The sequence below is a fragment of the Camelus bactrianus genome, chromosome 33, assembly GCF_048773025.1.
Source record: "Camelus bactrianus isolate YW-2024 breed Bactrian camel chromosome 33, ASM4877302v1, whole genome shotgun sequence".
Classification (NCBI taxonomy): Eukaryota; Metazoa; Chordata; class Mammalia; order Artiodactyla; family Camelidae; genus Camelus; species Camelus bactrianus.
In genome coordinates this window covers 14,975,433-15,200,037 of record NC_133571.1, presented here as the reverse complement: position 1 = coordinate 15,200,037, position 224,605 = coordinate 14,975,433, and the positions used below count along the sequence as shown (strand labels likewise).

Sequence of the window (224,605 nt, the reverse complement as noted above, 5' to 3'; positions counted from 1 at the left end):
ATTCCTTTAAGAAGATGGCCATCTAGGAGCAAGTAGGGATGGTTTAGGTATTTCTTTCTTCTATCCATCTAATCTTCTATCTTATTTCTATCTTCTATCTTTCTTCTATCTATGTTTACAAATAGAGCTAAGAGTACAAACAGGTTGATTTCTGCAAAGTACATGTGACTTAATTTTTTTAAAGGTTTAACTAAAAGATCCTACAAACACTAAGCATTTCTGGTTATGCTTATTGTATCTATCAGCCAAATGCAACCCTGAGGGACTGGAAACTCAAAGAGCACCCCAAGAATACATCAAATTACACTCCATGTCAAAACCAACACACGAAAAAGCCCCAAACTCAGGGAATCTTCTAAGCTGAAATGGGACCCATAAAAACTCAGAAACGCTGGCAGTTTGGGAAGTCCAACACTGGGGATAAGAATGGCAGTAAGGACATCTTATTTTCATTTAGGTCAGCATTAAACCAAAGTATCTTCAAGTGGGCCATAAAAGCTGCCCCATTAATCCCACTAAAGTACACTTAAAAATGGTTAAAATGACAACTTTTATATTATATATATATTTTACCACCATTAAAAATAGTAATAATGTAATATATCCCAACCACTGAACTGTACATTTTAAATGAGGGAATTATACAATATATGAACTATATCCCAATAAAGCAATTTAAAAAATGACAGCAGAGTTGCCCTAGCTGCTGGGGCAATCCCAGCTGGGAGGGTCCTCAGGGAAGTTCACACGTGACAGAGATCAGCTGGCTGGTCTGACTAGTAAAGACACTCTAATAAGCAAGAAGGTATCTGACAGTCACTGCCAGTAAGATTAACTGAGGCCTCCTGGGCACTGAAACTTTTCTAACATAGCTTGTATGAGACAAATCAACAGGAATATAAATAACAAGTCAAATACTTGGTTCCTTTAAGCATATTTAATATTTGAATTCTCATTTTCTATTTTCCCAGACCCCAGAAAACAGAGTTTTTAGATGACCAATATTTTGTTCCAGAAACATACAGCCTTACAGCTAATTCATAAAAGAGCTATTTTACAAAGGTATGTCTGGATAATTAGAACAATAAAGTCTTTTAGGCATTTAAAAATGTGATCAGTAAAAATACACGATTATTAATAAAGTTTTTTTTTTAAAGATAGTTCCAGATTTCTTTAAAAGTAATTTCTGTTAAAGAGTACATGATTGTATGGTGAACAAGGAAGGTAAAATGTTCTAGTGGGAAGAGGCTGAGTGAAAATAACCCGCAGTGTGCACATTACAGTTAATCATGTTTGCAGTACGTCTGCTTAGCTGTTGGCACCCAGACATGGTGAACAGGGCTTTCTTCTAGGAGGTACTTTTTTTCCTATCAGTTTATTTTCCAAACCATCAGTACCAATGGGGGAAGAATAAGGCAAAAGGAACTCTTTTCTTGAGGAAAGGACAATTTTGCAGATCACTTTGAAAAGGGGTGGAAAAGTCAGAAAAAAAAAACCATAATTTACAAAACAAAAATTGTAACACTAGGGGGAAAAAAGCTAGCCAGCAGAAAGATGACTGGAAGGTCCTGCTGATTTTCTACTTTGAGGTCCTCTGGACACAGTTCTGAATGGTGCCCTCTGTGACACGTAGGGAAGGAAATGCTGACCAAAGCTCTAGTAGGTCAAAATAACACCACAAACCACCTTCAAAGAAGACGGCTTCCAGTTTGAAATACAGAAGCTCCAGGTAATACACCAAATTTACCAACATCAAAAAGAAAGTTTCAGAAAAAAAAAAAAAAGTACGCAAATAAAAGACAACTCACAGGAAGCATAATTACTTTCTTTAGCTTCAAAAATAAGAAAAAATAGGCTTTCCTCCTCTACTGTCACAATAGCTCCCCACCTTCCTCCAAAAACAAATTAACAAAACCTTTTTCAGAGGGACTCACCTTTCTAACAGTCATTAGAAGTTGTTTTAGGGAAAAGAAAGCCAAAAGGCTTAGAAAATATACCTTTGGCGCCGTATCATATAATAAATAATTATGGTTTAGGTCCTAAAAGCCAAGATAACTCAAGCAGTTCAAGTTAGCTGATTTTAAAGTATGCCAAGTACATGGCTTCTAGGGCAGTAATCATGACCGTAAATTATAGCACTTTGGGGGTTTGTTGATTTACCTTGATTAACTCTGTTCTCTGAAAAGGAAGGAGACACTCCAAATGTAATTTGTCACTTCATAGCAGAGGAGCCATCAGGCCCACAGGAGAGAGACAGCACAGGGTCACGGCAGGTCACTACAACAGCTAAACCCAGCTCTCCTGCTTTGGGAAGGTTGCTTTTTCCACCACTCTTGGATCTTTCCGTGTGGAAGTAGATTCCAACTTCCAGTCATGTTAACTTTGAGAGAACGGCTTGACAATAACTAGCCTCACTCAAAGATAGGTGAATATTGAATTCCATCATCCTGAAAGGCAGATACAGTATCAAAGTAAAATGGACGTCATTATAATGGCCACAAAAAAAAAAAAAAAAAAAAAGGAGGGTGTGGGAGGCCAGGCTGGGAACGAGGAGGGAAGAAGTGTAGGCTCGTAAGATAAAAGGAACACGCAAAATTATGGAATCATTTCAGAATCAGAATTCAGTTTGGGGCTTCTTTTGAAAATCTAGATATGAATTTATTTGGAAGTACTAGAGCTATGGTCAAAATATTTTTCCAGTTAGCCCTGTTTTTGTTTCAAGGAGAAGTTAAACTGCAGGGAAACAAAAGCAAATAGTTGCTAAGGACAAGGGGTTGGCTGAGCTAGAAGAGAAACCAAAACTTTGGTATCTTACAAAGCTTCTTGAATGGTGCTGGAGAATCATGCAATTACCCTGTACTGTCTGAAGTTAAGATGAAAGTTCTATTTGCATTTACCTTTCTCCTGATGAATTGCCCACTGATGGTGAGTGTCAAGTAACTACAGGTATAGCCCCTTTAGTTGGGAGTGACTACATTATTTCCAGCAGCACAATTGTAACCTTTTGGTTTCTACTTGCTTCTCTTGAGAGATACAGAAAGTTCAAGTTCCAAGCTTTACTTAAATATTAACTTCTGCTTCTAAAAATTTTAATCCCATTTTGATTTACCGTATACGTGGGCTATAATTCAAAATAAAATTCTAGTTTATTGATACGGTCCAATGATCCAAGTTGGTCTACTTAAAAACAGAATAGTTTTGGAAAGACAGAAACAGGGATCTGGACATAGGTGAGCTTGTTGAGCCTGTTAAGTTGCAGTGGTGTTTATAAAAGTAGTTGGGAATCCTTACCACTTGTGATGAGGGAGAAAATATATATATTTGGAGGGAGGGTTGGGGTTTGGTAGGGAAGAGTAAAATTACACCCTAACTACCCACAGAGTTCAGAGGGCACTACTGAAAGATATGAGCAGTGGATGAACTCCTTGAATATTAACAGAATTTTTATATCTGACAAATGATTTCGTTTTAATTGGCAAAAATACTCCAAAACATATATACCTGGTGCACAAAGAAAACCACAGAAAGCCAATATAACTGAAGGAGTTCTCAAGTTACAGTTCTGAAACATTTATCCTCTGGAGGGTGCTGCCAGCACTACTATTCATTCTAGAGCAGGCAGTTACCAACGCCTTGCCCGCAGTATCCAGTGTATGTTCTGGTCTGCAATGTTTTAAGGTCAGTCCTGCACCAGTGTGGAGAAAGCTCCAGCAGTGAAGTCAGAGGAAGTGCTTCTGGAGCTGGTCTGAGCAGCTCTGCCTTCTCCAACACATCTTTCTCCACTCCACTCTTGGCTCTCCTTTTAATTCAAAGAGCCCTTTGGCACCATCAGTGCAAAAATCAGAGTCAAACCTCCAGGTACTAAAATTTTACTGGCCTTATAATCAGTGTACCCGTGGCTAATGCAAGCCATTGTTCAACTCAGTAGTGATTCAGCTACATCACCTTCCCAAACTCTTACCCGCTCCTGTCCCACCCTCCTCAGCAACCCCCACCCCTGCCACCATCTGAAACATCTGTTTGTTTTTCCTTTCTGCTCAATCGGCAGGGATAATTTTACACAAGTGCCAAAGTCTAATGTATAATTATAAAAATGAAACAATACCAAGAATAACAAATTATTATAGTCAAGAAAATAAAATTTGCTTTCCTCTCCCTCTCAAATTCCAACCCTCAACAGAAAAGGAGACAACAGAAGAAAACACACCCATTTTTCAAGTGCCTGCTATTTAGTACATTGAGGATTCCTGTTAATTGGGAGTGGATCCCAGCTACAGAGAAGAGGTGCTTGCCTCGGTTGGGAGGAAGCCCTACCTGGGAGCACAGAGCTCAAGTCCTCTGCACTTAGGAGCTGCGGCAGACTATGCTTTTGAGGTGACTCTCAGAGGAACAGCCTACTGGGGTACAGTTTTAGTGAAGGCCGGATGCTCCTCCCTCCCTCTGCTTACTCCCTCCTCCTCGTCACCTCTCTATCCCACCTCCTAATACCCCATCCTGAATTCTTTGCTTCAGGAGCAAATCGATCCTTGGGTGTACTAAATACAAAGGGCTAAAACTCTCACTACTCAATTCAAATAAAACATGGCAAAATAAAAATTAAAATGTGCTTTCAAATACGGAATGAAGTCAAATAAATACATCTGATTTTCTCTTTTTCTTAAGTCTAAGTAAAATTTCATATTCTACACCCAAAACTCTACACATTTGGTTTTTGTTCTGAATCAAAGTGAATTTCCGGTAGTGAGGAGAGCAGTGAGAGCAGGGGTGCTCCCTCACTGACAAACTAGTGCAGCTGCCAGGCTGTGAAAAACCAGTCCCACTCCAGGCACCTCGGGACACGGCCACCCCAGGGAGTCCGCAGGCACATCCCCTGTCAACACACGCTCTGTGTGTCCACACTGGAGCCAGGATGTGGTGATATAAGGCCGATCAACGCTCAAATCCAACCTTCAGTCACCTCCAGGACACGCAGCTCTAACTTTTATCTGGGCAGAACAGAGAGATGTGGAGATCAAATTAAGACGAAAGAACAAAGCAAAATGAATGCTTAGAGAATACATTTGAAACCTGTGGGCATCATTACATCTCTCTTTCTGGATCTGAATAACCTCATGTGAAAGCATGTAAGCAAATGAGTGCAAACTGCTGCTCTGAACACAGATCCCCCTGCAGTCACGGGAGACATTGCTCTCACGGTCAGGGGAGACACAGAAGTGCAGCCAGGCCTGCAGAGGACCCCACCTCCACCACCTGGGAGCCTCGATTTACTATAGCTCTGCCTTCTGCTTTTGCAAAGATGAAGACAGACAGAGAAAGGGGCGGCCTGGGGACTGACAACTGCAGCTCCTCTCAGAAAGGAAGAGCTGAGTCAGCAGACAGCAGCCTCTACTTGATATACGATGTTTGGAAACAAGCAGTTTTTTAAGTCAGAAAAGAAATGGCATCTCGGAAGGTTTCCACTTTAAAGAATAATACATCATTTCATTCAATGGACTGTTCAGGTGGGATGATTCTTGAGTGTGAAATCCAGTTTTCACATACCTGAGTGCTTGTCTGTGAGGGCTGATCCAGCCAGCCTTTGGCAAAGAATGGTGTAACTTTCCTCCACTTTCTGTAAAACAAAACCCATAGGGTTTTCATTTGAACATTGTAAAAAATTTTATTTTGAAAATAGGAAAGAAGACTTTTTTTTTTTTTAAATTACAGGTACATGCTTCCAATTTCAACATTAACATCATTAAAAATTTTGTAGTAGGAGAAAAAAGTAAATTTCATTCCTTTTACCTGTTTCTCCCTTCAGTGAATAACTTAACGTTTTTCCATGTAAAAGGAAATAGAGGAAGGGGCAACTGGGAAAGGTGACTCTCCCACCCCCAGGAGCCTCCCTGAAAATGGCCCCACATGTGCCATGGACTAAACTGAAGCCGACCTGCCCCCAGTGCCCTTGTAGCTATCTCACCTCATCAGCCACAGCATGTCCCTACATAGAATCATGTGAAGAAAGGAAAACCTATCACGTGATGTTAAAAGAAACACTTAAGGAGACCAGTCTTCACCAAAGGGCTATTAGCTACGAGGTTAAGAACACGTTCATCTCTGTCTCTAAAGCCTCCACTAAATGATGTCATGACAAAACATTTAAGCTCTGGCGGCCGTGCCTACTGATGGCAAACTCGCAAAGTTCTTTTCTCTGAAATTACACAAAAGTCAGTTTTGCAAGGTTGGCTTATACAGTGACAGCATCAATGGAGTTTATGGAGTTTACAAAACTCCCCTTCACAGGCAGGTTTTTAGGTTACAGGAGCCACTGGAGCCAACTTCTATCTGTCGCAGCAACTGGGAAACTACCATCATCACCTAACAATTCACAGGTACTTGCAAGGTCATGGCAAGTCAAAGCATTTCCCGCACTAGATTCATAACTACACAAACCCCACCTATCCCAGCTCGCTGTTCCATTTTCTCACAGAGGCCAGCCAAGCATCCCAAATATATTTAGGTTCTTAAGCTCAGAAACCTACACAAACATGCAGTTTACAGAGCTACAACTTTCTCTGTTCTTGTGATTTGTAACTAGTTAAACAATGCTGATCTCAGCTTTTCATCCAGGTCTATGCACGGACTATGGTCAAAGAAAACATACAAATTTAGACCCTGAACAAGGTTACTGACATCAGCATTTCAGTCATTCTATACGTCCTCTCTGTTAAGGCCTAAGGATGTTATATCCACAGCCCAGGGATGTTACAGTCTGAGGTACCTTTAAGTGTTCAAGGTCAGCCTCTATCTTACGAATGTAGTCCATGATCTGGCTTTGTGCATCTGCACAAGAGGAGGGACTCTGGATCTCAAAACAGGAATCGTCCATCACTCCCCAGCGCTGCTGGGCCAGGAATTCTGGGGTGAACGGTGAAACTGCCCCATCAGAATGAGCGTTCTGGGGAGAATGTTGCTGCTGGTGGGTAGGGTCCATGGAGGGGATGCCTGTCACGGGCTGTGGGGGAAGCAAGGAAGCGACATCCTCATCTGTGGAGCTCTCCTGCACTGCTTCGTAGCCATCAAGGATCAAATAGTTTCCTACAGACAGAGACAGAACACTGTGATGAGATTAGCACTGCCAACAGGACATCCGGGGTGATGTGCTGACAACTTTAAAAGCTACTACAGAGGGGGAAAGACCACTAATTCTCAAATTCCCAAGTTCAGTTTTAAGTACATCAGAGGTTTCTCACTTCCGATCAAAGCTAAACTTAGCAAACTTTCCTGGTAATTTCTGAATAATGCCGTATTTGTTAACAGTTTAAAGAGCTGGAAACTCCAAAGAACCTACAGGAAACTGCCATCACTTTTCCTGCCAAATACCTACCTTGCCGCATCTGCTCCCTGCAATCCTTCACCCTCACCCTGCAATCACCCTCACCACAGAATGCTTGCTCCTGCCTGGCAGCCTGTGTGCTAGTCTCTGCTGGCACGCTCCACTTCCAGACATGCACGCAGCTTCTTCGACTTCACTTCCCCTGGGTCCCTGCTCCAGCACTACCTCACAAGAGACCTTCTTCCATGGCCACTCTGCCTGCCCCCGGTACTCTCTGCCCCTTAGTCTGACTTATTTTTCCTCCTTTTTCTTACTATCGGTCATCTATTTATTTGTTCACTTATTTACTGTTACTCTTTTCCCCAGCAGTGCTTAAGCTTTATGAGAATAGTGGATTTTTTGTTTTTTTATTCAATGTTATATCTCCCAGCACCTAGGATGAGGTCTAGTATAGAGTGGTTTCAGTATTTATTTACTGCAGGAAAGGATACTTACACACAGACACACACACACAGACACACACACACACACACACACACACACACACACACACACACACACACACACACATGAGATAATGCTTGGATACCTGAACGACATTCATTTCAGCACACAGGACAGATAACAACGATTGAAATCAAAGTTTAAATGTGAAAGGAACTTGCCTGAGATGCGCAAATTAACATCCTTCTCTTCCTTTTTAACTGCTCCATCACCTTCTGATGGATTATCATCACTATGTGCTTCACGGGCATCAAAAAAGTGCTCTCCACTCTCATCAAGACCCCCTTCTGGCTCTGCAGGAGGCATCTCTGGGGTCATAATCATGTGGTCCATTACTAAAATGTTACTTGCCTGGCTATCTTGGAATGCCAGTACCACTGAATCCCGTGGAGCAGAAGATTCAGTTGAAGTCCGTGGACTGTAACAAGTGGAAATGTCACCAGTTCCAGTTCTAAAGGGCATCCGTCCTTCACCAGGGGGATAGGCCTTAATATTGTCAGAGTTCTGGGTTCCACTGTCTGCCTGCGCCCCCAGGGACGCAGTCCTGCATCTTGGGAAACGCGGCCAGTCTTCTTCCTGAGCGCTCTTCTCAGTCAAACCCAGCTGTTGTACCAGCAGTTGCTTCAACAAACCCACTAAAAGTTTTAGGAAAGGGGAAAAAAACACACACACATTCACAACTATAACATTAGATGGACAATTAAATTGGTGGAATTATCAATTCTCCCCTAAAGTAAGTACCTTTTTAATAGCATAGTCACATACAGTAAAAACATTAGTTTCATAGAATCATTTTGTTTGTTTTGAAAAATGAAATAAAGCACCATCTAAAGAAGATTTAACATTAAACTAGACTTGAAAAACACATCTAAGAATTCTTAATAGGCATCTCCTCTTATTCTCCTATACATCATTCTCCTGTTTAGAACGGCTGAATAACCAGTACCATTCCTGCCTCTATTCGTTCCTCCATGCAACTGCAGTAACACCCCAAAGGTACTTCTTAAAACGATGTTGAAAAGCTGTGTTAAACCAAACAAAAGAACCCGAAAGTTCTGCTTTTTCCAGAAGCAGACACTATACACATAGGCATTATTTTTCTAACTCTATTAGACATACAGAACATTTACTTTAGCATCTATAATAACCCAAAGAATCTCCTTAAACGGTGAAGAAGAGAACAAAATTGCCTTGTAAATTTAATTCCAATGTTTGGTAGCATGCATAATTTCAAAGGATAAGAAATATTTATTAGTTTTAAAAAATGATCTCTCTAGTACCACAGCTTCCTTAGGTTGCTGGAAACAGAACCAATTTAATTTTAAACGGGCAAGTGTACGCTGTGAAGTCACTCACACTATGAGAGAATTACTGGGACAATGTTAGTCAAACCATCAAAAATCATTATCACTGTTAATTCAGGAGAAATTAGAATAAATTAGGTTTTAAAGAACTTGACCAATTCCCTATGTTCAACTCTGGCTTCGTATCTGTCTGTCTTCTGTCTCTGTAGGTAAACAGTCTCCACACAGGTTTGGGTCTTTGACCCTCTGTCCTGCTCTATGTTCACTTCCTGAGAGATGCTATGAATTCTTATGGCCTTCACACTGAAATCCATCTCTCTCCCTAATCTCTCTCCAAAGTTCCAGTCGTAAAACTCCAGCTTCCTGCTCATCTTTCCTCTTAAATGGCTTGCCATTCATTATCTTAGTCTCAATATATTTTTAAAATTGAGCCCATAATCTATGGGGGAAAAAAAGAAGGAAAAAAGAAAGTGTAGCAGTGGGCAGTGGTGGTCCTTTCTAAATTTTATTTCTGACAAGAATACTGAAATTATCTCTAAATATTTCCTTTCCTTTGCCCTCACATCAAAAGAAGTCAATTTTTTAAAGGATTTGTTGGTTCCTCGCTTTATTTTTATTCCTCTAACACCATTCTAGCCAAACCCTTTTAGCCTCAAGCTCAAATGACTCCAACAGCTTAACAGTAACTGCATCACTCCAACCCTCTTTCCATTCAAATCCTTTTGCAGCTCTCAGCCAGATTAATCCTCTTCTGTTAGTCACACCCTAGCTTAAAAACTTCAAATGGTTCTCTACAACCAGAGCAACTGTCCTCAGCCTTTCCCCCACCTCTAATACACCTAAGAGATGTGATTCACTCCCAATTGTAAGAGGGGCTCCCAAACACGCTGGAGAGGGAGGGAGAGGCTAACAGAGTGGCAAGGACCACCGATTCTTGTGTGTGTGTGTGCGCGTGTATGAAGGATGGGTAGTGGTGAACAATGCAACCTCCAAAGGAAAACAGAAGAATTATCTGAAGTTTGAATAAGCCCTCAAAACCTTGTGGCATGCGAGCCTTCAAGTCCAGAGGACTCAATCTGGTGTTCAAGGTCCACAGCAGCTGGACTCAACAACTTATCTTCTATCTTTCTAACCGTATCTCCCAAGACTCCTTTAACTTGTGTGGTCTACCACAGGCCAACTGCCCCACTCGCTGCTCTCCGAACACCCTCAGAGTTTTCTGCTTTGGGTCCTACCATTACTGTCTGAGTGACTGCTGTTTATTCTTCTAAATACCTATCTGAATCGTACCCACTCTTCAAAGCAATAATCACATTTTCTGATGCCTCCCTTCTCTGGTCACCCCAACCAGATCAGTTTCAACATATCTGTTATGTTTATTCACTTAAGAAGGTTGGGGGAGGTTTTCTACCATCTTCCCAACTGTACTGTAAAATTCCCGAAGAGAAAAGTCATAGTTTATACTTTCTTGATTCTTCCTAAATGGCTGCATAGTACATTATATACAACTCTGGTACTTATTAAGTATCAGTATTTACTTAGGAATAAAACTTACAATTCCTTAGTGCATCCAATGCCCACCGCTCTTCTGAGACAGGCAAGTGTGGACCTGGGATCGTGATTTGGTAATTTACTCCGGCTTCCTTCAGAGTCCCATCTGCATGCTGCTCCTTTGCAAACTGTCTCTCAGCCACAAAGAGATCATCTACCTCCGATTTCCCAGAGGTACCCAGTGAATGAGACTGAGGTTTTGACGATATTAAGGGGGACTCTAATCCCAAATCTCTGTCTGTTCAATGGAACAGAAAAAGTAGAATATTATCTTAAATACAACTTTTAATGTGAAGCGTTCAGGCAATACTCGAAGAAAACAACCACATGAGCTACAGAGATTGTCTGTGAAGTGAAATATATGGCAGTTTGTGCAGTGTGTTAAAGGCACACAAAAGGCTCAAAAGTGAAGTCTGTGGAAACGAACAGCTGATACCAGAACCTGCATAAACCCAAAGAGTTAAAAAAGTTTCTTTGCATTTTAGTAAGTATAGACTACATTCTTCCAGATAAATTTAACAGATCAGTTTACCTGGACTCTGCAGACCAGTGACTGAAATGCCATGATGTTCCCCTTTTAATTTTGGAGGTTCTTCTTCATCGTTGTCTCCTCTACAGAAGAAAGAAAACAATCTTTCAGCTTCATGAGGTGCCTAAACATTATTGCAACAAAATGTTAAGAATTATGTTTCTTTTCTGGCCAAAATCAGTCCTACTTTGAAGCAAAGGCACACTCACTCGCAAGGTGGTGACTGTGGCAGTGGAATTGGCTTTGTGGATTGCTCCTTCACTGATGCAGCCATCCGACAGATTAGGTCCTGCCAGCTGCAAGAAGTGGGAAAAGAAACCAAAATACAAATGGAAAAGGAAAAAGAAATGTCCTTTAAATATACTCAGAAAGCAAAAGAAAACAAACAAACAAACAAAAAAAACAACAACAAAAAACCCCAGAAACTAAATTAAACCAAACCAACAAACAAAAAACTCTACTTCTGCCTGAAAATATATTTACTTTGGTGACATATTATTAAGTAGAGGTTATAAAAATTCTATACCTTAAATAAAAACCTAACAACATTATGGATATACTACCCATTAAAAAAACTTCATTTGACACTTCTGAGAATTTTTTTCTTTAGAAAAGATACTTTCAATAGAACAGAACCAAAATAAGAGACATCCGTCTAAAAAGGAAAAAATTCTTAGAACATCTCTTAAAGAATGCTTAGAGGAAGTACTTGTTTCCACGCAGTTTTTGGTTTTCAAAGTTCTATTAAGAAAGCAAAGTTAAGACTGTGGGATATTCAGAATAACAGAAAATACTAGAGCAAGGCAGCTATATCTAGTACATACACAGTCTTCTCAGAAACTGTCTGTGCCACCAGTTCATAAATTTGGGCTCCATTGTCAGACATGGAGATGACGAATAAAGCTTTGTTATCTGGAAAAAAAAAAAAAGCAGACAAAAATTACTCTAACAGTATGACCTACAGAGGCTGTGAAAGATATTTCTAGGGTCCTGGTATTATTCTGTATTTTAATCTAGGTAAAGGTTACATGTGTTCACCTTGTAAACATATGTTCACTTTGTAAAAATTAAATTATCACTCAAAATTTGTGCAAATTATTGTATGTTATACTATGTATATTATACTTTAATAAAACAAAGATTATAAAAGCTAGCACTGATGCCCAGTTTATTAAAAACAAGAAGGTGTCTATATATCTAAATTACAGAACTGAACACTGTGACTCTTTTTGCATTTATTTTGAATTGTCTTTTTGCTAAATGGTTAGTAATATTCAATGGGTGTTAGAGAAAAGAGGTCATAAGTTTATCTTACTACCATGGAACTAATGAGTTTTAAAAGGACTCTCACTGTTAGTACAGTGAATATGTAACTTTATAACTTAAACTGATTTTAAAAAAAGCTAAACCACACCCACTTATTTTTTCCCACCAAATCAAAAAACATACCACCATAATGAAAGCCTTTTCAACACGATTACCTCCAATTCACTATCTTCATTGCTGTCTATCAGTGATTTGAACGTGGAATAAAGATCAAAGAAATATGCAAACAATTTTCAAATGGAGAAAGTTATTCAGAGAATCTAGGCATCCTAAATAATTTTGGGGTATAAACTCTTCATTCACCTAAGCAGCAAGTAAATTTCATTTACTCTGTACAAGAATAAGAGAGGAACAGAATCCAATGCCAGCTGTGCTCCTTCAGCAACACTGAGCATCTTATGCAACCTGATGGTGAGCCTGGAGGTTAGTGTCACTCCGCGGACATACTCGCCTGTTGCCACTTGTCGAACCAACACTGTATTCAACTTAATGACGGGGCTAAATGTGTGTTTACTATCAGCTGTAGATGCAAGAATTTTACTATGACACCTTAACACCAGTCTATCATCCTGCTTTTGTAATAATACAAGAATATCTTCCAGCAGCAGTGTGTAAAGATCTAGAAAAAAAAATGTAGGAAAGGTAATTAGTACAGAAATTGAGATGTTTTATAAACTTTATAACAGTTTGACAGAGAAAACTGATTTCTGTTAAATCTAGTAAGTTTAGAAGATTGACTTGCTATTTATTGTCTTTTTAAATTTCATTTTCTAATAATTCATTTTTTATGTATTACACCAAAGTGTTAGTCTGTGACTGACAAGAAATTAAAAACAATGATTCTTCACCACAGATAGTTTGACAGTTTGAGATACAGTGGTTTAAAGAAGCTGAGACTCATTAGAATAATACAAGGATGGAGATACGACTGAATCTTGAAAAAAATTTTCTGCTTCATCCCTAAATGAATATTTAATACACTTCACATATAACAAAATAACATAAGTAGATCTATAAATGCATAAATAACACAAAGTAGCATTGCTAATTGCTGTAACTGAAAAATGGAAATGGTTATGTCTTCTCTTTGGCATAAGGAAACTTTTCTGTTCTTTTCCTTTCTCCACTCTCCCCAAAACTGAGACAGTACACCTACCAATAGTTTTATCTCTATTCACCTTCCAAACCAATGGCCCTTCATGAATCATCTTCCTTTTTGTTAAATCCAAATTCTGCCAAAATAAAGAGAATTACACACAAATAATTTCCAAGTACTTTGTGAGATGATATTCCAGTCTCCTTTCACAAAGTTCTTAATACAAAAGACACCATTTACATTCACTGTCATTATAGTTATCTGTCAACAATTGAAAATGGAATAAAAACCAAGTTAAAGTAAGCTGCATAAAATTTTCTAAAAGGAAAAAGCAGAAAAATACTGAGGAGTACTGTCTTCTAAATCTCACTCTAAACAGATGATAACAGCTAGTGAAAATAAAGTTGCAAATATTCAGTCACTAGATTCTCACCCACTTCCTTAATTTTTCTACAAATAACTAGATGAGGATGATGCACAAAGCCTCTGAGTTCCAGGCTCTCATTCCAAAGAAAGTTCTAAGGAACAGCATTCACAGAAGTCCAGGTAGTACTCAGGCTTGATCTAAATATTAATAACTTAATAGGAGAATCATCTTTTAGCACAAGTAGTTCTAGAAAAACCTCATTTTCTGGAAGTTAAAGGGCTAAGCATATTAGCAAGCTTTTTGATAAGCTGTTATATGTGACATAAAAGTCTATTTTAACAGCCACTAAAATCTGCCAAAAAACAGTGAAACAATACAAGAAAGTCTTAAAATTCTGAGAAATTACTTAATACAAAAGCTCCATGTACTAGAAGTGGCAATTAATAAATATTTTACTCTCATTCCTGTAATGGTTTCAACTTTTATGCTTTTGAAGAGCTTCATGGAAAAATAATCAAGTTATCTTCCTTTACTCAAAAATCTGGAAAGTTCCCATAGTAAATAGCCCTGCTCTTATTCAAACAATAGAATGCAATAAAATTAAATTTAATAAGTAATATTCCTTAGTCTCCTGCAAATTCCCATCACAAAAGGTTACAGTTTCACACAAAATATTCCTCTAATGAAAGACTAAAGCAATCTTTACACACACCAAGGCATTTAAAAGGAAGAAAAGAATCATAAACATAGACAATTTATGATACAAGAACTCCTTCAGATGACGCGTGTTAATTATCTGCCAGATCGCTAGTAAATTTTATTTTTTAAATTATGATTAGACCATTTCTCACCCTGAGCTCTTCAACATTTGGGTACTCTGACAACTTCAGACTGGAGGTATCAAGGCGACGCTGATAATCTTCTAAGCGCTGAAAATTAGACAGGATGGAGCCAAGGTTACTGCTTTGAGTATCGATGACCTCCCTTTTCCTAAACCAAATGGGCATTTCACCTGCATTTTACTGAGGCCTCTGCAGCATCAGACACAACTGATGACTCACTCTTTCTTAAAACAACCCCCTCTCTTGGCTCTGCTGGTGTCACACTCTCCTAGTTTTCCTCCTATCTCTTTAGCCGTCCTTCTCCAATCTCCTTTTCAAACTCACTGGCCTCTAACTAGCTTATATTTATTTTCTAAATATGGAAAACACACACATGGTACAGAATTCAGAAGGTACACAAAAAACACTAAGTCTCCCTCTAACCCTGTCCTTTGCCTTCCCACTTGAAATTTTCTCTAAACAAGTAATCACTAACACCCGTGTCTTAGGTAGTCCATGAGAAAAATTCTAAGCAAAAAGAATACATGTGTCTCTGTGCAGGTGTGTATATATATATATATATATATGTCCTTTAAGTAAAAAAGATATAGGAGCGTAATATACTCACGTGTATTACTCACTCAAAAGGTAACACAATATATTCATATACACATTTGTGAGTGTGTGTGTGTGTGTGTGTGTATCACTCATCAATATATCTTGGAGATTGTTCCACATCAGCGCACAGAGAGAGAGTGGTCTTATTTTTTTCTGTGGTTGCATGGTATTCAACTCTGTGAAAGAACTATAGTTTATTTAACTACACCTTACTGATGGACATGTTAAGTTACTCAACCTTCTCCTACAACAATACTATAATAAAATGATCTTAAACATATGCTTTTGCATGCTTTTAAAAGGACACATAATCATATGTCCATAGATGTATACTAGGATAAATTTCTAGAGGAAGAATTGTTAGATTAAAAGATACATGCATTTTCCCCCAAGATTTTAAAGATTTCCAAATATACAGAAAAGTCTGAATGTGTAAACACCCATATACTCACCACCACATTCCTACATTCCGCAATTAGCATTTGCAATATTTGTTTTATCATGTATCTATCCATCTATTCACCCTCTGTCCATTGATCCAGCATACATTTTAAATGTGTTTCAAAGTAAGTTACAGGTATAAGTATACTTTATCGCTAAACATTTTAGCATGCATATTATTAACAAGAGTTCAATATTTTAGTTCTTCTTTTAAAATACTTTATTTACTTAATATTGTATCATTTAATTTTTATTTTTTAGTTTGGCGGGGGGAGGTAATTAGGTTTATTTATTTATTTTTTAATAGAGGCACTGGGGATTGAACCCAGGACTTTATGCATGCTAAGCATGGGCTCTACCACTTGAGCTATACCCCACCCCCCTTTTAGTGCTTCTTTCTAAGTAAAATTTACACACAGTGAAATCCACACATCTTAAGTGTACCTTTCCATGAGTTTTTACCAATGCATATACCTGTGCAAACTCCTATCAAGATACGAAATATGGTCATCACCTCAGAAAACTGCCTCATGCTTCTTCCTAGTTAGTATCTGTCCCCACGTCTCCAGTGACAACCACTTTTCTAAGTTTTTTCCACTATAAATTAGCTTAACCTGTCCTAAAAGTTCACATAAATAAAATTATATATATGTACTTTTTTTTGTCTGATTTCTTTCACTCAGTACGTTTGTGAGATTCATCCATGTTGTACGTATCAATAGTTCATTCCTTTTTATTGCTGGTGTTTAGTTTATGACTATGCTACATCTGGTTTATGCTAGAAACATCCCTATATAAGCCTATGGGTATATCTTCATTTCTCTTGGGTAAATCACTAGGCAGAAAATTGTTAAATCAAAGGATGGACATATGAATAAGTGCATTTTTAATTTAGGCATATATTGCTAAATTGCCTTCTGGGCTTTAATCATTTTACAATCCAAACAGTACATTTGAAAGTTCCTGTTTTTCTACAGCCTTATAATGAAATAAGTAGCTAGAGATGCTCAAAAAACCCAAATACAACTCTGATGTTCTATCATAAATCGATCTGGACCAACCTACTAAGTGAATAGTTAACAAATGTCCCACCCTTCAATTCTGTAATGAATAGCTTCAGTTACTACTTAAAAGATTCCAGGTAACAGTAATTTAATATTCTTATTCTCACTGTGCCATCCTGTATCTTCTTCTTGTGTTTCCCTTCTTACCTGCTTATTTTCTGCCTCCTTAACAGCCTGATTTACATAATTTAAGATTTGACGACAGTGATCTGCAGCTTTCTTCACCTTTTCCCTTTCCATTGGCCATTCTAAATATGACAAAGAAATCCAAAATGTAAAATGGAGGAAAACAGAAAAGAATAGAAATATACATATATATAAATGAGAAACCACTTTATTTCAAAAGTTACATGAGCATACTAAGGCCTTGAATTTTTGACACCAGGCTAAAACCTATAGCAGAATCTCAATTCAGGTAGTCTTTGGACAGATATGACTTCTTATCACAGTACTTTAAACATAAACACTAATCTTTAAAAAGAAGCCAAATCCAAGGGGTGATGCTTTATATCAAGTACCAGGTCCACTGTGTTACACACCCCAGGGAGTGGGTCTCATTCACGTTGTAAGCTAAATAAACGGGACCCCTTTCTCCCTAGAATTTCAAACTGCACATCCTAGGTGATTATGTCCAGTGGACTAATTAAGTAATATCTTTTAAAAATGAATTTATTTCATTTTTAGGTTTTTTTTTGCGGGGGGTAATTAGGTTTATTTATTTTATTTAATGGAGGTACTGGGGATTGAACCCATGACCTTGGGCATGCTAAGCACGTACTCTACCAGAGCTATACCCTCCTCTACAATTAAGCAATGGTTTTGAATGATAAAAACAATTTAAAATAATTCCAAAATAAGTTTCTTTATTTTTGAGATTAAAGAAAGAAAATAGATTACAACCCTTGTATCATTAAAAGATGATGAAATTCACCAAAATATATTAAGATTATATTGAGGTTATGTTTCGGTGAAGAATATCAAAATCACAATCATCAAAATTACAGTCCTCCAAACAATAGTCCAACTATACAAAATAAATATGGTAAAGTATAAAAAGTAATATGAATTAGTATTTTCTAATTGTTAGGCATAAGTAAGAAACAGGAGTTTGATTGCATAGAATTACTATTGCTTTTTTTTAATTGAAGTATAGTCAGTTATATTGTATTAATTTCTGGTGTACAGCACAATGTCCCAGTCAGACTGCATAAAACTATTAATGAAAATGAAGTATAAGAGCCTAAAGCTCAATTGAGAAACTCAGAGTCACTTCATGTTTCAAAAGAGGAGAGGAGGAGAGTAGGAATGATAATGCATCGGCTGGGCTTTTTTGGGGGGGGAGGGTAACTAGACTTATTATTTATTTTTAGAGGAGGTGCTGGGGATTGAACCCAGGACCTTGTGCATGCCAAGCACGCACTCTACCACATGAGCTCTACCATTCCCCCCGCACTGGCTGGGCTTAATGAAGGTACATATATAGGTACAAAACATCTCTTCAACACAGTATAAGCCTTCTTAAAAGCAATATGATATACGCTACAGGAAGGATTGGTAAACTTTTCTGTAAAGGGCCAGACAATAAACACTTTACAGGCCAAATGGTCTTTGCCACAACTGCTCAACTCCGCTGTTGTAGTGCAAAAGCAGTCAGAGACGACACGTTAGCAAGTGAGCATGACTATGGTCCCATAAAACTTCATTCACAAAAACAGGTAGTGAGCCAGATGTAACCCACGATCTACAGTTTGCTAAACCCTGTGTTAGAGTTGCCAATGGAGCACATCAATCAAATAGCCTGAAGAAGACTGGACTGAATCTTGTTAGAAAATGTTGCTACGCTATTTGGAAATCCAACCTTAAGACACCAGGATGAGTGAAATATTATTTAGCAGAATATGTGTTTTTGATGCTACTGTTCCTAAGCTTTTCAATTTCAGTGCTGTACCTGTGTATTTGGCAATATTATCCAACAGAAGAGGGTACTTAGTGAGCCTCTGCATTTGGGTGGGAATGATATCCTTCAGCTGCAGACGACGACACAGGGGATTACTCTCAGCATCCTAAAATTAAAGTGAAATAAGTGAGTGTGTGATTCTTATTAGTACTATAATTACCCAACACGTAACATATATTCATTATATAAATGTCTACAGCATCACAGTTCTGGTTATTAAGTCAAGATTTAAAACCTGCCAAGATAACACCACTGCCACACTACACTTCTGCTTTCTTCTTTAATCACATAACGTTGCCTTTATCACTCAGCCAATGGTTTCTGTGTTATCTGTTTAAGCAAGGATCGAGAGCATCCATAATCAACTCTAAGAATTCCTTTCTTATGAAAAAAATTTCGTCTTCACATATGAAGAAAATCTAGTTACATTTTCCAACGATTGGCATTCCTATCAAAAGCCAGCCAGCTCATTTGCTATCTGCCATTCCAAGTAGGCAGTGGATCACCAGTCTAGAACACGAGCTCACCTGTACAGGGGTCTGTAAACTTTTCGGTAAAGTGCCAGACAGTGAACATTTTAGGCTTTGCATGTCATCAGTCTCTGCTATACTATTCCACTCTGCTGCTTTAGCACAAAAGCAGCCATAGACAATACTTAAATGAACGAACCTGGCTATGTGCAGTGAAGAGTTCTAAGGTGTCCTCCAAGATTTCCACCTCCTGGTGTACATCCTGTATAACTCGCTCCCCTTATGATTATGATAGGCTATCACTCAGGATTAGGTTGCTATCCGTTAACTCTGAGACAATCAAAAAGGAGATTGTCCTGGGTGAGTCTGACTTAATCAGAGGAGTCTTTAAAAGAAAGCTCTGCCAGAGAGACGCATTCCTACTGGCCTGGAAGAAAAGGACACATCCATCTTGTAAACTGCCTACAGGGGCCACCTGGCAAAGAGATTTGGGCATCCTCCAGGAGCCAAGAGCAGTTCCTAGCCAACAATAGCAAGAAGACAGGGATCTTGGTTACACTTTTACAAGGAAATGAATTCTGCTAACAACCAGTGAGCTTAGCAGAGTTCTCCCAAGTCACAGATGAGAACTGCAGCTGCAGCTGATGCCCTGATGTCAGCCTGGTGAGAGAAAGAAGAGAGGACCCAGGTACACTGGATCTGTGCTCCTAAAGTACAAAATTGTAACATAATACATTTGAATTAAGTTGCTACATTTGTGGTAATTTGTTACACAGCAATAATTTAAAAATAAACTGTGTTTCAACAAAACTTTATTTACAAAAACAGGGAAGAAGCTGAATGTGGCCAGGGGGCTGTAGCTTACTGACCCTCGATCTACACCAATATATATCTGAGTCAGCATGACTGCTTTTATACTCTTCCCCGAACTTGATATAAGCCAAGCCTCATGTTTTGACAATATTATGTTAATAGTGTACACAGGCCACTTCCTGACAATATCTCCATGGTCATGTGGACTTCTATGTCAAGTATTTTAATCCTGCCATATATTCTTTATTATTCACCATTCCAAGATTGTCTCTATACCCTCCAATAATTTAAGAGATAATAACATTAAAAACGTTAACATAGATACGTGCATATATAGTCCTTGTACAAAACTTAGACTTAGAATTCCTCAATTTGTTTTCTAATTGATTAAAAATTGCTTTTTTTTTCTTTTACACGACTCACTCAACTCACTTGCACAAAAGTCTGGAATCGAGAATCCTTTTTCTGACGAGACTTGATCATTTCCAGGGCAAAGGGTTGGTTACTGCAAAAGGTAGCAGCAGCATGTTTTAACTTTTCCTCCCCAGGTCCACTGAACTGTGCCAAGAACGCAAAGAACACAATAGAGAATGGGATACTGAGATTATATGAGGCCAGACAAAATGAAAGACAACCATAATCCTTTCAATATTCCAAAAAGTATTCTCAAATGTTAAGAACAGATATCTACATATTACATGTGGAATATCAATGTTTCCCCATTAAAAAGGGTCTGACTCTAACACATCCAGACCGTTTCTGATCATAGTCCAATATTTTCTTGCTCGTAGCCTACCACAACTTAATACCTTTTCGATCTATACCATTTCTAAATCAGACAGAAAGACTGACACTTGGGGAATATGAGACACAAAATGCTTAAAGACTGAGATTAAAATTTAATTTTCTTAGAATCTGACATCTTCACAAAAATTACTGTTTTACTTCTCCAGGAAGAAGATCTTAGGGATAATAGCTTGCTTTCTTACTATGAAATCCAGGGCAGGTCATAACTTTTCTGGGTCACAGTAAAATTAAATCACCGCTGCTTCACCTGTGCAAAAGGTGGAGATCCATGTCTTGAATTTTTCTTGGGGGAGATCCATGAGCCTATGAACCTCTTTTGCTAAAAATTATGTTTTTTACTGATATTTTTTAATTTGAATATTTAAGTTTGTATATGCCATGACTTTAAGATTTCTTATTAAACACCTAACAAGTGTTTCACTCATAAAAGATAATCTTGTAAGTACAGGTCGAATAAATGATTTTTAATCATCTTTATATTTGTAATAATTGCTTTATGTTTTGCAAAGAAGCTTCCCGTAACAATCTCCCATTTAAAGTCATATTTCCAAAAGTTTGGACACAAAGATACTTTGTAAAAAATCCTTTTGTAGGGCATCTGTAGATAAACTAAGAGTATTTTTTATTTAACTAGGACACACACAAAGTGATATTTTAATAGGTTGTTCCAATGTTGTATTCTTATTCTATTATAAGCATGACATTCAACATATTTAGAGATGGGGACTGGCAGCATTTTCATTATGTTAGTCAAGCAAAGTACTGTACAAACACCACCAGCAGCTGGGGTTACAAAAGAAAATAACGCCCCAGCCTCAAGCAGTTTTACAGTGGTTTTACTAGTAGCTTAAGTATACTTAAGGTGACCTCAAGGGACCAATACTGGGAAAATATCCTCCAAAACTATCTTTTAAAAATAGAGTAAATCTAAACACCTACTTACGATTTTTGCTTTTGGTATTTCTGGCCAACGCTTCGCCCTGAATTAACCCTTTGTACCTAACAGTTACTAACCAGACTGATTAGTCCATTCTGCTACTCCTCAGCTTTTCACAGGCACATCACAGTGGTTAAGAATACAATCCCTTTTACATGTTCTAAAATAAATTTTTTGTCCCGCTCTCCACTTTTTTCCCCTCGTAACAGGTTTCTCTACTGCATTTTTATCTGTAGTAGATGTTATGCAGCCCAAAGGACTGTGATAAGAGGACCAATTACACTCCCCGCATCTTGTTAAGGATGGATCTCACATGGCACTTTGTGTTACACATTATTTATATGAGATGCAAATGAAACTGCTTCAGAATAAAGATTGACATCTTAAGTCCATATGACTTACAGCTTTTCATTCCAAATTTGACACAAAAATTGATGCCATGCTATGTCATACTACAAATCTTCTATTTCAGGTTGAGTAGTGTGCTGCTAAGACAACACCACTCAGAGATCAAGAAACAAAATGAGTCACGGTATCACAGAGCAGCCACAGAATAAGCTGAATTTTTCAAGAAAATTAAATTTCCTTAATAACAATAATGCCAGCATGGGCCTAGGGGGAAAGTTGGAAAGTCCAGTAAATGCAAGATGAGACTGGATTGTGATTCCCTAATCTTGCTTCCACGCGTCAAGTGGCTTAGAATAGACCTACCAATGGAGTAGTAGATTGAGTCATGGTCTCACCACCAATGAAAGGAGTAAAGACTGTTTTAGCCAACTTTCTAGAATTCAATCTTTTAAAAAGTTATCACTGTAAAATTAACAAACCTTGTAGCATTCCTTCAAGCAGGCTACATATTGAAGAAAATTTCTGGAGGCGTATTTCAACAGTTCCCATTCAACCAGGGTTAAGAGTTTGAGAACTACATCACATACTCATTCACAGCCTTAACTACAGTATTTTCTTCAAATGTCTGGGTCAAACCCACTTTCCTCTAAGAAGATTTTCTGTATGTTCTGTATGTTCAGGTCTCCCTGCTATATATTCCCGTAATAATCTGTGTTCTCCCCTTTCTGTAGCGCTAATCACACTTGAAATAACTCATGACTTATTCCCCCCATTGATTATAAGCTCCACTGGGCAGGAGCCGTATCTGATTTAAGTGTCTTGGTATCCCCAGCACCCAGAGCAGTGCCAGGCACAGAAGAATATATTTCGGAGTGTATAACAACAAAGAGTCGGCCAGAGAGATAAACACAATTTGACAAACAGCTACTATGGTCTCTGAACTCCTTCCTCATGTCGTAAATAAGATTAAGTAATTTTTCACTTCTCCACTTTTGTGATGGTAGTTCCGGATCTACAACTGTCTAATGATTCATGGTACAATTCTAAGATTCTGACAACAGAAAATAGTTAAAGTTGTACATCAGTTAAATTATTTTTATTATGATCCATTTTACTTTACAATCTTTAAAACAAGAAGAACTAATATCTTTAATTTGATGAGAAAAGAGCACAGAGTTGATTGAGCACTTGTTAGAAGACATTAACCAAGAGAATACATCCTTTTCATGTTTACATCAGCTTTTGAAAAATGGATGAGTTTGCACACTTGGGAAGGTTAGTTACTGACCTTGAATCTGATCAAGTGTCTACAAAATTTTTTAAATGAAATAGAAAATTTCTTTACCCAGGTCAGCAAGTCTTCCCCAATCTGATCGATAACAGAGGTTTCATTCCTCTTTCGAACAGCCTTCATCTGCTCATTCAACCCAACTAAAGGGGGAAAAAATGGAAAAAAATTTAGTACACACTCATTTCAGGCTGAATTACTGGTAGTACCACTAACCTAAATGTTCAAAGAAAGGATTTTTGAGAGTAGTGTAGTTGCTTCTAATCTCCTTAAACATAAAACTGGACATAATTTTTATACATCTACATATTCTGAGTTCTATCAGAAAAACCGTTGCCAAAGCATAAAACAATGTAATACATTACATACAGTAAAAGTGCATCAAATATGCATTTAACTTTAAGACTCCATCTACAACCAAGCTCAACAGAACGTATATTTAAATAGTACAGGTGACTCTGCCCACGGTTCCTCCCAAAATGTGGATGTTCCCAGGCAATGGATATCATCAAGTCTGAAGGTGTCCACGTGTGCTTGTGAGACCTAGGATCACCCACAAAGGAGCAAATGGCGTCGATGTGCGGATAGGTGTTGGTAGGTGGTGATGGAATTCTTGATTATTAAGGGTCCTGGAGAAACAGTGACTTACAAAGAGAGGAACTGTACGAAAGTATAAGATGACTACGACCAGGGAAAGCCAGAAAGAGAGAACTTTGGCGTATTTACTCAAGCATTCCAAGCAATAAACCAATAAAATTAATTCCTGAAAATTTTCTCACCATGGAATTATATGCTGTGTGTTACTATTTATAAAATATATTCATACATATTATTATATAGAATATGTATTTTTAAAAACATACTAATGTAATTAACAGGGAATTTCCAAGGGTAACTTTAACTTTTCATGTTTTTCATCTTAGGCATTGACTTTAGACCCTAAGTCCTGTGTTAACACCCACTAGACAAAAGGCTGAGGGGGGAGTAGGGGTGAGGGATGGGGAGAAATTCAAAGATTCAATCACTTCTTTATTTATGTTTTGTGCTCACATATAATTATATAATTTCAGGAATGCTAACATGGATACATTTACAAGATTTTACTATTATGGTGCCTTTATATACTCACAATCTTTTATCTATTGGAAATGTTAGGGACAAAAAATAGAGTCAATTTCTCTTACCATGAAGTTGAAGAATATCTTCCAAGTTTGAAAAAATTTTCCGGAGTTCTGAAGGTGACAGAAGTCCTTCTCTGGACACTCGCTGATAGAACACTTGGTCTAGAACTTTCAGTGTTCGAACATGAGCTCTTTCAGTATAGAACAATTCTAAGCCGAGAAAAGGGACATATAAAATGTTACCTTATGTAGAATGGGCTCAAACTTAGGCTTCAGCTGAAATTAAGTAGCAAATGTGTTATATCATAATTATTTACAGTTTTGAAAGAATGTAGTGTCTCTGAAGTCAGTTATTGATTCCATGAAACTCTCCTACATACTGGCTCCAAGAGCTGAATGTTGGCAATTTAAAAATATCATTCAAAACTATTTTATAGTTAAAAGTTTACAATGTACTCCAAAATCCACCTGCCTTCTTACAAAAATACCCACCAATCACAACTACAACATGAGAAAACCAAATATCACATAGACTTTAAAGTCTTCAGAAAGAACAGTACTTTAGGCTATCTAATTTGCCTATAAACCCTCATTTCTGAGGCCAGACTTCATAATTTCTCTATGTCTCAATGACTAGAGACAGGAAGGATATTTATTTAAATCACAACCTAAAGACAGTAACAGGTACAATATTCATATGACATCTCTGTCACATATATGCTGGGGTAACATAAAGGACACTGCACAAGGATAAAGGAAGATCTGGGCCCTGGTTTTCTTCCTATCACTTACCCGCTGAATGATCATGACTAATTCAACCAGTCACTCTGAGTCTTAGCTTCCTCATTCATAATCTATGCATGAAAATAGCACAGCCTGAAACTAAAGTAATGGGACAAATGTTGTCTCAATGGTTTTTTAAGTTTGAGGTCCAGAATTCTATGAATCTTAAATATTCTGAATGCTAGACACTTTTCCTTTTAAACTGTCAATAGGAATCATTTACATTTTTTGAGCTGGAAAGTTTAAGGATCAACTATCTAGTTTAATTTCCTCTTCGTTCAAAAACAAAAGGCTAGCAGAAACTTTGAAGCAAACTCCAAGGCTCAGGGGTTGGTTTAACTCTAATAAAACTCAATATATAACAACAATAACAAAAACTAATTAAACTCACCATTAATTACTTCCTGTCTTTTGATCTCACAAGGCTTTAGTCCCAGTAACACTTCTCGACTAACGAGCTGTTGCCAGTTGGGTGGATCTGTCTCTAAGTCATTTTCAAACTGTTCATCCTCACTTTGACTTTCTCCGAAAGCTATGCTGTCGAACCTAATGAAGAAAAAAATAACAAATTCTATTTGAGGACCTCACATGAACAACAGGAAAAAAGCGTAAGTCTTTACATTACAGTGAGTTAGATTTCTGAAGTATTGCTTGGAATAGAGCCTGAAACACCACCCTCTCCTACAAAATGGCTTAAATCTATAGATATCTTTTGAATAATTTGTGTTTATTAAGAACTTCCTTTTATACTATCTGACAGATTTGTGTACAGGGTTTCTTTTCCTTTAAAAGTAAAACTTTAGCTGGGGGAGGACACAGCTCAGTGGTAGAGTGCAGGCTTAGCATGCACGAGGTCCTGGGTTCAATCCTCAGCACCCCCCATAAATAAACAAACAAACAAACAAGCAAACCAATCCCCGACCTTCCCCAAAGAAACCACAAAAACTAAAACTAAAACTTCAGGGGAAAAAAAGACATATTTCTTAAAATACGCCTCCATTGAAAGCTCCCCTAGGCTTACTTACTTTCTAAAGGGCTTTGGTGTCCCATGTTCAGTCACCCTGAAACAATGGAGAACAAAGAGTCAACACAAAAACAAAGTGGTAATCAAGAAATTTATGACAAAGATACACAAAATTGAGTTAAATCACAGTGGCTGATAAATAATTCTGGATATTTCAATTATTTAGTATCAAATAAATTAACATTTCAGTACCTATCTAACATTTACTACCAATAAGTTCTGCTTCTCTCCCCAAAAGACACATGTGGAAAAAAACACTGCAAAGTACAGGCAAACTATACAGTCATGTACCAAAGCTCCCTAAGATACCACCAAATTACCTTTCTACTTCCCATTCCTCCTCCTGCACCTGGTCTAATGGAGGAGGCGGGAAATCAAAGATGGTATTGGGAGTACGAGGTACGCCATCTAAGGAGTCTCCAGATGCTGGTGTTTCTCCAACTTGCTTTGATCCTGAAAAGACAAAAGTCAGACACTCAAATGGTGTAAATAAACACAATGATTACCAAAAAAAAAAAAAAATAAAAAAATAAAAAAAAATAAAAAAAAAATCAGTCCTCCCAAAAGCTTCAACCTCATCCATAGCCAAATTCTTACTTAAACAACTGCAGGTTAGCTAGAACCAAAATTCTCATATAAAATTTTTAAATGCACTAAAAAATAAACAGGAAAATCATTTTAAAGTAGCTTTTAAAAAATCAACAAAAGACATGGCAACAACTCAGAAGACCCTATGATAAGGAGAAACATTGCCTTATTTATCCTTTTCTACCCCCAATGCCAATCTTTTTCATGCAAATTTTAGTTATTATGGTGGCCCACCTCCAAATAATAACCTCATACTTCTTGATTTATTCTCTTTAGGTGATGTCTCTTTCTTCCTCCTCCGAGGATTTTGCTCACTTATATGTCCCATCTTCACTTTACCCCCTTTTCTTCCCGCTGTTTAATAACTATATTATTATTCCTAGTTGGGTTATTTGTTATTATCTGAGTTCAAATGATAGAACTACGTATTTTTTTGTTGTTGTTCCAACAAGGTTTAGTATCTTAACTCTCTTCAATACCAAATTCGGTATTTAGTGTCCATATCCTTCCCTTTAATTCTGTTTCTTTCTTTTAACCTTTCATTTCTTTCAACTACAGTTTTACTTGTATCATTAAGAGGATCTACAGCCACAACTAAATATTCTGTGCTCTGCCTATTTGGTTGATTCTAAAAGTCTGAAAACCAGCAGCATGCTTCCTTTATCATGACCACACACATACTGCAGTACAACCCACATATACATATTATTCTTGACAGATTAAGAGGTATGTTAGGATTATCTTTTCTTTTCTACTGGTCCAATCATGCAACTCCTGGGTTGCTTGAAATAGAATGTTTACTACATTGAAGTCATATACTCCATCAATTACTTTAAGAGTATGCCATTTGAAAATTTTCCTTCATGTTTAAATTATGACAACTTTCTTGAACAGTTCTGTTTTTCTCAAGCATTTCTAAATGCCTTTCTTTTATTGCTGTTAAAGTAATATAATTTTGTCAAGTCTCAAACTTTTTCATCTGTTACATCATACTAGCAACTGCTTAAAATCTCCTTTTCTCTTAGCTTCTGTGTTCTTGTGTTCCAATCTGGAGCAGCTGCTCCTTTGGTCTGTGACACAACTATCATCCTAGAACTGCCTTTCACCACTTTCCTGGGTTGTTTCCACTATTGCCTGGATCCCAAGAAATTTTCTTCCTTAATTTTTCTCTCATTCTGCTGTTGTGTGTATCTTAAATTATTTTCAAGGAAAGGGTGCATTGTAGCTAAACTTTGAACCCTGGTATGTCTGAAAATGTCTTTGTATCTTACTTCATATTCAATGAATAGTTTGGATGGATACAAAATTCTAAGTTCAATACCATTTTCCTCTAGCAAGTAGAGGTTATTGCTCCTTTGTATTTTAGCCTGTAGAGTTATGAAAAATGTGATACAGCACAATTCCCATTTTCTTTCTCTTAAAAGCTCTGAGGATTATTTTTCTTTATTTCTGATTCACTGAAATTTCCAAAGACACTCTAGGCATGAATCTTCTTAAGAAAATTATTATTCACTGCAGTTGCTGCCAGGTGAGCCCTTTCTATCTGAAGACATGTATCCTTTTTCAACCCTGGGAAGCTCTCTTCTGTCATTTCTCTAACTGCCACTCCTCCAATTCCTCTGCTAATGTTTTGTGAAAGAGACAGACGTTGAAACTCTCATGATTCTCTACAAAATTCTTGTTTCTTCAATTTCTATCTCCTGATATTTCTAACATACATTCTAAAATATTTCTTTGACTTTATTTTTAGAGACTCTTTTCTTTCTTCTGCTTTAATTATTAGCAGCTGTGGTGGTTTGAAAATATGTCCGCAAATTCTTTGATACTCCTCCCTTCAGCAGTGGCACCTAATCCCTCTAGCGTGGGCTGGATTTAGGGACTTGCTTCTAACTTTCTGTGTACCCATAGAGACTAAGTGACAAAAAACGCTGGGGCTTCTTTCTTGCTCTCCTTTGGGTCACTCTGGGGAAAGTCAGCTACCATGTCATGGAACTCTCGAGCACTTTTATGGTGAAGCCCATGTGGTGAGGAGCCGAGGCCTCCAGCAAGGAGCTAAGTCTTCCTGCCATCAGATCTCCTGGCCCCAGTTAAACTTTCAGATGGCTGGCTGACATCTTGATTGTAACACCATGAGAGACTCCAGCCATATAAGCTGCTCTTGAGTTCCTCACCCACCAAAAATATGAAGTAGTAAATATGTTTTGAGGTAATTTATCACAAAGCAACTAATAACTAATAAAACAGCTATTATATGCAATAGTTATATTAAAACTTTTTTTTTTGGTCTCTGTTCCATTTTCATAGCATCCTATTCTTATGTTAGATATAATAACCTCCTTAATTTCCTCAAGTACACTATCTAATGTAGAGGTTTTCTGGTAAGTTCTTGTCTACTACCTAAATTATTTTCTGCTAGTGGCAGTTTTTCCTGTTTATTTTGTATTCTATCTTTTATGCTACAATGTTTGGCATTATGTATTATCATAGGTCTTGACTTTAACAACTTTTGCCAGAGTGAGTAATGCTGCTCATATGTAAGAATGAAAGACTGGGCAGCTGATTTGGCTTTCTTGTTCTGCTATGTGGAAGTAGGTCCATTTCAGTTGGGAGCTCCTCTGAGCAGGGTGAGCCCCTGGCATGTCTAATGTTCAGGCTTTAGGCCCCCTAATGTGAGCTCCAGGGCACTGACACTGTGAAGGACTTAACTCCTTACTCAATTTATTCAACTTCTATAAAAAAGAGCATATTCGTTTTCTTCTGATACATAAATGACAGACTGCTTATATTCTACAATGTAAGGATTAGAAGTTGCTGACATAATTGTTTTGATTACAGACCCTCAATTAATTCATCATTTTTAGTTTTATTTCTTACCCGTATACTCCATAACATATGCCAGGTCTGAGCCTAAAGTCACTCCTGGGTTCTCATTTTCAGACTGGCTCCCACTTTGGATTTCTTAAACAAACTATGGGCTACAACTTTCTTTCCGTTGTTCTATCCATCATTCTTGCCCACTTTCAATTTCCCCAAAATGTGTTGAAATCTCTCACTGGTTGATGACATCATCTCTTCCTCTACCTGTTTTCTCTTTATGGTTTTTGTTTACTCGTTACCTACCATGTTTTTACTTCAATGAGACATGAGAGCCATGAATTAATGCATTACTCAATCGAACATTTTTGGAATTCCACTTAAGACAAAACCTCCAGACTTTTCTACAAATGCCACCCCTGTGTCTTTGTCTTCAATAAAAACCTGCCAATCCCACAGCAGGTTACCTCTTGGGCTACAGCCCTCTCAAACGGAGACTGATGCTGCTACCGTACACTGTGGACTGCAGGGTGGAGGTGAGACAGACACACTTCTTTTACCATTATCTTACCTACTAACAAAAATCTCTTGCTCCACTGAGGCTCTCACTCTCTGGATAATATCACATGTTCTCCCTCCTACCAACAACCACCTAGGAACACTGAACCTTTGGCTGCTGGCTCACAATTTTCCTTTCTATGCTAGTATCAAGTGAGGTGACTTCAAAATCTGTGTCTATAAAGGCATTCAAACTCTTGGTTCCTTGGTTCCTTACCTTCCTCACCTCTAGCAACCTCCTCTATGCCATCTTGGTGACCACTCCCACAGATCTGTCCTTATCCTGCCACACCAGAAACTGAACTGCTTCCAAAATCACCAACAGAGATAGGCACTTCCTTCTCCAAATAAAACCACCCATTCCCTCGGCTCACTTGCTTAAGAAGCCCATTATATGAAGTATGAAGAAATACGGTAATACGCTCTTTCCCAATTGTCTACAATTACTTCCTATCTTTCTTTAGTCTTCAAGTCCCCTTGCCCTTCTCACTAAATCCTCAGTCTCAGCTGATAACCTTGCCCTTCACATACACTCTGCATCTCATTGCTTTTCTCCTTCTCAGAACTTTGTTCTACTAGTTGTATAGTCTGCCTCCTGCATTTTCAACCTCTTCCTCTCAACTGGCTTCCCCTTAACATTAAAAAGTTTTTAAAAAGTCCTCTTCAGATGCACTCCCTCTTTCCCCCAACATATACACAACTACCTCTAACTATGGACCAGTACCCTCAACACTTTCCACAGTCTGCGTTTTTTATTTGTGTGACTATCTTCCCAGAAGACTAAGACACATGGGGCAAGACTCCCTGTATAATTGCTGTGTGCTAATATGTGGTACAAAGCTAATGCCTGGCAAGAGAGCTCCGTAACTATTTTCTGAATGGATGAGAACTCAAAAGTATCATTCAGCATAGATTTGTCACTGGTTATAGAATATTAAAATATTAAAACTAAATTAAATTGAGATCTAGCCTTGATTAAATTAATCTGCTATTCAATTTCTTAATATAATTGTTTTAAAATCCTGCTACTTAGTTAAGTAGAACCACAGCATTAGCTCACCCATATCATTCTCTTTCCCTCCTTCCTGGGAAAGAGTGGCCCCTGAAACTATGGGGGACATGGAATTGGCTGGCAGGTATCCAATGTCTGCTCCTTCACTTGCTAATCCACTCTGGCGCAATTTAGCAGAGTCCTGAGGTTCAGGACTCACAGATGAGGGTGTGGTTAAGTGCTTAGGGTGGCGTTGCTTCTGTAGTTCCATAGCTCTGCCAACTGAGCAGAAAGCAATGGTTAGCAATTCACGTTGCAAAACAGCTTAAAAAAAAAAAAAGACAATGTAAAGAATCTGGAAATATTTCTGGAAAATGGTGGGCCCTAGAAAAATATAACATGAATTATCACACAGAATGAGGAACAGACAGATAGATAGACAGATAGGAAGGGAGGGAGAGAAGAAGGGAAAAGAAAAAAAGGAAGAAAGAAAGAGAAAAGATAGAAAAGAGAAGGAAGGAAGGAGGTAGGAAAAGAGAGAGAGCAAGAGAAAGAAAAAAAAAAGAGAGGAGAGAAAGGCAAGGGAAAGCAGAGAAGGATGAAGAGAAAGGGTGGGAGATGGCAGAAGATGAGGGGGAAAGAGAAGAGGCAGAAGAAAGGGTCATAGATCATGAGAAAAGGAGCTGAGGAGAGCAACGGTAGGTGGGGCAAGAGGGAATGCCCAGGGGCAGAGGTGGACACACAGGAAGCTGTATTCATTCACAAGTAGGGAAGACGAAGCCATGAGCTCTTAGCACGCCCCTACCCCACTTCTCCCCAACACTCACAACGGCATCATCACAATCTGCCTCCGAGACTGGGCAGACTAATCCCCATCCTGCTCATCACCGCTGTGCACATCAGTCACCACGAGAAACTAAAGACTCTCAGGTCATCACCCCCAACAGCGCTGCACATCCTCACACAGCTTTGTACATCTGTGATCCTAAAATTCTTCCTTCCCTAATTTCTACAATTCTTCTGTATCCCTTGGAACTCATGGTCAGCATCTGTGAAGTGCTCCATTCTCTTCAACCTCTTCTCTAAAAATTTCCTTCATCTTCTCAGTGTTTCTCAACAAGGGACACTGCTGACATTTGAGTGAGAACTCCTCATTGAGTGGGACATTCAGTTATCTCTGTATCGCAACCGCCCCCAGCCAACTCCAGCCATGCCTGTAATCTCAAATGTGGTGCTGCCCAATGTGAGGACCACTACATGACCTATTTTCTCCCCCCACAGCACCACCAACCCTACTTCTCCCGCGGCCCTCTCTAGAAGGCTGACTCTTTCCATTAGGTCTGCGGGTGGAGGGATATCAGGAAATAAAGCACAAAGAAGAGGTGGAGAAATTGCAGGAGTTTGGAAAAAGTGAGTAATAAACGTACAGAAAGATCAAACAACGTATGGCGGAGAAATCCAGGCATGGTTTGTTATTTAAATTTAATGATCAGAATTTGAATGCAAACAAAATCAGAACTGGCAAGTAAATTAGGTTATGGACAACTGATGGAATACTCTACTGCCACTGAAGATGTTTATGACCACTGTGTAGCCATATGGGGGTTCGGTGCAGAAATGACATTGAAAAGAAACAATGGAAGTTCAGTGGAATCACTTCTAGAACACTTCTCCAGCAACCCATTCTAGCTAAATGAGCCTCTGATGCAGAGGTGGCATGGAATGGTGGGAACGCAGCATTTCAAACTTCAACATACTTGCACTGTTGTCATGACGGCTTGGTCTCCTTGGGGGTCCCAGGATGCTGGGGAATCCTCTTCGCTTCCCTTTTTCTTCTCCTTCCCTATCTTTCTTCATACTTTGCTAGAGTCAAGGTACAATCAAAGAGATGAGATATGTAACAGGATAGATTTCTTTCGCTGCTTTTAAAGATAGAAATGCAATTCTAATGGACAGTTGAAAGAAACTGGTTAAATGTAAATTAAAGACACACATACAGCACTCATTAGAGGCTGGCACACAGTACTATGTACAGATCAAATTCAAGATGTCTTTTTAAACACTTTACAGGTGACAATTTTGGGAAATGAAAGGTAGTTTTATAGAACATTTACTAAGAGCCTGTTTTAAGCAATTCATTCACCTGTTGAACAATATTTACTAAGCTCATAATGTGTGAAGGCGCTGTGTTAAAAGCTGGGGATACAGTGATGAAGGAGATCTTACCCTCATTGAAACTTACAATCTAACAAAAATAAAACAAACATATAAGGTACCATAAAAGGTACCTAACAGGTACCATAAAAGAAAAGTGTAAGGCCATAACAGAGTTGAGGATGGTTTTCTGTGTAAACTGCTCTTTTCACATTATCTAATGATTGGTTTATATGTCTGGATTTCTCACTAGAGTTTGAATTTCTTGAGAACAGGAACCATATGTTTTACCTGTTGCCATGCCTAGCACTAATTTGCTGAAAAAGTTAATACTGAGAAGGAAAAGACTGCAGTCACATGTAAAGAAGCACAGAGACCTGAATATACTATTATTATTCTAATCTTACCTTGATTTTGGGAAGGAATCCAATCCGACCCCGCTTGTGCTCCAAATTTCGAGGTTCTTTCACTTTTACTCCCAAATGCTTCATGTACATGAGGATAACATATTGCATTGTCGAACTGGAGGAGAAAGGATTAATAAGACTTCTGAGAAGGGATGGTAGGTAGAATAAAGATATCAAATACCTTCCAAAACCCCAATACTGGCATTCTCAGAATTCATCGAATGAAAAATAAGGAATTATCTATTCACTGTGGACAGTAAAGGATTCTACCCAAGACACCAGAATATTAGTCAAATAAATTCAGACTACCAGAGGGAGACAGTCTATATTTTCAGTTAAAAGAAATAAATCATAATTTAGGACTGACAGGGGAAAAAAGTTTCATTTTTTCTTAAAATTCAAGAAAAAAATAGTTACATTACCTCTTATCTTCTTCCACAGCCTGAGCAGTCATCCTAAAAATAAAAACATTTAAAAACAAAATATTAAAATTTAATAAAAGAATTGTTATTAAACTCAGATACCTGAAACAAAAGAGTCAAATGCGTTGACACCTACCTGAAATCTCTGTTACCTGGAAAATGAAATATCAGAAAAATTCTAATTCCTGAAGGAACTATATGCTTTTTACCCTCATGCCATCAACTATAAATGTTTTATAGCAAGAAATATCTCCACAGCCTGTGAACTGAAGCCAACGTAAATATTCAACCTATTTGTGATCAGTTGGAAATTTTACAATTACTCACTTTACCAACACCCAGGAAAAGAAATACAGGAACTTTATCTGAAATATCAGCAAAAATTAAAAATTCCAGCCTCTCAAGTATGACAAAATAAACAGGCCCACAGAGACAATCTGATACTCCTCCTAAATTTGTTCAAAGTGTACTTTAAACATAATTAGCATCTTAGTAGAGAGGCATTTCTATGCATACTTCTGTACTTACAAAACTTCTTCAATTTTGGCAACAATCTGTTCCGCACATGCCCGTTCCTTCTCCAAAGTTACCCGGTCCTTATCTCGCTCTGCATCAAGTTTCGTCAGTTCGCTTTCAGCCAAGGTCAGCCCCATGCTACGTTTCTGCCTGAAGGGAATAAGAGAAATTTTCTGAGGTAGCCTAGAAAAAGACATCCCCTCTGGAGATGTTACATCAGAGTTTCCATAGCTATGAATTTCTAGCAACAGGCAAAATGTCACAGTTTTCTATTTTGGGATCCATGTCACCTAGGACACCAGAGGAAAAAAATTCTAGAGGCAACCACTCAACAGAATACATACCCTGAAGGAACACACTTAGCACAGACAGAGTACTAAACTCAATCCTGACAGTGCATGCAATGGGGACTATGGACTCTCAGTACCACGTCAGCCTTTTGACTCCAGATGTTCATTAGGTTTTAATAACAGTGATAAAGACCACATGCTAAGCCAAGGACTTAACGTTTAACTTTTTCTTACCTAAAAAGAAAATTAATGCAGAACGACCATATCAGCTTCTATCTACCACAAAGCTTACCGAAAATCTTCCAAGTGCCTCTGGACTTCTGGGTGGACTCTTTCTTGCATGGTTTGGATATAGTGGCGATGTAGATCCTCAGGAATAAGTTCAGGTCTTCTTTTTTCTGCATAAATAAAAGGAAAGAAACCACTTGATCTAAAGGCATATTCTGTGCATTGTAACTGACGATCTATCAACACTATTTGGTACGAACACTTAACTTGGAGTAAGACAAAGAGAAGTTCTTCAATATATTTATGTATTTCATCTCAGAATTCATATTTCATTTATCCTTAAATGTATTATAGACTCTTTGTCTGTTGTGATTCACATGACCTTCTGGTCACTATGTAACAGATAAAACCTTTAGAGATGAGCTGAGCTACACATCTTTAGAGATGTAGTTCTTCAGCATGCTGCTGCTCCAAACTTACCTAGATCTACTGATATTTCATCTGGAACAGAAACTTTCAGGTGCTAAAACAAAACGCAAACAAGAAGTGAAATAGCATTAAGGGCTTTTCTAGACGCATATAAGTACAAAATAAAGAGATCCAATTTGAATACCTACTTTTACAAGCATATTCATGTATAAGCTCATTTTGGGGGGTTCCACCCATCTAAATTTCATAGCTCTGGAATGTTCTATTGTTTAAACTTGAAAACAAGCCCTTTCCCCAAGGATCATGTTATAAAGGAAATATGTACAATTGTTTTACTAGATGACTGAATACTTCTGTGCCTTACTTATTCCTGTTGGCACTGGCTTTCTAGAATGAATGACTACTGGCTTGGGCTTTCCAGAACCTTTAGTTAATAAAATCAGTTATACATCATTTGAATTGAAATAGGTAAAACCTCAACTATGTGTATATTTATCATATGAAAAATTTACTCCTATATAACATGATTTTTATTTGCTGTATTTGAGACATATTACAGACCATAATATTCCCAGTCATTTTGCTATGTAAAGTTAAAGAACCTCACAAGACTGGTCATACCCCAGTGAAAAGGTATTGCATGGCAATGCTGAGGCTTTGGAGTCTTAAGTCGCTAGTTCTTACGTTGAATTAAGGCAACTGTGCCATAATTTACTTCTTCTTAGCTAGGATTTTTTCCCATAATAACTGCAGCTTCTGGTCCCATTACCAGATAGTTTTCTCCTGTTAATTTGGGAAATGTCTTGGAAAAAAATTATTTTGCATTTGGAGGAAATAACTTCTTTATGCTTACTTTGTATTGCATACCTACTTAAGTCACATTCTTCCAGAATTTAAACAACTACCATTAAGATCTGAAGTTTTACATTTAAAGATAAGTCACTGCTAAAAATTATATCACTAATATTTATTTGAAGAACAGTGAAATGAATTTCAAAGCTTTCTCTTTAACTAAAGTTGTCATCAGTAGCTCAAATCAACTTACCTATAAGTATTTCTAGCACAAATACAAAAAAGTATATAGACATTCATTTCTGTACATGAGTATTTATATGAAATAAATATCACCTGTGGCATAAAAGAATAATTAGCAAATTAACCAATCAGGATTCTTACACTTTATTGATAAATTTATATAAGTTATGAGCAGCAGCATACAAAGTTTTGACTTAGCGTGGAGCTCTCTTAAGAAACGTGAAATTCAGATTACTTCAATATACCGTTATCTTTTCATGGAAGAAAATTATCTTAATAAATATAGTGTGTAATATTTTAAGCAATGGCAGTATAATCAGAACCCTAACTAATCCATTCAGTAAACATGTGAGTGACCACTCTGTCAGGATCTATTCAGTATTGAGGAAACAGCAGTGAACAAACTGAATAAAAATATCTGCCCTAATGGAGCTTACATTCAGGGCAGAAGAGTAGCAATACAAACAGACAAAATAAAGAAAAAAACATATAAATTCTGTGGACAAAAATAACACGGGAAAGGTGACAGTGAAGGGGGTGTAATTTTAAGTAACTTGGTCAGGGAAGGCCTCACTGAGAAGGTACTCACCATATTCAGCAATGTGTATATAAGCAACTTCGTAATAAAATACAAAGCAAATGGGGCAAGAGCTGGAGGGAGAAGTGGAGCCAAATGTTTCTGTCTGCGTGTGTTTGCTTTAAGATAGGAAAACTAATACTGTTTACATGCTAAGTGAATGGTTCACTGGTGATGCAGGAGAGAAGGGGGCGAATTGCTAGACTAGCATCTTTGAGAAGGTATAAGGAAATGCGATCTGGGTAAATAGTGGGAGAGGTGGCATTAGATAAAAGCTAGAACCCCTCCATAGTGTCAGGAGAAAGGGCTGAGTATATGGTATGATGGGGGTAGGGTGATATATCTTGTAGAAGTTCTCTTCTGTATACCTTAAATTTCTCAAAGAAACAGTAAGGTCATCAGCTGAGAGAAAAACAGGAGAGGAAGTGATGGAGATTTTAGGAGCGAGAAAGCGAACAAATGTGAAAGAAGTGGGGGCGTTCAGCATGGTTATCCAGGAAGTATTAAGGGATAGCTGTTATTCACCCTATAGCATGGCTAATAATAACACATATGAGTTTAAAAATCTTATTAAGATTCCTCCCCGTAAAATAAAACACTAGTCTATTATCATTTATATGAGGAAGATTATTTCCACCACTTTTTAGTAAAACTTGTGCCTCCACACTTTAAAGTCCAATTATATAAGAATTACTCTTTGGATCCTAATAGATATATATATTTCATTTGTGTTCTCTTTTTCACTCTCTCATTGTATTATGCACACATATATAAACCCAAATATACATAATATCCCTTAAAACCTCCTACGAGAATTCATGTCTATAATTTAGAAATGATAAAAAGTCAAGAATAATCAATAACTGAGATATAATAGAGATGTCAGAAAGCACAATAAACTGCAAAAACATGAAAGGGAAGATTTGAAGTAGGAAGCCAGTAACTCAATGTACTAAAGCAAAAATTACAATATTAACTTGGTAACTTACTGCAGATCGATCCAGGAAGAACTGATGAAACTCAAGGAAGACACGACGAGTCTCCTTGGAATTGGTCTGTTTATAAAGGTCTGAATAGAGATAACAGAGCTGTAGTAGAGAAAGAAACGGGGGAGAAATCATGAAAACGTAATTTGATAGACTCCTATTGAGTAGGAATGCTTGGAACAAGCGGGCCACCATAAACAATGTAGTTATTACCATATAACTAAGTCTTTAAAAAAACTGGTAACATTTAAATTATCTTTCATATCTATCCTTATACGTTTAGAAAACTGAAAGAAGTCTGCCCACTCATCTTGCTGAAGTGAAAAGTTTTGTGGTATATGAATCAATGTAAGAACTATGAATTGGCTAAATCATAAACTACATTACCAATGTTGCAGGGTCAAACTGTGAAACTACATGGTGTAAGAAAACAGCCAAGTGAGCAGGGCGAGATTTTAGCAGTTCAATGCTCTGGAAACAGCTACACTGCCCATTGATCTAGAAAAAGAAATAATTATACATCAGTAACTCCAATACATAAATACAAAATGTAATGTCAGCTCACTTAAATATAATTATCTAAAACTCACTTTGACCTACCCTAAAAAAATTCAAGATTTAACAAAATTTCCCTAGAATTTATTAACAACACAGGCTATGGAATCTCTTCCTCTGAAAATTAATAACCTCTTGGGGATATGCTGGAAGAAAGACCATTTTGGAAGAATGCAAGTCTAGAAGATGATTATCAAGGAGCTCAGATGTTTACAAATCAGTACACAATAAACAGTTTAAAAACACTTTTTAAAATGTAATGGAAGGCTTTTTCTCTAATAACAAAATAGCTGTCTTCCTTTTGGGGGGCCTAATCACAAAAATGGTAATAGGAAATGAAGTTGTATGATTTTAAATAAGACAACTGCTAGAATACTTGTATATTCCCAAACTACACTGAACACAGAAAAGAGCAACAGTCAAACTTAAGGTAACCTAGAATTATGTAAGTTATCTAAAAAAAGAACACCAATTCTATACAATCTCTTTCAGAAAATACAAGGGGAGGGGACACTTCTCAACTAATACTGAGTCTAGCATTATCCAACTACCAAAACCAAAGACATTATAAAAAACGACAGACTAACATCCCCCATAAACACAGATGCAAAAATCCTACCAAACTAGTAGCAAATTAAATCAAACAACATACAAAAAGGAAAATACATTATAGTCAACTGAAGTTTATCTCAGGAACGCAAAGCTGGTTCAACATGCTAACAGTATCAATCATGTAATTTATGGTATTAAGAGAGTAAATTAAAAAAAAAAACCCATACGATCATCTCAATCATTCAACAAAATTCAACATCCATTCATGATAAAAACCCTCATTAAACTAGGAATAGAAGGAAACTTCCTTAAGCTAATAAAAAGTATCTACAAAAAAATCTATAGCCAGCATCATTCTTAATGATGAAAGACTGAACGCTTTCTCCCTAAGATCAGGAATAAAGCAAGGATGCCCTGTCTCATCACACTGATTCAACCTCATGGTCATATTGGAAATCCTAACTAGCGCAATAAAGATAAGAACGAGAAATAAAAGATAAGCAGCCTGGAAACAAGGAAATAAAAATTTTCTCTATTCATGGTTATCTTATTCATGTAGAAAATCTTAATTTATTATTAGAAGTTCTTAGAAGCAGTGAGTTTACTAACAAGATCATGGGCTACAAGGACAAGAATAAAGCCAATCATCATATTCCTATATGCCAGCAATAAACAACTAGAATTTGAAATTTCAAAAAATTGTAATAACATTCCCCCTCTCCCAAAATGAAGTACTTGGTATAAATCAATGACTTCTTATCAGCCTTGAAAGCAAAGCCACTTTTGTTGGTCAAAGCTAAATAAGCAATTAACCCAAGCAACTAACTAATCTGTTCTAAGATTTTAGCTACAAATCCTTATAAATATAATTCCAAGTTTCAGAAAGTGTTCATTTTTGCAAGAAACCAAACATTTCAGAAAATTAATAATTTGGGTTTTTTAGGAAAAAGAAGTCATCACCTGTTCATGTTCAGTACCAAAGTCATCATCCTCTGCTCCAATAATATGAGGTGCTATACGAGTAGAGGGGCTCCCGATAAGTGATTGAGTGTCCTGGTATTACATTTAAAAAAAAAAGGAAAAGAAAAATTATCTGCTGGTCAATTGCAGAGAAAGAACAAAGTCAAACCATCAAAAAGACATGGCTCACAAAACTGATTGCATTTCTTTTTATTTATTTTCTTTAGTTACTTTATTTTCAAAGTGGTTCTCAAACTTTCAAGGCCATAAATCACTTTAACAAAGAAAATCACATTTTGATCACTTCTTGGGAGGAAAAACATTTCTCCTGGAAATAATAAACACCCTTTGCTCACTACACTCTTGGTTATTTGGTTATACACTCTCTGTGTACTTCATTTATTATTTCATACATATCTAGGCCTTGTTACAGAAAGAAATAAAGCTGGGTTACATAAATAGTTACAATTTTTAAAAGTTACATTAAGAAAAAGTAAATGAAGACAACAAGGCAAAGAAAAAATACGAGTAGAAGTAAGACAAGTTTAGCAGGGAGGTTAATACAAAGGTTTCTGTTAATGTCGCATAATTGAAAGCTGTCACTAAACTCTTTTTTTTTTCATTTAAAATTCATTTTCATAAGTACATAATGCAGTGTTTTTCAACCCTGGCACTGTTGACATTTTGGGCCAGATGATTCTTTGTTGTGGGGGTTGTCCTGTGCATTGTAAGATGTTTAGCAGCAACCTTGGCCTCTACCCACCTACTAGATGCCAGGAACAGCCTCCGAGTAATAACAATCAAAAATGTTTCCAGACGTTGCCAAATGTCCCCGGAGGGACAAAATCACTCCTGGTTGAAAATCATTGGCATAACGCAATAAAATGTTCAAGTAATCACACAAACACTGCTATAGAAACAACAATATCAAGACTGCAAAACCAAACTGTAGGCTAGCAGTTCTCACTCCCATGCAATAGCTCATCCATGTGTTAATTTACTTATAAAGCTGGATTTAGCATAAAGAAGGCAGTGTAGGGACATTAAAGTATAGTGTAAAAAATATAAGACGACAAAGACTGAAATCAAAGACTATACAGTATTAAGAGAAATAAAAAATTTGGAAGAAATATGAAAAGAATGAGTTTCGCTTAAATCTGACAGCAGTTGAGCAAAGAGAATGAGGCTGTAGTGATGTGGGAGTTCTCTGCAGAGTAGTTACGGCTGAAACTATGTACATGGACCCACAGTTATAAATTAAGTGAATAACACATAGCATGAGTTTTTCTTCCTTAAGTGTGTTGCAACTCTATGTATTTGCATTTCCTAAACTGGATTGTGCCTTTTTTATTCTTGTTTTTTAAATCCCAAGGCTTTAATAATTAAAAAAAAAAATCAAGTGGAACAGTACAAATTTGTTTAGAGGATTAGTGGGACAACTTCTGATTCTACAGCTGATTTGATGCCTCTGATTTTTCAATTATGTTGCTAATAATAAATGAATCAAAATATGCTGTTAAATCTTTTACTATAAAACTCTATACAAGTCTTAATTAAAAAATAAAATCAGAATGCTAAAAGTATTCAATTAAGAATACATAAGGTCTAGCAATTCCACCTGAGTATATATCCAAAAGAACTGAAAGGAAGAACTCAAACAGGTATCCATTTGTACATCCATGTTCAGAGTAGCATTATACACCACAGCCAGAACATGAAAACAACCCATGTGTTCACTGACAAATAAATGGAGAAAAGAAATGTGGTGTATATATGTACAATGGATAATTATTCAGCCTTAAAAAGAAGGACATTCTGACACATGCTAAATCATGGATAAACCTTGAAGACGTTATGCTAAGTGAAATAAGCTGATCACAAAACGACAAATACTGTATAATTCTACCTATATGAGGTTCCTAGTCAAATTCATAGAGACAGAAAGTAGGATGGTGGTTGCCAGGGGCTGGAGGGAGAGGATAATGGGGAGTTAGTGTTTAATGGGCACCAAGTTTCAGCTGGGGAAGATGAAATAGTTCCAGAGATAGAGATGGTGACAGCTACACAACAACGTGAATGTAACTTAATGCCAATGAACTTAAAAATGGGTAAAATAGTAAGTTTTATATTATGTGTATTTTACTAGAAAAAAATATAATCATCTAATAATACTAACTATGGAGTATCTCTCCATTTATCAAATCTTTATTAAGTGCCTTTAATAAGTTTAAGCTTTTTCTCCAAAAAAAAGTACACACACTCTCACACAGGTACATATTAGATATGTCTATCACTTAAGTATAAGGAAAGCTAAAGAAAACACTATCATTTCATGGATTTCATACTCACAGTGTCCTGAATTACTTCACTTTTCTCTGGATTTTCCTCTAGATAAATCCTCTCTTTCAGGCCACTCTTGGGACTCTAATAAAGAAAAAAAAAAAAGACATTCATTTCATTTCAAGAGGCTCACCAAAAGGGGATAAGGTAAAACAGTGTGAGAGAATAATATTCTAAATTTCATATTTGTACTTGAAACTACTAAATATCTTTCAAATAATACTTGGATCTACTACTATTTTCTTGACTTTGGCAAGTCACTTATTCTCTTAGTTTTTTAGTTTTATGTTGATAAAAAAAATACAGAATCAATAGGAGAGTTTTGCTTCATCTTCAGGCATGAGGGCTACTTTCTATCAAATAACTCTAACTAGATATATTATATATCTCGACTCATTATGTTGAAGTCAAACTTTATCCATTTCCTCTAACCCCCTCTGTCCCAAACAATCTTTCTATCCAGTTAAAAGCATTGTGCCCTATTTATATGCTTGAAAATAAGCTTCTGTCTATTTTTCTGTTACTACCTCATGTGAAACTGTTGCGATTTTTATAAAATTTACATGGTATGTAATGATTTAATATAAAATAGAAACTAAACAATATGCAGAACTTCAAGTTTGGAGGATAAAGAACACCCCAGAGCAATGGGAGCCATTCTTCAGAGCAGCTGAAAATTAAGGTACAAGAGATTTTTGTGTAAATGCCAATAGGGAAGATACACATTATCTATACATATACCAAGGTACCACAAGGCAGAGAAGACAGTGATTTAAAATGTAAGCCCCCCTTGGGGGAAACAGATGATTCTGGGTCTTGGGCAAGAGATATAAAATACAATAAAGCTAGAATAATCTTGTCACATCAAAAAGCAAGAAAGCTATGTTACGGGGGAGTCATGTCACAAGAACACAAAAGACAACCTGAGGGGGCTCCCACTAGCCAAAAAAGGGGGACAATTTAAGTATCAAAAAGAATAATGACTGCAATGGACTGAAATGTAATAAAGTAATAAGCACGTATATTAAAAATCTACAAATTCAAAATATTACACATGTACACACATAGGCGCACACATGGGCACACATCTCGACATCAGTGACCTTTGGAGTTTGTTAGGGTACCAACTCTTCTGAAAACAGATACCTAAAGGAAAATTATCAAATATTTACCCTGAATTTCCTGTATAAGCTATATAGGGTATTTAAAATAGCAAGAGAAAATTCTTTATAAAAATAAGTCCATCTAATAAATATAGAAGGAATAACAAAATTATAATATCATTTTGAAACTACCAATTAAATAATGGATGCAGGCATTCTGATATCAATGGCAGATAAAAATACTAGATAAAAATTTAATAGAGAAATTTATAATGAAGAAATCATGCTGACATTATCTGAACACCTTATACAAACAGTCACAAAAAGACAGCCAGACATTCACCTTCTGATGTGATGTAACAGGATATACACAGTACCACCCATGAATTGTTCTTGCCAAACAACAACTCTCAGACCTTAATCTGTTCAAGACTCTAGATCTTACTATCAGTTTTCAGGAAATACACACCAGAGGAACATGTTAAACAACATCATGAAAATGCAATTAGAATGTCGGTTGTTTTACTGGACTTATGACCCAGTTTAACAAAAAACAAACAAACAAAAAAAAAAAGCAAGAGAAAAAAAGAGGAAGGAACTATTATAAGTTAAGACACTAATCAACCAAAGGCTGAAGATCTTGACTGGATCTTGATTCAAATAAACCAACTGCAAAAAGATCATTATAAGACTATTAGGGTAATCAAATTCCATATTAAGAAAAAATTAAGATTTGACAACAGCATTTTGGCTGTAACTTTTTAAATCTTCTTTTCTCTTAAAGATACATATTAATTAAATAATGTCTTGGATTTACTTTAAAATAATCCAGTATTTAGAGGATATGAGGAATGAGGAATGAAGGGATACAGACAAAACCAAGTTGGAGCACTTGCTGATGACTGCTGAGGCAGGGGGATCATTATGTCAGTGTCTCTACTTTTGAATAGGTTTGAAGTTTTTCCAAAATAACTTTTAGAAAGTCAGCCACAAACTGAAAATCAGAGAGGCAGATGCTCCAGGCTTTCGATGATGATTTGTGATCAAGTTGCTTCTCTTGTGAGAACTGGGGTACCCTTTAAAGCCTTTTCTGAGGTGAGCAAAAGCAGAGGATTTTACTATGATAATGATATCACAAACACCACAAGGAGATTATTTTATTTTATAAAAATTAGCAGAAAATGGAAAAAAAATTAAGAGCATTGATTGATTCTAACAATCCTAATACAGTGCATTTGAAATGAACATGGAAATCCATGAGCTAAAAGCAGCACAACTCTAGCTTCAAAAAGACACTTGTAGGAATTATACAAGTTTGTTGTGTGTTCAGTGAATAGCCTAGTCTGCACTGTATCATCTCTCACGTGGATTTCTACAGCATCCACTTATTTGGCCTCAGTTTCCTCATCTGTGAGATGGTGATACTGCTTCTTTAAGATTATTATGAGAGTTAAAAAGAGAATCTGTAAAGCATTAGGTATAATGGCTGTCACAAAGCAGGTATGCAATAAATGGTGACAATTTATCAGCCATTTAACACACATTTGTTAAAGTCCTTGTGAGCCAAGCAGTCTTCTTTTCTTACTGATCTCCCTGTCTCTATGCTCCAATTCACTTTTCCATACTGATGTGTTTCTCACTGTGCCTCTCTTCTGCATGTGAGGTAAAACCCAAACTCTTTACTCATTCATTTTGTAGTTCATTCAAATACTTATTAGACACCAATCATGTGTCAGTTTTAATTCACTGGAATGCCTATTTTTACACTTGCCAATTCACTCTGTATTTTATAAGGTTTTATTTCTAAGCCACAGATATTACTAACATTTCTATAAGTACAAGATACAATTCAATTTTTTCATTCGTATCACTTGTTCTGAATTCCTACAGTCTAGCAGTCTTTGGAGACATAAGGTCAAATAGGATACGCACTTTGCTCTCAAGAAACTTTCCATCTAATGGTACAGACAAGCCATGAAAACAGAGAGGAGAACCAGCCCTAAACCAAAAAGGAGAAGTATGAGAGAACACTGTTAGAATAAGCTGAAGCTGATTATAACCTGGACTCAAGGCTTCATTTCTAAGATCAACGCTAGCCATTTCATCGGCAACCCTAATATACTGGTAAAATTTTTACTGCTCTCCCAAAATGTTATGCATTTTCATATCCTGGAGTCCTTGAGTGCTGGTATTTTGGAACTAGCAGAGGCAGATCACTTATTAGCTGGGTAAGTTTGGCAAGTTAGTCACTTTGGCCTCAGTTAAAGTTATGACAACAATAGCATGACTTCATAAGGCTGTTGTGAGAATTAACTAACATTAAAAAAAAAAAACGTAAAACACTTACTACAGCTTATGGTATGCATGGGCAATAAATGTAAGCTATGTAACTTTTTTCTTGGGTCAAAATTGAAATCCTCCATTAAGACATTTAGTCTATCCAATCATAAGACTCCTGTTACCATGTTTCAAAAAATAAAAACATCTTCAAATTTTCCTTGCATGAGGAGCTGAGTCATCGGGCCTAAGCCCCAAAAGGTGCCCTCTACGATAACTTAGACCAGCGGCTTTCAGTTTTTCTAACCACAACCTTTAATAAGAGTAATTTTACATTGTTAACCAGTATGCACACACACCCACACCCCTATACACATACGTATATGTGTGTATATACCACAAGAGGCACACAAAGTAATACCTACCTCTTCTACATGCAAAACACTCCATTTCCTATTTTATTCTTTTAAAAAAAATGCAGGTCCCAAATCACTAAATTGATTTCATGACTCATATTAAAAAAAAACTGATTCAGATTACTTTCCTCGTCACCTCTAATGAGGGTGATCTATTTTTAAGTTGTTGTTCCTATCACTGCATACTACTTACAAAATAATGCTGCACAAGCAACACTGAGCTTGACTTTTAAGTATTCCTGTAACCACGATGCTACATCATATTCAACTTAAAATATTTTCTTATTGTCTTCCCAACAAATACCCACATTCATCTGGCAATTTCTGGGTTAATCAAGAAAGCGTTACTAAACATGGGCTATTAACTGAAGTCTATCTAAGAGGACGAAGGCTTTTCCTCTTTGTGATGGCAAAGTGCCCCATGATTCAAGACTGAGTCACTCTGACCACAAATGGAATATTAACATGCTCTTAAAGTTATCAACAGTTGGCCTCTCGGTTCAGTAAGAAAGCACTGGCATTATTAACTTCTCTACCCACAAACAAGACGCCTGCTGGGAAATTCCATCTCCTCAAAAGAAACATTTGGAAATGGTATCCAAGGGAAAAAGTGAACTCTGGAACTAAAACCTCATATACAACAGTATCCAGAATTTCTGCTCATCAAGTTGCTATACTAAAGATGGTGGCGATAAAAAATAAGAGAACACCTCTAGTTCATATAACTTAAAATAGTATCTAAAAAAGAGTTGTGGAGAAAAATACAAGAAGATAAAGATGCAGAGCACTTACATCTGCACTGTCACTACTGGGCCGAGAAGCATCTCCACTGCTATAGTCACTTCTGCCTGCTCCATCACCAGGATCCGCTTCTACTTCACTGACTGTTAGTGTGTCACCTAATGGCTTGGAGGATGTAACTACAGCTCCATCCTAAAACAGATTAGGCACACACACATGTAAACACATTTAAAACAAACATGAAAAACTTTTATCATTGACTAAATAAAGACAGTTGCACTGCAACCTTATGGGAGACTTAAAAGTTGGCCAGTTTGATGTGATCAAGAATGCTTAAAGCTCTAAAAGTCAGAAGCATAAATAACTACTAATTCCGCGGTTGTAAAATGGCATGACATTAAAGACAGGGAAAGTGATATTTCAGTAGAGAGTAAAATTTCAAACTTCTAAATAGAGCAAAGATAATAAAATAGTTTGTTAACTTATATAATTTACATTTCCTGCCCGTTAGTAAAGATTATGGCACTATAACTTGTGGTTAACTGCCTTTCAACACTTTAGAACGTCAACAAATTGCCAATTTGGGACACAATGATATACTATAAATTACTAGAACATTTTAAATCAAGAATTACAGCTTTACTGTTGAAACAGGGTAAGACTGTTGTCTTTGCTCAGTAGTAACAACATAAAACTGTCAATATTACTGAGGCAGAATACTTAAAACTTAATATAGATAATGGGACTAAAAGTAATTTTAAAAATTATGTAATCAAAAGTACACTGAACCAGGAAGTCAGGAGGCCTTATAAACGTGTGATCTGGTATGCGTCATTTAACCAGTTTGGACCCCAGTTTTCCATACCACAGCATGATTTTTTTTTAACTTTAGAATGAGCAAATTAGGATAAATGATTTCAAAGAATCCTTTCAGTTCTATGAACCTACAGACCTAACTCAGGAAGAATAACAAATAAGCACCTTTTACTCATTTCTCCAGATCCCAAATCTAAATATTAATGAATATAAACCTGGTTGACATATAAATGCTGGGCTGTTTTTTCTAATAAGACCCTCATCTCCATAACTTATACCTATGGAGCAAATCTACTGCAATCTATTTTTTAAATTAGGATAAAAATACAGTCATTAAGAATATGAATGTGCTTTGAATTCACCAGACTGGGTTTCAATTCCAGTTCCATCACTTGTGAGCTACATGACCTCAGACAAGTTATTTAATTTCTTCAAGTTTCTCTGTTTCTGTAAAATGTGGGGAAACAACAGTAGTATCTAATCTCAGAGGGCTGTTTTGCAGATTAAATTGGAAAAATCTTACATCCTACTTAAAAACATAACTGCCATTCTGTTTCAAAATGGCAGAATAAACTTCAAACATGTAAATGTATGTACCTAAATACATTTTAATAATTTGTCATATCAAAGCAAAAGCACTCAGTTCTTTCTAAAGTTATTACAAAACGAAGAAGTATGATATTATGAGCAAGCAAACAATCAGAAGCCCACATTTCTTTTAACTAATCATTATTTCTGTACCACCCTACACAGGACATCCTGTTGGCCTATGCTAGAAAAAATAACTTTTAAAAAAGGTGACTGCAACACTCTCTGACACATTCCCAGAAGAAAATTCTCCTGCAAAAAGTTGGGTAGCACTTTTAATAGTGATGCTACCTGAGCAGAGCCTGTGGCTTTGGATAACTGCTCTTGCAGCTGAGGAATGTGTTTCTTGGCCTCTTGGATCTCTTTTAGCAACCTTTGGGCAGGTGTTCGGTTGTAATCTTCCTGCAATAACTGAAAAGTTATAAACATATTTCAAGAATTAATTACTTACGTCAAGAAAATATTTTAAAAGTCTATTCTTAATAAAATAGCTGACGTCATTGATTAAAACATGGCTTGATTATGATTATAATAAATGCCCACTCATGTGTTCACTGGCCTGCAAACAGCCCCATGTCTAACTTAGTACCTGTAGCCGTTCCTGTTCTTTCTGTAACATTTTTCTTAGAATTTCTACTTTCTGGTTATGAACCACATTGTTTTCCTCCTAGAAAAAGATAAAAAAACAAACAACCAACCAGCCAATACACGGAAAGTGAAGCTAAAATAAGTATCAAAAACAAGTCATACAATATTACATCCCAGCTCCAGTTTTCAATACCTATTAGGATTTTATTTCTGGCGGTTTTGAGAACAGGCTTTTAGACATGACATTTAAAGATAAAAGGTTACAGGGAAATATCAGCCCTTCTATTTTACTTTTGCTAAACTAGGTTCAAAAAACATTAAATATTGATTATTAGTTGGAGAAATGAAGTTGCCTTAAGTATAAGGATAATAATGTCTTCTACTTTCTCTCCTTTGGATCTTGACTATCAACCCCCTTGTGTGGCTCAAATCCCCAACATTTCCTATGTGAAATATTAAGACAGCCCCCAAATTCATCTCCTGCCATCTCGCCTTGTTTTACAGCCCTGTAACACTTTATCAAATTAGTCTTCGTAAAATCCTGTTATAATCACATCACTCTATTGCTCAAAAAAAAATTCACGATATATTCCTACTGCTCATCCAGTTCCATGTATATTAGCCTCAGAGTTGTGACTTTTCAAAATAAATGTCTTATTTTTTTCAAGCTCATCTCCTACTACATACATCTTTAACAAGCACCAGCTAAACAAGAGTCTTGGATGCTTCCCCCAGATACTTGATGCTTTCTTGGCTCTTTATCTTATTTACTCTACTCCCTCTACCTGGGTTGCCTTCTTCCCCATTGCCACCACTTAAATGTTACCTGTTTTTGAAGGCTCAATTCAAATAACAGCTTTCCATAAAGTCCTTTCTTATCACACCTGGATGTGCTGTCTCCCTCCTTTGAAATCTCACAGAACTTAAAATTTTCCTTCTCGTAACGTCTACGATCTGCCTTTGTAGTATAATTACTTGTAATCTCTTGATTCAATCTCAAACAACAAAGGTTTATTACACACCCACTACTAAATGCCAAGCAATATTTTAGACTCCGGGGACAGAACAATAAACAAAGTAAACAAAAAACCCCCCCTGTCCTCTTAGAGTATATATGCTAAGATAACAAAGGACTTTGAACACAGGATATCTTAATTATATTTTTGTGGGTGGCACCCTGTTTTGTATATGGTAGGTGTTAAATAGTTGCTGAATTAAATCTGCTATCCCCATACCTTGTAATCATTCCAAATTATTATGCAATTTTTTAAATTAGCAAGTTATTTTCTAGAATCTCCAACTTAACTTTATCAGCTCAGCACTTCGAAATTCAACATAAAGCAAAGGCATCACTATACAACTGAGCTTTTACAAAGACATTCTCCCACTCTTACCCCCATGAGCACAGGACTAGTAATTCTCTCCATATTCCCAGATGCTCCAGGTGAATGAGGGGATGTCATGATGGGAGACATATGTCCAGTGACTGACGGCTCTACTTCGGAATCAGCAAGTGGAATCTGGGGCGACCCAGGTGGGCGTCCCTGAACAGTAAGAGCTACATAGGAACCCGCTTAGGGTAAGGAGATGGAAGAAAGGGGAGGAAAGGGAAAATAAGATTGTCAAAAAATTTTTACAGCATTTTACTACTTAATCTTTAATAGTTCTACAAGATCCAGTTATCTGAGAAAGTTTCACCATCTGTTAACCATTTCTCCACAGAAAAAGAATCCAATTTGTCATTTCTCTTTTATGACTTCCCTAAAAATACAAAAGAACAATGCCATTTTTCAGATAGCTAGTTACTACTCATAAGATCAGATATTACTTAAAAGCAAATAAGATTTATAACTCCAATAAACTCTTTAATTTAGAGAAGAATGAGTTATTATCAACCACCTACTATTAATGGCTATATGTTCAACCAATTACTTGAATGTAAATTTAAAAAATCATATTTTAAGATACTAATCAGGTAATGTTTAACTCATTTTCTGTAATATAATGAACTTTACATTAACTTAAAAAAAGAATATGACAAAAGATATTCCACAAAACCCAGAAAAAACCCACAACAAACATGTAGTAATTTTTAATTTAAAAAATTTAGAGAAGGCAAATTAGCTAGGCATATTTCAGGTGAAAAAACTATGGAAAGCAAAATTGACTATAACCAGAAAGACTCAACAACAGACATTCATTATTTATCTAAAATCAAGAAGAAATGAGACATTCCAAATAAATGACTTTACTAGATAACTGACCTTTAAAGACAAAAATCTTTCTCTTAGACTTTTCAGTAGAAATTTAAAATGTATTTCATGCTTTTAATCCTTATTTAATCCTCCCATGGAACTCACTGGTAATTACTTCACAGTATTTGAGGTTCTATAAACTTTTTTTTTTTTTTTTGACACTTAATGGTCACATATGCTGTGATAGCGGGGGGATTTTAAGTGTATACACTTTAAAAAGTTTTTCAATTATATTTCTGTCACCAAGTCATCTGTTTTATCTTATTGGCTTATCCACGTGCTTGTCTCTAATAGCTTCCTGGTTCTTCCTTTCCCCACTTTAGCTGTTTTTAAACTGGTTTTGATTTGAATATGCATTCACGGGTAGGACGTGAGGGAGCTCCATTACAAGTACAGTACACATGGTTTAGGCATTTCAAATTTAGATCTATTTTGTATACTCAGCGTATTTTATTTTGAGTTTTTAGCTCAGTTTTTGTTATTGCAATCTATTTTTATAGTCCTAGCATTTAATTTTTTTAAGTAAAATTTATATTAGAACAAGTAAAGTATATAAGCTAAAAATTTAAAGAAATTTTTATATTATATTTATATTTTATATTTTATAAATATATTTATATTATTTAATATATATATATATTTATATTTTATAAATATTTATATTATATTTTATATTTTACTTTTTATATTCTGTAATAGTTAGCTACCAGGCATATATTTATTACCATAAGCCATCATATTTATGTAGCACATAAAATCTTATAAATCATAATCTTATTAAGTAAGTAATTAAATTTATTCCAGTATGGGAATCTAATTCTGATCATCCCATTTCTTTTTAAAATGTACTAATGTTAAGAACTATGATCAAACTGACAATTTTAGAGCACTGGTACTCTGATGAAAAGGTGAAGGAATTCATGAGTTGCTTTATCTAAGCAATAATAAGGCCAAGAAGGATTTCAGTTTATTAAATTTATTCTAAAGATGCCCACTTAATGAAAAGAATAATATTAAACAAAACAGTAGTGTTCCTGCTCGTCCATAAACAACCGCCTTTTATTTGTAGTCTCCTGCAGAACAGTCTGAAGCAGAAGATTATAAATTCTTAACCCGGGAGATTTCCAAGAGAAGATCACTGCTCTGGATTATTTAATCATTGACTTATTTGAGGGAACATGATTATGCTACATGATTGTGAAAGTTCCATTTCAGTTCATCCAGGCCACTGTGTCTCATTTCTCAATCTCTCACCTCCCAGGTCAACTCATGCATTTCTTTCAAATATGCGTTTAATATTACCAAGCATGACAAGGACATTGTAATCAACCACATATATGAAATGGATTAGAGACAGTTATCAGTAAATTAAGAATTTTCACCTCAGACTTTCCTTTAATGCAGGGGTCAGCAAACTTCAGCCAAGGGACTACATTCAAGTCACAGACTATTTTGGCAAATCAGGTTTTACTGAAACACAGCCACACGCATTCACTTATGTATCACCTATGGCTGCTTTCATGCTACGATGAGAGTCAAGCAGTAGACTATCTGGCCCACTAAGCCTAAAAAATTTACTTTCTGGTCTACTGCAGCAAATACTTGCTGACCTTCGCTTTAAGGGTTGCAGAATACAAAACAGAAAAACATTCACCTACATTTGATTAGCTTCACCACTTCCAAATGGTTTGAATGAGTCACCAGCGTTCCATTCACCTATAAGAAAATGAAAATAGTCTCTATCAGATACTATTGAGACAACAGATACATTGACTTCAGGACTTATTATACAAGATACAAATCAATTATAATACAATATGGTAAACAGGTCTACATTAAAATATGTATATATTTGGTTCAATATTCACTTTTACCACTATTTTTTTAGGTATACTTAGCAACAAAATGAACTTGAGCACAAAAAAAGGGCCTTGATTTAAAGGACATTGTAAGGGGAGGGTATAGATCAGTGGTAGAGTGCATGCTTAGCATGTATGAGGTCCTGGGTTCAATTCCCAGTATAGTACTTTCATTAAAAAAAAAAATAATACATATATCAAATTACCCCCCCCTCAGAAAAACAGGACAAACAAACAAAAAAAGGACATTGTAACTTACTCACTATGGAAAAATAACAAAATATACTATGCAACAGATTTATAAATCCTTCATAATGAAGGACACTTGCAAAAAGAAAAGATTTCTTTGCTTTTAATTACAAATGTACTGATTTGTCAAAAGCATAATAAATTTTTAAAAATATGAAAAAATAAGCAATATTTCCACAATAATACTGAATTTATTTTTAGTTTTCCAATCATAACCTAATCTATTTTGGAGAGTTTTATTATTTTATTTATTTATTTTTAAATTGAAGTATAGTTGATTTATAATGTTGTGTTAGTTTCTTGTGTACAGCAAAGTGATTACATGTGTATATAAATTCTTTTCCATTATAGATTATTACAAGATACTGAATATAGTTCTCTGTGCTATTCAGTAGGACCTTGTTGTTTATCTATTTTATTATAGTAGTTTGTATCTGCTAATCCCAAACTTCTAATTTATCCCTCCCCTCTCCTTTCTCCTTTGGTAACCATAAGTTTGTTTCCTATGTCTGTGAGTTCATCATGACCTAATCTTTACAAAGGAAATTAAATTTCAGACAGGCTAAATGCAGGAAGTGTTACCCAAAGTTACTAGTAAACCAAACAAATTAAGGTAAAAATATCAGACAATGAATCTAACATTATTTTTCTCTGATGCAAGTAATACTAATTTTTGCAAGTTCAAGTATATCAGTGTATAAAGTGGAAGTAAAAGTATACTTGTCATGCCTACCAGAGATGGTCACTGTTAACTATGATGTTTCATCTTTGAGACACTATTCTAGCATACACACACTAGATACACAGACACATATATATACACATTATAACTGCCTTTTTCTGCAAATAAAAAATATTTTTATTGCATTGTGAATGTTTTTCAGTATAGGTACAGACCTAAACCAGTGTTTTGAAAAGTTGCAGATGAAATGTAATTTATTTCTCTAGCCCTCAGTTATGCATATTAAGATTGTTTAGAAGTTTTCAATATGAAAAAGCTTAATAAATTTTCCTGTACACATATCACTTCACATTTGTACACTTATTTCCTTAGATAAGTTCCTAAAAGCAAAATTGTGCTCAAAAGTTATATACTTTCCTAAAGTATATAAATTTAGATACTTATCCATAAATTTCCATCCAGATTTTACTTAATTTATATTCACAGCAAGCTCATGAAAGTAATAACCATTTTACCATACCCCCAACTATGCCAAATGTGTATTATCAATCTTTTAAAACTTCTGACAACCAAATATATTTTCAGCTATCATTTAATTTTTATTTCGTCATTATCAGCGAAGTTTAACATATCCTCATTAATATACATTCATTTCAATTACTTTGGGGGGGAATTGCTTGATAAAATGCTGTGCCCATTTTTCTGTTAGATTATTTATTCTTCTCTTAGTAATTTAAAGGGGCTCTTTACAATCAGGATTTCATATTCTGTAACATGTTTCAGATATTTTTTTCCAGATAGTTCTTTGTAAATTTGTTCATGGTATCTCTTCCTGTACAGTAATTTGATTTTAAGCAATCACATTAGTCAGTTGTCTAAAGAGTAAGTACTGGCCCATTGTTTCCTTACTGATCAGAACTTAAGGCCTGTTTCTGGACTTGCTACTGTGCTCCACTGACAGGTCCATACCTATACTAGAGTCACTTGCTTCAAATTAATCCACACCATATACTCTCACACTTACCCACACACATAATACTTTTGCAAAGTTTATTCAGAAAAAATAATCATGTGGCAGTTTGAAGAGGAATGGAACACTTCCCCAAATTTATTAACATATTCTGATGAGAGTTTCTTGCTAAGAGATTAATCTGGAGGAATATGATCTTTACAACAGTGAGTTACTCTCCTACCCAAGAACGTATATGACTCCATCTATTCAAACTTTTATCATGCTTTTCATAAAAGGTAATGTTAATTTTAAAGTAAATGAAATAAGTTTTTATAGTCAACAAATCATAAAAATTCAAGTGAAAAAATGGCTAATATATGTTCTTAATTCCACCATAAATTCCCTAATAATTTTCCTTACCTTGATGATCCGATCACCTGTCTGTACTCCAGCCCGCATGGCTGCTCCATCTACAAGAGAAATTAATTTGTAAAATGTAATTCATTTACATTCACTGATATTCTTCTTGAAAGAGAGGCAGTGTAACAAAATGGTTAAAGACGTGGGCTGTAAAGTCAGACAGACTTTGGTCCATTCCTGCCTCTGCCACTCACTAGTTGTATGACCATGGACTGACTTTATTTTTTTTCACTGTAAGCCTCAGTATCATCTGTAAAATGGAGATTAAAAATATCTACCTCAAATTACAGCACCCAACATAAAGGAAGTATTCGATGTATAGTAAAGCAGTATAAGTTATTATTGTCACTTGGGGAAAGGGGCAGATTTTTTGAGCCTACAATCATTTCTTTAATCTGCTTCTACCCAAATACCTCTGGTGCCATGAAGAAATAAAATTCCATGAACTCCTATAAGTGGTGATGCATAAAGTATCATGACCAGGGAGTCATATGATTTTTAAAACAATATAAGAACTGTTTTCTTTCTATAAAGTAGAAAAGAAAATCAACTGGGGGTAAATTCGTGCCCACACCTATAACACTAAATACAGATCTAGCACAACTGGGCCATAAGAACTGTAATGCATGTGACTATTTTATTCTCGGCAACAGACATTATTTAAGCTTTTCTGTTCATGCTCGATTTGCTCCCAAGTGACAAGACTGTTTTAGAAAATGCCTTGCCTTCTTTGACAGACTGTACGAAGACTGGATTGTCTCCACTGACCGTCAGCCCAAATCCATTGTCATCCTTCTGGATGATCACACAACGCTGAACAAGACCTGCACAAGGACCGCAAGGGAAAGAGAGAAGGAAAGAGAAAACAGAGAAAAAGACAATAATTACATATTAGTAATGAACTGTATTCTATCTGGAGAAATACAAGGTAGCACATGAAACCCATACAAATAATAAGAGCCCTAACCCCATAAGCAAAACAAACACAAGAATATAACAAACAGTCAAATATATTGGTTTCTCACAGGAGAGAGAGCATAGACTTGCTCCAAGATTAAAGCAGCTATGGCAGACTGGAAAAGATGAAGTATTAGAGAGGAGACAGTTAAATGGAAAGTCCATTCACATCTATGCAATTTATTTGTAATATAAAATCCTCTCCCACCTCCCTGTGTTTTTGGTGCTTTAATTGTGTTTAAACCGACAATAATCAAACATTTTGAGATGTTAGGCTAGGAGCATCCCAGGGTAAACTCTAGAGAAGCCCAATCTCACTCTCAAGAAAATATACTCAGAAAAACAGACTATATAAAGAAAGGAGGTGCTTACAGAGCACCTGCAGCTCTTCTCCTGAGAGGGAGGGAAAAAAGGAAAAGTCCAAAGGAAAAAAAGACTTCAGCTCATAGAAAAAATGAAAAGAGAAAAAATAGAAAAGATAAGGAACCTGTGAGTTCAACCAATTCTTTCATTTCTTTCATATACTTACCTGATTCCTACAGAGAATTTGTTTTCCTTCTAGTTAAACAGCAAACAAAAATTGTCAAGGCAAGGTAAGAGAAAGACCACAACCAAAGAACAGGGGTGTCCCAGAACAGAACCCCGACTAGTGCCCAGAGCTGTTTTATCACAGGCCACGACCAGATCCTCAATTCTGTATTAGCCAAAGGCTTAATATATACTTTCAGCTTTGCAGAATCTAAGCGTTTCACCAAAAATCAATATATAAAATGTAAAATAACACAAATATAATGGTGATTAGAATATAAAAACTTCTTCAAAATGAAGTTTTTTTGTACAAAGAGCCATGATCTTTTAAATAAGCCTGATGCACAAAATAAAGGATATACTAAAGACTGCATATTAATGAATATATAAGTATATTTCTTGCTATCAGTACAGATGAAAAACTGCAATAACTGGATCCCAGGATGGAAAACATGAACCTCGAACCTTAATTCATAACCCTACACAAAAATTAACTTAGAGCAAATCATGGACCTAAACATAAAAGCTGAAGATTTTCATAAGAAAACACAGGAGAAAATCTTTAAGACCTTAGGACAGGCAGAGAACTTTTAGGATACAAAATGCACTGATCATAGAAGAAAAAACTGGCAAAATGAACTCAAAATTTAAAATATCTGCTCTTCTAATGACACTGATAAGAAAATAAAAAAGCAAGTCACAGACTGGAAGAAAATATTCTCAATACAAATTATCTGATAAAGCACTTGTATTCAGACATACATTTTTTTAAAAAAAAACAAGTCTACAATCTGATGATGGAAGACACATTTTAAAGGGACAAAAGATTTGAATAAACACATCACAAAGGAAAATACACCAACAGCCAATAAATACACGCAAAAGTGGTCAACATCTGCAGTCATCAGGAAAATGCAAATTAAAACTACAATGAGGAACCACTATACACTAACTGGAATGGCTAAAAAGAAAAAGACTGATAATACCAAGTATAGGCAAGGATGTGGAGAAACTGAAACTCTCATACATTGCTGGTGGGAGTGTAAAATAGTACAAACACTTTGGAAAACAATTTCAAAATTTCTTATAAAGGTAAACAAACATTTACATATGACCCAGCAATTTAACTCCCAAGAGAAGTGAAAACTCATGTCCATACAAAGACTGGTACACAAATGTTCACAGCAGTTTTGTTCATAAGAGCCAAAAACTACAAACAACTCAAATGTTGACCAACAGACATGGATAAACAAATGGTGATATATACATTACAATAAAATACTACTTAGCAAGGAAAAAAATAGGAACTACTCACACACTCAACAAACATGAATGAATCACAGAAACATCATGCTAAGGAAAAGAAGGCAGATAGAAAAGAGAGTACATAGTACATGATTCCAACATAGATGAGGCAAAACTAAACTATAGCAACAAAAAGCATATTAGTGGTTGCCTAGCGGCCAGACTGGGAGGAGAGGTAAGAATGATGCAAGGAGACGTGAAAGAACTTTCTTGGGTGATAGAAATGTTCTATATCTTAATTAAAGTGACGGTTACCTAAATGTATTCATTTGTCAAGACTCATTGAACGGTACGCTTAAACTGAGTGCATCTTACTTTACGAAAATTGGACCTCAAAAAGTTAATTTTCAACATTAAAAAACATGTGAGACGTCAATTCTAGAGACGACTAAATACTAAACAGTATTTGAATTCACAAATTTGCCATTCCTTCATAACAGGAAATTGTAATGGGGGCAGAGGAAAGATAACTTACCAGAATTTAATTGTTTTCTTTTGTTTAATGTTCCTTCAAGTAACTAGGAAAAACTCTAAATAGAATAGGTATGAATACATAAAATCAAGGAAAGAGGCATTCTTTATAAATTTCCAGTACATAATAGAATCAATACAAGAATAAGAAAATGGTGTTCCACAGGAATCTTTTAAAATGCATGCCCAGTTTTGGAAACATAAACATTCGATGACCTCCTTTACAGTTACTTGAAATTACAAAATAAGTATTTTGACTTTAGAATTAAAGGATTCTAGTGTTGGTGTTTGCCATGCTAAGCCACTGTCAGTTTTTTGGTTGTTGTTATTTTTTGTTTTGTTTTGCTTTGTTTCTTGCCACCATGCTTCTTAAGCAGATGTTTTTCAGGTCCCCATAGAGAATTGGGTGCTTGTACACACAATGAGGGAGAGGAGCAGTGGGGGCTGAGAGTTTGCTATGTTTGTGTATTTCACTTGAATATAATGTACCTGAAGTATTTAGTTTAATGCCTTACAAATACTACAGGCTCATAAATGTTAGGTATTATTTTTTTTATGATTAGGGGTGGGTTGCCCTTGGATTTTCCTGCTCAGAAATTTATTACTTATCTATCCATGCCATCAATTAAAAAATAGTTTTGTGTTAATGAACTCCTATCATTAATGTAAAACTCCTTAACAGGACCAATCCTCATTTATGTCTTTGTCTAAATTTTGTTTTGTTTTGTTTTAACAGACAAGCAAATTAGTTTTCAATGGGGAAGGAAGAGAGTTGGGAAATTTTACAGAGCAGGACTCATTGTGATAGATAAATTTAGAAGACGAGAGACACCAAGAAGTTCTCAAGAAACAAATCGTCTCCTCTTGTAAACTTTCCCTAAATATCTAGACAGGGTTATGTGCCCACTTCTAGACCCACTGCACCCTCTACTTATCTCAAAGTATCTTTATCATAGTTTCTAGTTCCTTGTTAAAATGATCTGTGCTTGGACCAATTCTCTTTCATTAACTCAGTTAGCATTTTTATTACCAGCTTTCTGAATTCATTATCTGGTAGACTGATTATCTCTGTTTCATTATTTATTTTTTCAAGGATTTTCTCTTACTCTTTCAATTGAGAGTAGTTCCTCTGCCTTTTTATTTTACTTAACTTTCCCTGTCTATATGAATTTAGGTGAAACAGTTATCCACTGTGGTCTGGCGGGGTGTCTTTATACCAGAGCATCCCAGTGTAGACTGTGTGTGCCCAATGTCTTTGGTATGAGGGCTGGATTTGATGTAGATGTCAGTTGCTTCTTTCCTCAGGGTGTGCTGGCCACTATCAATATCAATATTAATAAGGGCTGTAGCTGGTTTAGGGGAAGCTAGAACCTATAAAGGGTGTAAAGCAGGGCTTCCTCCCTGCTCAGTAGCAGTTGCCACCTTGTTAGAGGAAGGGTCTGCTCTCAACTTGCTGGAGCAGAAGCCCTGAGGGTCAGGCTAGAGGTGGCTCTGTTCCCTCCAAGTGTGTGTTTTTCCTTCTCCCCACACTGGGACTTTTGCCCCAAAGGAGGGGAGTGCTGAAGTAGGTGGGGCTCGTGCACTTACAGAGGTCTGATGTGCTGCCTGTGTAAGCATCCGCAATTCCACTCAGATGCAGCCCGAGGGCGAGTCTTTTCCCCTGTTGTGGTCATCCCAGATCTAGTGCAATGTTGTGGCGTGGAGTGGGCAGGGCTGGAGTGTTCGTTTGGCGGGACTGGGGATCACTACATGTTGGCTGTGGGAGTTCAAATGGCTGCATTGCTGTCAGAAGTCTGGGCTGCTTTTGTGCCAGTACCATACTGTTTTGATTACTATCACTTTGTAGTATCGTCTGAAGTCAGGGAGCATGATTCCCCCAGCTTCGTTCTTTTTTTTCAAGATTATTTTGGCTACGTGTGCAGTAAAATTATATCAATTTTATCTAATATAACTGAAAAATGATTTTTAAAAAAGTCTGGCTGCTTCTACAGCACTGTTTGAGTAAGCACCAACAATGGCCACCACCCCCCCACCTGGACCACTTCCCAGGTCCCTGTTCGCTGCTGCATCCCTAGCTTGAGTTTTCCCTAGGTCCTGGCTGCCCAAGATCCAGTGCCACACTGTGGCACAGAGTAAGAGGGGCTAGAGTGTTCACCCAGCTCAGATGGGGGAGAATGATGAGGTGGCAGCTGCTAGGGCAGACCTTCCACTGCCCAGCCTGGTGGAAAGCCAGCACCCATGCACTCCTCACAAGTGGAGTCAAGGCTCCTCCAGCCTTTCTATCTCTCCCTTTGGTTCTCCAAGCAGACAAGGGGAATTGTCTCCACCGCACAGGACCCCAGTACTGGGATGCCCAGTCTGTGGCTCAATCAGCTCATTCCACAGGGTGAGTGTCAGCCTATGCCATCTCCCTTTTCCTCTTAGTTCCCCTCTGGGGGCACAGGTTCCAACTTCATGCTTTTCTTCCTGATTACCTAGGAATCTTTCTTGAAGCCTTGTTTGCAAAGGAGTTTTCTACCTGTTTCCAGTTAGCTTTCCATGAGAATTGCTCCACATGTAGATACATTTTCGATGTGTCTGTGGGTGGAGGTAAGTTCCACATCCTCTTTTACACCATCTTGATCCTCCTTCCCAATGTGGCATTTGAAACCAACGTAAAAAGATTGTTCTTCTTCAAAAGATAATTACCAAGGATTGTATTTTAAAAGTGAAAAAAAATTAAGTCTTTGTAACGCTCTTGAGTCGGGAGGGGAAAAAGTCTTTAAGGTATTCTGAAAAAGGTGAGAAAGTATTCTCAAGTTTCACTAAAATACATTCCTCGAAAAATGCAACAACTACATTGCCAAAGAGGAAATTAGTGAAAATACAGTGTTAAATATGTAAGGCAACAGGCTAAACCTTCCACACTGCATTAACTTAAGGGAAAGCACATCAGTCTTTCTTCACCTTTGATTTTATTACATGAGTAAACTTACTCTAAGTCTCACCTCTTAAGAATTAGCTTTAGGGAAGGGTGTGGAGAAAGACCATGTGCAACCTCATAAAAACAGCTCATTTTTAAACTGCTGCCAAACATACATGTTTTATGAGTGAGACCTCAGATAATCCTTTGATTAAGAAGCTTCTTGATTCTAAATGCACAATGCTGCCAGCAAGAGGAGTCTGAAGTTCCAAGTATGCCGATTTCATTCTTTTAGACTACAAACAGCAGTAAGTATCTTTTCCAAGTTACATTTTCTTCCACCTTAACATTTTTCAAAAGAAAAGAAAAATCCAATTAAGCGGAATCAACATTTTAGTCCATCAATTCTCTTTACTAAAATACTTCATCCCACTCTCAACAACCACTCATTCAAATTCACTTAATGAGGGACTCCAGTGTGTCAGGCATTATGGGAGATGTAAAGATGAATATAAACACAAATAACTAGATATAAAGCAGGATGTCAAAGTTTAGACAACAAAAGTGGCTGAGTAACCCTAGGAAAGCCCTGTGAAGAAGGCAGTATTTGAACTTGGCCTTGAAGGAGGGGGAGGAGACTAATGGGGAGCTTCAGGAGATAACAACAGGAATGCCATGAGCCTAGAAAGAACACTGAACCACTACAAGCTTTTGCACAGCAAAGGAAACCATAAGTAAGACAAAAAGAACCTATGCAATGGGAGAAAATATTTGCAAAAGGTGAGACTGAGAAGGACTTAATTTCCAGAATATATAAACAGTTCATATAATAATAAAAAAAAAACAAGCCAATCCAAAAATGGGCAGAAGATCTAAATAAGTAATTCTCCAATGAAGACATACAAATTGTCAGCAAGCACATGAAAAAAATGCTCAATATCGCTAATTATCAGAGAAATGCAAATCAAAACTACAATGAGGTATCACCTCACACCAGTCAGAATGGCCATCATTCAAAAGTCCACAAACAATAAATGCTGGAGAGGGTGTGGAGAAAGGGGAGCCTTCCTACACTGTTGGTAGGAATGTAGTTTGGTGCAGCTGTTATGGAAAACAGTATGCAGATTCTTCAAAAAATTATAAATAGGTTTACCATATGACCCAGCAATTCCACTCCGGGCCATATATTCGGAGGAAACTCTAATTCAAAAAGGTACATACACCCCAATGTTTACAGCAGCACTATTTACAATAGTCAAGACATGGAAGCTACCTAAAAGTCCACTGACAGATGACTGGATAAAGAAGTTGTGGTATATTTATACAATGGAATACTACTCAGCCATAAAAAATAAAATAATGCCACTTGCTGCAACAGGATGGATATGAAGATCGTCATTCTAACTGAAGTAAGCCAGAAAGAGAAAAAAAATACCATATGATATCACTTATATGTGGAATCTAAAAAAAAGACAAATGACCATAAATACAAAACAGAAACAGACTCACAGACATAGAAAACAAACTTATGGTTACCAGGGGAGGAATGAAGTGGGAAGGGATAAATAGGGAGTTTGAGATTTGCAGATATTAACTAATATATAAAAACAGATAAACAAGTTTCTACTGTAGAGCACTGGGAATTATATTCAATATCTTGTAGTAACTTATAATGAAAAAGAATATGAAAACAAATATATGTATGTATACATATGTATGACTGAAACATTATGCTGTACACCAGAAATTGACACAACACTGTAAACTGACTATACTTAAAAAAAAAAAAAAAAAAGAATACCAAGCCATCTTTGGGAAATGAAAATGTGGAGGAGAGTCAGAATGATGAATTGGAGACAAATCATGATATATCTTAAAAACTATTCTACTTTCCTAACAAGTGAATGACCAAATCCTTACTTTAGAAATATTAATCTGACAGAATACAATAGGATGGAGAAAAGGAAGTGAATCAATGTGCAATCAAAGTGAAAGTAAGTTATGAGTCTATTAAAATGTCCAATGACATGATGAAGAACTGAACAAAGCAGTGGAGATGGAACTAAGAGTAAGAGATAAAAAATAATGTGATGGTAGAATCAATGAGATCTGGCAAACAGTTGATGACAGAGGACAAGGGAAAGGGAGAAGTCAAAGATAAATTTAAGAAAATAAGACTAAGTAAATGGAAGAACAACAGTGCTGTAAAAAGAATCCAGGAAATCAAGGAGAAGGATTGATGTCTAGTCATAGTTAACAATGATAAATTCCAGACTGGTCATTTGAATTTGATATCTAGAGTGAAAGTATTCAGCAAACAGTTAAAAATATAAGACTGGAAATAGGGAGAGAGACCAGGGACAGAAATTTGGGTCATGCCTACCTTTATAAGAAGGAAAAAGCACTCAAGTACAGAAAAGACAAAACAATTACAAAGGAAAATGAAACAGGTTGATATAATATTATAGAAACCAAAGAAAGGGCATCAGCATTGCCTAATGGTTCAGAGGGAAGGTGAGAATGGAGAAAAAGTTCATAGATGTTCAAGTTGGATATTATGACTCACCTTCCAGATAGTATATGTTCAGAAGTCAGATTTTAAGTGATAAAGAAGTGAATGACTTGTGAGGACACAAAAGGTTCATGTTGTAGAATGCTCTTTGCAAGGTTGAAGAAAAAAACAGAGAGAATAATAACTTGGTGGGAGTGAAAATGAAACCAAGAACGTTTCTTTTTTACAGATATGAGAAGCTTGAATAAGAAAAAAAAATGAATTAAAAAAATTCACTCTGAAGTATCCAAACCATGATATTTCAACTACTAACAATTCACTTCTGTTATAGACTGAATGTCTGTGTCACTCCTCCCCGCTAAAATTCATATGTTGGGCCCTAATGCCTAATGTGACAGTGTTTGGAGACAAGGTCTTTGCAGGGAGGTGGGGCAGGGGAGGAATTAGGGTTAGATGAGGTCATGGGAGTGAGGCCCCCATGATGGGATTAGTATCCTTACGAAACACCAGAGAGCTTGTTCTCTCTCCCCTGCACTACACATGCCTGCACTAAGGGAAAGACCGTGTGAGCACAAAGCAAGAAGGTGGCCGCCTTTAAGCCAGGAGAAGAGCTCTCACCAGCACCCAACCAACGCTGGCAGCCGGATCTCATACCTCTAGCCTCCAAAACTATGAGAAAATAAATTTCTGTTGTTTAAGCCCAATTTCTGGTATTTTGTTATAGCAGCCCCAGCACACCAAGACAATATGAAAAAGACATGGCTTATTTTCTTGTACCTAATACCATCAGCTAAATTCTCTTCATGAAACCAAGACAGAAGTTAGGAAGTTGTAATCTAACTCAAAATCCCCTTGGTAAATCTCTCATAGTCCTCAACCCTCCACAAAATTTCTCCATTAAAATATTAATAAGGAAAAAGAGAAAATTAAGTATCATTAAAATTGCAGATCAGAAAATTTATCTGTACATGGTCAACAGACTCCAAAAGGTACAGAGGGGAAAATAAGAGGAAAAGGAACAAATACTGACCTACTGCGTTGGGCAGAAACTTAATAAAAGAGGTGAATACAAAACAAACATTTGGTTTCCTTTTAAAATGAGCAAAGTAAATCTATCTCCCAAAATGGATTTTTAAAATGGCTGCGAAAGTTTAAAATAAATAATTTGTAATTGAATGACTATCATTTGTGTTAAGTATCTAGCTAACAAATTTTACCCCAAGAGAAGACAACGTATAATCTCAAAACTCAGAAGTGGGCTTGTTAAGAGACTCTACACTAAAATCATGTTACCAGTTACTATGATTCTACTCAGTCATATTCCAGTATTTCCAAGCTTTCCTTCACTCTCCAGAGATTCCTCTTCATCCATGCTAACTGCACACAGTCTGAAGAAGTCTATTCGTACAGATGATAAAATATTTGTAACGTCAAAGAGATTTAAATTAACGTGCTAACTTCGTTCTGATCAACTCATCTCTCTCTAAAGTGCTTTTTGAGAACTCATGGCTCAGTTCCTTCCAAAAAAGGTATTTCAAGGGTTCTCAAGAAACAAACACAGAGAAGCTATACCTTACCTCCCCATAACCACTTAAAAATGTTTCTATTACTATCAAGCCAATGGTGTATCTAAACTAGTGTTAATATTCCTATTACTGGTAAGAAAAATATTAGTATAATATTTCCAGTCATAGATTCTTAAATTGTTAGTCTCATACAAAGCAAACGCTAAGCTTTTACATACATAACACAGATCTTGAAAAATGGTGGGGGAGATGAAATTACAACCTTGCAAAGGTTATTAGAAAAGAATGGAGCTACAAAGATAGTTTTCACATTCCCAAGGAGAGAATAAACCATAGGAAGCTCTTTATAATAGAACAGAAGGACAGAGTCTCAAGAAATTCTGAAGTTATTCCTTACTTATGAGGAGCCAAATACTTTGGAGGGAGGAGAAAGCATGAACTTGACATGCCCACATGGCATGCTGTAAACATTTCCTATTGAATTACTGTAAAACGTTCAACTACATAGAAAAAGCACTGATTTCATAAACCCACGCAAAGAACTGTATGTATCTCACACAGGTTATTAACTGATTTTATAACCAAACACTGAGGCTTCATAAAACTAAACAGTACCTGATATTATGGGTTCAAGTGTCAGGAGACATAAATTATAAAATATCTTAAAAGGGAGGAGGGGCATTTTCAGATTTTTTTTTTCTTTTCATGTATATATATCAAGCTAGGAAAGAGCTACACCTGGGAAACTTCCACTTGCTAGACTTTTGGCTCCATTAGAGAAGACCCGGTTTTCCTTTGAGGCCAAATTTGGAAACTTCTTTAAAAGAAATAACTTTATAAATTAGTCTTTCAGAGATTATTTTTAAAGTCTTGGTTGCAGGTAGGGCTTCTCCTATTCACTTTTCTCAAAAAACTAATTAGATGCCAAAACAAGAAAAGAGGCCAGGTAAAAAGTATGCAAAGGAAAAGGAAAAATATGTCCAAACTTTACAAACATGGTTTATATCATCTTCAGAAGACAGGACACAGTCTGGAAATATTAGTGTTTCAATCATCAGTTGCAAAACTTGATCATTCAGGTTAAACCTGCTGTTAGTGAAGATTATTTTTAATGCTGCCGTTTTGAAATTTTCGCTTTCAGAATAAGCTTTGGGGAAACTTACAAAAGGCAGAGACAAATTCTTCAAGCTACAAAAATAAAATACTTAAGTTATTCTTGCTGTTGTAGATAAACTATATAAGAACAGCATTTCCAGCTGTTGAGGCAATTAAAAATAAAGAAACAAATAAAAAATAAAACAAAAATTCCAAAGAAATGCTAACATACCTAAACTATACCATTACTACACTTAGAGAAAAATACTGATAGGATTGATGAAATTCTACATGATCCAAACTCTGCAAATAGGACACGGGAAGAAAATGCCAAGAATTCAAAGCTTATCCATGTTATTTGGAGAAACTTGACCCAAATATATTTGAGATAATCACTTTCCTAACATAAAAAAGATGAAAGAGGAGATGGGTAATGTGCCTGTTCTTACTCTACAATGTTAGTTTCTAGCAACCTTAAGCTTCCACATCACAGCCAAATTAAAATCCCAGGTTCCCTTTCCCTGCAGTAGATCATGCCATGCAGAGCAGATACAAGGAAGACTGCAGTTATTAAAAAAAGAAAAAAAAAAAAAAAAACAGCATGAAGCAAGCTCCAAAGGTGCAAGGCTGAATTGGCTACGTTAGCTTACCATATATCTCGGATCTACTCTCCTCTGAACTAGACTTTGTCTTCTTGGAGGAGCTATCTGCACAGGAGTGGGAGAAAAGGAGAGAGATATAGAAAATATGGAGACCAATGTAAGGGGAAAAATTCATGGGGGAAAAAAGAATGAATCATGATCAAGTTAAATCGTGCAAACACAAAGTATGAACCTCACAGGTGATAGCACTTAGAACAGTCATGAACAGCATAGGTAATGACATATTTTAGATTTACTGAAGAAAAGACAGTGCAATATAAATATGTTCCAACAAAACAACACATGAAAAGTCTACAAAATATATCATTTCACAATTGTAGAGATGACAAAAGGACTAAAAGCTGAAATAATCTCATTAGGAAGCACTGAATACTACTTTGCTAAATCTTTAGTCTTTGGAGATGGGCCCATCACAGATGAAGAATACAGAATAAGTCAATCTAACAAGACTATAATGCTTCTATGAATACAGGGCAGAAACTCGTGACCCTAGTTGTCAAGACAGTAACTAATCATTTAAATGAAAGCCTCTGAGTGCCATAACACCAACACTAGGTGTCAGAAACAAAGAATTATTTCTTAATGGAGATCGAGAAGTTACATATTACATACTCCCACCACCAAAACCTCCTAAATTGATGATTGGGATTTCATTTTTAACCTACCACCCAAGATGCAGATAATTTAGTAGCTATTCACTTCCCATTCTTCCCTTCCTAGATAGTACTTACAATATTTCTTCAAAATAAATTAGCAGTTTATACTAAATGTATGAAATATCTTAATTAGATACAAATATAAATATACTCTATTAAAAATTAAAAATTTTATTTCTAAGTGAAAATATCTAAAAATAGATACATTATATTTATGTATCTGAGACCTTAGCATTTACTTATCTTGTGTCATAGGAACACACAGCTGAATAAAATAGTATGTGTACAAAGAACAAGTATCAAATGACAAAAGCAAAATTATCAAGCAACTGTTATAAATTAGAAACTGAGTGACTTTACAAGGAGAAAACAAAAGCCTTTATATTACAAGAGGTTCAAGCTATAAAATTAAGAACATAAACAGTCAAAAGTCTGCTAGCATGAAAACTCTAGGAAAGATCAACATCACTGAGGTTGAAAGACAGCTCTTTGAGTTTAGAATACTTTTTGACTGAAGAAAAAGGGATTTCTATTAATTTGCTTACTCTAAAATGAAATGATCATTAATTTACTTTATTTAATATTACAGTTTATCATGTTCATATGTGAATTTTTAAATGACTACAGAAATTTGTAGCTGTTATAACCTTGATTTTATAAACATACTACTGTTCATACCTGGGATTTATCTTACTAGTAAATCCTTGGTCTGACCAAACTCTCCAATTATGATATAATAACTATTTCTATTACCATCATTATTTTTAAATATAATATAATCTACAATGATGCTTCTATGGTGGAACTGATGGTGTCGAAAGTTAAAAAATGTTTGTATTCCTCCTGAATGCAAAGGTTTTATATTTCGTAACTGAAGAGGAACGAGTCTTAAACAGATCAAACGCAGGTAGCTTCTCCTAGGTGTTTCAGGTAGTTAGTTACGAAGCTTAAGGTTTCTCATTCTGAATTTCACTACTCTGAATATTCTTTGAAAGAACAGTGTTTTTACCTGTGGGATCAAAATCATGTGATGCACTGCGTTCAACTTTCTGCTTCTTATCTGTTGGTGACTCTCGGTTCAAAATACTTCCATGCCTAAATTAAATAAAAGCAATTAAATTTTTACTACAAGAAAATTATTTGAATAAAAACTTTAAAAAACTTTAAAATCCCAAGTGTGTCTTATACAGAGAAACCAAGAAGTCAGTTTACCTTACACAGTCTCATAAACCTCTTTATATTTTTTCATGAAGTTTTAAAATTCAGTCTTCGCTATTTACATGGTAATAAAAAGCGCTTAAAAATAATGACTACTGTTTAGTAAAAAGTCTATTTTATTCTTAGAAATAACTGCTTAAATTCTTTTAGTGGTTTTTTTCACAGGTTAATCACTATTATTTCCATTTAACAGAAAAGAAAACAGTACCTAAAAGTAATTAAACATATTACCCAACCCTATGTATATAGTATGGTCAGGTAAAAAATCACTGGGTAAATAAAATACAGCATGGATGAGAACATTAAAAAAAAAAACCTTAGGCAAGCCTCACTTAATGCCTGCCTATGGTTCTTGACACAGAAATCTCTGCAAGGCCTGGGTGACACTAGAATTATTATTTTTCCTATAGCCTACTCAATTACACTGATCAGATAATGGCTGGGTAGCAAATAAGACCACTACTATAACACATACACTACTTATTAACTAAAATGCCAAGATTAACATTGGTATTCTGCACTATGCCATCACTACAAATGATAAAAATACTCTCATAATTAGGAATGACACACTACCTACCTTTTAAATAATATTTATGACAATCAAGATGGGAGAGTGAAGAGATGTTGAAGAACAAGTACTGAGGAAGAGGCACTTAATCCCGGGAAATGAATAAATATGGAAATATGGATACAAGCACAGACATATTTGGACATTTTGGACTTTTCCCTTTACTGTCTTAGGGTAATTAAGACTGATCTATTTTGCCAAAGTTCATTAACTAAATTAAAGGCAGTTACAGTTGCCCATATGATAAAACACGTCAAAAACTGGCAATCCATTTATACTTCCCAAGCTACTCACAACTGAAAACAGTCACAATAGATTTTAAAATTAAATCTCTTCATAGGGAGTAACCTTAAGTATCAATTTGAACAAACTTTTAAAATGCTTATATTAAAAACATTGAAAATGTTATCAAAATAATGTTGTCTTCCAGAAAAAATATGCAACACCTGTTATATTTTAAATTTGTAAAGCATTTTGAAATTTTAAACTACGTAAATCCATGTTTTCAAAACCACAAAAATGCACCATAATTTCAAAGGAATGCTTCTAGGTAAAATTTAACCCAAACACATGAAGTGTAACTGAACAACTTACCTTATAGGTTTTTTGAGGGGAAACCTAAAACAAAGAAAAAACAAAAGAAAAGATGTAGTTACTTCACTTGTAAGACTGTTATTAAATTTATTCATTCTACAACCAGAATAAGGGATTTAAATCTTAAGCGTTCTTAAAGCAAGATTCAACAAACAGGTGGAACTGGATACTATTTGTAGTATCTTAACTACTTTGTTAAAGCTCAAATTGCAGGTGCATTTACCATCGGCTGTCCCTGAGTACGGGTTCTCTTTTTAAAAATCTGAAAAATAATAGCAATAGCTACATCTATTGAGGGCTTAGTAGATGCTAAGCACTATTCTAAACTGTTCACATGTATTATCTCATTTAACCCTAAAAAATAACTATGAAGATATTATTTCCATTTTACAGATTTTTTAAAAAACTGAAGCAAAGAGAAATATTTTACCATTAAAATATTATATTTAGTTTCCGTAGCAAGAAAAGTTCCTTCCTGCTCATCACGTCTCTCTATCCAAAATACCTCAGTGCTGACTACAGCTCTATTGGTCTGTGTCTACGCTTTGGTCATGATCAAATCATGGTCCTCAATTATTTATGTTTAGGTTTAACAACAGAAATCTAGAAAAAATTACCAGTGCAGTACGATCAGTTATTAAAAATGTTCCAAAAGTAGAAAACAAAGGGTACTCTTTTCTTTTTTTCAGTTCTGTAAGCTAAAAGAACTAAAATTTTTCCTCCTGGTTGTCTCTTTTTTAAAGAAATATTACTGGCGGCTTCTTGATAAGAGTTTGATTCTATATGTAAATGCTAACCTAAGTCTAAAAGAGTGTTTTCAAATTTCTTCCCATTGCTCTTCTCATTTCTGTCCTTTTTGGAAATTATCTCAACCTATATTTTATGTAAAGATTACACAGTCTAGGTAATAAGAACAGGGCTTATTAAGAATATCAGTAAAATTGATTTTTTAAAAAAGACTATTAGCAAGGATAGTAAGAAAGAAACATAAAACAATAATACCTGAATGACTATTTTATTTGGCATGGAGTAGTTTAGTTAAAAACAAACAAACAAACCCTTAGTCTAAAGTATAAGTTGAATTACAATTCCCTTTAACTCCTATATAAGTCAAAATTGAGTCAAAGAAAAAAACCAAGAATCTAAAAACTTCCCTAGTAAGTAATAGGACATTAACTTATAAACAAGTTAGGGGTAACAATGAAAGGGGGGTTCTGGGAGAATCGAGAGGACATTGCTCTAGAGCATATAGTGATTACAAAAGATTACCAAATCTTCAGAAATAAGAGTTCCTAAGCAGTCCACCCTTACTTGTTGGGGGACGTGGGAAGGAATGGGATTTAAATTTAAAGATGAACATAAAAGTTGGCAGAAAAGAATTCCCAACCTGCAGTTAGCAACCTTAGCCACTTGGCCTGACAGCCAATATAAAAACTCCTACCCCAAAACAATGCTGCTTGCGTCAGGAACTGCATCATCCAGAGAGATGTTGGTAAAGAATCCAGGAAGTTCCCAGACTACTGATTGTAAACCAGTTTCCTGAGCTATTTTCTCATCCAAGAGAATGGAAAAGGAGAGGAAAGAAGATGACAAAGATGGAATGAGAAGATGAAGAACAAGGACCACCCTACAGTACAACTGGCTTATCATAACTGACTTACTACATTCATAAAGTACAAAGAACTTTTATCAAAAAACCTTTAAATCGCAGCACTTTTTCTCGAATCAATAAATTCCATGTTAAAGTACATGGTAAAACAAACAAATATATATGTATATCTGTATGTGCAGTTGCATATGTATGTAATAATGCCAACAATGGCTATTTCATTTTTCCTTCTACTTCAGCTAAGAAAAATCACCAAGAGAAGAATCTCATAGTTTTATAAAATCCCTACCACCTGCTGGATATTGAGATGCAGATGTAATCAGCTAACAGGAAATAAAGTTAGAACCCCACAGAAAAACCTGGGGCTAGAATTGTAGATTTGAATCACCAACCTATTGATGGCCACTGAAATGTAAAGAGAAACACCAAGTGTCAAACCCTGGGGAAAAGAAAACAAGCTTCTGAACAACTGGGAATGGTTATGACAGCCAAGGAAGGAGATTAAGAAGATAAATCAGAAACCTGGTAACCAATGAAGAGATAATACCATCGACTGCTACAGAAAGGCAGGTCTAAAGGCTAAGAAGAGGACATATTCTAAGCAACAGAGTAACCCAACACAGATTGATGAAACAATTCTAGTGCACAAAATCCTCTATTTTCAAGTCCCTGTCCATTGTGTTGTCCAATCATAAAATTGTGAAAATCTTTCGTTAGATATTTACAAAGAACAGCTGTATTTGAATGCTGACATAATGTTACATGTGCCTAATTTATCAAACATGCCTGGCTTTTGAAAATATCATACTGATGATTTGAACATTTTAGACAACAATGAACATGTTTGGGTGCATGTATATGTGTGTATATGTATTTTTCTAGATATAAGACAAAGTCAAAGCACCAATATGAAAAACCATAATAACTAAAGGAAAAGGTTATTAGAAATTTGAGCCATTCGGATAAGGTGACTAGATGCTCTTATTTTTGATGACCTATACTAAGCATACTTGTATGCCAAAAATTCTAACCAAGGGCCTTAAATGTCATATCACATTCATTCACTTGACTCAGGATGCCTTTTTCTTGTTAATTCTGAGCTGTAATATTAAAACAATAGCATAAAATACCTAGGAATAAATCTAAGCAAGGAGGTGAAAGACTTATACATGGAGAACTATAAAACATTGATTAAGGAAATTATAGGAGACTTAAAAAATGGAATGATACCCCACGCTTCTGGATTGGAAGAATCAATATTGTTAAAATGGTCACACTGCCCAAGGCAATCTACAGATTTAACGCAATCCCTATCAAATTACCCAGGACATATTTCACAGAACTGGAACAAATTATAATAAAATTTATATGGAACCACAAAAGACCTAGAATTGCCAAAGCATTACTGAAGGAAAAGAAAGAGGCTGGAGGAAACCCCCTACCCCCAGACGTCATACAATACTATAGAGCTACAATAATAAAATAGCATGGTATTGGTACAAAAACAGACATATGGACCAAAGGAACAGAATAGAGAGCCCAGAAATGAACCCACAAACTTTTGGTCAACTAATCTTCGACGAAGGAGGCAAGAACTTACAATGGAATAAAGACCGTCTCTTCAGCAAGTGGTGTTGGGAAAACTGGACAGCAGAATGTAAATCAATGAAGCTAGAACACTCCCTTACGCCATACACAAAAATAAACTTAAAATGGATCAAAGACTTAAGCATAAGACAAGATACAATAAACCTCCTAGAAGAAAACATAGGCAAAACATTATCTGACATACATCTTAAAATTGTTCTCCTAGGACAGTCTACCCAAGAAATAGAAATAAAAGCAAGAATAAACAAATGGGACCTAATGCAACTTACACGCTTCTGCACAGCAAAGGAAACCATAAACAAAACAAAATGACAACCTACAGAATGGGAGAAAATTTTTGCAAAAGATGAAACTGACAAAGGCTTGATCTCCAGAATATATAAGCAGCTCATATGACTTAATAAGAAAAAACAACCCTATCCAAAAACAGGCAGAAGACCTAAACAAGCAATTCTCCAAGGAAGAAATACAAATGATCAATAGGCACATGAAAAAATGTTCAATATCACTAATTATCAGAGAAATGCAAATCAAAACTATGATAAGGTATCATCTCACACCAATCAGAATGGCCATCACTCAAAAGTCCACAGATGACAAATGCTGGAGAGGCTGTGGAGAAAAGGGAACCCTCCTACACTGCTGGTAGGAATGCAGTTTGGTACAACCACTGTGGAAAACAGTATGGAGATTCCTCAAAAGACTAGGAATAGACTTACCATATGTCCCAGTAATCCCGCTCCTGGGCATATATCCAGAAGGAATCCTACTTCAAAATGACACCTGCACCCCAATGTTCATGGCAGCACTATTTACAATAGCCAAGACATGGAAGCAACCTAAATGTCCATCAACAGAGGACTGGATAAACAAGATGTGGTATATTTATACAACGGAATACTATTCAGCCATAAAAATGACAACATAATGCCATTTGCAGCAACAAGGATGTCCCTGGAGAATGTCATTCTAAGTGAAGTAAGCCAGAAAAAGAAAGAAAAATACCATATAAGATCGCTCATATGTGGAAGGAAGGAAGGAAGGAAGGAAGGAAGGAAGGAAGGAAGGAAGGAAGGAAGGAAAAGACAAATGAACATAAATACAAAACAGAAACAGACTCAGACATAGAACACAAACTTGTGGTTGCCAGTGGGGAGGAGGGTGGGAAGGGACAGACTGGGAGTTCGAAATTTGTAGATACTGACAGGCATATGTACAATAGATAAACAAGATTATACTGTATAGCACAGGGAAATATATACAAGATCTTGTGGTAGCTCACAGTGAAAAGGAATGCAACAATGAATACATGTATGTTCATGTATAACTGAAAAATTGTGCTCTACACTGGAAATTGACACAACATTGTAAACTGACTATAACTCAATAAAATATATATATATGTTCATATATATAAAACACTAATAGCAATATATAGAGGCCTCCCCCAATATTTAATTTTTATTTTCATACTCTTCCCAATATGTTATCACACTGTAGAGGGAAATGTGACTTGGTAATTAGATAACTTTAACCTAATAAATAATGTATATTGGAGTAAAACTTCCATTTTTAGCCAGGTTAAACTATTCTACAATATATACACACACATGATTTTATAATTGTTTTTAAGATTTTAAAACTTAGGACTTTAAAGATTGTTAAATAAAACTTCTGGATTACAAAGAAAAATTACATAGGAATGCCAAAGTTTTATGCTATCACATATTTATTTATAATAGTCTACTAGAAATTATATTTTCCTTTTTATTGATTTTGGTGAGAAAAAAGCTAACCTTTTGATACTACTCCAGTGAGAAGTATTCTGAAAGAAGAAACAGAGATGTCACACTCAAGCCTTAATTCCTACCCTCTAATCTCCAAGATTTTAGATTCTTTTCCCCCTGGGTTTAGTTATGATGAAGAATTTGGGAGTTGGGATGGTTCTTAATAAGGGATGACTGAAATGAAGGGGAGGAAGTTGACGAAATTTTACTTACATTGGATAGTGATCAAGCTTTTATTAGCAGCCAAACAATGTTAACTACTAAATTTAGAATTCTCAAAAATTCCATTGTAGATACATGCTGATTTCAGTGATGTGAAAATGCAGAGGAAAAATCACTCTAGTGAGGAGTTACTAGACAAAGAACTCTGCAAAATAAATAACAATGAAGATAATTCCAAGGCTCAACCCTCATAAAATAATAATAAACATCAGTGCAAAAATAAACTCCTCCAATATTGTGTAGTCAATGAAAATTACACGGGAGCTCAGGGCCTTCAGTTCAGGGACTCCTCAGTAAAAAACATAACTAGGTTCATATTCTAGTTTCACCATTAAAAGGTGCTTGAACTTAGACAAGTTGCTTAACCTCTCTAAGAATCATCTGTAAAATAGTAATAATACTAGTACCTACCTCACAAGTTTGTTCTGAGGATCAAATTAGAAAATGAGAAGCATTCAGTGAGAAGCACTGCCTAGCACACAGTAACCACTTAATTATTATTAGCTATAAGGAAGAACAAAAATAAAATGTGAACTCTGGTGGCATGACTTCGAATTCAGTAGAAAAGAAAAATAAACTTAAAGACTAACAATATTCAAATATGTTTTTAAGTCAGTAAAATCCACAGAAATGCATAATTCAAAGCCAGTGATGAAACCAAAGGCTTAACTTGCCAAGTCACATTATATAAAATTAACATCAATACTCAAGTTAACAAGCTTCCCAGATGCTACAGTAAGAAAAAAGATCAGGTTACAACCAAAACTTTTAATTTTCCTGGCAAGTAAGGTCAGTGATTTTTTTGTGTGTGAAATTATGTTGACCATACCTGCCACTTAGCAAAAAAAAGTCCATTATTTCCTCATCTCCTTTAAAATATCAAGAATGATTACGGCATTCTGCGTCCTGGATGTTAATCAGGTTTTTCAAATTATTTAAATAACCTGAAGCATAGTACTTAATTTTGAAATTACTTTAATATGAATATAAACCAGCTAGCTCAAGTTTTATATCATTTTTCCCAAAATGACAATCTTTAGATCTCTGGACAGGAAGATTCATAGAACCTAAGGTAGTAAATGACCACTACCTCTCCCCTCCTACCAAAAAAACACCAGTCATAAATCCTTTCACCACCTATAATTTATAACTGGTATAGCTTAGAGTCACTAAAAGAAGTAAAAATTTTGGAAGTAGCCAAAAATTAAAAAAAAAAGAGTCTGAACATTATTTTCCATTGTACTTATATTATTAGCATGTAGATCCAAAGCATGTAAAGTTGTTAGCAGAGCTGGCAATAAAATATTAATTATATCAGAAGGGCTCTAAAGCAGAAGCTATAGCTGACAGGATGACTCATGGAGAATTCTTCATGGTGTTATTAGTTTTAAACCTCTGGACCTTGCAATTCAAACCACAGAATGACAAGGACCAACGAGTTCAGTTCTGTGTAAAATCCAAAAATGATTCACTAGAATGTAATGTCAAATCTCAAATTAGCTTCTTAAACATGGTTTAGTATACTGTCACTTTTACTGAAGAACTCAAACACAGGACAGACCCTAAGTAAATGTCTCTTATTTCCTGGACATACTTTGACAAATCAAATAGTAAATTCTAAATTATTTTAATTCCCTCTGCCAGAGCTATTATAAATTAGATATTGGTTGTTTCTGAACTGGGAAAAGTAATTCACAATAAAAATAACAGCTTGTTGAAGACTTTCATTTCCTTATTAACAATCTGGAACATGATCAGTTTTCTGAGTATTTCCTGTAAGGTTTCCATATAAATTTACTTTGAGATCATGAGTATCATTAACTTACACAGTGTCTTTTTAGACTTCAAACTATTCACTCCAAAAACTAAGTAAAGGAAACTGTCAGAAAAAACTCTGAGACCTTCAAACTACTTAAGTATCCTCATCCCATTCAACACCATTCAAATCATCAAATCTATACTTATAGAAGAGATATTTCTATCATTAAACAAATACAAGCAAGAAACTGGACTTTACAGAATAATCTCATGGTTATTTAAAAAATCTCATGATTTATTAAATAGGGACAATGTATGATTTTCATTACATAGGGATTTAAATCTTAACTTTGTTTCACAATTCTCTATTTCAGGATACATTTGTGAAAATAAAAATACAAGAGAGAAAAAAAGTCCTCTTACTCTGGGATGGGTATGTTTCCCAATAAAATTTTACATAAAATCCATTGAGATTAAATGTTCAAATGTTGTAAATTGAAGTGACAATTGTGCAAAATTTGTTAAGACCAGCTTCTTTCTGCAAATTTGCCGAAAGATACAATCATGCTTCTGAAAAAGTTGAAAGTTACTAGCTTTTTACCTTTCGCATTGAGGTGCCATTGAGATAAGCTCCAGCATTAATCTGAGCTTGACAATTAGTAAAATGTAAATTAAATATAAAATATGTCAAATAACATTTTGCTTTCTATTATATAAAAAAGTTCTACTCAAAATTTAAATTACTATATATTACTTAAAATAGCATTCAGTAGCAAGGAATTCTAATTAAATAAGAAAACAAATTGTAACGGATTTGTATTAAATGCTCCTAAACATTTCTTACCAAGTGTCAACACAAGTATAGGAATAGGATTCTTTTATTACTAAAATCTTGAGGAAAGGAAAAACAACCAAAACTACACTAACTCTCCAATCACAGAGGATTATTCATGATCTCCGCTTACCTTGAGATGTTGGTACTTGGTGTGCTCTCATTCTACAAAGAAGGCTACTCACTGCTATATCTATACTTAACCAAAGTTATTTTGACAAGGACTCCCTCCCAATCACAGTACAAGAAAATACAGGGAATCAGAAAAGTACAAACTTAGTTCCCACATACTCTAAAGATGTTCACAATTTCCTTCAACTAACCAACATAGGTCTGTTTCTTTTGAGGAAATAAAAACCTCATACACTTTCCAGGAAGAACTCTAAGGGAATAAGAACACATTCTTTGTTTCTTACTTACAGTTTTTAAAAACTATATAAGAAAGGCATTGTGGGTAAGTATTTTGATTACATATCTTTATATTTAAGTCACATTCCTTACCTGGTGAAATATTTCTATAAACAATTAAAATTTAAGAGGTTATATGAACATAAAATACGGTCAAGTCTACTAAAAAAAACTGATCATAGCCAATATCATCACAATTAGATTTTCTATATAACACACCTTCCATATCCATTAAGTGTTTTATTTTCTTTTGAGGAAATTATTTTTCTTTGAAAATACTTTCACTGGCTATGTATACAGTGAATGCTCTAATGAAAACTTTGGTTTTAAACTAGAGAGATTTCTCGTCACAAAGGCTTTGTTTCTGGCTGAAATATTAATAATTCCTCAATTCCTCTTAACTATCCGCTTAGTTTACCATAAAATCACACTTTCTGCTGCCAAATCTAAGTACCCCAAACTTTCAAACTCCCACAAAGGAAAAAAAAAAGGACTTCTAATTTTGTGGAGCAAAGGAGTAATATCAGTTATATGCATGCCATTTCACTTTCTTCTTTTACCGGAAAAAAGGAGAATAAGAATTACCTCCATTCTTAGTCACCCAAAAAAAAAAAGAATTTTTGACAAGAGACAAAAAGTGTGATATAAGCAACATTTTTATTAATGAAGTAAAAAAAAACATAGTGAAAGACAGTACACTCCTGAGAATTGGGAGCAGGCCAATCCAAGAGAGAAAAAATGGCGCCACTCCCTCCTTCCTCCTGTTTTCATATCCTGGTTTTGTGATTGACTGGTTGATTAACTGATTGACTGATTGACAATTCAAGTTCCCCGAGCTCTAGTTGACTGACAGCTAAGGTTCCCTGTGCTCTGGTTAATTGACAGCTCAGGTTCCTTGTATTCTGGATTGTTCCTTTCCCCTTCCTCTCCCCCTGCCCAGTGCTCATTTCTATCTAAACTACGTAACACCTCTACAAGAGTTTCCCTTCACCCCAAACCAAGGAATTAGAGCTGGGGTGTACTCTTACCAAATAACAATGGCTCACCACAGCATTTAATTTGGAAAGGTGGAGGGAAAGGGTACTTTAATTATTTTGACATTCCTCTTACATCATCCCAGAATTGAGAATCATTGCTTTACAAAGTTCAGTTCATTCTGAATTCTCTGACATTCAATTTTTCCCCTTAGATGCTAAAAATGTGACATCCTAACATACTGAACACATAAGACTACTGACATTACACATTTCTAAATAAATCTATTCTACTAATATTATTTTTTTCAACATTTTCAAGATAATTCCTCTCTCAAGGGATTGAGGAATGAGATTGTTATCTTTCCCAAAATGTAAAGTTTCCAATTAAGCAATGGTTCTCTACTTTTTAATATGAAATAGTATCTTTTATTCTCAAGGAAACACATGTATACAATTTAAAAATTAAAAAGACAAACAAATAAAAATTACCATAATCTCAATACCCAACATTTTAATGAGTATATTTATTCCAACTTTTCTCAGGATATAGATTACTGTATTTATATACAGTGTAAACACAGTGCATAACAGTTCTTTTTATAAAACTTAAAACATGGTAGACATTGGTAAGTTTTTTAACTTAAAGAAGATATCAACATAATTTTACATCATTGAAGTTTTCACTACAGCACTGATTTTAAACTGTGCTGCATAAAATCCAGGGGTTCAAAAGTTCAGAGGACAAAAATGAGTAGATGGAGGCTCTGGGTTCCCCACACATCAGAGCTGTATTATTTATTTATTTTATATGTCAAACTTACAGGTGAGATAAAGATTTGAAGACCAGGGCTCTAAATAATTCTTGAGAGCTGCAAAGTGCTCTGTGATATGGGCTATTGAACTAATTTAATCAATTCCCTTTTGGAACTATTTAGGTTAGGTCCAGTTTTTCAGTATAATACACAATGTTGTAACAAAATATCCTTGTAGCTCAAGTTTTGCACTCCCTCTTGATTTCTTCCTTAAGATGAATCTATCTACAGTAAGGAATCCATGTGGGAGTTTGGACTAGAAGTAAAGAGGAGTTTATGTATCCACCAGGTAAGCAGAAAAGAGAGGCTACAGCAGTCCCCTAGCTTAACTGCATGAACTCATTTCGAACCCTTATAAAAACACACAGAAGCAAGGAGCTAGAGGAGCCGTTTTAATTAGAGATTTTGTAAGACAAAGGGTCAAGGTAACATAACTTTGGTGCCCAAGTGCCAAAGTGTGGCACAAAACAGGTAAAAGAGACTATTACTGTTAAAAGTAAAAACAGACAAAGCAGGGATCCACATAATAGCAGTTAGAGATATATTATCCACAAATTGAATAAATGCCAAAAAGCTACAACAAACTCACATTTTCAAATGAGTTTGTATTTATTAATTACATCATCATCATTACATTTGAAAAAAAAAAGTAAGCATAGATGTGGAAGATGACTTATTTACACCATATGGGAACTCTACTAAGCACATAAAGAAACTGTCGCCTGTTCCTGCGTTGAACATGAAAACAACCCCTAAACTGGGAACATTATACTTGTTATGTGTTGAACTCTGCCCTCCAAAAAGATACACTGAAGTTCTAATCCCTGGTACCTGTGAATATGATCTCATTTGGAAATAGTCTTTGCATGCATTTTTGGTGTCATATCTAAGAAACTGTTGCCTAACACAAAGTCACAAAGATTTTCTTCTAAAAGCTTAATAATTTTCAATTTGACTTTTAGGTCTGTTACATATTTTGCAATAATTTTTGTACATGGCAAGAGATATGGATAAAGAAGTAAATAAAGAAATTTCTTTGCATTTGAATATCCCATTGTTGCAACATCATTTGTTGAAAACACCATCCTTTCTCTATTGAATTGCCTTTACACTTTGGCTGAAAATCAGTTGTACATAAATATGTAGTCCTATTTCTGTAACATCACAGAGGTGAAATGGTCTCCTCATCACATATCAGGGGCATACAGTATCGACTTATCATCAGTAATACTAACCTTAGTCATTTGGTTAAGACAGCATTTGCCAGACTTTTCCCTATACAGTTCCTTTATTTCCCTTTTCACACTCTATTCCTTAGAAGCAAGTAACCAAATCCAACCCACACTAGGAGTTGGGAATATTAAGCTCCATCTCCTAGGAGAGAATTTACGTAAACTATTTGGAATTTTTCCCATAAGGAAAATTTGTGTCTTCTCCTCTACTTATTTATGCAGTCATTTCTATCACTATGAACTCATGTGTATTTATTTTATACTTTGAGTTCTAATCCAATACTACATTATTTATTTTCTTGCTTAAATTATTCCAGCTTAAGCCACTTGAGAGTTCCTTCGGGTTGGCACCTACATCCTTTTGACATGCCCCCATCCTTTTGTTTTTTGAGCACTTCTTGTCTCTGGCACTGCAAAGTGCTCTAGGCTCATCTTCCCTACTCCAGCTCTAGAATCAACCATTTCTCCAAGAGCCATTTTATTGGAGGCTGGTATTTAGCAACCTAGATCTGGGTGCTAGGTATGCTTGCTGCCACTGGAGTGTCACCACTTCCTGGCTCTTTAAGCAGAAAGAGCTAAGAAATGCAAGTGTATATACTAAAAGATGTATGTACATACGTCTATAATTGTTTCTGTTTCTGTCCATCTGCATACTTATTAGGCTAAACATGAGTTCATACTGATGTTTCTGATTCTAATCCAGAACCACAGGGTTCATTCATCTACCCTCTTCGCTTAACTTCTCTGACAGTGAGAAATCCAGCTCACATCTATATATGTGTGTATATATACACATATACATGCAAACACACATATATATATATAAATATACATGTCTGGTTTATATGTTCATATATATATATATATATATATATATATATATATATATATATATATATTTTACATATTCCTATTTATATAATATATAGGTGTATATATGTACATGGTTGGGATTTGTAAAATTCCAAACCATAATTCACCTAAATTGTCAAATTTATTGGCATGCTATCCATAATATTTCTTTATTATCTTTTTAATATCTGTAGAATCTGTAGTGATGTCACCTCTTTCCTTCCCAAAACTGGTAACATTTGTCTTCTCTCCTTTCCCCATCAGTCTGGTTAGAGGTTTAACAACTTTACTAATGTTCTCAGAAGAACCAGCTTTTGCTTTTACTGTTTTCTCTATTGTTTCTCTGTTTCTACTTCATTGACACTTACTCTTTTCCTCTCCCATTGGACGTGAATGAGGAAGCAAGTAGCCCTGACTGCTACTTAGCATCCAATCTTAAGAATCAGCTTAAGATGAAGCTGAAACTGATGGCAAAAGGGGAAAAATGGAAGGAACTTGAGCCACTGACACAGTTAAGCCACTAAATCAAAAATCCCTCGATCCTACCTCTAGACTTCTTATGTGAGCCCGTAAATGTCTTTACTGCTTAAGTCAGTTTTGACTTAGTTTTCTGTTACAGGCAGCCAATTGCATACTAAGTTACACAGACAGCAACCTATGCCAAGCACTGTTCTAGACACTGGGGTTTGTATCAGTGAACGGATAAGGCCTCTGCTCTCAAGAAACTTACATTCTACAGTAAGACAACAGACCAAACAAAAAATTGTAATAAATAATTTCAGACAGTGGTAAGTACTATGAGAGAAATAAAAGATGTGACTGTGACTAAATAGGTTAATTCAGTTTACTCAAAGAAGACCACTAAGGCATTTGAGCTGAGACCTAAATGGGGTAAAGGAATCAGCCATGAGAAGATCCGGAGTCAGAGAGTTATAGGCAAAGGAAAGAGCCAGTACAAAGGTCACAAGGGAGAAGCAGCTTACTGTATTGGAAATCCACTGTGGCTTGAGCATAGAGAATGACCAAGAGAGTAGTACAAAGATGAGATCAACTGATAGAGAGAGGAACCAGGTAATGTAAGAATGTGAGCCATGTCTCATCCTACCCAAAAGCAATCTACAGACTCAATGCGATCCCTATCAAATTACCCAGGACATTTTTCACAGAACTAGAACAAATAATCCTAAAATTTATATGGAATCACAAAAGACCCAGAATTGCCAAAGCAATACTGAAAAAAGAAAAAAAAAAATAAGCTGTTGGAATAACCCTCCCAGACTTCAGACAATCCTACAGATCTACAGTAATCAAAATAGCATAGTACTGGCACAAAAACAGACATTTGGATCAATGGAACAGAATAAAGAGCCCAGAAATAAACCCATACACCTATGGTCAATTAATCTTTGACAAAGGAGTCGAGGATATACAATGGAAAAAAGAGTACCTTTGGCAAGTGGTGCTGGGAAAGCTGGACAGCCAAATGTAAATCAATGAAGTTAGAACACTCCCTCACACCATACACAAAAATAAACACAAAATGGCTTAAAGACAAGAAACTATAAACTTCCTAGAAGAAAATATAGGCAAAACATTTTCTGACATAAATCTTGGCAATGTTCTAGGGCAGTCTACCCAGGCAACAGAAATAGAAGAGAAAATAAATAAATGTGACCTAATTAAACTTATAAGCTTTTGCATAGCAAAGGAAACCATAAACAAAATGAAAAGACAACTTACGGAATGGGAGAAAATATTTGCAAACGATGCAACCAACAGGACTTAAATTCCAGAATATACAAACAGCTCATACAACTCAATAACTAAAAAACAAACAACCCAATCCAAAAATGGGAAGAAGATCTAAACAAACATATCTACAATGAAGACATACAAATGGCCAGCAAGAACATGAAAACATGCTCAATACTGCTAATTATCAGAGAAATGCAAATCAAAACTACAATGAGAGATCACCTCACACCAGTCAGAATGGCCATCATTCAAAAGTCCACAAATGATAAATGCTAGAGAGGGTGTGAAGAAAAGGGAACTCTCCTACACAGTTGGTGGGAATGTAGTTTGGTACAGCCATTATTAAAAATAGTGTGGAGATTCCTTAATAAACTAAAAATACCATATGATCCAGCAATCCCACTCCTGGATATATATCTGAAGGAAACTCTTAATTTGAAAAGACACATGCACCCCAATGTTCACAGCAGCACTATTTACAATTGCCAAGACATGGAAGCAACCTAAATGTCTACTGATAGATGACAGGATAAAGAAGTTGTGGTACACACACACGCCCACACACACTCTGGAATACTACTCAGCTATAAAAAAAAGAATAGCGTAATGCCATTTGCAGCAACGTGGATGGACCTGGAGACTGTCACACTAAGTGAAGTAAGTCAGGCAGAGAAAGACAAGTATCACATGACACTACTTATATGTGGAATCTAAAGGAAATGACACAAATGAACTATTTACAGAACAGAAACAGACTCACAGACATAGAAAATAAACTTATGGTTACTAGGGGGAAAGGGAAGAGGAGGGTGGGAGTTCAGGATTTGCAGACATTAACTATTATATATAAAATAGATAAGCAACAAGGTCCTACTGTATAGCACTGGGAACTATATTCAATATCTTGTAATAAATAGCCTATAATGAAAAAGAATATGAAAAGGAATATATATATTATATATGTATAACTGAATCACTATGCTGTACACCAGAAATTAACACAACATTGTAAACCAACTATACTTCAACAAAAACAAAACAAACAGAATTTAATCTTTAAAAAAAGAACGTGAGCCACGTCAACAAGTTCAGATTTTATTTAAAGTACAATGGAAAACCACTGTAGGATTTTAAGGCATGACCTGATTTATGTTTTAAAGGAGCCCTCTGATGAATGAATAAACCTTCATATTCCATAGATTTGAACACTAAGAAAGTTAAGTCCAGTCTATGTTTACAGTAACAGTGTATTTTGCCCCAAATGCCAAATACTTATGAAGCACCTAATACGTGGAGAACACTACACAAAGTTCATAATGCTGATACATTCTGTCCCCACCAAGCATGAATTCTATATTATCTTGAGGTTAGATTTTATTTAGGAAAAAGAATAAAATGAGAATAAACTAGCAAAGAAAGGAGGGGGGCTGTTAGATTGTCCTTTCTAGCCTAATTTCTCTAGATAATGTCTGAAATGCATAGATTTAATTTTTTTTTTAAAGCACAACATGACTGAAAGGCATCTGGTAAACTCAGAAGCATAGTTCAGCCATTTAGTCTCTGCTCAGGCAAATGATTCAGCCCTGTTCTAACACAAGTATTTGGATTTTTCCAAGAGCTGATGTCAGGGCTTTTCACAGAGACAGAACAGCATTTACAGGCCAGAGAAGGAAAAAGGGTTTCCCCAGCAGCTATGCTCAATGTGGCCTTTGTACTGTTCCACTGCGAACGGCAGGAAGACCCTGCTAGATAAAGCTATTTAGTTCCTGAAAAAAATTCTACCCTGGGAGGGTGAATGGCCAGATTCCCCATTAAGGAAACCCAACTTAGCTTTCTACCAGTGCTCAAACGCAAAGTTAAGCAGGCTCATCGTCAGAACAAAGGCTTCTGAACTCTTATGAAAAAAAAAAACAAAACAATTCTGCTGAACTTATATTTAAAGAGGAGATGAACTGGCTGGAAATAAATGTCAATTAGAGATGTAAAGAATAACACAGTAAGCTGGTCCATATTTCCTTAGGTTGGATTCTCTGAAAAATACTCATTTGGGAAGAATGGTTATTAGTTGAGGCACACTCAATACCTTCAGGTTACACTTGGTAGTTAGAAATTATACTAGAAAGATTGCTCCAAATATATGTCCTCCATTATCCATGATAAGAATAATCGTTAACAATTAAAATCATGATAATATTAACTAAAACTTACCTGAGTACTTTTACTTGAGTGCTTACCACATGCCAGCCTCTGCACTAAGGACTTTATATATATATGTAAGTTAATTCTATTATAACAAACATTCTAAGAGATAAATATTTTTATTTTTAGCTTCATTCTATAGTAGAAAAATGTGAAGTTCAAAAAGGTTAAGTAGCTTATACAACTTATATAACTAGCAGATGGAGGGCTTTTGATTGAAATCCTCACAGTCTAACCAGAGCCCTTGCTCTCAACTACTAAACTACTGTCTTACAAACAAAACATTATCTTCCCTTTGTATAGTTTTTTATAGTTAACTAAAAGCTTTCACATGAATGAAAATCAGAAAACTAGATCAATGTGACTACAAAATATTCAGCTAGGAAAGTATTCATACCCTTTATTAGTTCTAGGCAAATGTAAGACAGTATAAACGGGTTACAAAAGAACTCCCAATCCTACAGAATCTGTGTCTCCAAATCCCAAAGTTTGGTGGTGAATTTAGTTAACATCTACTTGTCATAGGGCAATTTGCCAGCTATTTATCTAAAGAGAAACCTGTTTCCACCTGAATGTGTTTCTTTGCGGCAACGTTCAAACCACTCATTCCTTCAATAAATACGCATTAAACTCCAGGTAAAGATGGAAAAGAACAAAAGCAATTTTACTCTACCAGGCTTCCTCAATACTAAAAGCAAAAACAGAGGGGGAAAAATCCATCTTCCATGAAAGAAGGACATGATTATAATCTTCAACCACTAACCTACAAAACATACTTGCTGACTCTATTAAATTCTGGATCCATATCAAGGAAGTCTTGGTAGACCTGAACAGGAAACAGATTTCTCTAACCATCAGAATCACAGATCTGAAATGAAGATCTAACTATCCTTTGATTAAGAAGGCAATATCCAGATGTGTGGCTAGAACAAGGGAGTAGGGAACTCTGCAGAGACCCAGAACAGCAGAAGAAAATAAAACTGAAGGGGATAAAAAAAAAACATGCTGACACATTCCTAGGTTTAGGATAGTGCTGGAGGTAAAGTGGTGGTAATGACAGAAAGAGTAACTGCCATCAAAACACAACACAGAGAACCCTGTGACCTCAAGAACTTTGCTGTGAGCCACACAGGCCTTTTGAACGCTAACAGAAAACAACGGTAGGTAACAGAAAAATGGAATAGTTAATAATAATAGCTAACATTTACTGTGCATGTAACATATGCCAGTAACTGCTGTAACTGCATTATATATATTAACTCATTTAATCTTCAGTAAATACTATTATCCCAGTTTTACAGATGAAGAAACTAAGGCACAGAAGGATTAACAAACTTGCCCAAGGTCAGATAACAAGAGGAGAAGCTGAGTTGTGAACCCAGACCTTACAGTTCTAGAGCCTTGTTCTTAATCACTATGCTTTACAGGAACAAAAAGAATATTAAAAAATATACAAAAAAAAATCCAAAAAACACAGAATAATTTGAATCTGAAGATAGGAAGGCTACAATGTACACTATAAAAACAGACACAAAATAATCAACACTAACACATATACTGCTAAAGTTATGAAAACTTAAGGTTTTTATATAAAGAGCTATATGAGCACCTAGACCAAAAAAAGAATGAAGTCATGTACAAACGGGAAAGATTAAGTTAGCCTCAAGATTTCTCCACAATAAGAATCCATATGCCAGAAGATATGACTCCAATGTGAGAAATGATACAATGTCTAAAATTTCCTTTAAAAATTTTAATGCATACTGAAAATAGAGATAGAAGGAATCTTTAGAGAAATAAGGAAATAAAGCACCTATAAGCTCTTCTTGCAGAGGAGGAAAAGCTACTTAAAGACAAAATCCATCCAATAAAAAAGAACCAAAATAAAGAACTCAGGAAAGTAGAAGCTAAGGTAAAAGGATTGAGGGTGAGGAGTGAATCAATTGACATACAGAAATTAATACACACCTGTAACAAAAGCTACCCCACCCCATCCAGTAAAAGACCAGTGTTTCCTCAGTGGAGAATTTGTCTTAATCCTGTACCTTCACTATACCCCATGTGGTATTTCTGCACATAGAATTCATTTTTTAAAAGGAGTTATTTGTTGATCCATCACCTACCACACCCCTAACCTGCAGGATTACCAGCTCTATGATTTAAGGATGGTTGGTTCACTGCTGTATCCCAGGAGGGCGCTAGGCCTAGAGAAAGTGCTCAGTAAACATTTGCCTAAAGAAAGAATGGGCATTAGACATTGTTGGATGGACTTCCTCAACCTTTTGGGCTCTAACCAACTGCCTCTTGGGCATATCCATTTAGATATCCCATTGGCATCTCAAATCAGAAAGTTTAAAATGAAATTCTTACTCTGCCTCTCAAAATCTGCCTCCCCATCTCAATAAACAGACCTCCATCCACCCAGCTGATCTAGTCAGAAATCTAGAAGTCATTAATGATTCCTTCCTCTCCCTGAGTCCCCACATCCAATACATCCAACTCTCCATCCATCCAACAGTATTCATTGGGCATTAACTGGATACCAAGCACTGCTCTAGAGGCTAATGACACAAAATAAATAAGTCACTATTTTCACAGAGTTAACACTCATCGGTGCCTTCCACTGATTTCACCTTCAATACACATCTCAAATTTGTCTATTTCTGACTTTCACCATTGCTAGTGGAGAGCCAGCTACCTTATCTCAAACTCAGACTATTGCAATAGTTTAATAGGTCTTGCCACTTCTACTCCTGCATACATCTTCCAATTCATTTTCCTATATAGCAGCCACATAACTTCAAAATGCAAATCTTACCATGTCCCTCCCCTGCTTAATCTTTCAATAGCTTCCCAGTGCATTTAGGAAAAAAATCCAAGGCCCAAATATAAAATACAGCTCTTGTTACCTTTCTAATCCCAACTTCTACCACTCTCCTGCTCACTCCCCAATGCTCTGGCCACAGGGGCCTTCCTTCAGTGTGTCACATGCATATTTCCCTCCAAAAAGGATATCCTGCATTCTGCTGTCTCTGTCTGGGACACTCTCCTGGCCAACCTAACTCCTGACTACACTTTAGGTCTCTGCTTAAAGGCTGCTACTTCAGAAAGGCCCTTCCTGACCTCTGTTCCCCAATTTAAATTAAGCTCCTCCTGTCACTGTCTCCCATAATTACCCTGTCCTCTCTTTTTTTAAATACCATTTCCCTCATTTTATAATTATTTGATTGTTTTGTGTTTAATGTTAGACTGTATCATTAGACAGCTTCATAAGCACATAGGAAGACCTGCACCTGGCACAGCCCCTCAAAATGTTCAATAAATACTTGTTGAATGAATTATTAATTCAACGAAAGAAAAGAATCAAGTAGAGAAAGTTTAAGCAAGGGAAGAAGCATGTGCTGATGTGTCTGGAGAAAAGACAAGTAGCTCAGTATGGCTAGAGCGTGGGGGTTGGTTGGGTAGGGAGAGGGTAACGATGTATGGAGAGATAAACAACAGCCGGATCAAAGGTGGTTGATACACCATACAGAGGAACTTAAACTTGGATCTATAAAAAGGTTCTCAACCCAGGTTTCAGCTTCTATAGGTACTGAATATTTTGGAGTGTGAGACTCTCTAGAGAGGGTCTCAAAAGAGGTCCATAACATTCTTCCTTCAAAGAACCACTGCTAAGGGCAAAGGAACACCAACAGCTTGTAAACCAGACAGAAATATGATCCAATATGTATTTTAGAAATATTGCCTTGCAAACAATGAAGAACAGGCAGAAAAGGTATGAAACTGAGACCTGGAAAACTAACTAAAAAATAATAATATTATAGATTGAAAAATGATGAAGAATACAGTACCAAAGGCAATGAAGAGAAGGGAATGAATACCACAAATAATACTATGTGAATAAGCACTGAAGCTCCAGCAAATCTAGGGGAAAAAAAAGAGGGAAAGGAACTCCAAAGATTTTGGCTTAGGTAACAAAACAGTTGATTGTGCCACTCACCACGGAAAGAACTGCAAGAGCAGGCTTGGGAAAAAAGCAGTTTTATGTTTGTCAGGGAACCTGCAGGTCACCATAGAGATGTCTGCCGAGGGCTGTCTAAGGTTCAGAGAACAGACTGATCTGGAAATTCAGATTTGGATGATATCAGCATGAGAGTAGAAATCATGAAAGTAGATGAGATTCCCCCAGAAATTCACTTAACATCATCTGTAAAATGTAAGGGTTAAACTAAATCTGAAGCGTATTGCTGAAGTAAAATGATTTTACTCATTATTACTGACTTTTATGGAATCCAAAAGTCTATAAACTTAAGGAAAAAAAGTTTATTATTTTAAAGTTCATGTTATATATCTATAGTTTCTACTTCCACACCATGTTCTTATAATATTTTTTAATTCAAATTTATGTCACAATTATTACCTAGAAAAATACTACAAATGTTTAGTTATGACTTCCCTTGCAATGCCAGAATATTGACAGTGGTAGAATTCACCTGTTTTAAAGAGTATTATCATACTGAAAAATATTCTGAAAGCTTCTCTTCTTAGAAACTGTAAATGTGATCTTTTCTACTTTTAAAAACTTTTTACTTCATTTGAGCAATAGCGTTACCAATTACATTTCTGGTTCTTATAGCAATAAGCACTCATGAAAAGGCTAACCTGATAAATGGCATCTATTAAAAAAAAAAAACAAATCCTAGAGCTAATGCTTAATGGTGAAAAATGGAATGCTTTCCCCTAGGATCAGGGAGAGGACAGGGACGTCTCCTCTCACCACTTTCACTCTACACCGTACTGTTCTAGGCAGCGCAGTAAGGCAAGAAAAATAGATCAAAGGTATCTAAATTGGAAAAAAAGAGGTAAAACTGTCTTTACTCACAGATCGTATCATGATCTATGTAGAAAACTATGAAATCAACAAAAAAAAGCTACTAGTAATAATTAGTAAGTTTAGCTATTGTAGGATTCAAAATCAATAATCAATTGTGTATCTGTATATTGTATTAGCAATGAACAATCAGAAATTAAAACTGAAAAGACAATACCATTTAAGATAGAATTAAAATATTAACTAGAGTAAAGTATGACAAAAGATGTACAAATGGAAAACTAGAAAACATGGCTGAGAAAAGTTAAGACCTAAATAAATAGAGTGATATATCATGTTCATGAATTGGAAAACTCAATATTGTTAAGATGTCATTGTAACAATATTGATTCAACAAGATCTACAGACTTAATGGAATACCAATTAAATTCCCAACAGGCTTTTGTTCAGGTATTGACAAAATGATTCTAATGTTCATACAGAAACACAAAGGGTCTAAACAAGCCAACAACTTTGAAAAAGAAGAACACAGCTGGAAGGCTAACTCTATTTGATTTCAAGACTTAATATAAAACTACAGTAGTCAAGACAATGTGGTATTGGAGTCAAGATAGATAAATAGATAAAAAAAAAACCACCACAACACACAACTCATATATGTCCAATATATATGGACAACTGATTTTCAACAAAGGTTCAAAGGGAATTAAGTGGAGAAAAGATAGTCTTTTTAAGAAATAGTGCTGCAATATTTGGATATTCATATGCAAAATACATACTTCAATCTATACCTCAACACCATATTAAAATTACCTCACAATGAATCATAGACCTAAGAGTAAACTTACAACTATAAAACTTCTAAAAGCAAATATAGGAAAAATATTGCTTAGGTAAATATTTCTTAGATATACCAAAAGCACAAACCATTAAAAAAAAATGACAGATTGAGATTCAAAGTTAAAAACTTCTGATCTTTGAAATGTAAACTGTATCTTAATTTTTTTTTTGAGAGAGAGAGAATAGTAAGCAAATGAAAAGCAAGTCACAGACTGGGACAAAATATTTCCAAATAATATATCTAATAATGTACTCATACCCAGAATATATACTGAACTCTTATAACTCAATATTTTTAAAAAGTATAATTAAAAACAAGATTTAAATAGATAATTCATGAAAGAAGACACATGGATGGTAAATAACACAAAGAGATACCCAACACCACTGATCATGAGATTAAATGTGAATTAAAAACTATAATGATACAGACCCACTACAATGGCGAAATTAAAAAGACTGACAATACCAGGTATTGCTGAGGCTTTGGAGCAACTGGAACACTGCTGGTAGGAAATGTAATATAGTAAAACCACTTCAGAAAACAGCTTGGTAGTTTCTGAAAGAGTTAAATACACTCCTACCACATGATTCAGCCATTCTACACCTAGATGAAATGAAAACATATGTCCATACAGATACTTTTAAGTCCAAAGCAAATTTATTCTTAATAATCCAAAACCTGAAATGACTCAAATGTCCATCAATGGACAAATGGGTAAACAAACTGTGGTATACACATACAATGGATTATTCAGCAATAAAAGTGTGTGTGAATTATTGACACACACTACAACATGGACAAATGTTAAAGTAATTATGCAGAATGAAAGAAACCAAACAAAAAAGAGCATGTATTGTAAAATTCCAATTCCATAAAATTCAAGAAAATGCAACTAATCTATAATGACAAAAAGCAAGAAAATGCAAACTAATCAATAATGGTACCTGGTGATGGGTGGGAAGGGTTGGGAGGGGAGAATTACAAAAGGTATGAAGAAACTCTGGGGGTGATAAATGTGTCTCTTATCTTGATTGTGGTGGACAGTTCCCCAGTTGTACACATACATCAAAACCTATCAAATCTTATACTTTAAACATATGCCTTTTATTATACATCAATTATACCTCAGTAAAGCTATTAAGATCTCAAAAAGGCTAACAGTCAAACGAACCAAAAACTCCCAGTAAACATGTCATATTTCATATAATATTTTTTAAGTAAAAGACTCAATGGTATGAATATTTTCTACCCATTGTAAATTAATAACATTTGAAAGTATACACAAATTAACAGATAAGCCAAAAAAGAACTTGGCTACTGTGTTTTTCTTTGCATATGTGGAAGCATCTAATAATGCCTTACTATTTTAAAATAGCATATTGGGTAAACCTCTGGTTATTGAGTTCTATACTATCAATTATTTTGTATGGGGAAATTACAGCAAACTTAAGTTTACTTGCCTAAACTCAATTATTTTGTAGGTTTTCTTCTTTTCAAAATTCTTACACTAACTAGTTCCTTAAAGGGTCACTGTAGTAGTGAAATGAATAATGTTAGCCCCAAAAGAATCTGCTGGTATTAAAAAGTATGAAGTTACTTATATATCTTACCAACGTACTATATAAGTCTATTATACATTCATTCACTCGATCAGTAGTGAATGAATTTATAACTGCATACTATGTAATCAGGCACTAGTGTAGGTCCTTACAATATATTTGGGGGAAAGGGAAGAGGGAGACAACAGACAATACTACCTTAATAAATAAATGTATACTGTAATGTTACAGTATACATTTAGAAAGTGATATGAATTATAGATATTCCCCTGAAGAAAAAGTAGAACAGGTTATAAAGGATCAGGAATGGAAACTAAATATATTTTTTAACAAAAACTTCAAAGTAATGAGATTTGTTTCCATAAGTCATACATGAAAACCTCTTACACTGAACAGAATTATATAATGTTAGAACAGAACTTTAGGTGACCTAGTCCAACCTCTACACTTTACAGATATGATACTAAATGATTTACCCAATCACTCAGTTCTTGGTAGAGACTGGGATCCCTACCTCTTGTTCACTCTCCTGGCATCACTCTTCGTTGTGTCAAAAAACTGTGGTAAAATTTTCTAATCTGCTCATTTGGAAATAGGAGAAAGAGTTTTGGAGTTTGGCCTGGGTGTCATCACTTTATGATTTTGTTACTTATATGAACTACTTTTACCTCTCAAAATATACATTTCCTCATCTATAGAAGAAGGACAGTGATAATTTTGTGACTTGGTTGTTTTGAGGATTAAATGCGGTACTTTATGTAACATACCTACATGTCAGTACATAAGCATGTAACCAATACTTGTATATCTAGCACAAAAAATAGTACACCATATGGATAAGTGTTTTACACTCTCTACTAGACTATAAACCTTGTTTATAATCTAAAGTACTGAATATAATGTAAACACTCAATAAGCATTTGTTAATTTGTTAATATTCTGAGGGATCAAACAGCTTTCAAAATGCAGCGAATAGTATGATACCTATCATTATGATGGAGATAATCAAATTAACTGAAAGCTTCAGAGTATGCTTTAAAATGTTTTTGGTCTATCTTTTCCAAACAGAGAAGCACTATACACTTTTTGAATATCATGAACTATGGTCCTGGGTCTTTCTGTTTACAGGAAAATAACTTCCACCGTGAAAAACATCTTCAGGAGAAAACAAAAAAGCCTGCAGCATTTTATACCACATCTACTTTTCACATTCATGCCTCTGCTCCTGGATTCACAGATATGAATTAAAAAAAAAATGAAAAAAGAATGCAATTCCAATGTCATCACTTAGTAATCTGACAGCTTCTTCATATTTATAACCAACATTTAGCTGACAAGAACAAAAACACCACATAATGAACAAAGGATAAAATAATTCAAATTGATGAGTGTTTAGTGTCATGGATATCACCATTTCCAAATGATTGCATATTTCAATTTAGCTTCGAATGAAAAAACAATCATGAAGATGACTCTGTAAAAACATTCCCTTCCCCTACTATAGGATTAATCCCTGCTCCCCCCGATGCCCCATCTAAGGTCTCTTAGGTATCGAAGGGAAACAATCATCCTGAAGCTTCAGATAATTAAATCACAATTTATAGAACAATAAATCACAGTCGATAGCTAAGATCCAAGAGAAGTTATGTCAATTCAGTTCTAAAAAGGTAAAAGAAGGATGCTGCTCCTTGCGCTTTTGAATAAGAATATCCCTGCAATGCTAGATGTTAAAACCTTTGTTCTCAAGCTAAGCAATTAAAGCACAGGCTTTCAAAACTAAGAATTTTCTTCCTTTAGGTCAAAACAGTCATTTTAAAACATGAAAAAAACTCAAAAGCTATTTTAAGAATAATGAACAATGCAAAAATACCCCTTTCCTTTTTTGTTTTATTCCTCTGCTATAGCTACATCCCTTTCACTGAAGCTATTTTTCTACCATTTTGCTACATTTCATACACCATCGAGAAAACAAAAGACTGCTATAGATTACCTGGATCACCGGACAGATCAGCAGACAAGTAAAAAGCTCAAAAGGCTCGTTTCCATGGAGTAGAGGAGAATGAAATCCTCACCAAAACACCACTCCCTTAGCATTGCTAGGCTTTTCCTTTATATATACACTCGACTTCCTTGGAAAGGCATTTGTCGGATGATTTTACTGACCACAAGAGGGATGATATGAAGAAACCCCACCTCTTCTCCACCCCCAATCATCCACCATCATCAACTGAAGCCCAACGCTGTGCTGCTAATGGAAACGCAACGAACAGCATCCACACACACTGCTCTATAAGATTATACTGTAAAATTACATAAATGATAAAGAAAGCAAAGATGTAGCTGGGAATATTTTAAGGGAGTAGGCCAAGTAGCTCCCATAAATTAAAAGTACTTGTAAAAGATCCAATTATAGAGCCACAAAAATTTAATTTTCTTCAGAATTTCCTGAATAAAGTATGATTTTTAGGAAAACATATAATGTCTCCATCAAAAATGGAGTTACTCAAAATACCTTAAAATTTTGTTGCCACTGCTCCCTAAAGCCAAGGAAACCAAATAAGTTAGGATTAACCAAAAAGTCTCCTTTTGTTGGCAGTGTGACCCCTCCCCCTTCAGGGATAATCTGTAACAGGAGGTAGGGGTGGAAAGAGTAACAGATGAAAAATGGGAGGAGGAAAAATATTTTCTGCCCCAGTAAGTCTAACTATGCGTGTAAGCAAGGCTGGGAGGACGGACATTTCTTCATGCTACTCTATCTGTGTTTGATTATTGTAAATCTTCGCTGGTCTCTAACTATGCCCCAGGCATTATGATGTCTGGCACTCTGTTAACTAGCAACCCTGCCACTTGCACCAGAATGAGGGAGGGACAAGAGACACACTCATTCAATCTAGTCCCTAAAAGCCATGTAATTTTCCTAAAACAGAAATTTTCCTCAAACACTGCTCTCTAACAAATGCACTGCCACACTAAGAGGACTCATTAGCCTCTACTTTCCTTTTCTAAAGCATCAACCCAACTTGACAAGTTGCACAGACATAATTTCTAGGATCAATATATTAGTAATGAATGAAAAACATATTCTTTGTTTTACAGAACACATTGCCTAAAACATTTGGATATATCTAATTTTAAGTTATAACATTTAAGTTAAAGATTTAAGTTAAATCATTTCATTCACATAAGCTATAGCCCAGGCACCACAATTAGTGATCTATGAAGAATCATCTTCTAAGAAAGCACATCTTGGCAAATGCAGTTTGTAAAAAATAAAGAAATAAAAGAAGAAGAAGCAAAGGATAGATAAGTAGATTTTACAGATTTTCTAAACTAGGGACTGATTTTAATGCTTTCCCTTTGGGCAATATAAAAGAACAAATTTATTGAATTTATGGATTATAGGTACTTAATAAAGAAGTAGTGATATGATTTACCATGCAACCATATAACCCAGAAATCACTCTTAGATGTTTACCCAAGTGATGTGAAAATTTATGTTCACACAAAAACCTGTCGATTGATATTTATAGCAGCTTTGCTCATAATTACTAAAAGTTGGAAGTAACCAACATGTCCTTCAATGGAGGAACGGTTAAACAAACTACGATTCATGCATACAATACTGTTTAACAATTTATAAATGAACTATTAACTCATATAACAATATAGATAAATCTTAAATGCATTTTACTATATTCAAGAAGTCAGATGCAAAATTCAAAGATTTTCTTATCATTCCATTCATATGACACTCCAGAAAATGCAAAAATTAAAACCAGATTAGATAAAAAACAGATTAGAGGTTACCAGGGATTAGGGGAGAGTGTTTGACTACAAAGGGGACGCACAAAGGAACATTTAGAGTGCAGGTTCTGCATGATACTAGGGTAGTGGATACACGACTCAACTCTTTTGTTAGAACCCAAAGAACCACACATTAGGAAGACTGAACTTCAATGAATGCTGACCAAACAACAAAAACTGTCAATCAGATAGTTGGAAGATTCCAAGATGAAATGTGGACTGTGACAAATGAATCTAACTGCATTACAAATTATGACATACCTGCACAGAAGGGGTGGGGGGAAACAGAGCTGACCTAACTAACTTTGGAAAACAACGTTTTGGCTAGAAATTGTTAGCTAATGACAAAAATGAATACTGTATTCTAATTGGAAATTTTGTTTCTCATGCGTATATGGATTAACAGTTCTGAAATTGCTTTTCATGTATACTGGAGTAGAACAAATAATTAAATGGATAATGGATGGTCAGAGCCAGGTTTCTGTCAGATAGGGAAGTCACACATAAACAAGAAAGGAAGAATAGAGTGAATTATGTGGTACTGGATTACAGTCTGAAAGATCAGTATAAACTCGTGTTTAACTTAATATAGATGCAGTAAAGATATGTATGTATACATGAGTTAGTACACATACATATATTAGCAGTTCTGTACCTTGAGAGGGCCTAAAAACAATGGTACCACCACAACAATAAGCACACCCAGTGCCCACAGTTTGGCTTCTAAAAATCATTCCCCAATAAAAGGAATCATATCCTTGGGAAAATGGCTGATTCTACAGCTAGGGCAAAGAAAATACAAAATGAGCCTGAGTATCTTACAGTGTGATAAGGAAGCACTCAAAAAATAAAAGTATGGGGCAAATGCCAAGGTCAAAGTTGGAACAATATAAGCAACAAAATGAAAGCACAGTACAGGATTAGAACTCAAAATGTAAAATAAATATATATTAATCCACATTGATATATGTAAATAAATAAATAAAGGAGGGAAAACACAAATTTTCCTTGCAGAAAAATTCCAAATCAGGTATGTAGATACTTCCTTCTCCCTCAAGTGTGGACTGAACTTAAGTGACTTGCTTCAAAAGAACAGTATATGGAAAGAGGAAAAGAATAACTTTAAGGTGGAGAAATTTGGCAAACACCATTTTAGCCAAGTAATCAAAGTTAATCCCATCAGTGATGCTATATACATGTCCTGTAGGCATCATATACCCCTGATATGATGAAATCAAAAGAGCAACTTACCTTGGTAGTATTCTTTCCACAAATGCAAAACCCTAATAATGAGAAACAGCAGTGAACCCAGACTGGAGGGTACTCTAAAAAATACTCAGCCAGTACTAAAGGCTGTTAAGGTCGTGAAAAACAAAATGTATGATCATCTCAATTAATACAGAAACTGCATTTTCCAAAATCCAATACCCATTAATAATAAAATTTCTTGTAAACTAAGATAGAAATAACTTCCCCAAACTGACAAGGGGCATCTATAAAAAAAATAAAAACATAACATCATACTTAATGGTAACAGATTGAATGTCTTCCCCCTAAGACCAAGAACAAAGCAAGGATGTCTACATGTCTATTCTCACAATTCTTACTTAACATGCTAGTCAGAGAAATAAGACAATAAAAATAAATGTACAAAAGATTCACAGACTGAAAAGAAAGAAGTACAATCTTCTATAATGAAAGATGATCATCTATGTAAAGAATCTAAAGGAATTTACTTTTAAAAACTAATAGAACTATTAAGTCTAGCAAGCAAACAGTACAAAAGATCAATATACAAAAAGCAATTATGTTTCTATTACTAGCAACAAATCAAAAATTAAATTTTAAATAGCATTTAAAATAACCTCAAAACACATGAAATAATACAGATGAAGTTAAACTATGTGCAAAATCTGTATACTGAAAATTATAGAATTTTTTGAGAAAAATTAAAGATTTAAGTAAGTAGAGAGTGAGAATATATGGATCAGAATAAAATATTGTTTCTCCCCAACCTGAACTAGATTCAACAAAATCATACTCAAAATCACAGTGTCTATTAAAAAATAGACACTGACTTGCTGATTCTAAAATTCACATGAAAATACAAAGGACCTTGAAGAGTCAAAAGAATTTTTAGGAAAACAACAAAGGTAGAAGACCTACACTATCTTACTTCTTTCTTTTTTTTTTTTCCCCACACTATCATATTTCAATATTTAAGATAAAGCTAAAACAATCAAGACATAAGAACAGGCATATTGATCAAAAGAATATAACAGAGAGAGCATAAATAGACCCATGCAAAGATGGTGACTAAGTTTTTAGCACAGATGCCAAGGTAATTCTATGAGAGAATAGTCCTTTCTAAAAATAGCACTGGAACATATGCTGAAACAAACATACACACAAACAAACCTCAATCCTTACCTCACACCATATATAAATGTTAACTTGATATGTATCATAAGCCTAAATAATATGAGTTAAACTATAAAACTTCTAGAAAAAATTAGGGGAAAACTCTCATGACCTTTGGTTAGGTTAAGGTTTTTCAGATAGGACCCAGGAAGCAAAAACATATAGAGTCAATAAACTGAACTTCATCAAAATTAAAAACTTCTGTTCTTTGAAAGACACTGTGAAGGAAATAAACGACAAGCCAGAAACTGGGAGGAAAATTTTCCAAAAACATGTCTGATAAGGCTCATAACTTATATCTCAATAATAAGATAAGCCAATTTTTTTTTAGACAAGCCAATTTTTTAAAGATTTGAAGAGACGTGTCACAAAAGAAAACAAACGGCAAAAAGCACATGAAAAGTCCTTAATATCACTGACCATAAGAGAAATGTAAATTTAAAAAATACAATGAAATGGCCATTCACACCCATGAAAATGACCAAAATCGAAAAGACTGATAATACCAAGTGTTGATGAGAATGTGGAGGATGCGAAAAATCTATCTTACTGTTGACAGTATAAAATGCTAGTCACTTTGGAAAAACATTTGGCAGTTTCTTGTAAAGTTCAACATACACATATCACACAACTTAGCAAACCTACTTCAAGGCTTTTACCAAAAAGAAATGAAAATGTGTATCACAGAAAACTCATATGTAAATGTTCAGATTTATTTGAAATAGCCACAACTGGAAGTGATACAAATGTCCATCAACAGATACATGGATAAAGAAACTATTCACACAGTACTATATGGCACCAAAAAAGGGGAGCAAACTACTAAAATATGCAACAACTTGGATGAATCAGAAAAAGCATTAGATAAGACACACACACAAAGATTACACAGTGTTTGATTTCATTTACATGAAGTTCTAGAAAAGACAAAACTCTTGTGACAGAAAGCAGATGAACAAGTGCAGGAGACTAAATGAAAAGATGCATGAGAGAACTTTTGGGTATAATAGAAATGTTCTATATCTTAATTATAGTGTTAGTTAAAACTACAGTGTTAGTTAAAAATTGTAGATACTTGCCAAAGCTCATCAAAATACACACCTGAAATGAGTGTACTTTATTATATGTAAACTGTATCTCAAAATAAGTTTATTTTTTAAAAGATAAAGAGAGTTAAGTCCAGAATTTAAATAGCTGATAAATCAACTAACTTCCCTAACTTCCTACCTAAAGTATGAAAACCTAAATTATTGCTTTAGATAAACTCTTTAGAATTCCACAGGAAAATAAACCTTCATTTCAAAAATAAAACTTAAAAGGCTGAACATTTTAAAAATGTAATTATCTCTGAATATATTATTTGTAAAAATATTTAACATTTCAATGAGCACTATATCAATATGATGACTTACTTCAATACCTGAAGCCCAAGCAATTGTAAGAGAAATTCACCTAACTAGAATATTCTTACCACAAGGTTCTAACACTCTACAATGGAGAAAACTGACAAACACTACTCTGACCCAGTGATCCAGGTCATCGTCAAGTCATAAAATGTGTTGATGGTATGTAAACTTGATATGATGTGATGAAAATGGCACTGTATCTCTGTGATCTTCCTCCCAATAAACTATAACTCCAGTCTAGTTGTGATAAATTCCAGTGTAGGGAAATATTATAAAATGCCTGACCAGTACTCCTCAAAACTGTCAAGATCATCAAAACAAGGTGAGTCTAAAAGACTGCCAGTTTGAGAAATTGTCACAACCAAAAGGAGCCCAAGGAGACAGGGCAACTAAACGTAATGTGGTATGGTATGATACTGGATCTGAAAAAGGACAACAGGCAACCAGAATAAACTCTGAGCTTTAGTTAGTAATAATGTATTAAAACTCATTCATTAATTGTAACAAAGGTACCATACTAATGTAATATGTTAATAATAGGCAAATCTGAGTACAAGTATAGTACATGTTCCTTTCTGTGCTAGGCTTTTCAATTTTTCTATAAATCTAACCCTATTCTAAAAAATTAACTCTTAAAAAAAGAAACCTCTCCTGTCCCTCCATTACCAAATAAAAAAGTCCTTCTCATCAGAAAAAATTAGAACACTACAGGAAAGGGAAAGATACCAGGGGGGAGTAATCAAGAAAAGGACTGAACAAGTGCTAATTTAAAGAACATCATAACAGATTTGGTAGAAAATTATACTATAAAGACCTAAAAAAAAAAAAACTATTTAGTGAAAGAAAAGAAACCATAAAAAGAAAGGTCAAAAGATGATCTAACAGGGATGTTAAAAATATTCTTCCCACTGCTTATACAGCTGTACTGTGTTTTGACGTCAATCTCAAGACTCCCATGGATTAGAGCAACAATTCACTCTTTGGTGTTTGCTGTATAAATTTCAAAGTAAAACCACTTGTTAATGAATGTTCACAGTTTCCACGATGAGAAGACTAACTTTGCTTAAAATCTGAGAAATACAGTGGCTAACTATGGGAGAAGGGCAAAAATGGAGAGAGTCATTTTGAGCATGCTTATTTGAGTTTAAATAACTATTCTCTCTTAGCTCTTTAAGTCATTTACCTTCTTATTCTTAATCTTCATTGGGAAACTAGCATGAAATATCAGTCTCTTTCATTTCTTTTACAAGTCTGAACAAGATTTGGTTGGATGAAAGCAAATTATTAGTGTGCCCTTCAAGACTGAGGGTGGATATACAACATTTTTGAAACTTCAAAGTTGGGAATATCTGAATTCTCCACCATAAATTTAACTTAATAGAGCTATGTTAGTGATTTAAATCACTAATCTGCATAATTCAATGTATCAGTTATTTATCAAAGCATAGTTTTTGCTAGAACCATAATATAAATTCTTCACTATTCATACAAATGTGTTTAAAACATATTTTTTCTAAGTCAGCAACTATAAGGGGACTGAGATTGTTACTCCAAAATTCACAAGGTTAATTTTGCATATTGAAAGGTAATTTCTACAAAATTGTATATGCTGTATTCCTGAATTAAGAAATTTAATTCAAGAAATTGGCCCCTAGCTTTATAAACCTGTGGATGGAGCTGAGCAGAAAAATCAGCTAGAGATGTTCAGTAGCTCAAAGAAGCTGTTTTCATCAAGTATCATAACGTTCACATGCATATTTAGCTATACACAACAATCCAACTTAATCTCCAGGCGTACCTCCCTACTCTTCAAAGGTAATTAAATCAAAAGGAGTGAATGTTTCTCCTCCTCCCAAGAATAAAATATCCCAGCAATGGCTAACTTGCTGCATTGCTAGAGACATTAAAAAAGAAGTTCTAACTATGCAATTCATTTTTATGAGAAAAAGCATATCTAAAAGCCATACCATCTCTCCTACATTAAACAATGGGTACATTCTGAAATGATCATAGGAGGTCACAGGAGGCACCGAGCAGGGGTAAGGAGCTGGTAAATGGGAGCCGCTAGATTATATTAAAGGAAGCACAACAAAGGAAAGACATTTAACTATGGTTAGCCATAAAGACACACTTTTCACATTTTAATTCTGTTCTCAAAATAAGTTTTTTATTTCAATCATTATCAAAAAATAGGTATTCACTGAAAAGAATAATGGGAAAGAAACAGAAGGGAAAAAAAATCACCTAAAATCCTACCACCCATCCTTATTCTACCGGTTAAATAAATTATCATACAGCTACACAATAGAATATGGTACAGTCACAGGGCACAGGCACTCACAGAGAAATAAAACATTTTTAAGTATACTGCCAGATAAAAAATTCAAGCTACAAAACGTATACATAGGGTAATTTCACTTGTAGGAAGAAACAATGATGGCTACCCCTGGAAAATTAGATTAAGCAAGTGAGAGAAAGGAGGAAATATGTCACTTTATACCTCCTATGGTTGAATAGATTAATCTAAACTATATTTTTATTATTGAAGTCGGTAGCAGGTATATGAAGATTCATTATGCTATTCTAATTTGAATGTATGTCTGAAATCCTACATAACAAAATTATGTAAACGTGTACTTTATTTATACTTACTTTTTAAAAAACTACTTCTGAGAAAAAAATTATGTTGAGACTAGATTCATCCTGAACAGCCTTTTGTGTCTGCATTTATTTTTAATTCTGGAGGTAGGCATCTCAGCTAAATCACCCTTAAACAAAAAACTATCAACCAGCTATAATTAAATAATAAAAAAAAAAACTATTGTTCAAAATCCGTTGAACTAGGTATTATGGTAGATATAAAGGGTAAAGAGACAAAAGCTAAGTTAAAGAGACTAAGTAACTTTCTCAAGGTCATTCAGCCAGAAAATGGTAGAAACAAGATTTGAAACCAGACCGTTGATCGCAGATCCTGCCTATTTCTACAAAAAGTTAGAAAATTTTGTGTAGGAAAATCCCACAAAAATGAGCACCTTTCTTATCTCCTAAATGAACTTCAGTTTTCCATAAATAAATCTTTCAAATGCAAGGAGTTAACCAAGAAAGTATTCTTATACGCTATCGCTCACTTGCCTAGAGAAAATCAAGATAACGTTTGAGAGCAGATCCAACCCTGCACAGCAAATTAATAACAGACTGGGAGAATGGTCTGCCAGAAAGAACTCTGTACTGGCCTATTATATGACAGTGTGTAGTGCAGTGAAGCACAAATGACTATAATTCAAAGGCATTAAATAGTATCAAGCCAATGTTAAAGACAATATTATCTATTAGGACATACAAGAACTGAATACAAAAGATAACATTATCAGAGCAATAAACAGTTGCACCCAAAGTGCAATGCTAATAGTGACTAGTTAAATAATGAGATAGCGGTGGGCTCTTGAAATTGATAAGGTATTTTTACTGTAGTAGTGGTTACCTTATAGTTTCTACTATTAATCTAGTGTTCTCTTCAGTTTTAGTGGCTTGTAACATGCCATCAAAAATTCCAATATTCAAAAGTATGAAGGTAACTCAAAAATGTTTTTAAAGTACCACTTCTCTAGATTACAATCCATTAGTCCCTTATAAATTAGACTATAAAATATGAGTGATAGTATCTTAATCTGCCCAAAGAATCAGTTTTAATGAGTATGCTTTATGTTATCTCTTCAGTTTTTTATTAAAGGTCCTTAGAAAAGACATTTTAAAAATTGCTTTTAACTTGTTATGAAACTGTTGTAGAGATACTGTTCCCAGTATTGTCATGAAACCCATGTTAATAATAGTTTTTTATAAATTTAATGGCAAATTATATAAAATTGGCTTGTTACAAATGAGGAAATATACCCACTAATAGCCAGATCATATTTATCTTTTTCCCACAGCATCGTGAAAGCAGAGAGGATTAATCACAAAAGTTGTATTAACCATCATAACTGTCATATTCACATTTACTATTATAAATTTTAAAAACCAATATTATTGCCACAAATAGGAAGCAACAGTAGACAAAATATACGAACTATTATAAAATTTTTTAAAATTTAAAATGAAATGCAAGTAAAGCATTCTTGGGAAATAGGAACACTAACAATTAGCACATCTGTAACATGGTTACTGTAACAGCCTTGAAAAAGAGGCATTTCACGTCTCCTTCTCTTCAAATCTCCTAAAGTTATCATATGCCTTTGGCCATACAGTAAAAACTGTCTTAGTCAATTCATTGGTACCAGTGATTGGTCACTTAATGGAAAAGAGCAGTTATAGTTAGGAACTGTTTTTAAAAAAAAAAAACTCATAAACACTCATATATACCTTAAACTTCATTTCAATTTAAAAATACGTGTACATTTATTTGCCAATTTTTAAATTTAGGATCAAGGCCTTTCCTTTAAGTAAGAATGTGCTGGAACACCCTGTTATCTTTCTTTTATAAACCATGCTAAAATACATCAGCTATGATTTATTTCCTGTTTCAGTTTCCTTAACAGTGGACAAAGAAGCTAAAGATACTCCCTGGACCCTTTTTTTTCCCAAAAGCTAATAGTTATTTTTCACCCACCTCTAATTTGACAGCAGTTTCTTTCATGACAAGTCTCTATTTGTATTTCCAAAGCACATACAACTCAGTTTTCATAGAAATAACTTTCTTTTTATGCTCATATTTCATCAGTTTTCGTAATATTTAACTAAACTATCTAATTCCAATACAAGTACAACAGGGATTGGATTATAAAGCTCAACTGGAAGGAGCAAAAATGTTCAGACATACTTACAGAGTAGCCTTTTGGATGCAACCATCTAACCCACTGTGGGTAAAAGTCATGCTCTACAGAGGAAACAGAGCAAATCCATAAAATTGAGACCAACTAAGAGATTTCAACTACTGCTTCTCCCCTCTCTTCTTCTTAAATATATTGGTCACATCTTTCATAGACCTGATAATGTTTAGCTTCCCTTGATTATAGGACTTTGTGAATTTCTAAATGACCACCCCTCTTTACCACGTGTTTCCTCCAACAGTTCCTTAAGTGTAATTGGCCACTTTAAGACACTCCAAAACTTATCTTAACATCAAGAATGATACTCTTTCTTAGCACTTCTGCAGCATCTCTAACACTGTTATTTGTATGTTTTTTGTCAGCCATTACAACTCAAAAACATTCAGTAAAAATCTTACAAAAGTATTCCCCATCTTAACTTCAAAACTGGAACTACATTACAGAGTTTGGCATAAATAATGGAAAAGTCTTCACACATCCATTTGAGTTGCAGGAAGAATTTCAAATATTTCTGGAAGAAATCTTCCATTTGTGAGATCATATGCATGACTGAGACAAGTTTTGCAAATAAGCACATCTTGACAAATATATCTGCTCATGTGAACAACTTAAATTTACCCTGACAAATGTAAGCATTCCATGTACAAAGCAAACTGAACAAGATAACTGCAAAACTAGAACCATGAGATATATAAGTGAGTTGGATTCTTGTTCCTCTCTGAAAAGACTACTTAAGGAAGTCTCTGAAAAACCACTAAAAGTACTTTGAATATTCTAAATGATGCATGAAAGATCTGGTCATTTTTCACAAGAATTTCCCAAAGTGGATGGCAGCACAGAGTATATGAAGAACCCCTTTCCCACTTCATGAACGTCAATAGCTTGACATGCTCAGAATAGATTCTAAAGATTACTTTAGATATTTTCTTTGAATAAAAGGCTTAATTTTTTATTAGTATTTAACTGTAGACCAAAGCTGACCATGAACTATTTTCTGATCTTCCCAACCACAAGTACTTAAGAGTTAGGATTCCTGGTACTTGTTAACATCAAAATTTTAAAATGAAACTGTCCCAATGGCCTTAAATCTCATCTTAGTTATATACCAAGCAATGTCCAAACAAATATCTCTTTACTGCTTACTAGAAACAGTCTCTCACTGAGGAACTTATTTTCAGGCAGACATTTCTGTAAACAAAAGATGCATTACTGTGTTTCATTTTTTATTTTTTTTTAATTAATAATAGTTTGTAATTTTTTTCTACTGTTGCCTTCTGTATGTGGCAAAAATACTGGTTTTCTGTTTGTAATAATGAAATAAAATTTCCTTTGGAAATGGATTTTCAATTTTAAAATGTTAATGATAAAGAAGATAAAGTAATTGATAGATGAGGGATTATAAGACTATGGCAAATCATTAAGGTGGTATCCAAATAATTTAAGCCTACAAGACAAAGGCAAGTTCCTTAACATGCATTTACAACCATGCTAATTATTCTTCTAGTCTCTTTTCTCACCACTTTCCCTCATCACACACTTCATATTCTAGCAATATCTCACACCTAACCAACCATACTTTCTGCCTAAAATGTCTATTCCATTATCCATATTACCACCAACTCCACAGGCCACACCACATCACACACACACACACACACACACACACACACACACACACACTCACTCTATACCTAAACACCCAACTCAACTCCTTACCTTTTAAAGAGACTCTACACTAAGGTATTATCTTCTTCTAAGAAATCCTCCCTAACCATGTCTTCTCAGACTGTATTATGTGTTATTAGAGACTTAGTCTTATTCATTTATGTATCTTTCTCTGGTTCCCAGCATATTCAATAATTTTTGGAAGAATGATTCTTACTTGACTCATCTGTATCATTTGGCAATGTTAGTTACACTCTATTTTCAACCTTTACCCCTTCATGAAGGCTTCTTTACAATGTACTCTCTTGGTACTCCTCCTACTCCTCTGTAACCGTTCCTTTGATTCTCTGTAACTTTCATTCTCAGCAACCTTTGAGAGTACTTCTCTCCTCCCCCAAACATGTGACCAGGATACCACATGAGTCATCCTTCCGGAGCATCTCATTCTTGTCGAACTCATCTGTTCAAAGTACTTCAACTACCATCACAAACACAGCATCAGCAGCCAAGCCCTGACTCTTTTACATCTAGTCTCCTATCAGATACTTGCATCTGGATGTTTCCCAGGTTTCTGTGGTGGGCAGCCTTTAAATTAATCCCCTGTAAATTCTGCCTCCTGGAATTCATGCTCTGTATAGTTCCCTCCCACACTGAATAGAGCTGATCTGTGTGACTGAAAGAATATTACAAAAAATGACAGAAGGTGACTTCTGAAGTTAGCTGCTAACAGTTATCATGGCTTCCACCTTGCTCTCTACACTCTCTCTACTGAACTACAAGTGTTCCTTGAACACATGAGCTATTTCACCTCTGTGCCTTTGTTCACATCTCTACTTCTATCTGGAATGATTTTCTTTCCCTCATCTGTCTGGTAACTATACCCCATCTTTCAAGATTCAATGTAAGTGTTCATCTCCCCTACAGAGCTGTTTCTGATCTATCCAGAAAGTACTGATTCTTCTTGAGTTCCACTGTACCCTGCACAGCTAGCTACCTACATGCCTGTCTCTTTCTATTAGACTTGAAGCTCCTAAAAGGCTGAAACCTGATTCAGTGCTGACTACATCTGTTAGTACAGCATAGTGTTTAAGAGTGGAGGTTGGGAAGTCAGACAACTTAAGACTAAAATCCCAGTTTCACCACTTACTAGGCCTGGTACTTAAACTTTCTGAGCTTCTGTTTTTTCACCTGTAAAATGAAGATCATATAATACTCATTACCTCATAGTATCATTGTAAGGAATAAGTAAACTAATATGTATAAAATGTTACAGTGCCTACCACAGGACTTTTAATCAATGTATTTTGGATGGAGAGATTAATGGCTGTGTTACTACCTCCTAGGTAAGTCCAGAAAAGATGAGAAAGGTCAAAACAAAAGGTAGCATTTTTGAAATCACTTTTGGCAGGCTACTCTAAAGAAAAATATTAAGTAATCCAGGAAGCCTATTAGGTATCTACTATGTGGTCAGACAATGACAGGGAATGACAAGTGGATTCAACTAGAAATAAAGGATGAGGAAGAGCAGAGGTTTTAAATGGGAGAGATCGGAAACCTGGTAATGACAATGAAGGCAAAGAATACATACACAAGGGAATGGGAGAGAAGGAGAAGTAGAAGATAAGAAATAGAAAAAAAATTAAAGTAGAATCCTTGCAAGCAATGACAAGATCTAATATGTAGTCACATGGATAAAATAGTTCCTAGGATAAATCATGTGAAACTGCAAATATTGGACTATTTTAACCAAAAAAAAAAAAAAAGACTGGATCATTGTTTAAAATAATAACCTGGGCCTTTTTAAAAATAATCAAACTTTGGGGGTTACACATGAATTCCATTTTACATTCTACCTTTTGCCTTGAGTGCCTAAGACAATGTAGGGCTCATAAGAAAATTATCTGGAACAAAAAATTACATTCCTATTAAAGTGCCCTGGGTATTCTCTGCAACACAATTTTGAAATTGCTGGTGTAATTTACATTAAAAGATAGGAGACTAAATAAATATACTTCTTTGGCTGAGCTCTCATTTGAATTTTACACTACTTGTGTTTGGATTCTAACTTCACAGAAATGGTATCTACCCAAAATCATGTGCAGTAAAAAATACAAACCAAGAGTCAGAAGACCTGGATTTTGAACCTGGTCCCAAAAATGTATTAGCTGGGAAATACTGGGCTAGTCAGTGAATGTCTCTGAATCTACTCTGAATCTAAGTTTTTACTCATCTGTAAGAAGGGAATAACATCTGCCTTGTAGTGTTGTTATATGTATTAAGTATAATGCCCATAATAAATGGAAGCTTATTACTGTTACTCTATGAGGAAACAACTGTAAAAGTATAGTAAATGAGAATGTAAATTAGTACTAGTATCATGCAAATAAACATGTAAAAGTGACAATGATTTGACTTGTTAGATATGACAAGTCTGAAGTAGATCATATTCTTTGTATGATAATAACCTTCTCATTTTTAAATATGGAAAAATAAGCACAGGCAAATATTTCTATAAGAACTAGATTATTTATGGACTGTGAATTGGTTGTTTACCTCCTCATTATTTTTTCCAATCTGACTTTTAACTTCATCAACCCTCAAAGATAACAGAACATTCTCCAGACGAGTCATATCGATAACAAATTTTTCAAGCTGGATAAGCAAAGGTTTCCTTATTACTAACAGTGTGAGGAAGCAATTCTAGCTAAAATGAGATATGATAAATATTTATGCAAAATTAACAGAGCTTTACCCCACAGGGAGGCTGCAAGCATGGGAAAAGGCAGCTTCCCAGAACTCAGCACAGCGGATGTCTGCAGCTCTCCCTGAGGGCTGTAAAGTCTCCACATCCATAAGAAAGGTTCCGAGGGCACTGCCTTCCTGCATGCAGTCTCCTTGTGAGTCTTACACCTAGTAAGATTCTCATGGTAGAATTCTCTGGCTTTTTCTACCTAGAAACAGGACTTACTCAATAAAAGATTTGGTTTGTGGGCTTCTTTTTCAAACAATCTGCCTGCCTCTGTTCTAGATTCTCTGTGGTTACTAAGAAAATGCAAGAAAACAATTTATAGTGTAAAAGAGTTAGGTTAAAAAACTAACATATGTGAATATCTCTTAAGCAAAATATTTTCTCCAATGTTATGGCATAAAAAGTGGCGAGACTAAAATGCTTCATGCCACAGTATTTCGGTAACAAAAAAATCATTTACAAAGACATGAAGATTAAAAGCAACAATGTTTCATGGCACAGAAGATGAATCTAGAGCTAGAATAAAAGGGCTAATTACATATTTTTTTCAGGGGTAGAAAATATAAACTAAATGATAAAGAAGAGAAGATTACTATTATAATAAGAAATCTTTAAAAAGAAAATATTATCTCCATTACCACTTAACCAAACATAGACTCTTGCTAAGAAAAAACTTAAACCCAATTTGCTATCATCTATGTTTCACAAAGGCCTGATCACTTACTATTAAAATCATTTATTTGATGTCTTTTCTTCCTCTTACACGGTACAACAATTTTTTGAGTCCCTTCTTACTGTTTTGTGTGCCTGTAATACAAAAAACAAAAACAAAAACAAAAAACCACCCACAGAACTCTTATTAGATGGGCCTTAAACGTCTTAAAAGAACTTCAGAATAGTTACAATGGAAAATGATTTATAAGCAACATATATTAGGCTTCAAAAAAGCCTAGTTTTTACAAATGTGTGTATATATTTAAAACAATGAATAAGAAACCAAGATGCAATGTAGCCATTTTTCAGAGGAAATGAGACAAAATCCCTCTAGAAAAGGGAATAGGTAAATAGGTGATTAAGAGTAGAAAGAATGAAACATAGTTATAAAGTTATAATGTGAAGACAACACTTCAATATTTGGTGAAGATGAAATCCACTTTTTGGCTTTCATCCAACTGACTCAAAAGATTCACTGACTGATCCAGATGAGCCAATCTTAGTATAAGCAGGCCCAAGATCTGTAGGCCAAAAGAAAATGGGCACTGAAGTCATAATCCCAACTCTCCTGTTTAGAAACTATGTGACCTTGAGCAAGTCAGTGATGGTGTTAGAACCTCATTTTTCTGTTTTAAAATGGGAACAATGATATTTAATTCACACAGCTAAGAAGATTTAAAAAGAGGATGCTGGGGGCGGGGGGGAAGAGATAGACTGGGATTTCAAAATTGTAGAATAGATAAACAAGATTATACTGTATAACACAGGGAAATATATACGGATCTTATGGTAGCTAACAGAGAAAAAAATGTGACAATGAATATATACATGTTCATGTATAACTGAAAAATTGTGCTCTACACTGGAATTTGACACAACATTGTAAAATGATTATAAATCAATAAAAAAAAAGTTAAAAAAATTAAAAAAAAAAAAGATGATGCAGGGAAAGTACCTAGGACAGTGCCCAGTAGTTAGTATGTACTCAATAAATACAAAATCCTTGACCACACTCCAAATTTCCTTGTCAGATTAAATTTCATCTGTTTTTAAATGAACATTTTCACCTATTTTTATCTTGCCACCTTTCTAATGTGTAAGATACCAGAGCAACAAGTCATCACCATTCACCATTTAAGAACTGTCTTCCTAACCAAACTACTGTAGTTTCCAGAATCCTTCACGATAAACTCATCATCATATTCATCACTAGATGAGCAAAGTATAGGCCTAATGGGTTGCTATTACTTTCCAAGAGGTAGCTACTGAGCAGAGAGGTCCTCCTCCGTAGTGACTAAAACAGTGGCTAATCAATAAAACGTGACTTCTTCTATTCAAAAGCAATGCGGTATAAACTGGCTATTTATCTACTTTATAAACAGAAGCTAAAAGCAATGGACATTGAAGGTTTTTAAATTTCAACTTGCACCAAAGCCTTTCATTCTGGTTTAGATAACTCACCCCACCCCAAAATATAATTAAACTGAAAAATAAAAGGAAACATAAAAAGATAGTATGTGATAGGAAATAACACTTTAAAAATCTGTAAAATAAGATAAACCGAACCGTTAATTATGATTTCACACCACTACTTCCCCAAAATACACATGACTTCTCACCTTAATCTTCAGTATTAATCAATTAATATCACTTGTACAGGTAAATTTCTTAATTCTTAAAAATAAATCCGTAGTTAGCAAGAGCTCAAAATAACTTTGCCAACACAATGACCTACAAAGAGGCATTCAATATTTACTGAACAAATGAATAAACAAATGAATTGATGTTGTAAAAATAGAACTGGACAAATTGTGAGTGATCAAAAGCAGATTTAAAAACTGATTTCCAGCTCACAGCGAAAAAAAAAATGTGACAATGAATATATGCATGTTCATGTATAACTGAAAAATTGTGCTCTACACTGGAATTTGACACAATATTGTAAAATGACTATAACGCAATAAAAAATGTTAAAGAATAAAAAATAAAAACTGATTTCCAATTCTGAAAATCTTACCAATTCTGTTAACTAGAGATGTTACTGTTTCAGTCTGAGTTGAAATAACTGTCTCTAGTCTATTCCTCTCTTCCAAATGCATCTTAATTCTAAAAATAGCCTATAATTTGAAATACAAAGGAAAAAGAATATTATCACACAAGGAAAAAAACAGTTGCAGCAGGAGCAGCAGCAAATACATATGAATTCAAAATCATTTTATATGCATAGATCAAAATTCTAGGAAAACCTAATTTCTGAAGTTTAAACAGTAATAGCTATTATAACTTACTGACCTCCTTAAAGTCCTTAAAAACATTTCCATTTAATTTTTATGACAACTCTGAAAAGTTAGTTTTTTTTCTCATTTTTACAGATGAGAATACTAAACTGTTGTTCAGAGATGTAAACTTGCCTAAGGTCTTCCAGCTTGTAAGCAGCAGAACAAGTCTGACACACCAAAACCCGAGCTCGTTTCTCTACATCATCCTCATTCAGTTCCCTTTTACTGCTTCTCTTACAAAAGCTAAAAAATACAAATTAAAATTAAAAAATATATACATATATATATATATATAATTAAGGGCTAAAATATCTTTTCTTTTAAAAGCTACTTTTAATCTGACAAAGAGAACAGTCTCAAAAAGAATTCTGCCAGGGAGTCAAAATTAATATAATTACTAATATTTATCCATAAATATATTTTACTTAACCCCTATTTTTAGAAACAAATTATACCTTGTATCCTATTATGCAATAATTGCATGGTAAGAACCTTCTTTTTTTTTTTTTTTTAACTATTCACATCCATTTACTAACACACCCAATTTAACTTTAAACACTGTCTCAAGAATTATGATCATATAGGGCTTCTGGGTAAACAGTAATGACAAACCGAAAATCTTCCCACAAATCGTGCAATCAACAAATGCAACTAAAATGCAACCAAAATGCAAGTAAATTATTCTCACAAAGGTACTGACAAACTATTACCTCTAAAAATGTCTTTCAATCGTGATACAACAGAAAAATCACATAAACCAAGGCAAATCAAAGAGTTATTCTCCATGGGAAAAAAATTATTTATTTAAATTTTAAATAGGCTATATTGTACCAAGCAACCAAAGCCAGAATAAACCCAATGCCAAGAAAACTTCAAATTTAAATAAAATTTTTACACACAAGCCAATGATTTTTCTACGGCAGTTACTACATGGATTCTGAAATGAGATTAACAATATAACTTAAAGAAAAGTAAACTACTTGGGTACCTAGAAAGACCACTTTAATCTAAGTGTTTCTATGCACAGTGAGAGATGCCAGCTAAGAAAACGAAATCAGATAGTACTATACTGGAACAAACTACCTGCCTCATGTTATACAGTAACTTATTCACTAGGCTGTGTAAATCCTCCTTGATCACCTCCTCATTGTCACCTGCCAATCTACAAACAGAAGGGGCTGTATCTGTTTAATCTGCTTCCCACTGCTGAGTATATAACACTTCCTCCCCAAAGAATGTCCCGTGAAACTGATGATCCTAGATCCATAATGTAATGCCTATTACTCCCATAACCATAGAAATGACAAACAAGCTTACTGTATTACACTGTATGCCAGTAAAACCTATGAAGTCTTGAGTCAAAATGGAGGCTTTAAAAAGGCCCTCAGAAGAACTAACCTGAGCACTTGAGAGTGGCTTTAATTATTTCTAAACTAAAATTAGACAGACTCACTTCCTTATTTTTATATCATCTTAGGGATCTCTTAAAGATTTTGATAGAAGCTTTCTGTGCACAGCAAATAGCATAGGTGGATACAGGATTTTTATAAATGATTCTGATGTTCTTCTCCAGAGTAAATAACATCACTGACTGGGAACTCCCAGAAGACTTAGAGCCATTAAGGGCTGGGATTCCTTTCAACTGGCATCCTTCCAACAGAGGCTCAGTGAGAAATGAAACCTCCTGCAAATCAAATCTGTTGCAATGTTATTTTTTCCAGAGGTTAATTACCTGCTTCTGCTACACACACACACACACACACACACACACACACACACACACACACACACACACACACACACTAAAGTGGAGAAAAGGAGGTACTGGAAAAATAGATGACATTCTACTGTAAGCCTCCTCCAGAAATACTCAAAATGAAATAAATCAGAACAAGTTTCTGGCTGTCAAATTCTAGATACACTCCCTTAACATCCTCTCCTACTTGACACCTGTCAGTCCATAGTATCATTACTCAAACTAATAGACAGTAAGAATTTACTGAAAGAAGTTACACTTTCAGATCTTATCTTTCAGAGATACTTGGTGAAATACTTATAGGTGAAATTATGATACCCAGCAACTGCTTCACAATAATCCAGTGGAGAAGCAGGGCAAGGAAAGAGATGAACGAAGATAGTCTATGCACTGTAAATTATTGAAGTTAATGATGGGAACATCGAAGTTTATTATGCTATTCTCTGTACTTTGGTATAAGTTTCAAATATTCCATTTAAAAAACTTTCAGAGGTTCAAAACAACCCATTTAACAAGCATTTATTGAGCACCTCCAGTGGTAGACTATATTATTGTTCATAATTATTCACTCTCCCCTTTCCTTCTTTAAGAGGATTATACAACCTTACTCATTATCATGTGACTTACAAAGTCTGTGGGAGGAGTGTACCTCCCTAGCCCACTGACAATAAGGGTGACCATACACTTGCCTTGGCCAATGACATGTGAGTGATGTGATGTACATCACGACTGAGTAGAAGCTTTAAAAGCCATGGAGTATTTGTATCAGTTTTCCTGCTCTTTCTTTTTGCCATGGTAATGGCATATCACACACAGGGGCTGCTCCTTCAGTCAGGGTTCCAAAAATGCTACTGCCAATCTACAGCTGACAAGATGTAATGTAAGCCACCGGTATCTGAAGGTGTTGCTATGGTAGAATAACGTAGCAAAAGCTGATAGGTATACCTACTGTAGGCTAGGTACAAAGAATATTAAACTGATGGGCCAGTGTATTTAAAAGAATGTTTAGGAAGGTAGACACACACGAAAATTAACTATAGTTACCTCTTAGGAGAGAGTCTCAGAACCAGAGGGTATGTAGGGATAAGGGTAAGATCAGAGAGAGAAATCTGAATTTGTGTGTGTATGTGTGTATGTGTGTGTGTGTTTAACCTGAACAACATCATCTGGGTACCTGGATAACTTGGGCTACTTCTTTCTTCCTTATGCTTTTTAGTATTAAAAATGAATAAAAATATAATAAAGCAGATAGTAATTATTTTAAAATGAGTAAGAACTATCTTACCCTAAAGGAACGCAAAAAATTATTTGTAATTTAGCTTTAAAAAAAGCCTCTTCCCATAAAACATTCACTGTTAATTCTTTAAAGTGGCAAAGTCTAAAAACAAAAACAAAATTTTAAAAATTAGGGGTATAACATATGCAATTCTAGAGAAGGAGGGTATATATAGCTCAAGTGGTAGAATGCATGCTTAGCACACAGGAGGGTTCAATCCCCAGAACCGCCTCGAAAAATAATAAATAAACCTAATTATCTCCCTGTGGGGGAAAAATACATATATATGCAATTCTAACAGTTTGCTCATTTTAAGGTTTTAGCAAAGCCAAGATAGGGTTTCGTTTATGTGCAGCTACTGATCTCAAAGGAAGTTCTCTCAGTTACATTATTTTAGTATGTCAGTTAAACTGATGAAGCTTGATCCAGCTGTTAAGTTTTGTAAGCCTTAACCAGTACTATAGACAAGGTATCTACTCCACCAAGTTAACTCATGCAGCGTAAAGATCATTTTTTAAAAAACGTTAGATGGGGAAAAAAGGAAAAAATTCTAACCATGACTCTTGCAGTGATTAAACAACACTTAAATGAATATAGAAGTCAAGGTCCATACAGTAACATTTTACTACATGATCATGTTTTTTCTTAAATTCGAGCAATAACCTGCAAACATGATTAGAGACATTTCTGCCCTTTTCATATCAGGATCTCAAATCAGTGTTTATGAACATTAATTTAACCCTCATATTGCCCAAGAGTAGGTTATTATACATTATAACCAGCTATCCTACCACTACAAAATATTTAAATACCCCTTCAGCAGTACCCGCCCTGAGAAGATCTTGCCCAAACAGCCAATAAGACAGGAAGTAAGCTGACAGTGCATATGCCACCAACAATCTCTGAAAAGATCAGACCTTCACCCACAAGAACCACTTCCTCTGAGAAAACCACAGAGATTGTATAGGGCAACCACAGCATATCAGCTTGTGTCTGGGATACAGGCATCCAAAATCTGTGGAAGGATATGTCTAAGCACCTTCACAAAATTTCTTACGTGTATTTAAGTGTATCTGGGGGACTTGTTACTCTTCTGGACAAGACAGAGCCACCTTCTGCATTACATGATCAATTTCACATATAATTTATTCAGATGCTGATGAAGTCTCCAGTTTTTCAACAATAACCTACATTTTCTGAATCCACGAAAGACCTATAAAATCCTCTTTGAGCTAGAGTGTGTAAAGCTAAAAGTAGCATTTAAATATAATATTTAACCAAAACTGTACTCAGAGCAGTATCTTTAAATGCCTAAAATAGGCTTTATAACATCAAAAGCAAAAGCAATGTGACAAGCAGCTAATAGTAAACATTAACTAAAGCAGACTTTCTTATATATTTCCAATTTTTTTCATGAATTGTTACAGCCCCAGGACAAGAAATCTAGTTTTCACTGACCATTAGATTTGCTTGTCTCTCAACGCTGGGAAGCCATCCAGGCCTGTCATGTGACTATGATCTCAAAAACCAAGATTCAGCACTTGAATTAATAAAAGATCCTGTTTTGGTATGAATCTAAACTGTCAGCTGCATTGGTGCATGTTAATTCAATATGGTAAACTTGGTATATTTCTCCTTTTGCTGAAAGTCAGTAATACATGCTTACACAATTTAGGCAAAGCCACTGGCCTTTGGTTCTATCCTGTATTACCCTCTGTAAAATCAAAAAGCTGAAAATCACTCTAGGTACTAGGTTCATAGGTTTGTCTTGGAGTTATAAGCTGTCTTACAAAATTCTTTCATATATGGCTATCTTGGTACTCTAGATATTCTAACAGAAAAAGTAGAAGCCCTAAATCTGGCCTGTTTCCAAAATTCTAAAGTTTGAGGAAACAAAACCACTAGCAAAACACTTAAGATCAAAGATATCCATTTAAATAATTTTAAATTAAGTATCAACGAACAAAGTCTACTAAAACAATATTCAAGAGCTCTATAATCTTACACATCTACCTTATAATAACTTAAATGTGCACTTTTTCCTTCTGTTACTGTCTCTTACTATTAGTAACAATTCTTGCAAATACAGCAATAAGAAAATAAAACATTATTTCAATTTTAATAATAGTGCTTCTTACTGGAAAAATATTGCTAAGCATTTCAAGTCTATTTCTTTTCACTAATATGTGGGAATAACAAGAAAAAAATAAGGTAAAACTTAATACACATACCCCAAAAAAAGGAAAAAAATGACACAATTTAAGGTAAGACTGAAAAATCACTGCAAAAATGGTAACAATTTCCAGATGTATCTCACCATACTGCAACAGATATTTTACTTTAAAGCTACAATCCTCTCTCTTCACTTTTTTCTAAGTTCAGACATGTTTCATCTTCATTTCTGATTAATTTTCAATCAAGGATGGCTTATTATTTCTGTTTGCTATACTTCTGTCACATAATTGATAACACTTGTTACACTGGGGCACTAATATTTGAAAGAATAACTTTGTAAAGAAGGCTTTTATAATATGAGTAATTGCTTAATTAGTCAATTTGCTAATTAGGCTGTTTGCATAAATTTGTTTATTGTTTTATTTGATGGTGACTTCACCCACATCCATTCTTAAAACTATCTAAAATAAAACTGAGTTAAAATGACCTTGAGGATCTCTTTACTGATAATTTTGGGCTATGACTGAAGAAAACTGAAGACCTCCTGAATTACAGTAAACTAAACTAGAGCTTGCTGTTCTAGAATATGAGTAAAGATAAAATATATAATAGCATATTTTGTATCTGACAGCATTGAAGGAAAAGATCATTTTGCACTAGAAGAGCAATTGGGGGAAAAAAGCTAATAAAATATTAGGAAGAACAGGCTGATTTGTAGACAACCAATCAACAGAACATACAACTTGGCTAAGCAAAGAATAAGGGTAGGGGGAAGGAAAGGGTGGTGGATAACTGTCTGAACAATTTAGAGTCATATAAACATAAAATGGGAGGAGAGCATTATTTAGCCTGGTACAGTAAGTATATACAAGTAACAGGACAACTTAAAAGAAAAGTTTGTGCTAAAGATCAGGAAAAACTTCCTGACTACAAGATCTATCAGATTGTTATTCAGTCTCCTGAGGAAGTGACGAGAGCTTTATCCTCTAGAGATTCTTAAAATTAGAATGACAAGGTACTAGAAAGCATCCTGTAAGAGAAAAATCCAACTCTGACTTGGCCACTTGGAAAGTTACAAGGGAAGTAGAACACAAAAATATACATAGAAAGACAGTAATTTAAAGTGAAAAGTGGGGGACTTGAGAGCCAGAAAACGTTGTAGATGTTAAAGAACTACACTATCACACGGTATCGTTACATACATGAGGGTATTTTACTCAAAAGGAAACAAAGTATTTATAATTTCACTGACTTTAAAATTTCAGTTCAAATAACACTATTTTGAAAACTCAATTATTAAAAGGAAAAGGAGCATATTTCCAAATGAAGTTTTAAAACATCATAAAAATCAAGTTTTAATGGATGAGACCAAACAAAGTAAAGATCACGGCTTCTAAAAATGTGGCATGGTCAATTTCTAGGAGATAGGCAATTATATGATAAGAAACACTTCTAGTAACTTTGTTAGATAGCCATGATGTAAAAAAAGCACTTCTCCAATTACCTCTGGAAAACCATCAAAATATCCTGCTGCTTCTGTAACCCGTATCAGTTTGGTAGGCAATTCACGCCCATTTCTAGCTGGCTTTCAGAACAGGCAACCACATTATTTTACTCAGATTTTCCAACTGTTTTCCCTGGAATCACAATGCCCCCCAGGGAAAATACGTAAAATATATCATTTAAGGGCTTCAAGAATGTATGCCTCAAATATCATTTTCTAAACTGCAAGTTTTAAAAAACCTTGTATGTTAAGTGGTATTACCGGGTTAACATATTTCTATAATGATTCAAATAAAGCTTTTTCTTGTCATCTCATTGAATAATATGAACCACATATAAACGTGCCATTAATCTGGAAGACTATATAACTCTATACTTTTTTAAAAATTTACTTCAGACTGTACATGTTGACTCATATAAAACTGTACAAGTGAGTGTAGTATCGTATACCTATATGAATTAGGATTTTATACAGAACAATTAGAAGAAAAAACATAAAACCGAATAGAAAGCTAGCACTGTAATCGTGATCCCCACTTTCAGTTTGGTATTTATCAAATGATTGATTTTACAAGTGAATGTTACAAATAATTTCACCTTGCAGATGACTCTGGAAGCCCTGAAAATAGCACACATACAGGAATGTTTTGTTTCTTAATCAAAAGCATTATCGGCATTGTTGGCAGAAAAAGTATCATGAGTAAAAATGCTAATTACTAGGTAAATGCACATAAAGCCACAAGTTTCCACACTCACTTTAAAAAATTTGCTTAAGTTAAACAAGCTTAAAGCTTTAGCATTAAAAAAAAATGCCAACACATCAAAAACCTTTTTTACCTACAAATTAAAAACAATAAAATCCACAAGTCCTAGACAAGACAAAGCTTCATTTATTTCAACAAAGATCTTTATAACAAAATTCTACTGGTACTGCCCCTGAAAAATCACTGTTCTAGAATATAGCCTGAAATAATTTACTGAGTCCACTGAAAAAGCATTCTCTCCTGTCTCTCAGAAGAAATTCCAATTGCCGCAGGACCCCTTAACTCTCAGGGAGACAGACAAGCATCTAGGAGGGTTAGAAACAATCAGGATATATTTTAGGACTGTATGCAGCCATCAGTGCAAACTGAAGAGCAACAATCAGATACTTTTTACCACTTTTCAAGTGCCCTTCTAAAAGGTGAAAAATATACTCTCCAGGTCACAAAGAAGTTACAAACCAAGATGGTACTCATCACCTGCTTAGATTAAAAAACAACAACAGCACAACAAACAGTTCAGATATACTACATAAAAAGAGCAGCTACCACGAACATAGTCTGAGTTTTAAATGGATGGCCACATCTTTCAAAAGGGGGTTGGCGGACCTGGGAAGCAGAAGATGAGGAGGAAGAAAAGGGAGTAAATGAATGTGTTAATTTAACTGCAAAATAATAACAGGATATAAAAGAGTTCTGAGAATCCAAAGTGACCAATCAGAGCCTAAACATAGCTGAATTCCATCCCAGCCCCAGCATGTCCCTGACACAAGAATAAAACCCTTCTTATCTTGTTCAGCCATGTGTCGCCTGCCACAAACTGCAAAACAGAACAACGCCCAAAACCAGCTAGTCTGATTTCAGCTGAGGACAGACAGACTCTGTAGTCAGAAAACACCACAATGAAAGAACTCTTAACTCACACAGCTGGCCTGGTGGGTCTGCACACTCTACAAAACAAAGCCATACCACATACAGTACTTCAAACTTGAAAGGATCTTTAAAAAGCTACACTGGCACTGTTAATTTGCCAGTTGCTGTAGAATCAGCAAAATATACCTACAGCATCCTGGAGTTAGGCAGTGAGAAGAGGATGAGGTAGGTAATGGCTGAGAAGTTAGGAAATATTTTATACTCATAACTTTTGTTAAGGCATCCTGGTACAGAAATAATACTAAACCAGTACTTTTTACCCCAATATATATTCATATCAGGGACAACTACTCTCCTAAGAGCTACTGCATGCTTGATAGTACAGAACAAGATATGTTTTTTTAAAGAAGTCATGGTCACATGAGAGTAATTCTTGTGGGGGAAAAAAAAACCTAGCAGTAAACTCCTAAGAAACACATAACCATGCTGTCTCAGTCGTGCATTAATTACTACATTAAGTGGCTTTTAAAGCTTTTTTCCTTTAAAAAATATATGTCAGGTAGCACCTAAAATCATTCAAGGCTATTAATACCCAAATCAATTTGCAGATTCATCTTAGAATACTCATCTTTTTAACCCTTTGTCCTTGGCACAGTGTCTGGCAAAGAATAGGCATTGATTAACTGCATGTATCTCACCTAAGTTATAAAAAGGACACAAATCCCAAGATCTTATTCCCAAGATAGTGGGAAGAGAAAATCTCTGAGAAGCAAAGAGGAAGAAAGGTCATTAGTTGGGGGCTGTTTCTACAAAATTAAACACTCCTAGTATTGCAATGGAAACTACCAACACTACATTAGTTTCTAACATGACCTGTCTCAACAGAGAGGGCAAGAAATGAATGAACTAGGGAAACAATTACCCACACACCTGTGGAAGTGACTTCTCAGAAGCAAAACACCCTGAAAGGAAAAGGAATGGGAATAACTAGAAGAAATCAAGATAAGCATTGCTACTACTCATGTTAAATGTACCCTTTTAGAGGCTGAAAATTAAAATGCATTTAAAAAAAAATACGCAAACAAAGAATAAATAGTTTAAGTATTTAATGGAATCTTTTAGGTGAACATTCATGTGATACTGGAAAGCATCAACAGGAAGAGGAAGTTCTGTTTCTGGAGTAGCTGTTATGGTATGATAATGGAATTTGGCCCTTTTAAAATCAACAAATGAGTCTTACAATTGGGTGAAACTCTCTTATTAGGAAATTCAACTACTTTCTGCAGGAGCACTATTGTTGCACTTCTCATCAAAGTGCTTTTTCTGGTCCCTTTCTTCAGTTATTTGATCTTTTTTTGTGTGTGTTTCATGATGTAATAGTTTGAAGGCTGACCAAAAAAAAAAAAAAAAAAAAAAGCTGACTGAAACTCGGTACCTGGATAATTAAACTGAGAAACAAAGCGTAATAAAGGATGTGCTTTTATCACTTAACCTAATATTCCAAAAAATAACTCTTAAGAGTAAGGAATTCCACTTAAACCACAAGTGATCTAGCTCAATTTACCAACTACCACCAAGCAATACAGGTTAAGTACTAGAAAGGACTCACTCAACAAAGCCACCTGCAAGGTTCTATTATATAATTCGCTTAGCCTTTATACCCCTTAAATGCAAATGTTTCTGGAAGATGAAATTCTAAAAATGCAATAATTAAAATCTAGCCCCATGATGTTCTCTCGCCTTTTTTTTTTTTTTTTAGCTCCTTGATATTGTTCTCACCAGCAGCCTGTGACTTCCTACTAGTTTCAACATTTTGGAAGACCATTAGATAATAAACACTGTGCAAGTCAGTACTGAAAGGGAATCAAATTCATAAATCATCATGTGGCAGTCTGAGAATGAAGTGCACAAAGAGAAATTCCTATAATGCAACAGTGCCCAGAGAACTACAGGACAGGAAAAACTGATGAGGGACCAACACCCCGGCCGATTTCGGGCACTGACCTTCACCCAAAATGACCTTCCTCTGGTTCCAAGATGAGTACAGAATCCTAATGCACACTACAGACAGAAAAACACGGTCATGGTTTTACCTACCCCCTCCACCGAGAATCTGAAGAAAGTTTCTCGCCAGGAAAAAAAAAAAAAAAAAAAAAAACTACATTTCCAAATTCAATCAACCGGGTAACTTGGCAGCAACCCCAGACTAATTGCAGAGCTCCGAAACAACCCTCTCCCCGATGCCTTGTCAACTTCACTGGTCAAAGGCAATCGGCAATCACTGACTCTCCGGCTAGGTCGGGCCCCATGCAGGGAGGCTAAGCGCAGGGGGAGCTTCATACCAACCTGTCGGTGATAGTAGACTGTGTGCCACTCATTGGGGCCCGTGGCGAGAGATCCTCCTTTTAGCCAACTTGCATTTTACAGCAACACCTCCACCCCAACCCCAGTGCTCCGGGATCACGCCCGATTCCGCAAGGAACACAAAAGTTCAACTCAAAACTCCATTCAGTCATCTAGAACGTCCGACTGGGGGGGGGGGGGGGTCAAGGAAAGGGGATGTGGGTGGGAGCGAAGCAGGTTATCTCCCAAAACAAACCGAGCAAGTCGGTCAGAAGGCGAGTCCTAGAACTAGAGAGCAATCCTCGGGAAGGCACAGGAGAAAACTTCGTCACGGAGGGAAGTCGGCGAGCCGCGGGGAAGGGGGCCCGTGAGTCCCTCCAGGGCTGGGGCGGGATCGGTTCGGGGCTGGCTGTCGGCTCCTCCTCCCGGGTCTCGGGGCCTGCAAGTCCCCGCCGCCGGGCTGGACACGCTGGGCTCCGCTCTCTATCTGGGGCCGCCGGCCGCTCGTGGCCGCAGCCTCGGCTGCGTCTCGGGCCGCCCCGCGCCAGGCGCGCGCGGTTCCATGGCCCCGGGCCGGGGGACCCCTCTCGTCTTCCTCGCCGCCCCCACCAGGCTCCGGGCGCCGGGACGAGCGCGGGTGCCGGGGGAGGGGGTCCCGCAGCCGGCGGTGACAGGAACCTGGTCCCTCAGCGCCGCGGGCTGCTCCCCATCCCTCAGAGGCCCGGACTCTTCCGCGGTCTGCAGAGGCGGCGGCAGCGGCGGCTCCTCCCCGAAGCGCCGGTAGGCGGCGGTTGCCGCGAGGGGCGGGAGATTCCCGTCTGGCCCGGCCTGGAATCACCGGCCCTGGAGGCCGGCGGCGACGGCGGCGACTCGGAGCGCAGGGCCGGCTCGCCGGGTCTCGGGGCCCTCGCGGGAGCGCGCACGGCGGGCGGAGGAGGCCGCCGGCGGTGGGGGCCGCGCGACAATCGCAGGCGCGCGCACGGGTTCCGGTTCCGGTTCTGTCTTCCCAGCCCCGGCCGCGTCCAGCGCGAGCTCGCACTTCCCCTCCCCCGCCGACTTTTTGGGCCTCCTCCCCTCTGACTTCGGGAAGCCGCCTCACCCGGGATCCCTCCGCGGCGCGCGGGGCCGCCCCCGCCGCCCCGCGCTCACCGCCCAGCGCGCCGCCCCCGTTCGCCGACCGCGAGTGCGCACCGCCCCCGCGCGGACGCCTCCGCCGGAGTCCTGTTTGGGGGAGCGAAAAAGTAGTTCTGCCGGGCGAAGGGAAGTGGGGACCATCCAGCCCCGGGAGTCCCGCCCGCCGACCCTCCGTCGTCCCCAGGGCCCTGCGAATGCTGGAGATCTGTGCTTTGGAGTCTGGCTTCTACGAACTCAGCTTTAACCGGAGACCGCCAAAGAGCACGCCCCCAAACCCAAGAGTCCGGCATGAGAGGCTCTTTGGAAATGACCGACCCCCACTCATAGAAACTTGTATTCCTTAAGGGAGCTTGCCTGTTATTATTTTCCGATGACACGTAGAGATCGCTTTTGACTGATGGAAGCAAACTCAGGTCGGGGTCCCTGGACACCTTTCCTCCCTTAGGAAACAGACCCCAGCATAGAGAGATTTTGGCCTTGGCCGCTCACCTGGGGCACCTGCTGGCCTCGTCCCAGGACAGGGGCCGCCGTGCCCAAGTCTTGGCTGCCCCGGGAGGGCTGGAGGATGGGAGGGCTGGGGAGAGAGAGAATTTGGGAACTGGAATCAGGATTTCTTCGTATAATGTTGCTTTTAGGCTGCTTCTGCCTTGGCAAAATGAAATGTATTATTTGCCAGATTGAGCAAGCATGGTGCTTTCCAACAGGGACTTAACAAGCTTGCTGTGGAAAGAAATGGGCGCAGAAAGTAAAGCATACTTATCCAGTAAATAGCATTACATTTCTCTTTGAAGAGCCCCCAGATATATTCCTCCCTTTCTTTCTGTCTTTTTTTCTTTCTTTCTTTCTTTTTCTTATACTGGGTAGATTTAGATATCCATCTAGTTTTATGATTGCATAATTCTGGATTGTAGGGATTCAAGTACCATATACAATATATTTCTTCAGTTCCGCCTGCAAACATCTGAAGTGGCTCTTTATCCAACTATTTTCAGACTTTTTTTTTTCTTTTTTTCTTTTTGAGTTCAAACCTGTATTGGTGGGTAAGGATCTTGGGCCTTTTTGTGGAAATCAAGTGGCAAAGCAAATCAAATGAACAGTGGATGTCGAGAGGGGAAACAATTACCTCTTAACAATGCTGTTTCTAAAAGTCAATCCGCAACAGTGCATGAAAGGATTATTATCCCTGAATAGATGCATGAGCTAAGGTTGACGTTAGAACTGGGTTTTTAAAAAAAAGGAAAAGATAAACAGAGGCCAAAGATGACTCCTTATTGCTTGATTTTTTTTTTTTTTTTAAATTCAGGGCACAGCCAGCTAATTTTGTAATGTTTATTCTGGGAAAGAATAGAAGCAGATTAGGGTTCCAAGCCACTTTCCTAATGATCAGACCAGGACACATTGCCACCTGCTGGTATACCCTAGCATGATAATTCTATCCTGAAAACTTAAGTTGCGTATTTTCTATACCTAACTGGAAAGAGCTCCACCCATCTATGTACAATGACCAAAATGCAGATCTTATCCTCGAACTTACATCTTTTTTAAACATACTAAATATGTTTCTAACCCTATTCTAATAATTTTACAGCGTGGGTATCATATTAATTGGACCCAATGACTCATCAAATCATGCATTTTAAAACTGAGTTCCCCTCTTCCCTTCAAGAATGCTTTACTACATGAGCTTCAGGAATAAAACAGACTGGGAAAGTTTCCTAATTCACCTTCTCTTCCTTGCATACAAAACCTCTTGGCAGGCTGCTTTCAAGGTCTTTCCAAACTTAAACAGACCCAAAGTTCTAGCTGTGAGCAAAGAGAGCATTTGCTGTGGGAAAGCTTCGGAAGATGGTAAGCAAGGGATTTAATTATGCCAGTGGTTATTCACTCCAGAGCTTTTTTTTTTAATGATGAAAATCTCTATATTCATGCACAAAGCTCTAATGGTAAAAATGTCCTGGAAAGCCTCTGTACAGCTGTTAAAGAGCTCTACGCTGTACTGGAGTCTCTGTGTATAGAATGGCTTCAGGAGGGTCTGTCTTACCAGTTGAGGTAGAACACACTCCCCAGGGACATTAGTCCTTTACTTAGAAAAATGACATTGGTGACACCATCCACTGTGCATGTTCTTTGATGTTTTCCAGTGGAAGGGGAGGGGTTATTCTAAACCACATCCTCATGCCCTCATCCATTCTTTCAACCTGCCTATTGAGCACCTACTACATGTCTAACACTGTTCCAGGCATGGGAAGCAGTCTGAAGAGAGCCAAATGCCCTGTCTTCATGGACCAAACGGGACGTCATCAAGGCAACTGTTCAAACAGGTGGCAGAATATGAAAGAAATTAAGTTCTTCCTTCCTCTTTTGGCAAATTTTTTTCTGTATGTAGACTGTTGCCTCCAAAAGTAAATGGTATTAGGAAGGGTGGCTGATAAGGATAGCGAAGAGGTATTTCACTGTAAGTCTAAATATAGGTCAACATTTCTACAGGCCAAAAAGCCTTTTTTAAAACTTCTTGGCGGAACTACAAAAATAAAGATATAAAGCCAGACACTGGGTTGATAAAAAGTTGTTTATTTTTTATAAAATTTAGTACAAATCTTACTGAAATATAAATCCTTCTTGAGCAGTGTTAATAATTATTACACAGTAATCTAAATGCAGATGAGTACTTCATTTGTCTGACCATACCACATAGTATTTAGCCCTTCATTTTCCTGTCATGTAAAATCGCAGCATCTGCACTGCTGAATCACCTTCATTTCACATTTTTCTCTAGCGAGATTCCTTCAGCGTTATCAGCTGCAACATCAAGAAAAGCTGAAATGAGGGATTCTCCTTCCCTTACCATTATTAAGGTTTCTCGAAATTCAAAAAAACCTACATACCTTCCCCTAAAAGAGCAAAATCTGCAATCCCTTCACTTCTGAGGAATAAGGAGAAAAGAACTGGTACCAGATTAAGTCTATTCATTTGTCTGGTATGGGACAGGCTGCACTGTGCCAAAACTCAAGAGCTGGCTTTTTCCTTTCCTTTTCTTTCTTTCTTTTTTTTTTTTCTTCCAAGCCACTCCTTTTTTTTTTTTTTTTTAAACTAGGGTTTTGCTAAAATCAGCATTCCCCAGCATCCTACTTTGACCACAGTTTTGTTGGAAAGAAGCTAACCCGCATTTCAGGGATACTGATCATAGGGGAAAAAAAAGAGATGAGATGCTACTGTCAGATTATTCTCATGTCCAGCAAGTCTCCTTAACCAAATGACAATCATTTTAAAAGACCTATGGTTAACATGCCTTTAAAGCTGCTTTTCCCAGAGAAATGATGACCTCATGCGGTTCCAACCACTCCATCGTGCCTGGCCAATGACATCTATTTTCAAGACTACTCATTAGGCCAGGATTACCAATGACAGTCAAATGGGCTGACACTTCCTACTGACCTCCAGCCTTGACTTCAACAGCCCCGTACCTTTGCTCATCAACAGAGCTACTGGGTCACCACTGGTCTCAATAACACAACTGATTGAATAAATACTCAACAAACAAACATAAATAAATAAATCTTCCCTTTTTCCCATAAAAGCCCTACATTAAAGACCTGCATTAATAAAATGACATCTAATGTCTCTATGAAAATGCAATGGGGTATTTCCTTTATTGACAACAGGGTTTAAACTGAACCAAGGAGTAAACAAGTGACCTATCCAAATGATCTGTCAGGTGAGTAGCCAAATTAGTTCAAAGAACCCTGGAATTCCGTCTCAATTCCTAACCTCTTGTTCTACATTTAGCGTTCTTGCTCTTCCTATTTGAGATGAGAGACTATTGCGCTAATAAATATTTCTTTCCTTCTAAAATTGGCCTTGTCATACTTTGTCCAGAGAGAGTGGCACCTTTTCCAGATTAAAAAGTAGTAACGGGATGAAGACAGAATGTATCTGAAATGGAAAAAAAAAAAAAAAAAAATGGCCTCTCACCCTGCAGCCAGGACATTTGGTCTTTGGTTCTAGTTTGCAGTATGTATAGCAGCACTGAAACCTGAACTGGCATCTCAAGTCCAGTGGAATCCACATGGTAAATCCCTATGGAATTCAGTCCCAGCCTCTCATGCCTCGGAGATTAATGCACAAAAGCCCTGAGAACTGGCATAGTTTTCCTGGTAGGGCAGAACCCGTACAACAGGACTCGGTAAATCTACCCACAATTCATTCATCTCTCATCCAAAGCTCTAGCTCTATGGTTTTTGTGCAGGAAGGAGTTAACATAGCAGGCCTGAACTGCTGTCTGCGGAAGAGGCTGTTTGCAAGGTTGGCCCAAGGCCAGCATCTGGAGACTTAGATGCCATCGGGAGGGCATTAACTTTAACATTAACTGATAAGACTGGCTCACTGGGCCTAAACTGTTTGTGCAAACAATATGGTTCATGCTGAACACCTCCTTTCCTTCTTGGAGTCAGGGTAAGGCTGACTTCTCCATGCCGGGCAAAGGCTGTCTACATGACCAGCCCCCCCAGTTAAAACCTTGGGCACTAAGTCACTAATGAGCTTCCTTGGTAGACATTTCACATATACTGTGAACAAATCATTGCTAGAGGAACTAAGCACATCCTGGATGATCCCAGTGGAAGAGGACTCTAGAAGCTTGGGCCTGGTGTCCCCTGTACTCTGCTCCACGTGCCTTTTCCCTTTGCTGATCTTTCGTTATACACTTTTACTATAATAAATCAAAGCTATGAGCACAACCAAGTGCTGAGTCCTGTGAGTCCTCCTCGTGAAGCACCAAGCCTGAGGGTGGTCCTGGGAGTCCTATATGATATATACAAAGTATATGGTGCAGGGAGGCTCAGTAAGTAACCCCCCAACACTTCCACAGTTTCACCCCCTTCCTTGTCTTATCTGTTTATCCCCCAATCCAATTCCCTGAGCCAATGCTCGGAATGCCAAAGGCATGTATCTTCCTGAGAGTTCCTCACTTTAGAGTAAATGGAGTGCATTTCTTTAAGCTGCTACACGAAAGCAGGAATAAGCATTTGTTGAAGGAGCCCCTTCTCAAAGGAATGAGGAAGAAACAGCACTAATCTTTTCTGAGTTCCTGTCTAAGCTGTCTGATCGTCAAGCCTCCTGGGGACCAGAGGAGCCAGGATCACCACAAACTAAAAGGAATGCAGCGTGCTCACCTCACAGTTCTGACTTATTCACAACTACTGCTGGGTAGCCTCACTTTCTACAACTGCACCACTGTAAAATTCGTGTTTTAATACTGGAATGTGCTCTGCTCGAAGACCGACCAAACTGATCGATAAATGTAGCCCTTTTCTGAAACCTAAGTTTGTTATAAGCATGATTCCATAACAGCCATTATGTCCAACCTGGTTCCGACGGCTGACTTCACCCAGTCATTGGTCTGGAGTAAGCCTTGGCTAGTGTGTCTTGAGATGTCCATTATGTTTCAGCTGCCACTCCTCATTCCGCCTGCTTCTCCAGGCATGGTACTTCTTGATGCTTTTCCTCCATGCAAAGCGCCAGATGCTAAACATGAAACACCAAGACACACCATACATCGCCACTCCCCCAACCTTCACAAACCACTTGGGCTTGGGTGAGACCATTTCACAGAAAAGGAGGCGAGCCCCTACACCAATCCTCACTCCAGTGAACAGAGCCACAAAGAGGAAGTCCACCACGTCTCCAGTGAAACTGTGGTAACGACCTGTTTCACGGAGAAACCAGCGCATCTGTAGCAAGGGGTTGGTGATCTCGCTTCCGAAGAGGACTGCGTTGACCTCTGTGCCTGACTCTCCGAGCACCAGGGCCAGGATGATGCCCAGGATACTCAGTGTGTGGTGAGCCAGCATCAGGGCACCCTCAGACTGGAAGTAGATGCACCAGCCCAAGTCGAAGACGAAGTAGCCCAAGGTGAGACACAGAACGTGCACTTGGAGAGGTGTGTTGGGCGAGCCTGAAATAAACCAAGACAGAAGCAAATTGAGTGGCTGGGAATTATGCTACCTTACACAGGGATCCTATGTTGCTGTTTCTCAACCCTTTCTTGAGTCACTGAAAACAAACACAATGGCAGACACATACTTTTTAAAGATAACTTTAAAAAAAGACTTAAATCTAAACCTTTGGTCTTTATCAACCCCCAACAATGTTACAGGCCCCAGGAAATGCTGTTCTGATGAATCAGATCTCAATGAATGATTCGAGCATCCACAATTATCTCAGTGTCCTCTCTGTGTAGCAACATAAAATCAAATTATTTTGTTCTTTCAATTAAAATCTTATACAATCTCTGTCTTTTCTTTTTTTTTTTTTTCTCTTTTTTCTTTTTCTTTTTTTTACCAGCTACAGGTCTATTTCTAGACTCCTTTAGTTATTCTGTCCCAAATGTCAGATTAACTTCTTAGCTTAATGGGTGAGGTTATTGGACACTGGTAGCCCTAGCCTGTCTTGAAAGTGGACTCTGGAAAGAACCCCAGAAGTTAGTATGTTCCCAAGTCCAAAAATATAGGGTGCAAGGACCCGACAGTTTAAGAATCTTCACATGAATCATAAGGCTTAAGAGTTGCTTCCTATCAGTTTGACGGTTTGGGGGAAAATTCAGAAGCTCAATATGGGAATTTAAGGAAACAAACAAAAAAAGGATCTACGGGATTTTTAAAAACATCACAGTCTAATAGAAGGGACTTATGGACTGAATCATGTCCCCCCTCAAATTCATATGTTGAACCCTTAAGCCCCAGTACCTCAAAATGTGACTGGGTTTGGAGACAGGGCCTTTGAAGAGGAAGTTAAGTCAAAATAGGTTGTTAAGGTAGTGTCCTTATAAAAGAAGACTAGGACACAGGCACAAAGGGAAGGCCATGCGAAGACACAGCAAGAAGGTAGCTAGCTGCAAGCAAAGGAGCAAAGCCTCAGAAGAAATCAAACCCACCATCACCTTGATCTTGGACTTCCAACCTCTAGAACTGTGAGCAAATCAATCTCTGTTTCTTAAGCTACCCAGTCTGTAATATTTTGTTATTATTATAGCTCCAGCAAACTAATTCAAGGGGATACAGCTTTTGTATTGTAAAGAAGTTAACACTGTACATCTAGCAGCTTAAACAGGCATAGAAAACCAGCTTATTTTTTTAAACATTTGTTATTGTTTTATAATCATTTTACAATGTTGTGTCAAATTCCAGTGTTCAAAAAAATATGGAACACTTCATGAATTTGCGTGTCATCCTTGCACAGGGGCCATGCTAATCTTCTCTGTATCGTTCCAATTTTAGTATGTGTGCTGCTGAAGCGAGCACTAAAAAACCAACTTATGGTTACCAAGGGGGAAGGCGGTGGGAAGGGATACAGTGGGAGACTGAGATTTGCAGATACTAACTAATATATATAAAATAGATAAACAGCAAGTTCATACTGTATAGCACAGGGAACTATATTCAATATCTTATAGTAACTTCCTGTGAAAAAGAATATGAAAATGAATATATATGTATGTTCATGTATGAATGAAGCATTATGCTGTATACTAGAAATAGACACAACGTTGTAAACTGATTATACTTCAATAAAAAATATATATATAAATTTTTAAAAGTTAATATAGCTGCCCCAAATAATGAAGCATCAGGTAAATAAAGGATGGTAAATACATACAACACAGTATTATGTAACAATTGAAAAGAATAAGGAAGATCTACATGGACATGGAAAGATGATGTCCTTTGAATATATAATCAATTAAAAATTGCAGGTTACCAAAAATATGTATAATACAGTCCACTTGTGTCTGTTGTGGGGGTAGGGGTGGAAGATGGTAATATTGGCTTTATATTTTATACATTTCAATTGACTGAACTGTAAGAAGCGATTAAAATTTGTTTTAAAAATAGAGAGTTATGAAAAGCAGAAACAATAAGTGACACATACAATATCAGAGTTAACAATGAAAATGAATAAAGACTCCCAATATATATTATAATGGTAATTACGGTTAAATATTCTTCAGTATTGTCCAAATTCTGTGGAAGAGTCCCATCCTTCTAAGACTGCCCCCAAATCATAAATCCCTAAGGGAAAATCCTCTAATGTCTCCCACCTACCTGGGTGGGTAAAAGGCCAAGGGCCATCAATGAAGCCAATATAAGCTGAGAAACCTATCGAGAGGACTCCATGGGTGAATGTAACCAGCCGGCAGCTCCACTCATAACTTCGGTGCTTATTCAGGTGGCAGAAAGAAACGTAGAGTGAGAGCCAGCCCCCCAGGCTGCACAGCACCTGCAGACACAGAGCTAAGGCCATCCTACAATGAAAAGACCAAAACCAGAAAAACACAAAGGATGCACCCTAAGAAAATAGCATTGGGTCATTTTATGTATATGTCTTCATTTCTACGATTAAAACAGTACAAAAATATTGCCCTCATGGAAACACTTCTTTCTTATCTACATAACCAAGACTCTTCTACTCAAGTATGGCAGTATTTCTGATGCCGTGTTCCTTTGAGATAACTGGTAAAAGCTGTAAATTGAAAAGCAGAAACTGCATTCTGAGTTAGTAGACAGTCTAATATAGCATGTTGTTATGATGAGTGTCAATAATAACCTCCCAGTGATGCCTGACCTTGGACTTCAATACACAAATAATATATGTATTAGATAATGTGTAAGTATTTCAAAAATCCCAATAAGAAGCTCTCACAGAAAAACATCTCCACCACTTGTGGTTTCTGCTCAAAGTCATATGACACATAGAAGTTTCATGTGGTTTTAAGCTGATACTAAACTCAACTGAAGTTTGGGTTTGGATCACAGGTTTATCAGTCAAACTCAAAATTTGAGGTAAACCTAAAGAGAACTAAACAAAGAGCTCAGATATTTCGGAAGGGAAAAAAAAAAACAAAAAAACTCCTAGGTCTACTTAGTTCTAAAATCCAACTCAAAGACCGACCAAGGGGGAAGCAGAAGGATTTTGAGGTACAAGTGGGGAGTTTTTGTTGAGCTATAAAAATATCTTTAAGGCAGTTATTTAATAAAAAATGAAACAACATCAGAAAGCTACACTTGGGAATTTTTACTGGTGATAAATATAGCAGGATGAGAATGAGTCAATATAGTCAGACAGGACTAAAATCTGAAAATAACCAAGAAATCCTTATTAATATTCATTAGCTCCTCTACTGAAAGTACAAATAAAAAAAGTAAAAAACATTTCAGATATCTGCCTCATCTCAGCAGGAATTTTCTTCATGGCTACACTTACCACTTAACCCTATTCTGACAAGTGAAATAGTATCTGTGGACTAACACACTTCAATACACAAGCCACTCCCAAGAATGCTATCCAGAGAGGGCCGTAGGAAGGTCAAGTGCTGTGCAACTTTCATCTGAAATCAGTCAGATTTCTATTCGAGAAAACAGTAGATGTCAAAAAAAAAAAAAAAAAAAAAAAAAAGAAAGGAAAAAGAAAACAGTAGATGTCAATCACTGACCTGAGTTCCAATTCTGTCTCTGCCCCCAGCTAACTATGAGAGTGTGGGCAAATAACTTTCACCTCTTGAGCCTCAGTTTAAAAAAAAAAAAGAAAGAAAGAAAGAAAAAAAGGACAGGGGGAAAAAGAAAAGAAAAAAGGATTGAAAAAACTCTATAATCCGGCCTAGTTCTGACAAGGAGTTCTGAGATAATTTTGTAAACCATCTAGGCCAATTTTCAGAGCAAGGGCCAGAAATACAAAGTAGCCACAGTGAAAAGAACTGTCCTGTCATTTCCTTTTAAAGGCCAGGGTCACCGGCCAGTAATGCGGATCAGCTCATTTGGATATGCCGATTAGTATTTTTAGAGTCCTGTCCCCTGAATCCTAATTCCCTAGCAGAACAGAGGAAACAGTAGCCCATTTACAAACACTTAAATAAAAGAAGTGACATTTGTAAAGGGCAGATACAACTCTGTGACCTTGGGAAAGTCACTCCATCTCTGCGTTTAGGCTTTTTACTCTTGGGTGAAAAAATGGAAGGGTACTTAGATGGCCAATGGCCGTTCCAGCTCAGAATTTCAAGGCTCTGGTCCTCGCTCCTCCCGTTCCAGGACCAGTTTCAGGAGGAGGAGCGCTGGGCGGGCCCACCTGGCTCTGGGCCCCTGAGCAGGCGTAGCTGGAGCGAGCAGCAACCTCGGAGCCTGGCAGGCACCGCGAGCGCATCTTCTCGGGACTTGCCTACCCACTGTGGCCACGCCTGGTAGGGCGCACCTGAGCAGGACCGTTACACTAGCATCCCTCCCAGCGCCCTAAGCCGGCGCTCAAAGGCCTCCAGCGCCCAAAAGCAGAAAGAGGCTCCCCTCCCCTAGAGGCCAGGCCAGGCCTTCTGTCCGCTTCCTTCCCCTGCAGCTGGCTGAGCCATCCACGTCCAGAGCCCAGCCCGGCCGCGGGAGCTGGGCAGTTCGCGCCGCGCAGTTACCTGGCCGAGCGCCCCGGGAAGCCTCGGGCGCCTTGGCCCCAGAGCTCGGGGCCCGGATCCCGGGAGCAGGAAGCAGCGGAAAGAGGGAGAGAGGGCGAGGCTCTGACGGCTGCAGAGGAGGAGCTGGGGGTCTGGGGGCACCTGCTGGCTGGGAGGACGGAGCGCAGAGCCGGAGCTGGACCAGGGACGTTCTGAAAGCTGGCTGGAGGGTCCTTCTTCTTCCGCGCAGGCTTAGGGGGAAGGGAGGAGGAGTAGGGAGGGTGAGAGGGTGATAATGACCTAGCGGTGACGTGAGACCTGCAGGCTGTTGCCTTAGCTTATTTGTTTGTTTGTTGTCCGTTTGTTTGAACAATTATCCACCCCCACCCACCCAGGATGGGACAGCCCATCCAATAACCAGTTGCAGAACACCAAGTGCTTGCACACCTACTAGGCACTGTGGGAGATACAAGACCAAGTCCCTGCCCTTATGCATGAGTCTAAGTTGTGAAACAAGCACACAAATAACTAATTTCCAGAAAAGTGCTCAGGCCTGAAAAGTAGAAGCTATGTATTCCTTCTCATGTCAGCCTGGTCACCAACTTGGCAGGAGAGTATAAGGCTTAAGAGTACACCTAGCTTGGTTATTGAGTGTGTATCTTTGGGTAGGTTAGTTAACTTTTCTGTGCCTCTGTTTTCTCATCCATAAAATGGGGATAGAAATAATAGCTGTCTCATAAAGTTATTGAAAGAATTTTACACGCTCTACATGTGTAAAGTGCCTACAACAATGGCTGGCACATGGAAGTCATTATATAAATTGCTGTCACCTCACTTTGGGTAAATCCTTTCTCCTCTCTGGATCTGTTTTAATACCAAGGGAAGTAAGTTTGAAGAGATGACCAAACATAAATGTGGAGATGGAAATGGGGTGAAGAGGGCATCTGGCTTGGTTGATCTGGACAAGCAGTGATGGGGTGCTGAGAGACCCAGACATTCTTAAAAAGAGAAGACCTTGAGCAGAGGTGTGAGCTTTTAGGCCATATCTGGGGGATAATAAATAATCTAGTTTCTTGCCAACCTCTTAAGAGTAAAGATCACACTATTTTCATCTTTGTTTCCCCAGTAACTCTTTCAGAGGCAGGTGCAATAAATGTTCTCTGGTTGAATGAATGAGAAATCAGCCTGGAAATGTTTATTGGAAGCATATTGGGGCTCCTAAACCTTAATGATCTTCTAGACCATTTGGGGAATGTTTTCAAAATACCCTTTGTACAGGCTGCCCTTTGAAGATCGGACTTTAGTAGGCTTAGTGTGAGGCCCAGGAATCTGGATCTTCTAAAAATCTGCCCATGTATCATTCAAATGATTAGTCACATTTGGGAACCAGGAGGAGGTGTCTTATTATATGGATAACAGAAAATCTGTGATGATATTGGGCAAGGGAATAATTTTATCATGGTCTCCAAGTCCTTGCTACTCAAAGTCTGGTTCAGGGACCAGCAAAATCTGCATCACCTGAGCGTTTGTTAGAACTACATAAAATCTCAGATCCTAACCCCAGATCTACTGAATCAGAATCTGCATTTTAACAAAGTCCCCAGTGATTCTTGTGCACATTTGGGCAGCGGTTCTCAGCCTTGACAGCACAGTAAAATCACTTGAGGAACATTTAAAAATCCCGATGCCTGGGCCACATGCCCAGACAAAGTTAATCAGAGTCTGTGTGGGTGTCATTTTAAAAAAATTCCCCAGGTAATTCCACTGTGCAGCCGAAGTTGAAAATCACTGCTATACAGGTACTCAGTGAAAATCAGTATAAGATGAATTGGAGAAGACAACCTGTTACAAGTGGGTTGGAATAGACCAGATAAGAGGTAATAATAGTATGAAAGAAGAAGACAAGGAAAGATTCATTTCATTAAATGAACGGATAGTATGCATATCTCAACCTTTTCCCCATTTGTTTTTGTTGCACTATATACATTTTTAATCTAGTATCCAAATCTGAAGCTATCTTCTTGCTGCTACGATTTCCCAGGAAAGGACAGAGTACGTATTAAAGACTTCAGGAGTCTAAAAGCTGAGGGGTAAGGGAAGGTGCTAGTTTTTCCAGTGGAACCTTTATTGGGCCTTTATCCTAGGGTGACAAGGATTCCGGTTCAAGTTCCATTACCTAAACTAAATTTTATTCATTTACATATCTTTGGCCACAATCCTTGTTCTGCCAAATTATGTGCTTGTCAACAGTGGCACACCCCCCCCCCCCAGGAAAATTCTGGGCTGTTAGAGAGAGTAGGGGACAAGAAGCTCTCCACCAACTTATTTGAATAACAATGATAATAATAGTCATCATCATCATCATAATAACAGATAACACTTATTAATGTGTTAGCATTGTTCCAAGCACTTTACGTGTATTGAGTCATTCAATTGTTATTCCCATTTTATAGGTGAGAAACCAAGGCACAGAGCTGTCAAGGAACTTGCCCAAGATGATGTGATTAGTAGGAGACAGATTTGGGTATGAACCCAGGTAATATGACACTGGAGGTCATGCTCTTAACCACCAAGATAGGCTGCCTCCACTCACCTAGATTCTCCTACAGATGGTACTAAATTTTGCTATATTCACAGCTCCTAAACTCAGTGAAGGGCATTAAAAGTTGTTGAGAGGTTAAAAGAAAGGATTCAACTTAAAAAAAAATATGCATTGCCTATTATGTACCAGTCATAATGCTAGTCATGGAGATACAGAGAAGAAGAGACAGACCCAGCTACAAGGAGCTCCCCACAGTCTAGCAGGAGAGGCAGAAGAGTCAGCAAATGTAGTACATGAATATAGCAGGGGATGCAGGGCACACAGCGAGGAGATGCTCTGAGCCTAGGGGCTCAGGACAGGATTCCAAATTTGAGCCTGCAGCTCAGCTCATTCTGAGTTGGACCAAAAGTCCTTAGTTTTAGGAGCTCACAGCTGGGCCCATCAGTCTTGAGTCAACTAAAGATTGAAGTTTGAAAATACAAAAAGCGAAACAGAAACAGACTCTCAGATTTAGTAAACAATCTAACGCTTACTGGTTAAAGGGGGTGGGAGGGGATAAATTTGGGAGTTTGTGACAAAGCAGCTAAGGGAAATACAATGAAACAAAGAAAGTGTCTTCAACAAATGGAGCTGGAATCACTGTATATCCATGAACCTAGACAGAGACCTTACACATCACAAAAACTAACTCAGAATGGATCACAGACCTAAATGTAAGATGCAAAACTATAAAACTCCTAGAAGATAACATAGGAGAACCCCTAGATGACACTGGGTATGGTAATGCCTTTTTAGATACAACACCAAAGACAGCCCATGAAAGTAATAATTAATAAGCTGGACTTCATTAGAATTAAAAATGTCTGCGAAAGACAATATCAAGAGAATGGGAAGAGAAGTCACAGACTGGGAGCAAATATTTGCAACAGACACATCTGATAAAGGGCTATTATCCAGAATATACAAAGAAGACTTAAAACTCAACAATTAAAGAAAAAAACAGAAAACAACAACAAAAAACTTGATTAAAAAATGAGCCAAAGACCTTAATAGACATCTCGGCAAAGAAGATACACAGATGGTAAATAAGTGTGTAAAAAGCTACTCCACATCATGTCACCAGGGAAATGCAAATTAAAACAACAACGAGCTACCACCACACACCTCTTAGGATGGTCAAAATTCTGAACTCTGACAACAAAGTCTGACAAGGATGTGGAGCAACAGGGACTCTCACAACATTGTTAGTGGAAATACAATGAGGTACAGCCACTTTGGAAGACAGTTTGGCGGTTTCTCACAAAAACTAAATATACTTTTACCATACAATCCAGCAATCACACTCCTTGGTATTTACCCAAAGGAATTGAAAACTTATGTTCACACAAAAACCTGCATGCAGATGTTTATAGCAGCTTTATTCATAATTGCCAAAATTTGGAAGTAACCAAGATGTCCTTCAGTAGGTAAATGAATAAATAAACTGTGGTACATCCAGACAATAGAATATTATTCAGCATTAAAAAGAAATGAGCTATCAAGTCATGAAAAGATATGAAGTGCTTATTACTGAGTGAATTAAGCCAATCTGGAAAGGTTATATGCTATATGATTCCAGCATGTGACATTCTGGAAAATGCAACACTATGGAGACAGTAAAACAAGAATAATATCAGTGGTTGTAAAGGTGTAGCAGGGATAGAGATGAATAGGTAGAGATTATTGTCAGGGCAGTGAAAATACTCTGTATGACACTATAATGATGAATAGACATCATTATAATTTGTCCAAACCCGTAGAATGTACGCCACCAAGAGTGAACTGTAAGGTAAACTATGGACTTGGGGGAACTGTGATGTGTCAGTGTAGGTTCATTCTTGGTAAAAAAAAAAAAAAATTACTTTCTTGTGGGTGATATTGGTAATGGGGAAGGCAAGGAATGTATAGGGGCAGGAGGTATCTGGGAAATCTCTGTAGCTTCCTCTTAATTTTGTTGTAAACCCAAAACTGCTCTTAAAAAATAAAATATTTTTTAAAGGGTCAAATGGATGAAAAACAGCATCACGGACAACGCAGGACATCAGCTTTCAGCACCCACCTGAACAAGATGTCAAGGTCACCAGGACTGCTGCAGAAATTTGTCAGCTCTGATGCCCATTAGCATACGAGGAACGGTGCACACACACGTGTGTGTGTGCTCACGGATATGCACAGATGGCCTCATGGGTGGCAGAGTAGTTTCTTTATACGTTAAATTATTGTTGAAGGCTCCTCTTGTTGTCTCTGCCACAAAGCCCTTTCAAGTAGATCTTTTCTTGAGAAAGTAACCACTACCAATAGGCTTCCTCCCACTTCATGACATGAAATATTATTCTTAACGTGAGCCCCATCCAAGCATCAGAAACAGTTAACTCTTGGTTCTTTAGGCATAGATTTACCCCTTGGATATTATTATTTGCAACAAATATTTAATGCCAAATTTAGAGGGTCCCCCCCCCACTTCAGTCACTACATTTTTATCCCCAACAGGTCAATGTTTGCCTCAAGAATGGTAACTAGTTAAATTTTTATTAGCCCAAGAGAAACCACAAGGATAGCTTCCTTGCTCCTCAACCCCCTCATCAAAAGCCACAGAGCAATCTGAAGCCAAATATGTTTGATTTTTGAATTACCCCTTTTCTTAAATATGTATCGCTTTCCATTGTGAGTAATGAACAATTGACCTTCAGGATGTCTGAGATAGGTATTAGCCTCAGCCTCCATCTCTTAAGTCTCTGAATGACTTGACCTTAAACATTTACCATTCTCCCACTTACAAAATGAGGAAACCCACCTCTTGCTTACTCTGTCCTCCAAGTTGTCCTGTCAAAAAGAGTAGAAACCCTGAACTCTTTAGAGCCCTGCATTAATCTATGTCATCTTTAGCATTGATTTGGGGAGTAATAGACTTAATCCATCAATGAAACATTTTCTCCACCCCGTTTCATCATATACACTCACATCCCCCCTCCCCACGACAACAAAAGACACAGAATAATCTAAACCTCTTCTTATCAATAGTGAAATACTTTATATAATCACTATACAAATTTATTTAGGAACAGAGAGATTCCTTTGAATCTCAACATTTTCTTGGATATGCAGTCTTAAAAAAAAGTTACCATTTCTGGAATGGCTTCATGTTACATGTCTACACACTGGCCCACAAAGAAGGAGACTCAAGAGAAACTGTTCCCGCAGAAGTCAACAAGGATTCCCAGCCCGTGTGGGAACTCCCGTGGAAGCTAGCACGGTATTTCACACTTTGGTATTTTTTCTTTCTTTTTTGTTAAAGAAGATAAAATATTACAGAGACGTTTTCAAAATTCACACCTGAGTTGAACATTTTGCTGGAAAATTCCACATTAAGGAGAGAAGAACATAATACAAAAACAGGAAAGGGCTATCCATAGCAATTTTGCCAGCATAATCCTTGTCTGTTTGCTTTTGTGTTCTTCCTTCTGCACCAGGAGAAGGGAGAGAGGACAAGAGAAGGAGAAACACAAGGAAGGAGAGAAGGGACAAGTTTTGTTCCTAAACTCTGGGGCAGATGGAGCAGAGGAATGTGCCCAGAGGACTGAGGAAGGCTCAGCCTTCTGCAAAGAGGCGGGAACTTGGAGAACGCAATCACCAATAGAGTTGGTTCTAGGAAAGGGGGCGGGGCTAAAGAGAAAATGGAGTGAAATGAAGATTCAGTCAGAAAACCACTAAACAGAGAAAAACACCAAGGCTTTGGTGGAGACATCAGATTTAAATCTTTTCACAGAGTCCAGAATCAGTTCAAAGATCGTGACTAAGTTCAGAGTCCAAACCATTATCTCCCCTCTGGTAGTTTGGCACTAGGCAAATGGCTGTGCCCAGAATGAGCTGAAGATGCACTGGTGAACAGTGGCGAGAGGTCCTTTCTCTGAAGGACCACTGCCGCAGTGAAGCCGTCTGAAATAGTAAGGATTAGACGATAAGGGCACAGGCAAGGAAGGTAAAAATGGTAAACTCCTTGGAGGGGCGTGCGTTTCAAGAAAGAGCACAGGATCCCCAAAGGGTTCAATCACAGTTTGGATCCCCAAAGGCTCTTGTTCCTGAAGAAGGCGAGAGTTTGGGCTCATTGATAGTGGGGATTCTCTTCCATCTCCTGAAAGCAATCTGTCCGTACAGAGAAGGCATGACTCCCTTCCTTCCAGTGGGGAATACAGGGCCAGGCGGAATAGGAGAAACTTTTTGGTCTCAGTGGAGGTAGGTGGGATGATTCCATCGGTACCAAGATCTAGACGGAAGAAAGAAACAAGTCAGTCGGACAGCTTCTAGCGATGAGGGAGGATGGGAAAGGGCAGTGAGTGTTAGCAGGTATGTCTAGGGTTTCTTTCTGGGGTGATGAAAATGTTCCGGAATGAGACGATGGTGACAGTTGCACAACCTTGTGAAATACCAAAATGCACTGACTTGTACACTTTAAAATGGTCAATTTTGTGGAATGTAAATTATATCTCAAAACAATTATTAAAAATGTACATTATATGGCTTTCTCTCTTTTTTTGATGAGGAGGTTGAGAAGCTGTGCAGTAACTGGCCCAGAAGAGCAGACTGCCTAGCTGAATGGTCTGGGTTTGAACAAGTGGATTCATTTCTAACAAGTTCAGGTCTTTAACCAACCACCTAACTTTCAAATCTCTGTTTTGTTCTGAATGGGGGAAGACTCTCTCAAGGCATCCGCACTGCAAACACTTTTTAGAGTAGATTCTTTGGTTTGTAAATCAAGGCTCCAGAGGCTGCTTTTCCCATTGGACCCCAGGTGGGAGCACCCCTTCCCTCTCTCAGGGTGTCAGTCATGCTGGAAGCTCGGGCTCGCGGTGGATCACCCTGAGAATAGGAGAACCGGCATGGAGGGGAGTTCTCCTAAACCCAGTGAAGGACCTGGCTCTTTCTAACAGGAGTGTTTGGAAATTTCCACCCTCCCAGTGAGGATGGAAATTTTGGCTTTGTTGACATCAGTTCCTTGCCAGAACTGCTCACTGGCTGCAGCTTCTCTTTTAAATCCCACTCCCTAGGGATAGAGTCCAGTCTGGCTCTGCACCCTGTCCCTTCCCTGCCACCCCAGTCCCCTTTTCCAACCCTGGGACAAGCTTTCTTTCCCAAGATATTGACGCAGACGCAGCTTCTCAATGCCCCTCGGGCCTGCTGGGGTGTCATTGTGTTCTCCCCTCCACCTTACCCTGAAGAGTTAAAACTGGAGGAGGAGTTCATGGCTGCTTTGGAGTTATTTTGAGATGCAGTGGGGCTGCTGGCGTGGAGTCCTGCGCCAGGAGACGAAGGCCTGCTGTTGTTCCCAGGGGAACAGGATGACGTTACTGAGAACCAGGAGCGGCAAAAACAAGGGGGAAACAATGAGGCTGGGTCCTGGGACCTCGTGACATTCGGGCATGTCTCCCCCAAGGGGTCTCATCCTCTCCCCACCCCCCACCATCTGCCCACCTCCTACCATATTAGCATCAGCACCCAGCCCCAGAGGGGGGCCCTCCTCATAAATGTTCTCCTCAGCCCAGGCCCTGGAGAGTGGCATGGCTGGTTCTGCAAGTCCAAGACTTGCCAAATGCAGGAAGGACAGATGCCAAAATCATCCTACTCCAGGACACACCCTGGGCTGGGCATATGCAACCCCAGACCAAGAGGCAGGGTGAGAAAAAGAACAAGAAGCCTCGGAACGGAAAAGAGGAGGAGAGAAAGAAAAGTGCACAGGGAGAAAAAGAGAAGCTGAGAGCACAGTTAGGTTTTGCCAGCCTCTCTGGTGTTCCCATCTCCAAGTACATGGTCTTCCAGAAAGAGCACAACCAGGAGTGGGGAGTCCCAGGCCGTTCACTCAGCAGCTCTGTGGCCTGTGGCAACTTGCTTCACTTCTCTGAAACTCCTTTTTGACCTCTGTAATATGGCAGCTTTGGATTAAACTGAACGCCTGTATTTGGGTTTCCCAAACAGCGTTCCGTGGGTAAGGTGACATACATTTCACCATCCAAGCTAGGGTGCTTTGAAAGGTGGAAGACAGTGGTATTGACAATTATGTCAGGACAAGAGGCAGACACTGGGACTGTCCTGGGCGAACCCAGACATACAGTCACCCTATCCAGTCCTTTGAAATGCTGTAGGTACTTTTTGGAAAAATAGAGTGCTGTAAAAACTTAGTCTGGAAGACCTTTCCTTCCACACAGCTCATTTGTATGTATAATGCATTTGAGGGCTGAGAAGTGTGGCAATTAAAACAAAACAAAAACAAACGCTTGTTCAAACTTTGCTTACTTGGCATTTCCCAAACTGAGTTGATCATGGAAGCCTTTTTCTCTTAGCACAGATTTTAATATCCTTTGAAATCCATTTTGGGAATGCTGACTTAGGTAGGTACCCTTCAGTTCTCATATTCCATTATTTAAAAGAATTCTGATATTATTCAGAAACCTCCTTTTTAGAGCTTACCTGTTCCAGGCATGGTGCTGTGGACGGGAGGGACAGAGAGGGGGCCCAGAGACCCAGAGGGAGACACCTGAAAGGCAACAGAAGCTTGTAAATATCTGCTTCCGCCTTCTTCTCCAATCTCTGGTGCTTCTCCCAGGATGCTGGGCCCCAGACTCTGCAGAGACCAGGGCTCAGCTTCCTGGATGACTTCCTACCCCCAGACCTACACTCCGTGCCCTGTTTCATAGGCAGGCCTCTGGACCACATACAGCATCCAGCTCCAGCCTTGCCCTGCTCCCACAGCTCCCTGCTGCTGACACCAGGCCCTGCCCTCCTCACTGTGTGTCCCCTGGCAAGGTCTCTCCGGCACGGCCAGGTGGAAGCTGCCTTGCTCGAGTGCCCTGGCGATGAGAGGAGCGTGCCTCCAGGGCCCTGCTGCGGCTGACACTGCTGGTTGCTTGCCTATTTTCCAGTCCCCCCCCTTAAAAGACTCCTGCTCTTGCTCAGGGCAGCAGGGAGCCAACCCTCATCACCCTGGTTCAGGATTCCCATCCCGATGCATGAGTGGACCCTCCCCTCTCCAGAGGTAACTGGAGGAGATGAACTTCGGTCTCTGAAGCTTTTCTTCTTGCCCTGGAAACCTCACAGCATCATCGACCCTGAGTTTGGAAGGGGCCTAAGATAATTTAGTTTAGCCTCCCACACGGTTCAGGAATCTGTCCCTCAGTATTACTATCCTAGCACAACCGGGAACAAGATGTAATGGAAAGAATGGACACTGGGGCCCAGCAGATGTGGGGGTGAGGCCTGGCTCCACCACTATCTGTGTGACTTGGACAAGTGACCTAACCCTGCTGAGACTGGGTTTTCTCATCCGTAAAATAGCAGTAATACCTCCTTCATATTTTCTTTTAATTAAGATTTAATGAGATAACGTCCACAAAGCTTCCAACTCAGTGCCTGGCAAAGAGCGCCAGGCTTGTTAAATACCAGTTCCCTTCCTTCCTGCAGGAAGCTGTCAACCCCTGCGTGGCTCTAGAAGCTGTTTACTTCTTCATTTGAGCTGAACTCTGCATATTTCCCGCACCCACCCACCTCCCCATTCTCCTCATCCTGACCTGGGACACTCAGATCCACTTTTTCAAAGGACATTGAAAGGAAGTCCTGCTCAGGGAGCTGTGATCGGCTACACCTTCCCTCCCCAGCCTGGAACATCCCATCCCGACAGGATGCAGCATGTACTCATTTCCTAATTCATCAGCAATGGTTCTGCTGCTTTCATTACCTGCCCATTTACAAGGAGCTTCCTCAGTAGGCTGGGGGCCCATGAAGGGTGGAGACAGGTGCGGGGCAGCATGGTAGGAGATGTTATCAATAATCTCCCTCCCTCTTCTACTCCACCCCTCCCGGCTGCCACACCCCAAGAAATCTGTTGTTGTTTTAAAATAAATATTTAGTCACTGTCACCAGCTTCTTCTGTTTCCTTCTAGAGACAGGCTATCTATACATAAGCAGAAGCAGATACGGTTCCCCTCCCTTTAAATGTTTTATATAAATGGTAGCATTCTGTCCACACTGGTCAGAAAAAACTATGTCCTAGTCCCAAAGAGACTGCCCCAGTGAGATGGAGAAGGCAGGATCAGAACATTTTCACTAGCCTTTCCTTCAGGACGTCTCAAGTATTAATGTGATTATTTATTTAGCGTCTTTCTCCCCAACTAGGCTGTAGATTTCATCAGGACAGAGTGATGCCCGTGTGGTCCACTGTGGTGTCCTCAGTGTCTACTACAGTGTCTGGAACTTTGCAGGTGCTCAGTACACATGTGTTGAATGTATGATGAGAACGAATGACACACTTTCATGGCTCCTCCGTGCCTCCCACCACTTTCCTCCAGGATGTTGGCGTCCTGGGTTGGGACTGAACCAAACTGATAACCTAACTCGCATCTATTCTAAACAAAGCCTCATCTTTAAAGATTCCAACTCTCTTATGACATAGTTCAGTTTCCTTAATGTGGCCTACAACGCCCTACATGATCCAGCCCTCGCCTACCAATCCCAGTCCAGCCTCTTCATTCACACACTGTAACTTCCCCGGTCCCATTCCAGCCCTCTGGGCTTCCTCTCCCACCCATCCCAACTGCAGGGCCTTTCTACACACTGTTTCCTCTGCATAGAATATTCTTCCCAACTCTCTCTCCCCCACCCACCAACTCAGACTTTCCCCCCATCCATGTCTACTCTTTCTTCTGCTGTCAGTTACAGCACCCTTCCTCAGAGAAGCCCCTGACACCCTGGACTAGGTTAGGTCCCTCAAATACCCATACATCTTCTCTGCAGGCTTCATCACAAATTGCATTTGTTTAATGTCTGTTTCCTTCACTGGACTGAAAGCAGGAATCACAAGGATCCTGTGCACCACCGTGTCCCAGTGCCAAACAGTGGATGTTCAATAAAGATTTAAGAAAGGAATGACTATCACGTTGCCCCAGCTACAAATTTTCAATGGTTCCTCATAGCTTTCAGGGTAATTAGCACCCAGGGCCCACCATGAGCTAGCTCTCATCAGCCTCTCTGTCCTAGTCCTAAACCCTTAGCTCCAGCTGGACCAAAATGCTTGTGATTCTCCCAATGCATCATGTTGTTTTGTAATTCCATGCCTCTCACAGACTGTTCCTTCTGCCTGCTATGCTGTTCTTTTTGGTAACTCCTAATCTGTTCCCCACACAAATTAGGGGGTCAACCCTCCCACACCCCATTCTGATTTGGTGTCTTTCATCTGTGTTCCCACAGCACTCTGGCAGGGCTCCTCATATATGCTTCAACCCTCACACTTACTTCACTGCAATCTCTTGCCATCTCTGGTTCCTCCTTCTCAGTTTCTTCCCTTGGTCCTCTTCCTTTGCCCATCCCTCAAATGCTGGTGTTCCCAGGGTTGAGATCTAGACTTTCCTCTTTGCTTCCTCTGTACAAACTCCATAGGTGAGCTCCTCCTTATTTAGGATCCTTCATGCATATGACTCCCCAATCCGTCTCTATCCTGGCCTTCCTTCCTGACCTCCAGACCCATTATTCCAAGTGCCTAGGGAAATCCCACAGGCCTCCCTGTATATTATAATGATGCAAAGAACTGAAGTCATCACTTTTTCCTACTCCTCAATGAGGCCCTCCCCCTGTCTGATTGATCCATCAATGGTACCACCACCTACTCAATCAGCCCAGCCTGAATGCTGAGTCATCCCAGAGTATTCCCTTTCCTTTATCGCTCTCCCTGCCCCAACCCAATTTTCAGTTCACTGAGACCTAAGAATTTTACTGTCTAATTATCTCCTCTCTCTCATCCCCCTCATTCTTACCAAATGGGTTTACTTCACCCCTCTTCATGTCTCTGCTGGATAAATGCAGTCACATCTCCCTGAAACCAAATCTTGTGCCTCTCAAACCACCCTTTATAACTGCAGTTGGAGTGATCATTCTAAAAAGCAAGTCTGACAGTGCCAATGCCCTGCTTCAAATCCTTCAGCGACTCCCCACGCCTTCACGCTCCTTAGCACTGCACACAATCCCTTTGGTCTGGCCCTTGCTGAACTATCCAGCCTTGCCTTTCAACATTCCTCCACATGGAAGCACCTGAAGTTCCATGAATGTGCCCTGTTCTCCCTGCTCCACACTGCTGTTCTCCTGCTGCCCCTTTGTGGGAACCAACCCCCCCCCACCCAATTATTTGCCTCTTCACTCCTTGTCTTTTTAGACTCAGCTCAGGTATTAATTATCTCCTCGGGGAAGCCTTCCATAACCACCACCTCCCAAGGTGTTGTTAGCTGCTACTCCTAAGTTCTAGAGCAATCATCATGTTGTTTATCATTTGTTTATTTGTCTGTCTCCTCTGCTAGGCAGTAAGATCCTCTGGGACAGGGGACAAATATTACTTCTTGCCTCCCCAGGACTCGGCACAAAGACCAATATGTTGTGGATGGCCAATGAATGTTTGGTGAAGGAACAAACAATAGCATAGTTTTATGAAATAAGTATGCCCCACCCAAGACAAGGCTGAATTTCACCCATCCTTAAGTGCTAAAATACACGAGGACACACCACTATCCCTAACTCCACTGACCTTCAACCATCACCATCCCCAGCAATGGAGAAGAAACTTCTCATGCCCACCTTCCTGGCAGACCTCTCCCCTGGATGGAGAGGATACCTCCTGCACTCCAGACTTCCCAGTCTGCCTGAACTTCAAGTTATTCCCAACCCTGACTTCTCCCCTGGACGCCAGAATGACAGATACAACTGTCTACGTGACGCTTCCTCTTGGATGCCTAGGAGGTAAGTCTAACTTAATATGACCAGCTCCAAGTTCTTAGTATATTTTCCCCCCTCAAACCTGTTCCTCCTGCAGATTTCATCATCTCAAAAAATGGCAGCCCCTTCCAACCAGTTGCTGAGGTTAGAACACTTGAAGTCATCTTGGCCTCATTTCTCATACTCCTTATCTGAGCTAACGGCACATCTTGTAGGCTCCATGGTTGAAATACATTCAGAATCAAACCACTTCTCCTCATCCACCAAGGCTACCACCTTAGCCCAAGTGGCTACCACTCTCAGCCTGATTACTGTCATTCTCGCAGCTGATAACCTGCCTCTACACTGATTATTCTCCATACAGCAGCCCATGTCAGCCAGCTCAGGCTTCTCTGCCAGAAACCTCCAGCAGTTTCTTATTTCACTCAGACTAAAAGACGAGGTCCTTTCAATGGCCACCAAGACCTTGGTGAATGGCTCCCTGTTTTCTCTGACTTACTCTCCCACTTCTTGCCTCCTTCCTTGCTCTGCCCTGGCTACACTGGTTTCCTTGCTGTACGTCAAACCTCTTGTTGCCTGGTCCCTCTACCTGGAACACTCTTTCCCCCAGATATTTCATTCCCTTGAAATATTTAGAACTTTGCTCAAATGTCACCTTATTTGAGAGGTCTTCTCTCACCCCTCTATTAAAAGAGCATCTCCCTGAATCACTTTGCTGTACACCTGAAACTAACACAAAATTGTAAATTAACTATACTTCAATTAAAAAAAAGAAAAAGAAAAAAATGGGCAAAAGGTCTGAACAGACACATCACCAAACCTACACATAGATGGGAAAACTCTTTGCCCTCCAGGCTTTATCTCCCCCGGTGCTTGGCAGGCAGCTTGGCTTCTGGCCACTCACCAGCCGGGAACTGTACATGGGTGATTTGATGGGCGTGGCCACCGGGCAGTTGATTCGCTTCTCCTTTTGGCGTCGGTTGCAGAACCAGACCCTCACCACCTCCTTCTCCATGGACAACTGCTCTGCAATCATGGAGATCTCCTCTGAGCTGGGCTTGGGGTTCTACAGAAAGCGAAGGGGTAGAGTCGTCAGGAGGAGGAGGAAACAGGATCAAGAATTGCTGGTGGGGGACAGATGACCCAAGGAAGCAGGACAGAACGACAGATGGATGGAAAGCTTTAGAATTTGACCTAGGATGGAGTGCTGTCTTTAGCACTTCTTCTGTGGCCTTCGGAAACTTTCTGAACCTCTCTGAGCCTCAGTCTTAACGTCTATGAAAGGAGAGTAATAATGCCAACCATATAGGGATTACTGAGAATATTAAATGAGAAAATGTGTGTCAACTGCAACGCACAGGCCCTGACACAGAGGAGAGGCTTTTCTCCCACTCCTCCAGAAGTTCTGAGAAGAGGAGCCCAGTGCTGAGTGATGTGGGGCAGGCAGACTCCCCAGATCCCATGCTCTGCCCTGTTCTTTCCTCATCACCTGACAACCTTTTCTCATGTCATTTCTTCCTGTCTATATCAAAATGGGAAATGATAAAGTTAAAACAAGGGGACCCATCAGGACTACAGAGGGGAGATACATATATATATACCTATATATACTATTCAAATATATATTCATCACTCCCTTGTTTTGACCCTTCCCACCCCAACCCAGTCTGTGATCTTAGCCCCTTTCTCTCCCTTCTACACCCTCCCTTACTCTTGCTGCTCTAAGAGACTTAATTGGAAGGAAAAGCCAGCTCTTGTCATCCTGCCAGCAGGATGGAGCTATCAAATCCTGAGTCAGAGGCACTGGACGATCTGCTAGAGGGGCAGATTGTCCTGGAGGCCTGGGGCCTGCAAGGGGAACTAGGCCACCAGCCCATCCTTTGGGATCTCTGTGGTGCGGATGGAAGCTCTGGAGGCTGGTACCTAAGGGATCCTGATTAGAAGCTGCTCAGACCACACCTGTTTATCTCTCATCTCTCCCCCAGCTCCCAAGGGGCACATAGCTGGTCTTCTTAGCTTCCGCATCCTGACTCAAGAATATGCTTTTGCTGCAAGTTCAAAAAAAATGTACATATGTAATATGATCACAAGTATTTAGATGTGCATAGAAGAAGGAATAGAAGGTACATATTTAGATGGCATTTGACGGTGGACGTTTTTCCTACTTGCCTGTGTTTTCCAAATTGTTTGCAATGAGCATTTGTTACATTTACAGTTTGAAAAGCACAAAACAATGCAAAAAAAAAAAAAAAAAAAAAGAACTTACATACAATGTCCTGGGTTTGCTCCCTTTATCTCAGCTGGACACAGAGATACGCTCTCTTCTGGGACTCTATACCCTATTCTTTAAATCTCCCTGCGGGAGGGACAATGGGCCCCAAATAGATGTCAGGGCAAGAAGGGTCAGAGGGGGAGGAAATTGCTGGAACCCAGCCTTTCACTCAGACACCTGGGCGCCTAGAGAGGGAGTGGGTCTCTGCTTTCTACCCTTTCCCAGGGCAGGTGTATGGTGCCAAGGGGCCTGTGTGCACCTGCTCACCCACCTGTGCAAGTCGGCCCACCCACTCCCACCCAAAGGAGCCACTCACATCTTGAAATCTTTTCTCCAGAGTCAGGCGGATGTTGGTCTCGATGCTGGTCCGCTTCTTCCTCTTCCTCCCAAACACTTCACTGAGGGTGGGGTAAGAGCTGGGGGTGCTCACTGAGGGGTCTGACGGAGAGGATTCTGCGGGGAGGTGAGAGAGCAGGGGAGGCTCAGAGAAGGGAAGGCAACCGGCTCAGGCTCTGCCTTGTCGGACCTGAGGTCCAATGGCCCTTCCCAGTGGGCTCTGCAGTGGCGTTGTCAGGACCAGCCCCCTCCCCGCCGCAGGGGAGCCAGGACAGACCAGGAATCCTGCTTCTCCTCGTTTCTCTGGGCAAAGGTCCTCCACGCCTCCCACAGCAGTGCCTCCAGTGTTTGCGGTCATGGTTCAGGGACACCCAGACATCAGCGGCATGTGTGGGTGTGAGGGGGTGCAGGCAGAGCTCCTACAAGCAACACTCATGAGTCTGTCTTTTACAAGTATGCCTGGATGTGAGTAACGAGGAAAAGGGGAACTGGTGTTCTGAGCTAAAAGCGATGACACTTGGGGGCCAAATGTTGGTGTAGAAGCCACTTCCTTTTCCATGTTAGTGTCGGAGCTGACACTGTCAGATGGATAGGCAGGGATGACCCTCAGGAAGGATTCACGCACAGATAGGGGACCGCACTAGAAATGATCTGAAATGTCCTTTCCCAAAGACTCGAAGACTCTCTGATCATACTTTTCACTTCAGAGCTCCAGTAAAAGCTGCCTAAGGGACAGTCGGCTGAGGGGAGCTTCCTCTCCCCTCCCGTGTTTCTACATGGAGGGACTTCCCAGAGAGACACACCCTTGACTGCCCACCCCCTCTTCCCTCCTTCTCCACAGTAACCACTAACCCACTTGTATCTCCTGACTAGAGCCCAGCCCTGGCCCTGGCTCTGCTCCCTCCCTCTCCACCTAGACCAGTGGTTCTCCACCAGGGGCGATTCTGTACTCCCACCACTCCTCCAGGGGACATTTGGCAGTATCTGGAGACATTTTTGCATGTCTCAACAGGGGACAAGTACTACCGGCATTAAGTGGGTAGAGACCGAGGATGCTGCTAAAATCCTGCAAGTCATAGGCCCTCCACCTTCAACAAAGCATCGTCTGGCCCAGGACATGGAGAACACCGTGGCTGAGAAAGCCTGTTCCATGCTTTTCCATGACACCAAACTCCTTCACTCATTATTCCAAACGTTTTGCCCTTGGCTTTGCCCCTTGACCTCCTGGCCAGGCCACCACTCCTGACTGAATCCTCCTGCAGACCCCACTCGTGCTGTAAGCCCTTCCAGCCAGCCTAGCTCACAGTAATTCCCTGCCCTCTGAAAACGTCCTCAAGAATTAGCCAGATAAAGACCTCGTGTTGTGCCTGTGACTGCTCCTTCCGGCCAGGAGACCCTAGAGAACCCACTTTCCTATCCCCTTTACCTAGATCTAGTCTAGACAGCTACCTGGGTACGTGGGTTTGCTTTGCAGACCCAACCTTGTCTCTGGCGAGCTGTCCAAAGGTCTGGGCTGGGTGGGTCTGGCGTAAGCTACGGAAAGGGGAAGGTCTTCATGGCCACGGCATAAAGCCATGTCCTCCATGGTGTTATCAGTAGTGGAGCTGATATTCTCGTCTCCACTTGCTTGTCTCCTGTGTCTTATTCTCAGTGGGTTCCAGTCTCAGGAGGAGAAGAAAGGGGGTTATGTGTTGACAGCCTAAAGCCCCAACACAGACAGGTCACCAGCCCCTTCCCTGCAGACCCTCCACCCTTGTGTCGCTGAGGCCCACCTGCATCATTCAGCCACTTCTCCAGCAGTGGCTTCAGCTTGCACATGTTCTTGAAGCTCAGATTGAGGGCCTCAAATCTTGAGATGGTCGTCTGGCTGAAGTCATTGCCATAGAGCTTTCCCATCGCCAGCCCCACGTCCCCCTGCGTGTAGGGGTGGAGAGGGAGGAACTTGAGAGGCAGGCTCCTTCTCTTCTTTGTCCACATCCCCCACCACCCTAGCATCTATCACACACCCAGCGATCCTTTGAGCACCTGACCATCACCCTGGCTCCCGTCCTGGTTTTTTCTCTCTAAGATGGAGCATTGGTTTCTTTCTCTCCCTAGACTCTGCATGGGCTCTGAGTGTGCCCATGTGCCTAGCGCCTCGCCTGGTTCTCATTCCTCTCCTCTCTGCCAGCAGTGTCCCTGGTCTCCCTACCAATGGCAACTGTACCTTATCCTCAGGGACCACAGGAACACGATGAGCTTGCCCCAAACACAGTCAATCTTAGCTTACTCTTGAAACTTACACTTGGGATTCCCAGTCTCTACTCACTCAACCTGATCTCTTCCATCTCCTGGCCCCAAACCAGACCTGTGTGAAGCCCAGCTTAATGCGCCGCTGCTTGAAGGTCTTGGCAAACTTCTCCAGCTCCTCCAGGTCGCTGGGCTCATCCGCCCCTCCAGAGCTGGGGAGGTGCTTGGGCACTGGGAGATGCTGGGACGCTTCCAGATGGGGTTCTAAAGAGGATCCTGGCAGCCCAGGGCGCCCAACTGCCTGAGAAGGGACACACCAGGGAAATCCACAAACAGTCAACAGATCAAATGGCAATTTCTGATATTTTGTACCAATAGGCCCACTTAGAGGATGACAGATTGGATACATTGGGTTCCTATTATTTCAATGGTGTGGAAGTGGAAATTGGATTTTCTATGAAGGGACTAGACAATAGCTAGAACAGCTAGGGTAGAAACAGTAGGAGTGTGGGACAGGGAGGTGGTAGCCTCTCTGGGTTTTAGTCTATGACTCACTGTTTGACTCTGAGCAGGTAACTTCCTCCTTTCGTTTTCCACCATAAAAGGAGCTAGCAGGCTTGTTTACAAAGATCCCCAAAACAAATTCCAGAATGGGATGAGGAAAAGGTTGTTTGTCTTGTCTGTTCTTTTCCACAAAGCAAAGTAGCTGAGGTGTTCAACGGGCATTAACTGAAGATAGCAGATGACATCTGAGGCTCACTACATTCATAGAATTTCCATAAAATTCCAGACTCTGTGACTGCCACTTTACTTTCTAAACCGTCGTTTTCCTTCATGTGAGCATTTTGTCTTTTTTTAATAATCAAAGCTATTCCAGTGCTACCTAAGCTCACCTTGACCTCATTTGTGGTTGTCAGGAGATAGTCTTTCTTTAGTTTATTTTCATAGGGAAACAGACCCTTCCACCTGGGATCCCCGTTGTGCCCATTTGGGGTCAGGAGTAACTCCAGCTCGTCCACAAAGAAGGAATGGAACCCAGGCTTGGGGTCCTAATGGACACTGTGTCTGGTGCAGGGGCCGCTGCTCAGGTGGATAATGTGACCTAAGTCCACCTCCTCTCTCCTTCCCAGTTTTCTCTTTTCCTAGCCTGGGGTTAACTTTATTCCCCTCTTCCAAGATACTCAGGGTTACCATTCAGACAGGCAGCCTCATGATGACCAGGGAGGAGTTAGAGACTCTTTTTCCCCAGTGGAAGGTCTTTTAGAACAGAAGGAGTTGAAACCATTAGGATTTGATCCTGTTTGGTGGGGAGTGGGTAGCACAGACCAGCCCCTTAGGACAAAGCCTCCGTCCTCTCTGAGGCTTCCTTTCACGAATCCTTTTGCTCTTGTGTCTGACAAATATTTATTGGATTCTTTGCTAGCCATTCTCCCTCCCCACTTCACATTCAATCAGGTGGTACATTGCATTGAGTTAACCTCCCCAAACATCCCTCAGTCACCCCCTCCTACCTATCCTCATTGCCACAACCCTAAGCCAGTCCCTTTACTGCTGCCCACAATGATCTCAATACCCTTCTGAACAGTCTCTCTGCTTCTAGCCTTGCCCGGGCTCTCATGTTATAAGACGCGAGAGTTGATCTTCAGCTCTAAGATCTCTTCCAGGTCTCAGTCTATGAGGATGAGACTCTGAGGAGAGCAGTCAGGAGGAAGTCCAGGAGCTCAGGACTCTGGCGTCCCCATTTCTAATAGCCACTAGATGGCACCCTCCCCTTTTCCAGACGCCTTCAGTGGCCTCTCTAGCCCTGTAAAGCCAGGGTCCTTGGTGGTCCGTGGGGATCTTAGCACAGAGAAGGGACATTTGGATGCCTGTAGTCATTCCCAGCTCTCCTACACATCCGTTTCTGCAGAGCCAGCTCATGCAGCGATGCAGGTTATTAACTGCACGGAGGGCACCGAGATGAGGGGAGGGGCAGCAGCTACAATACAGCTCCTGCTGCTCTGGTCAAACCACAGTCTCTGGCAAGAGGCCACGTCTGGCCAGAAGAAGAGGTGCCTTTTTTTCTAATTGGCAAACAGGTGCTGTGTGGCACCCTGGGGCTCTGCAAAACTCTGCTAATGGCCCTCTTGCAGACCTCAGTCCTCCTGACCTGCACATGTGTCCCTGCAGGAGGCAGTCTAGAAGAGTGGTTCTTGAGAGAGGCCCAGAGAGACCCTGGCTTTGAGTTCTTGGGACAGCAGGCCTATTGGATGGTGGTCTCCAACTTAGGGCTTGAGAGCACCTGGGCAGGGCTGGTGGTCACCATGGCATCCCTGGAAAGTTGGCTGACCCCTGGTTCTAAGAAGAGTGATGCTAGGGTCTGATCAGGGCTGGAATACTCAGAGTGCCTGCGTTACAGAGCAGGCTAGCCCAGGAGCTGGAATCTCTGGGTTCTAATTCTGGCTCCACCGCTGGTACTGGGTCAGTCATTTCCCCTGGCTGTGTTTGAATTTCCCCATGTGCCAACAGGGATAATCCTCTGCTATCCCCTCCTCCCAGAGCAGTAGGCCCACCACTGAGAAGGTGGGAAGAAACCAAGGAGGCGGGAGAAACCAAGGAGCTTAACTCCATCAAGAGCGGAGACATTCCTAGAGGAGACAGGAAGAACATGGGTGTTTACCTGGGACGTCAAGCCAGGCCCAGTCTGCGGGAGGAGGAGCGAGTTTTGCTGCTGTGGAAAGGGGAGAAGATTTGGCTGCAGACCTGGGTGAAAGGGGAGGAACAAAGGAACAAACAAATAAAATCCAGGCCAGCTGAAAGACATGCTCTAGAGCTTTGGAGCCACGATACCTGCCCCCCCCCCAATCAGGTCCCTCCAACCCACTTCGAGCCCTGTAGAGAGGCCCCCACGGGCACTGGCAGGATTGCCACACAGAGGTGGAGGTGAAACAGACACTGAGACAAACAGGTGTAAACACCGGTCCCCAGACCAGTCCTTCCGCTTGCCCGCCTGCCTGGAGTGGTGCAAAGACTGAGGAGGGTCAGGGCAGCTTGCTCTGGGATCTGATAACTGGGGCTGAAGAAATCCAAGAGGGAAGGAGATATGGGGTGACTCCTAAGAATTCAAGCTGGAGCTGAGGGTTTCCGTTTTGCCTGCAGAAGTAGCTGGGGTGGCTACAAAGGCCTTGCCAAATCTTCAGGGAGATCAGATCAAGGAGATGGTGCCATTCAGCTCCAAAGGGCAGTGGACAGGTGCTGGGGGCTCTGGCAGAACCCGGACATTTTACACTTGGGAGGAAGGGTGGAGAGAGAAGGGAGGAGCGGGGGCCAAGTCTCTGGAAACTCGAGCTGGTGGTATGGACTATATTTGCTTGTTGCGCTGCCTCAGGACCGCTTTCTCCATCCCTCTCCAGGAAAACTGCCCTTGAAGGGCTCTGCCTGGTTGGTGGTCGTGACAGTGGCCCTGCTCTGGGAAGAGCCACAGCCAGGAATTCTCCCTGTCACTGCAGGAATGGGGCCATCACACTACCAGAGCAGACAAGGGGGCAGGTCACCCCAACCACGTGGCACAGAGCAGCACCCCGGGGTCTCTGTTGTCCCTAAGCTGTTCTGGGTCACTGATGTGCAGCCCCTACTGATGCTGTCATGCTCCTCAGTCTAAAACAGCCAAGGCTTAATTTTTCCTCATTAAAGTACATAGGCAAGAAAGCTCTGTAAGGAGCCCTGTACCGGGAGTCAGAGGCTTCAGCACTAATAGTAATTGAACGTTCGCACTGCATTTTGAAATGGACAAAAGCCCTTCGCATGCATGATTTCCAATAACCCTCGGTAACCTTGTGAGGTAGAATTTCACAATAATTCCATTTTTAGGGAGAAAACAGAACCTCAGAGAGATTAGATAAGTTTTCCAAAGACACCCAGCCAGTATGTGACTTTTTTTTTTCTTAGCCAATGAGTTTTTCTGATTCCAAACATTAAACTGTTTTTCTCCCCCGTGTGTCATACACTGACCTCATCGGTTATATGCCTGGGCCATTTTCACATCACCAACTTTTTAAAAAGAAACAGAATGAACTGTTATCTTCCCTTTCTCACCCCAGGAATATGCTATATATTGTGTAGCTAACGTAGATGCTTAAAGGTTCACATATGTTCTCATTCATCATCATCATAACACTCCAGGGTGCCTTGGAAGCTACGGATAACTATAATTTGGGCAGGTGCGAAGGACAGAAGGCAGAGCTGCCTTTTATTTAGATTCTGGATTTCTGAAGTGTCTACTTGGGATGTGTATGATGGTGAGAGTCTTCTATTTCCCGCATCATTTTCAGCCCGAGTTGGTGGAGAGGCAGCACTTCTAGGTGAACCCAGGCGCTGAGAACGTGGGTTTTTGACAGTCACGGAACTTTCTAGTAGGTCACCGGAGACATAATGTGACCACCTACTACGCAAGGTTATTTTGAAAGATGTCAGGAAAATCACTCAGAAGAGCTCCCGGCATATCACGCTCAAGAAATGTTAGCTCTTGTTATGAGTATTGTAATCTGCTCTTGGCTGAGGAGATCTTCTCCGGTAGTAACGTCCCCGCTAAAGAAAACCTGAAAACCCTCTCCACGGCCTGTGGGTGGCACTGCCACTCTACCCAAGTAGAATTCCAGGCAAGCTTCCCCAGGTTAAAAGTCTGAATCCGCATTCTCGTCCCGGGAAGGTTTCCAAGGAACTGGGACTTCTCTGGACTACATTTCCCAAGGAGCCTCTCCTTCCTTGTTCTGCCCCAGGCCCTGCCTCCCTGGCAGCACCTTCTGTCTCAACTGATAATGGCTTTGAGGAAGATGGGAGAGGGAAGCAGAGGAGGCTCAGCCCGCAGGGGCAGGACCAGGTCCTGCCCCTGGGCCCTGAGGTGGACAAGCTGCTCATAATACCAGAGGGTGAGCCACTCACCCACGCCCCACACTTGGGTCCCAGCATGCAGGGCAACACTTTTCTGCACTCGGTCTAGCTGGAAAGCCCCAGGGTTCTTACCTTGCTGCCCAGGTTGGGTCTGAGATAGCAGGAACTGGGAAACAGACTGGAGGTGTCCCGGAACCAGCACGAGCTGCTGGAGTGGATGGAGGGAAGGCATGTCCTGTCCAGAGAGGGGCAGGGAAGGGGGAAATACGCACATCACAGAATTTACAAGCCGGGAATTGAAGCTCCATCTGCCCGCTGCCCATCTGTCCCATGGAGCTCCGGACTCTGAGAGTTTGCTGCAGGGACCTTGCCCTGAGCCTCTGGGTATCCCTGGGTACCCCTGGCACACAGTAGCTGCTGCATGAATGCTGGTGGTGTTACTGCTCCTGCACTCAGCCAAGCGTGCCTTGCAACCTGTTGTCACTTAAACCTTGCCTTGATATTTAGCATTCGTGTGTGTCAGTCCTGTCTCCCAACTAGTCTGTAAATGCCCCAAGGGCACAGACTGAATATTACCCATCTCTTAGAGGTTTACCCTAGAAATGACATGCAATCTTAATTGCCCAATTAAAAAAGAGCTCATGTCACTTGATTATGCTAAAAGCCATGTCCTAGCCATTTCCTGGGCCTGAACCTTTCCTGGAAGAAGGGGCAAGTTACTGGTTTTTAATAAAACCAATCTGGTTAAACAGAAAGTCCATTTCCCCTGGGTTCCTACCACTAGTCCCCCAAAGGGTAATATCACTCTCAATACTTGAGGGACCTGGGAATCCTCTGTGATCTAGATTCCCAGGGTTCTGGGACCCCACAGGGCTGTACACAAAGAAAAGGCTTGGTAAACCCTCGGTGAACAAAGAAGTGAAGAAATAATGCATTCCAGAGAAGGCTCTTTCTTGCCCGGGGAATCCAGACCAAGAAAAGGGCTCTCTGCGTGGACACCGGCCCTCAGACATCTGTTGTTACTGTTCCGGGTGCCTCTTTATTCCCCCCCCAGCACTCCGTTCTAGTTTGGCAAAACCTTGGGGCAGGAGAGTGGGCTCACTGAGGACAGAAACGCTGTAACTGCAGCGGAGCAGTCATCACGGGGCTCCCCTGTACGTGGCTGGAATACGCCAGCCTGTGAGCTGCTAGCGCCATCATTTTGGCACGACTGGCTCCTTTTTCTCCCAGAGAGGTAGAGGATGATTCTGTAACCCCCACCGCAGGACTCTGAGTCTCTTTTTCACAGTCCCTGCAGGGGATTCTTTAGCCCAATGTGGAGTCACTGAGACCTAGGTCTAGAGTCAAGCATTTTGCAGGAGGCTTGACCTAAACTCACTGGCCCACTGAGACTAGTGGGGCTCCCTGACGCGGGCTGGCATTTACCCCAGACATTTGGTTCCCAGGCATCATGGCAGGTCCTTGACTCAGGTGGCATGGCCGATGAGAAAGGGTCTGCTGCAGGGAGTCACTGAGGTCCTCAGTTTTAATCTGTGAGCGGAGGCAGGAGGAGAGCATTAGTTCTGAGTCATCCCAGGCAGACAGGGACGGAAACTCGGGGAGGACCGAGGCGGGAATGAGTGACAAGCCCAGGGTGTAGAAGAACTAGCTCCGTGCCTGCTGGGCTGCAGCTTGACTTCCCTGCCTGCGGTGCCTTTCGGGCCAGGGCAGCTTGCGAGAGACAGAGGTGAGAGGTGCTCTGGAGCAACCATCTTCAGGATGGGGACTCCACCTGGATCCCTAGTTCCCGAACACCATTCCTGGGCCTGTGCTGGTACATAGCGCAGTCTATGCTCTTCCTCATTGAAATCCAAAAAGATAAGGATATTGTAGTGACTTTAAACATTTCTTTGAAATTCTGAGGTGATGGTCTTTTTTTCTTGTGTGTGGGGGGGCAGTGGTGTGTTAGAATTTCTTTTATAAAATGATGGTGATCTTAAATGATATTTTCAAAACTCCCCAGCTCACAAAGTAAAAATAAAATTGTCAACCCTTTACCAATCTCTCTTATATTCTGTTTTTGTTTTGTTTTGTTTTGTTTTAATTTTCCTGGACCACGAAATCCCAAAGTCTGGGAACCAGCTTCACCTCCATCTTCCTTGTTTTCCTCACTTCTCTGTCCTCTGGGTGCTGAGCTGCCTTTGCAGCTGGCCTCTTTGCCTGTGTGGCTTGGGTGACAGTCCTCGCCTATCTTCCTACAGGCGGGGACGTGTCTTCTCCACAGTCACTGCTGTAACTGCAGCCTGAGGGGCCTGTGGTGGTTTCTAAACTCTCTCCAGCTTCTACCACCCTCCAGTGACAGCACCAGCCACCCACCTGTGGGTTTTCCAGGTGTCCAAGGGCAGGGCAGGAAGCATTACTTGTGCCCACCCCTCCTCCCACCCTGAGAACAACAACCCTCCTGCAGCTTTTCAGGAAGTCCATTGTGGGGGAGGGGGGAGTAGGGACTATGCAAGTGACTTTGAATTCCTATAATATGGCAGGAAGCATGGGATCTAGACCACACCTTATTAAAAACCAGTGGGGAGCCCTCTGATGGAAACTCATGGCCATAGGGACCCTGGTTTAAACCATTTTCTTGGTCTATATGACATCCTAGAATTACTCCTGTCTGCGTTAGTCTAACCCAGTTAAAAGTTCTGACTAACAGCACTACAAATGCTTAATCACTGTGGAAAAATGGTTCTTTGCGTAACTAAAGAAAGTGTTCTCTTGGGGAGTTAGGAAGATTCTGTCGAGTGACAGAGAAAGAGGAGGGAGCAAATGTCCTAAATGCCTTGTACCCACGCGTGTTACTTGAGTAAAACACACAAATACAGTCCATCTCCCCATCCTCTGGTGGGGAAATACACAAGGATCCAGTGAGAAAAACAGTGAACAGGGAGCTAGAACTCGTTTCCAGTCCTAACTCTGACTCTAAATTGTGATGTAACCTTGAGCAATCATTTTATCTCTATGAGACTTGGTTTCCCCAGCTGTTACATGATGCTGCATGATTTCTCTCCCTTTCAACCCTAAAGTGGAATTATAAATTCCAGCTCCATAGTGCATTGGGCAGACTTGGCTAGTCCAGGTTGCTGCGGAGTTCTTAGATAAGGCAGATCTAAACAGCACCAGGAAGTCCTGGTGGCACCAAAACTGGGAAGAGGACACTTCTTTTAGGGACAATCTTTACAAATCACTCCTCTCTTCTCTCACCTAAGTAGACAATTCTGGAGGAAGGGAGGGTGACGGGGGTAGCATGGTGAGGGGCAGAGAGTTAGACATTCTGAAAACTTGAAAGGTATTGCCACCCAGGACTGATCTCCAGTGCCCCATCTCTACCCCCAGTGCCCTTCAGCTCTTCCACCCACTCTTGGCATCTCCAGATAAGAAGCTCTGGTGTCCTAGTTCTTCCCCCAGAAATTAGAGTTTTCACATCCTAGATTCCGGGGGAACATTTGTTAGCAGGTTTTAAAAAGCTAGAAATAGATGATAAACTACTTATTTCAAACCACCACCAAGCTGAAGGTTTGCTCTGGGAGGAGATCTCACTCAGGCAGAGAGCCTCTTTGTCCAGCCTCCCTTCCCCACATTTCCGCTCTGTAGCCCCCTCCTGCCCCCGGGGCATCCCTCATCCCTGACCAGGGACAGGTGAGGCAGGATGGAGGAAGGGGGACAGAGAGAGAACACGGAAAACTGGAGCTGAAGCACGCTGGTGGAACCACCGCAGGCAGCCTGGCTCAGCTCCAGCTAGGAGGCAAGTGGCAGGGTTCCTTTATAGACTCATTATGCGCAATGGGGAGATAAGGAGGTGCAGCTATGACGGAGCTGGAAAACATGTGCTTTGCCTCCAACCTGAGTGCTATCTGTTAGAATCTGTGCCAGGTCTTCCTGCAACACTTAATTTCAGAAACCAGAGCCATCATAAAAGAAAACTCACGCTTTCATCTGCTTCTCGGATCAATTGCCCTCCGAAGCCTTTCAGGGGCACTGCAGACCTCCGTTTCTGAAAATGAAGTGCCTGATAGCCCCCAGGTTCCCCCGGGTGTTAGCCTGGCGTGTTCGGACCACTCTGTGCGTTACTCTTCGGAGTCTTTTGCTTTATCGACCTCTTACTCTGTAATTCCTCACCCCTCGGCTGTGAGCTGCTGACGGTAACCCCCGAAGAAGACGCCCCTAAGCAAACAAATCTGAAAGGCAATAAAGCAGACGACTTTTTCTGTGACAAGTTCTGACATCTCTGCTTCGGTCGGTGGGGCTCCGAAAGAGCAGAGCTGGACTGGGAAGGGAAGAAGACGCATCAGGAACTCTTCCTGCCTCCGGGACACTTCGACAATTCTCTGAGAGTTCAGGGGCTAAGCAGCTAAGAAATTAAGAAATAAAGTCCCTTCCAAATCTGAAAAAATCTCTTTCACAGCTGTCGAATGGAAAAGATTGGAGCCTTTCCAGGCAACTGGGTGTTGGCTGTGGATGGGGAAGATGAGAGATAGAGAGTGTTCTGTTGGATCCCACTGACTTCTAATGTGAGAACCGGAGGCAAATTGGATGAAAACCCAATTTCCCCCGTACTTGTGAAAACCCAACCAAACCCACAGCCTGCCTGGAATCGTGAAGAGTGTCTCCCAGGTCCCTTTGGTGCTTCTTCTCATGCAAGTGGAATTTTCCTCCAGGCCCTGTTTGAGATGGACTAACCCCTGGGGTCATGGGCTGCCCCAGAGGGCTCTGCCCGGTCACAGCTGTCCATTATCCTGCCCATCTATTAGACATGATTCTTCAGCTTAGGATCGTTTCCACCCACTGCCTGTGCAAAGGTGTTACACTGAGTCTTGGGCAGTGACCAGGAAGGTAAAAAGGTATCAAGGGTGATTATCTTCTCTAATCCCAGCGAACTCCCTGACATCACCTACTTTATAAAGCAACTGCCTCCTTCTGGGAAGAGAGAGCCCCTTCTGAGGAACTGGAAACCTTTCATACACTCCCACCTTGGCTTCACCTCCCAGCCAGGAGGTGTGGGGACAAGTGTTTATCTTCACATCTCACAGAGGCCAGGAGTGCTTCAGAGATAGGTGTGAAGTTACGTAACAAGACACGAGCAAAAGCCCGACAAGGGGACGGCCCTCTGTCCCTGGGTGCTCTTTCTACAAAATAATACTACAAACACCCCAGGGATGGGAGAGAGAACAGACCACAGGTGACGGAAAAGGCGATGTTCCAGCCCAGACACCCACTTGGACCTCCTTATTAACCATCTGGGGTCACGTGATGGGGCATGGGGGGCTGGGGTACTCAGCCTTAGCCCCCTCCCCACGACATTTCAAATGGCCCTCTCTCAGGGGGGAAGACAGCCCAACACTAATGAATGTATCGCTGGCGAGGAAAATGATCAAAGCTGTAGTTCCAGTTGCATAACTCGTTTGTGGAAAGTGTTTCATAAACATTTCACAAGAAGGAGAATTTCAAAGCATGAACATCTCCCAACCTGCCTTCAATTACAGGCAAGATTTTTTTTTTCTTTCTCCCCCACTTCTATACTTCTCTTTAGCAGTGAAGAAGAGTTTCTGTTTTGTAACTGATTTATAAAGGGTTGGCAAACATATTGCTCATGAAAAGATCCTAAAAATATATTCCAAGCAGTGGAATGAGGCAGGCAAGTAACTCATCTCAGGTGAGTAAGGCTGAGAGTCCCTTAAGAGATACTGGCTATATTTCCGCTTGGGGTCTCTCCTTTCTCCATGGCTCTTGATATATCTTTGGATGTCTCTGGGATGTAGCTGGGGAGATGGCCTCATCCAGTCCCTGGTCTGTAGTCAGACCTACACAGACCAGCCTAGATGCACCTTTGTCCACACGCACGGGGACCTTCTCCCCGACAGCATCAACCTTCTAGACAAAGGAGTGATGGAAGCCAGGACACATGGGTCTCTGGGGCCATGCTGAGTTGCTCCTTCCCCAAAAGCTTTCCAAAGAGACATCCTTGTTTTTCCTGCTTGCACCTTCTCTGGAAATGCAACAAGCTTATCAGGGATGTTATTTAATACTTTGTCTTCAGTTCTCAGGACGCAACATTGCTAGTGCTGACACAGGTCTGAGAAAACCCCATCATTTTAAGCCCATAAAACTTTTCCTCTCCCTCTGGCGTATAGGTCTGCGAATTCGAGTTTAAAGACTCAAGGAAGGGGCTGTGTTGTCTTTGCTGACACATCCTCACAGGTGTCTTATGGTGCCCAGGGCTTAAACAGTTTTAACCATTGTACCGCTCTGCAGTCGTCTAGAGACGCCAGTGGCATCTGCTTCCAGTGGTGAGCTGGATGGATGGCAGCTCTCTTTTTTGACCCTGTTCCCCTGGTCGTCTGCCTGGTAGACAAGATCACAGAGCTGCCCTCTCTGGTTCTTTGGCTGGGAAGGAGCAGATTACTGTTGATTTGCTCACATAGGTGGCTATTCTGCCCCCCCAGTAAGTGGAGTGGCAGGAGGTGGGGGTGCGCTGGGGGGAGAAAGGCTGAGCAAGGTCTCTGAACCAAACTCTGCAAACTGTTTGCCAGGGGCTATTCTTGGGAATCCTCTGGTGTGTGGATGCTAGTTGCCATCACTCTGGATTCTCCTGCACACCTCCGGACTGCCTATCCTGGGAGGACTTTGCAAGCTTTTTCAGAGCAAAGACATGTGGGGAGAAATAAGACATCCAGGAAATAAGCACAAGGCTCAGAATCAACCAGGAGACCTGACTTCTGGCTCCATCCCTGCCTCTGAAGACCTGCATGATCTAATATTTAGTTACTTCACTCACCTCTCAAGGCCTAGATTATTCCTCCACAAAAGTAGACTAGCTGGAATCTACTTCAGAAATGTATAATGTATAAAAGAGAGAAAGGGAGTAGGCGTGTGAGCAGAGTATGTGTATTGTGTCAATAGACCCATTTTACAGATGAAAAGACTGAGGCTTGGAACTACTAAGAACCTTGTTTAAAGTTACACTGCTGGTAACTAATAGATTGGGGATTTCAATCCAAGTGTATCTGATTCCATAGCTCTTCTACATAAACTTGACCTCTGTGTGAGAGTCATAGAATCACAGACTCTTCAAGGTAGCTTAGTGCAGATCATGCCAGGTGCATGGCAGACATTCAACGAGTGTTGGGTCCCTCCTTTCCCCATTAGAACTGGAAGGAAATGTAGTATCATCTGGACCAAATGGCTCGTTTTACAGCTATGACTCCTAAAGTCCAGAGAGGAGAAATCACCTGCTCAGGGCAGCACACTAGAGTTGCAGCCAAGCCAGGCCTGGAGACTAAGCCAGGGCTCAAAAGGACAGGTCTCCTATCTCCCCACCCTGCATTCGGTCTGTTCCACGGCCCTGCGGCATGGCTCTGTCTTCTATTTCTATTTGCTAATGATTTTGCCTCTTTTGCCTCCTGTAGTAACTGAGTAGTAACCCTAATCCCATCGTGCTAATAAGATTTAATCTCACTCCCGATTCAGAGCTCTCAATTACTCCACAGGGTAAAGTTTAGATACAGATAAAGGACACATCTACTTGATGTGTAACCTAATACGCTGGGTTTGGGAGCTAGCATTCTGTGTTCCCTTGACTCTCACATGTACGACTTAACTCCAGGGCACTGATATTTGCTCTTTCCCTCCCTCACCATGAGGAAGAGAGGTAGACAGGGCAAAGAGAAGGCTCAGTCATGCCATGAAATCCCCATGCCAGGGTACATTTCACTCTGGGGTCCAAAGTAGACTACTGAAAGGAAGGACCGATGCTGGCTTGTCCTGGACACACATGCACACGAGCACACACAGCACCGACTTTTCCTTGTGAAGCACCGCACAGATTAATTCCAGAAAAAGTGACATTTTAAAAGCACTTTTGAGACTAAAAAGCACCTTCAAATGTATTTTCATTTATTCTTCATGATAATTCAATGCGGGAAATAATCTTGTCAAATCATTTTTACAGATGCACAAAACGGGACTAGGAGACTTTAAGTAACATGTCCCATCACACAGCCAGGGAGAGCAGGAGCCCGACTTTCTATTTGGGTCTTTAGCCTCTAGGTCTCCGTCTCTTGCCTGTACCACTCAAGGCAGCCCCAGTGTATTCCCACCCAGAATTTTCCACCTGAAAATGAGCTTGTTTTCCTCTGTCTGACTTACTTCACTTAGTCTGATAATCTCACTTATATGCGGAATCAAAAAAAAAAAAAAAAAAAAGACACAGGTGAGCTTATTTACAAAACAGAAACAGACTCACAGACATAGAAAACAAACTTATGGGAAAGAGGGGGAGGGATACATTAGGCGTTTGGATTAGCAGTATAAACTACTATATATAAAATAGATAAGCAACAAGGTCTGACTGTATAGTACAGGGAGCTATATTCAAAAGCTTGTAATAACCTATATAATCATTTTGCTGTACACCAGAAACTAACACATTTAAATCAACTCTACTTCAATTTAAAAGCAAAACGAGCTTGTTGACCTCTGCCTCCCCTGCAGGCCATGCTGCTTTCATGTGCAATGCACAGTTGGTGCGAACATTCCCACAAGTGTAGCCTGGGACTTGTACATGTATGTGGGACCTACATAGTTATTGAAAGTAGACTTTGAATGGGATTCTTTTTGGCATTCTCTGGGTGACTGCCTGTGACCTGGAAGCCTGTCTCTGAAAGCCTGAGCACTGGCCTTAAATGCATTTAAATGGTTTTCCCTGGTAACCTTCATAATTGATAATAATCTTCTAAGTAAGGCTGAGGACCCTGGCTCTTGCATTCCTGGGGCACCCCAAACAGAGCGAGGCGCCTCTGTGGCCCTCTGACACCAGTTCTGCTCCAACAGCAGTGGAGAAGACGGTCTTCCATGTGGCATGCTTTAAACAGAGGTTTTCCTGCCCCCTAAAGGTCCCCTTGCTCAGTTTAGTTCAATAAACATTTAACATGCACCTATTGTACACCAAGAGGAACTGGGACACAAAGATAAATAGGGACCTCTTGGACTAATTAGGAGGCAGCAACTAAAGAAAGCAATCACCTACAGTGCAGTACTTATAGCAGTGAGAAGGAGGTCCGGTGGTCTCATGGAGAGGCTGGGATTGGCTTTGTCAGGGCAGAGGATCGCTAGACAGAGGGGAATGAGGTAGGAAGGCTCCACAGAAGCCAAGTCCCTCTGAGCAGCCCTGAAGGATAAAGAGGGGTTCACCAGGAGAAGGTAAAGAAGGGTGCTCCAGCAAGTGGGAGCAGTGTGTCCGAAGTCACAGATGGTGGAACAGGGCTTTCTGTTCAGGAGCCACAAACAATGCAGCGCGGTAGCAGCGGGGGGCGGGAGAGACCTGGGCCAGCAGCCGGGGCCTGACGACAGAGCCCCTGTGGGTCATGCGAAAGAGTTGAGGCTGGACTCAGGGGAAAAGCGTAACTCGAGTAAAGGGCAGTGATGTGGTGAGATTTTTGTTTAGTTCGATTATGCTAACAGCTATATGGAACATGGATTTGAAAAGAGGACAACTGTAAGCCAGGCAACTAGTGAAAAAGCTGTTGATTTTAATAGTCTAGGTAAGAACAGATGAGGACATGCCTGAGGCCAAAACAGCAAGAAGAGAGAGGGGGAGGCAGTAGGGAGAGTTTTTAGGAGAAAAAAAATCTATTTCCACCACTAAAGGTTTATCCCTTACAACAAAGGACTATTTCAGGAATTCTCTGCTGAATGCCTGTAGGACTGAAAGAACTAACACAGAAGAACTTCTGAAAGACCATAGCCACTCCAACTGCTAATAAAAGGTGGAGTGGAAGGTAGTTAGGGCTCCAGAAGGGATCCGCTTTCTAAAGCAAATATTTCCGCAAGGTTCACAATTTTAAAGGTAAATGCTATTTTAAATCAGAAAAAAAAATTAAGATTAAAAACAGGCACTCAAAATTTCCTAAGTCTGTATAGAAGTTTTTAGCTTAGGAGGTATTCGTGTTAGTTATAGTTTCCTCTTTCACCCGGTGAAAGGGAAGTCTTGAAAGGTTTAGGGGCACATTATCTAAATAAACACACATAAATGCAGAGATGCGTGCTGTGTGTGTGTGAATTTTTTTTTTCAGCAATAATGGGGAATCCATCTCCTTCTTCCACCACATTTTGAGTCATTGTCGCCCAGCAGGCAACACCTGGATGTGGCCTACAGACTTCACTTACACCCTTCCATGATATTCTACAGTTTACAAAGTACTTTCAATCACATCATTTTGGCTGATTTTCAGAATATTCCCATGAGATTGAAAAGGCAGGTGATGTTATTCCTGTTTTACGGTTGAGAAGAACAAAGTTTATGAAAGGTAAGTGATTTAACCAAGGAACTTGAACTGGCTAGCAGCAGGAGAGCTCTGACTTGAACTCAAGTTATCTGATTTAAAATTCAACACATTTTTCAAATTCCCAGGATTTTCTGAGGAAGCCTTCCTAAATGTTACAAAGATATCACAAAAAGAAATTTATAAGCCAATATTTACTGATGAACATAGATGCAAAAATCCTCAATAAAATATTAGCAAACCGAATCCAACAATACACTAAAAAGATCACACGCCACAAATCAAGACTTATCCCAGGGATGCAAGGATCATTCAATATCCACAAGTTAATCAATGTGATACACCACATTAGCAAACTGGAGAATAAAAAGAATCATATGATTATTTCAATAGATACAGAAAATGCTTTTGACAAAAGTCCACGTTCACTTATGATAGAAACTCTCCACACAGTGGGCATAGAGGGAACATGCTTTAACATAATAAAATCTATATATGACAAGCCCGTATCTAACATCATACTCAGTGACAAAAAGCTGACGGCATCTCCTCTAAGATCAGGAACAAGACAGGATGCCCACTCTCATCACTTTTATTCAACATAGTTTTGGAAGTCCTAGCAGCAGCAACAAGACAAGAAAAATAAATGACATATCCAAATTGTAAAGGAAGAAGTAAAACTGTCACTGTTTGCAGATGACAAAATACTATACATAGAAAATCCTAAACACACCACCAAAAACCTGCTTGAGTTCATCAATGCATTCGGTAGAGCTGCAGGATAAAAAAATTAACATACAGAAATATGTTGCTTTTTTATACACTAACAACAAACTATCAGAAAGAGTAATTAAAACAATCCCATTTAAAATCACATCAAAAAGAATAAAATATCTAGTAAAAGACCTAAGGAGGTAAAAGACATGTACTTAGAAATTATAAGATACTGATCAAAGAAATTGAAGACAATGCAAACAGATGGAAAGATATACCATGTACATGGATTGAATGAATTAATATTGTTAAAATGACCAAGGCAATGTACATGGATTGAATGAATTAATATTGTTAAAATGACCAAGGCAATCTAATTCAATATTAAATGAATTAATATTGCTAAAATGACCAAGGCAATTAATATTGTTAAAATGACCAAGTGCAATCCCTATCAAAACATCAAAGGCATTTTTTCACAGAACTTGAAGAAATAATTTTAAAATTTGTATGAAAACACAAAAGACCCTGAATAGCCAAAATAATCTTAAGAAAGAAGCATAAGCTGGAAATAGCATGTGCCTTGACTTCAGACTATACTACAAAGCTACAGTAATCAAAACAGTATGGTACTGGCACAAAAACAGAAAAATATATCAATGGAACAGAATAGAGAGTCCAGAAATAAACTCACACACTTATGGTCATTCAATCTATGACAAAGGAGACAAGACTATACAATGGGGAAAAGATAGTCTCTTTAATAAATAGCTCTGGGAAAACTGGACAGCTACATTTAAAAGAAATTAGAACATTTTCTCATCATGTATAAAAATAAACTCAAAATGGATTAAACACCTAAGTGTAAAACTGGAAACAATAAAATTCCTAGAAGAAAACAGAGGCAGAACACCCATTAACAAATCGTAGCAATGTTTTTTGGATTGTCTCCAAATGCAAAACAACAACAAAATACCCAAATCAAAACAAACAAAAAATAAACATATGAGACTGAATAGAACTTAAAAGATTTTGTACAGCAAAGGACACCATCAACAAAACAAAAAGACAACCTACTGATTGGAAGAAGACATTTGCAAGTGATATGACTGATAAGGGGTTAATATCCAAAATATGTGAACAGCTCATACAACTCAATATTAAAAAAAAAAAAAATCCAAAAAACCTGATTAAAAGAAGAAGGCCTGAATAAAGATTTTTCCAAAGAAGACATACTGATGGCCAACAGGCACATGAAAAGATGTTCAACATTGCAAATCATCAGAGAAATGCAAACCAAACCACAATGATATATCACCTCACACCTGTCAGAATGACTATCATCAAAAAGGCCACAAATAACAAATATTGGTGAGGATGTGGACAAAAGGCAACCCTCATACACTACTGGTGGGAGTGTAAATTGGTGCAGTCACCGTGGAAAATAGTATAGAGATTCCTCAAAAGAACTAAAAATAGAACTACTATATGATCCAGGAATTCCCCTCTTGGGTATACATTGGGAGAAAATGAAAACACTAATTCAAAAAGATACATGCACCTCAATGTTCATAGCAGCAATATTTATGATAGCCAAGATATGGAAGCAACTGAGGTGTTCTTCAAACAGATGAATGGATAAAGAAGATGTGGTGTGTATGTGTGTATATATATATATATATACACACACACACACAGACATACACGTGATGGAATATTACTCAGCCATAAAAAAGAATGAAATTTTGCCATTTGCAACAACATGAATGGACCTGGAGGGTATTATACTTAGTGAAATAAGTCAGACAAAGAAAGACAAATACCATATGTTATCACTTATATGTGGAATCTAAAAAAAAAAAATGAATGAATATAACAGAACAGAAATAGAATTGCAGATATAGAGAACAAACTAGGGTTACCAATGTAGAGGGGAAAGGAGGGAAGGCAAGACAGGAGTAGGGGATTAAGAGGTACAAACTACTGTGTATAAAATAAACATGTATATTGTACAGCACAGGAAATATAGCCAATATTTTATAACTTTAAATGAAGTACAATTTATAAAAATTGGGAATCACTATGTTATATACCCAAAACTAACATAATATAAATCAACTATATCTCAATAAAAAAAAAAAAACTCAACACATTTTTCAAAATCCTAGGATTTCCTAAGGAAACCTCCCCCAAATAAGTGGATTTTCAGCCACTGAAATTGGTTCCTTGCAGCTCCAATGCCTTTATTTCAGTTTTGGATAGATACTTACTGTTTTCATTTTTGAAGAGCTCTTGCTAAAAAATATTTTATACATCTCTACTTTCCCTTAAAGAGTACCTGGAAGATAATTTAGTCAATGACTTAGTGGTAATTGTGAACTCTTTTTAAAAGCAATCATGCCCTCAGGGACACTGTAATGTTTGGTCTCTGTTGGCAGTAGCACTAAATGGCCCCGAATTGCTTTTTTTTTCCCCCCTGCAGCTCTGCTTTTTTCCAGGATTTTTGCCTCCTTTCTCACAATCAGGTTTTTATCTGCTACTGTTGGTATGCTTATTTCTAGTAGCCCCCTATTCCAGCTCAAATGTGCAACATTTATTTGCTAAGGGCTAGAAAACCCCGATAATTAAGTTCGTTAGAACTGTTTCTAAAATTAAAAGTTGAAGGCCCAGAGAAAGCGTCTGGCTTGAGGTCTCATTTTGCTTCCTTCTTGTTCTCAGCCGGGTTCTAAGTAGGCGAGGCTGCTGGCTCTCTGGATAAGTGAGGCACTGCAGTGGCTCCGTGTAGCTCTGCTTGACATTGGGTTGCCCCTTTGGTTCAATTTTTATTGAGTACATATCTATCCTGTTACCCCTATTAGCCTGGGACAGGACTCCAGGCACAATCGTTGGTTGAACCCACACAAGTGTGAGTAAATTCTCTAAGGCTGAGGAGTGGTTACCAAACGTGTTACCAAAAGGCTGAGTGAACTTGAGCCAAGGACTTTCCGACAGCCTGTTTCCCTACATATGAAAGGAAAGTAACCTGTGATTCTTACTCAGGTCTCAAGGATTAAGGCTCACATGTCCATAAACCCTATTCGAAGAAAGGCTTTCCTTTTTTTTGTTGTTACCAAAACAATACGAAGATAATGATTCTGCAGATTTATCACCTGGGACACCTATCTTGCTGGCCTGTCACTTAGTAAGTGCTTATTAAACATATGAGGAATTGATGCAAAAGTACTTTCGATAATCCTACAGTATAGGAAACTGGGTCTCAGAGAAGTCAAAGGAGTTCTCAAAAGCCACACAGCTGGAAAGTGGCAGAGCTGGAATTTGAACCCAGATCCGACCAGATCCAGAATCAACCCTCTTTCCATTGCATCACACTGATTTAGAAAGTCCTGCCAAGCTAGGCTCATTTCCCTTTATACAGTGGTCCTAGAGACGAGGATCAGGCGAATGCTATAATTACTGTATGCACACAAGTATCCGGAGGTCAGGATGGGGTCACAAGGGCTGAGATAGGGTTGATTAAGGAATCACTGCCAACCAGGAGGGACGTCTCCAATGGCATGTCATGGGACTCTGCTTGTGGTCCAGCCCTGCTAAGAATGTTACCAGAACCTTGGATGAAGATGTGCGTAGCCTGCACACTTAATAAATCTCTGTATGAGGAGCAGGCTTAGCCAATTCCTTGCACAAAGACATCAAGGCTTAAAAAAAAAAAGTCTTGAAAATGTGCAAGGAAGGGAAGAAAGTAGGAAGATAAAACATAAGAGCAAATGTAAAAATCCTTTACTTAGAATATGAAGATTGACTGTACAAGTTGAGGAAACAGCCTGTATTTAAAAAGATGTGAGAGGCGTTAACTGACTCTAAGAACATGTAAGCTAAGAGTGTGGTATAATTATCTTTTTAAAAGTCTGTAGGATAAGCTGTACTGTCCTAGTAAAGGAGGATGTGAAGGGAGGCTCCCCTACTTGACCGTCTAAGTTCCATGCGGACAGGCCTGCCACTGCCTTATCTGGGCTTGGAATGACTGGAATCAGGGCACAATAAAGATATAATCGGTGCTCAACTAAATTTTGTCGAATGAGTAAATGGATAAATGAATGAGCCAAGGGTCCCACTGTGCTCTGGCCTAGCCAGACGTCATCAGTATTGCATGTTGTACACTCGTAGATACTATAGGTAAAGAGGGTGATTGGCAGACCCAAACCTATACATGCAAAGGCATTAAGACACAAACAAGTTCAAGGCATTCATCATAGCCTTGTACAAAAACATCTGAATCAACCTAATGTCCATTGACAGGGCAATGGAACAGTCAAATTACATGGAAGCAGTAAAATATTAATATAGTCATTAACAATCATCATCATCAACTCTGTAGGTACTGCCATGAAATAATCCAGTAATCTTATTTTTAAATTTCAAAGAAAGTCACAAAAGAATACATACAGTATAATTTATACAGACATACTTATATACATATATATGCATTTTTTAAACTCCACAAACATTTGTACATTTCCGTTTGTACCCATATCCCTGCAAGTACAGAAGGATGAGACTTCTAGGCATGTAAACCCCACACGGATAACAGAAATTCCTGCTGGGAAGAGGGCTGAGACTGAACAGGGAGCAAAAGTCTCCTTGTCCGTCTCTGTTATTAAATATTTTTATAAGAAAGTACTCATGGATTATGTGTGTAATTGCTTTAAGGAGGGCAATCAGAGACCTGCTCCGTGGAATCGCTGAGGGAACTCTGGACGTTTACACGGAAGGGGAAAGATTTAGGGCTGAGAGCTCTTCTCAGATACTGAAGGGCTGTCAAGTGAAGGGGATACCCTCAGGCCCTGGACCCAAGGCAGACAGAGTGACGACCACAGGAATGACCGTCACAGGGAGGTCGATCGGGGTCTAACAGGAGAAAGAACGACCTAACATTGCAACCTGCTCAGATCTGGAGGGGGTTGCATTCTGGGCAGTGAGGAAAGCTTTGGCAGAGATGTGGGGCCAGGGGCCATCTGTCAGGGGTTTCAGAACGTGTGCCCCAGCAGGTGCATTAGGCTGGAATCACTAGTTCCTAGGCTTCTGCGGTTCCTGACAAGTGAATCTCTCTCTCTCTCTCTCTCTCTCTTTTTTTTTTTTTTTTTTTGCAGAGTTCTTAAAATAAAAGACAGTGCCGCTTTATTTTACCAAATAAGATATTAAAGTAAACAGTATTATCTAGTCAGACCATCATTTCATTATATGCCATTCATATTTTAACACCAAAAAATGCAAAATCTAAGACTGCTAAAATTGAATACATTTAGCTTCATAAAAATTTGCTATGTGTTCTTCTTTTTAAAATGTCACTGCAGACAGTGAAAACTTAGTGGTAAGGTGTTACATTATGAATAAATCAGTGTATCAACACGTAGGACAGGAGGAAGGAAGAAGGGACCCCGGTGTTAGACAGCAGACATATGGATCCCTTCTGGGAACGGGGAGCAGGTGACCAAAGGGACCCTTTCTTTAGCCCTCAGAGTCTGTGTGTCTCTGACTCACTCTAGAGCTGGAAGCTCAACCCAAATTTGTCTCCACGGTTGATATTGCGTGTCTTTGAATATGCCCAATCACACTTTCCACTGAAATGGCCAAGAGAAGGCAGTCTCTGGCGAGCGTCAATCCTCCCTAAGGGGCTTTGTAAGGGGCCTCTTCTAGCTTGAGATACCTAGCTTGGTGTTGAACTCTCACCCTCAAAGGGTTTAGAAAACTGGCTTGGTCAGAGCCCTATGTGCAGACGCTGGATCCCTAGAGGGTAGGCCCTAGCACTCAGCACCCACTGAGCAAACAACTGAGATGCCTCGGCCAACAGGTCCCCGGGGCCCAGCCAGCAAGTGGCAGAGTTGGAAAATATTTACCAGAGACGACTGGATGGAACCCACTGCACACTGACACCCAACAAGCTCACCTTCCTGGGAAAAGAGGTGAGTTTTTGTGGCCCACTGGCTGGGAGAAAGGCGAGAGGGAGCAGAGGAGAATGAAGAGCAGAAGGTCCTGAAGGCAGAGATGGGGGTTCACGGTACCCAGGATGGAGGGGTGGGCAGACAGGTTCACTCCAACTGTCCATCAATCCATTTACTTAGGAAACACTTAGCAAATGTCTGCTCTGCGCCAGGCACTGCTCTACTGTAATCAATACAATATAGATCCTTTCCTTAAATATTTCTCAGTCTGGTGGAGGAGGGGCAGACCCACACAGATATAGGAGGCAGAGGAAATGGTCCTAGAGGGCTACCTGGAACACAGGACATTTGAGCTGAGTTTGGAAAGATGAATGAGAGCCTGGCAGGTGATGGGGAGGGAGGGTGCAGGTAGGGGCCAGTGTCAGGGCTCAGTCAATGTGGAGCGGAGATGCCTCCCTCTTCCTCTGCTCCTCCCTACCTTTAGGACACTTCCATCATTTCAAAGAGGATTTCCATTGCTTCTTACAGGCACCTGGGCAGTACTTGGAAGTGCTTAGGACCTGGGAAGGAAGGGGCCTGGATGGAGGCCTCCAGTGAGGTTGGACTCCCCTAATCTTGTTCCTTCAGGGCCCTCCCCACGCAGGAAGGGGCAGCCTGCCCTGAGAATGCCGGGACCCTGCTGAGTGGCTAGATCCTGGGCAAAGTCCCGAAAGCCAGCTCCTGCTGCTCCCCACCCTGCTTTATGCCAGAAAACTGTCCATAGCTCCCAGGCCTCAGGCAAGGCCAGGCTTGGGGGAGTGCCCTGCTAGCCAGGAAGCTGTCCTCTGTGCCACCAGGCCAAGAGTAAGGGAAAGCACCAAATCCTCAGAAAGGAAGTTGGTTCTGGTTCACTTCTGAGAGGAAGGGACTCCTTGTCTCTGCGCAGCTGCACTATCTCCCTCTCCCAGTGGTGTTAACCCTTTCTGGCCTGGGGGCTCTTACCCTAGCGGCCATTCCTCTTGGTGAGGAAGGGAAAGAGCAAATATTAACCTCTGGGAGTCAAGTCATCCATGTGAGAGTCAAAGGAACACAGAATACTGGTTCCCAAAGCAGGGGTTGCAGCCCAGGGATAGGCGCACGGAAGCACTCCGCCACTGGCCCCTGCAGGAATCAACATTACCCCCAGGGTCTGAGTGTCCAGATGTTTCTGGGCCTCAGTTTACCAGCTGCCTGAATGGCCTTCAAAACCCATTTCCAAGCCCTCAGATGAATCCATCCACAGTGATGGGGGTAAAGTTTAAGAATTTCCCTGCTAGGATCACCCACTTTCTTTGAGAAGACATCATCAGGGGAAAAGTCAAATTAATATATAACTCACTTTAAGCAAACCCTGTGATATTTGACTCCAACTGACCTAAAAGGGCATTCGTTGTTGTCTGAAAACATTCAGTTAATATTTCTTTAAATAGCAGTCTCTCAGTGAAGAAAAGTTAAGATTTCGTTTATAAAGCTTTAACTTGTGTACGCGGTGTCGGGAACCACCCTTTTAGGTATGGTGAGGCATGCCTGTGTTTACCTGGCACCTGGTATACTTATTATTCCTCTGGTAATGGGCTGGGTCAGGTTCAAGGGCACAGGGAAGAGCATTCAGAGGAAGGCCAGCAGTTGGAGGGAGTCTGAGCAGAACTGCCACCTGGAAAAAGGTGACGCTCACGCCTCCAGGGCCTCCCAAGGGCAGAGCTAACAGGAAGGGCAACCTGGAGCCAGGCTGATGTGAAACAGGACAGCTGGAACCAACACTGCGGCAACAGCAACTGTAGCCCAGTTTATTGAGCGTTTACTGTGTCCCAGAGGGTCTACACTCAAGTTCTCACTGACTCCTAATTATTTACTCCTCCTAATATTACTATTAGGTTGGTGTTACTATTTCCCTCCATTTTACAGAGGCAGCAACTGAGGCTTGGGGAGGGTGAGAAACCAGGTTTCACAGCTCCTGTTGGCAGAGCTGAGATTCAAATCCAAGGTCTGCGTGACCCCAGAGCCGGACCTCTGAGCACTACACCGTCCTCCAAGCCTAAAACCAGACACCCTGCAGTGGTCCTCGCCAGCAATGTCTGCGGAGAAAATGTTAAAAGATGCCAACGCAGGGGAGGGGCTGCCAAGAAAGAAAAACAAAACAGGATGTGAACCAGGCAGTTGGGACCAAGGGGATTCTAGCGGCCTGCGGGGAAGACAGAGGGGACTGTTGACACTGCATCTGAACACAGAGGCCCAGGGGTGATGGGGACAGCCGCTTAGTGGAACAATCTGGATTTGGAGACGACAGACGAGGGAGTGCTGGACACAGTGCCCGTCATCAAGTAGGCACTGAATAAAGGTAAACTGAATAAACCCCAGCTCTGCCACTCAGTTGAAATCACTTTCTCATGCTGAGCCTCTGTTCCCCGGTCAAATGAGGATGACAACACTCGCTCTACACAGCTGTTGTGAGAGCTGAAACCTATTGGCTTAACAGGGTCGCCTGTCTGTTGTGGAGCAGAGGGGGACGTGAAGTGGGATGTGGCCCGGGAGGGAACTGAGCAGGGACTTAGAAGCAGCTCCTGGGCTCTGAGAGCAGCCTCCAAAGCCTGGACTAGGGGAGGGAAGTTTGAGGTGGAAAAGCTGATTTTCCGCTGCAGCTGTGATTCTGAGAGAAGGAGACTCTCCTGGTTCCTGGAGCTGCCTGGACAGCCCTCTGACTGGGGGCAAAGAGAAAGCCAGGTCCCACCCCTGCCCTGCAGGTACACACATATGCAAACACTCCTCTCCTCCCTGCATTCTTCTCACGCACAGGCCCAGGGAGGCGCTTCTCCTCCCGGGGCGAGGGGAACCCTCTGGGTGGGAGCCCTGCTTCACCCCACCCTTTCCCTGGCAGCCTTCCCCGAGCCTGCAGATAGCATCTCTACCATGCAAGCTGACAGGCCCCAGCCGTGAGAGGTCTGCGGGAGTCACTGTGAGTGAGAGGGCTCGGGACCTGTGGAAAAGTACCGTGCAGATGTCAGTGAGGGGTTCCGGGCAATTTGTGGTCACATTGATTTGCAGGATCTCTCTGTCTCTCTCAAAAGCAGCCTGTGACAGTGTAGAGTCAGACAGGCCTGTTGTATAGAGGAGCTCCACCTCGGCTAGATTACTTAGCCTCTCTGAGCTACATTCTCTCCAGCTGTAAAATGGGAATAACAATGCTTACCTCACCGGGCTGCCATAAAGATTAAGTAATATCAAATAAGACATGACTCTATGTAAAGTGCCTGGCACACCCCATCATCCTTGGTTTGAATCCTGGTTCCAAGCAAGTCCCTTGACCTTTCTGAGACTTAGTTTCCTCATCTGTAAAATGGGGATTCCAAAAGCTACTCCTCCAGGTTGCTGTAAGGTTTAAATGAGATACTGAATGTGAAGGGTGTGGCCCAGTGCCTTTAAACTCAGGGCTGAATAAATGGTATTAACTTCTGTCACTGGGGCCAAATCCAGTTTCGTTTTAAAGACCCCTGCTCCAAAGAGACTCCTGCATGAGATGGGGGAGAGCTGGCTCTGATTTTAGTCTCACCAGAGTCTATATCCACCAAAGGCAACTCACTAAAATCTCCAAAGAAAACCCACTTTTGGATCCCTGCAGAATCAGGGAGCGGTTCTGAAGCTTTCCTCTTCCTCTTGTGTCCTCACTGCTCTCTACCCACACCTGAGCGGAGAGGAACGTTCGGTCTCCACTCCCATTCCAGAGGCACCCCCGGGCTTCCGTCTGTATTGGAGCCTGTGTGTGCTAGGCCCACACCCCATGCCCCGAGGGGCTTTGTGTTGGTGTGGAGGGCAGTTGGATAAACCAGGGTGTTCTAGGGATAGGAAGAAGCCCCGAGAAGCCCCAGCTGCTCCCATTCCTAGCTGCTTCTCACAGTCCTGCTCTCAACAAGGTTCGGTCCATCCATTACTGGGGCTGCTGTCCAGGCCATACACAGGAGACAATTGACATCTGAGCCTCGGGCCAAAGAACTGAGCATGGCTGGCAAAGGAGGACAACTTCCCACCTCTTTAAAAGCAAAGATGCTCACCAGTTGCTTCCCACCCAAGCTTGGGGTGGGTGGGGAGGCGTAGATTGAGAGATCATAGATCTCAGAACAAAACCACCTTTCTAGTAGCATCCACAGCCCACGTAAACTGTGCAAGCCCAGTGTAGCAACCATCCAGGAAGAGAAGGGGAGGAGAAAATGATGGGTCCTCATACACCAGACAGTAATGGCAGCTAATACTTACTGGTCGATTACTGTATGTCAGAGCCTGTTCTAAGTTATAGATCTTCACTGTAATTAAACCTTACAACACGCCTGGAAAGTAGGCACTAGGACGGTTCTCATCTTCGGATGAGGAATGTGAGACGCAGAGAGGTTGATCCAATACGGGCAATGGGCTCAACCACTCCTTGGAACCATCTCGTCCAAGATGAGCAGTGCCAAGGAGTGGGAGAACCACGGGGGCTGGCTTTAAATTCCCCACTTCTGCACGGAGCGATTGTGGGAAAATTCCTTAAGCCCGCAGTGCCTCAGTTTCCTCATCTATAGAATTGGAATGATCCCAGCTCCCCCACAGGGCTGCTCTAAGTATTAAATGGAACAGTAAATAATAAGCATATTGCACACAGGGCCCGCACACAGGCAGGATCCGATAAATATTACTATTGCTATATTATCTTGACTACAATGGGGAGATCACTTTGGAGAAAGGAATCATTTTTATCTCACCAGTCATCTCCTGCCTGAAAATTCTGCTCCACGTTTACCTAGTCATTCAATAAGCCCAGATTACTCCCTCCTGAGGCAGTGCATAGCCCTTGTTCTGACATTTTAAGGAATTTTTCACACCTGTCTCTCTGTTGGGTAGCAAGTAAGTTCTCTGAAGGCAGGTCTGTGTGTGTCATATGGGGGTGCTTTTTCCCAGTGCCAGGGGACCTCCATTTCCCACAGCCTTGTCTTTCTGAGTGGAAGGATCCTCTCACCCTTTGCCTCCTGGTAGAAGTGACCTATGTCCCCGGAAGGTCTAGGTCAATTGTCCTCAGGAGGGGGGACAGCAAACCTGGAAGTCGTTCTCTGAAATCTGTGGGGTGTTTCTTCCATGTCAATAATTAGGAGGTTCTATTTGCATTTACCAGGCAGAGGGCAGGAGACAGTACCAAACAAGAGACCCTTGTTCGTGTCCCGTACAACTCTCAAGTGCCCACCGGACATTTGTATCAGTAAATAGCCTGCCTACAGTCACATGCGCCTAGGACCCAATGCCAGTCCTTATGCAGGCAGCATCTTTCGCACTCTTTTAATAATATGCACTGACTTTTTCCAAGGATGCCATTTTCTGTGTAAACTGAGGAAAGATTATATTTTATTTTGTTTGGAAGTTTACCAAGAGTTGTTTAACATTTTGGAAAATCATGGTTTTGAGCTGCCAATATAGTATACTATACCTGTGTGCGTCACATTCATATAGGTGCAAGCACCCTATGATCTCATGAAACCCTCCAGGGGAGTGCGCCCAAGGATTTACTTGTGAAATACATATTATTAAATTTGAAATCATTTTTCATTCTCCTGTTATTCAAATTAGAGTATCTTACCAATTTTCAAATATGGTTTCTATAAATTTCATTCTAGAATATTAAGGGGGCTTTACAGAATCCTTGTTACAAGGGACACAAGATCTGATAAGGCTGAGAAGTGGGTGTGTGTGATCTGGCCCCTTCTGGGACCTGCCTATTGGCTAGGAGGGTACTTTAAGGTCTGTTCTCCACCAGCTACCTGTGCCGGGGTGGATGTATTTAATTCTGGAGCAAGGTCTTTGAAAGTCCATTGTGGCTACACATCAAAACCATGTCCCCACTGCAGCTCTAGCTGTCAGGCTCCTGTATCTATTTTTTTTTAAATTGCTTTGGTACCTTGGAGGGGGAAAAACAGAGGGGTGTTACATACCAACATTCCAAAACCCAACCCCACTGCTTAGCGCTGAGCAAAATGTGGTTTGCTGACTCGTCAACCTCTTCTCTTAGTCTGCTGGTCCACCCCCAGTAATCCTGCCTCCACCTGGAAGTGTAGGACCAGAAGCTGGATCTTGAAGCTGAGGACTGAGAGTTTCGCCAATCTTAATTCTCACCCTCTACGGTCTTTCACGGGGCCTTTCTCCCTTAGGCTTCCTGCATCCACTAACCCTGGCTCTATCCATCTGCCCAGCTTCGTTAGACTCCCTGAACCAGCCCCATGGACATTACTACAGTGCGGGAGTGCTCCCTCTCCTCCGCTGCCTCTGCTGCATTTTCCCACCAGCTGGGAGCTCCTGTGGGCAGGGACCATGTTCTGGCTTGTCACTACCCAGCCAAGCACAGGTTGTCGAACTAAATGGTCAAATGCATCAACTAGTTCCCGCCCTCTGGCGCTCAGCTCCTGAGGTGATGGCTCTCAGGCTGCTCCCTGGGCGCCTGGGGGAGGGGCTCACTCTGCCATCACTGCAGACCCTCACTTGGTGGCTTGAGAGTCTGGTCCTGCCTCCCCTGTGACTCCATCATGGGTCTCCCTGAATAAGCCTCTCCATCATTCAGAATCCTTAGAGACCTTTACTTAGACTGCATTTCATTGACTTTAGAGAAGATGCCCCATTGACCTGATTAAACGCTACAATCAATGCATGCTGGGAGCGACCAGAGAAAAAAGTAGTTCGTAGGCAAGAAAACGAGGAAGGAAAACTCCATTTGATTCAAAATTAAATGCTCTATGGGGGCAAGTGGAGCCACTGCTCTGAAGTGGATGATATGGGTGTCCCGAGAGAGGTACAGGAGAGCCATGTGTCGTGGGGGCAGGTGAGCTAAGAACACTGCTAGGTCTGGGGCAGAGACAGCATCCCAGGCCACTGGCTCTCAGCTTTGCGGGCAGGAAGCTCAGGGACAAAGACACCTGTTAGCCTGCCCCAGACTCTCTACTGGCCTCAGAGAACTTTTCTGAAGGCTTCTAGCAACACAGAATTTAATAGCATAGATGGAGACATTGCTCTGATGTGTCTGGTGGACACCCACGGCCCTGGGTGACAAAGGGCCCAGAAGTCACCAGGACAGAGCAGGGTGCGGTTGCCCAGCTGTGCATCTGTCATTGTGGGCTCTCCAAGCCCCTTTAAGCCAATTCTACTTTCTAATGTTCTTCTGAAGTTAGCTGTTGGTCCAAAGAGCAGGAGATGGAAACAGAGAAACTCTGTGACCAGGAGGCTGTCCCTGGGGTTCCTGACCTCGCTGACAGGGCACTCAGCCCTCCCTGCCTCTCAGAAGAGCCCTTCTTCTCTTCTAGGCTAACCTCTCCACCCCTGTACTCTCTCTTCTGTCTCCTATACAGCATCTCCTACCTCTCCCCAGGCCCGCATCCCACCAGGATCCCTCATCCCCCCAAACCTTTTTCTTACACTGTCTCCATATTAGGCCAACATCTCCATCCCTTTATCATCAAGTTCTCAAGTCCTTGTCTACATTATTCCTTTTTTTTTTAATTAAAATTTTTTTTTTACCGAAGAGAAATATTTGCAAAATGATGTGACTAACGAAGGTTTAACTTCCAGAATATATAAACAGCTCATACAACTTAATAACAAAAAAAACAAACAACCCAATCCAAAAATGGGCAGAAGACCTAAACAAGCAATTCTCCAGTGAAGACACACAAATGGCCAAGAGGCACATGAAAAAATGCTCACTATTGCTAAATTATCAGAGAAATGCAAATCAAAACTACAGTGAGTTATCACCTCACACCAGTCAGAATGGCCATCATTAAAAAGTCCATCAATTCTTAACCTCTCCTCACCCCTCAACTGCATTTGCTCTCACCATGGACACTAGAGATGCTACCGTGAGGCCATCACTGCTCACGGCACTGCCAAACCGTGACCGCTTTCAGCGTGGGCTCCGCAGTGTGGGCTCTGCCTGCTCTGATGCTGTCTGCTATCCTCACCTTCATGAAAATCTCTCCTCTGTGGGTGTGGTTCTCCTCCTGTCCCTTTAACTGCTCATTCTTAGTCTCACCTATGGGTACCCGCTCCCCAGGCTGTCTCTCCCATGTTCCTTCTCCTCCAGGTCCACCCTGGGTTCTCATCCCCAGTCTGCACAGCCTCCCTGCGTGATCTCCTGACCTCCCATCACTTCAGTTAACACTATTTGACAGTGACTTCTCAGTTTGAGTCCTGACCTGTCTGCTGGGCTCTAGATGCGAATTTCTTATCGTATATTGAGCATCTATAGCCCATTATCTGTCCTTCCTCCTCCTCCCATCGTCTGGACAAACTGGCTCCACCTCATGTCCTCTTGATCTCTGGCTGCAGTCCCACTAATGCTCAGCATCCAAGCTAGAAACTTACGAATCATGCCTGACCTTTCCCTGTCTTCCTGTCCACACCAACCTGTTGCCAAAATCCTTCTGATCTTATACCAGAAATATCCCTTGAATCTGAGTCTCTCCATGCCTTCTGACATAGGAATAATAATGGCAACATAGGAGTCATAACAGCAAATGCCTCTACAGTATGCAGGTCCTCGACATTGTCTTAGAGGTACATGTGTGCGCGTGCGTGCACACACATACACACACACTCACAACAGCCCTGTGAGAGATGGACCATTATTCTCTCCACCTTACAAGTGAGGAGATTAAGGAGCATAGACGTTGAAGAACTTGCCCAAGGGCCACCAGGTAGTGTTGAGACCAGGATTCAAACCCAGGCCGTCTGGCTCTACGTTTGTGTGCTTAACCCTTCTCCTTGGCATTACCCACTTCCTCCTACCTCAATGGCATCCCACCAGGCCTCGCCTGTATCGGTCCTTCATTCATTCTTCCTCCCCTCCTCACCCAAACCCCCTTCTAATGCTCTTCCATTAAATGAAATTGGTTATGCTTGAAAACGCCTAGTGGCTCCCTACTGCCCACAGGATAAAATGCAGGCTTCTTCGCTGGCCATTCCAAGTTCAACGTAATCTGACCCGGCCTCATCTCCAACATCACATCCAGTGCTGATCTTCCCAGAGTTCCCTTTTACAACAGTGAGCTTCACTCCAGTGTCTCCCATGCCTGGAATATTCTTGCTGCCTGTTTCTGCCAGTCGAACTCCCTACTCTTCCATTGTCACCCACTTTGGACAACATCTCTTTGGTGACACTGTCGGGCAGCATCCCAGAGCTTGGTACTCGTACGTCTCTTACAGAATTCCCTGCAGAATGCATTGCAATTTATCTTCTTACAAATGACACGTTCTATCCAGCTCTTAGGAATGACTAAATATTCAAAGAGTGAATGGTTGGCCCCAGATCCAGCCTGCTGAGTCCTTCTGTCTCTGCCCCTTAAATTTCAAAGAGTCCTTTCACTGGATCACACAAGATCATAAAGGCTGGAAAGATTCCATGTGACACATTCTTCCTCACTCTCTACAGCTCGGGGTGAAGAAATGGACACTCATCCCCATTTCACTTCAAAGAAAAACATGAAAGGAAAGTGGAAGTCAAACCAAACAGAACACAGCATGAGAAAATTGAAGGGACCGTACCATACACACTGCAGGGGACTTAGAGATGATCTCATGCAAACATCTTCATGCTATCATAAGGAAACTGAGGCCCAGAAAGGAGAAGAGGATTGTGTAGAGTCACAGCAGCACTGGCACACAGGCCTTCTGACTCCCTGTCCAGGGATCTGGGCGTAACTTGTTGCCTCTTAGCTCTGTCTTCTCTTCCCTGGGGACTGAGGGTGGCCCAGCTTCTGGGCTCATGGGTCGTCTCACAATTATCTCCCAAACAGGCTCAGGCTGCTTTCCTGGGACCAGGAAATGAACAGGTTCAGCATGAAACTTCCTGATGAACCAACTTCCCTTGTTCCTGCAACCTCAGGATGGCAGATCACCCAGAGCCTGACTGCAGTTCCCAACTGCACCCACTGGCTTGGGGCCTTCCAACCTGAGCATCCCCAAGGGCAGCGGCTCATCCTTGGCTCTCCTGTGACTGCCACCTGCTTCACTGTATCAGACACCGAGGCTGCTCTGATACAACACTCTTTCCTCCCCTCCCCACGCCCTCCACCTCCTGTTCCCTCCTAGTTAGTCACGGTGAGGTCACATTCAGCAGCTGGCTCCCAGGCCTCTCCCTAGGGACAGGGGGAGGGAGCTGAGAGATTGCAGAGGAGGGTGCGGCAAGGCATCATGGGAAACAGAAGCTCTGCAGCCAAAGAGATGTGGGTTCAAGTCCTGGCTCTGCCGGGTGACTGATCGTGTGACCTTCGGCAAATTACTTAATATCTCAAACCTGTTGCCAAATAAGGTGGCGCTGCCTGGGAGGCAATTTCCTGACCTGTATAAGGGGGACAGTCATGCTTGGTGTATAGCGAGAAGAAGTAAATGAGATAAACTGCCCAAGCACCATGCACAGAGCCTGGGGGTCTGCAAACGTGGGTTGGTCTCCCTCGCTATGAAGTGTGAGGGCATCACTGTCAACGCAGGGGCTTGAGAAGTCCTGGGTGCCCACCTGCAGGCCGGCAGAAACGGGACCCAAACCCAGGCCTTCTGACTCTGTTTCCAATTCTCACCTCTCTGCTGCACTCTAGGGCCCATTGTTGCTTCTTGCTTGTCTCCAGGTAAGACTTCCTTCTCCCCCAAATCCTCCCACCGGCTGCTTCTAATGTCACATCCTTTCCTAGCCTTCACTGCCCCGTCTTCCCACCAGCCTAACTTTTGTCTCCCTCCATCACCCTTCTCTTTACCCATCAACATCCATCCAGCCTGTAATCCACCCAACACCACCTTCCCCTGCCTTAACCCTCCTCGGCTAACTTGAACCTCCCAACCTGGTTTCATTTAAAGGCACCAAGCTTGTGTCTCCATTGTCCCGCTGACCTGGGTTGTGCCCTCCTTCCTGAGCTCTTTCTGTTCTGTTTCTCCTGTTTTGTCTTCTCTCTTTTTCTTTTAAATCAGGAGTTCCCTGAGAAGCCCAACCCTCCATCCTTTGTACCGCCATCAATTCCTTTATGCACAGCCAGTCCATGCAAACAGACTTGCCCAAGAGGCTGCTCAGCTTTGATGGGAAAAGAGCTGTTGCCTTAGACTCTGGACCACACCCAACATACAGCTAGTCCTGCATAGGTGCTGTGTCACCAGCTCTCTTCTGAGGGCATAGTGAAGAGGTGGCCCCAACATCAGATTATGGGTTGGAGGAGGGGTTGGATGAAAAGGCCCTTGAAAGGCCCCTTCCAATCCTGAAAGCTAAGAGTCTATGAACAAGCACCCTTAAATTTGCCTTAATCTTTTTTGTGTCCCCCACATGTGATGTAATATAAGTGACCCCCCAAATCTATAGAATAAAGGCTTTCTTCTGAATGTCCTTACCTGCCTGTTGAAATCTAGGCCGTTTCGATCATTTCCTAGAAGAGATGAAAAAAAGAAAACATTAGCAGCTGGCAGGATTGGGTGAGACTGAAGTTCGAGGAAAATAGGATGTTGGGAAGGGCTCATCTCTATTTTGAAAAAGAACACTTGCCTCCTGCCCTGTGGCCAGACTCTTCCTGCTTATCCTGCTGCCTGGAAGAGTCCTTGGAAAATCTCCTTCAGGGAGGTAGGTAACCAGGGAAAGGGGAGACTGACTTGTCCAAGGTCACACGGTGTCTACTGGGATTAGAACTTGCTGCCCCAGAGTGCTTCTGCTGAGCTCCCTCAGACAGAGGCTGTGACACACACGTTCATGGAAAAGCAAGGAATGACCAGCCACGGATCCTAAAGTAACTATCGAAGGCAAGAAGCCCTTCTGCTATCCCAGCCCTCCAGAGGTGATGACACTTAAACCATGTCAGGTAGAGTAGACAGGTGTCACTCCTGTTTCCATCCCCCTCTCAACTTTCATTCTTTGTTTTGCTCATCTTTTTCCTTTCATAATAAATGTTGGGTTGAAAAAGTAAGTGTGTGCTTAATAGAGAAAACTCTTTGGTACAGAAAAGCATAAAGTGGCAAAAAAAAAAAAAGTCAATTTGTGGAGAGGTAGCTGTAATTAATATTTTTGTATATTTTATGGTCTTTTTTATTCTTGTTTTTCCTCATTCCACTCTATATAGATTTTTATTCTCATTTTTTCAATGAACATCATAAATCTTTCTCCTATACAATTAAGGAGCATCATAAATCTTTCTCCTATGCTTGCAAATATCATTTTTAATGGCTACATAATATTCCACTTATGGATATACCATAATTTGTTTAAACATATACCTATTATGAGGGAAATTGCTTCCATTCTTTGCTATAATTAAGTTTCCTATTCATACAGCTCTTTAGGGGTGGAGCTGCCAAACAATCTTCCTTTCTGCTCCATGAATTATTGGCTCTAGAATGTCAAGAAAATGATATTGAATACCATACACCCAGAGTCTAGCATGGAGCTTAGCACATAATAGGAGTTCAAATTATATTGGTTGAATGAATGAATACATGAACATATGAATGAATTCAGACCCTTCAATCAGAAAATTCTTCTGCTTTCCATTGGTTTTTCAATAGCTTTGGAATGAAGTCCAACTTTCTCAGTACAACATATAATTCCCTGTGTGACTTGGTTTCTGCCTACCTTCGCTGCTTTGTGTTCTGCTTCTCAGGATCTCACCTCCCTCCCTCCCAGGTACCCTGTGCTCCAGCCTCACGGAATGCTCGCTCATGTCCAAACATGACACATTCTTGTGTTTCCAGGCCTCCATGCACTGTTCCCTTTTACAAAGTTGGTCCCCTTCCCCTCTGGTCCTGAAACCCTCTCTACCAGCCACATGGCACATGTCATGTCACTCCTTATTTGTCTGCACAATTCTCTCTCCCTCTAGTCTATGATCTCCTTGAAAGCCAGAATGATGAAATCCATTGTTGCATCCTCAGTGGCCACCACAGTTCCTAACATGGGTTGGAGGCTCAAGAAATGCCCGATGGATGAATGAATGGGATCCAAGAGAATCCTCTGGAGCTTTCACTTAAGCCCCCCTCCCTCTGCTGTGTTCTAAACGACGATGGGTAAGTGTGGCCCATGCCTGCACCATTGGTTGTGAGGCATCCCTAAGAGCAGCTAGGCCAGCAAGGTGACAAGAGAGACTGAGGGCTATGGGTGTCCGAGAAAGAGGAAACTGGAGAGACAGGAAGTCATCTCTGAAGAGCAGCCTGATTTTGAGATGAACTAAGACTAAATACGTAATCGGTGAGGGGAGCTAAAGATGGGAAGGGCCCACAGATTGAAAATAGTTGTGTTAGAGGGTAGACTTAAAGATAAAATAAATATTAGCATTTTGGGTCTTCATCTGTCTGGGTTGAGCATGAAGAAGAAACTGCTGCCTCAGGGGCATTTTCAGCACAGCCAGGATTCAGACACTTGTGATACAGACCCCAACACGAGCTGGAGACCCCAACACCACCAGGCTGGGGCGTTGTGTGTGATTTTTACCCAATATCAATGTAAGACTACTAAAGGAGTATTTCTGAATAGCATTGGCTAATGGATTAAGAATTCTGTACAGTGCTAAGGCTTGGTGTGGCTGTAGACCAGGAACAGATTGTCATGAAATGCTGTTTCTTCTTCCTTTCCCTCCTCCAATTCATACGATGAATGTATTTCCAATACTTAGGTATTATTAAAACAAGTGACGCCTCTTCAGGAGGTATCCTGATCTGTAAGATCAGTTGTCTATACTGCAGTTTGACGTAATACTGCCTGAGAAGGAACCCCCCCCCCACCGCCATCGGTCCCTTAACGCCTCTTTCTCTGTGGCACGGTGAGGCCGCTCCTGTTGAAAGGTTGTAGTTTATAACCCCAGTCAGAGGTGAATAACTGATCTTTTTGCTGTTTCGATGAAATTAATTTATGAGAAAAAATGAAATATAATAGAAATACAAGATAAATATAAAACTGCTTTTATATTTAAAAAAAAGTCTGTTCATGACATTGTAAAGGTGACCTAATAAGGAATAATTTTAAAATTTAACAAAAAAGCAAATTCATTCATTCCACAAGGATTTGCTAAATACACTCTCTGTACCAGGCTGTATTCGAGGCACTGAAAATACAACATTGGAAAAGACAGACAGAAGTCCCTGACCACATGGAGCTTTTTTTTCTGGTTGAGGAGACATAAAGGAATAAGAAACAAATATGTAATTTTGTATATATTTTTTAAACTTAAATTTTATTTTGTGGGGGGAGGTAATAATAATAAAGGTTTAATTAGGTTTATTTACTTACTTATTTTAGAGGAGGTACTGGGGATTGAACCCAGGACTTCATGCATGCTAAGCATGCGCTCTATCACTTGAGCTATACCCTCCCCCAACAAATATGTAAGTTTATTTAGAGGCAGTTACTGTGGGGAATAATGCTACATGGTCAAGGTAAGAGTGTGTCAGAGGCTGTTCATAAGCAGGGTCTGGGGAAGCTCGTTCCAGACAGCGGGATCTGGACCTGAGTGAGGCGAGAACAGGCTTGCCTGCAGAGGAACAGCAATGAGGCTGGCCCTGCGGGGGAGAAGTGGATGGGTGTATCCGGGACAGATGATGTGGATCTGGCAGGCAGGTTGTGGTGAAGATGTCAGCTTTCATGCAAAGGATATTGGGAAGTGATCAGAGGGCTCTGAGCAGAGGGGTGACACAGTTTGACCTACGTGCTTACACCTGCAGTGATCAGCTGTAGAGGGGAGAGGTGGGAAGGGAGCACAACCAGGGGGCTATCAGACTGGGTCAGGGGAGGCAGGGCAGTGCCCAGGCTAGAAGGGCAGCCCTGGAGGGGGTGAGAAGGACCTGGATTTAGAATACATTTTGAATTGATAGCCGACAGGACCAGCTGATGGATGGAAGGTGGGGTGCACAGGAAGGAGCGGAATCAAGGATGATTCCTAAGGTTGGACTTTTTCCATAGAGAGAGTGGTGGCAACATCCCCCAAGATGGCGGAGACACAGGGAGGAGCGAGCAGGTGGTAGAAAATCAAAAGCTATGTTTGGGGACGTGTGAAGTGTGAGATGCCAATTAAATATCTCAGGAGAGGAGAGGAAATGAGTATGGACTCAGGAGAGGAAGTACAGGGTGGGTAGTTATCAGCCTAAAGGTGGTATTGAAGGATGTAGGACTTGATGAGTTTACAAAAGAACCGAGTCCAGATGAAGAAGAAGATGAAGGTCAAGGTTGGGAATGATAAGAAGGAGCCAGCAAAGGAGACTGAGAAAGAGTGGCTACTCAAGAGGGATGAAGCCCGGGCAAGCATGGTGTCTGGGAGGCAAGAGAAGGTGTTTCCAGAAGGAGGTGATAAGAGACTCTTGAATAAGACCCAGAAAGGAAGAGAAACACTTGGGGGCCAAACCAGCCTGACTTGAAGGTCCTTAGGGTTGTGAACAATTTAAAAAGGTCTTTGCTTTTGATTTCTGTGATGCCTTTAGAATGTTGTTTGTGAGAGCCACAAAATGCAAACATGAACAAGCAGGTGTTCAGAGAGTAAGTTTAAAACTCACCAGTCAACAAAAGTGACAATTTCTCTTGCCCAGGAGTGTTTCCGTGGCCTTTCTCCAGAGGCCCCTCAGCATGAGGAAGCGCCTGCTGCACCTGGAGCCTGAAGCTGGGGTTCCCTGTTCTCTGTATCACTGCACCAGTATCACTGTCCAATCTTCCTAGAGTCCCAGGCTGACCACATGGCTGGCCTGGAGGCGCCTGGACCGGCCAGGGCCTCCCCTGGGGGACCAGCCCCATGACACCCCAGGAGAGCAGAGAGTGGCACTAGCTCAGCGCTGGACACTTAGTAAGGGCTTGGTCCCCCAGAGTGATTTCAGTTCTGATTCTGATTCCACTGCTAAGCAGGTCAGAGTGTTCTCAGGAGACATGGCTTTCCCCATGGCCTTTGGCCCGTGAGAAGGAGCTCAGAGCACCTGGGGGTCTAGGTGGAGACACGGTGACATGGTCTAACAGAGGCATTAGCTCATTCCTGTTGAAATGTTGATTCTCTCTCCAGATCTGGCCGGGGGGAACCGTCTCAGCCCTCATTTTACTGCTGTTCTTCCTGCTTCTCTCCCATGGTCCACGGGACTAGTTCCACCTGGCACCTCTCCCTGCCCAGCCTACAGGGAGGTGGTGCCTGGGAACGCTGGACCCAGATCAGGCTCACAGGGGTTCTGCTGCTGCCCTAATGCTCTAGGTTGAGAGTTGACTGACGAGCCATTCCTAGGACTCAATTTATTCATCTCTGAAACAGGGAGGAAGGCAACCCTCTCTCCTAGAGAAGGGAAGGGATGCAATTACTATATTGTGGGAAATACTGATCCACTCTTACCAGAAACCTCTGTCCCTTTAAGGTATGGTGTGGAAGACCAACAGGCATCCTTGAAACAGTTCTGGACTTGTAGTTGGAGGATTAGGGCTCAAGTCCCAGCACCATCACTTCCAAGCTGTGTGACCTTGGTCAAAGCAGGAAGCTTCAGAGTGTGGGGCATCTCAAGGGCAAAATAAGGTCACAGTTCCAATCCCACCCACACTCCAGGAATACGATAAAGTTCAGCTGTAAGCTGGACACACTGTCCAGCAGGGCACTGGGCTCCAGATGTCCTGGCCACTCCTCAGTCAGGCTGAGCCTGCCTCTTTGTCAGGGATTTTGCACATGCTGTTCCCTCTGACTGGAATGCCCTTCCACCCCTTAGAAGGTAAGCACATCCTCTAAGACCCAACTCAAATGTCACATCCTCATGAAGCTTATCCAAAGCAAGAAGGGGATTTCCTCATCTGTGTTTGCACATCTTACTTATATCTCTTCCAGCATATACCACATATTTTAGAATCAGTGTTTTGTGTGTCTGTTTCCCTCATGAAATTGTGAGCTCCCAGAGATCAGGGTTATTATATCTTATTTCTTTTTGTACCCTAAAAGCCTAAAACAGTGTTTAACACCTAGTAGGAGCAGACTGACTATGTGTTTAACTGACCCAAATTACTAAGGAACTGCTGTGAAAACCAATCTTTTATTCAGATCTAAGAAACCACAGGCACTACCATCTACAGAAACCTGAACACATTCTATTTCCAAGTTGTGTCTCCCTCTTTGGAAGATGGCAGCCATCTGCAGGAAAAAAAAAACCAAAAAACAAACAAACAAACAAACCCAAAAAACAAAGCAGGACAGACACACATGGGGCAGGAGCATTATTTTTAGACCTGGAAGGACACTGAAGCCCAACCTCAGAGGAAAGCACCTTGGGGTGGTCACGCAGCCTCACAGACCCTAAATCTGGACTAAAGCTCTGAATTCTCAACTCTCATATTCACACAATTGTCCCAATAAACCCACCGCATCCAGAGTCCAACAATGAGAAAACCAAGCATTAGATTTTAATCAACAGTTTAAGCAAATAAACAGGGTAGATACTGATCAAATTCGGAAGTGCTTTTAAACAGAGCAGATTAATCCAGGCAACTAGATGACGCAATCAGGTTTAGAGAATATTTTGGTTGACTCTAGTAGGAGCCCCAAACCAACAAGATAAAATGTAACAGGAATAAGTGTAAACCCTGCCTTTAGGTTAAAAAATCAACTGTATGAATAAAAGATAAGGGAGGCTGAACTCTACACTTAGAAATGATTAAGGGGGCAAATTTTGTTTAAAGTGTATGTTTTATGTTTAAAATTTATGTTGTATGTTTTTTACCACAAAAAAAAAAGAAAAAAAGAATTTTTTTAAAATTAGGGAGGTCTGTTTTGACAAATAACTCTAACCCAGAAAGCTACTTTTCTTCTTCATACTGGGTGATCAACTTACGTAGTCAAATTGCACAAAAGCATCCCCTACCTTTAAGACCATCTGCTGCATGTGATCTGGCAATCCTACTCTACGTACACATCCAAAGAAAATGAAAACAGGATGTCGAAAAGCTATCTTCACTTCCCTGTTCACTGCAGCATCAGTCACTATAGCCAAGATAAGGAACCAACCTGTGTCCATCAACAGATGAATGGATTAAAAAAAAAAAAAGTGATAGAAACACACTGGAATATTATTCAGTCATAAGAAGGAAATCCTGCTATTTGTGACAATGTGGATGGACCTTGAGGGCATCATGCTAAGTGAAATAAGCTAGACAGAGAAAGAGAAATACTACAAGGTATCACTTATCTGTGGAATCTTTAAAAAAAAAAAGACAAACTCATAGAAACGGAGAGTGGTAATGTGGTTGCCAGAACTGGGGGTGGGGGTGGGGTGCAGAAATAGGGAAAAGTTGACCAGAAGGGTACAGACTTTCAGCTATAAGATGAATAAGGTCTGAGGCTCTAATATATAACACGGTGACTGTAGCCGATAACACTGTATTGTATAATTAAAATTTGCTAACAGAGTAAAACTTAAATGTACTCTCTCACATACAAAAAGCTAAATATAGAGGTGATGGATATATTAATTAATTAGACAGTAGGAATTCTTTCAGAATATATGCACATATCAAATCGCATGATGTACACTGTAAATATCTTGCAGTTTTATTTATCAGTAATACCTCAATAAAGCTTAAAAAAAGACTATGTGCTACAATGTGGAACATGATGAAGAGTTTTTTCAAAAATACCAGTAGCCAACCTTTAGCTAGAACAACAGAAATAATCTCAGTGAATACAGACAGTGATTAAAAATTCAGGTATACACAATTTAAGATATTTGACCATCAAAATATGTATACTCCCTTAAAAAAAAGTTTCTTCTGTACAGCACAGGGAACTATGTTCAGTATCTTGTAATAACCTTTAATGAAAAAAAATTGAAAATGAATATATGTATGTATATGCATGACTGGGGTAAGGTGCTGTACATCAGAATGGATACATTGTAACTAACTGTACTTCAATTAAAAAAACTATACTCTATATTTTACATTTTCAAAGAGGTTAAATCTTCTAAAGAAATATAATATACCTCCCTCCCCAAAAAAGAAAAACAAAAACATAAAATGACTCTCATTTCTGTTTGTTGGCAGACAGTATTTAGAAATAAACACTGTAGTTTCTTGTGGGTGGTGGGGGAAAGATGGGGGGGGCGCTGGTGTTAGATATCTCACGTGAAAAAGAAACAAAAAAGGGAGCATTTTAGCTGACTGAAGTTCAATTTTGTCCAGAGTGTGCTGCGTATGTGTGGTGTAGCTTCTTAAAAAGGTGCTGCTAACCTGTGCGTTAACAGACATGCAGAGCGTTGCAGATCTCTGCTGAAAGCATCACGCCCAGTTCAGGGTACCATTTTTTAAAAGGGACCCTGATGAACTGGGCCATAGAGCATGAGGACCAAGATGGTAGGGGACCTAGATGTCACACCAAATGAAGGAAGGATGTTTAGCCTAGAGAAGAGAACACTTGCCTTTAGATCAAACCTTCTTTCTAGGATTACCATGAGAAGTAAATGAGATTCATTTTGTTAAGTGTGATAACAGAATTGTGGTTAAGAAGGGAAATGTCTCATGTTTTAGAGATGCATACTGCCATATTTAGGATTGAAATGTTATAATTTCTATAATTTACAAGAAAATATTCCAGTGACAGGAGTGGCAGAAATTTGACGGTTGTTGGGAGTAGGTAATGAGTATATGAGGGCTCATTGGTTTAGGGTCTACTTTTGTGTGTGTCTGGGGAAACAAGTTAAAAATCAAATATTTTCCCCCTAAAATGGATGAAACAAATACGGCAAGATGTTAACAATTATTAAATCCAGGTGATGGGTATATGGCTGTTTATTAAGCTGTTTCCTCTCTTTTCTGTATGTCTGAAGTTTTTCAAAATAAAAAATTTTAAGGCAGTTCAATGAGGGAACATTTGAAAACACTTGTCACAGTGCTTGGCGTATAGTAAATGCTTAAGTAAATGTTAGTGGACTTTTCCTTCCTCCCCAAACATTGGCATGGATGTGAAGCAGGCTTAGCCTGCAGATCCAAACAGTAGAACAAGAGCCAGTGGAGGAGGCTGTTGGGAAGCCGGCCTCACCTCAGTATAAGAAGGAATTTTGTAAAACGTGGAATTGTCCAGCAGTGAGACCTACCATTTCACATCAACTGAGCTCCCCATCACTAGGAATATTCAAGCAGAGTTTGCTTATTTCAGGGATGTTAAGTGATTTTTGAATTGAGGGGCAATTTGATCACATCACGACGGGGATCTCAGATGATCTCAGGGGACTGAAAATCCCTTCTATCTCTGAAGTTTTAGGATTCAATGCAGCTGATTGAAATGCACCAGGGCTTTTCCCTCCCAGAAGCTGATCACCGTCTGCAGCATCTGCAGACGGAGGCACAGGGAAGACAAAAAAACTCTTACCATTTCCCTCTGTCCTGTTTGTTCTGCCTACAGATAAGAGGTAAGAACACAGAGGGAAGGGATGGAGCAGAAAGGGCTCACAAAGGAAGCTTCAGAATCCTTTATTTGGGTGTCTTGGGGACAAATGGGTAAGATCTGTGTTAGGCTGGAAGGGACATCAGCTAAGTTCTCTCCAAGCCTCTGTTCCTTCTCATGGTCTCCTGGGAATCTCTGGGCCAAGAAGCTTCAAGCAATAAAGCAAGAAAGCAAGTATCTTGGAGCTTGGGCTCACGGGACTGGGAGGGACCTCAGGAGATCATCAGGGGATGTTCTCTACCTTTGGGAAGATGAGCCATTATTATTCACCCCATTTTACAGGTGAGGAAACTGAGTCTCAAAAAGGTTAAGTGATAGGTAGTTTTAAAGTATGGGCATGTGTATATATAAGCCATAGGGGAAGAAAAAAACCCATGTCTCCAACCTCACTATTCTTCCCACTCAAGCATGACTGCACTGTTAAGCATCATTTAAACTCAGACAATGTCTGAGAACTCCATTCAAGCCCCAGCTTCGATGCTCCAACTCCAGCATCTCCCTGGTCCCACACAGTACCCAGAACTGTTCATCTATACCAAAGAGCTGCTGACAAAGTAAAAGGCTGAGGCTGCAGTTAGAGGAATTTGGGATAAATATGAAGACAACATCCCAGTCCATAGTAAATGGGATTAAGTGACTGAAAGAGAGTAAAAGGCACCTTGAATTGTGCGGGAGCCCCAGGATTCTGCTTAGAATCTCCTCAGGCCAGGATGGCCGTAGTACCCAATGAGGTCCTGACGAGAAAGGCCAAGGATCAGCCTGTTGGAGGCGCCTGGGGGTCAAGAGCAACTCCCACCTCTGCCCCTCCTCCCCTGGCATCTGGTGGGCACCAGGTCAGCAGTCCAAGCCACCTGGCAAGGACCCTTGCCCTACTGTAGACGGGAGGAGCTGGCTCCAGCCCTCTGCTTTCCCACTTCTGAGCCATGGCCTAGCAGGCCCGCTGATTTGCATGGTTTGGCAGCCCTGGGATGTGAGTTTGCCTGGGGAGCAATTCTCTGGGTGAGGGAGGTGGAAGCACAAGAATGGAGAACTGTTCCAGCAGGATTTTTCACTTCTGCCTGGTAAACATGCAGAGCACAAACTGCAGCGAGGCTGCACCTCTCCCGTTTCTGGGCTGCTTCTCTCACCAGCTCCGCTCCCAGCAGAACCCATAGACGTCCAGTGTCACTTTATGTCCCCTTGACAACCTGCGGGCACTTCCCAGATAGCAATGATTAAAGTAACGAGGACCTTGGAAGCACTCCTGGGCACCAGCCACCAGAGCAAACCAAGAGACTTCCCAGTGAGGTCATTTAAACCAATCAAAACAGTTTTCCCCAGGACCCCACAGATACTACGCCTACCTTTTGAGATTCCTCCAAGGAACTGGGGACTGTTCCCTAATGGTCAGAGTTCTGGACAGAGAACACAAGGTAAACTGAGCTTGAGGGTAACTTCAAAGGCTGTTTTACGCTGGACTTTGGGCAAGTGGCTTAATCTCCATAGCCTTCAATTTCCTTTACATATTAAAACAAAAAATTCTGTCTGTATTCTGGCCACTTTCTTCATAGGAGCCAAGAAATGCCCAGGAGGACCCTGAGGGTGACCCCTGAAGCCACCTGAAGAACAGGACACAGGAGGACCTTGATGGGCTGTGGGAAGAGCCCCGCCTTAGGGGCTGGGAGATCTGAGCTTCAGTTAGCTAGCTGAGTGTCCTGGCTGTGGATAGCAGATGCAGAGATGCACCGTGTGTGCGTGGGAACCACGCTCAGGGCAGACATCACTAATGGATTGCCGCAGTCACCTCCTTTTCTTAAACTCAGTGTGTACTGACCACCACCAATGATCAGAAGCAGCTCTCCTGAAGAAAACTGCTTGCTATCCAGGACAGGGTGATCTCACAGCGTCCCTCCACCTCTGACTGTCTGTGGATTTGGGGGTTTTCATGATTGAAAGCGTCTTCCTCTCTAGAATGGCAGAGTAAACATGACTGACCTCAGGGCTTCCTTGTGACACAGCCTATGTGAGTGTCCCAGTGGCTTTCCCCACCTGCACGGTCATGAGACTGAACCCTGGAGCCTTGCTCTCTAGCCCCTCCCCACAGATGTCAGGAGCTTGGGGCGGGATAACTGTGGACGGAAGGGGCTCTGATGCCACCTTTGCTAGAAGGGCAGCCCAGCATCCTGCAACCTCCCTTTGTTATATGCCATGTCATTCTTTAATAAATGGAAGTTTCCTCCCCAAGCTTTCCTAGTTTTTTAGGAAATATAATCTCCATGTTTTTCTCAGCCTGAGCTGTAGGTGAGACTCTTTGGGGCCCCTGCATTGACACTGCTCTCCCTGCTCGCCACACATTGAGGCCGCAGTCATCACTCGGGGCCCAAAGTGGGCAGCATGGTCAGACTCTAGGCTGAAGGAGCATCTGGGCAGATAGATGTGCCAGGTTCCAGAAAAAGAGGCCAGGGACTCAGGCCGCTGTGGCAAGAAATGGAACCAAAGGGCCAGGTTCCCTGCCAAATCTCCTCTCATAATCCCCAATCCTGGAAAACAATAAAAATTCAACTTCAAAGAAAGAATTCTGTTAAATAAAGCCAGGATTCTGGTTGTACCTGAATAAGCACAGGTTAGAGAAGCACCTTGGCTGTTTTTTTTTTCTATCAGAACTTTTTCGCTCTCTAGGGGACCACAGAGAATCCCGGTGCTGCACCCGCCATCTACAGGTGAGGAAACTGAGTCCCGGAGAGGACGTGTGGTGAGCAAAAGGTCACACAGGCAATATGTGACAAAGCAGGAACAAATAGAGAGCTCCGATGCCCAGCCTTGACTCTCCACCACAGCCCAGGGGTTCCTTAAAGGTCACCTCCAGACCAGCCCCCGCTCCCACTCCTCCCTAGCCTTGAGAGAGAAAGGTTCAAAGAGGTTTAAGCTTGCTAAGAGACACTCTGCTGCTCCTTTCCCAGGGCTGAGTGAAGTGGGGATAAGAAAGGTGGGAGGGAAGAGCAGGAGGTACTGGGAAGGGTGTGTGGTCCAGCTCTGGTCCTCACATGGGCACACAGACATCCTTCGTGCGGCTCAGGGGGCATGCGTGCAGGAAGAAAGCTTAGACGGGAGATGCTAACTCGCATTTGTAGAACAGCACACACTTCCAGGAGCTGCCACAGATACACTCTCATGTTATACATACCTCACAACTCATTTTACAGATAAGGAAACTGAGGCTGGGTCATGGCGGTGCCCAAGCTAGAAGGAACGAACGTAGATCTCAGAGCTCTGGCTGCAGGGCCAGTGCCCCAGCCAATATGCCTGGGGTCTCGGGAACATGTACTATGTTTGTTCCTTTCTGTGCAGGGCACGTTCATATCCAGTCCTTATTTGATCCTTGCCTGCCTGTGAGGTCTGCAGGGCCAGGATTCCAGAACTTCTGGTTCACCAGTGAGTAAACGGAGGCTCAGAGAAGCTGGGCTTGTCAATGTCACACAGCAGTCTTCTGCATCCAGACACCATGTCCCTCCCTCACACTGAGTAATGCCTCTTCTTCTCCTCTGGGGCCTGTGCTCCTGGGGCTGGAGGGGACACTTCTGAGGGAAGGGTGGAGGGGAGAGGGAAGGCTTTTTTCAACAAAACACACACAAAAAAACCAAAGGACAGAGGACTGCCTCTGGGGGTGGGGGGAGGGCTTTTAAAAAGCAGGGATCTCAACCCCCTGCTGTGACCTTGGGAAAACCATTCCCCTTTTCTGACCCCAATTTCTTTCCCCATAAAATAGGAGAATGGGACTAGATCAGAGCATTTTCAAACATTTTTGGCAGGAGAACACTGTTTTCAAATGATAGGGATTAATTAATAGCTGACATTTACTACAAACCAAGCTTTGTATTAAATATTTTATATAGTGGACAGCATTTAATTCTCACAACCACCCTATGAGTAGGTTCTCTTATCCCCATTTTACAGATGAGGAAACTTGAGGCTTAGTGAGGTTAATCAACTTGCCCAAGGTTACTGATTAGTAAATTGCTGAGTAGAAACAAGCACACGTCTGTCCACCAGCCAAGGCTGAGCACACCACAGTGTACTATCTCCAAATGAAAACACACATGGAGTCACCACAGAAGCTTGAGCAAAAAAAAAAAGACCTTTAGATTTTTCCAGAACTGTAAATGTCATCTAGTCTCCTTGAATCTCTCCCATCTCTAAGCAGTGGGTCCTGGGAGGAGGGAGTTTTTCCACCAGCTCCCTCCCTTTCTTCCTGCCTTTTCCTGTTGACCTGGAGTCAGTTCGTTTGGGGGCCCTTTGCTAAGGCAAGCGTCCCTCTCCCAGGCGCAGGTGGCTGTGACAGTGTGTTGGCCACGAGTGAATGAATTCACAGGTCGGTCTACTCAGGACATTTTCATCTTCCTTAACGAGGGTCTCTAGATTGGCTGTTGGGTCACTGCTCCATCCTGTGGATACTTTGTCCTTCTGATACTGGGACTGGCAAATAGCATTAATCTGTGGCAGGAGCTGCTCTAAGTGCTTTACAAATGTTGGCTTATTGCACCCTCACAGCAACCCTGAGAGACCTCTCTCTATTATTACCTGCATTTTACAGACTAGGGAACTGAGCAGAGAGACATTAGGTAACGAGCCCAAGGTCACATAACCAGTAAGTAGAGAAGCTGGGATTTAAATACAGACTCTGGCTCCAAAGTCTGTGCCCTTAATGCCGGCACCTCGAGAAGCTGGGGGCAGGGGTGCCCTTCTGAACACATCAGCGGAACTGAGGGGTGCGACAGCCCACAGCTTACAAATAATGACTGGTGGGCAGAAAGGGTCAGCGTGTGTTCACAGATCTCAGCATCTTAGAGCCAGAAGTGACCTTAGAGACACTCCAGTCCAGACCCTTCATCCGATGCACAAATTCAGGCCAGAAGACGGAAGTGACCTGTTGGCACAGGTTTGTGGTAGAGAAGAGTCCAGAATCCCTCTCTTCTCACATCTCCCCAGCCAAGCAAGAAGGTGCAGACTGTTTCTCCAGTTTCACTGATAGAAAAACTGAGATGAGCAGTCCGTTGTCAGCAGAGGGAGGTAGGCCTGACCTGAGAACTAGAACTCACTCAAAGGTCCTCGGGACACCGGAGGGTGGGGGAAGTGGGGTAAACTGATCCTGGGGCAGGAGGGGATGGGGACCCAGTCGGTTCTCCTGGGAGGCAGAGACCACTAAGACCCTGCCTAGCCAACCACCCTCAGGTGTCCAGGGGCCTATGAGGACGGAGACAAGGAGGGAACGGGCCAGTCCAGTGTCGTCTCCCTTTGATACCTTGGAGCCCAGAGCAGACATTTCCCAGCCAGCTTAACCCCTTTAGTCCGCGCTTCCCTCCTCAAGAAAATCTTAATCATCCTCATTTGAATTTCAAATGACCTCTCCCCTCTCCCCTTCCCCGCCCCAGCAGGCTTTGAGGCAGGGATATGGAAATTCACCCTGCAGTATGGAAATCATTGCCCTATGCAAATTGGGCACTGGGACCCCATCGTCATAGCAACCATGGGGTTTCCTCTCCTTTCGGCACCTCTCTGGGCTCTCTGACTCAGATTTTTTGTTCCTCTTCCCAGACCGGATGGGTACGATGGGTAAGCCCCCTACTGGGCCTCAACCGGCAAGTGGGGTGTCCCTCACTGAGGCGCCCCACGGGGCCCAGACCTGCTAGGCCACCTGCCTGCTTCTCTCCTGTGAATCTGGACCCAGCACACCCAAGTGAGACCAACTGCTGGGTTCTTTTTCCCCCAGGCTAGCATAATCCAAGGATGGGGTCTTAATGGTGGTGAGGAAGTTCTGGAGTCTGGAGGACCCTGTGGGGATGCCCCTAGAGGGGGAGAGGGGGGAGAGGGGAGAGAGGGATGGGAGGGTGGGCTTTGGTGGTGCCAGTGGCAGGAGATGGAAAGCAAGGCACAGAACCTGTATGTAAAATGCCATGCAAATCAACACCTATTATTTTTTGAGTCAACAGCATGGATGTTTTTGGGAGATGCTTGCAGCTCTGTTTCTCATGCTCCTGGCTTAGCACAAAGGCATGCCCTGAGTCTCCTGGCCCATGCTGTTACCCCGGGAGCTCCCCAGAGTGAGCTCTGGCCCATGCAGGAGCCAGTGAGGGACTTCGAGCTGTCAGTGGCTAAAGTCCCTAGAAATGATATTCGGCCTCCTTTGAGGGCGCTGGTCCTTCTGTGAGCCTGATCAATCCTGCCCCACCAGACCCTCAGGCTCCAATGAGGGGGACTGCAGCCCCTGCTGGGATATAGCTTCCCTTTTAAGGGAAATTGACTTTCTCCCCTTGGCTGGGCGGTAGGGAGTGGTGAGCGAGGGGTTGTGAGGGGAGCTGGACCCGCATCTCCCCTCAGCGTCTCTTCCTAAGGATGGATATTCTTGGGACCTACTAGCAAATGCTGGTGGAGACTCCAGCTTCGGCCTCCCCTGCCCCTCCTCTAGCTTCACAAACCCCCAACCACCCCAGCCTGCCTTCAACAGAGCCTTGTCCAGAAATGAAGACTGCCAGTGGTTTCGCTCTGCCCACCTGCCCCGCCCCGAGGGCCTTGGGAGGGGGTTGTGAGAGTGTGAGTTGTGTGTGTGTGTCTGTCTGTGTGCTCGGGGGTGGGGCAGACTGAGTATAACTGCATCTCAGTTGCCTGGATGTGAGCTGCTCTTCTGGCCCCTAACACTTACCCTAATTTGGCTGCCCATTTCTCTTCAAACTCTTTTCCCACTTGTTCAGCACTTTTCCATACCAGGTGTTTATTGCCCTAATTGTTTCTTGAGGAGGAGGGTGGACCCAAAAGACCAAAAGCATTTATGCACAGCTTGTAGTGGAGAAGGGTTGCAATTTGGGTACCTTAGTAGGTACCGCAGTCCGGAAACTGCAGTCACTCCAGGCTTTGGACGCTGCTCCAGCCCAGGCTCCCAGCCTGTGGGGTGTGGGGGGAGGTGTCATTCTACCCCTGTGAGCAAAGGACACCTGGGACCTGCCTCTTCTGCTAAATCTCCTGACCATCATCCCCATGACAGCCACAATGGGAGTAGGAGGGATGCTAAGAAGGTCATAAAATGTGGCCCTTGGGATGCCAAAGGGAAGGACCATTCTTACACACATTCTTAACCTCTAGGGCAGGGTACCTCCAAGTGTGGTCCAGCACCCAGGCTAGTCTGTGAGCTCTTCATTAAGGTCCAAGACCAGAAGCATTCTAACACAGAGAATAAGAATTTAAAAATGTCCACAACACCCCAAGCACGTGATTAGTGGGCACTCCCTGTGTATGCGGTGTAGACCAGCTTGGGCCCTGCTGAATGTGTGTGGTGGGTACGAACTGCATGCCAGTCCTGCAAGGTGGGACCGCAGACTGGTCTGTGACAGACTGGAAGTAAAGTGATTGGTACTGCAACCCACATTGTTTGAGAAGCAGGGCTCTAAGGAATGACCACTGAGGAAACCAGGCAGCTCTCTGGATGGTAAAAGAGCACACAGATGCCCGCCTGCCCATCAGGCCCCCTCGTTTTGTCCCCTCTTAGGTTGGAGAGAAAAGGAGGTCCGTGTTCTTCCGGGGGCTACAGAGATGGCAGCTGGGGCGGGGCCACTTCCTTAAAGACACCTCCGAAAGGAAGCGACATCGGTGCCAGGCAGGACTGGCCCAGCTACCCATCATCTGAGCAGCCTGGCCTTGCCCTGTGGTGTTGGGTTTGGGAAGAGATGGGTGAGGAAGTGTCTGTGAGTGTGGGGCATGGCACATGTGGGAGCCGCTATTGTAGCTGTTTTATTTGCTAAGATTCACGGAGTGTTAGAGGCAGATAGACGACTCCTGACACCACCGGCCGCCCAGCTGAGGTCTCCGGCACACAGAGCCACAGTATGAAGCCTGGGTGGTGAATTAATACCTTCTAATCTCCTTGCCACAGAAACTGTAAACACGATGAGTTGGAAGCCGCTCTGGTTTGAAAAGGCCAGAACAAGAGGCAATGGGCTTAAGCTGCAGCACGAGAGTTGTAGGCAAGAGATAAGAAAGGACTTCCAGGAACTGAGGATTGTATCCTACAAGAATAGGTGGTCAACAGAAATGGGGAGGAGTAGTTTTCTTAAGGATGGAGGATAAATGAGGGAAAAATATCTCTGAGAATAATAAATTCTTTTATTTTCCAGGGATGGTTTTGAAATATCTCCAAAGGAAGAAAGAAGCATGGACAAGATATCTTCTCAGAATCCTTACACCCCTAGGAATTCATATCCGTTCCTCCTGGACACCTGGAGGGGCTGTGGCTTCATTTTTCTCCTCCAGAGAGGTATGGGACAGAGCGGGTCAGATCGAGGCACAGGACCAGAGTAACGAGGCTTGCATCCTACAGGTCACCTGGCCCACCCCCTTCATTTTACTCCTGCAGTCCTCTCCTCCCCACATTATGGGACTCCCCACAAGTCTTGGACACAAGCAGACTTGTCCCACATTGCTCAGTGACAGAGCTTTGTCTTGTCTCCTGAATGTTTCTGATAATTATCAACCTAACGATGGATTGTATTTGTATGGTGGCGTACACTTTGCAAAGTGCTTTCACACCCACTCTGTCATTTAATCAAAAAAATATGTGTGTGTGTGTGTGTACCCATGTGCCTCATTTAGAAAGGACTGACAATAGGAGACTTTTGCAACTTCCCGCAAGTCTCACCCCAGCCCCGGTACTTCCTAGACTTCTGTCCTCTCTGTCATTGAAAAAATAGTCTTATTCCATAAATATTTGGATAAAAAATATACACATCCCTAAAAAATCTTCTGTCTGCTTCTGTCTGGAACCTCACCTCTTGGTTGCAATGAGAACGGTTTCTTTAGCCTCAGCTTGCTTTCTTGGGGACTCAGGAGGGTGGAGATGGTGAGACCCCAGGAATGAACTGACAGAGAGGGGGTTTCTCATCTTGGGTCAGTAACTCATTCTTTCGTTGGGCCCTTATGAGACGCACTAACCTCTCTGGGCTCCGCTGTATAATCCTGTCCATTCCTTCTTAAAACCATGCAGAAAGGTCCCAGAGTTCAGCGAAGAGACCCTTAACTCTTCTGCAAAGTGTGCACACACAGCTAACTCCCCTTGATGGTCCTTCTGGAGGGTGGGGCACTGTTGGTGACTTTGCCTCATGGGTAGGCAGTTGAAGCAGAGAAGACGGACAACAGGAGGGGACGACTGACAAAGACCTGTCCCACCCCTCGCTCACTTCTAGCCCTCCTTTTCCTCCCCTGGGCGCCCCTCATAGAGTCCTTCCTTCCCAGATCTCTGAGCAGGACAAGTGTGCCAAGACATGTGCTTCACTGTCGTCTGGGTCTGCAACCCCCACCCCCGCTGCACCAATGACAACCCAGTCTGCAGATTGCGGGGAGCCGGGGCTGGTGCATTGGTGAGGATGATTTGGGATGAGAGAAGAGATGCAGAAGTTCTCCCTGAGGCCAGATTCTCACCCTCCACAGTTCACCAAAGGGAGCAAGTGGACCCCAACCCTTTCCCTCTCTTCTTTAACAAGTAGTTTTTCCGCCTCTTGGATGAGAACAACCCACCAGCAGGGGCTTGGCTCCCCTCCAGCCCCTTTTGCTGGAGCCACCCTCCATAATTTTGTCATCTCCCTGGTGCTGCCACTCTCTTGTGTCCCCTGTCCCTGGTTCCCTATGTTGGTCCCCATCTTTGGGGTAAAAAGTCACTAGAAAGACTCAGGTTCACTTCTATCATTTGCTGGCAAAATCAGCTAACCAGCCTCAATTTTCTCATCTGCAAAGTAGGCTGGTAACATCTACCTTCATGAGTTGTTGTAAGAGCCAAATATATTAAAGTGTTTGAATGTGCTCCTCCAGACACAAGTTTGACTCCTGTAGGAAGCTGTGTGACCCTGAGCAAGTCAGTTTCTCATTCTGAGCCACAATTTCCTCATTGATAAAAAAAGGGGATTGTAAGAATTAAATAACGTGATGTGTGTAAAGTCGGCTGCATGTGCCTGGGTGTGGGAGGGAGGCCCCATGAATGTAACTGGCTGTACCCTCCTTCCTCCCAAGCCCACGGCATTTGTCCTCCCCTGTGTTGGAGGCTACGCTGTGACCAGTCAAAAGTCATTAGGTTAACTGCATGGGTGCTTGAGGGTGGTCAGTTACAGAGCTGGGGGCTTTTGAAATGTGGGTAAGGCTATATTCTTACCAATCATCCAATTGAGAACAGAAAAAAATGTTGTCAGCCTCAAGACTGAAGGAAAAGTGAAAACAGATAGGGAGACAAAAGGAAGGATAAAAAAGCTGGTAGATCAGAAATCTAGAAACAGCTTGGCTGCAGTCTTCTGGGGAGTGTGGAAATGGCACTGGCCAGGGGATCAGGAACTTTCTCTGGTCCCTAGTGCTGTCACAAACACTCTGTCCTCTGTCCCTCCATGTCTTGGCTTCCTCACAGGCAGAAGGAAAGAGAAGGATGAACTGCCTTGTCTCTACCAACCAGGAGGTCTGCATCTGGACCAGGGGACACTCTCCTTTGCAGTCCTGGCAAGTGTGGATGGGGAAATTCACTTCCCTTTCCCAGCTCCTACCTTGTGCCCATTGGGGATTTCACACTACACAGAGGGTGCTCTCAGGGAGCTGGGGATTTTTAGGTCACCTTTGTTTGTAGTTCCTTTAAAACCCAGGGACAAACCATCCCTTAATTCATGCACTGCTGGGAAGGGGAGTCTGCCTTTTAAAAATCCAAAGGAAGCCATTAAACCAAGTTGGTAACTACTGTGACTCATAATAAGCTTTCCTCGGTAAAAAATGAGTCAGAACGACTTTCCAGGAAGTTTGGTTACTTTAATTAGCTACCTCTTTTTTCTTACTCTTTAAAACATGCAGTAATTTGATGATCATGTAAGGATGAATGCTACCAGCCACCAAGCTGAGCCCCTAGAAGTGCAGGATCGGAGGGTGGAGGCATTCCAGACAGCATGGACTCAAGTGTCTCCTTGGAATCAAGGAGGAACTGCACAAAATGCTTCCCTGAATGGCGCAAGGAGTATAACCAACCTCTGGGGCTGACCCACTTGGTTCGAGAAGGGCACCCCAACTACCTGCAGCCCCCAAACACTTAGCAGCAAGGCTCACTATGTATATTACAGAATCACAGAATTTTAATGACGCCGTTAGATGTAATGATGGCCACAGCTGTCATATGCCAACCATGGTGCTAAGGGCTTTAAACATCTCAGCTAACTCTCAACCGACTCTCTAAGATGGACATTAATTGTCCTCTTTAGAAGAGACGAGGCTAAATTAACATATCAGATCACATGACCAGTAAGCGCAGAGCTGTGATTTTTACCCCAGGTCTGTTTGATTCTAAATCCATGCTCTTCAAAGGTCATCTTTTCCTGTCCCCTAGGAAAGCAAAGTGGCTGGTCTGAGGTCACATTTTGAATTGGCAGTAACTGGGTTGACAGCTGTATTCTGAAAGTCAGGTTTATGTCCAGATTCTCTCTCCTTCAGCCTAGTCTGTGCAGAGCTCCCCCAGTCCCAGACAGGAGGCCAGGACTTGATGAAATTGTTCGTAACACTTTAACCTTCCTAATCCCCACCCAGGACCTGAACCCCCTCCCTAGCCTGGCTCACTTTTCAAGGTTTTATGTAGCTCCTTTGCACTCCCAGCACAGTTACCGACTTGGTCCCGTAACAGCAGGGCACCCGTGCTAGTCTGCTAAGTGTGGTCTTTCTTCCACGTGGACACTCTCTACCCGGGGCAGTATATCTGGCCCAGGTGAAAAGTGTTGGCTCCAGCCCGCCTGCTACTTGCCGGGAAGAGGTGACTCGACTTCTCCTGAATCATGCCTTCTGGTCCTTCTCTAGGGAAGAGTGTCAGAGCAGAGCTATGCCTGTTACTTTTCAGGTGAGCTGATTTGAAAGCCTTGATCGAATTCTAGAGACTAAAGGGAATTTTCTTCTCAGTTGGGGAAAACAGATGCCCCACTCCATAGACCTTCAGTGAAACACACTCAGCTAATAAATCAGTTGACAAATGGTTGCAACTGGGCCACCTTCTCCTAGCTGTCCCCATACAAAGCAAAATATAGAATCTGTAGCTCAACCTGTGCAAACAGACACTGTTTCAATACAAATTGGGGGGCAGAAAAGTTTTTGGTAAATGCACCCTGCAGATGCCTCCACAAGACCCCCAATTATCTTGTCCCTGATCCCGAGTCTTTTAGCTTCAAGAGTGGAACTAGACGGAACCTGAAGGCTTGGGAAAAGATTTTAGCTCTGGGGGACATCGATTCTCTTCCACTTCTAATTTCTACGCCTCTAATGGTCCACATGAAAGACTAATTGAAGTCTTGTTGGGATGCTATTAAAGTTATTTGGTGGTGTTACAATTTATGCTCATCTTTCTTTAAGTTCTTTTTAATTATATGGAGCTTTCAAAGTAAGGCTTGGACTATGGAGTTAAAAGCAGAGAGCTATGAAACTTTCTTCTCAATTTTTTTTCTATCCTCTTTCTCTTATTCACAAAACAAAGTCATCACCAGGCACCGAGCTTTCCTTTCTGGGTCTATTTACCACCCACATGCATGTAATTTGGAAGAGGAACACTTGTACAGGGGGCCTCTTTGGTTAGTTCCTTGGGTAGGACTATTGAGAAATCTCTGGTCAAAAGGCCTTAGTCCCCATCTACTAAAGACGGGTTCTGCCTTCTGCCCGTCTGTCAGTCAGTTGCAGCCGGGAACACAGCCTGCTGCTTCTAGGGGTGATGGAATGACATATCAAGAAGTGAATCTCCTCCCTAACTTCTTTCTTTTTAAGGGTCTGGCCCTTTCCTAGCCTAGTTCCAGAGGTTTTGTTCCACTGTAGACTAAGGTCTACTGTTTGAAGTCTCCAGGATCCCATCCCCTGTCTCTAGGAAATCCCTTTATGTCTTATGTCTTAGCCTTAAAGACCCAGTGGGTCTGACTGACTGAAAGGCCAACCCAAAAGAGCTACCACACTATTTGACGAATTCCAGGAACTCTCTCCTACCCTGATTTTTCTGTCTCATTCCACAGAAGAGAAGACCCTTACCTGTCTCCACCTGGCTGAGAGCACTTCGAGCATCTGTGGAATCTGCTACATCCCCACTCATCTTGATATCTGCAGGGAAAACACAACTAATTTTAATAACAAGTCACAATTCTTCTTGCTATGACATATGTGGCTTTAACTAAACAGAGAAGATGAATGTGTAATTACAACAACCATCAGACTTTCAAATTCCTGATTCCTGAACATACAACCATTAGAATATTCATAAGCTCGGTGCACATATCCCCTCCTCCCAGGCTGGCCTCCTTTCTCCCTTTCTCTAGGGCTACTGCAGGGTCTCCCCCCTTTGCATCATTCATTGCCACTTCCTTCTATCACCAGGCTCAGTAGGTAAAAATTTAACAAGGGGAGGGGTACGAAGAGGGTGGGGGATGGGGGGAGAATGCTTCTCAGTCTCCATTCTCATTTCCTTTGGGATTTGGAATGTACGTTATTTTTTTTAAAGCAGCAATAGAAATGTCCACCTCCTGTCTCCCACTGTAATAACTCTACCCTGGGAGGTACGAGTACCCTTGAATCAAGGCTTGCCCTTCTCATCTTTCTTCCCCAATCCTGCCTCTGTTTTCTGTCTGTCTCAGAGATCAGCCCACTGCCTGCGGACTGCCCTAGCTCCTGTGTGGCCTCCTTGGAGATCCTGTCCTTTGGGGACCCTTACCTTCTCTCCTTCTCCTTCAATGTTCTCGGGAGAAAGGGGTGGTGGGCGGGTCAGTGCCCCGCAGAGAGAGAAGACCTACACAAGGCCCCCTGTCTCAGCCCCCAAGTGCTGCCAGTCCGGCCTCTCTGCCCTGCTTCGTTTCAATAAATTAAACATTTACCCACAACAGACAGCGGCCACCACCTAAGAGGCCCCTAAGTCTCCTCCAGGGTCAGCAGAGAGAAGCAAAGAGGCAACTTTGAACTAACTCACTCTGTCGGCTCCTCTCCTTATTAAACCACCCAAATACTGAAGCCGTTAAAGATGAAGAATATTTTATTCAAATTGTGTTGACCGCCCCCCCCACCCCCACCCTCTTCTCTGGGGCAGCATGTTAACCCTTTCAGACCAGATAAAGTCTTGGTGAGCCAATTTGCATACCCGGCTCCCCAGCCAATCCTGGGTAAGCAGGCTGTCTTAATTTGCATCAGGTAATCAGGCAGTTGGCAGTCTGGACGCCTGATGTCTGGAGATGATCAGGATGAGGGAGAAGGGTGGACCTCTGCCCAAGGAAAAGTGGGAAGAAACCTCCTTTTTTTTTTTTTTAAGGGCAAAAATGTGTGTGGCTCTGGCAGAGATTTAAACTGGGACCCCTGGGGGTGTAGTGATTGCAATGCAGGAAGGGTGGCTGCCATGCCAAACAAGACAGAGACGATGGGGAGTCCACAGATTCTCCAGCCCTTGGAGCACCCCAGAAGCAGTGGAAGGAGTAAGCAACCTTGGGAGCCACTGTAATTTGAGGAATATTTTTGAGACTGGCCAAAGTGATGACTTTCAGGCAAATAGATGGCGCTCCATAGAACCCTCCCCAGACATCCACACCGTCCTGTCCTGCGTGGTTACAGACCTCTAGGGGAAACCCTGCAACCACACCCACCACCCCTCCCACTGTACTGCATTTGAGAAGGCATTTCTTGAGCTTAACCGAACTCCTTCCTGCTGCAGTTTGAAACTTTCTGTACAGTCTGTCATGCATAAATATGCAGAATAACTAGTGGGGGCCACCTGGGCACATCTGCAAAGGGCTTCTACAGCTGCTCGGCTGCCGCTCCCATGGGGAAATGGGCTTTGCTTCATCCCACCCATGAAGTCTTATCCTGGAGCTGGGCATCGCCTATTACAGATCAGCTCAGCCACACTTCCCCATAGGGATTCTTCAACAGTGCTGATTAAAAATCAGATGGTGCCTAACGGGAGGGAGCAGAAGGGGGGCGAGTTCTCACCCTTGGTGGGTTTTTTAAACCTGCTTCACTAGTGCCAGGAATTCAGTTCATGGGTTTTGACAGCAGACAGACCTGGATTTAATCCCAGTGTCATCAAAACTAGCAGGGGCACCCTGGCCACATATGTGAACCTCAATTTTCTCAGCTAGAAAAATGGAGAGAAAGATATTTACTTCCCAGGGATATTGTGAGGAGCAAATGAGATGCCTGGCACAGTTCCTGGTGCAAAGGAAGCACGTGATAAATGAATTAACTAAAGAGATACTTAAGCTTCCTTGGTAGTCCCTTCCTCCCATTTCAATAAACAGCTTTGGTTTCCCATCTCACACTGTTGTAATTTGTCCTTTACCTGGGAAGCCATCTGCATTCTCCAAATTCTGGTTTCATCGGAAAAATGCTCATGGGGACAGGAAGAGTTTAAGAAGGGGCAAGGCTGGGATGATGATCAGGTATTCTGAACCAATTTATTTCAAACTCCTGATGTTTAAGAAGGATAACGTTTTACCTAAACCATAATTTTATGCCTCTAAACCACTCTCCTCCAATCCCCATTCTGTGCACCTCCCTTAATCTACCCAAAAGCCATCTCACTGATCCTTTACATTAGCATAAAGGTAGTCCTAATCATATCTAAAAAATAACTTTTGAAGGAGTTGAAGGTCCCACACTCTGCCAGGACATCTACTCTTTTGATGTACCCATTATGGGATCAACATTGTGACACTTCAGGGTTGGATGGTGATTTGAGTCTGAATGGTGAGGCAGGCTACTATGAACTGTAAAGGCTCTTGGTAAGTCCCATAGGATGCTAAGATACTGAGAACCTGTCCTGTTGGGTAGGAGGCTGAGGCTGATGGGTGGGACGCACTCTTGGGTCTCAGCCTAAAAATGGGCCAACACCGAAACTCCCTGAGACGCCATAACCCTTCACCTGTCGGACAGCAGTTGCCGCGGGTGAGAGAGGTGCGGGGTGGGGCCGGGCTTCTCTGCTGTTCTTATCTCAGCTGGTGACTGAGTCGGCTCCTTGCCATCACTCCCTCCCCTGAGGAGGCTCAGTTGCTCTGTGTAAGAACCCTGATACCAGACACACAGCCCCTCATTTGCCTCATGGGGGCCACCACACGCTGTAGCTGGGGCGAGATGTTGGCCGCTGGCCTTGCCCTCCCTGTGCCTTGGCATGACCCAGGAGTGGCCCTCCTTGCACATCTGTGGCCCAGGATGTGTGTGAGACTGCAGGAGCAAAGTCCAAGAGACAGCACTTTTCCCAGGCTGCGGACGGACGGGGCACAGCGTCTCCATCTCCTGAGCCCAGGCTGTGCTGGAAAGCAGAGCCTTCTCCGCTCTCTCTTACTGTCCATCTCCATCTCTTTGGAAGGGATTGGAGCTCCCTCCTGACTTATCCCTCCCACACTCCCTGCTGGGGGCACTTCCACCAGAGGGAAAGCAAGGGGCTCACCAGTCCTACTTCTGAGCTAGCCATGCTCCAACTCTCCCCTGGGGGAGACGCCTCTTCTTCAAGAGGACTGCACCTCCTCTCACAGTGAGACTTTCCACCCCAGTGCTGTTCCTGAGCTGTGACGGGTATCAGTCTGGGAGACCTGATCCTCCTTCCCCAGCCCTGATGGGGAACAGCTCACAGTGAGGAGACGGGCACAAAAAGAAATGACTTCAGACTAGCCAGGTGTCCTCCTCTGGCTGGCTCCCCACTGTTTTGTCTCTTCTCGCCCTCCCGAGCTCTCTGTCTGACTCTTGGCTAGCCCCCCGTCTGTTCTGGGCCTGGGGTGGGGAGGAGCCCCTCCTGGGCTGGGGTGCCCCTGTGTCTGGTGACCCCGCACCTGCTCAGGTGTTTGTGCTCCCTCCTCAACAAAATACAAAGTGCTGAGGCCCCATGGCCGGCACCCAGGTTATCAGAGGGAAAAGATGGGCTGATTCAGGAGCAGCAGTGCTCATGGAGCTGTCCGAGTGGGGGTCCCAGAGGGAGCCTACATCCCACTTTGTGTGAGCCTGTTCTCCCCTCCCCCAACCGGACTGTTCTGGTGAGTCAGTGCAGGAGGAATCCCCAAGGGCCCAGGACTGGGAGTTCGCAGGGGAAGTGCTGTTTATAGAGTCCACTGGATGCCGGATCGCTGGGAAGGGAAAAATAGCACTTAAAAGAGACCAAATTTCTGCAAAGAGGATCCCAGACTGAGAGACCCTAGAGAGGGTCCCCAAGGAGACACCCCATAGAAGGGCCCCACAGCAGGACCCTCACTGAAAGACCCTACAAAGATGGCCCAGAGCAAAAAGCCCACTGAGAAGAACTGGCAAAGGGAGTCCTCACATGGAGACCCAGTCAGAGAAGCGCCACTGAGCGGTCCCTTTGAGGTGCCATTTAAGGAGAACCAGACACCACAGAGGAGCCAGGAAACCTCACAGGGAGGCCAGACAGCCCTGACAGGAGGCTGACTGCAGGAGGGGGCTGGGGAGCCGTGGCAAGCAGACACAGACAAATGAATCGATAACCCACCCAAGGTGGATGGAGACCCCACCATGGATTTAGCTCAGTCTCCCTCTTCGTGTCTGCCGATACGGGACAGGGCTGGGGGGGTGGGTGGTGGGCTTCTGAAAAGCATCAGCCCAGAGCCAGGCATGGGGGCCTTGGCCCTCTCACCTCAACCTCATCCTCTTTCCTGCTCTTGGCTAGATCCTTGGTTGCCTCCCTGCCAGTCCCAGCTGTCCCACCTCCTCCCACTTCCCCCAGAGCAGAAGCCTCCACAAGACAATGAGGTGGAAAACCCCCAGGAAGTCTCTGATCTTGGTCCTAAAGAACTTTCCACTGGGGGCCCCTCTTTCTGCAGTCTTACTCCTATGCATACCTAGGCCTTCTTGGTGGTAAGTGAAGAAGGAAAGTCCGGGATCTGCCCCCAGCTACAATCGGCTCGGTGTTGGTGCCACAGGATCCGGAAAGAGACTTCCCCCAAACATTGGATGATATCCAGTTGGTTGGTTCCCTTAGCATCACCTAGCCCTTCCTGACATGTCCTGGCGCCTGGGGATCCACTCACAGTCAACACCTCGCTGTCAGCCTGCTTTCACGCAGCTCTGCCAGGACTGCGGCTGGGGAACTGGGGCCCCTGAGTCTCCTACTGCTGCTTGATTTCAGGACTGGTGGCTCCAGGAAGGACCAAAGCCTCTAGCCTGCTCTGCTCCTTGGGGGATAGGTCAGGAGAATTGCCTCCCCTACTCTTCCTCCAGAAAGGAGAGCAGATAACCAAATACCCTGTCAATTGACCTGAAGTCCTTAATAAAGGTCATTCATTGGGTGCCGCTTCATTGGAGAGGCAAGCTGCTGGTTTGAAATGGCCAAATCATGCTTATCTGTCTCCACTTTGAGTGCGTCTCTGCTCAAGCGCTCAGACCTCCAGCAAGCCCACCCTGACACCAAGCCCCCAGGATTAGTAGCTCCTGTCCTTGGCTGGCTGGCGAAGGAGGGATCTGCAGGCTGAATGGAGGGGCCTTGGTTCACTCCACGCCCGCAGACCCTTCACTCAGGGAAACCGACTCTGGGCAAAGCATTTCCGTCTCTTAGGTCCCAACCCTTGAGGAGAGGAGGGCTTGGTTTCTGAATACATGCAACATGGGACATAGAGGATGTATCTTTCCCCATGCCCTCTCGGACACAGGTGGAAGTTCCAATCCCACAGGCCCCTGTGCAGGCTGCTCCTCCTGCAGGGTCCCAGGAACTGCCGCCCAGTACCTACGCACAGTCTCCCCAGCTCCACCACACACTGAGCCTACAGCACCACCTGACCCACAGAGCAGGTGAGCAGGTACACCTTCACAGGCGGGCTGTGCTCCACCTCCTCTCCCAACACACATGGGGACAGGTAGACTCACCTCAGATACACATGGACACATGCTTCCACAGGCCCTAATCAATACATGGGTGGCATGGCACCTGCCCCCGGTGTGCCTCTGTAAATGCCCCGCTCCACTCCTCCTAGGCACCCCTAGACCTAACAAATGTCCACTTTGTCCTGGCTTCACAAAAATGCCCCGGACACCAAGACAGCAACATGTGGATACATGTATTTCCCTCATTTCTGCACTCGCAGGTCCACACCCCTGGCTGAGCGAATGAGCCACCCTTCTGAAATCGGTGAACAGGGCAACTTCATGGAGACTACAAGCCGCTCCGCATGCCCAACAGGTCCCACACAGCTGCCGCTCTCCAGATGCCAGGGCTCTCCAGATGTGAGGCGTCCGAAGCCCCCCAACCCCCGCCACTCCGGTAGCCCCCCACCTTCATTCTTCCCTAAGGTCCCCCAGACGTTCTGGCGCACGCCTGCTCCCCCGGTGACCCGCTGTCCACACTGCCCTCTCCTGGCCGCTGGGGAAAAAGACCCCCCCAAGAGCGGTGCCCCTTTCCTCGGCCCCTTCCCGTGCGCAGTGACACCTGTCAGAGCTCGCGCCCTCCGCCCCTCACCTGGGTGCATGGATTCCAGATTCACCATCCTGCCCCAGGCGGGGCCAAAGCCAGCGCCCCCCCAGGCCCCTCGCGTCTGCCCCAGCCGGGCCCCCGGGGAAGCCAGGGTCTCCTTCCTCCCGCACCCGGCCGCTGCCGCCGCGGGACCCGCTGTCGGAGCCGTCGCCGCCGCCGCCGTCGCGCGCTCCGCTGCTCCCGCCTGGGCAGCACTCGGCGCGGCCGGGATTGCCACACTCCCCAGGTGAGCACGCGGCGCGGCGGGGCGGGGGCCGCGGGCCACGCCCCCTGGCAGGGCTCCTGCGCCTGGCCCCGGGCCCAGGCAAAGCCGCGATTTGCATTCGGGGGAGCTGGGGGCGGGGGACGGGGGCAGGCGGGGCTGCCGGGGCGGGTCCCGACCCTGAGGAACACCTGTCTGCCCCGGCCAAGCCGTGGGCCTCTCCCCACCTCGCCGGCCCACCGAGACCCAGGCTCCTGGTCCAGCTCGCCCAGTTGAGGAACCCCTGGCGGGTTATCCGGCGGGGGGCTGAGCTTCCGTCTGGACAGAAGTGTAAGCTCTGCAAGGAGCCTGGGGTGTTTGGAGAAGCCATGGGGGTGTGCTGGAAAGGATCTGGTTTTGGAATCCTGCCTCTCAGCCGCTTACCAGCTGTGAGATGTGAGACAAGGCTCACCACCTCCCTGAACTCAGTTTACTCATCCATAAAATGGGGCAGGCGCTAATCTTATCAGGCATCTCTCTGTATGGAGTTAGCAGGTGGCCAAGCTCACCTAGCCCCCTGTGCATTCTTACCACATCCTGGGACCTAGCTGTCACATTTTCCAGCTGAAGACACTGCCCCTTGTCCCTCGCACCCCGGTCCCAGGTTGCTGTGAGGCCCCATGAGAGAATGATATGAAAGTTATACCAACGTTAGAGATTGTGGGAACAAGTGACTTGTCCAAAGGTACATAATTCTCTAGAGATGGAAGGACCCTGGCTGGAATCAGGTCTCTGGACTCCTACTCCAGTGCTCTCTGCAGCACCATCAGAGACTCATAATCGGAGCTCCCCCAACCCTTCTTTTCCACTCTCCAGGTCCTAGTAAGTGGTGACAAGGCCAAGCAACCACCTGCTTGTAAGCCTGGAAAACCATGTGCCAACAGGAAGGCAGACCTCGCCTTCCTTTCCAGACGGGTCTCCCTATTAACCCTCCCTCACCTTAGTCTCAAGGGCTATTTCCTGCTTATAGAGCAGGTCCTAGGCTTTTCCGCTTCTATGCCTTGTTTGCAGTGTTCTTTCCCGTTGGTACTTGCACTCAGCATTCACTCCATCAATCCCCATGTTAATACCGAGCATTTACTGAGCTTTCACTGTGTGCCAGGTGCTGTGTTGACCGACACTGGAAAGGCATCCGACCTTATTTAGTCTTGGACTTTTATTATTTCCATTTTACAAATAGGGGGTATGAGGCTTAGAGAGGTTAGCTTGCCCAATGTTACACAGCCAGTGTGTATCAGGGCTCCTGGTCTAAAGCTCCACAGACTGCTCCCTCCATGCACAGTTCAAATGCCACCTCTTTTCTGAAGCTGGAAGTGATCTGCTGTGTTATTAAATTACCGTAACACTTCAAAGTTCCTAATAGCCCTTGTGGTTGGTTCTGTAGGACTTTTCTTATCCTGTCTCTTGGTTGTTAACTGATTGGCTGCCTCCACAACACCGAACACAGTGCTGGGGACATAGCAGGTGTCAGAAGGGGCCCAGTGGGTCCCCCAGGGGAATAGAAAGTGCTTAATAAGTGCTCCTTCTGGTCATACAAACCACTGTCCCCTAGTCACATCATCCTCTCTTCCTCCCACTCTTGGTAAGAAGGGAGGAGATTTTCTTCCTGTTTCTTCTGGCTGGGGGAAGAGGTCAGTAAATGCTTTTTGGAGGCCTAGTGAGCCCAGAGGCCACCCCCTTGGGACACTGCCGGCCTGTCCCTTCCTTTCTTCCTCTTTCCCCTCCTTTCCCTCCCCTCCTTCAATTGAGATTTGGTCCCAAACCTGAGGCCATTTCTTATCTACAACTGCACCTCACCCGCCATCATCCTAGAAAAATGCTTGCACATAATTTATAGACCCCCGTTTGCTTGCAACTTCCATATCTCTATTTGCATAGTATTTGCATGGCCCTGTGCACCAAGGGTCTGATTCTCTGATCACCATTATCTGGAACCGGTTTCTCTTTTCCATGTGCAAAGTTACACACTTCTAGTTTTTCCAGAAGCCAGAGGAGCAGGTACCTATGATTTCCAAGGGTCTTCCAGCTCTAGTAGCCTAGGATTCTGGGGTCCTGGGGGTGGGGTGAGGGTGCAGCTCTTGGGAATGAGTCCCTTTGGGGAAGAGATAGAGCCTTATGGGTTTGTAGTTGGAAGGACAGCTTTGGGTTCCAGATGGGGTGGGAGGACGGGAGCGCATAGGGAGTAAGGTGGCAGACAGTACTCACCTTCATTCATTTACTCATTCATTCAATAAATACTGATCGAACACTTCCTACGTGCCAAGTGAGTGCTACAAGCTGGACAGGCACCTTCTTGTTTATTCAGCACACCTTTAAAGGAACAGACTGTTTTCAGGTTCCTTTTATAGATGAGGAAACTGAGGTTCTGGGAGGTTCTGCAGCTGGTAGACGGCAGCGTTGGAATTTGGACCAGGTCTGCCTGACTCCAAAGCTGGCGCTTATAATCCTGCCCTCCAGGGTTGGAGCCTGAGTCTCCCTTTCTTGTCTCTTCCCTCCCACATTGAGGTGAAAGGACCCTAGATATTCCTACGAGGGACAGAGGCCCACAGTGGGTGGGAACTGCCCAAGGTCACAGGGCAAGTACGGGCAGAGCAGAAACTCTTCTACCCTCTCTGCTCCTCTGTCATATGCTCTTCCTGGACACTCAAAAGTTGGGTGGGTTTGCGGCATGTGTATCTGCGGGAAGGGGCAGGGTTGGACAATTTTTATTCCTTCCTTTGTCTTGCTTGATAATCATTTCAACTAGATAAACTGGAACAGGAGCGCAAAAGACCCCTTTATCCCTCTCCCCTTCGTGGACCCTGTGAGTGCTTCTGTGGAACACTCACAGCCTCCATGAAATTGGCTCTTTGAGTTCTGGGCAGACGGGAGGTGGTGCGGAAGGTGTCAGCACCCAGGGCCTAATACTCCCTGTCTCTGTTTCGCCTGGGAGAGGAAAAGCCATGGGAAAAAGGAGAGAGATAGGGAGTTAGTTGCCTGGAGGTTAGAAAGGGAAAAAGAAGCAAGGACAGGAATCTTCAGTGCCTTTGGACATCAGAAGAGCCACATGCAAATGACATGCAAATGATATGCAAACAACCCCTGCCTTCCTCCTTACCCCTATCATCTCTCAACAGCTGGAGGACTTTTCAGGGAGTAGCCAAAGCCTCACTCCAGGATCCTGTTGCCCCCAAACTGATCAACTTGAACCCTTCCTGGAATCCTGATCCTGCTGGGGTGACATCTGATCTCCTTGACTGCACCTCTAGGAAGTCACTAGCCCTCTAGGTCCCATTTCTACTTGAGCAGGTGCTCACCTCCTTTTGTTTCAAGGACAGAAGCCTCCCCTTTCAGACACATTGCTGGAAATGGGCCTTAGCCCTGGAGAAGGTGCTGGGGAGGGAGGTGGGCCCTCAGGCCTGTTCCCAGCCTCAGCAAAGAGAAGTGGCCTTTTTGGCTGCAGGCCCTTCTGTGTACTCTCATTTCCTGTCATGTCAGCTGGATTGAGTTGTCAGGGCTGGGAGAAGGGTGGAGAGCAAGGCATCCTGGAAGGCCACCAAGCAACAAGTCCCTTCTAGCTCCTTCTGTCTGCCAGATGGGCTGTAGGGCCCGGGGTGTGGGGCTGCGGGGTGGGTGTCAGCTCCCTGCCTTGGGGTGACCACAGGGAATGGATCTCCAAAAGAGCAGATGGAAGGAAGGTAGAGACCAGTGAGAACTTCCAGGCCTCTTTTAAAATCACACCTCAGAGTCAATCCTCCGATGGCACCACTGTCAGGAGGAATATTGTAGAATGCGGGTGGAGGGGGTGAGTGTCCGGTGATGGGAGTGAGGTGCTCTGGGAACCAGAATAAAGCAACTGTTCCTGGGAGGTGGACCCAAGAGGACATAGGGGTCAGGACACAACTGTTCCCTGCCCCTGATATCCCTAAGGCTGAGCTTCAACCCCAGACATCCCACCCCACCTGTACTCAGCCCCCGCTCACATCTAGGGGGAGTACACACAAACTCATTGCACATTTCACACTTAAAAGTTTCAAATACTAGATAATAATATATGTATTTAATTTTAAAACAGCGTAACAACTCTGTCTTCCACTGAACTCTTTTGATCTTGGGGCCAACATCGGGCTGGGGTCCAGCCACTCTAATCACACGTTGGCAGAGTGCTGCCTCAGTGAGCCCTTTCCTGGCTCTCCCTGCCTACCTCTGACCAGGTAAGCCTCCTTGTACGGCGCACCCTCAAGGCAAGTCTAAGCCCAGGGCGCCCTCTTGTGGTGATGCAGGTGTAACCCTGACTGGAGCGCCTCCACCTGCAAGACTGTTGAAATCTCACCTCTGCAGTGAGAGCCTTTCCGTGGCTGGGGGAACCCCAGGTGAGGGCCCCAGGTCCAGGTTAGTTGGAGATACTGAATACTAGTTTCAGGGTGCTGTTGGATCTTCTAGTCCACACTCCCCACCAAAGGCCAGCCCAGTTGGAGTCATCCAGTCAGTGCAGGGACAGGAGCCCCCAGCCTTGTTGGGCTGTCTGTCCTGTTGCTGGACAGCTCTGATGGATAAGATGTCCCACCTCCCACACTGCCCTCTGGAGCTTCTGAGCTACATGGCAATCCTACACCCCTACACATAGGAGGTTGGCAACATTTGTCCGTCCATCCATCCATTTGACACATGTATTGAGTACCTACTGGAGCTATGCATTGGGCTGGGGCTGGGAATGGAACAGAGACCAGACACTGCCTCTGCCCTCAGGAATCTCATGGTCTAGGGATGCTTGCAGACCAGCGAACAGTAAGTCCCTCATGCTGTGGCCCGTGCTGTACCAGGGAAATAGAGGGGACTGTAGGGGACCACTGTGGGTCTCGCCTTACCTGAGTCTGGGGGTTCGGCATGAGGAAAGGCTTCTTAGAGGCAGGGGCGTCTAAGCAGAAATCCCCAGCAAAGAGGAAGGAGGAAGGGAGCATAAGCTGTACAAACCAAGGGAATAGTAAATGCCAGAAAGGTGCATGGCATATGGGGGGCCCCACACAGTGCAAGCCGGCTAGATCACAGAGCACAAAAGGTGAGACCACAAGTGAGTGAAGGTGATGACATTTGCATGGGAGAGACCTTGAATCGGGCCTAACTTAGGTGGAAATGGTTCACCAGGTTCAGAAGCAGGTGGCTTTTCCTGGTTGCCACATGCATAGCCTTGAGTGCCACGGCACGGGGTTGGGAACTGCTGGGGAGGAGGAAGAGTCTGGCAAGAAGTTTGACTATGAGGGAATAAGGAGAAATAGGGCAGAGGTGGAGCGGGACTTGGGTTTGAGGTGCTTTTTATCTTGTTTTTTTTTTAAATGAGAAAGATTTAAACCCTCTCAGGGTACCTGGGCAGGAGGCAGGAAAGAGAGGTGAAAGGGGAAGAGAGGGGACAACTTCTCCAGGAGGAAGGAGTGGGGCTGGGATCCAGAGCCTTGAAGTCAGGAAGAAGGGGCACGTCCCCATCATCAGGACAGGAGGGGGTCCTGAGAGGCAGGTGCAGATGCAGCGGGTAGAGAGGTTTCTGCTTCCCGGGATGTAGGAGAGGAGGGGCTGTGAGTGCAGTGTCCCTTCATCCTGCCCTTTCCCCTGAGGAGTCAGGACATGTTCCCAGCAGGACACATGCAGTGGGAGTCAGGCCCAAAAGGTGAGATGGCCACCTCCTCCGGGGAGGCGGAGGCCACTGCCGAAAGGATCTGCAGGCTTGGGTCCTGAGTTGCTTGTGATCCGCCTTCTCTCCCTTGCCTGACCGGAAGCCCCTGAGGTCTGGACCTTCTACCAGGGAGAGAGAACACAGAGTCGCAGCTTCATGGGCCATGCTGTCCACCTAACTCTGACCCTCTTTTCCTCCGCTGTCCGTTCTTCTGGGTCGGCTGTTGTCAGGATCTCTAGGAAAAGAATCAGCTCGATTCGGAGTGCCTTCTATGAAGGATTGCTTACTCACAGAGGTGTGAGCAGGGGCAAGGGACACTGAGAAGCTAGGGCTGAAGAGGCAAGAGGAGGAGCAGTGGTCCAGGTGTCAGTTTCATGTGTCCGCTCGGCGGGGCTATGGTGCTAGTTGTTTGGTCTAACAATAGTCTAAGTGTTGCTGTGAACGTATTTTGTAGAAGTGATTAAACTCTATAATCAGTTGACTTTAAGTAAAGGGGATGACCCTGGATACTGTGGGTGGGCCCAAGGAGGTCCAGAGCCAGAGCTGTGGTCTTGGGAAGCAAGGGATGGGGAAGCCAAGCCCCAGTCTCTCTCATCCCACTCTTGGACTGCTGGTGCTTCTCCTCTGTGAGCCAGAGGTGAGGGAGCTAGGTGAGGCCCCTCCAGAGCTTGGTGTTCTGGGGCACGGAGCAGAGGAAGGTAGAGAATGCATGGGGGGTGGGGGTGGGGGCGCAAATGAGCAGCCAGCACGGCCAGTTACCTGGCTGTAGTCAATGATTCTTATCCAAGAATAAACCCTAGAATGCTTGGATGTTTCTCACAGTCAAGATGGCCAAGACTTGGTAATAATATAAAGTGATGACAGGTGTGGTGGTCAATTTTATGTGTCCGCTCAGCGGGGCTATGGTGCTAGTTGTTTGGTCTAACAATAGTCTAAGTGTTGCTGTGAAGGTATTTTGTAGAAATGATTATAATCAGTTGACTTTAAGTGAAGGGGATGACCCTGGATACTGTGGATGGGCCTCATCCAATCAGTTGCAGGCCTTAAGAGCGAAAAACTGAGGTTTCCTGAAGAAGGAATTCTGCCTCAAGACTATTATAGAAATCGTGTCTGATTGCCCAGCTGCTGCTGACCTGCCCTATGATTTTTAGACTCAGGACGGTCACACCAACTTTTGCATAACCTGCCAATATTTGACCAGCTAGATCCCCAATCTCATGAGCTAATTTCTTAAAATCAATCAATCTGTGTGTGTGTGTGTGTGTGTGTGTAGGGCTGACTCTTGAACAACATAGCTTTGAACTGTGTGGCCTCACTGATCCATGGATTTTTTCAACAGTAAGTACCATAGTACTACATGATCTGCAGTTGGTTGAATCCGCAGGTGCGGAACCGTGGATACTAGGAAGCTGCAGGTACGGAGAGCCAACTATAAATCAGGCTCACACTTTTGACTCTGGAGGGTTGCTCCCCTAATCCTTGCCCTGTTCAAGGATCAACTGTCTATGTGTAGGATCTGTTTCTCTAGAGAGCCCTGGCTGACTGATACAGCAGGAAGGTGAGGGAATACGGCCTTTGATACACTGCTAGCGAGGGTGTGAACTGGGACAGTGCCATTTGTCAGTATCTCCCAAGTACCAGCCATTTCAGTTCTCCGTTTTCACCACTCCTCTACAGCGGGGCCTGTAGGAGCAAATCACGGGGAACAATTGAATTGTCCATCAGTAGCTACATGGCTAATAATCTGCACTTACCCAGTGAGTGCCAGCGCTGGGGAAGACCTTAGAGATGGACTAGTGAGGCCCTCTCTCTTAGTGGGGGATGGAACTGGGGGCTTATAAGTGGGGAGACTCACCTGAGGTCGCCCAGAGATGGGACTGGGCTGGTACCTACATTCCTCGTATGCGTTGTTAGCCTCAAGCTTTGCTTCTGGGCAGTGGTCCCTGCCCCGCTGTCTGCCAGCCTCCTGGGCAGCTCCACCCACCCTATCCAGGTCCCGTGAAGACCCTGGGCAGAGGGGCTCCAACTGTGGGGCCCCCCATTCTCCCCACCTAAGATTTCCCTTGACTAACAGATTGCAGGGAGAGGAGCCTGAAGAAAACCCACAGAAAGCACAGGCCCAGGCCAGGTTAGGTGACCTGCCCGGGGCGGCCTGGCACCACTTTAATCTCCTCTGGCTTGAAGAGACACTGGTGGAGTCTGGGCTCCTGGGCTCCCACCCGAGGTCCTTGCTTACCTTGGCAAGGGGGACAATCAGGAGCCCGTTCCTGCCAACACCAGGTGTAGGGGAGCTTTGGGAACCCCCCCATCCAAGTGCTCAGTGACGCTACTGCGGGGCAGGCCTGCTCTCCTCCCCAGTGAGCGGTGCTGAGGTCCCCGCTGGCCCATCTGAGAAACTCCTTTGGGCTGTGGGTGTGCGTGGAGTAGGAAGGGCGGGGACTGGAGCCCAGCTCTGCTCTCTCTGTCTGACCTTGGGTGGGTCCCACAATTTCATAGGTGAGGGACATCCATAGAATGTCACAGAATTGCTACAAGGAGCCAGGGAGCTCATTTATTTGAAGGCACTTTGCGAACCCTGAAACAAATGAGTGCCGTTGTAGGTGTGGTACCTCTCCCA

General features: G+C 40.9%; 3 protein-coding genes and 1 non-coding gene across 13 annotated transcripts; all 4 read right to left on the bottom strand.

Annotated features, from left to right (window-relative positions):
* Positions 1-922: 922 nt before the first annotated feature.
* On the bottom strand, positions 923-125,648 carry ARHGEF12 (Rho guanine nucleotide exchange factor 12). 3 transcript variants are annotated; one of them, XM_074356965.1, is made up of 41 exons: positions 124,669-125,631; positions 70,830-70,853; positions 69,456-69,541; positions 67,779-67,835; positions 56,558-56,656; positions 55,833-55,882; positions 53,329-53,386; positions 50,810-50,988; positions 49,417-49,494; positions 49,119-49,238; positions 47,475-47,615; positions 42,896-42,970; positions 40,547-40,639; positions 38,867-38,977; positions 38,483-38,581; positions 35,933-35,975; positions 35,517-35,622; positions 34,947-35,084; positions 34,419-34,451; positions 33,997-34,111; positions 33,193-33,298; positions 31,505-31,717; positions 26,805-26,937; positions 26,486-26,521; positions 25,852-26,006; positions 24,741-24,887; positions 23,614-23,699; positions 20,609-20,734; positions 18,885-18,999; positions 17,084-17,184; positions 14,844-14,921; positions 13,686-13,761; positions 12,981-13,148; positions 12,028-12,115; positions 11,413-11,499; positions 11,207-11,286; positions 10,679-10,912; positions 7,981-8,454; positions 6,761-7,077; positions 5,542-5,611; positions 923-4,985 (listed from the first exon to the last, which is right to left on the bottom strand). In XM_074356965.1, exons 1-41 carry the CDS (start codon positions 124,698-124,700, stop codon positions 4,975-4,977), a joined length of 4,638 nt encoding a protein of 1,545 aa, XP_074213066.1. In that variant the 5' UTR covers positions 124,701-125,631; the 3' UTR covers positions 923-4,974. The 3 variants fall into 3 exon arrangements, with proteins under 3 accessions (XP_074213066.1, XP_074213068.1, XP_074213067.1); XM_074356967.1 differs by lacking the exon at positions 49,119-49,238 and having other exon boundaries at positions 124,669-125,648; XM_074356966.1 differs by lacking the exon at positions 67,779-67,835.
* A 2,916-nt stretch (positions 125,649-128,564) lies between these two features.
* On the bottom strand, positions 128,565-136,499 carry TLCD5 (TLC domain containing 5). Of its 3 annotated transcripts, none has more exons than XM_045515552.2 (3): positions 136,247-136,499; positions 133,899-134,087; positions 128,565-131,752 (listed from the first exon to the last, which is right to left on the bottom strand). In XM_045515552.2, the coding sequence occupies exon 3, from the start codon at positions 131,646-131,648 to the stop codon at positions 131,214-131,216; it is 435 nt and encodes a 144-aa protein (XP_045371508.1). In that variant the 5' UTR covers positions 131,649-131,752; positions 133,899-134,087; positions 136,247-136,499; the 3' UTR covers positions 128,565-131,213. The 3 variants fall into 3 exon arrangements, with proteins under 3 accessions (XP_045371508.1, XP_010951694.1, XP_045371509.1); XM_010953392.3 differs by having other exon boundaries at positions 133,899-134,098; positions 136,247-136,368; XM_045515553.2 differs by lacking the exon at positions 133,899-134,087 and having other exon boundaries at positions 136,247-136,377.
* On the bottom strand, positions 132,991-133,097 carry LOC123616455 (U6 spliceosomal RNA). Its single transcript, XR_006724462.1, has one exon. It is a non-coding gene; the product is annotated as a U6 spliceosomal RNA (small nuclear RNA).
* Positions 136,500-140,207: 3,708 nt separating the features above from the next.
* POU2F3 (POU class 2 homeobox 3) lies at positions 140,208-216,300 on the bottom strand. 6 transcript variants are annotated; one of them, XM_010953395.3, is made up of 13 exons: positions 216,086-216,300; positions 209,683-209,751; positions 187,619-187,653; positions 160,684-160,788; positions 159,391-159,493; positions 157,049-157,131; positions 154,508-154,690; positions 153,933-154,074; positions 152,141-152,277; positions 150,457-150,618; positions 145,269-145,335; positions 144,016-144,151; positions 142,890-143,070 (listed from the first exon to the last, which is right to left on the bottom strand). In XM_010953395.3, the coding sequence occupies exons 1-13, from the start codon at positions 216,111-216,113 to the stop codon at positions 143,031-143,033; spliced, it is 1,290 nt and encodes a 429-aa protein (XP_010951697.2). In that variant the 5' UTR covers positions 216,114-216,300; the 3' UTR covers positions 142,890-143,030. The 6 variants fall into 6 exon arrangements, with proteins under 6 accessions (XP_074212987.1, XP_074212988.1, XP_074212990.1 ...); XM_074356886.1 differs by lacking the exon at positions 144,016-144,151 and having other exon boundaries at positions 140,208-143,070; XM_074356887.1 differs by lacking the exons at positions 144,016-144,151; positions 216,086-216,300 and adding an exon at positions 210,359-210,561 and having other exon boundaries at positions 140,208-143,070.
* Positions 216,301-224,605: the final 8,305 nt, after the last annotated feature.

Excerpts from the sequence above, each read along its gene's own strand:
- ARHGEF12 (XM_074356965.1), bottom strand. The coding sequence starts at position 124,700 with ATGAGTGGCACACAGTCTACTATCACCGACAG. Across the intron at positions 67,836-69,455 it reads ACATGATTTTGATCCCACAG|ATAGCTCCTCCAAGAAGACA; the intron begins GTAAAAACACTG and ends ACTCCTGTGCAG. Across the intron at positions 5,612-6,760 it reads CTGACCTTGAACACTTAAAG|AAAGTGGAGGAAAGTTACAC; the intron begins GTACCTCAGACT and ends TTTGTTTTACAG.
- TLCD5 (XM_010953392.3), bottom strand. The coding sequence starts at position 134,097 with ATGGCCTTAGCTCTGTGTCTGCAGGTGCTGTGCAGCCTGGGGGGCTGG. Across the intron at positions 131,753-133,898 it reads TTGGCCTTTTACCCACCCAG|GCTCGCCCAACACACCTCTC; the intron begins GTAGGTGGGAGA and ends GGTTTATTTCAG.
- POU2F3 (XM_074356886.1), bottom strand. The coding sequence starts at position 216,113 with ATGGTGAATCTGGAATCCATGCACCCAG. Across the intron at positions 187,654-209,682 it reads TCTCAGCCAGGTGGAGACAG|GAAATGATCGAAACGGCCTA; the intron begins GTAAGGGTCTTC and ends CATCTCTTCTAG. Across the intron at positions 157,132-159,390 it reads GACCCAACCTGGGCAGCAAG|GTCTGCAGCCAAATCTTCTC; the intron begins GTAAGAACCCTG and ends CCTTTCACCCAG.